This window comes from Lampris incognitus, chromosome 12 (assembly GCF_029633865.1).
Source record: "Lampris incognitus isolate fLamInc1 chromosome 12, fLamInc1.hap2, whole genome shotgun sequence".
NCBI lineage: Eukaryota > Metazoa > Chordata > Actinopteri > Lampriformes > Lampridae > Lampris > Lampris incognitus.
Genome location: NC_079222.1, coordinates 24988360 through 25259223, shown reverse-complemented (window position 1 = coordinate 25259223; position 270864 = coordinate 24988360). Strand labels below are relative to the sequence as shown.

General features: G+C 42.7%; 6 protein-coding genes across 6 annotated transcripts; 3 read left to right on the top strand and 3 right to left on the bottom strand.

Annotated features, from left to right (window-relative positions):
• The first annotated feature begins 4421 nt into the window (after nucleotides 1-4421).
• On the top strand, nucleotides 4422-46425 carry LOC130122083 (endoplasmic reticulum metallopeptidase 1). Its single transcript, XM_056291115.1, has 15 exons — nucleotides 4422-4696; nucleotides 7157-7461; nucleotides 19783-19910; nucleotides 20585-20690; nucleotides 21462-21608; nucleotides 21876-21968; nucleotides 34332-34544; nucleotides 34731-34951; nucleotides 39487-39661; nucleotides 40231-40421; nucleotides 41186-41338; nucleotides 42022-42224; nucleotides 42429-42544; nucleotides 42981-43144; nucleotides 46249-46425. The coding sequence occupies exons 1-15, from the start codon at nucleotides 4422-4424 to the stop codon at nucleotides 46423-46425; spliced, it is 2667 nt and encodes an 888-aa protein (XP_056147090.1).
• Nucleotides 46426-65177: 18752 nt separating this feature from the next.
• Nucleotides 65178-162415, bottom strand: ric1 (RIC1 homolog, RAB6A GEF complex partner 1). The gene is made up of 27 exons (XM_056290993.1): nucleotides 161802-162415; nucleotides 141397-141504; nucleotides 110712-110791; nucleotides 104991-105098; nucleotides 99463-99608; nucleotides 98414-98550; nucleotides 98023-98114; nucleotides 97167-97255; nucleotides 96284-96428; nucleotides 96136-96184; nucleotides 94436-94612; nucleotides 93937-94158; nucleotides 92862-92900; nucleotides 90843-90953; nucleotides 90451-90540; nucleotides 89641-89801; nucleotides 86571-86709; nucleotides 86318-86434; nucleotides 82231-82638; nucleotides 81768-82079; nucleotides 78743-78901; nucleotides 72997-73133; nucleotides 69418-69698; nucleotides 68957-69169; nucleotides 68521-68698; nucleotides 68174-68362; nucleotides 65178-66824 (listed from the first exon to the last, which is right to left on the bottom strand). The coding sequence occupies exons 1-27, from the start codon at nucleotides 161940-161942 to the stop codon at nucleotides 66509-66511; spliced, it is 4344 nt and encodes a 1447-aa protein (XP_056146968.1). The 5' UTR covers nucleotides 161943-162415; the 3' UTR covers nucleotides 65178-66508.
• Nucleotides 162416-177763: 15348 nt separating this feature from the next.
• On the top strand, nucleotides 177764-189279 carry fbxw5 (F-box and WD repeat domain containing 5). The gene is made up of 10 exons (XM_056291054.1): nucleotides 177764-177832; nucleotides 179378-179573; nucleotides 179781-179938; nucleotides 180188-180371; nucleotides 181258-181406; nucleotides 182813-183157; nucleotides 183338-183521; nucleotides 184626-184773; nucleotides 185758-185970; nucleotides 188271-189279. The coding sequence occupies exons 2-10, from the start codon at nucleotides 179387-179389 to the stop codon at nucleotides 188554-188556; spliced, it is 1854 nt and encodes a 617-aa protein (XP_056147029.1). The 5' UTR covers nucleotides 177764-177832; nucleotides 179378-179386; the 3' UTR covers nucleotides 188557-189279.
• An 8193-nt stretch (nucleotides 189280-197472) lies between these two features.
• traf2b (Tnf receptor-associated factor 2b) lies at nucleotides 197473-220036 on the bottom strand. Its single transcript, XM_056290318.1, has 11 exons — nucleotides 219992-220036; nucleotides 213378-213582; nucleotides 209685-209763; nucleotides 209258-209356; nucleotides 204793-204954; nucleotides 204620-204694; nucleotides 204402-204476; nucleotides 203276-203500; nucleotides 202830-203133; nucleotides 200473-200621; nucleotides 197473-199856 (listed from the first exon to the last, which is right to left on the bottom strand). The coding sequence occupies exons 2-11, from the start codon at nucleotides 213551-213553 to the stop codon at nucleotides 199638-199640; spliced, it is 1563 nt and encodes a 520-aa protein (XP_056146293.1). The 5' UTR covers nucleotides 213554-213582; nucleotides 219992-220036; the 3' UTR covers nucleotides 197473-199637.
• A 246-nt stretch (nucleotides 220037-220282) lies between these two features.
• On the top strand, nucleotides 220283-230853 carry coq4 (coenzyme Q4 homolog (S. cerevisiae)). Its single transcript, XM_056291031.1, has 7 exons — nucleotides 220283-220435; nucleotides 221368-221520; nucleotides 224890-224986; nucleotides 225115-225217; nucleotides 225421-225550; nucleotides 228680-228773; nucleotides 230186-230853. Exons 1-7 carry the CDS (start codon nucleotides 220369-220371, stop codon nucleotides 230379-230381), a joined length of 840 nt encoding a protein of 279 aa, XP_056147006.1. The 5' UTR covers nucleotides 220283-220368; the 3' UTR covers nucleotides 230382-230853.
• Nucleotides 230854-237565: 6712 nt separating this feature from the next.
• bspry (B-box and SPRY domain containing) lies at nucleotides 237566-251908 on the bottom strand. Its single transcript, XM_056291105.1, has 6 exons — nucleotides 251454-251908; nucleotides 242633-242731; nucleotides 239642-239872; nucleotides 239454-239479; nucleotides 239216-239340; nucleotides 237566-238281 (listed from the first exon to the last, which is right to left on the bottom strand). The coding sequence occupies exons 1-6, from the start codon at nucleotides 251751-251753 to the stop codon at nucleotides 237746-237748; spliced, it is 1317 nt and encodes a 438-aa protein (XP_056147080.1). The 5' UTR covers nucleotides 251754-251908; the 3' UTR covers nucleotides 237566-237745.
• Between the last annotated feature and the right edge of the window lie 18956 nt (nucleotides 251909-270864).

The window sequence follows — 270864 nt, the reverse complement described above, 5'->3', positions numbered from 1 at the left end:
TGGGTGATGGGTTTGACAGTCTCATCGATATACAGGCAGATCTGCGTCATGTTCAGTTTACCTACTCTCTCAAACAGCCTTGGGTATTGCTCCTGTATCATAGTCTTCATGTCTCTGACTGTAGCTCTATGTCTGTGCCTATTTTCAACACCCCTAGTTTCATTGCAGTTTCTCTCCCTAACAGTGGCTCACCCTGGCCCTTAATCACTGTGAACTCAGCCTGCGTGCTGCGTTCACCTATTTCTACCTGACATGTGAAAATCCCCTTTACCGGTCAAGTTTCACTGGATGAATAAGAATACAGCTTGCGATTAACTCGGGGTACTCTTGACTCACACACTATTTTCTCTACTTCAAGTATTTCCCAGGTCTTCTCATCTATAATGTTGCTAGATGCCCCTGAATCTATGAGCATGTTCAGACTAACATTTTCTACTGAGAATGTGATTCTCTCTGTGTTACTGTCATTGTTTATTGTGAAAGCATCTCTTTGTTCTTCCTCTTCCACACATTTCACTGTTTGTTGTTGCTGCCCTTGGCTTTTGCACATTTTGTAAAAGTGATCCTTCCCATTACACTCTCTGCAGGTCTGACCCCGTGCAGGACAGTTAAAAGTCTTTTGCAAAATGGCCCCCGTGACCACATCTATAGCACACTTTGTCACATTTGCTGTCTTTATCTCCACTTGGGATTTTTCCCTTTCTGACGGTATTTTCTCTTTTTCCGAAACACGGTTCACTGTCTCAGTCTCGTTGGTATCTGCACTAACACACATTTGCATTTCGATTCTCTCACATTTAGCTGCTATCTCCATTGTCTTAAGCAATGTCAGCTCATCTCCCTCCTCAAGGAGTTTTCTACGTACATAATCGAAAGCACACTTGCTCAAAATGGCGTCTCTTATCTGATTATCTCTATCGCCAGCAAAATCACAGTCCTTAGCTGCATGCCTGAGCCCCGTGGCTCACTGTCGTACTGTCTCACCAGTCCTCTGCGTCAACTTGTAGAACGCAGGCCTGCCTGTTGATTTGTGGGACGAAGTATTTGTTCAGTGCTTCTTGTGCTTTATTGTAATCAATTGCTTCTCCAGTGTCGGCGAGTGTGGAGAAGATGGCCTGGACGTCCGTTCCAGCGAGGTGTAGAAGCATAGCTCTTCTCTTTTGTTTCGTTGCATTTGTTGCATCTCCGTTTATGTTCGGACCGTTCCCGTCTGCGAATAACGCGAATGCTGTCAGCCATCTGGTCCAGCGTGGACCTATCGTCCCGGGATCACTGTAGCAGTCAAACTTCGCGATCCCCAAATTATTCTCCATTTTCCAATCTATTCACTAACTCACTCACATACTTAAATACCTGTTACCCTCGTCGCCATTGTTGTGTATCAAGATCACCTAATTAGACTTAATACTTAACGAACTGAATCACACGGACACGGAGTAAACCATAACGTGATTTTAGTGAAACTTCCATTCCAACACACACTGCTGCACGTCACATCAACTTCCCGGTTCCCACCACTCCATGCGCGAACGTCATCAGTCTTAAAGTGACATGACCTAAATTGCACACATGACCAGCCAGGTTGGGAATTTTGCCAGGACACTGGGGACCCCCCTGCTCTTCGAGATAAGTGTCATGGGATCTTGAATGACCACACTGAGTCAGGACCTCGGTTTAACGTCTCATCCAAAGGATTGCATCTCCTACAGCACAGCAGGGGAATTTCCAGGATTTGAGGGCATTCGGGGCTTTGCCTGGACTTCTGTAGGGGCTCGGATTTTTTTTTTTTAATAAACAAGCTCTATTTTGACACTTTTTTATGCACTCTGGCACCTTATTTCCATTCAAAGTACATGTCTTAAACATTGAAAAATTGAAATGTGTACCTCAAAAACTGTTTTGTAATCCTACTCTGGTAGAAATTTCCACGTACCTTGTGATACGCATTACAATTAAGCCACCGCAAAAGATTTATAATTTTTTTTCATATTTTTCAGGAAGTCAAAATATTGCGATTTCAAGTTTTTTTTATTTTTTATTTTTTTACTTTTTTGACAGAAATTGTCAAAATGGTTATGGCATGATGAAATAAGCTAAAATGAAAACATTTGTTATTTCAGTGTAACTTTGAAAGGTACACCATGACATTGACCTGTCCATACAGACATTTGCAATTCATAAAATTCATTCCAATTTACAGGCATGAGTAGCATTAGCATTTTAGCTAATCAAAATTGCGTCACTCTTTGACCCTCTGACACACAAACACACAAAGTAAGACCACATTTTTGTTACCAGTTCCCACGCCTGATTCTGACTCAGCTGCTGCTGCTGCTGGCTCTTCAGTCTGGGGCATTATAGTCCACAGAGACTGCTGCCTGATCTCGTCCGTCAACCTATCCATCAACACTGCAAACAAGAAAGGGCTCAGAGCCGATCCTTGATGTAATCCCGCGTCCACCTTGAACCCATCTGCCACCCAAACCGCACACCTCACCGTTGTCATCTCATACATATCCTGCACCACTCCTACATACTTCTCTGCAACTCCCAACTTCCTCATACTGTACCACACCTTTTCTCTCGACACCCTGTCATATGCTTTCTCTAAATCCGCAAATACACAATATAACTCCTTCTGGTCTTCTCTATACTTTTCAATCAACATTCTCAAAGCAAACATCGCATCTGTGCTGCTCTTTCGTGGCATGAAACCATACTGTAACGTGCATGGATAAGTAGACTCGTTGGCCCTCGGACCCTTTAGTCGACTGATTAACGTTGTCAATTGCGGAGTGGGAGACACGGGTTCGCGTCCCGGCTGTGGCCCTCGACTTCGCTACATTGGTGTAGAAGTGGGATGGTGAGACCTTGAGGTCATTGGAAGCTCGTGCGCCCAGAGGCGTGAGGGAGCTGATATGCTTAAGCGCGGGAACGCGCTTCCCGAACGAAGGGGGTAGTGTAACGTGCATGGATAAGTAGACACGTTGGTCCTTAGTTAAAGGGTCTGATCCTTTAGTCGACTGGTTAACGTTGTCGCTTGCGGAGTGGGAAACACGGGTTCGCGTCCTGAGCTACCCCCCCCCCCGAATTCGCTACAATGCTGTTGCTTGCTAATCGTCACCTTTCATCTTAACCTAGCTTCTATTACTCATTTCCATATCTTCATGCTGTGGATGATCAACTTTATACCTCTGTAGTTGTTACAGTTCTGCACATCGCCCTTGATCTTGAAAATCAGTATGCTTCTTCTCCACTCCTCAGGCATCCTCCCACTTTCCAAGATTGTGTGAAACAATCTAGTTAAAAACTCCACTCCCATCTTTCCTAAACATCTCCATGCCTCCACGGGTATGTCATCAGGACCAACTGCCTTTCCCCTCTTCGTCCTTTTCATAGCTGCCCTCACTTCCTCCTTGCTAATCCACTGCACTTCCTGATTAACTATCCCCACATTATCCAACCTTCTCTCTTGCTCTCATTTTCTTCACCCATCAGCCCCTCAAAGAACTCCTTCCACCCTCTCAGCACACTCTCCACGCATCGTATTCTTCATGGATTTTATAACTCCATTATAATTCTGTTATCCTCTTTCAAATTGTGTAAACACAACATCCATAGAACGTTGTCCGTCTTGGAAGAGAGATCCCTTCTCTGTTGCTCTCCCTGGGGTTTCTTCCTGCTTTTTCTCCCTGTTAAAGAGGTTTTGTTTGTTTGTTTGTTTGTTTTAGGAAGTTTTCCTTATCCGATGCGATGGTCTAAGGACAGGATGTTGTGTTGCTGTAAAGCCCCTTGGGGCAAGTTTGTAATTTGTGATATTGTGCTATACCAATAAAATTGACTTGACTTGACATGCAGGTGGCTGGCGTGACAGAGAAAGATGCAGAGGACAGGAAGAGATGGAAACGGATGGTCCGCTTTGGCGACCCCTAACGGGGGCAGCCAAAATTAGTAGTAGTAGTAGTAGTAGTAGTAGTAAATCGACTTACTGATCCTGACTACATTATTGATATGTTGTATAAATATTCTATTGACAGAGCCCTCATATGTACAGACGATTTTCTGTCAAAGTATTCCAAGAACGCAATTTAAGACCCATAGTGAAGCAGCATTGTTTGTACATGGCTCTGGAACGCTTTCCCATTTGAATTGAGAACAGACACTTCAACAGCAATTTAAAACGCTTGTGTCTAAACAATCAAGCACTGACTTTAGCCGGGTTGAGCCTCCCTCTACTGTCCTAAAAACTGCTGTCCTTAAGACTAAATTATTCTCTGACCAGAACGCAACCCCTTAATGGTTTACATGCACGTCCGCTTGCTGGTTTGACTCGGGACAAATTTGGCCCTCCGCGTTTCCCGTCGGCCGCTATGAAAAGCGAAGCTCGTGCGCCGCTTGCAGCTGATGTAGTGATGGCAAAGATGGAGAGCGACACTACGATCAGGAGAATACGAGCTTCCGGACCCCAAAGTAATGTACCGCAAGGGAACATCGACTCCCGGAGCAATTGTGTGATTAACCACTATTGTAGTGACCCGAAAAAGAAGCCCGAAGTGAGTCTATACTTGCTCCGAGAGGGGGTCGCGGCTTCCTCGGTGCTCGTATTTATTTTGGTGCTATGGGGACTCGTGCATTTGTCGCTGCAGCAGCTCGTCATTGGAAAGTCGACTGGCGAATTCAACGCAGTGAGGGCCAGGTTAGTTGGTTTTCCCCTCACGGACTTGATCCCCTATCCCACAACTTTACACCTGTTATAACTGTTTGACTAGACAGCGTTAACCTTTTCTCTGGTTGAGTAGCCTGAATATCAGACCCCGAAACAGCTACCGGGTATACCCTCCCTCCCCTTCCTTCAAGGTAACTGGACTTGCCAGGTGTTGTTTGAGATGTAAGGTTTGTGTGTGTGTGGTTATGTGTGTGTGTGTGTGTGTGGGGGGGGGGTTCTGAGGAAATACTTCAGGATGATCCTCAATTTATTCCTTGAGTTGCACACTGTTATCACAGATTTAGCATTGTAAAACCCCCTCGGTCAGAGTCCTGCATCTGTCGCCTCTCAGATTGAGGTTCGCCCAGCGTAGTGCTGAGTGCAGGGCGAAGTGTCACAGCCTACAGGAAGTAGGCGACTTAGTTTAGCCTGGTAGTAAAACCTTAGCTTGATAATGCATAACGTATATTTTACTATTTGGTTAGCGATGCTTTCCCCCTTAAAACGACGACTTGTTATTTTACATGTGCCTTAAATTTTGCTAAAACCAGAGAAATTGCCTAACATGTCATCAGACATCATCATTTGTGCAAAGGTCCTATCGATATAGTCGCAGTTCTGCTCAAACTCATCGCCCTCATGTTCATCACCATTATATATAATATATATATATATATATGTAGAGATTATTTAGGCTTTTTGTCTATATTAGAGAAATCATCACAAAGACCTTTTTTTCTGGACCTAGGAAAGAACACAAGTGACTTTAACACCTGAAAATGTTAGTTGTTGTAACCTAAATACATGCATTTCGGTGGATATCCCCATATCCAGAAGCTTTGTAATGTGTAAAAAGCTGTGTTTTATTAAAACTCATTATTTCCATTTAATTATACAGCCGCTAAAATGGGACATTGATATCACTCATTAACGTAATACTACTATCTTTTTAAGTAAGAAGCAACGTTATAAATTGGGCTACTAGGCCCATTTAAATTCTAGAAATGCCACTCTTCAAACCAAATGAGCACTTTTGTTGTATCAAAGCTATACAGAGACGCTGTCCCAGTCAAGTCCTCTGAAAACGTACACACTTTGTCTTGGATGAAACAGCAGCAAAGTTTATGTTCATTGGCCGAGAGTATTTACACTATGTATTTTTCACTTTCTGTTGCTCCACAGAATCATATGTTGATTTTTGGTACAGTTCCTCAGAAATCCATGTTCTGAGGGAGGTGATGTAGCTGAAAAGTAATATAGCAAGGACACCAATGAATGTACGCCATCAAGGACAAATAATTCACATCAACTATAAAATGAATGAAAGCATATGACTTATTTTTTGAGTGATGAATCTAAGTATAGTATACATGGACTGTATCACATCAAGGTGTGCCACCAACAAGCTGGGACTGAACTCAGTAACTCAGGAGACTGGAAAAACTTGAAAGTACACATTTACCCAACACATGCATATCAGATCAGTGGCTCTGTTGTGATTTTTATGAAATTGGTCTGTGTCCTGGAATCCATCTTTTCTTGATCATAAGCAATCTAACACCGTCCATTATTGTCTGTTATACATTTGCCTTCATCTACTTGGGGAGAAATGTCCAAAATATTCTCTATACTTCTAATTGGATAATTGGTCATCAGCTGACCAACACCAGGGAGCTGCACAACACCAAATTGTAAACTGCTGCAGTTTTTGTTTTTTGTTTTTGCCAGAGGGGATGGTTGGACCATTAAGATGCCACATATATAGTATCTTTCTAGCGCTGTCAACACACAAAGGCTAATTTGGATGGTATCCTTTTACACTATCGAGAAAATATGGATCAGCCATTGATGTATATAAATTGTGCAAACAAACATTCAGCAATAACCAAGACAAGTTGGTAGAAACAATAGAAAATTGGACTTGGCTGGACGTATGTCCTTGCACATGCACACACAGACACATTCAAGTGTTAGCCAACCCCAGAACTATAGCACTCAAGTGTCAACTTCCATGTGTGATGTTATATGTTGGTGTCTGTGTGACTGGCAGGTTAGGATGGATCCATCCTCTTACTGGAGTATTTTGTCAGTAAGAGAGAACAGAAAAGACAGATTATTAGGGTACAGTGACTGTAATGATTGTTTGTATCAGTTAGTAATGAGGTGCTACTTTTACTGGTTCAGCTAGTCTAGGTCATATTTAAATTGTTTTGCTGCTGTGTACATATTGGCCAAGCTTTTGAAAACTGGTAATTGATTGGATGTCATTATGATTTGATTCACTCACTGAGACAGAAATAACAGCAATAGGGAACTATTTAGGCTGGCTTCCTTAAGGGAGCTTAGTTGCTCTTTTAACACGACCATGGTTTTTTCTGACTTTGTCTCTATCTTTTTCTCTCCCCCTCCCCTCTGGTCTCGTCTCCATCCCTGTCCAATTGTACAACAAAGGCGGCACTTGGAGCACATCACCAGTGTGGGCCCGAGGCCAGTGGGCAGCCAGGAAAATGAAGTGTTGACAGTGGGCTACCTGCTGGAGCAGATTAAGCACATTCAAAGTGAGAGTACTTCAGGCCCCCACCGGGTTACAGTTGATGTGCAACGTCCAACAGGCACCTTCTCCATTGACTTTCTTGGGGGTTTCACCAGCTTCTATGACCGTGTCACCAACATTGCTGTCAGGCTAGAGCCTAAGGCTGGGGCACAGCATCTGATGCTGGCCAATTGCCACTTTGACACTGTGGCCAACAGTCCAGGTACAGTGATCCACTGGCTTTTGACAGATTTTATTTCTACTGGCTAAAAATAAATTCTTCCCATGACTGAACTGGCAATAACCCATTTTATTGAAATCTCTAGTACAGTAAAGGTGCTATACATTATATTTAGAACATTAATATAGCAGCAAACAACTATTTGCTATGTGAAGAGATAGTGGAGTTCTGTGTTTTGGGAGCCGGTCTGGCTACACGTGCATCTTAGTGTATTGGGCATGCATGTTAGTGCATGTGAGGTAGCTAGTGTTGGCAGGATAGCTCGCAAGCTAATAATTATGTTACATGGATTTAGGTCACTCGGCAGATTGAAGAAATAACTCCTTACCAAGCTGAATACGTTACTAATGTTAATGAAATAACTCTATACTGTAAAAATCAATATTCCAATGATAGAAATAATTGCCAAGAATGTGAAGAGAGGGGGGAGGAACGTGAAGGGAGGGGAGATTTGTTTTGTTTTGGTCTGAGATGCTGGTACTGAATGTCATGTATAGCAATTTTTCAGGGTATGTTGTCACTAAACAGTGATAATAGATGGGCCTCTAGTTCTTAACGGTTTGTGTTGTGTTCTAGTTCTCTGTAGTTACTCATAGCGTACCAAGTTTTTTTATACAACCAAAAGTTGATGGATATTTGCAAAGAGGTTGGTTGGGGCTACACATACAGAAGATGACATATAAACAGAATACTGTGGTTTACTAGGAAGCTCTCAGTTATGAATGTGCTAGAGTGGAAATGTGAACCAGTGTGTGGCTTGAAAAGAGTATGTTTCAGTTGAGTTTCCGCGAATAAATTAACATTAGGGAATAACTGCTGTCTTTATTACTGCCCTCTCACTATCTGTTGTGTTATGCTTCAAGAACAGAGGGCCTTAAAATGATCAGTGCATCATATCTAGATTGTTCAGTGATCACATTGCTTATTGATAAAAGGCAGTTTGATCCTGCATTGAGTCCATACATGGGTGTCCATACATGTGTTTGGGTGTGCTCTGTGAATGGGGTTAGATAAGAGGCTAAATGTTATTAATATATTGAAAATTTGCCCTAGCATGTATGCATGTATATTTTATAGAGTTGTAATATCTTAATTCCATGATGGAAGTTCCTGAACGATTCACATTACCTTTAATAGTTATAATGCATCTTCGCATCCCAAAGTTTCAATGATCAGCAGATGGGAATTGTTGAATATGAGTGGGGTTCAGAGATAAACAAGGGACAAAGCTGAATCTGTCTCTGGAATAAGTGGCAGTGACAGTGGCACAAATGTTGTCCAGGCCTCGACTAAACAGGCCCCAACCCCCAACAATCTCAAAAAGCCACAGCACATGATTCTCTCCCTCCATCTCACTTTCCCTCTGATCTTAACTTCGTGTTTTTTTTTCTTTCTTCGTTTTCTTTCTCTATTAATTGTGTTCCTTACCACCAGTCTGTCTAATCTCAGGCGGTCACATGCTACCTCCACTGTTCCCACTTTTTACATTCTTAAAGTTCTGCTGGGTGATTCTTTCTCCCCAGTACTCCCAAATGCAAGAGGTGGAAATGAATCTGGTCTTTCCCAGGTTTTTGCTTTATATGGGTGTTTCACATGTCTGTCACTTGCCAATGTAAATGTAGCAAACTTGCTTCAATGTACTGTGTTTGAAAGGGGAAATTAGTGAATTGTTATCAAGATGCACTTGACAGTAATCAGAGCTCTCATCTGTATATTTCTTCATTTCAGGCTTTGCCGACAGTTTAGCAGAGTTGGGTGATGTCAAGAAAATGCTACACATTTGTTTAGTTATATGAGTAGAGTTATGTTTTCACTTAAATGTCCACCTAAACCTGAAGTCAAGCATAAGTAGAGGGTTTATTGTCATAGCTTTTAGGTCATTGCATATATATTAGATAGCTCATTTTGTCATTCGTCATAAGCCTCTACCTATACATTCAGATAAATCCTTAAAGGTCCACTAAACGATTTCCCCATTGATTTTCCATGAAAGTTCTTCCTTGCCCTCTAATACAGTAGTTATTTATGGCAAATCAAGTTCTATGATGATTGTAGGCGAAGCAGTCTAGGTTTGCCTTATGGGGTCGAAGCCCAGGCATGGAGCGACTCACTGACAATTTGCATACATGTACCTACTCAGTGGGCCCTGCCCATCAGTATGACTATATAATTCCAGTTTGCCTGATGTTCACTCTTCCGACATTTCTTTCATGAATTGTGGGGACAGTAAGGAAGCAAAGCTTGGTGGCTTCTCCTATGATCATAGAACTTGTTACCACATGTAACTATTGTTTTATTTCATGTAGGCTTTTCTGTCTAGCTTTGCCTCATTGGATAAGGCAAAGCAAAGAGTGGAGCCCAGATTAATACAACCCCTGCTAACCATATGAGCAGAGATTGAAATCGGTGACTTCCCATGTAACATCTTCTCCAACAGAAAGAGTAGTATAGGGAGTGTCATCGACTCATACATACAGTCTCCCCCCTCAACTGAGGGGGGGATAAGTAAACAGGCAATAAGGACCATGTTCATTGATGGAATTAAATCAAAGTGTGGGAAATGGGGCCAAATCACACAAGAAGAGCGTGGTACACTTTGCTGCATTGCTACAATAGAAGGAAGAGCAGACCCGTTTAAGAGCCACACCTATTTATCGAATTCAATCAAGTGTGGGTTAGATGCACTAATCAACAAAAAAGAGTGCTGCACACTTCTGGCAGCACACCAGAGAAGTCTTAATTCACTGTGACGAAAATAATGGTGCCTCAAGAATACCACCAATTCAGTTAGCCTGGAAAGAAAATTATTTCAGAAACATAACCCCCATGCCATTTTACAATGCTGTGGTTGCAACTATTCCCAAATCCTCTGTGAATAGTACACATGGCCATTGAAACTCTAGTTAATGGTCACACCAATTTGCATATGAAAGTAATCGTTGGTTTTGGTCTGTGCAACTGTGCCATTTATAAGGTTGGGGGATACCTGCAGTTAGTTGAGACTGACGAACTCAGTGAACCGTTTCTCCCACTAAACATTGTGTCCAGATGAACTGATTCACCTTTCTGTGATTTCCTTATCTGGATTATGACTGACTCATTTCGGTGAGGATTGTCTTACACTTGTACATGAGTATGAGCAAACAGTGTGTAAGATGGCAGACTTCAGGAACCACCTGAGATTCAGCCTCAGGAGCAGACAGAGTGGGATTACACTTAAGAGCCTGCAAATGAAATCTTTGGTCAATGGCCACCGAGCTAAAAAGATCCTCCTGAAGGCACAGAGCCAGCTGTTGAATGAACGGGTGAGACAAACTAATTTTACCATCGAAGCTTTGAAAGCCAAAGAAGAGCACATCCAACAGAGACTCACACCGTGTCTAGATGAGACCACTTTCCAATGTGTGATTGAGTTCACAGAGAAGGTTTGTCTTACACAACATGAAAAGTTCAAAACCAGGCAGTAAAAGAAGTTTGACCTATTTGCTGCATGCCAGAGACATCGGCAGACAACGGACGGCACCCTCAACAGCAGACAAAGAGACGGACACCAGATATACGTCAGCGATGACGACAGACAATTGACCCAGGCGGAGAAAGAAATCCTTGGTCAGGGGCTGAATTTTGCTATTACACTGAGGCAAATCCTGCTAATGGAACTGATCACAGCCACGGAATCAGCAATCTGTAACAACAACATCACGGACCCGGAAGCGGAGCAACTGCGGACAAAAGTTTCAACCTGCCTCAGCAATGCAAAGGCGCCGCCATCCAACATCAGCAGAGACGGGAGGAATGCACTCACAACTTTCAGTAAGGACAATACCATTATCATCCTTCCGGTGGACAAAGGCAGATGCTCTGTTTTATTAAACCAGACAGACTATCATGAGAAAGTTATGATGTTACTCAGTGACATGAATACTTATGAGCCTCTGAAATGAGATCCAAGCAGTGGCTACAAGAAAAAGGTGATAGATTTTGTGAAGCTGTTAGAACAGGACAATGCTATTGACAGAATTTTGTACCATGGATTATACCCAGGGGAAGCTACACCTAGTCTGTCTGATTTACCTAAGACACATAAACAGGATCTGCCAATATGGCCTATTGTTTGTATGATTAATTCCGTGACCTATAACATCTCTAAGTATCTGGCATCTATACTTAACCCGCTGGTAAGCAGTAATGAACATCACATTCAGAACACTATGGATTTTTGTGGATAAGGTTAGGGGCATTATTGAGGTGGATGAAACAATGGTCTCGTATGATGTTAACATCTCACTTCATGTGCGCTCCAGTTGATGACACAATGGAGGTGGTCCATATGAAATTCCAGGACGACCCCACCTTTAGCAATAGCACCACCCTTAACACAGACCAAGTGTGTCTGCTCCTGAAGCTGTGTCTTCAGTCCACATACTTCACATACAGAGGGCAGTTCTATAGGCAGAAGCATGGGTGTGCTATGGGTTCCCCAGTTTCACCTATAGTGGCCAACTTGTGTATGGAGGAAGTGGAAAAGAAGGCTCTGATTTCCTATCCAGGGGCACCACCTAGCCATTGGTTCAGATTTGTGGACAACACGTAGGTTAAAATGAAATCTCAGGATGTACCACATTTCACTGACCACATTAACTCGGTGGACAACCACATCAAGTTCACCAGGGAGGATGTGAAAAATGATGGGGCAGCCTTCTTAGACTATGAAATTGCAATTGGTGATGAGGACATTTGATTTTTGATATTTACTGTAAACCAACACATACTGATCAATACTCAAGGTTTGACTCTCATCATCCACTGGAGCACAAACGAGGAGTCATCAGGACACTGAACCACCAAGCTGACAACATCCCCGCTGACACAGTGGACAGGGAAGGGAAGAAATCCCACATTAAACAGACCCTGGTTAAGTGTGGTTATCCTAACTGGTCGTTTATCAAAGCCAGGAAGATGCCCAAACAGTTCACCAGCTGATCAAAGAGAGGAGAAGGACAACAGCTGCCTAAGCGTAAACCAGTGGTGATTCCATATGTGGCAGGAGTGTCAGAACAGCGGAGACGCATATCTTCCAATCACCACATCTTGTTGCTTTCAAACCCCAAAACTAAGAGGATGGCACAACACAGGAGAGCTAACGCATCAGGCCAGGCCGAAGTCTACAGCCATCTACAGGCCAGTGGCCACTCTTTCAAGGATGAAGATGTGCCCAGCCTTGATAGGGAGGAACGCTGGTTTGAACAGGGAGTCAAAGAGGCCCCCTATGTGATGAGAACAATCATACCTGAACTGTGTGTGTGTGTGTGTGTGAGGGGGGGGGGGCGGGGTAAGAGCACATCTGTCGCCATCTTACAATGCTGTGATTGCAACTATTCCCCAATCTTCTGTGAATAGTACACATGGCCATTGGAAGTCTAGTTAATGGTCACGCCAATTTGCATATGAAACTAATCGTTGATTTTGGTTATTATGCAACTGTGCTGTTTATATGGTTTTGGGATACCTGCCATCAGTTGAGACTGACGAAGTCACTTGGATGAGTGATGAAACATTTCTCCTACTAAATGTTGTGTCCAGATGAATGATTGACCTTTCTGTAATTTCCTTACCTGGACTATTGAGCATGCATAAAGACATAACCCCCTCAACTTTCTGACGTTATTAATACCTCTTATCTCCTGAAGCATAATCGCTGTTTGGAGGAGGGGAAGATGGAGCCAGAGCACCAGGTTACGCATTGTAACCGGCTCTGAGATGAGTTGGTTTACCTGAGTGCAAGCATGTTCCCGTTAGCATACAGAACACCTGAGGGGGTAGGCAATGAGGGGCTGTGAAAGAAGAGCCTGGAGGCTAGTAAGACGAATCACAACTTGTAACCGAGGGAGTTAGACTGCGGGTTTTCTGTGCATAAAAACCAGAACAGGGCTAAAGAGAAGGTTGAGTGGTATAAAGTTCTAGTTGTCATCCAAGTGTCCAACAGGAACACTAGTGAGAGTCATTGGCCTGGCTAGAAAAAAAACAGGACTCGAGGCGGAGTGACAGAATTCTCAGCTATATCCATCATTTAGTAACAAACAAATAAATGGGCAAGGGGAAGGCAAAAATGTGGTCGTGCTGATGTTTTCCACTGCCCCCCCCCCCCCCCAGACAGTGCAGCTGAGACTGATGCCGTGTGTGGAATAAGTTCTAATCTTCACTGGGGCATACTGGTGCATATTGGCATATGCATGGGTGATGCCCTTACACAGCTTGTGAGACAAACGCTGCTTAGAGAGCTCTTGGTTTTGTGATGAGTCTCCATAACACACAAACAGCTTCTGTTCTACTGATATAGTGAGACAGCACTTGGATGGGGCATAATATATGGAGGATCTTTTCAATTTCATCCACATGCGCAGGTTAGGTTTGAGCGTGGCAGAGCTGCCATCGACATTGACAGTTTGGATGCACCGATAGCACGCACAGCTCAGCAGGGGGCTCGGTTGAGCCAGAGGTGTCGCTGGATCATGGTGTACCTCGCCATAATCCTACTGCACATCAAAGCAAGGGTTTGGGTTTGGTGGAGGATGACTCCAATTAATTTTGTCATCGTCTCCATCTCCTCAACATTCAGGCTCTGCTTCTCTATTGACATAAAGGAAAGATCAGCGGAAAGTAGAGCCACATTATTGGCAGTTGCTGCTCCCTGACTGGCGCAAGCAAAGGACTTGTCTGTCAGGGATGCAATTTGCCGGTGCAGATGTGAAGGCGGTTGCGGCTTGCTGTCCAAAAGCCACAGCTCCAGGATTTTACAAGGACAGCCAGTGCAGGCTCAATCTAAAGGTGTCCCATCATCCGATGAGCCATCCTACACTCCATATTGGTGAATTGGAGATAGGCTCTCGCCGATGCCTTTTAAGGTGACGAGATCATGTCCAGCGCTATCAATGTTGTGGTTGATGGGAGGAAAGCTCGCACAGAAGGAACTTCCGAGCAGGAGCACCATTGGTAAGTTTCCTTCCATACTGTCAGTCTGGGCGTAGTGAGGTGGAACAGGCGAGGAGAGACCTTTATTCTCCGCTACTGTGTAGAGTCATTGTGGACTCTTCTCATTGGGGGAACAGTGATAGTATCAAAGGCTGCGGTGAGGTCAAGGAGGATGAGGCTAGAGAGTAGACAGGAGTCAGCTGCATGAAGAAGGTCATTAGTGATATTTACCAGGGCTGTTTCTGTGCTATGTTTGGGGCAAAAGCCAGATTGGAGTTGTTCAAAGAGATTATTCTTATCAAGTAGATCTGGAGTTGAGATGCAACTACCCTCTCAAGGATTTTGGAGATGAATGGTAAGTTGGAAATAGGCTGGTAGTTGTTTTGGTCAGTAGAATCTAAATAATTTTTTTAAGAGCTGGCCTGATTATGGCAACCTTCAGTGAAGGGGGAACTGTACCAATGGACAGAGAAGAGTTGATGATGGAGGTTATCAGGGAGATGATAGAAGGCAGGCATGTTTTAACTAGGGTTGTGGGAATTGGATCCAGGTGACTTGTGGAGGTGCTAGATAGACTTAGTAATAATTTCAGAAATGTGATTTTCAGTTGGAAGATTGAAGTCACATAGGACAGTGGATTGGGACAGTTTCATTGTGCTTGCTAATAATGGTAAGTCAGTCTGCATGATGTTAGCAGAGGCTGGCTGCTCATGAATGGTACTAATTTTGGAGTTGAAAATCTTCAAAAAAGCAGAGCATTCTTCATTAGAAAGGTTACTGGTGGTTTCAGGTAGATCTAGTAACCTTTTAACTGTGGAGAAGATGGTCCCAGTATTCCCTTCAACTGTACTGATAAGGTTTGCATAATATGATGTTTTAGCTGTTGAAAGAGCATTTTTGTAATGGAGTATATGATCTGAATACATTTGTTTGTGAACAGCAAGTCCAGGCTTGGTGCAATGCCTCTCAAGGCGCCGACCTATAGCTTTGAGCTGACGTGATTCCGGTGTGTACCAGGGAGCAGTATGGGCAAATTAGATAACCCATGTTTTCAGAGGGGCTAAAGTATCAAGTGCAGAAGATAAAATATTTTTGTAGTAATCCATAAGATCAGGGAGTGAGGAGGTGGGAGCAGGAGTGGGATTTGGGGTAATTAAACTGCTGAGGTCATCTGGATTAACATATCTCAAGTTGCGGTATGATATGGTATGATGCACCCTTGATTTACTGAGCAGTAGGATGGTGTTCAGTAACACAGCTTTATGGTCAGAGATGGGTGGTTCAGCAGAGGTGGTGTGATGCCAGAACAGCAAACTAAGTCAAGGATATGACCCTTGGTGTGCGTTGTAAAGTTGACCTATTGTGTAAGATGCAAGTAATTATTTAAAATCATTTAAAGTAAACATTGCTTTAAAGTCTTTAATGAACATATTGCCAGTGTTATCAAAATGAACATTTAAATCCCCCATTAGGATTATATTCTGAGACATTGCACTAAGGGTGGTTAAAATTGTCGAGAGTTCAGTGATAAAAATATTCGTTCTCTTAGGTGGTCTGTACAAAGCAGCAATAATGATGGGTGTAGGTTCATAGAGCCTAACAGCCAGCAGTACAAAGGAAGATTGATCAGGTTGAGAGAGTGGCGTTAGTTTTATGTTATCGCGATTGATCAGGGTGAGGCCGCCTCCTCTGCCCAAAGACCAAGGTTTGCATATGTAAACAAACCCTGGTGGAGTTGCTGAATTTAGCTGTAGAAAGTCAGTAGGGGGAGCTAGCGGGCAAAACAGTACTGTGGGGTGCCACTGTGGGCGACGGAGTTTCCGGGAGGGGAGTGTGATATGTAAACAGTCAGAGATGGTGGGAGGAAACTGGAGCACCTGGCAGAAGCCCATGCAGACATGGGGAGAACATGCAAGCTCCACAAAGAAAGGACCTAGGATAGACTGGGGTTCGAACCCAGGACCGTCTTTCTGTCAAGCAACAGTACTAACCACTGGGCCACTATGCTACTTGTTACAATGGCACCTGTCAAGAGGTGGGATATATTAGGCTGCAAGTAAACAGTCAGTTCTTGAAGTTGATGTGTTGGTAACAGGAAAAATGGGCAGTCGTAAGGATCTGAGCAACTCTGACAGGGGCCAAATTTTGACGGATAGACGACTGGCTCAGAGCATCTCCAAAACGGCAGGTCTTGTGGGGTGTTCCCAGTATGCAGTGGTCAGTAACTACCAAAAATGATCCAAAAAGGGGCAACTGGTGAGTCTGCACCAGGGTCATGGGTGACCAAGGCTCATTGATGTGTGTGGGGAGAGAAGGCTAGCTTGTCTGGTCCGATCCCACAGAAGAGCTGCTTTAGCTCAATTGCTCAAAAAGTAAATACTTGCTATGATAGACAAGTGTCAGAACACACAGTGCATCACAGCTTGCTGCCCCTTGGGCTGCATAGCCGCAGACAGGTCAGAGTTCCCATGATGACCCCTGTCCACCATCGAAAACGCCTACAATGGGCACCTGAGCATCAGAACTGGAGCATGGAGCAGTGGAAGAAGGTGGCTTGGTCTGATGAATCATGTTTTATTTTACATTATGTGGATGTCCAGGTGCATTTGTGTTGTTTACCTGAAGAAGAGATGACATCAGGATGCACTATGGGGAGAGAAGGCAAGCCGGCAAAGGCAGTGTGATGCTCTGGGTAATGTTCTCATGGGAAACCTTGGGTCCTGGCACTCATGTGGATGTTACTTGGATACATACCACCTACTTAAACATCATTGCAGGCCTGGCACACCCTTCATGGCAACAGTATTCCCTTATGGCAGTGGCCTCTTTCAGCAGGATAATGTGCCCTGCCACACTGCAAAATTTGATCAGGAATGGTTTGAGGACCATGACAAAGAGTTCAAGGTGATGCCTTGGCCTCCAAATTCCCCAGATCTCAATCCGATCGAGCATCTGTCTGATCTGCTGGAAAAACAAGTCCGATCCATGGAGGCCCCACCTCGCAACTTACAGGACTTAAAGGACCTGCTGCCAGCGTCTTGATGCCAGATACCAGAGGACTCCTTCAGAGGTCTTGTGGAGTCCATACCTCGACAGATCAGAGCTGTTTAGGTGACACGAGTTGGACCTGCACAATATTAGGCAGATGGTTTTAATGTTTTGGCTGATCTGTGTATAGTGGTACTGATGAGCCCAGTGACGTGGTACATATATGCAAATTTTCAATGAGCCACCTTGTGCCTGGGACCCCATAAGGCAGAGCCAGACAGCAAAACGTCCATGAATTAGAACAGCCAACATGACACTTAAACTCTGCTGATACCATGGGCTTAGATGCAGCTGAGCCTCTCTTCCAGATGCAACAACTTATCTAGTAAACTATCGCTCCCACTCATGTAGTATTTGACATGGAAAAGTAATGACTCATGATAAAATGCAGATGGTAAAGACACGGGGGCAAACAAAAATAATTAGTTCGGTTAGTTACCTGTCTAATAGAAAACAAGCAGCTTTGGCATCACTTGGAAATCGTTTGTCATTTTCCCGAACTTTCCATCTTAAGAAGTCCATACAATATTCACTCTCATTTCCTGCCATTTTTGGTCTTAAAGTTTTCAACTTTTTTTTCTCTCTTTTTAGGCCCAATTGTTGTTGACACCCCTGTTGTGTCTGCCAGTAAGGTATATTGATGATCCTCCATGCTTGACTTGCACTGAACTGACAAGGCCAATGAGCGCAAAGCTCTTTTTCTTCTATGGCAAGTAAACATGTCTGTTCACACGGTCTGAACATGGTGGTTAACATGGTAGCCTCCGTGATGGCGACCCATGCTATGCTGGAAAAAATGGCTTATTCTTGTTTATTTTAAACATTTTATTTTATTTTATTTTAAACATAGCGACAAGCATGGGCACAAGTCCATGAATACTGGGATGGCATCCAGTGCTTTACCTGTGCCCCCGTCCATAGGGTTAGTGGTTGTGTCAGAAAGGGCATCTTGTGTAAAATTTTGCCAAATCATTATGCAGATTGACAAGACCTTATCGGATCAGTCGAGGCTCAGTACGGGATTGGCTGAGGCCTGGGTTAACAACGGCTGCCATTGGTACTGTGCCCAAACAGGGTGCCAATGAAAACTGTACAATCCACTCCGGCAACCCATGAAAAGCTGAAAGAAGAAGAAGAGGAGTCTAATTTATTTTAAACCTACGAAACATTTTCAGTCTTGAGCTACTGTGAGTGTAGATTTACTTAAAACATGTTTAATAAACATATTCTAAGTAAAAATGTTCACTGTATTACATGTGACATACATGTAATAATCATGTGTGTTAATAAACATAAAAGGAGTGGCACGGTGGAGGGGTGGCACGGTGGCGCAGTGGTTAGCCCGGTCGCCTCACAGCAAGAAGATCCTGGGTTCGAGCCCCAGGGTAGTCCAAACTTGGGGGTCATCCCAGGTCGTGTGGAGTTTGCATGTTCTCCCCATGTCTGCGTGGGTTTACTCAAGGTGCTCCGGTTTCCTCCCACAGTCCAAAGACCTGTAGGTCAGGTGACTCGACTGTACTAAATTGTCCCTAGGTGTGAATGTGTGTGTGTGTGTGTGTGTGTGTGTGTGTGTGTGTGTGTGTGTGTGTGTGTGTGTGTGTGTGTGTTGGCCCTGTGATGGTCTGGCGGCCTGTCCAGGGTGTCTCCCTGCCTGCCGCTCAATGACTGCTGGGATAGGCTCCAGCATCCCGTGACCCTGAGTAAGAATTAGCGGTTTGGATAATGAATGAATGAATGAATGTTTAATAAATATATACATTAATTTTTTTTAAATTTATCTATTCTTTTTTTGCCTAATAAGTCACTTAGTGCTCTTTAAGGTCCCTTAGACACATACGTTCTATCCTTATGTTCACACTATGATTATTCCATTATCTGATATTCAGTTTGTTTCCAAACTAAACTTTGAATTTTGAAAACATGCTTAATCTTCTAATGACTGGAAAAAAAAACTTCCATATCTTTGTGACATACTTATTCCATCAGTGAGATTAGAGGGTGGGAAGAGCTCTAGACCTGATTGGTTTAGGAATGTATCCTGGGAAACTTCAGTAATCGGTCATACTATTGCTTATGTAACATTTACAGGGATTACTGCGGAAGGGGAGACTGGGATGAATTGCATATGTGCATGTGAGACTGTGTAAAGTTTCATGTTGCACATTAGCCCACATCAAGAAATCTGATATATGCTGATTTTGAAAGGTTAGGTGGCAGCTCGCATGTTTCTGGAACGGAAAAGTTTTTAGTATTTTGTTTCACCGATATGTCCTGCTGTCCTAGGTGCCAGTGATGATGCCGTTAGCTGTGCTGTGATGCTTGAAGTGCTCCATTCTCTAGCCAACATGTCTACTCCCCTGCATCACGGAGTAGTCTTCCTCTTTAACGGGGCGGAGGAGAATGTATTACAGGTAACCTCGACAAAGAAAGAGTCAGACATGTGGGTGACTCTTTTTTTTGTTTTTTCTGTTGATATACTTTAATGATTCCCATAGGGAAATTACGCTCTGCATTTTGACCCATCCTAGCTGTGTAGCTAGGAGCAGTGGACAGCCGCCGTGCAGCGCCCGGGGACCAACTCCATTTTGTCTTGCCATGCCTCGGTCAGGGGCACAGACAGGAGTATTATCCCTAACATGCATGTCTTTTTTGATGGTGGGGGAAACCTGAGCACCCAGGGAAAACCCACTGCAGACACAGGGAGAACATGCTTATCCAAAGGAGTTGAATCAATGAGAACATTCACAGACAGGGAGAACATGCAATCTCCACACGGAGGACGACTTGGGATGAGCCCAAAGGTTGGACAACCTCGGGGTTCGCACCCAGGACCTTCTTGTTGTAAGGCGGCAGTGCTAACCACTGCGCCACTGTGCCGCCAAAATCATACTGATTTAATTGGGCTCATATCTACACTGCGTTTACAAGGATGTTGACTTGTTATGTTCCAAGGGCTGTAAGCCTCGCTAGTCTCTCCACACCATTAACACAGTCAGCTTCATTGTCATACTTGGTTCATTTTGCTCACTCTCGATTTTGTCTTTACATGTGTTCCACTCTCTCCCTCCCTCTAATCTTCCTCTAGGCTAGTCATGGATTCATTACCCAACATCCCTGGGCCAAACAAGTGCGAGCCTTCATCAACCTAGAGGCTGCTGGTGTTGGGGGCAAGGAGGTCGTCTTTCAAACAGGTGCTACACACTGCATTTGTGTGTGCTCTACCCATGAACATGGATGTTTTTTCAGGACTTGGCTGCTGTTTAGCAAGCTGTCTTGTTTGGAAGATGATGATTTTGTTAGTTAATAACTTAGTGTCTGCATGTTTTTTGAAAGTGGTATCCCACTGACTTCCTGTTGTGTATGATGTTTGTGCACAATGACGTATGTGCATTTTGATTCACCTCAGACCTTGGACAGATTGCAAATGAGTGGAATGTGACAGCCTGTTAATGATGGACTGTCTGGGATGTCCGGGTAGCGTGGCGGTCTATTCTGTTGCCTACCAACACGGGGATTGCCGGATTGAATCTCCGTGTTAACTCCGGCTTGGCCGGGCGTCTCTACAGATACAATTGGCTGTGTCTGCGGGTGGTAATCCGGATGTGGGTATGTGTCCTGGTCGCTGCACTAGCACCTCCTCTGGTCGGTTGGTGTGCCTGTTTGGGGGGGAGGGGGAACTGGGGGGAGTAGGGTGATCCTCCCACGCACTACATCCCCCTGGTGAAACTCCTCACTGTCAGGTGAAAAGAAGCAGCTGGCAACTCCGCATGTATCGGAGGAGGCATGTGGTACACTGCAGCCCTCCGTGGATCGGCAGAGGGGGTGGAGCCACGACCGGGACGGCTCGGAAGAGTGGGGTAATTGGCCAAGTACAATTGGGAGAAAAAGAGGGGGGAAATCAAAAAACAAAAGAAAAAGGAAAACAAAATGTGTGTTAAATCTGCCTCCCTATTACTCTCTAGGTCCAGAGAACCCTTGGTTGGTCCAGGCCTATGTCAATGCAGCCAAACACCCCTTTGCCTCTGTGGTGGGTCAGGAGGTCTTCCAGAGTGGCATCATCCCATCTGATACTGACTTTCGCATCTACAGGGACTTTGGAAATATTCCAGGTAGAGTTTAAAGACGTCAGTGGGACAGTAGAGTTTCACAAGAAGTCCCGATTCCCTCCATATGTAAAACAGTGCTTTCCTCTCTTCTTGCATACTACCAGTGCCTCACTGATATGCAAACGATGGACTTAAAGGGCTTGAAAGCTGACTACAAAGGCTTTGCTTGAAACTACATCTATTATCTATCTTTTCATCTCTCTTTCTTCTTTCTTTATATCTTTCTGGCTGTTAATCTGAGTATCTTTGTATCCACATATTCATGTATAGGCATTGACCTGGCGTTCATTGAAAACGGTTTCATCTACCATACCAAGTACGACACAGCTGACAGGATCCTGACAGATTCCATACAGAGAGCTGGTACACACACACACACACACACACACACACACACGCACACACACGGGTTATCCTCATTTCATGTGAATGTGAGACCAGATAATGTGAAAAATAACCTAAGGAAAAATAAGCATCTGCATTGTAATTATGTTTTACTTGGTACCATTGATTGCAACAGCTATCAGATAAAACAAGCAGCCATTTGCCCGTGGGTGTGTCTGGTTCAAGGTGAGAGCGGTCACCCCCACCACACAATAATGGTGGCAGTGTACGCAAAATGAATCAGAAATTTTCGAACAAAATGACGGGTTTTTTTTTTTTTTGGATTTCCCCCCTTTTTCTTCCCTATTGTACTTGGCCAGTTACCCCACTCTTCCGGGCTGTCCTGGTCGCTGCTCCACCCCCTCTGCCGATCTGGGGAGGGCTGCAGACTACTACATGTCTCCTCCGATACATATGGAGTCGCAAGCCGCTTCTTTTCACCTGACAGTGAGGAGTTTCGCCAGGGGGTCATAGCACATGGGAGGATCACGCTATTCCCCCCAGTCCCGACCGACCAGATGAGGCGCTAGTGCAGCGACCAGGACACATACCCACAATCCAGCTTCCCACCCGCAGACACGGCCAATTGTGTCTGTAGGGACGCCCAACCAAGCCGGGGGTAACATGGGGACTTGAGCTGGTGATCTCCGTGTTGGTAGGCAATGGAATAGACTGCCACGCCACCCAGACGCTCAAAAAAATGATGTGTTTTGAACAAAAGACAAACAAAAAGACGCAGTGTGTTGTATTTACGTGGTGCAGTGTGTGCAAGTACCTGGCACGAACAGCCCGCCAGTTTGCAGCAGCCTACCAGCAGTTTGTAGACCTCCCTCTGTCTGCAGCTGGTCTATCTATCTATCACATGGATGGGTGCATCATGGTTGATCGGTGGGGCACAGAGTTCAGCTTTGTTTTTCTGTTAATTTACTCGGTGTGCTCAGACTAAATTGCCATGGAAAGAGGAATCTTTTTGAATAAAGAGGTGTTGAACTTGTGTGAGGATATCCTCATCGTTATCATTGATCACGCTGAGATTTTAAAGACAATAACTCATGTGCTCAAATTCCACAATAGCCACCTCTTGTAGTAGCTGCCCTTGTAATTCCTTGCAGTATATGGAGGGATAGAGGGGGTACACTGTCTTACACACACACACACACACACACACACACACACACACACACACACACACACACACACACACACACACACACACACACACACACACACACACACACACACACCAGTGCAAGTGCAACCTCAAACATGCACATTTATTTGTCATCTTTCCTCAGTCCCCAATTTCAGCTCTGGTCAGCCCTCTGCTGATTTCATTATTTCCTTGAGAACTGAGGGGTACACACACACACACAGACACACACACAGACACACACACACAGACACGCACACACACACACACACACACACACACACACACACACACATACACACACTCACACACACACACACACACTTTAGACTCTTACTGCTGTGCTTGTCCTCATTTCCCTTGTGTTTCTGTGCTGATTTATTGTCCTTTGACTTAGCAGACAGTCTCGTCAGTCAGCACTTAATCTGGAGACAACAGTCTTTTTCTTCTCTCCCTCAGCAGCTACCTCGGTCAAGTATTAGGCACCATTCTCCATGCCCCTCTTTGGTGAACAGAGACAGAGATGGATTTGCTCCATTAAGGGAACAGGGACAGCGGTTATTTTTTACTGTTTACTTAACCGTATTTCAGCATCTTGGAAGGAAGGTTTTTGGCGAACATTGTTTTATCGAAGACTCAAGCTTAATGGAGAATTCCGGTTTCTTTAACTTAAGCCCCGTTTTCCCATTGTCAGGAGTCAAATCGTGCGATGGGTAGCAGAGTCTTTTAAAATAATTCAGTATTGGGTGTCTGGGTAGCGTAGCGGTCTATTCCATTAGCTTACAACACGAAGATCGCCGGTTCGAATCCCTGTGTTGCCTCCGGCTTTGTCGGGCGTCCCTACATAACATTACATTACATTACAGTCATTTAGCCGACGCTTTTATCCAAAGTGACTTACAATAAGTGCATTTAACGTGGGAAATCAGGAGAACTACTAGTCATCAGAGGTCATAAGTGCATCTTCTCTCTAAACAAGCATCTAAGAGCAAAACCAGTGCTAAAGTAAAAGCGCGAGAAAGAGATTTTATTTAATTTATTTTTTTATGAGTGAATACAATAAGTGCTACGAGCTAGTAACAGGGTAGTAGTTCTTGAAGAGGTGAGTTTTCAACCTGTGCCGAACGATGGGCAGTGACTCCGCTGTCCTGACATCAGTGGGGAGTTCATTCCACCACTGTGGGGCCAGGACAGAAAAGAGCCGTGACTGGGTTGATCGGCAGCAGGGGCCTCTGAGTGACGGGGCAACCAGGCGTCCCGAGGCAGCAGAGCGAAGTGGTTGGACGGGGGGTGTAGGGCTTGACCATGGCCTGGAGATAGGAAGGAGCTGTTCCTTCCACTGCCCTGTAGGCTAGCACCAGAGTCTTAAACTGGATGCGAGCAGCTACTGGGAGCCTACTGGGAGTCCCTACAGACACAATAGGCTGTGTCTGCAGGTGGGGAGCTGGATGTGGGTATGTGTCCTGGTTGCTGCACTAGCATGTCCTCTGGTCGGTTGGGGCGCCTGTTTGGGGGTGAGGGGGAACTGGGGGGAATGGCGTGATCCTCCCACGTGCTACATCTGCCAAGTGAAACTCCTCATTGTCAGGTAAAAAGAAGCGGCTGGCAACTCCACATGTATCGGAGGAGGCATGTGGTAGTCTGCAGCCCTCCCCAGATCGGCAGAGGGGGTGGAGCAGTGACCGGGATGGCTCGGAAGAGTGGGTTAATTGGCAGGATACAATTGGGAAGAAAAGGGGGGGGGTCAGTATTGAATAGTCAATACTGTGCAGCATGTCAAAATGTAATAATTTTCTGATCGTCAAACAACATCCACTTAAAGAGCTCTTTTTGTCACTAACAGTCCTAGAATGTTATGAGGTGTCTGCAAACACCTTCCATAATGAAAAAACAATGCCAATACAGTCAGTCGGCAAAGTGATGGGCCTTTTTTTTGCTCATTTTCTTATTTGTTCTTCCGCTGTAGCTGCATTGGGGTGTGTTTTCAGATGTCCACAACACAAAATCAGCTGAACGTCCAGTTGAAGTAGCATTCTTATCAGCGAGGGTTTCTTTGCACAGTCATAGCTGAGTATTTACCCAGTTCTAAGGAAGTGGAGGAGGCCTTTCAATTCAGTGCTGGTCCAGCTAATTAAAGAGAGGGCAAGGAGTGCATGGGAGGGGCAACAGGTAGAAGTGAGACGAGCAGCTGTTGTCAGGACACAGCTCATGAGCCTGGTGGTGTTTCTATTGGGTGCTGCTATTGGATGCTGACGGAGGAGGACTGTCTTTGCTGTTAAGAGTGGGACCAGTTGCGGCCTGATGTTGGTGGTCTTGATGTTAGTGGAAGTGGGGGCGTGGACACTTAATCTGACTTCCCCAGCCAGTCATTTACGTTTCTTGTCCACTGGCGGAGTGCTCCAGGTGAGCTACCTTGTGCTTCTTGACCACTGAGGGGACATGTTTGCCCCCCCCCCCCCGTGGGGCATGATGCAGATGCAGGCACTTTAAAAAGGTTTATTTTCAATTTTCAAAACACAACAACCCCCCCCCCCACTGCCCACCCATCCTCCCCACAGACCCATACAACATCCCCCGCCACACTCCCACCCCGCCTGGCATGCCACCCGAAATACAATGAATTAAATTAAACCATAACAAAAACTAATAAAGTAATCAAGTAGCAAGCATAAATTAAAGTAACAAAAGAGAAGGGGAAAATTTACTAAAAATACAAGTAAATAAATCAGCAAAAGGGAAAAGGAGAACAGAAGAGAAAGGGTTGAGAACTAGATTGAAAGCCAATCAACCCCAGTCACCAACCGAACATCTAACTCCTCCACAAAGTCTAAAAAGGGCTTCCATGTCGAGTGGAATTTGGATACAGAGCCTCTCATGGTATATCTGATCTTTTTTTATTTCCATGACTGCATAACCTCTGCAATCCAACCTGTGAAAGTAGAGGGGAAGACTCTTTCCATTTAAACAGTATCAGTCTCCTAGCTAATAGAGTGGTGTAGGCCAAAAGGTTTGCCTGAGTAGCATTTTTTTTGGGGGGGGGGATTTCGACCCCCCATTTTCCCCCCACTTGTACCCATCCAATTACCCTACTCTTCCAAGTCTTCCCAGTCACTGCTACACCCCCTCTGCCAGTCCGGGGAGGGCTGCAGACTACAACATGCCTCCGCCGATACATGTGGAGTTACCAGCCGCTTCTTTTCACCTGACAGTGAGGAGTTTCACCAGGGGGATGTAGCGTGTGGGAGGATCACACTATTCCCCCCAGTTCCCCCTCCCTCCCGAACAGGCGCCCCGACTGACCAGAGGAGGTGCTAGTGCAGCAATCAGGACACGTACGCACATCCGGCTTCCCACCCGCAGACACAGCCAATTGTGTCTGTAGGGACGTCCGACCAAGCCGGAGGCAACATGGGGATTTGACCCGGGATCCCCGTGTTGGTAGGCAATGGAATAGATCGCTACTCTACCCGGATGCCCCTGAGTAGCATTTAAACGTGGAACAACTGGAATGACTCCAAAGATGGCACTCAGAGGAGAAGGTTCAAGTGGGAAACGTAAAACAGCGACCAAGGCCTCAAAGATGGAACCCCAGAACTGAGTTAGTTTCGGGCAGAACCAGAACATATGTAAGAGACTGGCAGTGGCTTGTTTGCTCCTGTCACAAGTTGGGTGTAAATCTGGGTTGATTTTAACCAATTTCTCTTTGTGCCAATGAAGGTGGTACACTACTTTGAACTGGATTACACCATGTCTTGTGCATCTAGAGAACCAAACCAGACAGTGATGGCTGTGCAGAGGACAGACTGGATTATTGCAGTGTAGAACTGAATCAACAGTTCCTGAAGCAGGTTGAATTTCTTGAGCTGGCGGAGAAAGTACATCCTCTGCTGGGCCTTTTTGATGATTGTGTCTTATGTTGGATGCCCCCCTTAGGTCTTGGGAGATTGTGGAACCCAAGACCTAAGGGGGGGGGGGGGGTCTGTTCTGTAGGTTTTCACCGTAGACACCATGCTGTTGAGTATGGTAAGGGGGGGCAGTGTTGTGGGGCTCCTCCTGAAGTTGTCTGTCATCCCACTTTTTTTTTAAAACATATTTCTATTCAGATTTTGGAAGTTACAGGTCATTACAAATATAACATCCCACTCCCACAACCTGTAACAGCAACAACATAAAATGTACAATAAGACAACAACACAACAGCAAAACTGTACGTTGTCAGCGTATAATCAGTGTGAGTAAGATGACCCAGGTGTCTAAGAACACCTCAACTTACGGCCCCTCATCCATCGGAAGCCTCAGCAGGGCATTAAAGAATAATATAAAGGGTTGCCATTTTGTGGTGAATTTATCATTTGAACCCCTCAAACAGTATTTAATTTTCTCCAACTTAAGAAAGAGCATCACTTATTTAAGCCAAGAGGAGAAGGAGGGAGGCAGTGCAGACTTCCAGTTAAGAAGAATTCTGCGATGGGCTAACAGGGTTGTGAAAGCGGCAGTGTCAGCTTGTTTAGGATTTAATCAGAACAAATCTGTGGGGATGCCAAAGATGGCTATTAAGGGGCATGGTTGCAGGTCAGTTTGAGATGTAAAGATTGAATGCCAATAGGGTTGCAATTTGGCACAGTGAACAAACATATGAGAGAGGTCACATGGGGAGGCATGACACCTGCCACAATTGTCACTTACATTTGGATATATTTTGGATATTCTGGATTTGGAGAAATGTACTCTCTGCAAAACTTTGAATTGTATAAGCCCAAGGTGGGCACAGGAGGTGGTAGTTTGCACACTTTCAAGTGCCTCATCCCACCATTCTTCATCCAATTCAACCCCCATTGCTTGTGTTCAAGCAGTCAATTTCTTGTTCAAAGAACACGTATCCAGTGACATGATAATTGAATATATGTTGGAAATAGCTGCTCTCTGTCGGGAGAGTAAAATTATAAACTCATCCCAGGGTTGTTCGGGAGGGAGAGCAGGAAAATAAGGAAAACAGGAGGAGACACAGTGTCTAACCTGGAAATAACGGAAAAGACGAGATGGGGTAGGGAGAACTGAGAGGCAAGGGTGGGGAAGCAAGCAAAAGTGTCATTTACAAATAGGTCTTGGAATGTCCTTAAACCTTTCTTTTTCCAAAGAAAATGTGTCATCCATTACGGATAGGGGAAATTATTTCTATCGATAGGGCCTTGAAGGGATGTAGAAAAAAAATTAAAGTGTCTGTGAAATTGTTACCAAATCTTCAGTGTGGAGAGTACTGTAGGATTATTGGTGAATCAAGAGGGACTTACCTGGAGGGGGGAGCAAAGTAGAGCAGGAAGTGATGTTGAAGTAAGAGATTGAGCCTCTAGATGGCACCATCTGGAGCATGTAGCCAAAACGATAATTTGCTAATATTCACCGTCTAGTAATAGTAAAGAAAGTTGGGTAGTGTAGGTCCATCCATCCATCCATTATCCAAACCGCTTATCCTGCTCTCAGGGTCACAGGGATGCTGTAGCCTATCCCAGCAGTCATTGGGCGGCAGGCGAGGAGACACCCTGGACAGGCCGCCAGTAGGGTAGTGCAAGTCCTCCACTTAATTTGCATCTCCGAAGTAAGGATCTACTGAGCCTGGGTGAAATCCCCCAGATGAATGTGGTGATAGCTTGGTTTATTGGACTAAAAAAGAACTTTGGTAAAAACAGCGGGATGGATTGGAATAAGTAAAGAAACTTAGGTAAGCTGTTAATTTTAACAGTATCGATCCTGCCTATATGCAATAGTGGTAGGTTACCCCATCTCCAAAAGTCAGACTTCTTTTGAGCCAAGAGGGGAGTGAAATTCACAGACAAAGAGTTGATAATGAGCGAGTTACCTTCACACCAAGGTGCGTGAAACTGCTGTTTTGAGCGTGTTCAGATCCAGGTTGTTATGGCTGTACCAGAGGGCCAGCTGATCAACCTCCTATCTACATGCAGACTCGTCACCATCCTGGATAAGCCCAATGATGGTTGTATCATCCACAAACTTCAGGAGTTTAACAGACGGGTCACCTGAGTGTAGAGGGAGAAGAGTAGAGGGGAGAGCACACATCCCTGGGGGGCACCAGTGCTGATTGTTTGGACTCCGGATGTGATTTTCCCTAGCTTCACCAGCTGCCTCCTGCCTGTCAGGAAGTTTTTAATCCACTGGCAGATGGGGGCTGGTACAGTGAGCTGTGTGAGTTTGAAGTGGAGGATAACTGGGATGATGGTGTGGAACGCTGAGCTGAAGTCCACAAACAGGACCCCTTTGCGTATGTCCCTGGAGAGTCAAGGCGTTGGAAGATATAGTGAGATCCCATGTTGACTGCATCATCCACTGACCTGTTTGCTCGGTAGGTAAATTGCAGGGGGTTGAGGAGGGGCCACTGATTTCCTTCAGATGGGCCAACACCAGTCTCTCGAAGGATTTCATGACGGCAGACATTAGGGCAATGGGCATGTAGTCATTTATTCCTGTGATACAGGTTTTCTTGGGGACCAGGATGATAGTGGAGGTTTTGAAGCAGGAAGGGACTTCACACAGCTCCAGTGATATGTTGAATATCAGTGTGAAAATGTGGGCCAGCTGGTCAGCACAAACTTTTAAGACAGGAGGGTGACACGCCATCTGGGCCCTGTGCCTCCCTGGTCTTCTGTCTCTGGAAGAGCTGGTGCACGTCCTAAACACAGATCCTGAGTGCGGGTGGGTATTCAGTGGGGAGGGGGGAGTGGCTGGCAGGGAGTGCAGTTGGATGTGTATTGTGGCTGGGGAGGGTGAGGGGTGTGAAAGTTTGCTTTTCAAACTTGCAGTAAAATCCATTTAGGTTGTCAGCCAGTTGATGGTTCCCTGCAGTGTGGGGGGATGGTCTCCTGTAGATGGTAATGTCTTTCAAACCACTCCAGACTGATGATGAGTCATTCGCAGAAAACCTGGTTTTCAGCTTTTCAGAATAGCACCTTTTTGCCACTCTGATCTCCTTTATGAGTGTATATCTGGCTTTGTAATACCGTATCCTATCTCTATTCCTGTAGGCTTTCTCTTTGGCCTGACAAAGCATCATGAGTTTAGCCGAGAACCAGGGCTTGCTTTTGTTAAAGGTACAGAAGGTTTTGGTGGAAACACACGTGTCCTCACAAAAGCTGATGTAAGATGTCACAATGTCAGTAAGTTCATCCAGATTTGAAGATGCAGCCTCAAAAACACTCCAGTCAGTGCAGTCAAGGCAGGCCTGGAGCTCCAGTTCTGACTCATTAGTCCATTTCCTCACAGTTTTAACCACAAGCTTCGTAGATTTTAGTTTCTGCCTGTAGGTTGAGATAAGAATCAGACAATGATCAGAGAGACCCAGGGTGCACTGGGGACAGCGCGAAAGGAGTCCTTTAATATTGTGTAACAATGATCCAGAGTGTTTTTGTCTCTGGTGGGACATTTTACATGCCGCCTGTATTTTAGCAGTTCGGGGCTGGGGTTTGCTCTGTTAAAATCCTAAAGGATAATGAGTAGGAAGTCTGGATATTTGTGCTCCATGTTTGAAATGTTATCAGCCTTGTGTTTTAACGCCTCTTTAACACAGGCCTGGGGTGGGATATAGACACCGACCAGAATCAATGATGAAAATTCCCACAGTGAATAGAATGGTTTACAGTCAATGAAAAAGGTCTCTAAGTGAGGGCTGCATGATTTCTTCAACACTGGGACATCTGTACACCTACCTTCATTTATATAGAAGCATATGCCGCCACCCTGTTTTTTTCCCGATAGCTCCGTATCACGGTCTGCCCGGAGGAGTTGGAACTGCAGCAGTTGAAGTGTACTGTCCATGATATGATCACTAAGCCAGGTTTCAGTGAGACACATGGTGGCAGATCTGGAAAGGTTTGAGTTTTTTCTGTTTAGGAGTAGCATTTCGTCCATCTTGTTGGCCAGAGAGTGGACAATCACCAGGTGGATTGATGGGAGGGCGGAAGCTGTCGCAGTTTAATGAGTGCTGCGGCTTGCTAACCCCTTCGGCATCTTTGTCGTAGTCCACCCGGGTGTACCGATCAAGACCTCGGCAAGACTTTCGTTAAAGTGTTCAATTAAAGTCGGTAAAAAACAGTGTTCAGTTTGTCCAGTGGACAGTTGGACACTTAAAAGTTCTTGCCTGCTGTATGTGATCAGTGAGTGGGCGCTGAAAACTAAACAAATACACAAACACAGAAAAAAAGTACAAGAGAGTGCAGAACCGAGGCTACCATCCGCGGCGCCATCTTAATGACGTAGACCGTTGTTATGTGATAGAGCTAGTTTACTCTGTTTCCATGGTATTTGAGCTACTGTGCATGGCCACTGTTCTGGTCAGACTTCAAGATTCAGGTCAGACAGACAAAAACACGTGTTTAGTGTGCCAGCAGAAGCTTTGGAACAAAAAGTTTTTTGACTGTAATGTAACGTAAAAGTAAGTTTAGAAAGTTAGAACAGCCAAGTTAGATAATTTCAGTTTGGATTCCTGTCTGAGAGAAGCTCAGCGAACTGCTGTTTAGATGGAAATTGAAGACTTGGGTGTACAGGAAAAGTTTGGCAATGAATTCAAAAGACACACTGACCTGATGCCTCTTCCCTGGTTCCATGAGTGCAAACGAAATAATGATAAGAAATGGAAATACATTTTGGATATGAGTCAAGACAGATACTTTCTATTGCCCCCTTTTAAGTGGCTTTGGTATTAAATATGTTATAGTTGTAGTTATAAAGGAACAACTTCCTCTAGGTTGCAATCAGAACAGGAAATGTTGCATATTCTTGTCAATCTGAGTCAACCATAGATGTGAGTTGCACATGCGCAAGCATAAACGGTTTTCCCAGCTTTATTAGATTATGAAAATAGAGACAGGGTTATGGTTAGACCAAAATGGTAGCAAACCATTTCTTTTTGGAATGTGCAAGTTCACGTTAGATTTGGTTACATTCTTGCTAGGGTCCGCTAGGAGGCTGCACATCCACAGACTGACAGGCAAAATGTTTTTATTAGGTGGAGTTTTTAGCTTGAGCGCTGAATATTAATTTTTTTTCCGTTCAATCGATTTGGGTGCTGCCCAAATTCTTATAAAGGCAGGAAAAACACCATATTTTCTGTCCGTGTATGTGTGTACCTGACTGCTGCTAATCTACTACTGGGCCTGTCAGCCTAATATTATAATTTTTTAATATTTTTTTTATTTCCCCCCTTTTTTCCCAATTGTACTTGGCCAATTACCCTATTTTCCGAGCCATCCCGGTTGCTGCTCCACCTCCTCTGCCGATCCGGGGAGGTCTGCAGACAACCACATGCCTCCTCCGATACACGTGGAGTCGCCAGTTGCTTCTTTTCACCTGACAGTGAGGAGTTTCACCAGGGGACGTAGCACATGGGAGGATCACGCTACCCCCCCCCCCCCCCCCCGAACAGGCGCCCGACCAGAGGAGGCGCTAGTGCAGCGACCAAGACACATACCCACATCCAGCTTCCCATCCACAGACACAGCCAATTGTGTCTGTAGGGACACACTACAAAGCACGGGGATTCAGACTGGCGATCCCCGTGTTGGTAGGCAACAGAATAGACCGCCACGCTACCCGGATGCCCCAACCTAATAATGGTTGTGCACAGTTATGACCGTATGATCAAGGACTTCTCGTGGTTGCGGTGATTCAGAACCTTTGAAATATCTGTTTTAAAATGCAAATGAGTGCTAACTTCTCAGCTGGTTTTTCGCCTGAGTCCAAACACCGGAGAAGAGGAGATACACAGGCAGTGCCTCCATATTTTCCCACCTCCCAGGAAGTGAAAAAAGGGTTGGTTTGTTGTCAAGTCCGAGCACAGGAGAAGGGGAGACATGCCTGGCGGGGATCTCGTCTAGTGTTGTGGTCTGAATTCAAACACAGCAGTGGGTCCTGCATAGGAATGTATGGTTTAACAGATTTTATTTGAATTCAGAGCATAACATATACGATTTTTTTAGGGTCAACAAAAATTTTTAAAACAGAAATAAATGAGTAATGTAGGGTTTTTTTGGGGGGGGTAATACTTTACACAATATTATATTATTTATATGATTCTCATAGAGGTGTTATTCAATGGTCTGTTTAAGTAGATAAAGTTACATATTGTACCTTTAAAACCTTACACGTGTTGATTGGAATTCAATTAAAGAAAGTGGAACCCTTTCTGTTTTATCACTGTGAAAATCAGAAAAGAGAAGAATATTTCTCTTTTCCGTAGTGCCCTTGGCCACATTTACATGCTAACCAGACTAGCGGCAGGGGAACAATAGAGCTTTGTCGTGTGTGTGTGAGAGAGAGAGAGAGAGATTATGCTGCCAACTGTACAGACATGCAGGCAACAGTACATCTCCTTTGATAGAAGAAAATAACGTATAGGTTGGAGGTATTAGACAATAAATATATAGCTTCAGAAGTTGCTAACCTGTGCAGAGACATTTTTCTGATTCTTTGTGAAGTTTTTTTTAACCTAAATGCTACTCTCCACACTTTAAAGGTCATAGCTGTAACCATGTAAGTGCTGTGTATAAAATATCTTCCTGTATCTGTGTTATACAGCTATTTTAACTGTTTTACAACAGTGTATCTTATTGCCGCTAAAGAGATAACACTTCAAGTAGACTCAGCGGCAAGTGAAGAAAAAAATTCCCAACACCTTAACTCAGTATCTTATTTTTTAATAATTGACTTGGAGTTTATTTGCTCACGGTGTTAAGGCTGCTGAAATGTCATTCAGGTAAAGGGCATTAAGTCTGCTAAAGGCGACGGTTGATCAACAGGTCAATTCCAGCTACGATTAAATGAGATTTCTTTTTTTTTTTTTTGGAAAAACAATGGCTGATAAGTAATAATACTTGGTTAATAAGTAAACTTTATAATCGTAATTGGTTGTGTTGATTGTTTCCTTCCCGTGAGGCTTGTTGAATTACACACCTCAGACAAAATACCTCTCTGAAGTCCTTCTAGTCTTTATTTCAATTGTTACTCCTAAAGTTAAGCCTGGTTGATTCTTCCTGCCCTGTTGGTTTTAAATACAGTTGATGCCCTCTGGCATCTAAGTTTGATTTGTAGTCTGTACACCAAGGCCAATGCATATAAACACTTCATAACTCAACGTACATATCAGGTTTGGTTCTCACCCTCTCCCCATTGACCCCAATTTTCAGGTGACAACATCTTGGCTGTGCTGAAGTACCTGATGATGTCAGAGAAGCTTGCTGATCCCTCAGAATATCGTCATGGCAACATGGTGTTTTTTGACCTGTTAGGAGTGGTTGTAGTGGCTTATCCATCCCGCGTGGGCACCATCCTTAACTATATGGTGGCTACAGCCACTTTCCTCTACCTGGCTAAGAAGTCATCATTGCCTGGCAATGGTGGTAGGTCTCTGTTCTCTATGGTGACTTTGTACATTGTAAATTTTCTTCTTTAAGAGTAGTTTTAAGTGAGTTCCTATTCTTTTTTTGAAACGTTTAGACAAGGGTGTGGTCAGTTTTAACTTAATGAATTGACTTAAGATGTTAAAGATGTGTACCAATCAATTCCTTTGTCTCACTCTCCTCTAGGTGGACGCTATGTGCGTGAGTTAGCCTATGCTACAGGGGTGGCATTAATGAGCTGGTTTGTCACGCTGCTCTCAGTGCTGATTGTAGCCTTGTTGGTCACCCTGCTGGGTCGCTCAATGTTCTGGTACAACCACTTCTACTCTTCCATCTGCCTATATGGAGCTGCTGCCACTGGAAAGATGGTCCTTATCCACACATTGGCCAAGAACCTATACTATGGGGTGAGTGCTGGGGTTTACAGTCGAAAGCTACTTATAATTAACACTAAAGACTAAAAGTCAAACATTGGGGGCGTCCGGGTAGCATAGCAGTCTATTCCGTTGCCTATCAACATGGGGATCGCCGGTTCAAATCCCCATGTTACCTCCAGCTCAGTCGGGCATCTCTACAGACACAATTGGCCGTGTCTGCGGGTGGGAAGCCAGGTGTGGGTATCTGTCCTGGTCGCTACACTAATGCCTGCTCTGGTCGGTCAGGGCGCCTGTTCGGGGGGAAGGGGGAACTGAGGGGAATAGTGTGATCCTCCCACGTGCTATGTCCCTCTGGCGAAACTCTTCACTGTCAGGTGAAAAGAAGTGGCTCTATCGGAGGAAGCACGTGGTAGTCTTCAGCCCTTCCCGGATCGGCAGAGGGGGTGGAGCAGAGATCGGGACGGCTTGGAAGAGTGGGGTACAATTGGAGAGAAAAAGTGGGGGAAAAAAATTAAACAAACAAACAACAAAAAAAAAAAGTCAAACAGTTTATGAACAGACTAACAGAGTTGTAGACTTGAGACTTGAAACTTGGACTCGAATTGCGAAAATCTGGACCTGTGACTCAACTTGGACTTGCCTGCTGTGAGAATCGGACTTACTTGCGATTTGACTGCTTTGGTATTTGAGACTTGAAAGCTGAGACTTGAAAATGTTTGAACCGGCAATTGTTTATTGAGAAAATAATGCACTTTAAATACATCCCTATTATATCTAGTTTAGCCTACTTTGAACTGAGTCATGCCTTGTGCGCAGTGTGCCAAAGCACGTGGAGAATGACTAATCGGGAGGGTTATCCTATGCCTAATAATCAGTCAACATAAAGCTGATGGCTGTTTCATAAGGAACTAAAAAAAATGTATTGCTGGTTAAACCTGAGTCATACGTTGCCAATCTGAGACAAGTCCAGCTGGCACTGGCAGAAAGTACAGCGTGTATCTCTAAGATTCAGATTAGAGAAATAGCCTACTTTTTCTTTGTTTTGTAGGCCAAAGATCTATGCATTAATGAGTGTTGCTCAATTCAGAAAATCAGTTAAAATAAGTGGCTTTATAGTTTCTTTTTTTTCTTTATGTTCAGGGTGTTTTATTGAATGTCATTACGGGCACGACTCACACCATCATACATTCCCTATTTATGTTAGCGTTCCTGCTTTTCGTTTTTGTAGAATACAGAAGATTATTACTGATGGATTTTCATTTGTATATTCTACCTGAAAGTATAACCTCTGCCTGATTGCGCTACAGTCAAAGAACATTCGACTGTGGTTGTACTTATAGATAATGTCATTAACGATCTAAAACCATGCATGTTAGACTTTGCATGTTTAGTTATTACAGCCCTGGGTGCAATGTCTGTCCATAGTAGCTGATTATGCTGATCTTATTAAAGATGAAGACTTGCGACTTGACTTGAGGATTAATTGATACTCGTGCAAAAAGATTAAAAGCAGCCCTGCAAACTATGGCTGAGAACTTCTACAAACAGGATAAGTAGTGAGGATTTAAGGAACATTGTCCTATATCTACTTCTACTGTTAGGGGTCGCCACAGTGGATCGTCCGTTTCCATCTCTTCCTGTCTTCTGCATCTTCCTCTGTCACACCAGCCACCTGCATGTCCTCCCTCACCACATCCATAAACCTCCTCTTTGACCTTCCTCTTTTCCTCTTCCCTGGCAGCTCCATACTCAGCATCCTTCTCCCAATATAGCCAGCATCTCTCCTCCACACATGTCCAAACCATCTCAATCTTGCCTCTCTTGCTTTGTCTCCAAACCGTCCAACCTGAGCGGTCCCTCTAATATACGCATTCCTAATCCTGTCCTTCTTCATCACTCCCAGTGAAAATCTTAGCATCTTCAACTCTGCCACCTCCAGCCCTGCCTTCTGTCTTTTCATCAGGGCCTTTTTGTCCTTTATACTGCCACTTAAAACGAAGTGTATTTGAGGAGGGTTATATCAGACTCTCTCCAGTTGAAGTCAATGGTAAGCAAAGAATATTTGCACATGGGGCCCTTTATAGTATTCTAGTTATGTCACAGCTTGTTTCAAGCACAATCATTTTGTTTTTTAAATCACAAGTTTTCAGGCCATGCTCAAAAACCACCTTTTGAAAATAATAGAGTGTCTTAAACAAAGAGCAGGCAGAGCAGTGCCTTAGTGGTGAGCACTGGTAGTTCATAGTGAGAGGGTCCTGGGTTCAATTCCAGCCCATCTGTGTGGAGTTTCTGTGTTCTTCCTGTGTTTTAATGGGGTTCCTCTGGGTACTCTGTTTTCCTTCCACAGCCCTAAGACATGCACATAAGGTGAATTCTCTAGATTCCCTATAGGTATGAATGGTATTTGAGTGTGTATCAGTGGGGGGTGGGGGTGGACTCCAGTCCCCCTTGAACCTGAATGAGACCAAGTGGGCTTAGATAATGAATGAATTGATAGAAACATTATGAATAAACGCTGAGCTCAGTGTAGATTAAAGGACCCAAAGTACAGAAGTGAGTCAGCAGTCAGTTCCTCTTTCTCTGTGTGGAGTACAGAACAGCAGCTCTTTGTGTCTTTATTTGTCGGTGTGCTGTGATCAGTGAGTAGATCAAAAGGGAAATGTCACACATTCAGTCATCTGATACACAGACAGGCACATCTTGCCAAGAGACTTGATAAACATAGAATGCATGTAAGCAATCTGTTTGTTGTTGGTAGCGGTTGCAGGAGGGAACTCAAACTGTTTTGTCAATTGGGCAGCACGGTGGCGCAGTGGTTAGTGCTTCCGCTTCACAGCAAGAAGGTCCTGGGTTCGAACCCTGGGGTTGTCCAACCTTGGGAGTCATCGCAGGTCGTCCTCTATGTGGAGTTGGCATGTTCTCCCCGTGTCTGCGGTGGGTTTTCTCCGGGTGCTCCGGTTTCCCACACCATCAAAAAGACATGCATGTTAGGGTTAATACTCCTACCTGTGCCCCTGATCAAGGCAATGGAAGGAAGAACTTGAGTTGGTCTCCGGGTGCTGCACGGCGGCTGCCCACTTCTCCTAGCTACACAGCTAGGATGGGTTAAATACAGAGGAGGAATTGCTGCACGGGGAATAATAAAAAAAATTAGTAAGTAGTATTAATTGTTGATGAAACTTGGGCTATCATGCATCTCAAATATGCATCCCAGCATTTTCAGCATTACAGCCTTGGCCCAAGCAAGTAATGCATTGTTTGTTCATTGTATGTGTGAGAAGTTGCAGATCAACTTTTAAAGAAACTTCGGGAATGAATCATCTTTCTGTTGCATTGCGGTATTGCACTGCAATAGTATTGCAGTGTGTCTTTCTATTCCAGTGTTTCGCAAAAAAAAAAGAGAAAGATACTGAATGGTTTGCATCAGTCTCTTTGTGGAAAACAACTTGTTAACTGTTGCCATGTACTTGCCAATACTATGATCAATGCTTTGCATTTGGTCTCTTCGTGTCTAGGAATGCTAGTCTTTTTTTGCCAGCCTACATACAATGCACAATTGGCCATGTCTGCAGGTGGGAAGCCACCTGTGGGTATGTGTCCTGGTCGCTGCATTAGCGCCTCCTCTGGTCAGTCGGGGCGCCTGTTCAGGGGGGGAGGGGTAACTGGGAGGAATAGCGTGATCCTCCAACATGCTATGTCCCCGTGGTAAAACTCCTCACTGTCAGGTGAAAAGAAGCGGCTGGGGACTCCACATGTATCGGAGGAGGCATGTGGTAGTCTGCAGAGGGGGTGGAGCAGTGACCAGGATGGCTTGGTGAGTAGGGTAATTGGCCGGATACAATTGGGTAGAAAAAGGGGAGAAAATCCCCAAAAAAATAAAAATCAAAGCTTGTAACATATTTCATATATAAAGGCATCTTTTTTTAACAAGCTGAAGTACTCTCCATTGTAATACATTTCAGTTACATGATCATAAAAATCAATGATACTGTCATACATTAGAGCGATGCAGACTTGGTGCATTTGTCTCTGTGCCTTGATATTTGTGCATTGGTCATTGTCCTTGCTCTATTTCAGTACTTTGTTTTTCCCCTGTGATGTATACTTTTTCAGCTCTCAATTTTTACACTAGTAAGAGTCTGTGGTTGTGGACTATTTATGGTATCTGGTGAGAAGAGAGAAGGAGGGAAAAGAAAATAATCAGGGTAAAGTAAAGAAGTAAAACATAGTCCAAAGTATATTTTATAGGAATGGATGAGGAAAGCATAGTTTTAAAGAGAAAATTAGAATCAGAATCAGAACGCTATTCATCCCCAAGGGAAATTGAGTTAATAAATTGTTGGAAAAAATTGCAGCTTCAATCAGCTTTCTATTGTGCCACGTTCTTAAAAGTTCAGACTGCAACTCTCATCTATAGAGTTACATTCTCTTGGATTACTTTATAATGACTATAGGGATGTAAGAGTCCATGTAGGCATCAGCTACACTGGACATTGATGTGTGACTGAGTAACAGAAAGACACAATATTATGTATGCTCATTGTCTGTGTGTGTTTTCTATTCAGGGTGTCCGTCTGGTGGAGCTGGGTGAACTCTACTTTGATGTGAGCTTGTTGCTCTGGTGCTGCAGCCTAGTGTGGCTGACCCAGCAAGGCCTGTGCTCAGCCTATGTGCCCATGCTAATGGTGGCTTTCCCCCTCACCACCAAACTCTTGCTGGCCAAGGAATTCAAACATAGAGGTGTGCTATCCACTTATATATGCATATTTCATAAGTAAATTTGACTCAATAGTTCTGACATGGAATTCTGATTTAAACATAGAAGAATTCTTGCATTTCTATGGTATTCATATCCTCTTGGATAGTTTGGTCTATAGTTATATTAATTGTAATGAAAAATCAGTCTTTTAATGCTTAAAGCCTGAGAGGAATTTGTGTCGTCGCAAAATTTGTTAAGTCATGCAAAAAAAAAAAGAAAACCCCAGCTGTGTTGAATTTGAAGTGAGAAAAGGAAAAATTTAACTGTTTTTATGCAGGATTTTCTGTGGACAATTAGTAAATATCGACATTTAAAAGAAAAAAATACCAACAAGCTTTAGTCATTTGTTATAGAATATAACAATGAAATGCTGCAATTTGTGCAGACTTGCATTTTAAAATTTTGGGAAATGTAACTTTCATACCTACTATAAATTCAGTAGCTTTTTTAAAACTCTGAAATTACATGCTTACCATTGTGTAAATGGTGAGTAAATGATCACTATGTAAAATCTTTGTATCTACATCCTCCTCCTCTCCAACTCATCCAGGAGCATCAGTAAAGTACAGTGTGCTTTACCTATTTGGCCTGGCATTGCCCTATGTCCACTTTATGTTTCTTATCTGGGTGGTGTTTGAGATTTTTACACCCATTCTGGGCCGGAGCGGCACGGAGATACCCCCTGAAGTGGTGCTGGCTTCCCTGGTCACCCTAGCAACTATCTTCCTCTCCTCCTTTTTTGTAAGTATTCAGGGCCTGTCTGCTTTTTCACGTCTGAGCTTACACTACTGAGATTTTTCCATCCCATTTTGTATAGTTTTGATATTTATTATTAATGTGGATATAGGTACTCCACAAGTGCATTCTGAGGATTCAAATACTCCCAATGAATCACATGGATGGCTGCATTTAATTTTCTCATTTTCTCCCTTTATTTATATGGCAGTATTCATATTGTTCTATGTATTAAAAATGTTATTCAAGGGAGCATGTGGGTAGCATGGCGGTCTATTCCATTACCTTCCAACACGGGGATCGGTGGTTCGAATCCCCGTGTTACCTCCAACTTGGTCGGGCGTCCCTACAGACACAATTGTCCATGTCTGTGAGTGGGAAGCCGGATGTGGGTACGGGTCCTGGTCACTGCGCTAGCGCCTCCTCTGGTCGTTTGGGTGCCTGTTCAGGGGGGAGGGGGAATTGGGAGGAATAGCGTGATCCTCCCACGTGCTACGTCCCTCTGGCGAAACTCCTCACTGTTAGGTGAAAAGAAGCGGCTGGTGACTCCACATGTATCGGAGGAGGCATGTGGTAGTCTGCAGCCCTCCCCAGATCAGTAGAAAGGGTGGAGCAGCGACCGGGATGGCTCGGAAGAGTGGGGTAATCGGCCGGATACAATTGGGAAGAAAAGGGGGGGGGATACAACAAAAAAGTTTTTCAAAATGTTGAAAATGTAAAATTGGATAGCAGATTAAATGTTTCCATTGATATGTCATTTTCTCTTACAGCTTCATTTCATTTACTTGGTACAGAGTACCAAATGGATCCTGGCGGGCCTGGGCTCAGTCTTCACAATCATGTTTCTTTTGGTGTCTTGTGGACTCATGTTTCCTTACTCAGGCAGTCCAGACAACCCACGCCCAAAACGTGTCTTTCTGCAGGTCCGAAGTTTCATCTCACACTAGTGTGCGCGCATGCACACACGTGCACACACACACACGTGCACACACACACACACACACACACACACACACACACACACACCAACACAGGGTTAGGGTTACATGTTAGATATTTGATTATGCAGTGACACTAACAGTTTTGTAATTACACCGGTGGACACCCATTAACAAATGTGTGCATTCATAAAACAAAACAAAACAAAACTTATTTCATAAATGCTGTTTTAACAAGTTTAGTAATACAGTAAACATACTGTATTACTAAACTTGTTAAATTTTTGCTCTTAAAATTTGTTTTCTGCAGACCTTGTTTTTATTACATTGCAACATTTATATAGACCCGTTACAAAGTTCTTACATGACTTACATGTTTTATGTGCTGGGTTAGTTGGCAAAATGTCATCATATTTTGACTGGTCCTCTTTAAACTGTAAATCAGCTTTGCAAATTGTATTTTGAAAGCACTCGATGAATAAGATTTATTGTTATTTATTATTAGCTTTGAAAAGGGTATATTATATTTATATTATATTATTATATCATATATTATATATTATAATATATTTATATAAAGGGTATATTATATATTTGTGGGGAAAGTTAAACATTTCACGTTTTGAAGTACTTTCTTAATAGCCTCATGCCTCGTCTACTGACTGCAGCACACCATGCGGACCTTCCACAATATCCACGGCCAGGTGGAGAACCGTGACTCAGGTCTCTGGATCAACAGCTTCGACTACACCGGCATGCAGTATATCACTCCTTATATACCCGAGATCAATGACACCGTCCGCACCCGCTGTCGTGAAGACCGACCCTTCTGCGGTTACCCTTGGTTCCTGCCAGTCAAGTTCCTCAGCAAGTTTGTAACATGTCCTTCTAACTCTCACATTTCAACAGGTCATTCATTTTATTACATCAGCCTGATGAACATAGGATTCAATTAATTTAATTTTCACCAATCTGTGCTTTGTACATGTTTCACAGGTGTGTCTTGAGTTTATGGCAGCCATTAATATAAAGTAGAAGTGTGCAGTCAAGAATTTGACATGTTTTGTCTTTGCAGGAAGAACTGGTACCTTCCTGCTCCAGAAGTGTCTCCAAGCTCACCAGTGGAGTTTAGTCTGCTGTCAAAAGAGGAGACGAGCTGGGGAACGATCAAGATGACCTTCCAAGTCAAAGGTCGGGAGTGCTATATTTGGCCCTGTGAATGGATATTAAAGATGTTCTAGGATTTGAAATGGACACTACACAGGGAAGTTTAGTGTTTTTTTACAAAGCCCTTGCCAACATGTTGGTGCTTTATAACATTTCATTGGATTCTGTAGATTAACATTGTGGTTTCTTGTGGTAAGACGTTCTACAAATGCATTGCTAAGGCACTGTGATGCAACATTGTCTTTGCAACATGTATCTTCCAGTTTATTTTGCTGTCAGATCATTTGCAGCATGATCATGTTTACATACAGCTGTCTCTGTTTGCATGTGTACACACGAACACCTGTGTTTTTTGTGTTTGCATGTATGCAAATCAGCATGTGCATTTTGTTTGTGTCAGTGTGCATGTGTGTGTGTATGTACTTGGATGAATGCTCATATCCTATCTTGTACCTGGCAGGTCCCAGTCACATGTCATTGTATCTGATGCCTCATCGAGGGGCCAGCCTCTCCACATGGTCCTTTGGAGATGGGACACCTCAGTTTGACCTGAGTGGAGAGTATTTTATCTTCTACTCTCATGGACTTGATGCTCCCAAATGGACATTCTGGTTCGAAATACAGGTAATGTCTTAAGCATAACGATATTAATGATAATCTTAAAAACTTATACATATGTGGGGTCCGCGGTGGTGTAGCGGTCTAAGCATCGGCTTTGTGTCGATGCAGTTGCCCACTGGGGACTGGGGTTCGCGCCTCGGTCTCGTCAGATCCGACTATGGCCAGACTTGACGAAGCAGCAATAATTGGCTATGCTGTCTTCGGGAGGGGAGCGGAATCAGCTTGTGTTCGTCACATGATTGCGTCTCTGAGGGTTCAGCCTGGATTCGCCTTGTCACGAAAGTGGCGAGGCGTCTGTCTCCTTCGAGACTGCTGACTGGAGAGATGCAGTTGGCAAACGCATGCAGTATGAGGGTGGGTGTTTGAACTAAAATAGGGATCGATTGGCCACTAAATTGGGAGAAAAAGGGAATAATCAGAAATAAATTTAGAAAAAAAAAATTATACATATGTGCCTGGGCAGTGCAGCGGTCTATTCCGTTGCCTACCAACACAGGAATCGGCAGTTCAAATCCCCGTGTTACCTCTGGCTTGGTCAGGTGTCCCTCTAGACACAATTGGCCGTGTCTGCGGGTGGGAAGCCGGATGTGGGTGTGTCCTGGTCGCTGCACTAGCGCCTCCTCTGGTCGGTTGGGGTGCCTGTTCAAGGGGGAGGGGGAACTAAGGGGGATAGCGTGTTACGTCCTCCTGGTGAAACTCCTCACTGTCAGGTAAAAAGAAGCGGCTGGCAACTCCACATGTATCAGAGGAAGCATGTGGTAGCCTGCAGCCTTCCCCGGATCGGCAGAGGGGGTGGAGCAGCAACCAGGCCAGCTCGAAAGAGTGGGGTTATTGGCCAAGTACAAGTACATTTGGGGATAAAAAGGGGTTAAAAGAATTATACATTTAAATATTAGAAGAATGGGGCCTAAAATTGACCCTTGTGGAATCCTGGATGTACCATCTGAGGATGATGATGAGCTTCCAGCTTGAACTTGGTGCATGGTGTCCTTACTGCCAAACCAGAAATTTGGGGTGATTATTTAAGATTTTGTTGTATTATGCTCAAGGGATTTTGGCACCACTGTGCCACTGGGAGGGTTCGAGATAGGAGGGAAGACACAGCAGAAACACGGGCTTTTTATTGAACAGTCTCTTTCGCACTCGCACGGGCCGGTGCACTCTAGTATTGGAGCCGTCGCTTCGCTCTCTGCTTTCCCAGCGGTGTGTGTGGCTCCCCTCTTTTTGCTCATTCATCCCATGCTTTGCCTGTGTCCGCGTCAATGTCAGTCAGTCCTGGACCCAGCTTCACTGCCGCATATAAAGGACAGGTCTTAAGTTTGACACACCTGAGGCTGGTCACTAATCAGCCCCCCTATTGCATCTGCTCTCCCGCGAGCCACATGCCCTCTCTCAGCTTGCAGCCGAGGCTAAACCACACCCGACTACCACAGGGATTAACCCAAACTAACCCAAATCCACAGCAATAAGACTTTTTTACTTCCTCAACTAGGGAAGCCTGTGTGATGTGTTTAGAATCATGATAGTTGTAAATCAAGTGAAGACTGGCATGTAATTGTAGTTCAAAATAACTTTGTTTGTGTTCTTTTTTTTTTACTACTTTATTAATCCCCGTGGGGAAATTCTTTCTCTGACTTTAACTCATCCTAGCTGTGTAGCTAGGAGCAGTGGGCAGCCGCCATGCTGCAGCCAGGGACCAACTCCAGTTCTTTTCCCATTGCCTTGGTCAGGGACACAGACAGGAGTATTAACCCTAACATGCATGTCTTTTTGATGGTGGGGGAAACCGGACCACCCGGAGAAAACCCACCGCAGACACGGGGAGAACATGCAGACTCCACACAGAGGACGACCTGGGATGACCCCCAAGGTTGGACAACCCCGGGGTTCGAACCCAGGACCTTTTAAGGTGTCTCGTGGAAGGGGGATGATGACATTTGGTGTTGCCCAAGGCTTGGGTAGAACTTTGCCTAAAATGGCATTTTACTTCTGTGCTGCGTTCCTCATAAGCTTTTTATATCTGAATTTCTAAATATTATATTTTCTGATGTCAGTTAAGTAGCCAAATGTCCAGTTTGTACAATGGAGTTGTTACTGTGCCTGATTTGTGTGAGTATATCTCCAGGTATTTGGTTGTAATGAGATATTCTGAAGAAACAAATTTTAATGGTTAACTTTGAATGGTCATACCATTTCAGTAAATACCATCAGAGACGTGTTATAAATTCAGGATCAGTGTTTAATTTTCTAACCAAAGTTCGATAAGTTTCATAGATGCATATTAAATTCAACAGATTTTTGTCTTGACCTGGAACCATCAGCTCTGACCCTGTGTGAGGTTTAGCTGTATAACATATAACACAAAGTTTAGACTCTCACAGGTCTTTTCTGTGGAAGCGAAAGCTGTCGTTCTTTCCATTCCTGGGATGTCTGGATGTCATGTGAAAAGGCATGTAGGGGTCTAAGCAAATGATATGTACAGGAGATTAGCTGATGCCAGAATTTGCTCTTACTATCACAATGCAGTGTGTCTAGACATTTCTAGTTTATGTGCGCTATTTGATCTAGACAGATTGTGACCTGTCACAAATGAATAAGTACTTAAATGAACCCTTTATTATCAGGAATCAGGAACACTTTATTTGTCATTTCATTTCACGTACACAGGTACGTGAAATGAAATGACAAAGTGTTCAATATTTCGTTTCATTTCACGTACACAGGTACGTGAAATGAAACGAAATATCGTTTCCCCCAGCCCACAGCAGTGCAACACAAAGACAAAAACACATATCTAAAAACTACAAGAACACATATCAAACTACAAAAAAAAAGAAAACCACTGTCCGAGAGAACAAACACCAGGATGACTCTCGGAACTGCCGGTCTGCATGGGCTAGCAGTTAGCTTAGCCCACCCTGCCTCCACGTCCCGTCAGACTGCCCTTGGTGTTTCCTCCTCGGGTATGTGCAGCTCCAGGCAGGGCCATGGTCCCTGGGCCCATTGGACTCAGTAGACCAGGCTCCCCCAGCTGATCCAACACCAGCTCTCCCAGCCAGTTACTTATACATGTTGATGTGGGCTTTCTTCTGTTCTTCCTTTGTTAGCCTCCAAGAGACCCAGATCCATCAGGTCCCGAGGGGATGATCTCAGTAGCCATATCCTCTCACTACTTCTTTGGAGAAGACCAGAGGACTGCTCAGCTTGAAGATATTCTCCACAGGTTTCCTACTTGGGTTTTTCCTTCCTCTTGGGTCAGTACCTACAACATGTATCGATACTGATGAAGCCAGCCATCACCACTGGTGACCCTGAAGAGATTGAATAGCTGCAGGGGCCCAAAACAAAAAGAACAGATTTAAGGGAGTGACTTTAAAGATAAGCTTATTGGCTTGCTGCATCTTCACTCTCACACAAACATAACGCTCAGAACACAACTCCCTTCCAGCCTGCCTGAAAGACCCCCATCACTGTGTCAATAGGCTAAGTAGCTAACAAAGCAAGAAGACACACAGAGACATGCCAGATGTAAGCTTACGTATAGTACAGAGAACTGACTCACTAACTTACTGACCAGTTCACAGGCCAATATAAGCCCTTCGGTCACACCTTGTTCAGGAATGCAAGGGAGGTGGTGGTTGGAGTGGAGGTTTTTGTTTTGTTTTTGTTTTTGTTTTTGTTTTTTCATTAATGAACACCTTGGGTCTGTAACACTCTTGCTAAATGGACTGGTTCACTCAGTTTCTTGTTCTCTCTTATTGTCTCTTCTGTCATTCTTTTGCCTTCTCTTGCTAACACCTTTCACCTTTGCTTACTTTTCTACGAATGACTTTGCATGTCTACCTCCCTTGCACTTTCTTTATCAGCAGCTACGTCAGCAAGAACTGTACTCTGAATAGCTGTGTCACAAGATTCTCCTGTAAAAGGTTATGGCGACATCTCTGCAATCTGCTTGGGTATGTTACAGTGAAAGGCCCAGTGAGTTACTGCATCAACAAGGAAAATGGAGTCTGACATTATCAGGCTTAAAGGGTAATTCCAGTTTTTTCACAACCTGGATCTTATTTTCTTACTTTTGCCTTTGTGCATATCGGTTATATCATTTCACTCATCGGCTTCCTTGTGGCGTTCTCACACATGGGACCACCTAGACTCTCATCTTTACAACAGCGTCTTACGGGGCCACGGAATACAATCGTCTGACATATTTCAATAAGTCCGATCTGTTTTATTTATATTTATTTAACATTTATTGAAAAAGGAAGGTCCAATTGAGACAATGAGTCTCATTTTCAACAGAGTCCTGACCAAGACTGCACACAGACAGTTAGATTGCACAAATTACAAGGAACATGAATAAACATAAATAAATAAACAAATCAATGCAATTGATAACAGTTAAAACAGTTCAACAATAAAAAATAGTAAAGGCTAAAGTGTGCACTCTATCTAAACCATGTAGTTGAAAGTGTAAACAAAAATAAAGTTATTACTTGAAATGTCCAAAAATATCAACAATTTTTTATTACAGAGCGTCCAGGTAACGTAGTGGTCTGTTCCGTTGCCTGCCCACATGGGGATCGGCAGTTCAAATCCCCGTGTTACCTCCGGCTTGGTCCTTACAGACACAATTGCCTGTGTTTGCAGGTGGGAAGCCGGATGTTGGGTATGTGTCCTGGTCGCTGCACTAGCGGCTCTTCTAGTTGGTCGGGCGCCTGTTCAGGGGGGAGGGGGAACTGGGGGGAATGGCGTGATCCTCCCACGCGCTACGTCCCCCTTGTTTGTTTGTTTTTTTTTAATTTTATTTTATTTCTTTTTTAAGGACAGATTTAAGGATTGTATCCCATGGCCCTGTAAGGTGTCGTTGTAAAGCTGTGTCCAGCAGCGGTCCTGTGTCCAGGATCACCACGATGAAGCCGGTTAAAACTACTTTGACATGGCTGAAGAATTGCAAGGATGTTTTTCACACCATGTTAACTTTTAGCAGAAAGAATGTGATTGGGTGCAAATGTGTCAATTAGAAATATAACTTTTGCGCTCACATAATCTGTGTCACTATTATTCACTTCTGTCCTGTCTCAATGTAGGAATATTACTCACTTCTGTCCTGTCTCAATGTGGGAATATCACTCACTTCTGTCCTGTCTCAATGTGGGAATACTGATTCTTCAGATTTGATTCTGCTTTGATAGCGTTTCTACTTTATTTTAAACTTGAGTTCTTACTTGTGCTGTTAGCTGACTTAAGCACCTAACAGTCTATGCGCTTACATTAAAACCCCTAGGAACCACTCAAGTGTAAATGTTGCCCAAATCAAGTTGGTTGATGGTGGTAAGTCATGGAAAACCTTAAGGTGTATGAACCTGTGCCAGAGGCTATAATAGATACACAGTGAAGAGGTGTTTTTTTTCTGTAGTATTTGGAAACAACGTGTTAGCAGGGCACACACATGTAGATGCTATTAAACAGAAGAACGCAAGATTGTGATTAAAATGTCAAATATGTTATTTAAATTTGGATCCTTCAAAATGAACACAAAGAAACGTATTGTTAAAATGTATGTAAAACTGTACTTTTATTAGAATGTCACACATTTGTACTAGTTTCATTAATCAGGACTTTCTAATCAATATCTATCAAATCTAATCAGAATATGTATGTGTATCTACTACTACTACTACTATTAACTACTACTTTCAGCTGCTCCCGTTAGGGGTCGCCGCAACGGATCATTTGTTTCCATTTCTTCCTGTCCTCTGCATCTTCCTTTCTCACACCAGATGCCTGCATGTCCTCCCTCACCACATCCATAAACCTCTTCTTTGGCCTTCCTCTTTTCCCCTTGCCTGGCAGCTCCATATTCAGCATCCTTCTTCCAATATACCCAGCATCTCTCTTCCACACATGTCCAAGCCATCTCAATCTTGCCTCTCTTGCTTTGCCTCCAAACCGTCCAACCTGAGCTGTCCCTCTAATATAATCGTTCCTAATTCTGTCCGTCTTCATCACTCCCAGTGAAAATCTTAGCATCTTCACCTCGCCACCTCCAGCTCCGCCTCCTGTATTTTCATCAGTGTCACCGCCTCCAAACTTTACAACATAGCTGGTCTCACTGCCATCTTGTAAACCTTTTGTTTAACTCTTACTGTGGTACCCCGTTGCCAATCACTCCCAACACTCTTCTCCACCCACTCCACCATGCCTGCACTCTCCTCTTCACCTCTCTTCCACACTCCCCATTATTTTGAACAGTTGACACCAAGTATTTAAACTTATTTAAACTGATACACCTTCGTCACCGCTACTCCGTGCATCCTCACCATTCCACTGTCCTCCCCCTCGTTCACACATATGTATACTGTCTTGTTCTTACTCTCCAGTGCATACCTCCACCTCTCCAGGCTCTCCTAAACCTGCAACCTACTCTCGCTACAGATCATATTGTCATCCACAAACATCCTCGTCCACGGAGACTCCTGCCTGATCTTGTCCGTCAACCTGTCCATCACCATTGCAAGCAAGAAAGGGCTCAGAGCCGATCCTTGATGTAATCCCACCTCCACCTTGAACCCATCTGTCATTCCAACTGCACAACTCACCACTGTCACACTGCCCCCATACATATCCTGCACCACTCCTACATACGTCTCTGTCGCTCCTGACTTCTTCATACAATACCACACCTCCTCTCTCAGCACCCTGTCATATGCTTTCTCTAAATCTACAAAGACACAATATAACTCCTTCTGGTCTTCTCTATACTTCTCAAACAGCATTCTCAAAGCAAACATCACATCTGTGGTGCTCTTTTGTGGCATGAAACCATACTGCTGCTTGCTAATCGTCACCTCTCCTCTTATCCTAGCTTCTATTACTCTTTCCCATATCTTCATGCTGTGGCTGATCGACTTTATACCTCTGTAGTTGCTACAGCTCTGCACATCACCCTTGTTCTTGAAAATTGGTACCAGTATGCTTCTTCTCCACTCCTCAGGCGTCCTCTCACTTTCCAAGATTGTGTTAAACAATCTAGTTAAAAACCCCACTGCCATCTCTCCTAAACACCTCCATGCCTCCACAGGTATGCCATCTGGACCAACTGCCTTTCCACTCTTCATCCTTTTCATAGCTGCTCTCACTTCCTCCTTTCTAATCCACCGCAATTCCTGATTGACTATCCCCACATCATCCAACCTTCTCTCTGTCTTATTTTCTTTATTCATCAGCCCCTCAAAGTACTCCTTCCACCTTCTCAACACACTCTCCTCCCTTGTCAGCACATGTCCATCTTTATCCTTCATCGCCCTAGCCTGCTTCACATCCTTCCCAGCTCAGTCCTTCTGTTTAGCCAATCGGTAAGTCCTTTTCTCCTTCCTTAGTGTCTAACCTCTCATACAACGCACCATACGCCTTTTCCTTTGCTTTCACCACCTCTCTTCGCTTACGCCACATATCCTTCTACTCTTGTCTACTTTCTTCATTTCTGACTGTCCCGCTTCTTCTTTGCCAACCTCTTCCTCTATATACGTAGTTTGCTGTACTTCGTCATTCCACCACCAAGTCTGCTTGTCTTCCTTCCTCTGTCCAGATGACACACCAAGTACCTTCCTAGCTGTCTCCCTCACTATTCCTGCAGTGGTTGCCCAGCCATCTGGCAACTCTTCACTACCACCCAGTGCCTGTCTTAACTCCTTCCTGAACTCCACACAACAGTCTTCCTTCTTCAACTTCCACGATTTGATCCTTGGCTCTGCCTTTCTCTCTTCATCTTCTTGGTCTCCAAAGTCATACTACAGACCACCATCCAATGCTGCCTAGCTATGTTCTCCCCTGTCACCACCTTGCAGTCTCCAATCCCTTTCAGATTCAATTAATCAGTCAGTCAAGTTGCATTTTATATAGTGCTTTTCTAGCTACAACAGCCACTCAAAGCACTTTACAATTAATTAATTCACACGCGCACACACACACACACACACACACACACACACACACACACACACACACACACACACACACACACACACACACACACACACACACACACACACACACACACGCACACATCATACACATCACACGCTAGTCCTTTGCACTTTTTCATGGAACTTGTATTTAGCGATCATATCAGCCAGCTCTCTCCTTTTACCGGTCATAGTGCCAACATGCAAAGTTCTGTCTCTCACCTCCAGACTCTTACTCTTCCCCCTGTCCCACTGCCTCTGGGCATGCTTTCCCCCTCTCGTTCTCCTTTACCCAACAGCAGCATAGTTTCCACCAGCACCCTGCTGGCCAACAGTACTACTGGCAGTTGTTGGTAACCCGGGCCTCGACCGATCCAGTATGGAAATTGGATTTATGATCCTCATATTTGATTTGGCAAAGGTTTTACGCAGGACGCCCTTCCTGATGCAAATCCCCCCCCATTTATCCAGGCTTAGGACCGGCACTAAGAATGCACTGTCTTGTGCATCCTCAGTGGCTGGGTTAGTATATATATATTTCTATACACACACAAAAGACAGATGAAAAATTAATGGAAAAACCAACAAAAAGTGTCTTAGTAAGGTGTTGGGCCACCATGAGCCTCCAGAACAGCTTCAGTGCTCCTTGTCATAGATTCTACAAGTCTCTGAATTCTACTGGAGGGATGAACACTATTCTCCCAAGATATTCTCTCATTTGTTGTTTTGATGATGGTGGTGGAGAGCGCTAGCTAACACGTTGGTCCAAAATCTCCCATGGGTGTTCAGTTGGGTTGAGATCTGGTGACGGCGAAGGTCATAGCATATGATTTACATCATTTTCATCCTCATCAAAACATTTAGTGACCCCTCGTGCCCCGTGGATGGGGTCATTGTCATCCTGGAAGAGTCCACTCCCATCAGGATAGACATGTTTCTTCATATATAGGTGATCACTCAGAATAACTTTGTATTGATTTGCAGTGACCCTTCCCTCTAACGCAAGGTTCCCCAATTAGTTTCCCCCAAGGGCCAAATCATGTCATGCATGCCAAACCAAGGGCCAAAACATCCGGGGGGGTTTTTCCCATTGCGCCAGCAAAAGTTGTTTTATATGCAGATGGTGTTGTTGCTGCTATTACAATTACTATTATTATCATTATTATTGTTATTATTATTGTTATCTTTATTATAATTATTAATAGTAGAAGTAGTAGTAGTAGTAGTACTGATTTAGGCCTGGGATTCCTAAAGCCTGTACTGAGGGCCACAGAAGAAAAAAATGCGCTCTTGAAACAAAATAATTCCAAAACCAACCATTTAATTATGGACAAAAATAAATGGATGTTCATTCACCAATCAATGAAAGAAGTGAGAGTGATGGGATGAGGCAATCCTTCTGATGTATTCTTCTGTGGCAATCCTGAGGCACTGGCCAAGATATTCATTGGAGAGTCTGTTTCTTTCCTAGTTCTTGATCAAGATCATTGAAGAAAACGATGACCCACATGTACCTCACATGTACAAAGTTTGAGTTGGTGTATTGCAATAGCGCTAATGTTTTTTAATCGAGCTTGGGGAACCACGTTGATCCAAAAGTCACTCACCCCAACATCCTTGTGTTGTGCTTTGAGCAAATCAGATGGTTCTATCTGCAAGACCTCCATCTGAAGAGTTGCCTCATCTATGGAAGTTACCAGCCCTTTGGCCTCTGCAGCCCACTGACTGTCAGCCAATACAGAGAACGGCGGTCTCAGGAAGAGGAGGATATCACCTGAGGGTTTAGGGGAGTTTTCAAATCGTTCCTTGAAGTTTTTTGCCAGGCTCGTCATGAAATCCTTCATCACTGGATCCTCCTGCATTTCGTTCTTCTCGCAGTGTACCCGCAAACTGGCAAGTGCAACTTTCTCCTGTGAATGGCTCTCTCCAAAAGTTTCAGCTTTGACCGGAAAGCTTCAACGGCCTCGTACATGTCTGCAACAGTGTGGTTCTTGCCTTGTAATTGCAGATTAAGGTGATTTAGATGAGACACGATGCCACACAAAAAATAACATATGCCATCACCTTATTGCCACTTAAAAACCTCTGATATTCTTGGGCTTTTGGCTCCGCAGTCCGGATAAAAATGACGCAAGTTCATCGCACAGGTTGCACACCCTCTCCAACACACAACCTTTGCTCAGCCAGTGAACATCATTATACAGCAAAAGATCCTTGTGTTCCGCTGACATTTCCTCCAGCAATGCCCTGAAAAGGCGATGTCGCAGACTCACGAATGAAATTTACCAATCTCGTCACAGTATTCATTGCCTCTTTCATTTCCCCACACAGTTTAGTGCACAACACTGATTTGTGAATGTTGCAATGAAATGCTAAGTGTGCTGGGTTAACAGTGGCAAACCTGCTTACCAAGCCCTTGTGTTGTCCCATCATTGATGGAGCCCCATCAGTGACAACAGACACAATTTTGTTCACATCCAAGCCATTCTTCTCAAAGAACTGTGTTAATTCATTAAAGATGATTCCCCCATTTTGTGCCCAGGCAGAGGAAGCAAACAAAGTAGCTCTTCCCAAAAGGTCTTCCCATCAAATAATCTTGTGAACACAGATAACCGTTCCATATCGGTTCGGTACAGAACGAGTCTATGGCTAGTGATATGGCTTCTGATTTCTTTAAATCAGTGCGTAGAATGGGAAAACACTCCTCTGCTAAAAGTTCTACTCTTCTTGTTGGTACCTGCCAATGGCACCTGCTTTAATAGCTCCACAGCCATTTTCTGGTTTTACTCATCATGACTTAAAACTTCACCAACCATATCACTTGCACACATGTTAATCAGCTCAGCATCAGCAAGGTTTAGCAAGGTTTAGCAAGGTTTCATGAAACATGCAATGATGCAGCTGTTGGACTCTCTTGTGCCGATGTTGATTTACAGATAGTAGAAAGGGCGTGCTTGTACGACGTTATCATATTTGCTATTTTTTGTTTACAGTGCTATGATTTTGTAGGGTAGTTGGCATTAAAACTGGCAGCATGCATAGTGTTGAAGTGCTGCTTAAGATTATCTGCTTTGCAGACAACTACGGTCTGCATGCATATCAAGCATGTTGGTTTGGCATTGGCAGGGTCTGGTAAAATAAAACTAAATCGATCAGTCCAGTCAGACTTGAACTGACGGTTTTCCTGGTAGACCTTCCACTATTTCGCACAGGCCATGTTCTTGGTTTAGGACAGTTACTGATTATCTGTGACTCAGCTGGTGAGTGGCTCTGTCTAGTCAAGGACCGTATAGAGCACAGAGTATGTCTTGCATCTATGCACGCTCTACGGCATAGGTCAAGTGTACGGTGTGGGGCGCAGTCAAAATAAAGTAGAGCAGCACGCACTTTATTTCACATGTTGTGCACTTTATTTCACATTAGGACAGGTGCGTAGGTGCCAAGGGGTTGGCGCGGGCCAGACATTTGGCTCTCGTGGGCCAGATGTGGCTCGCGGGCCGCTTATTGAGTTTCAGGGCTCTGAGGGGACAAGTAGATCCAAATCGCGTCAGGGAAATTCCCCCCACGGCCTAACACAGCCCCCGGACTCCCGGGGTCAAGCATTCAGGCCTGTACCATTCTTTTGGTGTACGCTACATATGTACTCACCCACTTGTCGGGAAATATGGTGAAGAACGACTCATCTGACCATATCATTTTCCCCCACAACTCTGTAGACCAGTGCCTATGGTTTTTGCCCCACTGAACTCTCAAACATATTCATCTTTGTGTTGAGGGGTTTGTGCACTGCAACCCTTCTATAATATCCCTTGACAGACTGTCTTGCTGATACTGTCTGATCACGTCCTGTATTGACATTCTCAGTCACCTGAGGTAGACTGCACAGCCGTCACGGTAAACGCTGTGCACTTTCGACCACAGTTTCCAGCCCTATTTACTGATTCTTTCCCATAGATTGAAATGCACTGTTCCTGTTGAAACACCAGCCATCTGAGCAATCTCTGTGACTGAAGCTGCTGCCATCCTGCCCCAATAACGAACCCTCTTTCTTTCAAAGTCACTTATGTCTTTTCTTCTTGCCATTGATCCAAATCAACTGGGCCTGATGAGCATTTTTATACATGCCACAGGAGAGCCTGATGCGACGTTAATGGCTGTACTGTACCATGCACTACATCTGTATGGAAGCACCTACATTTGTTAGGTTTCTCTACTCACTTATTCAGGTTTTTCCTTTAATTTGTATATATATATACACACACACACACACACACACACACACACACACACACACATATGTATATATATATATACATACATATATACATATACATATGTGTGTGTGTAGATCCAAATACACACACACATATATATTTATATACATACAAGTGTGCAATAGGAGCAACATAACATTTATAACTTGTATTATTAAAACAGAGCATTAATATGTTTCACCGATCAAAAAATACATGGCATTGTTGAAGACAGTGAAATAGCAACAATCGAAAGCTTTGAGATGCTAGCCAATCAGACTTGTACCACATTGTGAGTTAGCTGAGAGTATCTGGATGGACCTTGTGCATCTAACACACTCAACTCTTTTAAGAAACGTTTAACAATTTGTTGAGGCTCCACGCAACTGGCAGTAAGGTCAAAATGGGAAGAACTCTTGTCATTTAATCAATAAACCAGTCGTTTTACAGCTTAAACATATAAACTTAATTTTAAATTTGGTGATCACTTATAATATACATACTATAATAAGATTATTGATTGGTGCTGCCAGAGACAATTTGCAGTATAAGTAGAAATCCCCATTCATTTATCAAATCTTAGTTGTATTTGCACCCATCTGATTCAGCCCCTGATCTTTTACTGTCTTGAGTTTTTGAAGGGTGTATTACTGTGAAGATGAGGCTGAGCTATACACAAGTGTGTTTTTCTTGGATTTTTCTACTGACACTTTACATGTTGAACCACAGTGCTTTATCTAGGACCATAGCATCACACCCACAGCCCTGCTAAAGAGTTGATGTTTTATGTTTGTAAATTTTGGATGGAATATCAGTTTCAACTAGTTTGTCCCACAGACCACCATGTTACACTCACTATCACCACTACCAGAATTTAATCCGTTGAACAACTGCACACGTGGAACAGTGTTGTTGTTGTTGTTGTTCAGATCATTTTTGATCATTTTTCCAGCCACACCAATGGTCAGTGATGCTCACATAACATGGGAATGAGTGGGGAGATATTTTTCTTCTTCTCCATTGTCTTTGTAATGTATTTTTAATTCATTTCGAGCGAGAATATTATCTGGGGGTAAAAGAGCAGATATGGGGGGCGTCCGGATAGCGTAGCAGTCTATTTTGTTGCCTAACAACACGGGGATTGGCGGTTTGAATCCCCGTGTTGCCTCCGGCTTGGTCGGGCATCCCTACAGACACAATTGGCCGTGTCTGTGGGTGGGATGTGTGTATGTGTCCTGGTTGCTGCACTAGCGCCTCCTCTGGTCGGTCGAGGCACCTGTTCAGGAGGGGACTTGGGGAATAGTGTGATCCTCCCACATGCTACGTCCTCCTGGTGAAACTCCTCACTGTCAGGGGAAAAGAAGTGGATGGCGATTCCACATGTATCAGAGGAGGCATGTGGTAGTCTGCAGCCCTCCCCAGAGCGGCAGAGGGGGTGGAGCGGCGACCAGGACGGCTCGGGAGAGTGGGGTAATTGGCCGGATACAATTGCGGAGAAAAAGGGGGAGAAAATCCAAAAGAAAAAAAGAGCAGACATGAAAGCATTTCGATTGGTGTAAACACAGCCTTGTCTCCATGCAACATGAGTCCCACCTCACTGGCATGTTGATGTAAGGACACTGGTTCAGTTAGTGGGCCGATTGACGTTTTTTGTTTGAGGTACTCTTTGGTGTGCAGGCTACTATTTATTCAAAAAGCTCTTCTGCAGGCAAGCTCTCCTGCTGCTACAGTGTTTGTTTGTTTTTTTAATGAATTTATTTTTATCTCAAGTGTTCTCGATAAGTGTTTCTCAGCTCCAGTCCCCAGTACTGCTGCTATTCTTACATAGTTGAATATGTTCACCTACTGTGCCAGGCCTGAAAACCCACCAACAGGGGATCTAGATGTCTGGTAGAACACAAATCTAGCAGTGCTGGGAGCCTTGAATACTCGAGTTGAGACCCACGGTTTAGATGATTCTGTGCCTGGCTGGTATGATGCACAACTCTACCATTAACCAACATGGACGTTTCTTCCTCGGGTTTTTCTTTTTTAGGGAATTGTTCCTTATCCGATGTGAGGGTCTAAGGAAAGGATGCTGTGTTGCTGTAAAGCCCCCTGAGGCAAATTTGGGATATTGGGCTATACAAATAAATTGACTTGACCATCCGCCCTCGCTTTTCCCTTAGTCCTGGACATTGCTGGCATTCAGAAATTACAGTAGTGTAAAATAAGGGAGACGAGAATCTGTTTTGTTCATGCCAGGATGAGAACCGCTGTGAAATCCTAAAGTCAAAGAAGGAAGTAGATGATGAAATTCGAGGGACTGATGATTTACTGGTATATTTGGGAGCAAGTTATCAGTTTATATAAGTTTACATCCAGTCATGCGTCCCTGTCATTAATTGTGTCAATTTGGCGTCAACTATCATACACACACACACACACACACACACACACCCACACACACACCCAGTGAAGTGCAAGAGGTCTACTGCCTCTAAGCAATGCTTTCTCACACACATTTGTTGACTTTTCGAGGGTGCAAATCTACAAATGTCTTAATGGTCTTAACGCTAGCAAGGGTTTGCAATGTGCAGCATTTCTCATGTCATTTGTTTTGTGACCGCCTTTAACTGCATCTGTTCTTTGAAAGAAAGAAAAAAAACATCTCAACCTACTCCGTCTTATAGACTTGACGTGCAGGACACCGGGAGGATAAAAAAAAAAAGAAGATATTTTTGTTTAAAATAACTGCTGAGTCGAAGTGACTTGCTGTCAGTGGTCTTGCCTTGTGAGCTGGATGATCTTACCAGTTGAATGGGAGGTAAGATGTCCAACTTTCCCATGATTCTTCTTCGTCCTTTCAGTAGATTTAACCAATCAGAACAGCTCAGTTTGTCAGTGCACTATGTCTATGATTGCCATCAGCTGTTTGGGGGAAATCACTACTAATAAAGCTTTTAACGTTGGATAATGTGAAATAGTCTTTGCCAGGAGGCTTACTGCCAGAGGTGACCAGCAGGTGGCGCCCCTCTTAGTTTTTAATTTGTGTAGACAACTTGCTAATTTCTCATTACCATCTTGATGTTTCCTTCTCAGGCAGTTGATCATCCGTGCAAGGATTGTTTGTCTCTTAACACGTGTAAAGCTTTTTCATGTTTCCTCCTGGTCTACTTAACACGTGCTTCTGCTATTAACTCTGTATATGTGGTTTTGCAGCATCTTCATTATTGTCTTTAGCTGAAATGATTTGCAGTATTTTCATTTTTTTTACCTCCAATGCCTCATGTCTCTGGATGACGTGGCCAGAGGTGGTCTATGCAGAAAATACACAAGCTTGTCTGGCTCGTAAATACTAAGCCTGAACAGGCTTTGTGAATGCAGCAGATCCCCATCTTTTGAAGATCCAGTTAAGATGGTTCTGCTGTTTATGCCTTCAGAGACTTCATGATTTGTCAAACTTGTCCTAATATTATTAATTATCCAGGGTCCATTACCCTGGTCATGTAAACATTAGCTGTTGTACTGCCTTGGCTATCCAGAGAAAACCGAACCACGGTGACCCCCAAACTAAATTTTGTTTTTGTTTTTTTTGGTCTTTTGACTCAACTTATAGCCAGAATGATCTCAGCGGGAGATAAGTTTTGGGAGAGCAAGTACATGTGAAATTTAAGCAAATAGCCAGTCCGGCTCAAACTATTTGGGGGTAAGATCAACACATCTTGAGCCTTGTGGTTGAGCAAACATCTAAGTCTGACTTGAACACCGGTCTGTGACCATGGAAAAAACTGCACTGTCTAGTGAGAGAGGCCAAAAAAGGCCACTACTATAAAGGATGAAGATGAAACTAAAACGTTTTTATTTCCATTGAAATTACACAGATTGCTATGAGAATGTACAAACGTGAGAAATGCCGTTAATTTTTTTCTTTTCTTGTAAAACTGTGTTGTGTTGTACTGTGGTACCACAGGCTAACATCCTACTTATGGTTTGAACACAAGCAAAACCAGAAGAGAACTTTATAAACAGCATGTTGAAAAGAAATGTAACTTGTGTGACGCGTAGGTTACATTTCAGCGCTTCTGGGGCGTCCGGGTAGCGTAGCTGTCTATTCCTTTGCCTAACAACACAGGGATCGTCAGTTCGAATCCCCGTGTTGCCTCCGGCTTGGCCGGGCGTCCCTACAGACACAATTGGCCGTGTCTGCGGGTGAGAAGCCGGATGTGGGTATGTGTCCTGGTCGCTGCACTAGCGCCTCTTCTGGTCGGTCGGGGCGTCTGTCCGGGGGGGGGGCGGGGGGATAGCGTGATCCTCCCACGTGCTACGTCCCTCGGCGAAACTCCTCACTGTCAGGTGAAAAGAAGCGGCTGGCGACTTCACATGTATCGGAGGGGGCATGTGGTAGTCTGCAGCCCTCCCCGGATCGGCAGAGGGGGTGGAGCAGAGACCGGGGCGGCTCAAAAGAATGGGGTAATTGGCCAAGTACAATTGGGGAGGGAAAAAAGGGGGGGAGGGGATAAAAAAACAAATTCAGCGCTTATTACATTTGCCCAGGATTTGTATTATCTGCTCTATGAAGGGTTTTGTTTCGTCCCCTGACGAGTGGCGAAAGCCTCGTGCAACTTCACTGAAACAGGATTGGCTCTCTTACGCACGCACTGACGGTCCAGCCGGTGACGCTTATGATGAAACTTGAGTTGGGTGGTGAAGACCAGTCAGCTACATTCCAGGGTGGGGTGAAGGTAAAGACTAATTTATTTGGTGTGTCTCGTGTATTTATTTTGTTATTAATCGAGGACGAGGGCTTTTCAGCGAGGGAAGGTGTGCGGTTTAAAATAGCGAGCGAGTTCAGAGAAACTGCTGTAAACGAAAGGAAGCTGCTGTCGGACAGACTAACGTGATATTTAGGTTATAATGCTGTGAAATAACTGATATTGTTAGTACACACCGATTTGTAAACGAGTTTTTTTTAAATTTTTTTTTTAGTAATTTTAATGTGGTGCTAGAGAACATTACATATTGTAACGTGCATGGATAAGTAGACACGTTGGTCCTTGGCTAACGGGTCGTACCCTTTAGTCGACTGGTTAACGTTGTCGCTTGCGGAGCGGGAGACACGGGTTCGCGACCCGGCTCTGGCGACGGTCTCCCATCCCAGACTGCCCCCCTAATTCGTTACATACAATATAATAATAAAACAAAACAAAAAAAAAAGACTCGGATGGAAAATTCAGATCAGAGTCTGGCAAAAAAAAAAATTGACAATGTGGTAAATTTAAAACTTTTGTAGCTTTGACACAAACTAAAAGCATTATTTACCGATTCAAACCGACAGGTTGATCAGCACTGCGGTCTAGAAACAGTGCGAAGTGATACTCGGAAATTTTGTTTTCCATGGGTCTCACATTTATTTCTAATATTTTTTTTTCAAATAATGGCTTTCCTTCTCACTTGCATATCAAATTTAAAATAAAACAATAGGAATCTGATACGAGTACATTCTGGGTTGCATATGAAAATGTCTCATTACCTGTCATCTCGTGATGTCTCTGGGTTATTGTAATGATGTTGCCTGAGTTGTGTCTTCATCTAATACTGGTCCAACTTTTCACTCATGCCTTCTTTTTTTTTATAACCTTGATGTTAATTTGTCCTGGAGGGAGTGAATAAGTTTGTTTTTTTTATTTTATAAAACGGTATTTTTTTCTTCAATTTTCTTCTTTTTGACAATCAAAACTTCTTGACATTTGAAATGACCCTTTCCCCCCAGTAAAACTACTCAGTTCTGCATTTTACTGTGCATTTCTGTTAGTCGTGATGAAATGACAGATGTGGATTATTAATTTGTTGATCTGTTGCTTGAACAGGGTGTTCATCTATTGAATGGATGATTATTTTTCAAAATGCAAGAAGACTGATATAAATTAGCACTAATTGCAGCAATAAAATTGCATATTACATCTACACGGTTGGTTGTGGTATTGTCTATACAGCACACCCATCACACAACAAACACCGACAATACTGTGTACTTTTCATTGTACATTTCATAAAAAATTTGACGTAATGATGCATATTTGTGGCGTCCGTGTAGCCTAGCGGTCTATTCTGTTCCCTACCAACACGGGGATCGCCGGTTCGAATCCCCGTGTTGCCTCTGGCTTGGTCAGGTGTCCCTACAGACACAATTGGCCGTGTCTGCGGGTGGGAACCCGGATGTTGGTGTGTGTCCTGGTCACTGCACTAGCGCCTCCTGTGGTCGGTCGGTCGGGGCGCCTGTTCGGGGGGGGGGGGAATAGCGTGATCCTCCCACGTGCTATGCCCCCCTGGTGAAACTCCTCACTGTCAGGTGAAAAGAAGCCGCTGGCGACTCCACATGTATCGGGTGAGGCATGTGGTGGTCTGCAGCTCTCCCCGGATCGGCAGAGGGGGTGGAGCAGCGACCGGGACGGCTCAGAGGAGTGGGGTAATTGGCCACGTACAATTGAGGGGAAAAAAATAATACACATTTGCATTTTCCGGTTTCACGAAAAACAGCTCTTACTTAATTAGGCTTCCGAGACAACAGTACACATTAATCAAGTTCCCATTTGACTACAGTGACACTATAGCACACAACCCAGCACACAACCCAGTCATAGTTACAGGCCTCGTTCAAGACGAGAACGGCAGGGAGAACACATGGACAGTCCAGAGAATTGTTTTTAAAAATAATTTATTGGTCTTTACAAGGAGAAAAAGTAGAAAACCAAATGAGTAGAAAAGGCAATTGTACAAGATTAAGTATTTTCACACTGCATTAAAGATGTTCACCTTTTCTGACAGAGAAATAATGACTTTTCTGCATCACCAAAAAAGCGATATCTTAAAAACTGTACATTGGAAGGAAGGAGCACTGTCCAGCACTGAGACTTGAGACCTTTAGTGTATACGAGAGCAGAGTACCACCACTTCCCCACTTTTAGTGTATATGAGAGCAGAGTACCACCACTTCCCGACTCCCACCAGAGACTGAGACATGATTTATCTGCTCTTTGTCCACACAGGAGCAAGTAAGATTTGTAATATTCATTTCCGTAGGAAACTGTCTTGTACGACGTCAATCTTGGTTTTGAGCATCGATGGTTGGTTTTGGATACAGAGAGGTTGGAGGGCGAGGTTTCGTTTACCTGTGCATAACAACTCATTCACTCAACGCAACCTGCTGACACACAAGGCCTCGGGACAAAATTCTTTGGTTGGCCAAGTTACCGTCTTCAAGTCAAGTAAACCCAACAGCAGAGCAACCTAGTTTCACGGTAGGCTTGTTCTAAGTGGTGACGGGTGAGCTGAGGCCTACTGAACCTCGGGTGCAAAACCGTGTAATATCGTTGACAATAGCAAAGCTGTGCAGCAAGCCATTTCGCCCTTTTTGTAACCAGAGAAGGTTTTTCAAACAATACTAGCCCCCCAGAAAATGTTATATTTTAAGAAACAAAGTTTAAACTGAACCACTAAATACTACACCCAGCGCCTCTTGTATGCATCAACAGAGAGCAGTAATTAAGTTTAAAATATATTTTGGTCTATTATAAAAAGATATATCAAATAAATGGGAGCGCAGAAAGAAAGTGAGAAATCAAACAAGATAAAACAAGAAAATAAAGCTGAGAGTAACATTTCAATATATTGCACAATATAATACTGATGTATCTGTGATAGGCCTTTTAGTTACTTGTGGTAAAGAGCCAATATAGGAGTTGTTTTAAGTACAGGGGGGGAAACTTACTGATGATCACAAGAACAAAACAAGAACACGTCAAGATATCAAGTCAGTATTACCACTCTGCTATAACAGCAATAAATAATGACTATATGATAAAATCTCAATTCCATGTGAGCACAGCCACTAAAATAAAATAACTGACAAACTCAATACAATGTGGCATGTACAGTCATTTTCCACACAAACAAAACAAAACAAATAAACACAACTTGTGTCATGGAGACATCCTCAGTCATCAAAAGGACAAACTTTACAGTTCAGTGTTGTGATATGTATATGGTACTGTATAGTACTGTATAGGATTGTATAGTACTGTATAGTACTGTATAGGACTGTAGCCTTTGTATGGTACTGTAGAACTGAGAAGGTTTGAGGTCTACCAGAACAACTAGCGACACCTTAAAAGTGACATTATGCTAGAAGTATTCCAAACTAGGGATGCACGATGATACCGGCATATCGTCGGTATCGGCTGATAAAGGCTTGAAAATAAAATATCGGCAGTGCCAAAACGCCGACGACGCTTTAATTATGCGTACGCGACGTGAAGCGTTGACCAGGCACGGACACAGTGCATCACATAGGCGGGGCGCATAGGCGTCGATTTGTGTTTTTGCCCGTGGGTGCCCCAGTTAAGTGAATACCACCAAGGTGATGACTGTCACAAAATCACTTTTAGGTGATTCGGGTGGCATAGTGGTCTATTCCGTTGCCTACTAACACGGGGATTGGCGGATCGAAACCCCGTGTTACCTCCGGCTTGCTCAGGCATCTCTACAGACACAATTGGCTGCGTCTGCGGGTGGGAAGCCGGATGTGGGTATGTGTCCTGGTCGCTGCACTAGCGCCTCCTCGGGTCGGTCGGGGCGCCTGTTCGGGGTGGGAGGGGGAACTGGGGGGAACAGCGTGATCCTCCCACGCGCTACGTCCCCCTGGTGAAACTCTTCACTGTCAGGTGAAAAGAAGCGTCTGGCGACTCCACATGTATCGGAAGAGGCATGTGGTAGTCTGCAGCCCCCCCCTCTACCCCATGATCGGCATGGGGGGTGGAGCAGCTACCAGGATGGCTCGGAAGAGGGGGGTAATTGACCGGATACAATTGGGGAGAAAGGGGGGGAATGAAAAAAAAAACAAAACAAACCAAAATCACTTTTATTGTGCCTGCTATAGTAATTACAGTGATGTAGGCTTACTAGGCTGCTGTTGTGTGTCTGACGTAGACACAAACCACAACGAAATGCAACACTGCTCTGCTACACATTACACCGGGCTACACCATACAAGCACACAATCTTGTTTATCTATTCATTCATTTTTCGATCGGCCTTCCCCATGGGTGCTCAACCATGGTGGGTGCTCAAGCACCGGAGCACCTACGGGATCGGCGCCTATGGCGGAGCAGAGCGGCTTGTTTTACCTGCTCCACCCAGCTGCATGTGTGTTGTGTGGGGTTGCGCGCCAGCCGTGTTTTCTGAGGAGATTTAAAGTGGATAGGCAACTATAGAAAATAGGCAAGTTAAGTGGCAAACGCTGAAGTAATTAACTAGATCGTTTTAGCTACAGCATCCTGAATACAAACTGTTTACTTTAATGTGCAATGAAAAAACCTCCCACAAGGTTGCACTGCTGAGTCGCACTGCCTCTGGTACAACGAGGTATTTGTTTTGATCATTTTTTAAACAGATTTTACACAGCTCTGTGTAGTTTTACCTGTTGGAGGGCCGCGTAGCGCAGGGCTCGCGTGGCCAGTGCAGCAGCCTCAGTTCAGTCCACTACAGGACAGACTTGATGGTTTTGCAATTAGGTGGAAAAAAATATGAACATATATCGGTATCGGCAATCAATATGAGTTGGGAAATATCGGCATTTCGGATATCGGCAAAAATCCAATATCGTGCATCCCTATTCCAAACTGATAGGCCATGATAACTGACAAACCCTGCCATGATGGTCTCACCCTCCTCCACCTGCTTTAAATAAGACATTGAAATACTGCGTTTTTCCACTTTGTAAGTGTGCATCAGTTACTATTCTTTATGTTGCAACAGAAAAATTAAATAGTAGGAGGACTTTATCAAAATATATCAATGGTTCGTTTTGCTGGAAATACAGAACACCCTTTTGACTCTGTGTTGTCATGATTTGGTCATCTCGGGGATGTTTTTCAAAACACTTTATTGCACTAAGACAATATTGCCACGATTGGCCAAGAAGGTGTCCTTTACCGTCATGGTTCACACATATTTACACAACACTTTTAAGATGGCCAAATACTGATCTCTACCCTGTTTTGACAAGGTCACAGAGGAAAGAGCAAGCAGACAGCTGATCCTAGCACATACTCCCCTTATACACACACATCCAGAACAGTTTTGTTTGGGGCCTTGAAATATCTCAGCTGCATGCAACAAACACGAACGAGTACCTCCCAATGCTCAAAAACCTATTTCTCTAAACCTTGGTCAGGATTTTTCAACAGTTACACGAGTCTTACAATCGTACGCTCTTCAGGGGAGCTCGCCACGACCAAGGTCAAACTGGTATAAAAATAACAACGCAATCTGGTAGATCATTTCATTATTGACAAAGTTATCACAAAATATTTTCAAAATCTTATGAGGTATGAAAGTACATATGAAACACCTCTAGTATACACAAGCCAACACGCAGGCTCAGACACACTTCAGTGCATCCTTTAAATAGTTAAGGACCAGAGTTGCACCCTACTAAATACTGAGCTGTTCAGCCTGACACCACAGCCCTGTGTATAAAGGTCTTATTGTTGATGTTAAGCTCTTGCATTGTTTGCATCCACTCGATTTTACAACACAGCACTGTCTCTAAACAATGGAAAAACTATCTCAAGGTGTGCAGTTACACTTGACCGAGTGCCAAGTGAACGCAAGACGCACAAAGCATCCATCTGGGAATAGAAAGACTGCTGCTCTCTTGTGCTAGCTGACACAGCCAGAGCAGTCTGCCACATCCCGGATGCACATGCCAACAGGTAGGCATCTTTTCTAACAGCATATTATGGAAATATGACCACTAACAGAGAGGAACTATCACACTGGCCTGATCCCCTAGTTGTGCTCTAAATTCATCGTCCCAGTTCGGCTGGCTGTCCATTTGTTAGGGTGGCTGTTGGTGGTTAAGTGACCACAGTGGCTCTAGTCTATACAGGCCTCTGCAGAGGTAATCTGAAGAGTGGATAATACTGATTATACTAAGAAGGTTCATTCTGAACACACGTCAACATGCATGTACACACACACACACACGCACACACACACGCGAAAGATCATTTCCAGTCAGCCCCTGCTCATGCTGCTCTTCTCTCTTCCTGCTTTCCCTCAAGCAGATTCAGAGTTCAAATGTCGGAGGTTTTGAGGGGCCCTAGTGCTCAGGATAAGGTGCAGTCATATGCTCCCTCCTCCTCTCCCTGCTCTACTGTTTCCTCAGGGGGACAGTCCTCAGAGGGTGGTCTAGGGAAGCCTCCAGCGGGCTCAATAGAGGGCAGGGCCAGGCCAAGAGGGGCTGTTACACCTCTACTGTCCTCAGCCCTCGGTGAAGCAGGACCCCCTAGCCCTTCAGGGCCACCAAGCTTGGAGCTCTGGCTGGTGGGCTGGAAAGCCTCGGGCTTCACCTGCTCGGCAGCTGTCTCCATCAGCTGCTGCAGTTGCGGTCTGATCAGGTTGAGGAAAGGCTTATAACCCAGGCTGAAGGGAAATGTGACAGCAAAAGATGGTTAGCATAACAGTAATGGCTATCAGCTCTTAACAACGTCAACTGTCAACTACATTAATTATTCAAATCATTATAAAGGTATTTGGATATTGAAGTGGCATGTTAGGCTATGTGTTGTTAGACTATATCACGTCAGTTTGTGATGTCTACAACTTGGATCTGATGAGAAGTTTATGTTTATTCAATATGTTTACAGCCTGACACACTCAGCTGGACTGCAGTTGGGCCATCGCCACTGATGCAGGAAAATGTTGTCTTTAGACAGTACAGAAAACAATGTCTCTGATGCAACCCATCAGTAGACCTCGTATATAAGCTTGCCCAAATAAAGTACATTTCTGTGCAAAATAAAAATTGTGTGAGTACATTCCATGTCACTGATTATTTTCTGCAAAGTAAGTCTATTAGCTGTGTGAGTGGCGTCTATGTAAAGTCAGCTCTGCATCATCTGCAGCTCCAGCCATCAATGTGATCGCACTTTGCTGCTTTAGGGATATATTTTGGTTACCTGAATGTTCATTTGCACACAATTCTTAACCGGTTAGTACTAACCCCTAGCCTTTTACTAATCATGCAATCTGCGCTTTCTCAATCACAGGCTTTGTCAGTATTCTTCCACATTTTAAATTAAAAGGAAAGATTGGGGCCGCACATTTTCTAATCGAACACAGACTGCTCAACGAAGCAGTTGATTCAATAGCAAATTGTAAAACTCATCTTCCATCCATCCATTATCCAAACCGCTTAACCTGCTCTCAGGGTCGCGGGGATGCTGGAGCTTATCCCAGCAGTCATTGGGCGGCAGGCGGGGAGACACCCTGGACAGGCCGCCAGGCCATCAAAGGGCCGGCACATACACACCTAGGGACAATTTAGTATGGCCGGTTCACCTGACCTACATGTCTTTGGACTGTGGGAGGAAACCGGAGCACCCGGAGGAAACCCACACAGACATGGGGAGAACATGCAAACTCTACACAGAGGACAACCCGAGAAAACCCCCAAGGTTGGACTACCCCAGGGCTCGAACCCAGGACCTTCTTGCTGTGAGGCGCCACTGTGCTGCCCATAAAAGAAACCTCAAATAAAACTCACCTTATCAGCTTAAAAATTCGACATGCCAGTTATTTACATAAATAAACTAGAGACATTTTCACATCATATATTCACATTAAAATAATATTAACAGACTACAGCATTAGCAATAATTTCTAGCACTTGTATGATCTCTGGTCATAACAACAAGGGTGATGAGTAGAGTTGAAAGAGAAAAACAGGTGAGACATGAACAAGGCTTGCACAGTGTGTATGCTTCACCCACCAATCAGTGGAGGCCCATGTGTCAACCGCCAATAAGCCACTGCGGACACTCTGCACAGTTTCTGTGGGAACCTCAGGGCTGTCCAGGAAGCCAATCACCTGCTTTATGACACTGGCCTCCCGGAGAATTAGACCAATCACCACGCACCACTCTAGACAGCCTGCCTCCATGAAGATGTGGAGCAGGTACCTATAAAACAAGGGAATGCACAACAGCGTATATTTATCATACATTTATGTGTAACTATTTTATTATTTCTTCCATCCATTCCAATACTGTTGACAAATTTGACCAAGGAATCTGGACCACATGATCATGCCAGACTTGAGTTTTTGGTGGCACCTCACCTGAGCTGCACTTGTGACTTGTGTGGGCCCTTGTTGGCCAGCTCCATGGAGATGTGCTCCAGCTCAGCCTGGCTCAGGCTCAAAGTAGAGGAGTTCTCATCCACCATTGTCCAGTCACCATCCACCACTGAGCTGGTCTCTGTCAGGTCTGTGGCCGAGCCAATACTGTACTCCTCGACTGAGGGAGTACGAGACAGTTGAAAGGCATTGTCAAAAAGAGAGCATAGGAACAGGAGCAACAAGATGTGATAATGTGTTATGAGGAGGTTAAAGAGAGAAAAGCTTACTAAGGGTGAGTTTATTGTCTTAAGAAATTAGTTTGCTTAAATCAGTACAGAAAATAGACTAAAGGGTTATTCAGATGTGTTAAAGAAACTTTGTGAAAATAAACTCTGAAGACGAATGGATTTAGAAAGAAATATTCAGGTCCCACTACCTTTGTTAGTGAGAGGAGAGAGGAATGCATCATGAGTCTGTGGTGTATGGTGGTGGGAGGGAGCGGAAGAAGCGGTGTCCATGTCTTTAGACCTTGGTCCCAGGCTATCCAGCCAAGCATGGGAGCTGGGAGCTGTCTGAGGTGGCGCTATGTCCATGTCGCTGTTCAGCAGGCTATCAGCTGACTGTGACTTTAAAAGCCGTGTGCTGAGCACTTGAGAAGGACAATAGGAGAAAACACGTTTGCATGGATGCTGAATGATGTAAAATCCAAACACAACTTAGCTTTTGCTATAGCTCTTTGTTTACTCATCAGTTTAATTCAAATGCCATGTTTTCAGGAATTTATGAATATGCAACATAATCAATAAAAAGTAACAGGAGCTATGAAATCAGATTTCTAAACTACAAAATTTATCTGTGTGCCAGAATATCCTACATTCTCTGCATCCCATCTCCTACCTGTGCGATACCTTCCATTCCTCAGTGGTGAGCTAAGGCTTCCGACAGGGATGACAGGGAAAGGCCAGAAGAAGTCCTTGTGAAGCCTTTTCAATGCCATGACAAAATCCTCTACACGGGCCACACGGTTTCGTTCACGGCACAGCCAACTGATCAACTCAAAGCCAAGTTGTGCAGAAAAGCAGCCTAGGTCACGAAGACGCACCTGCTCCAAAAGATGGCGGGCGTGGCGCCATAGCATCATGTCAATGTACATGTTCTCTGCACAATCCACGTCCCGACTGGAAGGGAGGGATGGAGGAAGACAGGAGTGAAAATAAGTTATTATTTGGAGGAAAAGTGCAATTTTAATTTAGCCATAAAGGTTCACCACACTTGCTGGCATGTGACATGAGGAAGGAGGGGGTCGGGGAGTAAGGTATACTGATGGATGACATACCCATAAACAGGGAGGCACTGATACTAATACTGGTATCAGACATCGGGCTGATACCAGGTTAAAATGGAATATTAGTTTCAAACATTTTACCCAAGACTGAAAACCAACACCAAAAGCCACAAGTAACATGCCAAAATTCCACTATTGCAACCTTCTGAACATTAAAACTTAGTGGGTTTTTGTACACCATGGAGTAGTGCCACTATGTCACCAAATTCTGTCTTTTTACTAATTTCAAACATCTAGAAAAAAACACACCACATTTTAATGTTGAATAGCTGAGCCACTGATTCATCAACAGAAATGGACAGAGCGTTCAAAGTAACTCAGCTTTACAATGGAAGTCACTGTAAGTCTTTCTCTAAAAAGGTCATGATTTTTTTAAGCAAAATATTCACATATAATTGTCGTTGTTGCACGTGACACAGTTTTGACCACATTGTTTGAGCAAAAACTCTGAGAATACTATGGTATGTAGCGCTTGCTCCATAGATACTGCACACCAGATTTCGTGCAAATCTATCCAGTCGTTCTGGAGCAGTTGTTGTTTAGGTGTTTTTCACAAAAGTCACACTAGTGGAAAATTTAAGTCGGCGACATGTATGGGTTCTGGAGGCAAATTTGTTCCTTGTGAGGAGAGGGACCTATGTACCAAAAATCATGACTCTAGAGGGGCAGGAGCTCTCAAGATTTACACCTTAAATCACTCATCATAGCGCCAGCATGTGGACAAAGTCTTAGCAAACTACAGTAGACCTATTCAGAGCCGAGATGTAAAATACCTAGATGTTAGAAAGTTGGAATGGTATGTCTAGCTTAAAAGCTGTTGGAGGAGTAGCGTGGCAACATTGTACACAAAGAACAAACAAAAAGAGAATGATAAGTATCTAAGAGAACTCTACTGTGTTGCTCCCACATGTTGATTCTATCCCAAGTACACTGCTCAAAAAAATAAAGGGAACACATAAGCAATGCAATGTAGCTCCAAGTCAATCACACTTTTGAGATATCAACCTGTCCAGTTAGGAAGCAACACTGATTTGTGAATCAATTTCACCTTTTGGTAAATTGTCTAATTTCCACCAGGTGGAAATTAGACAATTTGCAAGACAACCCCTATAACAGGAATGGATTTGCAGGTGGTGGCCACAGACCATTTGCCTGTCCTCATCTTTTCTGGCCAATCTTTGGTTAGTTTTTCATTTTGCTAGTGCCCGCACCACTAGAGGTGGCATGAGGCGGTATCTGCAACCTACAGAAGTTGCTCAGGTAGTGCAGCTCATCCAGGATGGCACATCAATGCGTGCTGTGGCAAGAAGACTTGATGTGTCTCCCAGCACAGTGTCCAGAGCATGGAGGAGGTACCAGGAGACAGGCCAGTACACCAGGAGACGTGGAGGGGGCCCTCAAGATCTCCATGAAGATTGGAGCCAGCTGGTCAGCACAGACTTTAAGACAGGATGAGGAGACACCATTTGGACCCGGTGTTTCCTTGTCTTCTGTGTCTGGAAAAGCTGGTTCACAACCTCTACACGTGTCTTGAGTGCAGCCTGAGTATCAGGGGGACAAAGCAGGGGGGTTGCCAGGGGTGTGATGGGGGCTATTGTCGTTGGGCTTGAGTTGGGTGAGGGGTGTGAATTTATCTCTCTAAAACCTACAATAGAAGACATTCAGGTCATCAACCAGGCCTTTGTTTGCCTCAGCATGGGGGGATGGTCTTCTGCAGTTTGTGATGTCTTGTAGGCCCCTCCACACTGACACAGGGTTGTTGGCTGAAAACCTGTTTTTCAGCTTTTCTTTCTAGCTTCTTTTAGCTACTCTGGTCTCCGTTGTCAATGAATTTCTGGCCTGCTTGTACAGAGCTCTATCCCCAATGCTGTAGGTATCCAGCTTGGCCTGCCGAAGTTGTCTTAGTTTGGCTGTGAACTATGGCTTGTTATTGTTGTATGTGCAGAAGGACTTGGTAGGCATACACGTCTTCACAAAAGCTGATGTAAGATGTCACAGTGTTAGTTCATCCAGGTTGCCAGTTGCAGCTTCAAATATATGCCAATCGGTGCAGTCAAAACAATCTTGCAGTTTCTGCTTTGCTTCGCTGGTCCATTTCTTCACTGTTTGAACCATAGGCTTTGCAGATTTTAGTTTCTGCCTGTAGGTTGGAATGAGATGAACCAAGTAGTGATCAGAGTGCCCCAAAGCTGCCCAGGGGGCCGAGCAAAATGCATCTTTAAGAATTGTGTAGTAGTGGTGCAGTATGTTATTTTCCCTGTTGAGACAATTAGTATGCTGTCTCTGTTTTGGTAGTTTGTGGTTTAATTTCTACTTTGTTGAATTCTCCAAGGATTATTAAAAGTGAGTCCATATGTTTTTGTTCCAAGCCAGTAATCTGGTCGGCCAGGGTTTGTACTGCGCCATTCATGCTGGCCTGGGGTAGGATGTAAACACTGACCAGGATGAAGGATGAAAACTCCTGTGGTGAATAAAAAAAATGGCTTGCAATTTATGAATAATGATTCCAAGTTCGAATTTATGAATAATGACTCCAAGTTCAGGCTGCAGTATTTACTTAACACTGTGAAATCTGTACACCAACCTTTGTTTATGTAGAAGCAAATTCCTCTGTGCTTTGCTTTTCCCGACAGTGCCGTAATGCGATCTGCTCAGTGTACGCGGAAACCCTGCAGATGTAATCTGCTGTCAGGGGTGGATTCGCTGAGCCAGGTTTCAGTGAAACAAAGGGCAGCAGAACGTGCAAAGTCCTTGTTTATCCCATTGAGGAGAAGCAGCTCATTTGGGTATTTTGTTGGGCATGGAGCGGAGATTAACCAGGTGAATCACTAGGAGTGCAGATCAAAATCCCTGCTGTTGGGGCCTCGCCAGTGCACCGGCCCGCTTTCCCCGTCTGTGTTGCCTTCATTTCTCACAACTAAGATCTCCACAAAATTTTTCAGGTTTATGAAAAAGTATCTGGAGTTAACTGCCCAAAGTTAAGCAAGTCTTCTCTAGTGAAAGTAATTGGGTTTGACTAACCGGACTAACTCGATACCATAATGCTACCAACTGTGTGTGTGTGTGTGTGTGTGTGTGTGTGTGTGTGTGTGTGTGTGTGTGTGTGTGTGTGTGTGTGTGTGCATACGTACCCTTTGGCAGAAGGTCCACTGGGCATGCTGAAGGTTTTCTGCAAGTTAAACTTGCCAGTGGCAATAGAGTCAGCTGACTGGGACAGGCTGATGCTGCGGTTTCTAAAGAATTCAAAGCCCCCTGTTGAACTGGGTTCCTGGGAACGGAGATAAATTAAACATCTCATTTTTATCCAGCTGTCTGGTTTGTGCTGTTTGTAAGTGGAAACCACTTTGAACTTGCACACTTGCTGTTACATGTACATGGCACAACGATTAAAACTGTCAAAATCAGCAAAAACTTGTTTCTGTAAGTCATCTGTATCTTTCTGTAAACTTACACACATAGCTTCTCTGTTGAACTACAATAAAAACCCAGAGCACTGGATATGTTCTCTGCACTATTGTTACCTATTGTTACCTTTTTAAATCAATATTTTGTTTGTGTATATTCTAAGTGGATGTATATATTCAATAACCTTAAAGCATTCATAAAACAAATTTACAACATTATATTATAGCATGCTGCATAATGTTGCAAGGTACTACACATACTAAAGCCTCATAACACAGCAGCTATGTGCTGTGGACACGATATAGGCAAGGCGAGGCAAATGTATTTGTGTAGCACATTTCAGCAACAAGGCAATTCAAACTGCATAAAAGGCATTAAGACAAGATGTAAAAGAAACACAAGGCAATCCAAAGGAGTTGAATCAAGTGCAACTGGACTTGGTGTATATATATATACACCAAGTCCAGTTGCACTTGATTCAACTCCTTTGGATAACCATGACCTGGATGAATGAGAACATTCACAGACACAAGGCAATAAAAAGACATTTAAAAACAATTAAAAATGTAGCGTAAAAGTTACAGTGCAGTGTACGATGATAATCAAAAGCTTAAGATGTATAGAAATTCAGAGGCTACTGCCACAGGAGGGTTAGTTAGCCTGTCAACAGCAGCAAACAAGACATGTACATTATTAATGTACATGTACTGTAACCAGACTGTTTGTAATGATCCCTGGCATGTAACTTTTCCTTGGTCTCGGGCGGAACAATTTGGGAAAATAATCTAATTGCAATTTTTTAGATCAGTATTACGATAGCGATTTAGTATGCAATTATTTTTTAAATTTCAACATCTTCTGTGCTATCCACTAAATATAAACAATGAATCAGTATGACAAACACAACAGTCAACATCTAAACTGCTCTTTCCTGTAGACCAGGCCTACGTGTTATGATGACATGAGATGAACTGATCCATGAATTGATATAACATATCTTTATTTAACTATTTAATCGTAAAAAGAAAAACCGTCAATCACAGTAGAATATTGACTGATTGATTTAACTTCAAGCCTTTTAAACATGTAATATAATTATCATGACTTTGCTTATTAATAAAATCTGAAAAAGGAACGACAAATCGCTGCAGAACAACAGGCCCGGTGTGAACATTAATATGAAAATAAATACGAATCTTACTGATCTCCAGTCAGTAACAGTAACAAATCACACAAACTAAAGTGTATAAACATAAAAAGGACAACTCTGTGGCTCTAGATTCTAAAATATTCAGATGACTCAAAGCTGTTGTAATAAACATGTAATAGGTAAACATTTGGATTGCACTTTTTAGTAAAATATACAGTTTGCACTTTTTTTTGTTGTTGCATTTTTTAATAAATATACACTACCGTTCAAAAGTTTGGGATCACCCAAACAATTTTGTGTTTTCCATGAAAAGTCACACTTATTCACCACCATATGTTGTGAAATGAATAGAAAATAGAGTCAAGACATTGACAAGGTTAGAAATAATGATTTGTATTTGAAATAAGATTTTTTTTACATCAAACTTTGCTTTCGTCAAAGAATCCTCCATTTGCAGCAATTACAGCATTGCAGACCTTTGGCATTCTAGCTGTTAATTTGTTGAGGTAATCTGGAGAAATTGCACCCCACGCTTCCAGAAGCAGCTCCCACAAGTTGGATTGGTTGGATGGGCACTTCTTGCGTACCATACGGTCAAGCTGCTCCCACAACAGCTCAATGGGGTTCAGATCTGGTGACTGCGCTTGCCACTCCATTACCGATAGAATACCAGCTGCCTGCTTCTGCTCTAAATAGTTCTTGCACAATTTGGAGGTGTGTTTAGGGTCATTGTCCTGTTGTAGGATGAAATTGGCTCCAATCAAGCGCTGTCCACTGGGTATGGCATGGCGTTGCAAAATGGAGTGATAGCCTTCCTTATTCAGAATCCCTTTTACCCTGTACAAATCTCCCACCTTACCAGCACCAAAGCAACCCCAGACCATCACATTACCTCCACCATGCTTAACAGATGGCGTCAGGCATTCTTCCAGCATCTTTTCATTTGTTCTGCGTCTCACAAACGTTCTTCTTTGTGATCCAAACACCTCAAACTTGGATTCATCCGTCCACAACACTTTTTTCCAGTCTTCCTCTGTCCAATGTCTGTGTTCTTTTGCCCATCTTAATCTTTTTCTTTTATTGGTCAGTCTCAGATATGGCTTTTTCTTTGCCACTCTGCCCTGAAGCCCAGAATCCCGCAGCCGCCTCTTCACTGTAGATGTTGACACTGGTGTTTTGCGGGTACTATTTAATGAAGATGCCAGTTGGGGACCTGTGAGGCGTCTGTTTCTCAAACTAGAGACTCTAATGTACTTATCTTCTTGCTCAGTTGTGCAACGCGGCCTCCCACTTCTTTTTCTACTCTGGTTAGAGCCTGTTTGTGCTGTCCTCTGAAGGGAGTAGTACACACCGGTGTAGGAAATCTTCAATTTCTTAGCAATTTCTCGCATGGAATAGCCTTCATTTCTAAGAACAAGAATAGACTGTCGAGTTTCAGATGAAAGTTCTCTTTTTCTGGCCATTTTGAGCGTTTAATTGACCCCACAAATGTGATGCTCCAGAAACTCAATCTGCTCAAAGGAAGGTCAGTTTTGTAGCTTCTGTAACGAGCTAAACTGTTTTCAGATGTGTGAACATGATTGCACAAGGGTTTTCTAATCATCAATTAGCCTTCTGAGCCAATGAGCAAACACATTGTACCATTAGAACACTGGAGTGATAGTTGCTTGAAATGGGCCTCTATACACCTATGTAGATATTGCACCAAAAACCAGACATTTGCAGCTAGAATAGTCATTTACCACATTAGCAATGTATAGAGTGTATTTCTTTAAAGTTAAGACTAGTTTAAAGTTATCTTCATTGAAAAGTACAGTGCTTTTCCTTCAAAAATATGGACATTTCAATGTGATCCCAAACTTTTGAACGGTAGTGTAGATAAAAAGAAAAAGAAACACTGTGTGAACATTAATATAAATATTAGTCTTAACTGATATCCAGTCAGTAACAGTAACAAACCCATCCATCCATTATCCAAACCACTTATCCTGCTCTCAGGGTCGCGGGGATGCTGGAGCCTATCCCAGCAGTCACTGGGCGGCAGGCGGGGAGACACCTCGGACAGGCTGCCAGGCCATCACAGGGCCGACAGACACACACACACACACACACACACACACACACACACACACACACACACACACACACACACATTCACACCTAGGGACAATTTAGTACGGCCGAGTCACCTGACCTGCATGTCTTGGGACTGTGGGAAGAAACCGGAGCACTCAGAAGAAACCCACGCAGACACGGGGAGAACATGCAAACTTCACACAGAGGACGACCTGGGATGACCCCCAAAGTTGGACAATCCCAGGGCTCAAACCCAGGACCTTCTCGCTTTGAGGTGGCCATGCTAGTAACAAACCGCCCAGTAACAAACCACACAGACTAAAAATGCACAAGGAGTATGGCTCTGCCAGGCACTATGTCATCCTACTGTATGGTTCTCAGTAGCTCACAGGTTTTTTTGCCAGGAAAGCCAGGATGTCAACTTTGTCTGGTTTTAAGGATGAACCAGCACAAGTTCTATAATCCCTCCAGTGCTAAACAGACATTCTGAGGGGGAACTTGTGGCTGGTACACAAAGATAATTGTGGGCCAACTGCTGACCCGTGGCAATTTTCCCGCTGATCTTCAACAGATCACTGGAGTTGTGTGAAGTCCCCTCCTGCTTCAAGAGCTCCACCATCATCCTGGTCCCCAAGAAACCCCATATCACAGGATTAAATGACTACATTGCCCTAATGTTTGTGGTCATGAAATCCTTTGAGAGACTGGTGTTGGCCCACCTGAAGGAAATCGCAGGCCCCCTGTTCGACCCCCTGCAGTTCGCCTGAGCAAAAAGGTCAGCGGATGATGCAGTCAACATGGGATTGCACTATGTGTACCAACACCTCGACTCCCCAGGGACATACGCAAGGGTCCTGTTTGTGGACTTCAGTGCAGCTTCAACACTATCGTCCCAGATATATTCCACTCCAAACTCACCCAGCTCATTTTACCAGCCCCCATCTGTCAGTGGATTAAAAACTTTCTGACAGACAGGAGGCAGCTGGCGAGGCTGGGGAAAATCACATCCAGCACCCGGACAATCAGCACTGCCCCCCCCCCCCAGGAATGTGTGCTCTCCCCTCTACTCTTCTCCCTCTACACAAATGATTGCACCTCAGGTGACCCGTCTATTAAACTCCTGAAGTTTGCGGATGACACGACCATCATTGGCCTTATCCGGGATGGTGATGAGTCTGCATAGAGACAGGAGGTTGAACAGCTGGCCCTCTGGTGCGGCCATAACAACCTGGAGCTGAACACGCTCAAAACAGTGGAGATGACAGTGGACTTCAGGGGGAGCCCCCCAACACTGCCCCACTTCACCATACTCAACAGCATGGTGTCTACAGTGAAAACCTACAGATTTCTGGGTTCCACAATCTCCCAGGACCTAAGGTGGGCATCCAACATAGACACAATCATCAAAAAGGCCCAGCAGAGGATGTACTTTCTCTGTCCGCTCAAGAAATTCCAGACTCTGATAGGGTTCTGCTGTACAGCCTGACCACATGTTCATGCTAGTAGTGAAAAACTGTTTTTAGCTCTGTCACTCTGCCTGCACGTTTTTTTTCAAAGCGCAGATATGGCAACCTGGCTAAAATATGTGTGAGATAGCATGCTGTACCATTTATAGTGTCTTTACCAAAACTGTAAACCCGGCTTTGGTTCCGGTGTTGAGGGGCATCCTATCTTTCCCTATGAACTCGGCTATCACCTGAGTAATTTCACAGTGCCGTTTTGAATCTTGTTCATATGGAGATGTAGTCTCGAACATTTCGGTCAGTGATCCCTGCTGGGTGGTATTCAGACTACTTGACACACCGGTGGTCGGGTTTTTAGCCATACAATTGTCATACATGGCCTTGTGATGCTTTCTTAAATGCTGGAACAGGTTTGTAGTGTTGCGCCGTGTTGTAGCTACAGTAGCAAGGCACGTTCTGCACAATACCTGACTCTGTGAGGCATCCTCTTTCCTAAACCCAAAACAGATTCAGACAAACAAAGTACTGCTACTCTGTGAACCCCACATGGCCAGGTGTTTACAACCCTCTCATTGGTTAGATTGTGTAACATTAGAAAAAAAAAACAAACAAAAAAACCGCTTTTTTTCACAACCTTTGCGATTTGAAAATTGTGTTCTATTGTATTGTGATGTTGGTTTGAATTCGATTAATCATTCAGCCCTACCTTGATCTCACACAATAACTTCTAACAGGGTCAAAAAAGGTGACAATAAATAGGAAAACAATCGGAAAACTCTTTACCTGCATGGTAGGTGTTGGAGGCGGAGTCTCCATTTCCCCAGAGCCAATGGCCTTGAGGAACCGGATCATGTGACGACAAAGGTCCCACTTTCCCTGCTCCAGGGCTGTGTTGAAGAGCAGAGTTGCATGTTGTCTGCTCACTGCAGGCACCTCCATGTTCTTAACAGGCAGGTAGGAACAAGAAAAAGGAAGAAATTACGACTATTTCTTAATTTGATTGGGCACTAATTCTGACTAAGGTTGTGTCTGTGTGTGCATGTGTCAGAGAGAGAGAGAGAGAGAGAGAGAGAGAGAGAGAGAGAGAGAGTGAGAGTGACAGAGTGAGAATTAAGCACTGTAGCGTTATACACCGACACACTGTATGAGCGGCCATTGCAAGGCCGTCTCAGACAAAATTTCCCTGACATGGGCAAACTGTTCGTCGGTTGTCTTGGTTATTCAGTGTAACAGCTGACAGAGAACCGTTGTAGGCTGTGACAAAGTTCTACCTATTTCAGCTGTTATCGTGTGTGTGTGTGTGTGTGTGTGTGTGTGTGTGTGTGTGTTATCGAATGTGGCAGGGAATCTAAGGACAGAAACTAGAGTAGACACTATGCTGGTGAGTAACCAATAGGAGCTGGTAAAAAATGATGACATCTAGGCTTGTGCCGATTGGTGGTCGGATCGTTTATCAACTATTGAAGAAATGGTTGACGATTGGTTTTTCCTACGCCATTATTAAGGCGATTTTTACTAACTTACTATCAGAACTAAGATGTTATAGATAGATAGATAGATAGATAGATAGATAGATAGATAGATAGATAGATAGATAGATAGATAGATAGATAGATAGATAGATAGATAGATAGATAGATAGATAGATAGATAGATTGATTGATTGATTGATTGATTGATTGATTGATTGATTAGCCACATGACCAAGGCTGGTGGAATTTGTTTTTGGTACACTTTAAACTCTGCAGCACAATACATACATGGACAACAACAGACACTCCACATATTATCATGAACAATACAGTTACACAATAACAGAAATAAACATATCACGCATAACAATTAGGCGGATATTGGTATTTATGCCAATGGTGTGTGAGGAGGGGACTATAGGTAGGAATTCAGAGTCCTTATGGCTACAGGGGAAAAACTGTGAAGCATTTAGTCTTAGTGGATGGACAGTGACCTGTAGCGCCTCCCTGAGGGAAGGAGCTGGAAGAAGTGATGAGCAGGATGTGAGGGATCGGAGATGAACTTCTTTGCTCGCTTTACAGTCCGGTTATTAAAATAGTCTCTAAAATCTGCCCCCTACTGTGCATTTAGAGATGTTTCTGGGGGAGCAGCATGTCCGCCCGCTGAGCCCCGTTCATCAGCACGAGTGACAAGTGAAATATTTTCCTGGATTACAAACCAGTTTGCTGTCTCTTTTCCATGAATCTGATGTCCCGCATCTCCGTTCTCCATATGCCTGCTCACCAAAACTTTGCTCTGCTCTCCAAGTAGTTAATGTTATGGGTGTGATTTGGATTGTGATATTAAAGATAATAATGTCAAACGGAACATGATGCTGTGATACTGTCACATCAAGCAGACACACGGGCTTTTAAAAGGGAGCCATTGCTTGAATAGAGGAGACAATGCTCTCAAATTGATTTTTTAATGTTTAAATATTTCAAATATAATGGTCATAGTCGTTTATGAATGTTTATACACATTCGCGTCACTTTAACCTTGTTGCTTGCAGAAAGCTTGATTCCCAAATACGAGATATTACATTTTTCTTTGACACATGCTGGCATTTCACTATGCTGTGAGTAGTCCCCCACTCCCCCTGCCCCCTGGGAACTGGACTGCCTACCAGCAATCTCAAGTACTCATGATTGGATGATATGAAAAGAGAAATGATTGCCCAAAGGGTGTCAGGGTAGCGTAGTGGTCTATTCCATTGCCTACCAACACGGGGATCGCCGGTTCGAATCCCCGTATTACCTCCGGTTTGGTCGGGCGCCCCTACAGACACAATTGGCCATGTTTGCGGGTGGGAAGATGTGGGTATGTGTCCTGGTCGCTGCACTAGCACCTCCCCTGGTCGGTCGGGGTGCCTGTTCGGGGGGGAGGGGGAACTGGGGAGAATAGCGTGATCCTCCCACGCTCTATGTCCCCCTAGGGACACTCCTCACTGTCAGGTGAAAAGAAGCGGCTGGCGACTCCACATGTATCAGGGGAGGCATGTGGTAGTCTGCAGCCCTCCCTGGCTCGGCAGAGGGAGTGGAGTAGCTACCGAGATGTCTCGGAAGAGTGGGATAATTGGCCGAATATGACTGAAGCGTAAAAAAAAAAAGGGGAAAAAAAAAGGGGGGGGGGGGGTCCTAAAAAAAAAAAGAAAAAAGAAATAATCGCCCAACCCTAATGACATCCACAGCAACTGTGATTAACAGAATATATAGCCATCTATCACTCTACTCAGTACTCACTCTCTTTCTATGCATGTGCTGGTGGTGGGGTATATGTGTGTGTATTGCTGTCGGGGAATAAATGAGTCATCTGCTAGTGTAAAATACCTATATGCAGACTGTTTCATTAAAAATATCTTGAGATATTACTGTACCTCATGCTCTCTTTGTAGAATGTCAACCCATGTTGTCTCTTCTTTTTAAGCTTCTTGAGACAAAAATTGGCATAGCTAATGCATCTGCATGTTTTTTCCACAAACTTATTTTGAGTAGCTGCAGGACCAAGTTGCCTTTTTGCAAAGACCATGGCAGTCGGCCAACGGAGATCGCTTGTCACTGTCATGGGATGAGGGACTGTATCAAGATTTTTACTTTTTTCCTGCCGTATTGTGTGACACACTAAATGTTCAAGACAGCCACAATTACAGCATGTAGGGGCCGGGAGGGGGGGGGGAGAAAGAGAGAGAGAGAGAGAGAGAGAGAGAGAGAGAGAGAGAGAGAGAGAGAGAGAGAGAGAGAGAGAGAGAGAGAGAGAGAGAGAGAGAGAGAGAGAGACTTTCCCATCCCACACTCACCTGCAAAATAATCAAATAGGAGGCTGCAGTATCCAAGTCCTGAGCAATGAGACATTCCTCAAACAGATCCTTAGGGTTCCCTACAGCTGCAAACAAGTAATTCCACAGGGCATACTCTGTCTTTCTTGCACAGTGAACAATAGTCTGCAGGAAGAGGGGGAACTCGGTGATAAACTTTGCCACAGTGGGCAGCAGCGGGTCTGGAATAGGCTCCCTAGAAGTGGCTTCCTCCTCCAACACCACATGCACCATCAGCTCCATTACGTGGGGGAAATAAGGGAGGGAGGCGCACGACTGGGCCAGCAGTAACGCCTGTGGGGGAGGTGATGAAGAACAACTTACAAGTTTTTCAATTTCCTTTGATTTTTTTTCTTTCTTGCTATAATAGGCATTGATTGCAACGATATAGTAGTGGTACCTACAACATCACACAATGGAATTGAGTAAGTATCTGCTTTGATACCTGTTCACCAAGGTTGCGGACTAGCAGCTGCCTCAGGATGTGGTGGAGGTAGATCTGGGAGGTCCTCTCCACAGTGCAGTATGGAAACAGTGCCTCCAGTGGCTCAGAGGATCCATGTAGCCCATCATACAGAACTGTCTCATTTGTGGCTCCAAGCACTAAGGCATCCTCAAACAGCACAGCTAAAGGGTAAATGTTAATATGAAAGGGCAACATGATGCGTCTGGAGAGGAAGGAGTGGGGCTTCCGGTGGTCTCTGGGAAACAATGGCAGCCAGACTTTCATGCCTGCCTCACCACAGGACAACCACAGAGCTTCCAGCAAGTGGCGCTTCTTTTTGTTGGAGCGACAGGTCGTCCACACATTTTCAACACACTGGGCGAGCACTACCGGAGGACAAAATGGTAGCTGGGAGGAGTTAAAGAAAGAAATGTCAAGGGAGTTAGAACAGCATTAGTTTTTTGTTTTATCTTTATCTCCGCCAGGCAGTAGCCTGGGCGGGATATTGCATTTGGTCACGGGTATGTGTCTTGTGTGTATCTGTCTGCAGCTAATCTTGCACAATACTGTGCCTATCAGCCTAATAATTTGTATGCACAGTTATGACCATATGATCAAGACCCTCTTGTGGTTGCTGTGATTCGAAACCTTTGAAATACACTTGTTCCCAGTACCGCCTTTCCCATTCTTCATTTAGTCTCAAGCTCGCTCAACCAACGCTGCTCTCTGTCACTGCCCAATCTAAGTCAATTGTGCGGTTGAATTAGATCGGGCAGCAACAGTGTCAAAACATTACGTATTCGGGTAAAAGTCTCGAAAGTAAACGAGAAGCCGAGAGTATTTCATAAGTCAGTGTCATGGAGCCTCTTCCCTCCATTTCCAAAATATGTTATTTATGCTGAGAGGAAGGTGCACATTCCTCTCGCTCATCTGCTCAACACTCATGTATCTGGTAATGTTTGTGATATGCTTGCTCTTAGTCTTCTCTAATTCAGGTTTCTGCTATAGGGGGACTTTCATTCTCTGACCTGCCTGACCTTTAAGACGTGTACTGCCCCTCTGAAATGGCTTTAGTACAAAGGAGCACCAATTGAGGGAATACTGATGCAACCTGTGTCCAATTGGTATTCATTACCGAGGCCCTTTCTGATTGGCCACAGACAGCAGGTGTCAGGATATAAAAATTGTGCAAAGACAGCAAATGGTCATTCTGTTTTTCCATCTCCAGGACAATGGAGAGGTCCGGTGTTTTGTAGATCGAAAGGAATGTTCCACGACCTTTTTTTCTGCAGAAGATAGAGTGGTTGAAATGTTTTTTCTTTGTGGCTATCTTTTTGTGGCCGATCTGAATAAATGGGGTTTTTTTTATTCTGGACATCAACTCATGCCTGCTGGTCCATCCTTCACATTTACACTACCGACCATCCTCAAATTATAACAGTCAGCAAATCATTAACTGCTGAACTCAGCACAGGAGAACTGGTAAACTGGATGAACCAAAAATAACAACCGCTGTCATTTTCGTGATATAATAAATGCCGGAAAATCGTTTAACACTAATCGTATTAAAGTTGTTAGAATGTTAATTTTGGTGTCAGTCGTTTCTTAACAGACATACTAACATATGCAATGCATTAATATCTCAATTGGGTATCTATCCTGACAGAATATAGAGTTTAAAAACCGCCGGTCATTGTGACCACCCATGGTCATTGTGACCACCCATGGTCATTCTAGTAGTTTTTAAGTTCTGGTTGTTGTTTGGGACTGTTTCAATGGTTATTTTCAGTACTTCTTTTACATTTCACGTTTTATGGGCCTTAGATTAGCAATAAGTGTTAGATTAGCAATATGTGTTTTCCGTTTTGTTTTTCAGGTAATATTTTCACTTTTTCAATTTTGCCATTCAAGTTCGACCATGTCTCTCTGAAGTGTAAATGGTTTAAAAATAGTATTATATAGTTGTTAAAATGTTAATTTTGGTGTCAGTTGTTTCCTAACAGACATACTAACATATGCAATGCATTACTATCTTAATTGGGTATTTATCTTGACAGAATATAGAGTTTAAAAACCGGCGGTCATTTTGACTGCCCATGGTCACTTTAGGTAGGAGTGAAATCCTGGTCGTTCTAGTGTGGTGCTTGCGCCTGCATGACTCACATGTACAGTTGACTCAAATCGAGCAGCGACACGATCGAAAGTTATTAAAATAATTTTGATAATCTAAAAAATACGAAATTTATAAAGGAACAACTTCCTCTTTGTTGAAGTCAACACTGGATGTATTGTATGTTCTTGTCACTGCCCGATCTGAGTAAACCATAGATGGGAGTTGTGCATGCGCGAGGCTTAAATGGTTTTCCTAGCTTTATTATATTATAAAAATAAAGACAGTGTTAAGGATTGACCAAAATGGTCACATAGCAAACCTTTTCTTTTTGGAACGTGCAAGTTCATATTGGACTTGGTCACATTAGTGCGAGGGTCTACCTTGGAGGCTGTGCATCCACAGACTGACAGGCAACACGTTTTTATTAGGGAGATTTTTTAGCTTGAGCACTGCATATCAAAAACGCCCCCCCCCCCATATTTCTCATTCAATTGACTTGGGCGCTGCGCAAAAGCGTAATGGCAGGAACAACAGTTTTTTATGTCCATCTGTGCGTGTATCTGTCAATCAATCAAGTTGCATTTTTTATAGCACTTTTCTAGCTGCAACAGCCACTCACATACTAATGGGCCTGTCAGCCTAACAATTTTTGTGCAGAGTTATGATTGTATGATCAAGGACCTCTCATGGCTGCAGTGATTAAAAACCCTTGCAAAACCTATTTTATACTGCAACTGAGTGCTAACACCTCAGCTGGTTTTTCATCTATGGCCGAGCACTGGAGAAGGGGAGATATGCAGGCAGTGCCTTCATAATTTCCCTTTCACCAGAGGGTGAAAAAGGGGTGGTTTGCCGCCAAGTCCAAACACCAGAGAAAGGGAGCTACGCCTGGTAGAGAGCTGCACTTTACTGAGTGCACTCTTTTAGTTTGTATTTTTGTTACTCATAATAAGAAAATTGGCACCAATGTTACTTTTGAGAATCTGTACTCTACAATAGTCAAGTCAAGTCAATTTTATTTGTATAACTCAATATCACAAACTACAAATTTGCCTCATGGGGCTTTACAGCAACACAATATCCTGTCCTTAGACCCTCGCATCAGATAAGCAACAACTCCCTAAAAATAAAAAACTTTAACAGGGAGAAAAAATAGGAAGCACACGCAACAGTTGTCATAAATTGAACAATGTTACTGAACATTGTTTCACAGAACAAATGTAGATAAGACTAATGTCACCAGTGATGTGGACGTAAGGTCAGCAGGTTCTGGCAGGTTCTACTAGTTGACTAACGGGTTTATCTTATAGACTTTTTTTTTAATGTTCAATGCGTTTCACTTCTTTTATGAATAGAACTGAAACTTCACTTTCAGGAACTGATGAGACTTTGAAACTCGTGTTGCTGTTTTTTTTGTGTTTTTCTTTAACAAATACCCATCTTTTGGGAATTTGAAACATAAACTAAGTCAGAACCAGTTCTTGATACCCAAACCTACTCAATACTGGAGCTAAACAAAAGCTGCAGTTAATCTGTGCATCTTTCTTGTCAATATTGTTTTCTGACAACTGAGCTTAGCATCTTGTTCAATCACAAGAGATGTAAAAAAGAAACACAAACTAGAACTGTCTTCAGGCAGGTAATTACAATTATGTAAACAAAATAGGCCACATTAAGAGGTTATTAAAAAATGTACTGTAGTGGACAGGTCATCAGATTGGACCTGTCAGTAGTTCAAGACAAGAAGCATCACAAATGTTTCTTATATTTTGGAGGTAAAATGCCTTGGCAAATGACCAGACCAATGACTTTGCTATAAGCTATAAACAGTCAAAGAGTTAAGCCTCTAGCTTGGCTTTATAAGCAAAACTATAAAAAGAGAGAGAAACAGCAGATTTCTGATTTTGAATAATTTGTTCAGGTAAACATAGGCAAGACTTGTGTCAGAGCGGGTGGCTTTTTGTTTGGACTCACCAGCTTCTTGTGATTGGTCAGCGTCTCCTTGTCTCGTACCTGGGGTCCTGATCGGTCCCTCTGTAGCATTATCAACTGGCCAGCCAGGTTTAGCATGATACTCTCTGCCATGCAGGCCTACAGATGGATGTGTAAAGAGAGAGAAACGAAGCGACAAACACACACACACACACACACACACACACTTATCAAAGTGTTTCTACGGAGACGCACACATCAACAGTGTGCATGTGCATGTGTGTTTGTGTCTTACCTGCTGCGGGGCTTTGAGTGTGATGCCAGTCTCAGTGCGCACAGATGTAAGGGTGACAGAGACCACAAGGGCAGGGTGAGGAATATAACGGGACATGGAAACCTCTTGAAGCAGCTCTACACTCGCTGAAGGGTTGACACTAGAGGGTAAAACACACACACACATACAAACATACATACTTATAAACATGAAAAAAAGCACTGAAAGGCTACAAAAAGCATAAGACACACAGCAAAGTCCATAGGTAGAAGTACTGAAAATATTTCTGTACACACTAGGGGTGGGACGACACCGGATCAAATTCCAAATTGTTCAATATGGTCTTCACGGTTCGAGACGCTCCCTGTTTCGTGAGATCGTGTGTTATTAGCACTAGAACAACTGGGATTTCACTCCTACCTAAAATGACCATGGGCGGTCAAAATGACTGCCGGTTTTTAAACTCTATATTCTGTTAAGATAAATACTTACTTGAGATATTAATACCTTGCATATGTTAGTGTGTCTGTTAGGAAACAACTGACACCAAAATCAACTTTTTAACAACTTTAATACTGTAGTGAATTCAGGGGGCAGCCGGGAATCCACCGCAGCTGGAATGTGAAATCGGGTCTCCCACACCACGGGCAACTACATTAACCAGTCGACTAAGGGGTCTGACCCGTGAGCCAACAGGCTAGTGGGTCGACACATCCGTGATCGTTACAATATTATTTTTCAAACAATTTAAAATCGCCGCTGTCCAACATCTGTAAATACTGCAACGCCTCGGTGGTACTCATGGTGCGCCTGAAACGGCGGCTGTACCCAGACCCAGACATGTTGGAAATAATACCTGAAAAAAACAGAAAACACATATTGCTAATCTAAAAAATGCAACAAGGCCTATAAAAAGTGAAAAAGAAAAACGTTGCGAAGGAAATGACGTGAACACACATCATAAATAGTGACATGACATGCAAATTACACGCATTCACTTTGACCACTCATGGTCGTTTTAGGTAGATCTTATCGTACTTTTTTGTGCAATCAGTCTAAAACTCATTTTAATGCAAATATATGCAGTTTTAGGAGCATTCAGGGAGCGGCAGGTCTGTATCTTTCTTTTTTTCCTCACAAAGTTATTAAACTGAAAATCCAACATGGTCAAAATGACCACCTTGGTCGTTCTTGCAGTTTTTAAAGTTTAAAGTTTTAAAGTAAAACAATTGTGTTACACAACAAGAAAAGATGGCACAAAATGTTGTCAGAACTTTTGCACTTGCATTACATTTGAATACGTGCCTTGATAATGCCAAAATGTTGGGCCAATTCTTAAAATAAATCAAAAACAGAGAACTGCAATGTCTTGTCTCTTGCTTACCAAGGCATCCACTGTATCGTACTGAATCGAAATCATGAGCCCTGAATTGTGAGATGTCTCGAACTGTGAGATTTGTGAATCGTCCCACCCCTAGTATGCACTAAAATGTACTGCTAAGAGGTGTTGCAACCTCAGTTATCTCTGTAAACTCAAAGTACTGACGGTGTCATGTCATCACTCTACTTCCACTGGCTTCCTGTCTGTCAGAGAAGCGATTTTAAAGCTCGGCTCTTGGTTTATAAAGCGCTGAATGGTTTAGGGCCAAGATATATTTCTGATCTTCTGCTACACTATGAACCATCCAGACCTCTCAGATCATCTGGGTCAGGTCTGCTTTCTGTCCCCAGAGTCAAAACTAAACATGGAGAGGCAGCTTTCAGTTTTTATGCTCCACATGTCTGAAACACTCCCAGAAAACTGCAGGTCTGCTGCAACTCTCAGCTCTTTTAAACCTAGGCTTGACTTCCTGTTTGCTGCTGCCTTTTATTAAATAAAAATTGAAGCTTTTGATTGTCATCTTACACTGCACTGTAACTTTTACTTTCTTTTTATTTGTTTTTAAAGGTATTTTTATTGCCTTACGTTGCTTTTCTTAATGCCTATTATGTGTCATGTAAAGCACTGTGAATTGCCTTGATGCTGAAATGTGCTATACAAATAAACATGCCTTGCCTTACTTGAATCTTCAGCCATGTGAATGACAGTTAAGTCAAAAGAAGTAAGACGAACAAATTCAAACAAAAACACAGTGGAGTAGTAAGAGGTTTGCAGATATCTGCCATTTTTGACCGCTTGCAGGTGATATCATTCACCATGATCGCTTCATAGATTGATGACTGTGAATGCAAGCCAAGTCTTTTGGGGTTCGGGGCATCAAAAAACAACGATGACAACTCAACCCCTCCTGTCTTTTTGTATGCCCCCATGGGGCAATTCTTTGTCTGCATTTAACCAATCCTAGCTGTGTACTGTGTGTAGGTGGGCAGCCGCCGTGCAGCGCCCGGGGACCAACTGCAGTTCGTCTTGCCATGCCTCGGTCAGGGGCACAGACAGGAGTATTAACCCTAACATGCATGACTTTTTGATGGTGGGGGAAACCGGAGCACCCGGGGAAACCCCACTGCAGACATGGGGAGAACATGCAAACTCCACACAGAGGGCGACCTGGGATGACCCCCAAGGTTGGACAACCTCGGGGTTCAAACCCAGGACCTTTTTGCTGAGAGGCAACAGTGCTAACCACTGGGCCACTGTGCCGCCCAGTATTTTAAGCAGTCACAGCAACCCATATTGATATTGACTGCCCATATAATTCACCAAGTATGAATAATGAGCACAGCACCTTTAAAACTAGACTACAATACTTAGGTTAATGAGAAAGTAGTAATCAGTCATTTCCCTGATGCTTAAATTGTGTGACAGGGATAAATTACACAAAGAGAAAATATCAATTCACTATGTTTGTCTGGTACAGTGTAAGACAAACCGAGGATACAAAAGCTTAGGTTGAGGTTAAGCTAAATGGGTTGGCGTTTAGGCTAAAGTTAAAGCTGAGGAGCAGGATACAGACACTGTAATGATCTCACAAGTACAGTGATACAAGACCATGTGTGTGTGTGTGTGTGTGTGTGTGTGTGTGTGTGTGTGTGTGTGTGTGTGTGTGTGTGTGTGTGTGTGTGTGTGTGTGTGTGTGTGTGTGAAACCCACCTATCATGTCTCTTCTCTATACTGTAGAGGCAGATGGAGCAGTCGGCTCTGAAAAGGATGACCATGTCTCTGAAAACGTTGAGCAGCAGTGTGTCCGAGTGCAGCTTTGTGACAGAGGCGAAGGCATTATCCAGGTTAGATGACCGCAAGTACAGCCTCATCTGGATGGATGGAGAGCAGGGAAGGAGCAATATTATTAAATAACACAGACACAAGTAGAAAAGATGCATTGAGTTCTTCAGCAACTCTAATAATGCATGTGGTTTTCGTTTTCTTTTTTTTTCTTCGAATTTTCCCCTTTTTTCTCTCCAATGGTATCCGGCCAATTACTCCACTCTTCCGAGCCGTCCCGGTCTCTGCTCCACCCCCTCTGCCGATCAGGGGAAGGCTGCAGACTACCACATGCCTCCTCCCATACATGTGGAGTCGCCAGCCGCTTCTTTTCAACTGACAGTGAGGAGGTTCGCTAGGGGGACATAGCGTGTGGAAGGATCACGCTATTCCCCCCCAGTTCCCCCCCCCCCCTGAACAGGCGCACCGACCGACCAGAGCAGGCGCTAGTGCAGCAACCAGGACACACACCCACATCCGGCTCCCCACCCACAGACACGGCCAATTGTGTCTGTAGGGACGCCCGACCAAGCCGGAGGTAACACGGGGGTTCGAACTGGCGATCCCCGTGTTGGTAGGCAACGGAATAGACCACTATCCTACTCAGATACCCGTGCCTGTTGTTTTCAGCTGAGACATGCTGAAGAAAGCACTTAAGTAAGCACTCATAGGTAGTAATAGTGAAGAAATTATTCGCACCTCTTCTTGCTGGTCAATAAAATTGTAACAGGCAACCACCACGAAGTCATTCCACCAGGCCAGACCTCCTGTCACCGTCATGTTCTGCTCCTACAGACAACACGCAGTCATGCAACCCACCGCACATGTATGGACATATACATGTAAAAATGTGCACCAAAAAACACACACACACACACACACACACACAAAATAGTTATTTAAACAGCACAAAAAACAAACTGGCCCAAAATCACAGATATCCCAAAGAAGTCAGAAAATCTTTTCATGATGACAAGCAAACAACTTCAATTAACATGTCTTGAGTCTGCACATCCTGAAATACAGACAACTAATAATCTACATGTGAATTTCAGCCTCTACTTTAGAAGTGTTATGAGTTGATTCCATACCTGAGTGATGTTTCCAAACAGCTTCCATTTCCTGGTGTATAAAGAATAGTGTGCAAATCCCCTTCTCCCTGCTACAGCCATGCACTGCCCTACTGTGTCGATGGCTGCAAACTACTCACACACACACACACACACACACACACACACACACACACACACACACACACACACACACACACACACACACACACACAGCAGGTTTTTCATTAAATTATTATTTTAATTTCTTTAAAGGTAGAATAATTAGGATTTTCCTAAAAATTAATGTATAGACTCATAAAAAAGTAATCCTTCAATCATCCCTTATGACACACTACATGTGTGTGGCGGTGTCTGTATCTGCAGAGACCTTGTCCTCTGCCGGTATGTTTGTATTTTTCTTATTTTGCTGTGTGCAGGATGTTTCTGGGCGTTAACCTTTGGGCAGTGGGACTCTATGAAAACATAGAGACCAGGTGCCAGATATAGATTGTTAGCATGCATCCAACAGGAAGCTATAACAATGGTGGACACAGTGCCGAAAAGACACAAATATAGTGAGGCGAAACACCAAGTGGACAAAGCTCGTTCCAAAAAAAAAAAAAGAAGCTCCTTGTGTTTGGGCGGCACAGTGGCCCAGCGGTTAGCGCTGTCGCCTCACAGCAAAAAAGTCCTGGGTTCGAACCTCAGGGTTGTCCAACCTTGGGGGTCATCTGAGGTCATCCTCCGTGTGGAGTTTGCATGTTCTCCCCGTGTCTACGGTGGGTTTTCTCCGGGTGCTCCGGTTTCCCCCACCATCAAAAAGACATGCATGTTAGGGTTAATACTGTTTGTGCCCCTGACTGAGGAGGCATGGCAAGACGAATTGGAGTTGGTCCCCGGCAGCTGCCCGCTGCTCCTAGCTACACAACTAGGATGGGTTAAATGCAGAGCATAATTTCCCTACAGGGATCAATAGAGTACATCAAAATAAAAAATGTCATAGCGCCAGGGAAGAGGGGCTAACTGTGAATGTTGTGTTCACAAACCGCAACCGACAAATACCACATATAAGTGTTTAAAGCACCATGTGCGTGGGTTGTCCAGGAAGGCACAATATACGGAGTGATTAACAGTTAATGGGTTACAAAGAATCTCACTCATTTAGCACATGCTCTAACTACAAAGTGTCGAAGTGTCCTTGAGCATGACCCTGAACCCCTGTTCCTGATGAGCAGGTTGGTGCCTTTGTGACAGGTTGGAAGGAACCGACTGTATTGTTCATTTGCAACAGACTTTGAATGCACCATTCATCCTTCCAACCTGTCACATCTTGCATTGCAGCCTCATCCATCAGCGTATGAATGTGAATGTGTGAATGGGTGAATGTGAGGCAATACACTGTAAAGTGCCTTGAGTGGTCAGTAGACTAGAAAAGCACTATATAAATGCAGTCCACCTACCATTTACAAGCAAGTTAAAACAATTTTGTTTAAATTCAAATTGGAAAAAAAAAAACATTTAGCAAGCATGAGCACGTGCACATAACCAGTCACACACACACACAATATCCAGCAAACAAGCATATAATGCAGAAAAAAGCATATATAGTGATGAAGGCAATATGCACTGAAACATCCATCCATCCATTATCCGAGCCACTTATCCCAACCGGGGCTGTGGGATGCTGGAGCCTATCCCAGCAGTCATTGGGCAGCAGGCAGGGCGACACCCTGTGCAGGCCGCCAGTCCATCACAGGGCCGACACACACACATTCACACCTAGGGACAATTTAGTACGGCCGATTCAACCGAACTACATGTCTTTGGACTGTGGGAGGAAACCGGAGCACCCGGAGGAAACCCACATAGACACGGGGAGAACATGCAAACTCCACATAGAGGACGACCCAGGACGACCCCAAAGGTTGGACTTCCCCAGGGCTCAAACCCAGGACCTTCTTGCTGTGAGGCGACTGCGCTAACCACTGCACCACCGTTCAGCCACACTGCATTGCACTGCATTGAAACAAACATTCACAAATACACTTCCATTCTTACCCGTATAGGCCAGTTGCTCTCTAGGTATGTGCTGTGAATCTAAAGGTAAAGTAAAACACACACAAAAATACACAATAATGTATATACAGATTATTCATTTCATGTGTTTGTTTATATATTGTATACACAGTATATATACACAGAGCTGCTGCTAGTTTCCCAAAGCTTCTTTATGAGGGGTAGTTTCTTAAAAGTTTTCAGTACTAATTTCTTTAACAGCGATTTAAAATAAATGTTCTGTGTAAACATGTGCTAGTTTTAATCAACTCAAGTTTCATATTTTTGTAGCTGCACAGTACAAGCTATAGTAAAACTGCTGAAATGCAGACATATTGATGTAAACTGGCTTCCTGCTATGTTTTAGGAAGAAACAAAAAACAGACTTTAGGGGCTTCATCCTTTTCTAATACTAAATAATTGTATTACATGTAACAAATATCACTATTGAATGTGTATTAATTAACCAAGGGTATTTTGCTGTCACATCTGAAAACAGTCTGTAAAATGTCAAGAAATAAATTGTTGCTCAGCAACAACAGCCTTAATTACCCACAAGGTGATGCATTTCAACCCACCCCACATTGGTGGAATTAGCAACAAATCCAAAAAGGCTGTGTAGCAACCAGGGCTGTCAAAACTGGTCAAAAAATGACATTTCCTTCTAAAAAAACACATGGGTCCGAACCCATTCGAATATATTTTTGCGCATTATGTCCATAAGAGGGCATAATGCGCAAAAATATATTGACCAAGGCCAAGGCCGTCGCGAGACAGCCGCAGTAGTGCTGGTCCCCCACCCCCCACCACACACACACACACACACACACACACACACACACACACACACACACAAACGAATATTGATTTTCACAGTCAAATGTCTGGGGTTTTTTTTGTTGCTTTTTTTTACAATTCGGTTATAAATTCGAATTTGGAACATTCATTTACAGCCCTAGTAGCAACAACTACAAGCAAGTAGTAAAATCTGCCAATCGGTATTTTTGTGGGTAAATAAATATTTACACCACCAAATCATGGTTGCATAGATAGTGTATAACAATGTGTGTGGCCTTACCTGGACCACATGCCAATGCTTGTGTCCCAGTAAAGTGCTGAGTCCCTGAGAGAGAGATGAGTTGGGGCTTGGGGGATGATGCAGCGGGCTGCTGTCCCGTGTGTGTATGTGTGTGTGAGGGTGTGTGCTGTGTGTGTCAGAGGTGCTGTGAACTTGTGTGGGATCACCACAGGTCAGGTAGAGGCGGTCCTCCCCATGGAGCAGGACGTGCTCCTGGTTACTCTATAGAGCAGAGCGAAAGATAAAGAGAGAGCGACAGGGAGGGAGAGAGAGAGAGCAGGTGATAAAGTGAGAGAGATCTGTTTCTTTAAATGTGTTAAGTTCCATAAGATGGTAGGTGCTAGAAACATGTTGCGGTAGAAAGTGCTATAAAAGTTTACAAGTTTGATTCCACTTTCAGATGTCATAAGAAATATCAACACAAAACTCTTTTTGGTTTTTAATAAATATGACTTTGTTACATTATCTGTTTCGTCATTTATGCCTTTCTTTTTCGCACCGTGCAAGGGTTGACAGTGAGGGCGCTCTTGATGAAGTGGAACTGTAATATGCAAGCCTGCAGCGATGAGCGAGAAGATGTAACTATCTCTTCCACATGCTCCTGCTGCTCCTCCTGTCTCCTTCTGTCTGGTTTGCTAGGAATCACCCACAGGTGGTAACCCTCTGCTCCCCAGCTCTGCAAAGCACAACACTTAGTATCAGTATGGACAAATCAAGTACAGACTCCAATATGTTTTAGCCATGCTAAAAAAAAGAGGGGGGGGATTCTTATCCAAAATGGGCAATATTGCTACCAGGTCATCCTGGTGGCTTTACTTGATATTTTTCTGTTGTGGGTTTCGTTTTGTTGAAATAATCCTGACCATTGTAAACCTCTTTTTAGCCACTGTGAGAAATGTACAAATTAAATGCACAATATGTCATTTCTGCCGCGAGGAATCGCCCAATCAAAACAATAACAAAAGACAAGAGTTTGATGACGTTGTGAAGTAGTGTGGGATCATGGGAGTTGTCTTCATTGTTAAGCAACCGCCATTGCCGATCAAAATCTATGTGACGTGACTCAGGCAGAATGTTCAAGGACAAGGTAATGTATTAAAGTTTTATTTATGTTTAGTCACATTTATTCACGTTACGTCACTTCATTCTAATGAAGTAGCCGCAAGTAACGTTAGCTAACTAACGGTAACTTGCTAACTTAACATTAGATAAGTCAACTACCCATGCAGCTACTGTAAGCTAACGTTATGTGGCGAATTCGATTGTGGGGAAGCCCAGTGCTGTTATCCATGGTCAAAACAATCATACTAGAAATAACTATGAGTGTGTTGAATATTGTTGTAACGTTATATCTTCTTGGGTCGCTTTGTTCACCCATACGTGTGAGTTTTAAGTGTCCTTTATTAATACCCTTAGGGAAATTCAGTTACTGCAAATTAACCCATCCTAGCTGTGATGTGTGTAGCTAGGAGCAGTGGGCTTCCACCTTCACGCTGCACCCGGGGACCAACTCCAGTTCCTTTCCCATTGCCTTGGTCAGGGGCACAGACAGGAGTATTAACTCTAACATGCATGTTTCTTTTGATGGTGGGAGAAACCGGAGCACCTGGAGAAACCCACCGCAGACACGGGGAGAACATGCAAACTCCACACAAAGGACAACCTGGGATGACCCCCAAGGTTGGACAACCCTGAGGTTCGAACCCAGGACATTCTTGTTGTGAGATGACAGCGCCAACCACTGGGCCACCGTGCCACCCGTTTGCACTTTACGTTGACAGTGTCGGCAACAGAATGTGCAGCAAACGGCAGTGAATAATGGTGCTCCATCACGAGTGAGCAATACAAACAATAGAGTGACTGGCTAGCTAGTTCTTCTGGTGTTTCCCATGTTTCCCTGGAAGTTATAGCAACTAGAGGGGGTAAACGGGATATGACGCCATTGGCAGGCGACCAAATAAAACGCACCGTTACCTTGAATAAAATTATGGATTTCTATGTAGTGCACAACTCAAAATATATAATATAGATCTGTCGTTTTTAGACATTTTAAAGCGAAAATGTTACATATTATGCCTTCAAGTTTAATAGTTTGACAAATACTAGCATTATAATGATAAATACCTAGAAAAATTAACAAAAAACCTCAAACCTATCAGGAAACACTTTAAAGGGGTAAAATATAACAAATTAACTAACCATGGAACTGATCTTGATGGGTTCCTTCTTGGTACCATCGGAACGATACCTAAATCACAGATAATAATACAGAGAAAAAAATTAGAAGTCAATATACATTCATGCGGTCAAGCTTAGTGTTTCTGTGTGTGTACGTGTGTCCACCCACGCAAAGTCTTCTCCCAGTGTGCAGATAAGGTGAGCTCCAAAAACACTCCAGAGTGACAGACCACCACACTCCCATGTCACCATGGCTACGCTGCAGTCAGGTGACCAGCGGATCAGCTTGACTGGACCCGTCTTGTTATAAATGTCTGAACAGGAAGGAAATGTATAACAGAGGTTACTCATAGTAAAGTCAATGTAATAACACACTTAATAATCCCTATATTATTAATGAATACAGTTCAAGTTTCGAGTTCTGAAGCATTCTGACCAAGCTCTTCGTGGATGGTTTGCAGCATGCGATGTTTCTCTTTATTACATGAATGCTTGAGATAATGATGATAGATTGCAGATAAAATAATTTTTTTGGTTAGATGGATACTTATTATTTTGTCTGAACACATTCCAAGTTACAGTGATAACTAACCATAACAAGTTTCCCTAGGCACCTTGATACTAACGCCTTCATTCTGCGATAAACGGAACCACCACAAACCCAATGTTTAAACACTGGTGGTCCAACATGTCATCCTCTGGGTTTACTATGAGGACAAATACCATCATTTTAACTTTTTTGTGTTTATAATATGGAAGTGGATTCATGCCTCAACTTTCTATGTTGTCTACTGGACAGTGCTTGTGTCAACTGCTACCACTAGGTGGAGCGATGATGCTACATAGAGGTAAACTGAGGGAGAATAACCATTCAAATTTCTAATGTGCACCCATCACATACATGCATACTGTCTGCACAAAAAAAGGAAGAAAAAAAAAACAACAAAAAAACCCACCCCGCAATTTATGGATCAGTGGGAGGAAAAGCAATAGAGGAATGCAAGATAGGGAGGGTGAGAGAGATGAAGAAGAACCAAACATAAGAGTCGTACCTGGGTAGTGTTTTGGGGTGAGCTCTAGTTTGTGGGAGAGCTGCATTGATCCTGTCGTAGTGTCTATCATGTACACCAATACTGAGCCACTGGAACAACACACAAAAGGGGGCGTGAGCACATACACATGCACGAGCTACACAATCACACATGCGCGTACACACACACACACACACACACACACACACACACACATGTGCACCAACACAAGCACACGCACTCAAAGGGTCATGTTGTGTACATATGAGTGGCCTAGAATTCCTCTCAGAATAGGTAACTGGTGAAGTTGCCTTTGTACATATTACCATAGCCAAAGGCTATACATTTGTTACTCTGCAGATACCTTGAAGCTATACTCCATGCAGTGTAGTTCTACCTTCTGTACAGCAAAATGTATGTCGGCAATCTCTCTCTCCCCCCATCCCTCCTCCCACACACACACTCACAAATGACTGAAATATTGCAAACCTATTTAACACTGACACAAAAACAAGCTGACAAGATCAAGTTTCTTTGTTCTGCATGTCTTTGTTGGAATACAAGAATGGTTAACCTCAAACAGGCAGAGCCTTCAGTTGATCCAAATTCTGCTTACTTGTATTATCAGATAACAAAATGAGCGTTAGCTACATCAAATGGTAAAATCCTACACAAGGTCTTGATGCTTGCTCAATAATCCAGGTAAGGAAATCAAAGAAGGTGGAATCAGTTCATCTGGATACAATGTTTACTGACAGATACGTTTCATCACTCAACTAAGTTGAGTGATGAAACGTATTATTATTATTATTATTATTATGATTATCATCATGATCATCATTATCAAATATAGATATAAAGTTGCACACAAACATACCTGGCACAACCAAAGGCCATCAGTCTGTATTTGTTGTTGACAGCCACACAGGTGCCATCATTAACATCTGCTGCCCAGACACCCTGCAGCTGCTGAACACACACACACACACACATCACCACCACCACATCCTTTAAATCTTACAAGTAACTGCACGTTTCTATAGTTTGCAAAAATGTGGGCTAAACTGAAAAGTGCTTGACTGTTCGAGCTCTTCAGCTATGACAAACATTAGATACAAGTGTGTGTGCGTATAAGTTAGTGTATGTCTGTTTCTTTGTGTGTGTTCTCATGAGTTGTAATACCGCTGGCACTTAAGTTCCTGATCTGTTACTGTTACATGTATAAGTGGCCTCATCTGAAAACTGAATGTTGATGTGAGCACGCTTACATCCGCGGTGATGGTGTTGCTGAGCGGTGTGATGAAGCCTAGGCGTCCATCACTCAGCACAACAGCAAAGCCGTCCAAGGTCACACAATACTCCATACACCTGATGTACACTCCCTCCAAGTCTAGAGACGGACCACCTACACACACACACACACACACACACACACACACACACACACACACACACACACACACACACACACACTCACACACACACACACACACACAAAACTGTAGAGATTATACAGGGTAAAAGTATTCTGCCCTCTATATATTGTGTGAGAGAATACAGATGCATGTTACAACATGAAGCTGCAGTACAAGAGGAGCACCCTAACCTAGATGTAAATTTGTGATTACAGAAAACTGTATGCGGGTACTCAAAGACCGCCACCTGGGTATATGTATTTGCATGAACCCGTGTGCCCGAGGTGTGAGACTGCATCTTTGTGCAACTGGGTCCACCTTCAATTCCCTTGCAATGTAAGCTGTTAAAGATAAAGACTGTACACCTTCTTGCTGTGAGGCGACAGCGCTAACCACTCGGCCACGGTGCTGCCATGGTGCCCAGCTGTCTTGCTGAGTGCAAAAACTTTGATATCATCTCATCTCTTTTGTTGTCGTTGAAAACAGCATTCCAAGACATGTCAGATTCTTTGTAAGACTGCTTTAGTTGTTGATTTCTTTTAAAGGTGTGTTGAACAAATGACTGACTTATAACACATTACGTGGTCATATTTTCAAATCTCCAGTCAGCTTCTAGCACTGGGCCCTATCTGTGCTATAGTTTTTTTAAATTCTCAATTCTGTTACTCCGTCCGTGATTCTGTAACTATCACAGAAACTACAGGGCTCTATCTCAATGCTGCCATCAGTCTGTTGCTGGCCCGTGCTGGGCCCTGTCAAAAAACACACTTGCCACCGGATCTAACAGTTTTTCTGGGGGCAACCTGTATTTCCATGTTTTGTCCACTACTGTAAGTTTGTATTTCTGTGTCCACAGGTTTGTCTTCTAGTTCACTTCTGTAAATATCTGTGTATTTGCTAACCTCTGGCAGACTGCAGGTCCAGCGAGAAAGGGATGGTAGTAAGGCTAATGGCTTTTCGTCCGTTGCTGCCCAGACCATCCCAGTGTAGCACGTGGAGGTAGCCATCTGCCGTACAAACCAACAAGTCCTCCTGAACAGACTGTAAGCTGGAGGGATGGACAGAAGAATAAAAGAGAGGGAACCGTAGATAAAGAGAGGAAGAGGGAAGAGTAAACAGAAAAAGGAGGGCACAGAAAGGCAGACAGAGATAGTAAACAAGAAAGGGAGGAGAGGAGGGATAGCAGGCGTGTGGGTGGGGGTACAACAGCAGAGTGTTAGAAAACAGAAAAGTAGTCATCATTCAGTTGCGTCTTCTATATGAGGCCTAAGAATTTTGCTGGCCAGCTGTGATGAGGCCATGTAGCGGCCCACTCCAAGTCTTACTGTCTTCACATACATGAGAACAAACAACAGTGTGTGTGTATATGTGTGTGTGTGTGTGTGTGTGTGTGTGTGTGTGTGTGTGTGTGTGTGTGTGTGTGTCTGTCTGTGTGTCTGTCTGTGTGTCTGTGTGTCTGTGCATACGTGCACCATAAAGCAGTGCATTGTCTTCCACAGAGTACGGGAGGCCAAGTACTTAAGATAACAAGATGGGATTGAAGGGACAGGGACGAGAGCAGAAATAAAGGAAAGAGAATGAAGGGAAACAGTACAGAATGTAACGCAGGATTCACTGTGGAGAAATTGCGTTGATGTCCTACACTTTGACAGCAAAGCCTACTCACATCTCCTACACAATATAAATGCCAACGTTATGTAAACCGAGCATTTTGGCTTGAATGAATTTCTGTCCCTGCAGACCGGAGGGACAGTGGGAGAGACATCAGATTGATGGGCAGAAATGTAAAAAGAGATAAACACAAGCCCAAGTAAACAAATGGCGAAAAAGGAAGTAAAACCAGGGGAAGAAAATTAGTAGAGCGACTGAGAGCTTTTGTAATCCGGCAAATGAAAGGAGTTGCGTGGGTGGATCCATATTGAACTCAGTGAAAGGGGGGAAAAAAGATTTAGACTGCTAAGAAATTAAAAGGACAATGAGGATGAAAATGCCAGACTCCGAGACAGTGAATTAAAAAGGAGAGATGAAACTGCTTGCTCATTTATCGTGCAGTATGCCGTGTTCTTGAGGATTACTCCACTTTTGCAGGTCGTTTTCTTCACCATGTGCTTGTTACGACTTAAAATGAACTTTCTTTGATTACAATTATACATTATCATCCTACGTTGAAACAAATGACCTTTTTTTTGGGGGGGGGGGTTCTCCCCAATTGTATCTGGCCAATTATTACCCCACTCTTCCGAGCTGTCCCGGTCACTGCTTCACCCCCTCTGCCGATCCGGGGAGGGCTGCAAACTACCACATGCCTCCTCCAATACATGTGGAGTCGCCAGCCGCTTCTTTTCACCTGACAGTGAGGAGTTTCACCAGGGGGACATAGCGCGTGGGAGGATCACACTATTCCCCCAGTTCCCCCTCCCCCCGAACAGGTACCCTGACCGACCAGAGGAGGCGCTAGTGCGGCGACCAGGACACATACCCACATCTGATTTATCACCCGCAGACACGGCCAATTGTGTCTGTAGGGATGCCCGACCAAGCCGGAGGTAAAACGGGGATTCGAACCGGCAATCCCCGTGTTGGTAGGCAACGGAATAGACTGCCACGCTACCCGGATGCCTCTGAATCAAATGAGTCTTAATAGATGTGAGTTTGCTGTCAGGCCTCCAGTCATGGCCATGCAACAATTTCAACTAATAATGCAATCATTAGAAGCCATTTCAAGAAAGGTATAACAAATATTTATTTTCATTCCCATTTTAGTCATTCACTGTTACCGTCTTACAAAGCAAAACCAAATAAAGGACATTTTTAAATGCCTTAAACAGCATGCTAAGATAGGAAGATACGTATATTCCCAATTGTTTTATTGGAACTGGAAGCCAGAATCATTTCACATCAAGAGGTCCTAGTATCTTTTAAATGAACAGTGTCCTGTGCCTTCCCCTACTGTCACAACACCCAATATAATATATATGGGCCTAGGGCTGGACAATATTTCAATGTTATCATTAATTCTGGGGATTATATTCAGATAGTGTCAACCTGATCTGGCAAATGTGCTGTCTCAATAACGGGAATCTACTACCTAAAAATTTCTCACAAATGAGATCTGAAATATTTGGGAAAAGCACAATTTAAAAACCATTTTTGGTTTGATTTGGTTTGAAACTTTACATTACCAAACAGCTCAATGTGATGAATGTCAACTGGATTCTAAAACACGGTGTAAACAGATAATGTGATATATTGGCACTGTGTAAAATTTCCCACGATTACTGTGATAATATTTTGCATATTGCCCAGCACTATATGGGCCTAAATTAATCAACAGCAGTACACACTCAACTTCTCCATCTAGATAGTCCTAAAACTAAAAAGTTTCCCCCTATCCATTCATCTACCTCTCCGTCAACCTATACAACTCTATCCAACACGAATCCTTAAAATAACTCCCTCCCACAAAACAAAGACTCTCCTTCCTTCTCATCTGGAAGAAATACAGAGTGGAACGGCTTATCTGGTCCATGCACTCCAGTTATCTCCCACACCCAATACTGGTATTCAATGACAGGAAATGAACTATTGGAGCCATTACTCTGTCTTAAATGGCCTCCCCAGATAGCAAGATCTGACCAGTCGAAATAACCATAACTAGGGTTGCAAATTTCGTGCGTTTCCCTTAACTGATAGTTGAACGCGTTAACAATCAATATTGATTAATCATTAACAATAAGATACACAACGCACATCTTTTTCTCAGTTGAAGTTTTATTTAAACAATTCTAGGGGCACATTAGTTATGTGGAACACTAATGCAGTGGGATGCAGCTGTAAGACCGCCACCCTATTTTTCCCATGGCGCGAGTGCAACTGCCGCCGTGGGCTATGGGTCGCAAATTGTGGTCACTCACTCACGGACGACCTGTGAGGGACGTTTAGTAGGACGCGCTTACGACTGGGGCTGTCTGGACAGCTTCATGCTCGTTAATTAGCCTTCTTCTGTGTTGTTTTATGGCGGTTGGCATCCATAAATGTTGCGTTACTGCCGTCTGCTGTATTGTAACAACCTCACAGTGCAAACTGTTTATAGTGTCCACCCAAAGTGATGTGTATTCAGCCTTGCCCCCCAGTTTTATTACCCGTTTTATTCTTGAATAGCAAGGCAGACCAGACCAAACCTATTTTGTAAATAAATATAAAGTGCTGTTTAAACGGAAAATAAAAAGAAATACTCTGAACCTCTCCACGATAAACTCAAATCCTACTGGTTTGTATTTAAGAAAATGAACATATCGACCCAGTCAGGAACCCTTCTTCCTTTGTTGCGCCAGTAGTTTTTCTGAACTGCAAAGGTGAAGTACGCCCTCTTGTTGTATAAAAGTTAATATATGTGAGCTCCAAAGAAAGGGTACACAAAACATACACCAATCAGCCAAAAAATTAACACTACCTGCCTAATATTGTGTAGGTCCCCCTTGTGCCGCAAAAACAGCACTGACCCTTCGAGGCATGGACTCCACAAGACCTCTGAAGGTGTCCTCTGGTATCTGGCACCAAGAAGTTGGCAGCAGACCCTTTAAGTCCTGTAAGTTGTGAGGTGGGGCCTTCATGGATTAGCCTTATTTTTCCAGCACACCCCACTGATGCTCGATCAGATTGAGGTCTGGGGAATTTGGAGGCCATGACAACACCTTGAACACTTCCTGTTCTTCAAACCATTCCTGAACATTTTTTGCAGTGCGGTAGGGTGCATTATCCTGCTTAATGAGGCCACTGCCATCAAGGAGTACTGTTGTCATGAAGGGGTGTACCTAGTCTGCAATGATGTTTAGGTAGGTGGCACATGTCAAAGTAACATCCACATGAATGCCAGAACCCAAGGTTTCCCAGCAGGACATTGCCCAGACCATCACACTGCCTCCACTAGCTGGCCTTCTTCCCATAGTGCATCCTGATGTCACCCAGGTAAACGGCACACATGTACCCGGACGTCTGTATGATGTAAAAGAAAACATAACTTTTAACTTTTTCAACAATTTGAGCTACAGTAGCTCTTCTGTGGGATCGGACAAGACGGGGTAGCCTTTGATCCCCACATGCATCAATGAGCCTTGGGCACCCATGACCCTGTCGCCAGTTCACCGGTTGTCCTTCCTTGGACCACTTTTGGTAGGTACTGACCACTGCATACCGGGAACACCCCGCAAGACCTGCCGTTTTGAAGATGTTCTAGTCACGTCTAGCCATCAGAATTTGGCCCTTGTCAAGTTGCTCAGATCCTTACGCTTGCCCATTTTTCCTGCTTTCAACACATCAACTTCAAGAACTGACTGTTCCCTTGCTGCCCAATATATCTCACCCCTTGCCAGGTGCCACTGTAATCAGATAATCAATGTTATTCACTTACCCATCAGTGGTTTGAATGTTTTGGCTGATCAGTGTACATTGTCGTTTAATACATTTTTATTTGGTTAAATTCTTAACAGCAATTAATCAATAAATGATAACTCATTAACATCCCTAACCACAACAACTACAAATCTTTTGACAGTGGATGAAAGTGTAAACAAAACAAACCTGGACAAACTCAGTGATGGGATTAGGCAAGACGAAAGTATCAGTTCAAGATTTATAAATTATTATCAAATGTTAGGTTAAAATTTTGATCACTATGTTAGAGTCACACAGAATTTGTTAATATGGACTGCTACTCTGAGGCATTTCCAGTGATTCAAATATGGGGGAGCTAGAATATAATTTGAAAACGTCATCTCATCTTCAGCCGCTTTTCTGGGGTCAGGTCACAGTGGCAGCAAGCTAAGTAGGGCACTCCAGACATCCCTCTCCTCAGCAATGCCCTCCAGCTCCTCCTGGGGGATCCCAAGGTGTTCCCAGGCCAGATTGGACATGTAGTCCCTCCAGCGAGTTCTGGGTCTACCCCGGGGTCTCCTCCCAGTTGGCCGTGCCTGGTAAACCTCCAAAGGAAGGCGCCCAGGAGGCATCCTAATCAGATGCCTAAACCATCTCTCTAATTTGAAAACGTGAAATTGCAAATTCAAAAAAATTGGGAAATTTAGTTCTTTGCAGTATGGGGGTATAGTAATCCGTAGTTGGTAATGTCTTTAAAACCTCCCAGACAGATTCTGATTCTGTAAAGGGGAAACATGGTTAAGCAAAGCACCGGGACAAAGTCAGATACTGACATTATGCACGATGCTTCATGCGGTTTACAAAAACAATTTTGCTAATATTCAACGTGAATGTCTCTTTTGGAGTGTGTATGTATGTCTGCCTGCACATATCTATACATTTGGTAGATACAAGTCTGAGTGTAACAGTGAATGTGTCTACCATGCAGAATCAAAACGGCCAATAGGGGCAGGGAAAGACAAGAAAATGAAGAGAGGCACACAGACACCAAACCTACCTTGTAATGGGAGCCTCCAGGTCCACAGGTTTCTTCATCTCAAGAGAGAGAGCCGGGGCACACTGCTCTTCCTTATAGCCTGGGGTCACCTTCACACGAGGACTCCCTCTGCTCACACACAGGCACACCCACAAACCCACAAATATGGGGGGGGGGATTTAATTGGTAAGACAGGAAAAGAATGGGATCCTATCAATTTATAGGCCCAATCTTGTTTCTTGTTTCGTGACTGCATGCATAGTAACAGCAGATTCTTCAAGGACAGTCTAAAAAGTTTGCTCAAGTCCAGACTTGCCCAGTCTGTACTGCTCTGCGGTCTAGGAGGATAAATGCATTCTTGAACTCATAGGTATGACTTGACTTGACATTATGCGGGAATGTTTTGGCTCCCCTAAAAACTCATTAATAACATTGATGCTAATGGGTGACCAGTTCTGTTGAAGAAAAATTAACTGGAAAATGAAAGGAATATACCGAAAGAGAGAAAAAATGGTCTAAGTGCTTCCAAAATGTCTTATCTATATGGTATAAATAACTTACAGAAACATTACGTGTAATAGGCTAGGTGCCTGAACCCCAATAAGCGGCCCGTGGGCCAAGTCCGGCGTGAATATGTGAGCCATCGTTTTCTTCAGTGAACTCGATCAAGAACCAGGAAAGAAAGACTCTCCAATGCACATCCTGGCCAGTGCCTCAGGCTTGCCACAACAGAAAACAGGCCCGACATCAGAAGGATTGCCTCATCCCGTCATTCTCACTTCTCTCACTGACTGGGGAACGAACATCCATTTTATTTTTGTCCATTTGTCCATAATTAAATGGTTGGTTTTGGACTTATTTTGTTTCAAGAGTGTATTTTTTTTCCTTGTGTGACCCTCAACACAGGCTTTAGGAACCCCAGGCCTAAATTATTACTACTACCACTACTGTAGGAGCAAGGGAGGTAGAGGAATTGCACGCCTGTCGCTCAGTCAACAACGGTAGTTGTAGTGTGTGTGTGTGTGTGTGTGTGTGTGAGTGTGTGTGTGCGTGTGTCAGGGCGTAGCATGTGTATGTGTCACCGGGACATAGCGGTAGAAATTAATGTCATCTGCACCTGCATATGACTCAGTTTTTTTTTTTGTAACAGAGAGGGGGGTGAGTAGGGTGCCGTTATTTTCTGTTGACCCCTGCTTTTTGTCCAGTTTCACCACAATTTCTAGACAGAGCATCCTGTAATGTAAAAGTGTGTGTGTGTTTACAATAAACAATAAAACGCAGCTACAGACTCATGCTTGACTGGACATAGCGTGAGAAAGAGAAAAGAGAAAGCCTCTTTATTTGGTCATTGTATGGTTACAATGACATTTGTTCTCTGCATTTAACCCATCTATTGTATAGGAGCAATGGGCAGCAGCAGCGCCCGGGGACCAAATCCAGTTCTTCTTTCTCTTGCCTTGCTCAGGGGCACAGACAGGAGTATTAACCCTAACATGCATGCCTTTGTGATCGTGGGAGGAAACCAGAGCACCTGGAAGAAACCCACACAGACACGGGGAGAACATGCAAACTCCACAGGGAAAGGACCTGGGACGGCCTGGGGTTCGAGCCCAGGACCTTCTTGCTATGGGGCAACAGTGCAAACCACTGAGCCAATGTGCCGCCGGACCGTGTCGGACAGATCTCCCTATATCGGCCCCCTTAGCGGCTAATTGTTACATTTCAATACTTGCTACAACAATTATTACTACTACTACTACTACTACTATTACTATTACTACTACTACTAAGAAGAAGAAGCAGTCGACCTGGAGAGAAATAACGGAGGCCATAAATGATTGTTGAATGATTGTTTATTTAGTCTGTTAGTTTAATAATAGCTATTTTAACAATACCATGCAAGGCAGCAGCTTGGTGCCAGTGACACTGCGGATGGCCCGACAGGTAGTGGACTTGTGGATGCTGATCATGTCTCCAACTTTGTTTTGAAAAACACCATTTGCGTAAAAGCAAACCACTATTAGCACTGCAACGCAGGTGACAATGCTGCGTTGTGGTCCGAAACAAACTGCAAGTCCGGTGACAGCTCTTCAGTAAGTTCATCTCTCCTATAGAATCCAATCCTCTCAATCAATCACCGTTGTATAAATCCAGTAGATTGCTTCTATTCCTAATAACTCTCTCTCATCCAAAAGCTCACACGTAAAATCGATATATGACACGCACCATGATCAGTGTTACAAGCTGTGTTGTTTAGTCATTAACATAGAAACGGCCTAGATTTCGACTTTACGCCTGCTCCTGACTAGACTTGAGATTTACGCTCTGTCTTAGCAAGAAGAAGCCTAAGCCTAGATGGTGCAACGGCGTAACTATTAGGTCGGACTTAGAATGCCAAGTTATGACCGACTTCACTTAAGACCAGGCGTAAGCCCTGCTGGTGCAAACAGCCCAAGCTCCCTTACCAAGAGGGCACAGCAGAGGACATACTTCCTGTGGCAGCTGAAAAAGTTCAATCTGCCAAAGCACTGTTACACAGCCATCATTGAGTCAATCCTCACCTCCTTGATCACTATCTGGTACAGACTGCAGAGTATCATTCGCTCTGCCGAGAGGGTGATCGGCTGCAACCTGCTGTCCCTCCAGGACTTGTATGCCTCCAGGACACTGAGGCAAGCAGGAAAGACCATGGCGGACCCTTCCCACCCACACCATGGTTTCTTCAAAACATTGACGCCTGGCACGAGGCTAAGGTAAGTAAAAACCTCGCACCACAAGAACAGCTTCTTCCCTTCAGCAGTAGGCCTTTCTAACAAGCCCCAAGACACCCACAGATTCTGACAATGCCGCCCACCCGTACCCCCTTCTATCTTCCCTAATGTGCTTTCTGTATATGGACACCTTGCATAAAACCTGCACTATTCTGTAAATAACTTATTCTGTAAAAAACTTCTTAAAATCATCATTTAACTTTTTGAAAATACAGCTCCTGCCACCCAGTGCCAGGCATCAGGGGCAGCCATATGGTCTCGTGTTCAACTCTGAACCGGCGTTTATTGCACCTTATTGGACCTTATTTTTATCTTATCTTGTATATATTTATTTGATTTATTATCATTTTCAACTTTTACTTTTACTATTTACTGTTAATTTTTCCCTCTTGCACCAACATACCAAGACAAATCCCTCGTATGTTATTGTACTTGGCAATAACTATGACTCTGAGGCCTCACCTACGAGGGTTTTCCCTAAGTGATATCTGCAGCCTTTGTTTACATCACAAAAACTCTTTTTTTGGTCAGAAAGAAGAGTCTTGCATGTGCATGTGTGTGTGTCTGTGTGTGACTGAGAGACAAAGAAGGAGACAGAGTTCATGTCTTTAATGACAGGTTACTTGTTTTGCTGCTATTCAACAATAGACAGAGTTCATGTCTTTAAAGTGTAACTTCTCCCCCAGGTCTGAGCCTCGCTCCACTCACTGCATAATTAAAAAAAATGTTAAAAAGTGGGCAAGGGACTTGGGGGGGGGGTGGATGTGTGAGGCAGGAACAGCTGGGAGATTCACGAGAGGGGCCCAGTGTGGGTCGCCAGCTCACCACCACACACCGCCATACCCAGTCCTCTCTACCGGCCTGCCTTGTGGCACGGCATCGGACACTGCCCAGCAAAGATGCCCTGACCACAACGCCACAACACGGATGCCCTGCAGACGGAAGGGGACCTGCGAGACGGGCCGCAGCTTTCCAGCAGCGGTGAGAAGCAGGCGACGGGGCGACTGCTCCCCCAGCCACTGTGCAAGCCCAGCCAAACCGACTCACTTGTCCGTTGGTGCTTCCACAGCCATCAAAAGTACAAGTATGAACCATCGCGCCAAAATTGAAAATTATGACATGTATATAACTACAACTAACTGTAAACTGAGAGAAATTCAAAAGGTTGGTAGAAAAAGTAATGAGGCTGCAAGGTTAGTGAGTAAACTCCTGAGAATGATGAGTCTCGATCAGCATATATTTGAAAATGAACACAGCTTCACAAGGGTGGAAGCTGGGGAAGGTGGGTCGCCCACCTCCCTTAATGTTCTTCTTTTTTTAAACTTTTAGTTCGTAGATAAGCCCCAACCGGTCGACTCTACGTCAGCATTGGCCTTTCAAGGTTCAGGGCTGATTTAAAACAGTAGATGGCGTGTTGAGCTATTTCAACCCATGAAATGTTGATTTTTATAGATTTGGTAAGAAATGTCAATATTAACACCAACATTGGTGTATTTCATCACCGTGCAGTCATTTCGTTCAGTTTACAGCTCAAAAAACAGTTTAAGTGTTTAGTACCTCTTTAATGAAGGGTTACTTGTTTTGCTGCTAGTCAACAATAAAGAACACTGTTTGGAACAATTTGTCTGTTTATTAGTAGCCTAGATCCAGCCTATATCCAGCCTACAGCCAATCAATAAACTATGCCTTGCAACAAGCGTAATAAGCCCAAAAACAAAATAGTGCAACACCGCTCACTTTGCTGTAGCCTAGGCTAAATTTGGAGGTTTGCGGGTCAGGTCGGGTTCAGGTGGTTAATTAATGCATATTTCAGTGGGTTGAGCTGTGCGGATTGGCTCTCATAACGGGTGGGTGAAGGTATTAAAAAACCCTGACCCACACATCACCAGTTGCCAGCATTAGCACAACATGCAGTTGTATTCTTGCCAGAACCCAAAGCCATCATCTTTACCTTCGCCGATGAATTGCATGTTTGCATTTTTTTTCATTGGTTGTATAATGGGGTCAAATTCAACATCAAACACAACACAGTGAACATGCCTGGGCTAGCATTCTCTTACATCTGTTCACACCCATCCTTGATAGCAAGATCACTTTGCCTCTCGCAGAACCAACTTCCAAGGATTTTTTTCTTTTTCTTTTTTTTGTTGATCCCCCCACCCCCCTTTTTTCTCCCCAATTGTATCCGGAAATTACCCCACTCTTCTGAGCCGTCCCGGTCGCTGCTCCACCCCCTCTGCCAATTTGGAGAGGGCTGCAGACTACCACATGCTTCCTCCGATACACGTGAAGTCACCAGCCGCTTCTTTTCACCTGACGGTGAGGAGTTTTGCCAGGGGGACGCAGCACATGGGAGATTGTGCCATTCCCCCCAGTTCCCCCTCCCCCACGAACAGGCTCCCCGACTGACCAGAGGAGGCACTAGTGTGGTGACCTGGAAACAGACCCAAATCCAGCTTCCCACCCGCAGATACAGCCAATTGTGTCTGTAGGGACGCCTGACTAAGCCGGAGGTAATATGGGGATTCGAACTGGCGAGCCTCGTGTTGGTAGGCAACATAATAGACCGCCACGCCACCCGGATGCCCCAATTTCCAAGGATTTTGAGCCGGGAACCCCTTTCAGTTCAACAGTGCTCCCAGTCAAAACCAAGGACTCAGTTCATTCTAAATGGGGTATTGCTAGTTCTGCTGTAAGCAAAACATTTGTTCGATAATATGGACTAATCTCAACTTTCACCTTGGTCAAACTTTCTTGCTGCTGTCTTAGCTTTGCTTTTTGCAATTATTAGCCTAATCTTGCTTCAGCTTGACACTATACAGCCAATGTTCATACCAATTTATAAAACATACACAAACGTCTCTTTCACGTCAGTTTTTAAGATGACACTAAGTATGTATCTATGTTTGCAGGCTTTTGTGTGTGCGTGTGTGTGAGCATGTGTGTGTGAGCATGTTTGTGCGTATCTTACTTTGGGTAGACAGGCTCATAGAGGTACTTGTCCTCCCCTCCTCCCAGCACATCAAATAACAGGATATAGCCTTTGGCAGCCTGAACAAAGAGAAGGACAGGATCATCCTTAAGAAACACGATCCGACTTGGTTCACCTAATAAGAAATAACAGATAGACTGAGGCACAAACACAGATCAAATTAAATAAAATTACTTAACGCTGTATGTTTAGCTAAAAATACCTTTTAAGAGAGAAAACAGAGAGCGAGAGTGGGACAGGCGAGAGTGGGACAGACGAGAGAGATGCTTTATCGATTAAACAAAATTGCATGTTGACAAAAGACTTAGATACTATGAGATAAGGGAAGAGAGAATGAGTCAGTAAATGAAAACATGACTTAAATTAGACATCTCGGGGATAGAGGAAAGGACGGAAATGGATCAAATGATGGGTTGAGACCCACACATGGGTCACTGCAGGGGGCCAGGTGGGTCATGTGATGTCAACAATAAACACATTTTGTTTGGTGACGGATAAAAAGCCAAATTTATCTTCCTTTTTTGTGATTGATATGTTTTTTTAAATAAGAGAAAGATTTATTTTCATACATTCAAAGCAGTCAAAGCAAACTATGCAGTAACTTAATTATCTTCCAAATATCATTAAAATGATGTTTAATGTTGACATGTTTTGTCTGTTTGATTTGAATATGAGCAGGGCGTGACTGAAGACTGAAAAGAAGAATACTGCATTGATTAACAATACAGATATAAAGGATTGGCAATTCATTCACTTTTTGACAGGTAATGAGAATTTATTGCTTATTTTACTGCACAAAATATATAAAGGGTCCAAGGTCAAAAATTATCTCAACAAGTGGGTCTCGGCATGAAAAGGTTTGGGAACCCCTGTAGTCGAGTCTCACTGAATCCAGGCAGACTGTGACATGACCTCTGTACTGTTGACGTTGGTTACCATTTACCCAATCCAATCCAATCAAATGTCTTTATTTCGGACATGCAAAATAAAATGAAAAATGACCAAGCATAAATAGAAAAAGAAAACAAATGATAAAAACAAAACCAGAAGAATTCAACAAGAATTCTCCATAGAGGATCCAACAAAGCAGTAGGAGGAAGTTGCTACTTATAATTTCCTGCCCCCTCTCTAATGCTCAATTAATAAACCTAAATAATAAACTTACATTTTTCACACATTAGAGCATGCCATTCTCAATATATATCTCAGAATGACTCAATAAAAATAAAAAAACAAAAAAACAATGAATGTAATAAAAATAAAAACAATAAAACCACAAAAACATCTATCCATCCATTATCCAAACTGCTTATCCTGCTCTCAGGGATGCTGGAACCTATCCCAGCAGTCATTGGGTGGGAAGCAGGGAGACACCCTGGACAGACTACCAGGCCATAACACACACACACACACACACACACACACACACACACACACACACACACACACACACACACACACACACACACACACACACACACACACCCCTAAGGACAATTTATTATGGCCGATTCACCTGACCTACATGTCTTTGGACTGTGGGAGGAAACCGAAGCACCCAGACGAAACCGACGTAGACACGGGGAGAACATGCAAACTCCACACAGAGGACGACCCGGGGCAACCCCCAAGGTTTGATTACTCCTGGCTAGAACCCAGGATCTTCTTGCTGCGAGTTAACCACGCTAACCACTGCGCTACCCCCAAGTGTCAGCTTTTACAAGCAAATTCTATCCACAGGACAGAACTGTTAAGTGATCATGACTTATATTTTAGTATCCCTGCAGTATTCAAAATATGAATACTGCAGGGAAATAAGTAGGCTACTTTAACTAAGCTGGTGATCAGCTAAAAGCATTCCATTGCTGTACAGTTTATGAGGGGCTAGTGTCACCAATGCCGTTTTTCTAGACATAGTAAAAAACCATGCATAACAGACAGACAGCCATCAGTGGGTGGAGGCACAAGTGAAAAAACACATCCATGCTGGATTCAAGCTCCCAAGACTTTGGTTTGGTGTTTAGAGCAGTGGTCATGCCACTGAGGGCCATGCCTCTGCAGAGATGCATTCAAATCAAACTCTACACCAGCTGCATTCACTGATAGGTCCCCTCTCTCCAGTTGAAATTGTGCCATTTGGCAAAATCAGCTTAGAGCGTTCTCGAATGGTATGAAGGTCTGCAAACTCTTGGCATTCAATGGCAAATGAGTGAAATGTTGCCAGTGAGTATTGCTGGGGCTCTAATCCTGAGTGTATGTATGTCTTTCCACTTGCACGACAAGTCCAGCACTTGGCCTTTGAGAAAATACAAATGTGTACCCCAATTCCTCCAGTCATCAGCAGGTTAACAGACAGGTATGCACACACATTACAACCATGTTACACATGCCGTGCAGCGCTTCTTGGTACTTACTGACACCTCACAATAACAATTCTACTATCCAAAACAAAACAGAGGGAACAATTAAAAAGATAATAATATCAGGATTTACTTATTTAGGCATCCATATCATCCCCTTCTCTACCTAATTTGTATGAGGCCAATTTTACTCCTTTAATCCAGCGCATTAAGCAGGATCTCACCCGCTGGTCCAATTTCCCTTTGTAATTGCTGGGGAGGGTACTCCTATTTAAATTGAACGGTCTACCAAGCTTATTATATCCGTTTCAAATGGTCCATATATTATTATCACGCAAATCAGTATCAGACTCGAATAATGCTCTAATAGCCTTTCTATGGCAAAGTGAATGTTCCAGACTGAAACTGGCCCACCTACAGCTTCTGCTGGAGAAGAGCAGTGTTGAACTGTGCCCCTGGTACATCAACACCACAACTGTGCTTTTTCTTTTTTACAGTATGTCATTTCTAGACTCTAGGTCGAGTCAAGTCAATTTTATTTATGTAGCCCAATATCACAAATTTGCCTCAGTGGGCTTTACAGCAACACAACATCCTGTCCTTAGACCCTCTCATCGGATAAGGAACAGCTCCCTAAAGACAAAAAAAAAACTTTGTTGAAACCAGTCTCTAATATAGCTGCAGAGTCATGAGAGTTGGTACAGTTTAATGTTAGGAACCAAAAAAAAAAAACCAAAAAAAAAAAAAACAGTAACAACAATAACAGCATCCACCATGGGTGTCACAGTCATGAGAGGGGCAAAACAACCTCCTCGTCCTTGTACCTCTTTAAAACAACTTTTTTGTCCCTCTTTTTGAATTGATTTAAACTTGTGCTTTCCTTGAGTTCATCATCGAAACCATTCCACAAACTTACCCCACAATTTTAAATACACATACTTTTGCAAGTTGTACGAACACAGTGTTTCTTACAATTCAATTTTCCTCTTAAATTGACCCCCCCCCTCTGAGGGGGGGGGGGATATTTACATTATCTTTTTTTCTCTCCCCTTTTTCTCACCAACTGAATCTGGCCAATTACCCCACTCTTCCGAGCCGTCCTGGTCAATGCTCCACCCCCTCTGCTGATCCGGGGGGGCTGCAGACTACCACATGCTTCCTCCGATACATGAGGAGTTTCACCAGGGGGACGTAGCGCATGGGAGGATCACACTATTCTCCCCAGTTCCCCCTCCCCCCTGAATAGGTGTCTCGGCTTACCAGAAGAGGCGCTAGTGCAGTGACCAGGACACATACCCACATCCGGCTTCCCACCCACAGACACGGCCAATTGTGTCTGTAGGGACGCCCGACCAAGCCGGAGGGAGATGTTTACATTATCAACAGTCTATAAAGCACTAAAAATATGGGATAATACTGCAGACAGGCAAAAAAACTTCTCTGCCTCTGTTTCAGTAGCAAATACTGCAGTTTCATGACTTCAACGACTAGCCTAGTATTTTGGAATACAATAAGACCTAATTATGGTTGAGTATTTGCCATGTTAGATATACCCCAATTTTCCAGTGGAAGCAGTAATGGAAATGTATCATACCCTGACGAATTTGTTAAATAATACATAGATCTATTTGTTACACCCGAAAATTGTAATTTTTCAGTCAGGTCATTGATTACTCTTATGAGAGCTAATTCTGTGCTCTGATTGGCTCTGAAACCTGATTGGTATGTATCATATATATTGTTAATTGACAGATATTCATCCAGTTGTTTACATATTTTGCCTGGAAAAGGAACGTTGGAAATTGTTCTGTAATTATTAATTATGGATGGATCTAGGTTGTTTTTCTTCAACAGAGGTGAGATTACAGCACACTTGAGTGAAGCAGGGAAAATACCAGTCTGCAGGGAGCTACTAATAATGTTTTCCAAGTCATTTATGAAGCAATGGGAGACAGATTTAACAGTTTAGTGGAGATGGAATCAAAAGACCAGGTGCAAGGCTTTAGGTGCCGAATTATTTCCTGCAGCTATCTGGTGTTAATGGGTAAAAACAGATGTTGATCTCATGGCAATACATTGGTGTGAGGGTGAGATGGGTCTGTGTTGCTGCAATTAATTCAAATATTTTATGGGAAACTGATATATGAAAAAAGAAAGCAAATTCATCCCATTTAGTAGTAGAGAGAAACTCATCAGGGATCGATTTGGAGGGATTAATCAGTTTGTCAGTTGAAGATACTAGGATTGGGGCATATTTCTGATTGTTGTTAATCAATTGAGAAATATTGGACTGTCTGACAGATTTCATATCACTGTTATAACTTATGACATTAGTGTGCATTTTTACAGATTTCGAAATCAGTTTGTAATTTGTCTTTTCTCCATTTCCGCTCAGCTCTCCGGCAAAGTCTATTTGTCCTCCTTACTTTTTCACTATATCGCCAAGGTGCTTTTGGTGGTCCAAATATCTTCACAGTTTTGGCCGGAGCAACATGATCAATGATCTGAGACATAACAGTAGATACATTGTCCACCATGGGATCACATGATGGCAGGGACGGTAATGTACATTTGACAATTCATTAATGAATATATTAGCTGTTTTAGCTTTAATGTAATATTTGTTAATAACTCTATCAATATTCATCTGCTGACAGAAGCATATAACATCAAAAAATAAGCAATAATGATCAGAAGCTGCAACATCTAGAACAGCTGTTACTGCAACATCAAGACCTTTGGAAAAGACAAGGTCAAGTGTGTGACCCTTTGTATGAGGTAGACCCACTGACATGTTGTTGAAATCAAATGATTCCAATAAACTGATGAATTGTTTTGTGTCTGCATTGTTGCTACTGTCAACATGCATATTGAAATCACCTGATATGATGATATCGTCAAAATCAATTGTGATTTTGCATAACAGCTCACCAAATTCTTCCATGTCTCAGTTTAGGAGGACGATAGAAAAAAAAGCCACTTTATTTGTCATTGTGCAAGGTTACAATGAAATTTCTTTTCTGCATTTACCCATCCCATAGTATAAGAGCAGTGGGCAGCTGCAGCGCCTGGGGACCAACTCCAGTTCTTCTTTCCTACTGCCTTGGTCAGGGGCACAGACAGTTAGTTGCATAACGACCAAAATCAACGATCAGTTTCACAGACTTTCAATGGCCATGTGTACTTTTCACAGAGGATTTCAGAATGTTTGCAATCACAGCATTGTAAGATGGCAGCCAGGGGAGGGGAGAAATCACATATTAACCAGGCCTTGGTTAAGTGTGGTTATCTTAACTGGGCATTTGTCAAAGCCAGGAAGATGCCCAAACAGTGATCCAGCCGATCGAAGAGAGGAGAAGGACAACAGCTGCCTAAGCAAAAACCAGTGGTGATTCCGTATGTGGCAGGAGTGCATCTCAGTTGCTCTCAAACCCCAAAACAGGCTGCGCCAGAAATTGGTCCACCCCAAGGATTGGGTCCCCGCCTGCACAAACAGAGCAAGATAGTGTATGCTGTTAAGTGCCGGGATGATTGCCATGACTTGTACATCGGGGAAACAAAACAGACGCTGGCCAACAGGATGGCACAACACAGAAGAGCTAACACATCAGGCCAGGACTCTGCAGTCTACACCCATCTACAGACCAGCGGCCACTCTTACAAGGATGCAGATATGCACATCCGTGATAGGGAGGAATGCTGGTTTGAATGGGGGGGTCAAAGAGGCTAGCTATGTTAAGAGGGAACAACCATCCCTGAACCAAGGGGGGGGGGGTACATTTGCCACCATCTTACAATGCTGTGATTGCAACCATTCCCTAATCCTCTGTGAATAGTACACATGGCCATTGAAACTCTAGTTCACTCCTGCTACATACGGTGATGAGACTCAGATGAGTCTCATCACCGTAAGCCAGTCAGACTAGCTTCGTCTAGTCAGAAAGGCACAAAGTGAGGAAGCCTCTTGTATGAGAGGCAAAACGTCTTCACGGATATACTATACCAAGTCCAGCTGCACTTGTCTCAACTCCTTTGGAAACTGATCATTGTTTTCGGTCATTATACCACTGTATTGTTTATAAGGGCGTGGATACCTGCAGTCAGTTGAGACTGAAGAGGTCACCTAGATAAGTGATGAAACATAGCTCTCTCAATAAATGTTGTGTCCAGATGAACTGATTCAACTTTCTTTGACTCTGTTTATTAGCTGTCAGGAGACAGAGGTGTGTAATCCCCTACAGAGCCAAGTGCACCAATCACAACATGCTGAACCCAAGTGTCTTTCCAGGTCAATGTAAAACCCCATGAAAGCCCAGAAAGTTCTCAGACCCGAACAGTGCCACCACCAGGACCAGCCATCATGATGATGAGTGATGAGACATTTCTCTCAATAAACATTGTGCCCAGATTAACTGATTCAAATTTCTATGCTGTTATTATTATTATTATTATTTCTTTTGTGTTTCCTGTTTTACATCCTGTAGAGCTGGGTCCAAACTATGAACCTGAGGCACTATAGGGCAGATGTCACTTGATTGACAGTACTCGTCATAATATGTGGGCTGTTCCGAGTATGGTGATCTTCTGGACTGCATGGATGTTGATGTTGTCTGGGATATGGTTGTTGAACTTTTCCATTCCGTTCTTCATGAGTCCTACAGCACCGATGACCACTGGTTTTGTTTCGGTCTTCATACCCCACATCCTGTTCTATTATTATTATTATTATTATTATTATTATGCCTTTTATTAAAATGGGGGAGGCCCCGGTGACTTGATGTTCTCTGAAGGGAGGCTCACTGTCTTAAACATTGAAAACCCCTGGCCTAGACCAAGACGTTATTAGGCTAAACACAATAGGCTATGCCTTGCAATCAGTGTATTATGCAGGGAAAACAGCCCAAAAAAGAAATAGTGCAACACTGCTCACTTTGCTGCAGCCTAGGCTAAATTTGGAGGTTTATGGGTCGGGAGGGGTTTGGGTGGTTAATTAATGCATATTTTAGCGGGTCAGCGGTGCGGATTGGCTCTCATAGCGAATCGAGTGTGTGGGTATTAAAAAACCCTGACCTGCATATCACCTGTAATTATTGTCATTTTAAAGCTGTCCTGACTAAAATAAAAATATTTCAGTCCAGTCTAAGTTTATTCCTTAAGAACACATTGTTCTTCTGATCTTTGGCCTTTTTATGATTGAAATCCTTGCAGCTGTATCAGAGAACAGAAGATGTCCAGATTGCTGACCCAGGGTAATTGATGACTTGAGTCAAACTGTCTTACAAATGTATGCAAGGCAGTTTGACTACGTGCACATTCCAATGTGATGCTTATCCTAAAACTACCAACAAAACCCAAGCTTTGTAACCCATATGCATTGTGCTACTCCCAAACACCCAGGCTCATATGCACACACTGTCAGAGAAACTGCTGAATTTAAGCCAGTGAGGGGAAACATGGGGCAACACTTGATCCTAAGCCTATACTCCACTGTCCACAACATGCCGTGGTTTCACAATGGCTGTGCAATACATTAAAGGCCTTGTTTCAAACTACTGACCAAACCCAAGCCGAAATTTACTCAAAATACTATGATGATTCTTCTAACTTTACCTGATTACAATCACAGGGGTCCCATACAGTGTGAATGATAAGTCAATACCTAGTGCCAGTGCCCTGGAGTAACCCTTGATATTTCTAGTATGGCGGCGGTATCACTAGTGTCAAGCCAGCAAAGACCAACAACATTGACGAAACTCAAAGCACAGACAATAGAGCCAATTGGAGCAGAGCTGGGACTGGCATGCTGGATAGAGCAACAGGCAACTTGGCTGGAAACAAGCTTCCACAGCCAGAGGGAGGAGGGGGAGCCAAACATAGGCCTGACAAACTCATCAGCAGCATTTGAGCTCCACGCAGAGAGAAAGGTCAATCACTGGAACAAAAACACTGAAAGTGCATGGATTTAATACAAACGGCTATAGAGCATTTGTTTGTTTGTTTTGGGTTTTTTTTTAAGTGAAAATAAAAAATTCAGAGGGTTTTGTCAGGCTGTTGCTGTGTATGCAAAGGTCAAAAGAAAGCAGAAATTTCTAAGTAGGGTGTCCCACTTTTAAAATGGTAGACATCTTGTTCTAAAAGAAAAAGCTATAACTCTAGTACAAAGGGGCTGAGAATATGTTTCCAAAGTCTTCTTTATGTCTTAATGATTTTGCCAGTTTTTCTACACCATTTGAAATGATTGGCTTTCATGATTATTGCAAAGAACTGAATATGAGATTTGACAAAATGTTGAAACCTTCAGCATGTGGGCTGCAGCTGCTAGCTAAACTGTTTTAAATCCATGAGGTTTCCGACTGATAACATGAGTAAACTGCTTTTGGAAACGACAGTCCCAGTAGTGGTCATTTTGTCTTTTAAACACTATAATAACAGCTATTCAAATTTCGTTGTAGTTGTAACAATGACAAATAAAGTTCTATTCTATTCTATTCTATCAAGATTGTGATAAGCAACACCATATATAACTACACGACATGACAATGAGACTTGTAACAATATGACATTAAAGTGATAATTCACTCCCAAAATTAAAATCCTGTCATTGTCTGCTAACCCTCATGCCAGTACAAATCCGGGTTATTGTTCTGTTTCCATACAACACTGAATGAGCTATCAAACAAAATATCAGAGCAGCTTTCTTCCAAGTAATTGCAGTGAATGGTGACCAGTTTGCAAGAAAATGGCCAAATCATGACCATAAAGTACTCAAAATGGCTCACACAGCAGCACAATCCATGTCTTCTGAAGCCATACAATAGATCTGAGTGGAAAAGATCGATAATTAATCCATTACTTACATTAAAACTCTTCCTACCTTGCTTTCAAAAAAGAAAAGCCTCGCACAGATACGCTCAAATTCAGAGGTGTTCAGACATTCAGAAATGTTCTCACAAGAACATCTGTTTCTTCCGGAAACATCTCTGTTTGAATGTCTTTGAATTTGAATGTGGCTGCACAAGGTTTGTCTCAAAAGTGAGGGACAAAGGGAACATTTTGCAGCAAATAATGGTTGAAATTTTGTTTTAGCTAATCCAATGCCATTTTTATCGAGTGGTTTGTCCCCTAAATGTGTTTTTATTTCCTTTTCTTGTAACACTTTGTTTTGATTTATTTTTATCAGGGCAGTTTTATTTATTTGTTTTTGTGATATTTGTTATTGTTTTATTGCTTCAATCCAAAGTACTTTGAGCTGCATTTCATGTATGAAAGGTGCTATACAAACAAAGTGTATTATTATCATTATTATTATCATTATCCTGTTTACCACTCCTCCATCAATGCCAATCAATGATTTAAAGTACATGACACATATCAATGGGCTATAACAATATCAACTTTTTTTTATAGCAAGTTAAAATAAATCCTGAGTAAATGGTACATAGAAAATAGTAAATTAAACAAAGCCGAGTCTGTAAAGCAGAAAATATCTGCGGTTACAAGCACACTTTTTTTCATTCTGACTGAAATCATTCCGATTGAAGATTTTAGGTCAACTGTTTACATGGGATGTGATCTAATGTGGTCTGGTGTTTACATGCACCAAGGCACTTAATCGGAACAGCTGTGAGACATGTGCTGTGTGACATTTTTTTGTGGACTTGTTTGAATAGGTTATTTCTTATTTCTCTACTGAAGCTTCCAATAATGTTCAGTTCTTTATCAGTCTTTCTGTTCACCTTCTGGAGCAGCTTGCAGTTTTCACAACACAATCTGACTTTTTTGATGGAGAAGGATGACAGTCTCTCAAGTGGCAGATCACAACTGAAACAGGCAAGAGAATTCCAGAGTCTCTGGAGAGATACGACCCAGTGAAAGTCTCTGTCTTGGAGCACTAGCTAGCAATCTGGCTAGACATGCAGCAGTGCTAGCTAGCAGCAGAATCCGCTAGTGGCAGAAATGCAGGGTTCTGCTATCGTGAGCAAAGCTAGGAAAGCCCAGTCTAAGCATTAGGTAGCCACAGTCAAGTGACAGGAGAATCTGTTCATGAATTAAACAATAATAGGCTGCATTTCCAGAAATAAGATAACAAAGCTCAGCGAGGAAGTATAAACAAAACCGTTGATAACGACCATGGCTGAGGGTTGAGTTGCCACATACAGCGCCAGCACTATGGAGTCGGAGATTTTGGTGCAATCAAATCTGTGCAACAGAGGCGTCTGGGTGGCATGGCGGTCTATTCCACTGCCTACCAACACGGGGATCAGCGGTTCAAATCCCCATGTTACCTCCGGCTTGGTCGGCGTCCCTACAGACAAAATTGGCCACGTCTGCAGGTGGGAAGCCGGATGTGGGTATGTGTCCTGGTCCCTGCACTAGTGCCTCCTCTGGTCGGTCGGGGAGCCTGTTCTGAGGGGAGGGGGAACTGGGGGGAATAGCGTGATACTCTCACGCGCTACGTCCCTCTGGCAAAACTCCTCACTGCCACGTGAAAAGAAGCAGCTGGTGACTCCACATGTATCAGAGGAAGCATGTGGTAGTCTGCGGCCCTACCCGGCTCAGCAGAGCGGTTGGAGCAGCAACTGGGACGGCTCGGAAGAGTGGGGTAATTGGCCAAGTACCATTGGGAAGGAAAAAAAGTGTGTGTGTGTGTGTGTGTGTGTGTGTATATATATAAATTCTACAAGTAACGCATGAACTGAGCCACCTGTTAATGACACCAGCAAGAGGTAATGAATAATTAGTAATGATTCTGACTGTGTCTGAACACCAGCAAGGAGACCGAACATTTTGTTAATTTATTTCAACACAGTATAACTTCACACAGCTTGTGAACTTGTAACACTAACACAATAACTTTATAAAACAAATGATAAATAAAACAGCCTTTTAAAAGATAAATGGAAAAATAATTATTATACCCACTGCGGCAAATTTGTAATTTGTGTTAATGAGCTATATAAATAAAACTGACTTGACTTGACATAGTCTAATAACTGCAGGGACCAGCCATGTACACGTTAGCGTCTGTCTGAGTGTTGCCACTTCCTGTATACATGGTTTCAAATTAAAAGCCCTCATACATTTCATACATGGGTTTTTTAAAGCATTTCATAAAGTTTTTTTCTTCTTCCTGTGAATAACATTTGGTTGACTATTAGGGGGCAGCCCTAAAAAAAAAATTTGCTCGCCATTGTCCTGATTGTGTTGGACTTGAACAAACTGTAAATTTAAGGGATGGGTAACATAGTCTTGCTCCTTCTCTCTCTCTAATGGATCCTCTCTCACCCAGACGTGCACTTACAGCAAGCGGTAAACTAGGAGGGATTTTTCAAAAGGGTCATACGGACTCTTACCAACATTTATTTTAATTCATAACACAACCCGCTCTCAAGGCACCAACATTTGGCATCAATTGATCTAACGTGAATAGCTACTCAGTAGTACTGACGTAATTCTGTCAGTACCCTTAAAGTATCGAGTATGCTACCCAACTCTACTGACTAAAGCAACTAAGGCAAGGAAGTTTAAATCTAAATTGATGCAAGCATGATGCGATTAACAGAGGTAGATTTTTTTTTTTGTAAATCATTATTATAGTGGTTTGTATGCACCTTGATTGGAATTCTTCCGGAGAATTAGCTGTGGGCAAGCACCAAAACGTTACGGCATTTTAACTATTAGCATCTGACCCAGAAAATGATAGACAAAGGACAATATGGTGAGCAGCAGCAAACAAAGATTAAGACAAGGATGCTGAATACTCATAACGCTGATGCAAATATTCATTAATAAATGTTTCAGCAGGCTTAATTACCTCCTTCAGGATATTCTTCAGGATGAAATAGCTGAGCAGCTTCCTTTTTTTAATCTTTGGCGACAGAGTCTGCTAGCCAGCACCTCAACAATACAGGTGTGCATTGTCTCCTCTTTTTTGAGCTGCAGTTAACAGCTACATTACTGAAACAAGACTATAACAACATTTTTGCTAAATAAAATGAAGGATCTTAATATAGGCTACTACATTTTTAGAAGGGCAAAACAACAGAAATGGAGACATTTTCTTAAAAGTTTCAAACACAATGATGGAAGCAAGGTCACCTGCAAAATAATTTCAGTTCCATAATTCAACTATCCAATGAGTCTTGGAAATCTGGATTATATAAGAGATTGGATTATTGTAGACACATGTAGCCACTTTAACCAAACTATCACCTCAATTCATTATTCACCTTAATCAGATTAATGACTGCATGTGAATAGTATCTGACTTGCCATCAACTTGTCAAGAGCCTGCTGTGAGAAAAAAAAATGCACACACTTCTCAAGAGCACAGCTCCATGTGGTTAAATCACAGATGCATAAAATCTATTTTTGCTGTGGAACCACTAGTAAAAGCATTCTATCAATTTACGGCACATTCAAGGTGTTAACCAAACAATTCTGGAATGTATTAAGTCACTGGAATGGGTCTTTCAGACCACATGGATTTCTTCCTTTTCCAAAAAGTCTTTAGGTGTGGGTGCATGAGTGCACATAAGAGTCGATTTTCTTATGGCTTATATCACATATTTTCTCTTAACTTTTTACTTGGTGAATAAACATAATTGTAACTGTGATTGCCCTTAGCATGAAATTCACATTTACTGTTCCCTGAGTGTTGCTGAGGTCACAGAGTGAGAGTCTCAAAACAGAGAGGGAACACTCTGGCCTCGGACAGAGACCAAGATGCACAGAAAAGGAATCAAATGGTGAGAAGTATTTCCTGTTTCAAAAACTGTATCCCTACTCAGCCCCAGCCACAAAAATAACTCTCCCTCCCACATGTGCGCACACACACACACACACACACACACTAGTCCTCTAAAGTTAGAGTTAAATGTAATTTTAGGGGGAAGATTACGTTATCCCTTAGTCTGGAGCGTGTGAGCAGCCAAACATCTGGTAAGCAGCTGATAGTTGTAGTCAGGACTACTGCTGGGGCAAATCTGGCCTATAGTGCATTGCTCTCCTGCAATACTCCTCATACTGCACCCATGCTTGAATATCAGCCAAAATGAGAGGTTTGGCAGGACCTCTAAAAGGAAACAAACTAGCAGCTAATCAAAGGGGTTTCTATGAGGTCGATAATGTAAAGTAATACTAGTTTGACAAGGCGTAAATATTTGGATGCAAACGGTAAGTCTGATTTGAAAACTTACACAAGAGTCTTCATTAAAGTATGTAGCAAGATTTATATAGTCCACAGAATAAAACTTCTCAGAGTTTAATTTCATATCCTACAAAATGTAGATTTTTTTTTCCATTTCTAAAAGGAATAAATGATAACAGCATTTCTTCACAGAATGTCAATAGAGACAGCTTCACACCAGGTAGCATACTAGGAGTCTGCTACCTGCTGGGTATGGAGTTGGGAGGGAGAAAATAATAATAATAATAATAATAATAATACATTGGATTTAAAGCGCCTTTCAGGAAACCCATTGACACTGTACAGTAGTATAGAACAAGAAACAGTGATACATTTTTTTTAAAATAGAACAGTAATATAAACATTAAAAGAATTAGTTAGGAATACTGCTCTTAAGAACAGAATAATATAGGTAAAGGAGCATGATACACTGAGGGGAAAACCAGCCTGAACAAGTCGGTTTTAAGTCTGTTTTTTAAGATGGTGATGGAGTTAGATTTGCTGGGGGTAGAGAGTTCCAGAAGTTGGGGGCAGCAACACTGAAAGCCCAGTCTCACATGGTTCTGAGTCTAGTTTTGGTAATGGTTGAGAAGTCTAGGGACAGTGGAATGGAGACTACGGGAAGGGGTGTGTATGTGGAGGAGGTTGGAGAGGTATCGGGGGGCAAGGTAATGGAGGGCCTTGGAGATGAGGAGCAGGGTTTTATAGTTGATACGGATTCAACAGGGAGCCAGTGAAGATGGTGCAGTATAGGGGTGATGTGTTTCCAGGGTTTGATGTGTGTGAAAACCCTGGCTGCAGAGTTCTACACATACTGGAGCCTATCCAGGGCTTTGCCTGACACCCCAAATACGACACCATTGCAGTAGTCCAAGTGAGATGTAACAAAAGCATGCATGAGGGTCTCCGCTGTAGGGTTTCTGAATGATGGATGGAGACAGGAAATGTTACAGAGGTGGACGAAAGCAGATTTGGTGACAGACTTGATGTGGGGCTCAAAAGACAGAGTAGGGTCTAAGAGTGAGGTCATGCTGTGCCTCAGGACCACCCCTACAGAGGACCGCTAGTCCTTGCCCGCTAAACTGTCCACTTCCCAACATGGCCTGCCACAGTCTCACCTCCCCACAAGTTTGCAGTTGGCAGAATACGTTTTCATCTGCCACAAAGCCCACCATGGACCCCTGCAGCCTCCCTACGATGGCCCGTTCCATGTCCTGGGGACTGGGAAAGGGCACTTTGTCATGGATGTCGGTGGCAAGCCAGAGCACATTTCTGTGGATTGCCTCAAACCAACTCACCTGGACTTGGACCAACCTATTGGACTGGCACAGCCCCCGCAGCGGGGGCGCCCTGCCTCTCGGACCCCACTCCCAAACAAGGCCCACAAGGTTTCTCGATACCCCACCCTACCCCCACGCCACCGCAAGGTCCTGTGGGGGTAGGGTGGGGGATGTTCATAAGACTTATTCTCGGATAGATTACTTTTTACTAGACAATAAACTGCTCTCATCAGTTCAAAAATGCAGTTATCAGGCTGTCGTAATCTCAGGCCACGCCCCATTGACTCGTGAACTAACTTTACCAAACCAACCCTTATCTTGCTAACCATGGCACTTCAACTCTCTCCTACTTTCTGACGCAACTTTTATCACATTTCTGCCTAATCAAATTATTTCTTTTCTTGAAATAAATTGAACCCTAGACATATCCATGGAAACTTTATGAGACATTAGAAGCTTATATGAGGGGTCAAATTATGTCTTCCTCTGCCTATGCCAAAAATGCAAAATGCAACATATTAATGCCCTACAGGATGAAATCCTGGAAATTAGAACTTATGTCACTTCTCCATCCCCCAACCTCTATAAAAAAAACGTGTTTCACTACAAACCAAATCTGAACTTTTGTCAACTGGACATGCAGAGCGCCTCACTCTGAAACCGCATTCCAGTAATTATGAACAGGGGAGGAATTCCAAGAGAATTCTTGCACATTAGCTTCGCCAAGCATCGGCTCGTCAAGCAATAGCAGAATTTCGTACTCCTTCGGGTATGGTCACTACTGACCATGATGAAATGAATGATACATTTCGTAATTTTCATTCAAAACTTTATGCTTCTGACCCCCCTGAAGATCCGTCATTAATGGATTCCTTTTCCTAAAACTTGAGATCCCCTCCATTGATGTGAATGTTAAAGATAGACTTGAGGAGCCCATCTCTGAAACTGAAATAATGCCAGCAAGTGGAACCATGCAGAGTGGTAAGTCTCTGGGGCAAGATGGTTTCCCAACTGAATTTTACAAGACATTTTCAAAGCTTATTTCCCCACTGTTGGCCAAAATGTTTGGCGAATCATTCAGCGCTCAGTCTCTCCCTCCATCGTTATGTGAGGCCTCAATTTCTATATTGCTCAAGAAGGGTAAGAACCCCCTTGATTGTGCATCTTACCAACCTATCTCGCTACTTAATACTGACGGGAGGATACTGGCTAAAGCCTCAGCTCCCCATTTAGAGACAGTGCTTCCAGTTACAATTTCCCCAGACCAGACTGGATTTGTCAAACACAGGCGCTCTTTTTTAAATCTTCATTGTCTTTTTAACATTCTTTATTCTAAGCCTTCTCAGACCCCGGAGGTGGTGGTAGCATTTGACGCAGAAAAGGCTTTCGGCGAGGTGGAGTGGGACTACCTCTTTTTTACTTTGTGAAAATTTGGTTTCGGTGATAATTTTATAGCCTGGGTCAGATGATTGTACTCGTCCCCGAAAGCCTCAATATGTACAAATGATGTATGTAATCTATTCCTCTTTCCAGTTATGCAGAGGAACTAGACAGGGGAGCACTTTAAGCCCCATGCTCTTTGCAATAGCAATAGAAACTCTGGCCATAGCCCTGCGTAGCGACCACAACATCTGTGGTATTAAGAGACCAGGAACATAAGGTATCACTTTTTGCCAATGACCTGTTGGTTTTTGTATCTGACCCCTTAATCTGCATCCCTAAGATCTTGACATTACTGAAGGCTGTTGGAAAAAAACATTTCTGGCTATAAACTCAATTTACATAAAAGTGAAATAATCCCAATTAACTCCATGGCAGATAAATGTCTGCTTAGCGCCCTTCCGTTCAAGATTTCACCTAACAAATTTACTTATCTTGGCATCGTTGTACCATGGAGATATAATGATCTTTTTAAACGTAACTTTCTAACTCTGTGAGGCCATACTAAACTTGATTTGGAACACTGGTCTGGGCTCCCTATATCTCTCACAGGTCGTATTAATGCAGTTAAGATTAATATCTCACCCAAATTTTTATACCTCTTTCAATCTATGCCAGTTTATATTAAAAAGACATTATTTCCTTCAGTAGATAAATATATTTAATCATTTATTAGGAATTCAGAAACCCCTTTGAAGCTGGTGGAATGGCCTTACCGAGTTTTGAGCAATATTACTGGTCCTGTAATGTAAGGGCACTGTCCTTTTGGCCGTCTAAGATCACAGGCGCCAAAATTCCTTGCTGGTTAGCCTTTGAGATGTCATCTGTCTCTCATGTATCTTTGCACTAGCTTCTCTGCTCAGCACTCCCTTTGGCTTACTCTATATCCAAATTTACTGATAACCCAGTTATATGTGAGTCTATTAAGATTTAGAAACAATTTAGACAGGCTTTCAAATTTAAACATCTCCCTATTGGTACCACTATGTTACAACACGGGTTTTGGACTTACGATGGGAAATCTAGTTTGGTTTAGATTTAGAATTGAGGTGGAGTTAGGAGTCAGGGAGAAGCTGATGGTTCCATAGAGGGGCGGGTCAATTGCCCTTCTTGCTACTCCAACTCGACAGCTTGGAGGGGGAAAAAAAGGTGGGAAAACATCTGCTACAGCATAGTCTGCAGCAGCAGCTAGGGGACCGTGGTGATTATGACTATGCCAAGGACTCTGTGAAACAACAAAGGTCCAGCTAGAAAAGCGCTATATAAATGCAATGCATCCATCCATCCAGACTTTGGCTGCATGTCTCACTAGCCACGGGAACTTCACCTGCATTTCCGTACGGAGAGCCAAAAACATCTGAGCTGGCCACACCCAGAGGTAAGGCAAAAGCAAACTGGATACCCTGCGAACTAGCCAAAACATCAGAAGCTGCTAGTGGAAGACATTGGGAGATTCAGCTAGGAGAGGTCTGTGGTCCAAATGCCCAACTAGACAGGAAAGTGTACATACACATAGCTCAGAGGCCTACGTACTTGTTTAAATGCATTCACTAGAGGGAAAGAACTGTTGCAGACGCTAACGTGTAGGGACTAGCTGGAAGGAAGTTAGTCCTAGCTTCCAGGATTAGCGAGCCAAACACGTTGGTCGTCTTGTAAGATCCTATTACAAAAAAATCAGTCTTTTGTCCCCTCTATTTCTGATGGAGCCTTTGAGCTTTAAAGACTCAATGGAATATTCACTTTGGAGGACCGAATTATTGACAACACTTTTGTGACTTTCTATCAGCTGTCCGAGAAGTTTAATTTACCTTTAAGTCACTTTTTCAGATATTTGCAGATTCATGAATTTACTCGATTTAAATTTAATCGTTTCTCAGTTACCTCCAAAGACCAAATTGGACCACATTCCTGAAATGAATCCTGCTGAAAAGGGGTATGTCAGTAAATTTTATTATGCAAATAATACTTTTGGCCAAGTGCCACTTGAGCCCCTAAGAAAATAGATAGGAGAGTGATATGGAAATGTCCATTCCAGAAGAAAATTGGGATCTAGCAATTAAGAGGATACACTCTTCCTCTATATGCACAAGACTTGGCGTAATCCAGTTCAAAGTAGTGCACTGCCTTTATTGGTGCTAATAGAAATTGGCTAAAAATTAACCCAGATTTAAACCCAACTTGTGGCAGGTGCAAACAAGCCACTGCCAGTCTTTTACATATGTCCTGGTCCTACCCAAAACTAACTCAGTTCTGGCGTTCCATCTTTGAGGCCTTGCCTGCTGTTTTACATTTCCCACTTAAACCTTCTCCTCTGAGTGCCATCTTTGGAGTCGTTCCAGCTGTTCCACATTTAAATGCTACTCAGGTAAATGTTGGCCTACACCACTCTATTAGCTCGGACATTGATACCGTTCAAATGGAAGGACGCTTCCTCTTCTACTTTTGCATGCTGGATTGCAGAGGTTATGCAGTCATTGAAATTAGACAAGGTTAGATATACCATGAGAGGATCAAATCAAAATTTCACTCGACATGGAAGCCCTTTTTAGACTTTGTGGAGAAGTTAGATGCTCAGTTGGTGCACGTTGATGGGCTTGCAATCTAGTTCTCAACCCTTTCTCTTCTATTCTCCTTTTCCCTTTTGCTTATTTATTTACTTTTTTAGCTAATTTTTCCCCTTTTGTTAATTTAATTTAAGTTTGTTACTTGTTTACTTTGTTTGTTTTTGTTATGGTTTAATTTAATTCATTTTATTTCAGGTGGCATGCCAGGCAGGGTGGGAGTGTGGTGGGAAGTGTGGTATGGGTCTGTGTGTGTGTGTGTGTGTGGGGGGGTGTAGTTGAAAAAAACAGCGATCCCTCCAGGCGAGAAGATAAAGTGAAGATATGCAGGTAGTTAACAAAGTAAAGTGGGCTGGAATCCAAAAAGGAACTGGAGGGGAGAATTGTATTACTATTCAGCCAATAAACAGGTTAAGGAGAATAGTAGAATCAACACAGTTCTCATCCTCGCTAGTAAGAATGAATCGGCAGAGTCCACAGAAAAAAGACAGGTCTTAAAACAATCCACAGCACTCAGCAAGCAGACTAAATGAGCACAATCCTAAAATCGAAACGAACAATGCCAACTAGTAAATATAATTTAAAATTTCGAGAGGAGAAGCAGCAACAGATGCACACCAGCATACTCTCACAGCCCGGAAGTTCACAATGTTGAGAAAAGGTCGAACCAAGCTCATACTGATCTCAAGCTGTGCCTCTGGAATGTAAATCCTTTTTGGGATTTAAAAAAAAAACAGCTCATGTCTACTGTTTTCTGTGTGTGTGTGTGTGTGTGTGTGTGTGTGTGTGTGTGTGTGTGTGTGTGTGTGTGTGTGTGACAGGGAGAGAGAGAGAGAGAGAGAGAGAGAGAGAGAGAGAGAGAGAGAGAGAGAGAGAGAGAGAGAGAGAGAGAGAGAGAGAGAGAGAGAGAGAGAGAGAGACCACTGAATTAAATACACAAATGGACTTTGTAGTTGTAGTTGTGTCTGGCTGGCCGGTTGGCTCCTTCAGTTTGATAACATAAGATTGAGTTCAGTCAAAATAGTTTCATGTTGGCAATACAAACAGCCATTTCACCATCTTCCAGCTAACAAAACTACATTTAGAGAAGTAATTACAGAGTGTGCAGCAGAAAAAATTTAGCGGAAGCAACTATGCTTGTGCCTTCTACCACAGCTTCACAGAGTAAAAACAAACTTGTCAGAGGGAATTCTTCGTAGTTATATGGACCTTAATTATTAAGCAAAACTCTGCACGGGACCAACACTCGCTTTGGAGTGCAGTCTAAGTCAAAGCAGTGCATCTTAAACTTGAGATTGCTCATTACCTGGAGGTCCATATGCTAGAGTGACACTATATCCGACTCATTTGAGTCTCAAAAGATGTATCTTTAATCCTATATAGCTTATATATCTATTAATAGATAGCTTACATATCTATTAATAAATCTTGTATATCTGACAGATTTGTATATTGTTACAGGCACATAAATCATAAACATTCAAATACAGAAGTAGAAAGTGTCTTTATGCATGCTCAATTATCCAGGTAAGGAAATAGCAGAAAGTTGAATCAGTTCATCTGGACACGGCAATACTGAGAAATAAGATAAGTTTGAGAGATCTAAACAAACATTGTGTCCAGATGAACTGATTCAACCTCCTTTGACTGGAGTAGAAAATTCAAAAGAAAAGCTGTGATATTCAAAGGCCAACCGAACATGTTACTTTACAAGCAGTTAAAAGCTGCCAGTTGACTGAACTTCGTGTGACTTGAGTTTCTATGCAATCTGTTGAGACAAACTGAAACCAAGGCTGAGGTTTGGTCTAAATCCTCATTGTCTACTTTTGCACAGTCTGTTACTTAATAATTTCCTCTTTGATTTGGACTTTGATTAATATTTGTCTAGACTTTCTAGACTGAAAAATGGAATTCACCTGAAATATGTTTTGGGTACAACTCCTTAGTCTGCTTGTTCTCTAGCAGGACTTAATCCTTTTTGAAAAATGATCTCTGAAGATGTGGGCTTTCTCAATGCACAAAAGCCATCAGCCCTGACTTACAGGAAGCAAAGGAAATAACAACACATAAATAGACGGAACTCAGAGGAAATAAGCTGATTAAAATAAAGACACCTGTTGGGCAAATCAAAGATGGTTAATGAGACAGTACTGAATTGAGATTATCAGGGACGAAAGAGTTATGTCAGCATGAAACCTTTGTTTCAGTTACAGCCTAGACTCACATGCAGCCTAAAATCTATACTAGGTTTATAATGTAACTAGAATTACACTTTATGAACATGAAACTCAGAATGTGAGAGAGTCTATGATACGGTATTTTTAACGTGCACCTGCTCTCTGTTATGTTTGGCCAGTCAACACTGGGATGGGGCCTGAGTTCGCTGGCTTTCTCTGACACATTCACAGCATTCATTCATGTGTACTCTGGGTTCTGCGAAAGGCGGATATGATGAGGGGTGAGTGAGAAGAAAAGAAGATGGTAAAAAAGAAGAGGAAAGTGATAGTCTTGCCAATGTATAAAGGGAAAATATTTATCTTCTATATTGGACAATTGCATACAATTGCTTGAGTATGGAAGTCGAGGAATTATCCAAATAAGATCGAATTTTGATGGGAAAGTACACAATATACTCATGTATGCTTACTAAGTCAGAGTAAAAAGGTCAACTGTACATTTTTGGTCATGTATTTCAGTTTTTGTTGCTCAGTATTGTTGGGTGGAGGCATGGAGGTGTTTAGGAGAGATGGCAGTGGAGTCTTTAACTCGATTGTTTAACACAATCTTGGAAAGTGAGAAGATGTCTGAGGTGTGGGGCAGAAGCACACTGATACCGATTTTCAAGAATAAGGGTGATGTGCAGAGGTGTAGTACACAGGATATAAAGTTGATCAGCCACAGCATGAAGATATGGGAAAGTGGAAGCTACATTAAGAGGAGAGGTGAAGATTAGCAAACAGCAGTATGGTTTCATGCCACTAAAGAGCACTACAGATGCGATGCTTGCTTTGAGAATGTTGAGGGAGAAGTATAGACGAGGTCAGAAGGAGTTACATTGTGTCTTTGCGGATGTAGAGAAAGCATATGTATGACAGGGTCCCAAGAGAGGAGGTGTGGTATTGTATGAGGAAGTCGGGAGTAGCAGAAAAGTACAGCGCTTTGCAGAAGTATTCAACCCCCTTGATAGTCATCAGTTAATTTCTGGATTATAAAATGTACTCAAACATCTGTTCCTGAACAATATTATTTTTGTGAACCCATAAGCTCTAACAGCATGTTCCCAAAGCCAAAATAATTTATGTTTTGCTGATTTTTGTAAATAAATTAAAAACTAAAATATAGTGCTTGCATAAGTATTCAACTCCCACATATCAATACTTTGTAGAGTACCCTTTTGCTGCAATAACTGTAATGATTCTCTTGGGGTAAGTATATAAAAGCTTTGCAAATTCTTCTGGAGTGATTTTTGCCCATTCTTTTTGGCAGAATTTGTACAGGTCTTGCAGGTTGGTGGGATAGTGGGATGGCGCCTCTGGGCTGCAATTTTCAGTCTGTGCCACAGATTTTCATTGGGATTGAGGTCCGGACTTTGATTTGGCCACTCAAAAACGCTCACCCTTTTGTTGCTGAGCCATGCCATTGTTGCTTTAGCCTTGTGCTTAGGATCATTGTCCTGCTGGACGGTGAACCTTCTCCCAAGCTTCAGTTTTATGGCAGACAGCAACAGGTTTTCTTCCAATATTTCCCTGTATTTAGCTCCATCCATTCTTCCCTCAATTTGAACAAGGTTCCCAGCGCCTGCAGATGAAAAGCAACCCCATAGCATTATGCTGCTGCCGCCATGCTTCACTGTAGTGAGGGTGTTTTTTAGGGCATGAGCAGTGTTAGGTTTGTGGCACACATAACGCTTTGCATTTTGGCCAAAATGCTCAACTTTCATCTCATCTGACCACAAAACTTTTACCCACATCCTAACTGGTTCTCTCTCATGCTTGGTAGCAAATGCCAAGCATGCTTTTATATGAATAGTTTTGAGTAACAACTTCTTTTTTGCCACCCTCCCATACAGGCCAGATTTATGGAGAGCCCGTGATATGGTTGACTCATGCACATTTACTCCAGTTTCAGCCACTGACCTCTGGAGCTCCTTCAAAGTGATTGCAGGATCATCTGTGGCTTTCCTCACTAGCCCACGTCTTGCTCGGACACTTAGCTTTGAGGGACGACCTGTCTTACAAAGCATCTGGGTGGTGTGATACAGTTTCTACTTTCTGACAATGGATCCAACAGTGTTCCGTGGGACATCCAAACACCTGGATATTGTTTTGTATCCCTTTCCCACCTTCTCCATTTTAATCACTTTGTCTCTTACTTCAGTATTCTGCTCCTTTGTCTTCATTTTCTGATGGAGTTCACACCCGGCTAATGAACTTTACACAGAGTGCTTTTTATACCCATAAACAAGACCGTTACTTTAATATCTTACAGGTGCACACTAATTATGTCTATTTGTGTTAACCTAAGTTTGCTTTAAGAATAATTTGTCATTTGTGTAAACTTGGAGCTTTCAGACCACAAAGGGTTGAATACTTATGCAAGTACTATATTTTAGTTTTTAATCTATTAATAAAAAATCAGCAAAACATAACTTATTTTGGCTTTGGGAATATGCTGTTAGAGCTTATGGGTTCACAAAAATAATTCTGTTCAGGAACAGATGTGTGAGTATCTTTTATAATCCAGAAACTAGTGATGACTGTCAAGGGGGCTGAATACTTTTGCAAGGCACTGTATGTAAAAGTGGTGCAGGATATGTATGAGGGCAGTGTGACAGTGGTGAGTAGTGTGGTAGGAATGACGGATGGGTTCAAGGTGGAGGTGGCATTACATCAAGGATAGGCTCTGAGCCTTTTTGTTTTTTCAGTGGTGACAGACAAGTTGACGGACAAGATCAGGCAGGTGTCACCGTGGACTATGATGTTTGCAGATGACATTGTGATCTGTAGTGAGAGTAGGGAGCACGTTGAGGACAGCCTGGAGAGGTGGAGGTATGAAGAGAAATTAAAGTCAATAGGAGCAAGACGGAATACGAGAGGGAGGACGGCGGAATGGTGAGGATGCAAAGAGTGGAGGTGATGAAGGTGGATGAGTTTAAATACTTGGGGTAAACTGTTCAAAGTAATGGGGAGTGCAGAAGAGAAGTGAAGAAGAGTGCAGGCAGGGTGGAGTGGGTGAAGAAGAGTGTCAGGAGTGATTTGCAATGAAGGGTACCAGGAACAGTTAAAAATGCTAGTGAGACGAGCTATGTTGTATGGTTTGGAGACAGTGGCACTGATGAAAAGACAGGAGGCTGAGCTGGAGGTGGCTGAGTTGAAGATGTTAGATTTTCATTGGGCGTGACGAAGAAGGACAGGATTAGGAACGATATTAGAGGGACAGCTCAGGTTGGACGGTTCAGCGACAAAGCAAGAGGGGCAAGATTGAGATGGTTTGGACATGTGCGGAGGTGAGATGCTGGGTATATTGGGAGAAAGATGCTGAATATGGAGCTGCCAGGGAAGAGGAAAAGAGGTAGACCAAAGAGGAGAGAGGATGTTTATGGATGTGGTGAGGGAGGACATGCAGGTGACTGGCATGACGGAGGAAAGTGCAGAGGACAGGAAGAGATGGAAAAGCTGGGGCAACCCCTAACGGGAGTAGCCAAAAGTGGTAGTAGCAGCAGCAGCAGCAGTGGTAGTAGTAGTAGTAGTAGTAGTAGTATTGTTTCTACCCAACAATGTATTGTTGGGTAGAAAATATTGAATTAGCAATGCTCTACATCAACTACAATTTGATACTGCTAATTTTGAGAATATTTTAAATATACTTTTTAACCTGAACTACTAATTAATGTAACAATTCCAACACCCACTGGATTCTGCTTTTGTAAATTATTTCGTTTTCATTTCCATTGGTATTTCTTCCAGTCCTCTCATATTTTTAGGGGCACTGCATTTCCCTTCTAAGAGCAGACCCATCTGTGCTGTTGTAACCCCTGTCATCAACTAATGCGTAAGCAGAAAAACCTCGAGGAACTGTCGACTCTCGCCCATCCCAGTGATTTATAAACAAGTACCCCTTGTTCACTATAACGCTTTCTGACAGTGTTTACAGAGAGATGCAGGATGGACTGGAGTTGTTGATTAATTTGATTAGATGTAAAATGCCTTAAGCAAGATGCACTATATTGAACTGTTTAGTTCCCATGAAGTTCATACATTTATAAGCACAGAGGTACATAGCCAGACGTGTACACAGCAGTTCTTTTTACCCTATCAACACAGACTCACATCCATTGCACGTTGTCCGTCTTGAGAGAGAGATCCCTCCTCGGTTGCTCTCCCTGGGGTTTCCGCCTATTTTTTCCCCCCTGTTAAAGTTTTATTTTTTAATTTTAGGGATTTGTTCCTTAGCCAATGTAAGGGTCTAAGGACAGGATGTTGTGTTGCTGTAAAGCCTCCTGAGGCAAATTTGTAATTTGTGATATTGGGCTATACAAATGAAATCGACTTGAATTGACTTTAAAGCAGATAGAATTTAGAATTTAGGGATTTCCAGTAATAAGGGTGCCTGACATTTTTCTAACAGCAGATGAATCAAGACCTCTCACAAGGTACAACATAATAATGTACTCTGTTGCCCTAAAAAGGCAAATTAGACAGGGAAGAAGGCAGGTAGTGCTGTGTCTTAAGTCTTTTCATCTCTCTTTCTCTCAAACATACACCAGGGTATTCCCTGCATAGAAAATTCCATGACAGCTGCCTTGATCAACTTCCATGCCACCAAGAATAAAATCAGACTGGTGTCGGCAGTAATAAAACCTATTTCAAAAGTTATGTCCTCTGTGAATTACCATTATTTATAATTCTAATGGCAAAATTTCTCCAGGGTAGCGCTGTATTGTAATCACCACAATGTAATTGGATAACAAGGGGATGCCAATAAAGATCACCACTGCACAACAGCTACTGAGCTGCAGAAAGCACATCTGCTGTAAGTGCAAAATTCAGCTACCTTCCCATGAACAGGTAAAGCCATGATTTCTTGCATCCAGGTACTTATATGGCCAGAAAAAAGTGACTTCTTCAAAACGAGAGTTAGGATGAGGAGGATGAGGAGCACGACAGGTGAAGAGGTAGCATAGCATCATGCAGCCTAAGCCGATCCTCGTAACTAGTCATTAAGATCATTATTTGCATTACTAACACTTTGTATCATTATTCAACTCATGTAAGATGTGGTTAATTTGTTGTTTCTGAGAGCAAAAGCACTGGTTCCTCACCAAGATTTAAGGCACAAGTGAGAAGAAGAGGTTCAGGCAACAATGTAAGGCAACAATGTAGTTTAGCTGTTGTGCAAAGGGGTCATCATAGAGAGACGGAGATGAATGATTCATGTGAGCTGCTGAAGTTTTTTTGTAGGGGTAATATTCATTTAATTCAAATAAGTTTGAACGTCATAATCTGTCATTTTCATCAATTATGAATTAAATGATTTTCTATATCTTTGTTGCATGGGCCAGATGAAGGCACGATGCATGCAGTGATCATGATTAGGAAACTGCCTTTGCCTTGTTTTGGGCTAAAACAAATCCTGTACACTGTTACAATTTACCTTTCATACATACAGTTTTCGTAGGTATTTCATCCCAAAATGTAATCAATTAGACACTACGCATAGACACACATGAACTCAACCCCCCCCCCCCCAAGTTAACAGTGAATGGTGTCAAAAATCTTTCCAGAGCTGCATTTGCAGTGGACTTCAGCAGGAGCCCCCGAACACTGCCCTCCCTCAACATACTCAACAGCACCGCGTCTACGGTAAAAACCTACAGATTTCTGGGTTCAACAATCTCCAAGGACTTAAGGTGGGCATCCAACATAAACACAATCAACAAGAAGGCCCAGCAGAGGGTGTACTATCTCCACCAGCTCAAGAAATTCAACCTGCCTCAGGAACTGTTGATTCAGTTCAACACTGCAATAATTCAGTCTGTCCTCTGCACATCCACCACAGTCTAGTTTGGTTCGACCAACAAACAGGACAGGGATAGACTACAACAGACAGTTAGGTCTGCAGAGAAGAAAATCACAGGCACCAACCTGCCCTCCATTGAGGACTTACACACCTCTAGACTCAGGAAATGGGCAGGCAACATCACTGCAGACCCATCACAACCTGGTCACAATCTGTTCCAACTCCTCCCCTCTGGCAGACGCTATAAAGCACTGTACCCCAAAATAACCAGATCAGAATCAGAATCAGGATGAGAATCATGTTTACTGGTCATGTAGGTTTGCACAAACATGGAATTTGACTCTGGTTCATGGCCCTCTCAGTGTACTTAACATAGAATAACAACACTACAACACAACAATCTTCAGATATTTACACAAGGATTGACTATATACAGGTGAAATAAGAGGTGATATAGTGCAATGGTGCAGAAAATATATCAGATGCTGAAATAGATATTATCAGGTTACTTACATACATGCCTGAGGTAGATGGACATGACAGTGTACCAGTATACATACAATGTACAGTACAGTTTATACAAAAAGGTTAGATTTATGGACAATGTTAAGCGTTCATTTGAATGACAGCCAGCAGAAAGAAACTGTTTTTATATCTGGATGGATTTCAAGATGGCGCCACAGACAGTTGCCTCGGTTCTGCGCTGTCTTGTACTTTTTCTGTTTTTGTTTATTTGTTTAGTTTCCAGCGCCCACTCACTGATCACATACAGCGAGGGAAGAACTTTTAAGTCTCCAACTGTCCACTGGACAAACTGAACAGACTTTTTTACCGACTTTAACTGAACATTTTAACGAAAGTCTTGCTGAGGTCTTGGTCGGTACGGCCCTGTGCAGACTACGACGAAGACGCTGAAGGGGTAAGTGAGCCGGAGTGCTCGTTAAACTGCAACAGCAGGGCTTTAGAACCGCACTCCCGTCAAGCCACCTGGCAAATGTCCCCTCTCTGGCCAACAAATGGACGAACTGCTACTTCTACATGGAAAAAACTCAAGACTTTTCCAGATCTGCCACCCTGTGTCTCACTGAAACCTGGCTTAGTGAGCACATTACAGACAGTATATTTCATCTGCCACAATTCCAACAAACACAATAGTCACAGTAACCCATATAAAATCAGACATGATGCATAGCAGATGTGGGCTTGGGGAAATGTCTTTAGGTTATTTTCCATTAAAATGTTTCCTTTACTGTCACTTAGTATGAGTGATTAGCCATTTAACACTAATAGAGAGCTTTGCTAAATGGCTCTATTCCAGGGGTGGCTAACCATGTGCCATGGAGAGCCATGTGTACGCAGGTTTTCATTCCAGCCGGATTCCACACCAGGTGATTTCACTGATTAGCAGGAGTCGGGTTGGAATGAAAACCTGCATACACATGGCTCTTCATGGCACATGGTTAGCCACCGCTGCTCTATTCCAAGGCAAAAGACTGGTAACCTAAGTGTTGAAAGCACATGTGCCTGCGTATGTATGTTACTCAATGGCTAACTAACATTTTGCTCTCTCAATATGCAAAGTAAAGTGTAGTGACTGTTTGTGCATGAGTGCATGTGTGTGGGGGGGGGCATGTGTTTCACAACACCAGGATACATAACTATAACTTCCTTTCCAAAGAGCTAGTTTTTTGCAACACATTTTGCTTTTCTAGTTTACTGTACAGGCTTTCACTAGTCATTCTTAAGTTTGTTACTCAGTTTGTGTGTAAAGTTATGTTATGCCCGGCCTAGGGGAAACCTGAGCACCAAAAAAACAAAACAACACAAAACCAAAAAACCAAACAATCACACTAAAAAAGAAATTATGACTGCGGGTCCTCACAGTCATTACTAAGTTCTTAGGATTAACAAGTAAGTGCTAAGCACTTGGCAGCATGGTGGTCCAGTGGTTAGCACTGTTGCCTCACAGCAAGAAGGTCCTGGTTTCGAATCTCAGGCCATCCCAAGTCTTTTCTGTGTTGAGTTTGCATGTTCTCCCGTGTCTGAGTGGGTTTCCGCCGGGTGCTCCGGTTTCCTCCCACCATCATAGAGGTGTATGTTAGGGTTAATATTCCTGTCTGTGCCCTGACCAGGGCATGGCAAAAAGAACTGGAGTTGGTCCCCCTGCTCCTGCTCCACTGCTCCTAGCTACATGGCTAGGATGGGTTAAACGCAGAGGATGAATATCCTCATGGGGATTAATAAAGTATATCATAAAATCTTAACTAGTCTAACTACTGATTACTAATTTCAGCCAGACCATTCAAATGCAAGTAATGTCACAGCTGGTAAAGCCTCAGTAATGTGTGAATCGGTTACAAGGCAAATATCACAGCAGCCAGCCAGTCACAAACACATTTACACATGTAAATATCGAAACTGCACACCTGCCTTGTGAGCTCATGTGGGGCAAAGATGTCCATAAAACTTGGCTAAGTTAGGTCTAATGATGTTATTGCTGTTGTTTTGATAAAACTTCACAGTTCTCCATTAGGTAACTCTAAGACTGACATTTCAAGATGAAACTTTCATGCAACCTTGATTATTTTTGAATTTTCTTGTGTAACTGTCAAGTTGTAGGAAAATTAGGGTTGCATGCAACTTGCAACTTGCAACTAGTTGCATCAAGTTTCACTGTGTAAGGCGAGCAAAAAGACCACACCTCCTAGTTTGTATGTGTAAGAATGTACGAACAACTGAATTCTTAGTGATAACTAGTACGAGTGGTGCGACCCTTTTTCACTTAGTGTGGTGTAAATTCTGTTTTAGTTCATATTTAGTAGACTTAGTGAGGACTAAGAAATAACTGGTTCAACAAGCCCCCAATCACTAACCTTGGCTATAATAACCAAGGTTTGGCAAATCATAGCCTCCACTAATCTTTAGGAATGTTCTATAAAAAAATTCATCCATCCATCCATCCATTATCCGAACCGCTTATCCTGCTCTCAGGGTCGTGGGGATTCTGGAGCCTATCCCAGCAGTCACTGGGCGGCAGGCAGGGAGACACCCTGGACAGGCCGCCAGACCATCACACAGGGCCGACACACACACACACACACACACACACACACACACACACACACACACACACATTCATACCTAGGGACAATTTAGTATGGTATAGTATTTAATATAAAAAAAATCAAATTTAATTTGCAGTGTCTTTTTATGGCTGTAAAATTCCAAGTTTTTTCTCTGAACCCTCCCTGCTTACAGTCTTAAGCAAGTTTTCAATCTTATAGTGACGAGTTGCTTATAAGATCACAGGAGTCTATGTCAATATATTCCAGAGCTGAGCTCTGAAAAACAAACTCCAAATTTATACTTCAATCTTATAGCTACTGTTCAATTTCTTAAAGCATTTTTCAGTCAGTGACTCAATGTAAATGCATTGAATCAAAACAGAAAAACATACTAACATGACCACAATCACACTCCTGCCTGGTCCAAAGAGAAGCGAGAAAAGAGACTAAGTAACTTGACTGACCACCCTCAACACTCACCTGAGACTGAGAATACATGCATATGCACAACTATGCAGGGACATACTTCAGTAACACCAATGGAAAAATGCAAAATGTAAAAAAAAATGCTAAATTAAACCACCCTAACTGTGTGGAGGGAGAGCAAAATGGCTTAGGGGGGTCAAAAAAGAGAAAGAAAAGGGGAGAAAATGAGTGAGTGAGTGAGTGAGTGATCCTCGAAAAATGTTTTTCATAATTCCAAAGCAAAGATAGGAAGTAAGATTGTGTGGTTAAGGCATACTGTACTCACCGCCACGGCTATCATGGAGTCGTCTGGTTTCCATTCTGCCTTCTGGTACACCCCAAACCGGGCTGCCACTTTCGTCGACTCAATATAGCTGACTACCAAAACACTGGGCTGGAAATTGAGGGTGTGGGGAAGAATGACATGCATATTTTAAATATACTGAAATACAGAGACAGTGCAGCACAGAATAATAACACATTTGAAACAACTCCTTATGAATATGCTCTTGTATATAAGAGAATGAAATGCCTCCATACTGAGATTGCATAGGCCTTCTATAACGTCGACTCAATTTCATTTACATACAAGCAGGAGTGCCTACCACATGCATGGAACAAAAGGTCCGATCACATCAGAACATGAGGTTTGCCGACTGATTATTTTTTTGCATGCTTATGTGTGTGTGTGTGTGTGTGTGTGTGTGTGTGTGTGTGTGTGTGTGCGTGCGTGCGTGTGTGTGTGTGTGTGCGTGCGTGCGTGCGTGCGTGTGTGTGTGTGTGTGTGCGTGCGTGCGTGCGTGCGTGCATGCATGCATGCATGCATGCGCACCTCTGAATACAGTGGAAATCAGCTAATAAACTCAATCCAGCTAAATAGTTTGCTACAAAGAGGGAGGGGAAATATTTGTTAAGACTGCTAAATTCTAGTTGGTCTCAGCCAGCCTCTCAGATGCTACCTGAACACCAGGAAGCCTAATTTTCTTCCTTGTCTCATTGGCTGGAAACTTTGGACTTTAGACTTGGCTTATTCTACAGTGTTGTAGAATACGCCAAGTTTTACCTTTATGGTATTTGTGCGTGGAACATAGGGCTACACAATTAATTGAGTTATTGAGTCTGACCAATCAGAGGTCTCCTTTTTTTTTCTTTTTGGATTATTTCCCCCTCTTTCTCCCCAACTGTATCCGGCCAATTACCCCACTCTTCCAAGCTGTTCCAGTCGCTTCTCCGCCCCCTCTTCCGATCCAGGGAGGGCTGCAGACTACCACATGCCTCCTCCGGTACATGTGGAGTCGCCAGCCACTTCTTTTCACCTGACAGTGAGGAGTTTCACCAGGGGGACGTAGCATGTGGGAGGATCACGCTATTCCCCCCTGTTCCCCCTCCCCCCAAACAGGCGCCCCGACTGACCAGAGGCGGAGCTAGTGCAGTGACCAGGACACATACCCACATCTGACTTCCCACCTGCAAACACGGCCAATTGTGTCTGTAGGAACACCCAACCAAGCCGGCGGCAACACAGGGATTCGAACTGGAGATCCCCGTGTTGGTAGGCAACGGAATAGACCGCTACGCTACCCGGACGCCCCTAAAGGCCTCCTTTTAATAAGTCAGTGGCAACGCCACAGCTAGCCAAATAATATTGTGTGATTTGACAGAGATGTAAACGTCTACGGTGCCATGCTATCTAATTGTAGCATAAATAACTCTCAAGGTTAGATTACAGTTAATCTTAAATTTTGTAGAGGGCGGAGGAACCAGCTTTCATGCCTAATTTAATTGCTTTAGTGAAAAGTATGCTAGACTTAAGGTGTCTGCATGTCTCCAACAAACTAGTTTGTACAACATGTCGTCCAACCACATCGGACAAGTAATTGTGATCATGTCATTCATTCAGAACGTTTTGAAAAGGTTTGGATACAAAGTTAGATGATCTGATTGTCTAAAAGGAGCCTTGAGTTTTCTAATGCTATTCAAAGTTTTGAACAGCACTTAATTTTAAGCATGCAGCAAGCCTTTAGCCCGGTTATATTTAATGTTAGAAAGAGTAGGATTTTCCTAAAAATCAATATATAGACTCATAAAAGAATAATCCCTCTCAATCATCACTTATACGACCCGCTAGACATGTGTGGTGGTGTCACTAACTGCAGAGACCCTGTCCTCTGTCTGTATTTTCTTATTTTTTTCATTTTGCTGTGTACGGGACATTTCTGGGCATTAACTTTTGGGCAGTGGGACTCTATAAAAACATAGGGACCAGGTGCCAGATCGAGATCGTAAGCACGCATCCAAGATGAAGCTACGACAATGGTGGACACAGTGCCGAAAAGACACAAATATAGCGAGGCAAAACGCCAAGCGGACAAAACTTGTTCCAAAATGAGAGTGTATCTGGGGTTGGCTTTTACCCGCTGGCAAGCACTGAAGGAGAGGACGGGAATGAAGAACGACATGGGGTTGGGGAAGAGGGGCCAACTTTGAATGTTGTGTTTACAAACTGCAACCAACAAATCTCACTCATTCTACCTTTAAGCTATAAGAGGGCTAAGCAAGCCGGCCTAAATTCTAGATAGACCACCCTAAAAATTGGATGACACTGTGCACACTGGGAACAAGCTTGCTTTTTCATTTAGAACTCAACACGAGGGCAGCTGTGGAGAAGGAGTTTGTCACTGACTTTGTGCTGAAAAAGACTCCACTTCAGACATTCAGCAATATTGATAAACTGATATTATTGATAAACTGATATTAAACAAGATGCAGGCACTGTGCAAAACTTGAAGGGCAATAGTTAGGCCTAAATATTATGTGGGAATACCAGTAATTCATATCAGTGCCTCATTCAATGCCACAGATTTACATAATAAATACATAATGTAAAGGTCCCATGAACACAGTAAAAAAAAAAGGTTCAGTTATTTTCTGTATCCAATTTACTACTATACACCAAAAATATGCCTTTAGCCTTGCCAAACAGCCATATAAAATGTCACCTTAAATAAGCATTATACTGCAGTTTAAATTATAATTGCAATATGTCCCAAAATAATCAGAATACAATTTTCTTTTTGTCCATACTGTGCAGCCCTTGTGGAACAATTGGCGCATTTTTTATTTTCATGACAATGTCCCTTTAAAGAGTAACTAAACCTTAGACCAAAAGTGCGCAAGGCTGGTGTAGGTACTTTATAATGTAAGCATAGCAGGATAACCACTGCTGCAGCTAGTAAAATTAACATCTATCAGCATTGACAGACAGAGAGAAAGAGCCAGCACTAAAAATTGTTAACAGTTATGTTAATGATAGATGTACTGGCACACCTAAATCAAACAATCCATTATTAATTTTATTAGCTGCAGCTGTGTTTAACCAGTTATGCTTATATCATAGAGCAGCAAGAGCAGCAAGACCAGCCTGGCATGTTTTTAACCTTTAGATTGTTTTTAGTTCAAGTTCAACTTATTTGCCACATGCACAGAAATACAGAGTAAAACATGCAGTGAAATGAAAGGGGCTACTAAGTCTGTCACTGTGTGAAAAAAGACATAGGCCTAGTATATAGAGCTAAAAGACAAAAGATCATTGCATTCTTAAGGCAAAATTTTTCATCTGTAAATGTCAGCAAACTCACTAAAATGGTCTAGGATTTTAGTATTTGTTTGGACTCTAAGTACTCTGACAATATGTTAAGTGGTGGAATCTGAGAAACACTGCAACATTGCCCATGGCAACATGATCCCCACTGATACATAATCAATTCTATTGAGCCAGGGCCAAATTCCTCAGAGAGAAGACAATGGTGTTCGAAGTTGACCACACTGTAAACAAATCAGATAAAACAATGCAGTCTGTACTAAACAGGAATTCAGAATTTAAAATTTAAAAAAAAGGTTTTCAGATCAACAACCAACCCAATAAATAATAAGAGCCAAATGTTTCACATCTTGGTTATTGTATTTCAAGGAGGGATATTATCTCAAACAGTAGTATTTTTTCATACAGCAACATTTCCTATTAATTTGCACATATGATCCCAACATTCGACAGGAATAACTAGGCCTAACTATTTCTTGCTCCCAGGCAAACCAAAAAAAAGAAAAAGAAAAACTACTGCTATCAAAGTGAACACAATAACGCATGCTATTAAATTTATGAACCTTAATCAGTTCAAAAATTATGCAAATAAATTACATTTCCCTCTTTAATTTCCAGAAGCGGTGCACAGTCAATTTAACAGTTAACACCAATGAGTGATGATGCAACATTGGCATGCTAGATGCTAATTTTTGGAATAATAAGCTTCCTAATGGAACTTTGGATAAATCGAACATTATCACAATGTCTAAATATCTTTCCACTGGAGCACAAGCATGCCAGTGTCATCCCTGATACAAAAGTAGGCAGTATTCATCATAATATGTACTTGCTTAGTGCAGCCTAAAAAAAGTACATCAACTAACCTGACAAATGCAATAGCAAAATGGATTGCCATGGTCATTTGGGTTGAGATTTTACTTTACTTTAGCCCATCTGTTTACATTCATGAGTCAAAAAAAGGTTGAGATTGTTATGTATGGATGATGCTATTCTACCAGTGACCACTAGGTGGCACCTGTATTCTATATTGCTGTTGTCTGGGTTGTAACCAACAGAAGAAGAGTTCCTAGTAAAGCTTGAAAATGAACAGCTGTGTGTGCATTGTGGTCCCTGCATCGTGTGTGAAATTGTTTACACCATAGTGTTATTAGCCAGCTACATAATATAAATTGGCAACGAGATGTGGAGTAGAAACTTTTAGGCACCAAAGCAGCTGTGAAAAGGGAAGTTTTCTACTTGTTTGGACGAAGTCATCCACGCAGCTGTAGCTAATGCTAGCATGGTGCTAGCCAACTGACTGAACTTGCTAGCTGATGATGAGCAGTAGCAGCGGAGAAAAAAGGGAAGAGGAACCAGAAGGACGCATCATGGCGGGAATTATTGGCGCAATGGAACCATTTGAGGAATCCGGTGAACAATGGGCAACGTATATTGAGCGTTTTGAGAATTATATCCTGGCTAATGAGATCAGGGATGCTAAGAAGGTGCCGGTTCTATTGAGTGTGATAGGGCCAAAGACCTACGGATTATTGCGCAGTCTGATTGCTCCAAATAAGCCTGGGGAGAAGACGTATGATGACATTGTAAAGGTGTTGAAAGGACATTTCGCCCCCAAAACCGATAGTGATAGCAGAGAGATTCCGTTTCCACAAGAGGAATCAAGAGGACGGTGAGTCGGTGGCTCAGTATGTTGCTGTGCTTAAAGGACTTTCCGAGCATTGTGAGTTTGGTGGCTACTTAGAGGATGCACTACGGGACAGGTTTGTTTGTGGACTGAAAAGTGAAACGGTTCAGAAGCGCCTGTTGACCGAGGACAATTTGACCTTTCAGAAAGCGGTCACTTATGCAGTTTCAGCAGAAACAGTGGCGCGTGATGCACAACAGTTGAGCAGCTCGTTAAAGGTAAATGCCGTTCTCTCTCAAACATCCCATGCCAAATGCAGGCGGTGTGGAAAGACAAATCATAGTGATGATGACTGTTGGTATAAAGATAGAGACTGCCATCAATGCGGCAGGAAAGGCCACATTGGTCGCATGTGTAAAAGTAAACCCAAGAATGACTATGGCAGAGAGAGGAAATACAGAGAAGGGAAACCGGAGTTTATAGGCAAAAGCAACACATACAAACACAGCGGGAGAGACAAGAAGAACAAAGTGCATTGTGTGGAGGCCAGTGACAATGAAAGTACAAGTGAAGGGACTAAATCTGACACTGATAACGAATTGCCATGTTATGCACTGTTTCGTAAGGGTAAATATTCACGTATATCTGTGTTACCTGAAATAAATGGTAAGAAAATGGAAATGGAATTAGACACAGGGGCTGCTGTATCTTTAATTTCATGGGAACAGTATAAAAGTACGATGAAAAAGGCGCCACTGCAGCCTACTGATGTAGTCCTTAGGACGTATACAGGTGAACCTTTGTTACCAGAAGGGGTTATTAATGTGAAAGTAAACCTGAATAAGCAAACAGCTGAGTTACCATTGTATGTTGTAAAAGTGAATGCAGCTCCACTATTTGGTAGAGAGTGGCTGAGAGCTATTAAGCTTAACTGGAAAGACTTAAAAACTGTGTATGGTGTACAACTTGAAAAGAAAGACAGTTTAGATGCTGTACTAAAGCGGCATTCTGCTGTGTTCTCAGATGGGTTGGGTTCAATGAAAGACATTAAGGCGAGAGTGACTTTTAAACCTGATAGCATACCCAAATTCTGCCCACCACGTAATGTGCCCTATGCTCTGAGATCCAAATTAGAGGCTGAACTGACCCGCCTCACTGACCTTGGCGTGATCTCACCAGTGGAGCATAGTGACTGGGCCACACCTGTAGTTCCTGTCAACAAGAAGGATGGCACGGTGAGACTTTGTGGTGATTTCAAAGTCACCCTCAACCAAGCGCTCTGTGTGGACAAGTATCCTATGCCACGCATTGAGGATCTCTTTGCATCGCTAGCTGGAGGTCAACGCTTCAGTAAACTGGACTTGTCAAACGCATACCTACAGATGGAAGTAGTGGAGGAGTCGAGGAAGCTACTGACTATTTCCACACAAAAAGGACTTTTCTGCTACAACCGCTTGCCCTTCGGTATTGCGTCGGCACCAGCGTTATTCCAGAAGGCTATGGATCAAGTGCTCGTTGGATTGCCATTCACGCACTGTTATCTCGATGACATTCTGGTTAGTGGGCCAGATGAAGAGACCCACCTGAAAGCCCTGGACGATGTTCTCACGAGACTGGAGGAGTATGGTCTCCATGTCAAAAAGGATAAGTGCATGTTTTTCCAGGAGTCAGTAGAGTATCTAGGTCATATCATCGATGCTGCCGGGCTCCACAAGACGCCAGAGAAGGAACGCGCTGTTGTGGAGGCACTGGTGCCCACCAACGTTAGCCAACTACGCTCGCTCCTCGGAATGATAAACTACTATGGACATTTCATCCCAGACCTGGCAACTATCCTGCAACCACTGAACGCACTGCTGCACAAAGGGAAGAAATGGCAGTGGACTACAGCTTGTGAGGCAGCGTTCCGAAAAGGGAAAGAGCTCATGGTATCTCAGAAGGTGCTAACCCACTACAACCCTGAGCTGCCCCTCCGTCTAGCCTGTGACACTTCACCCTACGGGGTAGGGGCTGTACTCTCTCACGTCATGCCTGATGGTGTAGAGAAACCTGTCGCTTATGCGTCAAGAACACTCAGCAAAGCAGAGCAGAACTACGCCCAGATTGAGCGAGAGGCGCTGGGGATAGTCTTTGGCGTACGTAAGTTTCACCAGTATCTCTATGGTAACAAGTTCACTCTACTCAAAGACCATCGCCCACTGACCTCCATTCTCAGTCCAGTGAGGAGTATGCCGTCGATGGCCACAGCCCGCATGCAGCGCTAGGCGCTCCTCTTGTCAGCGCATGATTACACTATAGAGCATTGTAAGGCTTCAGCACATGTGGGGCACACGAGTGGTAGTGCCACCCAAGCTACGGCCCCGGGTGCTCAACGAGCTACATACAGCACACCCAGGGGTAGTGAGGATGAAAAGCTTGGCACAGTCGTATGTCTGGTGGCCAGGTATTGACTCTCAGATCGAGCTCCAGGCCAAATCCTGCCACTCATGCCAGCGTATTCAGAGAGAACCGAGTCTTGCCCCTCTACATCCATGGATGTGGCCTTCCAGTCCTTGGGAAAGGATTCACATGGACTTTGCTGGTCCATTTGAAGGACACATGTATCTTGTGGTAGTAGATGCTCATTCTAAATGGCCCGAGGTGCAAATCATGGATAGCACCACAGCAAGCAAGACCATCACAGTACTGAGGGGCCTTTTCAGTCGCCACGGCCTTCCTCACATTCTCGTAAGCGACAATGGACCCCAGTTCTGTTCTGAGGAATTCGCCACATTCCTGAAAGCCAATGGAGTCAAGCACATTCGCTCAGCGCCGTATCACCCTGCTACGAACGGCCTGGCCGAGCGCTTTGTACAGACTTTCAAACACGCCCTCAAATCCTCCAGGGGCGCCGCACCAGTGCAACAGCGGCTCGACACATTCCTGTTGACGTATCGCAACACCCCGCACGCCACGACAAAGGAACCGCCGGCTATGCTGTTCACAAGGCGCATGCTACGCACGCGACTTGACTTTCTCAAACCCAGTGTGGCTGGGGTTGTTCATCGCTCTCAAGACTCCCAGCAGCAACGCCGTCAACAACACTCCAAGGCCAGACACTTTGCAGTCGGTGAGTCTGTCCTTGTTCGTGATTACCGGAAGGGGGAGGAAAAGTGGACACAAGGAGTTATAATGACTCAAACGGGACCAGTGTCATACGAGGTCAAGGTGGGAGCACAGGGAGTGTGGAAACGCCATGTGGATCAGATGTTGACTCGAACAGAGCAGGCACACGCGGACGCTGCCAGCTCTGCAGTCCACCTTCCTACCAGCTTCCCTATGTCACCTCAACGTAGTGCTGGTGGTACTACACGTCACCTCGGTACCCCTGCATCTCACACTGATGAGAACACTAATCCAGTTCCAGTGGCTATCGAGCCCACGGAGACACCTCACTCCAGTGAACCAGCTGGTGCTGGACCTACTAAGATAGCGGAGACTGTTAGACACTCGCGCTATCCGGTGAGACATACTAAACCACCTGCACGTTACTCTGCTGAGTAAACACATTGATAATGTGGTAAAGAGACTGAGACTTTTCAGTTTAAAAATATTGGGAAACGAATACGGGTTCTGAATGTATACTGGAAAATAACAATGTTTTGAATGTACTTTTGGGAAGTAACATTACGCCTTTGTCACTTAATCTTTGTTCCGGGAAGTGATTTTTGCATTGTTGATGTACAACATATTTTAGTTGGGAGGAGATGTTATGTATGGATGATGCTATTCTACCAGTGACCACTAGGTGGCACCTGTATTCTATATTGCTGTTGTCTGGGTTGTAACCAACAGAAGAAGAGTTCCTAGTAAAGCATGAAAATGAACAGCCGTGTGTGCGTTGTGGTCCCTGCATCGTGTGTGAAATTGTTTACACCATAGTGTTATTAGCCAGCTACATAATAGAGAAGACATTATTCAGTAAAGTCTATTTGATTGATTCCTTCAACCATTTTGTTAATTGTCATTATTACCACATCACCACAAACATGTGGTACTTTACCAAAAGAGGAGAACTGAATTTGAATGTAATACAGATTTCTGATTAATCATGATTAATCACGGTCTATGATTTGATTAACTCAATTAAACATTCTTATGGACTGACAGCCCCATTCGAAATTATCTACTGAAACAGGTATAAAAAATGTCATCTAAAAATTACACTGGATTTTTATGTGCAAATGGTGAGACAAGGGATGGTTTCTTGGGCTAGAGTATGAGTAAACTCGATCAATCACTATTTTCCACTGATTGTTTGTCAGAAATAGGCAGACATACACCAATTTGGCCACTAGCTCTGAGTTTACCACTACACCCGATAACTGATCCAGACATCATTCGCAATCACAGAAACAAACAATAATCTGTTTCTTATATCCTCTTACTAGATCAAACAACATTATTTACCTCTTGTGTACATCACTGTCCACCATATAAAATAATTACATTTAGCTGCAGTCAAATAAATCCATAGAAGGAAACAATATCACAGGGCATGAATTTAACACCTGTGGAGGACTCCACAAAATTGGGTTAATTTCAGCTTTGAGAGGGAATCTGGCCTACTTACTTTACCCAGTTTGCCAGTGAGGACATTTTTCACCTTTCCAAGGAACAGAAACTGATAAGTTCTATTTTGTTTTTTAACGACTAGATGCTGGAATGCACTGACCTAATGTTTGTTGAGCATGGTGACAATTAATTGACTGTACCTATGGTAGGTGCAACAAATGATCTACTCCATCACTGCAATGAACATTACACTCATTCTGCTGCAAAATCACCTTGGCTAATAAACCTACCCTACTTCTTTTTTTGAATAAGGAAGATCATCCTGTCAAAACTGAAAGAAAACTAGGACATTATAGACTCACTGGCCATGCTTGTGTAATGAAACCAGGGTATTAGCTCATGCAATTCAAGCTGGGATGCATTATGCATCAAAACCCAACACTGAAATGTGAGACCAGGTGTAAGAGTAATTCTACCTTTCAGTGTCCCATCCACATATAAAAACTTTATAGTGTCACGGAAACTTAGGATTGGTAAACTAGCTGTTTGCTGACAGTAAAATAAATAGTTTTCTTCCTGAGGATGTCAGAATACAATAAGCTGAAACCTATTAAGTCATGCTCAATGAGAGACACAGATGACTCAAAACTACATCTGAAGAGGCTTATGACTTAATTTCTCTTAACATCTACCTTTAGGGGACCGGAGGATATGCTCCAATTATCGGGGCATCACATTGCTCAGCCTCCTTGGGAAAGTCTACTCTAGGGTGCTGGAAAGGAAGCTCCGACCAATTGTTGAACCTCAGATCCAGGAGGAACAATGTGGATTCCATTCTGGCCGTGGAACAATGGACCAACTATTTACCCTTGCAGAAGTGCTGAGGGAGGCATGGGAGTTTGACCAGCCAGTCTATATGTGTTTTGTGGACTTGTAGAAGGCTTATGAGCATGTACCCCGGGGAATCCTGTGGGGGGCACTGCGGGAGTATGGGGTATCGGGGCAGTTGCTACAAGCCATCCGGTCCTTGTATAACCAAAGTGAGAGCTGTGTCCGCATTCTCGGCACAAAGTCAAACACATTTTTGATGGGTGTCGGACTCTGCCAAGGTTGTGTCCCTTGTCTCCGATTCAGTTTGTGATATTCATGGACAGGATCTCAAGGCACAGCCAAGGTGAGGAATGTGTCTGTTTTGGGAACCTCAGAATTGCATCTCTGCTCTTCGCAGATGATGTGGTTTTGTTGGCTTCATCAAAGCGCGACTTCCAGCACGCACTAGGGCGGTTTGCAGCTGAGTGTGAAATGACTGGGATGAGAGTCAGCACGTCCAAGTCTGAGGCCATGGTTCTCTGTTTTCAGTCAAAATAGGTCTATTTTGGCTAAAATCTAAAAATGTTCGACTACAAAGTTGAACAGGGAAATGACAACGAGCCCTCCTCCATCCAGTATATTTTTTATTCTCTAAAAATAAACCACTTCAACAGAGGTAACCCCTATTGCGTTATTTCTTCGATGTCAAATGTATGCTGTAGTCCAGCGATATTCAGACTTGGCCAACTCAGAAGCCACAATCACAATAAAAAAATGTTGGAAAGGGCCACATTACAAAAATATGCCGCCTCACCCAACTTTCATAGGGTCATAGGTTGCTCTTATTGTAAAACTGGATTATTAACGGTACTGCTGGAAACTGTGAATCATGCTATCACACAGAGAGAAGCCTCTTGCAAGCAGAGCTGTCAAAAATTAATTGAAAAGATTGAGATAAGTCATTAAAATCGATACTCAGCACAGAACATTGTAAAATAGCAAAAAAAATATATATTAATTTCCTCCATTGCACTGGAATCTACATAAGGATTTAGCTCATTCAGTGGACTTCTACAAATGACCCGTCGAGGGCAGCAATACACTTTTGCTGCGTCTAATCTGCATCAGAAGCAGGAGAAGAATGTTACTGCTGCAAGTGTCACAGACAATAGCTGGTGAAATATTTGGTTAAAAATAATTGGAAAACGCAAAAACAGGAGACTTCAGAGTCGCAATATAGTCATCACAGAGCCTCGGTCTGAGTACCACTGCTCTAGTCGATTTCGTGTTTTGAACATTTGTGAACTGCGTTAAACCGCCTCCATCTGTCTTTTTTTGCTGTCTCATCACTATTCATATCTATGCAACCAATTTGTCTATGATTAAAATTTTTACTAGAGTACAAAATTGTTAACAAGAGCACACAAATCTTCATAGAGCCAGCCTCTTAATTCTGCTCTCATAGTGCACGAGATTGATGCATTTAACTTTAAAATAAACAAAACTGGTCTGACATAATGGGGATAGCAGATATGAACAGTGCATGTCAAGGGTATAGAGCCATGGGGGCGTGGCCTGAACACCGCATGGAGTAGCTGCGTTTTAGGGAAGCTTCACAACCCTCACTAAAAATTTAGAATAAAACACACTCACACCGCAAATAATATGACCAAGAGACGACATAACAATAAGAATAAGACAACGAACCAAAAATTGTCTCCCGAAGAGGAGGACAAAGCCACTTCTGACGCCGACAGCGATGCTAGCAGCTTAACCAAAATGGCTAGCAACCCCAGCACTACCGGCGACACCACGAGCCCTCAGCCTATCCTGGCTAGCATCTTAACCGCTATCCAGAAACTAGAAGGGGACATCAACGCGAGGTTCAATACGCTGGACACTAAACTAAATGCAGTCCAAACTTCACTAACCGACCACTCAACTCGCATCGTTGATTTGGAGGAATGTGCTACCGACTACGAGACCCGTATCGCAGCCCTGGAGAAGCGGTGTGATGAGCTGACTGAAACCAACAAAGCCACGAAGAGTAAGCTGATTGACCTAGAAGGCCGTTCAAGACGCTCCAACATCAAAATCACTGGTCTACCAGAGAAAGTTGAGGGCGGCAAACCAACGGAGTTCGTTGCGGGGTTCTTACCTAAACTCCTGGGAGTGCAGAACTTCCCCGGTGGACTGAAAGTGGACCGGGCGCACCGCATAGGCGTACAACCATCGCCCGCAAGATCGCGCACCATGATCGCCAAAATCCACCACTTTCCGGAGAAGGAGAAGATCCTGAAGCTTGCCCGCCAACAATCTCCTCTGTCCTTTAACGGAGCTCGGATCAACGTGTACCCAGACATCTCGCCTGAAGTAGCCGAGCAACGCCAAGCCTTTGACGGAGCGAAGAAGAAGCTGAGAGATGCAGGGATAAACCACGGCCTCGTTTTCCCTGCGAGACTGATCATCACCCATAGAAACGAACAGAAAATATTCCAGAAACCCGCAGATGCCGAAGCTTTCATAGACAGGATCGCGTCTAACACCGCTGCCAGTGGGTCTCCATGTTGAATCACCGGGACTTGCATTCTCACCAATACCGGGGGCCTGTGATCCCCTGCTTTGCTCAACTTGAACTTACCGTGTGAGTGTTACGGACATGAGGGTGGACAGAGCTTCTTAACTACACCGATAAGGTATACGTAGCCAGCCACTCTCTTTTGCAGAGTTGACGTTAGTGTTATTTCATTGTTGTGTTTAGCTGTTTCTCAGTGTTTATGAGGGAATTTGCGCGTTACTTCGTTTGGGGGAGTGGGCGGGGGAAGGGTTTGTTATGTGTTTTTCTCTGTTCCGAGTTTCTGCTCTCTCTGCTCATGCACCGACAGTATTATTATTGATGAGGATGCGTCACAATGTTTGAATAATGTTTCTCTATGACTGCAACAGGTTACACAGGCTCGCCACAAGGCAGCAGCCTAATCCTACTCAGCTGGAATGTGAAAGGCTTAGGGTCCAATCTGGAAAGAGGAAAGGTTTTCTCGCACTTGAAATCCTTATCTGGGGATATAATCTTTTTACAAGAAACGCATATTAAGCACACAGAACAGCGGAGGTTAAAATGTAGCTGGGTATCTCAGGTATTTCAGTCCACCTTTTCGTCCAAAGCCAGAGGAGTCGCCATATTAATTCGCAGGAATGTCCCGTTTGTTCACATCTCGACCATCTCTGACCCGAATGGTCGTTATCTTATAGTAACAGGCAATATTTTATCACGGCATGTCACCTTCTTGAATATACTATATGCACCCAATTTTTACGACCCTGGATTTTTTAGAAAAGTTTTTAATCTTATCCCTGATCTATCGACCACCCACCTAATCACCGATGGAGATTGCAATACTATATTAGACTGTTTCACCGACAGTAGACAAATTGAAATCCAATATTGAAACCTGGAGGCTCTTACCTTTATCCATGATAGGACGAGTCAACGCAGTTAAAATGGTGGCTCTCCCCAGGTTTCTATACCTCTTCCAGAATCTACCAATATTTTTGCCCAAGTCTTTCTTTAAGCTACTAGACTCTACTGTCCTTCCCTTTGTCTGGGGATACAAGGCACATCGTATAGCCAAAAAGCACATACTCAAACCCAAAAGTGCGGGGGGCCTCAGTCTGCCTAATTTCCAATCCTACTACTGGGCTGCCAACTGCAGAGCGCTGATGTACTGGCAAGGCGCGTACCCAAACAGTCTCACCACCTCCACCCCTTCATGGCTTGCATTAGAGCAGGATATCACCAAAAGCTCTCTCCCTGCTCTTCTCTTCGCTAGGAACGTACTTCCAAAAGCCACTGTGGGTGATAACTTTATGCTTATTAACTCTCTAAAAATCTGGTATCAAATTAGGAAAGTGTTTGCTCTACCTGACATCTCTGCTTACACTCCTGTTTGCAACAACCATGCCTTTTCCCCTTCTCTAACTGATAATGCCGTCACAATTTCGAGAAAAAAGGGTATCATCACTATTGCAAACCTTTATATAGGTAGATAACACATTCGCCACCTTCGCACAGTTGAGGGAAAAGTATGCACTCCCTGCATCCCATTTCTTCCGTTATCTCCAGATTAGAGACTACGTCCGTACCAACCTGCCTACCTTTGAGGTGTTCCCTGCCGCTGTCAACTTATATACCCTTATGAATCAGCCCCCTCATTCAAGGAGACTTGTTACTAGATTTGTTGATGTTTTTACAACACACGATTCAGTCTCCACGCAGCACTTAAAAGAAGCTTGGGAGGAGGATCTTGGTATGGCAATCGAAGATGAGAGCTGGGAAACAAGCCTTAAAGCTATCCATAACTGTTCTATAACTCCCGACACCAACTTATCCAATTTAAAGTGATTCATAGGGTGCACTACTCCTTTACCAAGCTACACGCATTTTATCCCTCTGTATCCCCAATCTGCCCAAAGTGTAAAGCAGCGGAGGGCACACTGGGCCATCTTTTTTGGTCTTGCCCTAAACTAAATAAGTTCTGGTCAAATATTTTTAAACACTTTTCTGACGTATATAGTTGTGACCTCACACCAGACTCATACACCGCCATCCTGGGGGAAACCAGGCATCATCTAATTCTGTCTCATTTGGAACAGAAGACAATACAATATGGCATGGTTGTTGCAAAAAGGATTATACTCACAAAGTGGAAGGGTGAAGAGGTGCCTGTGTTTAGAACCTGGTTAGCTGAAATCACCAATCTGCTTCATATGGAGAAGATCTGATACACTGTCTCTCTTAAGCCTGCAACCTTTAACACAATGTGGCAACCATTCCTTTCTTATCTGTCAAAGTCATCTTGAATTGAAAAAAAATTTTTGGGGGGGGTTTAATTTATATAGCTGAGTGAACTACATTGTATTAAGTCTTTATACTGTACATTTTTCCTTTTTTACATTTTTTTTTAATTTCAGTCTGAGACATCTATTCGCATCTATCCCATTCAAAAGATGGTGCTGAACGTCATTTCTTTTTGTATCTTAAGAGCAGTTCTGTTGTTATGGTTGCTTTGGTTATTGTCCTTGTGTCTGTTTGATTTGCTTAGGGGTGGGGGAGGGGGGAGATGGGGGGATTTACTGTTTTTGTGATCTGTCTTGTCTATTCCTGTTAATTGAAAATTTTATAAATAAAATATTTTTTAAAAAGGGTATAGCGCCATACCCAAAAGGAAACATCAGGGCCTTCTAATTCTATTTTATTAATTCATAATTTGACAATCAACAAAATGTTTCAGAGGAAATAAACCATTTAAACCTGCCTATTCAGTTTGTGTTGGAATGTTAAGGGCTAAAAATGAAAGACTCTCCTTTGTCTCACAATCAGAATTTTGCTGCCTCTGCAGTTGCTGGGAAGAAAATGCTATCCTTTCAGCTCTGTGATTGGTGGTCCAGCTACAATTTTACAGAGGTCAAAGCAATAGTAATTCAATGAGAGAGTTATGTCAAATGACAGTAAACTTGACCAATTACATCTCCCCTCTAAATGGGTAGGCTTTGTTATTGCTAACTTTATGACAAGTTCTGCCCGCTGAGGAGGGGCAACAAATCACAAGCAGGCGGGGGGGGGGGGATCCTATAAACTAGCCAGCTAGTTAGCCTGTTAATTCCTGATGGAAGCCAACGTTACCACTAGTGAGTAGGACATCTTGAGAATTTACTATCCACACCGTTGTCAAGATTAACATTTAATGAAAAGCTGGTAATCGGCAAAGGAAGACCTACACCAGGGTTTAATTCGGTAAGTTATTTACAGTCTAATACACTGACATGCCAATTGATTATATTCTGGCCGCCCCTGCTACTGTTTGGTAGAAACTGGTCATTATGGAGAATTACCGGTCAATCTATAGATCAACCAACTCAGTGTTCACTATGCACATTTACCATAATATATATATTTAATAGGGCACTGTGCCAATCTAATAATATTATTTGTTAACAATAATGCTTGTTTGTGGTAGCGGGTTTCGAAAAAGCCTTGATCACTGTTCACTGTCCATGGTTCTGAAGTGTCTGTCGCTAATGGTTGATTGGCTGTGTGCGCGCTGTCCTGATGAATACATTGGCTTACATGAAATTTTGTTGATTTTGTGTGGTTAGAAGGGGGTGGCTGTCATGCATTTTGCACCCTGGGCTGTTGTCCCCATATTCCATTTAAGTGCACACACAGCTTGTGTGGTGATGCTATTATTTGTAAGGAGAATTTGCATTTTGTTTAGAAATTAGCTGTTTTTGTTTTGGTGATAACTTTCACTCGCTCCATGCTGTTTGCTCATTGCATTGCCTAGGCTGGGCTAGCGTCTTGATTTTTGTTTCAGAGCAGGAATTGTCATGGTAACTTTTGTGGTACTACAGGAGAGGAAACAGTAAGCTAGGCCGGTAGTTTCCTTTTTTGCTGAATTTTGCTGTCACGCTGAGGCAAGTCCCGCTAGTGGAACTGATCACAACCCCAGAATCGCCAATACGTAACAACAACATCATGGACCCGAAAGTAGAGCAATTGTGGCCAAAAGTTTCAGCCTGCCTCAGCAATGCAAAGCTGCCACCATCCAACATCAGCAGAGATGAGAGGAATGCACTCACAACTCTCAGGAAATACAATAACATCATCATCCTTCCGGGAGACAAAGGCAGATGCACTGTTGTATTAAACCAGAAAGGTTATAATGAAAAAGTTATGACGTTACTCAGCGACATAAATACTAATGAGCCCCTGAAACGAGATCCAGGCAATGGTTACAAGAAAAAGGTGATAGTTTGTCTGAAGCTATTAGAGCAGGACAATGCTATTGGCAGAGTTTTGTACCACAGATTATATCCAGGGGAAGCTACACCTAGTCTGTATGGTTTACCCAAGATATATAAACAGGATGTGCCATTGTTAGTATAATTAACTCAAGTGACCTATAACATCTCGAAGTTTCTGGCATGTATTCTTAACCCAATATTAGGCAGTATTAAACATAATCAGAACACTACGGATTTTGTGGATAAGGTGAAAGACATCATTATGGAGGTGGATGAAACAATGGTTTCTTATGATATTACATCTCTCTTAACGTGCGTTCCTCTTGATGAAGCAGTGGAGGCATTCTGTATGAAATTACAGAATGACCCCACCCTTAGCAATCGGACCACACTTAACATTTGACCTAGAATGTCTGCTCCTGAAGCTGTGTCTTCAGTCCACATACAGGGGGCGGTACTATAGGCAGAAACATGGGGGTGCTATGGGTTCCCTAGTTTCATCTACAGTGGCCGAACTGCACATGGAGAAAGTGGAAAAGAGTGCTCTGATGGCCTATCCAGGGACACCACCTAGCCATTGTGGACAACACCTGGATTAAAATGAAATCTCACGACATACAACATTTCACTGACTACATTAAATCTGTGGAAAACGACATCAAGTTGACCAGGGAGGATGTGAAAAATTACAGATTAGTCTTAGACTGTGAAACTGAAATTGGTAATGGGGTCATTTGATTGTTGATATTAATCGTAAACCAACACATACTGATCAGTACTTAAGGTTTGACTCTCATCATCCACTGGAGCACAAACTAGGAGTCATCAGGATGCTGTACCACCAAGCAGACGACGTCCCCACCAACACAGCAGCCAGAGAAGAGGAGAAATCTCACAATAAATAGGCCCTGGGTAAGTGTGGTTATCCTAACTAAGCATTTGTCAAAGCAAGGAAATCGCTCAAACAGTGCACCAGTCGATTGAGGAGAGGAGAAGGACAACCACTGTCTAAGTGTAAACAATGGTGATTCCTTATTTGGTAGGAGAAAACACGCTGCGCCAGAAATTGGTCCACCCCAAAGATCGGGTCCCCTGGCACAAACAGAGCAATATAGTGTACACTGTTAAGTGCCAGGAGGATTGCCATGAATTATACACTCGGGATACCAAACAGACTCTGACAAAGAGGATGGCACAACAAAGAAGAGCAACCTTGTCAGGCCAGGACTATGCAGTCTACACCCCTCTACACTCTTACAAGGATGAGGATGTGCACATCCTTGATAGGGAGGAACGCTGGTTTGAATGGGGAGTCAAAGAGGCTAGCTATGCAAAGAGGGAACGACGACCCCTGAACCGAGGGGGGGCTAAGAGTACATCTGTCACCATCTTATAATGCTGTGATTAAAACTATTCCCAAATCATCTGCGAACAGTACACATGACCACTGTAACTCTCATTAATGGTCATGGCAATTTGCATATGAAACTGATCGTGGTTTCGGTCATTATGAAACTATGCTGTTTATAAGGTTGGGGATACCTGCCATCAGCTGAAACTGACGAAGTCACTTAAATGTGTGATGAAACGTTTCTCCCACTAAATGTTGTGTCCAGATGAACTCATTCAACTTTCTGTGACATGCTTTTCACTGAAATTAACCATTAAAGAATGTTACATAGACTCTCATACACATGGCAGGCTCAAGTTAATATTTCAAGAACAAGTGATTATCAAAAGAGTAAGGTTAAGATATTGGTTTGGAACATACCAGTTCACTTCTTCCCAAATGAAAACGAACAAGTATGAGTCCAACTGATTTATTAATAATTACTGTAATCATCAGGTTGATTAATTATTAAGACAATTTTTGCACCATTATTTTTAACTTAACTTATGTGGATGTTTAGTCTACAACCCTACAAGCCTGCCCTCCTTTATAGACAAATCTTAGAATCGCTACAGGATGCAACCACAAGGGTCTATTCCTGTTAGGAGGTAGGCTCGTACCCACTGGAGCCATGTACAAAACAATGTGCAATAATCTATCAGTAGATAATGCCATCAAAAGTAAATATGTCTGCATTCTGCATTTCACAGAATTACACAAACTTAAACTCTGAACAAAGTGGAGCAGAATCAGGTCAAAGCCCTGATCTTGACCTGGGTGGTTTTGCAGCGTCCACCATGCAAAATTATCCCCCTTCGTCCTTAGTCAGTAGTGTCACGCTTGACTAGGGTACTTATTGTGTCAGTACGTTTCTATACCAGAGTGTTAGATGCCCCTGATTAATTACAAACCTGGAAGTCTGAACACATCTGGGACCCAAGAAAAAGGACTCGTCATTCTGAAATGGCTCTGCTTAAAAAAACTGTTCCAATGAAAGCTGTACAGCCAATGACTTCTTAAAACTGCACAGAAGCCACCAAGAAAACCACTTTATATGCAACTAGCATGACTGGCAGCTAGGAATTTATATGCAATTTGCAATCTTTTTTTTTTTATTTGTCAAAATTTGGAGGGGTTTTGTAATAAAACTAAATTGTGCTATGAAAGATTAAGTTTCCGAATAAAACAGCTAGTTGGCTTCAGCAACATCTGCTCATATTCAACCGCCAAAACAGATACCAACACATCGAAGTAGTCAAAACAAAGACAATGAAGACAAAACAAGTCCAGTGACATTTTATATTGAACACTTTGGCGAGTTCTGTGCCCATAGTAATAAAAAAAGAAGATAATGAATAAATAAACCGAACGTGATGAGGTAAATATTTGATGAAATATGTCTGTGCCAAAGGTTAAACTAACTAATGGCAAATATGTCGGATCTGACGAGATATATCTTTTGTTTATACTTAGGTTACTTTATGGGAAAGCACTTATACAGCCCTTTTTGGGAATGCAAAGTAACTAATTCACACGTATACGGATACTCTCAAATGGCTTCAACGCATACCAACCAACGCTGCGGATGACCATGTAGGTTACAGTCACGCGTTCACCGGTGATACTGGTCACACAGCGACAACTTAAAAGTTAATATCCATTTATGATAAGGCCAGAATCGTCATTTACACTTGGGAGTCGTTCATATTTTGAAATGGGATTCACGCACGGAAGGAAGACGAGCAGCCAAGTTGCATTTATTTAGCAGGTGAGGCGAAAGAGAAAGTGGGGGCACATCTAACGTTGCAATGCATAACACAAGCACCCACGTTTGCAAAGAGAAGCGCCTTACAATGTTGCTCAGACAGACAGAGTGGTTACGGAGGTCTTGCTGCAGCTGCTTACCCGACTAAACCAGATGCTGAGCTGTGTCTCGGACAACACGGCGAAGTAAAACCTCTGGGAGCTGGGCTGAATGTGGGAGGGTTTCTCTTCACTTCTGAGCGGACAAAGTAGCCTCCGGGGCCAGCCTGTAAGAAAATACATGACGACCGATCACTCCAGTTGGACACTCACAACAGCGTCGCAATGCCGAGTCGGTGGCCCTTGTTATTCCCAGTGTTTTTAATCCGCGTGGCTCATGAAAGGCCGGCAAATAAGAAAACAACTCTAGGTGTGGATACGTCTTCCAATGTCAACGCCGGTACAACTAGCAATCCATGAGGACCGAGAAGTGTCCAAGTAGCCGGTGGAGCTAAAAAGCTAAACGGGCTAACTAATTCCCTTGCCAATTTGAATCCGATGAGCAATCCGAGCCGAGGGGTTGTCTGCCCGAAAACAAAGCTTCTGAGATCCGCGACGCAGTCGTGCAGAACAACGCGGCACCCTGTAACTAACTCACGCTCGACTGACTTTCAAGCGCCTCCGAAATATCAGTTCTTGGGATGTTTACAACGACACTGTTTGTTTTTAATGACGGTAAAGCACCAAGTTCTCTCCCCTACGTCTCGTCCCGACGCCATCTTTGCTGAGCCTGCCAGACTCGAATCTGATTCGCTGTAACGGAGACGTATGCGTCGGACGACGTGTTGACATCTGACGTCATCGTGCCTGTGAACACAGTCATGGTGGCTCTTTGCTGACATCAAGCGGTTAGTCATCGCAGTAACTGGGTTATGTTTTTGGCTGGACCGGCTGGCGGGCCAACCCTTCAAACTTCTCTGACTGACTGAATGACTGACTGACTGAGCGTCCACGTTAGCGTGACTGAGTGATCATGTTTCTCTAACGATTTTTATTGATTTTCCCAATACACTTTTTTTATGCACATAACACATGAATATATATGAAAGTAAATAACCATAAATGCATTATACATAACCCATATGCATAAATTAGTACACAGATTGCATATGGATCTTGCCATACATATTGTTCATAGTACACACATACATATAGAAAAAAGAAAAAGAAAAATAAACAGACAGCAAACAAAAAAGAAAAAGAAAATGGGGGGGGGGGGGTTCTCTGCCGCCTCAGTCTAACTAGAATCTTCTTTATTGAGTGGGATTTGTAAGCTCTTGTAGTAGTCGAAAAAGGGGGGGGTCCAAACCTTCATAAACTTTTGTATAGACGGATACACCCTTGACGGGTGTATCTGATTTTCTCAAGTTTCAAAGACTGCATAATGTCTTTAATCCATCTGGAAAAAAATTAGGTGGTGCTTGTTTTTACTTGACTTTTACAGCGAGGGCAGGAAGGGTCTGCATTAGGAAACATTTTGGCCAGTCTAGCTCTCAAAATAACCTTTAGTTGTATTAAGCAGTGTCTTGCACGCGGTGAGGAGGTATGTATTAGGCCAAGTGCAGCCTCCCAGTCATCATCCGTCATTTCCCCTCCAACGTCCTCATCCCAAAGTCTCCTAACAACTTGCAATGAGGGGAGATATTACTTATTCTGTCATAAAGACTTGATATCAAGCCTCTGAAAGAATGTGATCGATTGTATTGCTTGTTGGTAAATTTGGAAAAGAAGTAACGTTTTTCGGGGCAACGTGTCAGATTTGGAGATATCTGAAAAAGTGAGATTTTGGCAGATCGTACATTTGGGAAAGTTGTGTAGATGAACCGAATTTTCCATCAACGCATAAATTAGAAAGTGACCTGATTCCCTTTCAGAACCAAACTCCAGAGGTAGAATCAGCGAGACAAGGCGGGAAGTTGGGATTATTTTGGATAGGGGAAAGTACTGATGTCGTATACAACTTGAAATGTCTCCTAAATTGTGATCAAATTCTAACTGAATGGCACGCTATTGGGTTGGAAGAAAATTGGCTTTGAGGAGGGGGTGAGGAGGCACAAATTAAGGAGCATAAATGAAATGGGCTGGAAGCGTGTTCCATTTGTGCCCAGGCCTCACAGCTGTCTTGCACACACACACCCCCTCCATGATAATATTTTCTTGATATTACAAGCCCAATAATAATAAATGAAATTAGGTAGAGCAAGGCCAGCAAGCTTTTTGGGTCTCTGCATGGCACTTATTTTAATTCTATGTGGTTTACCCTGTACAGTGTTTTGCAATTACTATTCTTGTATAGGGCGGCATGATGGCACAGTGGTTAGCGTGGTATCCTCACAGCAAGAAGGTCCTGGGTTCGAGCCCTGGGTAGTCCAACCTTGGGGTCATACCAGGTTGTCCTCTGTGTGGAGTTTGCATGCCCTCTGTGTGGGTTTCCTCCGGCTGCTCCAGTTTCATCCCACAGTCCAAAGACATGTAGGTCAGGTGAATCGGACATACTAAATTGTTGCTAGGGGTGTGTGTGTGTGTGTGTGTGTGTGTGTGTGTGTGTGTGTGTGTGTGTGGTGTAGTGTGGTGTGGGGTGGGGGTGCTGTGATGGCCTGGCGGCCTGACCAGGGTGTCTCCCCGCCTGCTGTCCAATGACTGCTGGGATAGGCTCCAGCATCCCCGCGACCCTGAGAGCAGGATAAGCGGTTTGGATAATGGATGGATGGATGGTTTACTGAGTGAACATATTTGACACAATTGGGCCGCTGGATCAGGTGACCAACAACGTCACTGAAGTTACATGATTGTTCAGCCTTTCCTGCCTTCTGCATTTAATCACTTTGTCTCTTACTTCAGTATTATGCTCATTTGTCTTCATTTTCTGATGGAGTTCACGCCCAGCTAATGAACTTTACACAGAGTGATTTTTATACCCATAAACGAGACCGTTACTTCAATGTCTTACAGGTGCATACTAATTATGTCCAATTGTGTTAACCTGAGTTTGTTTTAAGAACAATTTGTCATTTGTGTAAACTTGGCGCTTGCGGAGGACAAGGGGTTGAATACTTATGCAAAGGCTATGTTTTCGTTTTTAATTTATTAATAAAAATTCAGTGAAACATTAACTTGTTTTGTTTTGGCTTTGGGAACATGCTGTTAGAGCTTAGGGGTTCACAAAAATAATATTGTTCAGGAACGGGTGTGTGAGTATCTTTTATAATCCAGTAATTAGTGATGACTGTCAAGGGGGTTGAATAGTTTTGCAAGGCACTGTAAATGGCAGCTTTCATGTCCCATACACCGCACGACCCCGGGAGTGCTATTTTATTTGCCCCCACAATGGCTGCTGAACAATGGCTTTCCCCCTGAGGTCACTATTAAGAACATCAGTCCTACAGTCAGTCAGTCAGTAAAATTGTCATCCACCCAATCCGAGTCGAACCCCCAAACAAACAACACAACATGAACACAACATCACTGAAACACAATTTTAACATGAACGTTAACAGCCCCATCAGCCTTTGCACTCTCCCATTGCAGAACCGCCGCCTACAGTCAGAGTGACCACCTCCTCCGGTCGCTACAGTATTGTTATACAGATATACCTATCCTTTCTGGATTGCTCCCCACAGAGGAACATCAGAGCAAATCGTGTGCCTCAACTCCGTTCCTGCTATCATACATGGTTGTCGTCAGTGCTGCAGATTAAATCGCAATTGCAATAATTTGCATCCTATACAGACATGGGTACCAGAAACCTCCTTCTCTATTGACCTATGGAACGGTCACGCTGTAGTAAATAAGGCAGGTTTCATTCACTATTTTGCCTTTAAGGCTGCTCTGAACATTCTCACTTTCACTGAGACTGGGATTCATCCTGAGAATACTGCAACACCAGCAGCCCTTTCCTCAGGCTTATATTTCTCTCACTCCCCTCGCTCCCCTGGGTAAGGTGGTGGCACTGGTTTACTCACTACAACATCCTGCAAATATGCTCCAGTCTCCCCCCATCTCTCTTTAACCTCCTTTGAATATCATGCTGCAGCTAAGCTTATAATGATGATTCTCTACAGACCCCCTGGTCAGCTAAAAAACTTTGTTGAAGAGTTTTAAATGTTGCTTCAGTAAATGCCTGAGGTTGGTACACTATTACCCATCCTTGGTGATTTTAATATTCACCATAACAACACAAGCTTCTGAATGTTTCTTGCTTTTGGCTTCCTTCGACCAATCCCTCCTAAATATCTCAGCCACCCACAGGGCTGGTAAAGAACCTTACCTCATCCTAGCATGTAATTGTGCTGCCTCAGGAGGGGACATGGAAACCAGGAACATCCCTGGGAAGAGCTGTGGGCCAGATTCAACAGAGATGTAAATACATCCCTTCTTACTTTACAATTTTAAGATTCTTTTTTTTCCTTGAACTGAAAAAATTATAATATATCATTCCAGGTCGTCTTACCTTACATCTGCAGCCTGGAGAGCAATTTTGAGTGCAGATTCCAGCACATTGAAGTGTTAGGGGCCCTCGGTGTCCTGGGTCCAAAGGCAGTTACCTCAGATGAAATGACTAACATTTCAATGTTTAACACCCTAACAAAGAAATTCATCCCAGGACAGGAAGCCACAGTTCCGCAGGAGTGGAACTCTTACAAGCAGCATGTACTATCAGGATCATTTAAGGTTGGTAAATTGCCTGAACTAACATGAACTGAATTGATTTCTGTCTCATCTGTCTTGGTGGTTAGAATTGCTTGTTTTGACATCTGTAAATGTTTCAATTGCCCTGTATGCTCTTTTGCCCTTCCGTGGCTAATCTCTGAAGTACAAGACGCAAGCTCAGATCATGCAGCTGCTGGCCAGTGAAAACGATGAATGGGCAGAAATAGACCCAAACCTCTGCCTTCTAGCTGCAGCTGGGCTGGTCATCCCCATCTCCACTGTAAACTGTGAGAGAGATTTTTCAACCATGAACAGGGTAAAGTGAATTTTATCTTTCTTTCAGCACTAAATATATTTTGCATCTAATTTCTGTGTAGTTAATTTAAAGCCAAGTTTCTGTTTTCATTAGTTTTTCATGTCAAAACTGACCCGAGAAACAGACTGAAAGGGGAGCACCTGGCTGCATGTCTGTGAATATCAATGAATGGACCAGCACCAGAGGCGTTCCCTTATGCACAGGCGTTGGAGCTCTTCTTTGGAAAACCCAGAAAGATTAAGTGCTCTGACAAACAGTGCCAACTTAGTACTCACTAAAGAGTGTTTTATTCTTAATAGAAATATTCAATAAATCAAAATATTGTGTTAAAGGTCACACATATTTGTTGTTTGTCACATGTAGTAGACTATTTTTGTGCCGGCAGGTAATGCCGGCCCTTTCTGCTGGCTACCACCACAAGTATATTTCAGCCCGGTGGGAAACACTGATGTAAGTACATTGAGAACCACTAAACCTGAGTCAAATTCCATCCATCCATCCATCCATCCATTATACTACAAACCGCTTATCCTGCTCTCAGGGTCGCGGGGATCGGGTCGCGGGGATGCTGGAGCCTATTCCAGCAGTCACTGGGCGGCAGGTGGGGAGACACTCTGGACAGGTCGCCCGGCCTCAAATAAAGATGATTCCGATTCTGATTCTATTTGCTTCTGTAGTTGTGCCGATGATACACATTTACACTGATCAGGCGAAACATTACCTTCTTAATATTGTGTACAATACAATACAAAGAACTTTATTAATCCCACTAGAGGAAATTTGTTTGGAGAAGCTTGTGAACACAAAACACAGTAACATGCAAACAAACAAATAACACAAACAATAAATAATAACACCCCAGGGAGCTAAATGTGGAATAAAATCTATAAAAATCTATAAAAGTACACAATCAGAAACACAATAAGACAAACCTGATAAAGGCAATAGAAAAATCTGCTAAAAAAACACTATGGTACATTTAATAATAGAGGTGCAACAGGTATGAATGATTCAGAATAACAGTTAGTTTTACAAGCAGGTAAAACATAATGGCGCCCCGATGGCAACAGAGAAAATTCACTTGCTAGAACATGTCCAAAAGCCAAAATACTTGCTGCTTTCTGGAGGACTTGTTGGTTGCAAAAGGAATTCAGATCTCTTTGTTTCACTCCGGTGATCTTGGAGATGGGCCCCAGGTGCTGCACTGTGGCTGTTCACTGCTCCTAGCTACATGGCTAGGATGGGTTAAATGCAGAGGATGAATTTCCTCAAGGGAGTTAATAAAAGTATATCTCTAGCATTCACAAGGTGAGGCCAAAGGGAACCAAGAACTGGTACAGGTGCAAAGGAAAAAAAAATCACCATGCAAACGAGTGCCATTTCAAAGAGACAAAATGCCATATCTGTGGCAAGAATAGGCACATTAAAAAGGCATTCCACCCCAAGACACAATAGCATGTAAGGAATTCACAGGATAGAGACCAGCAAAAGAAACACACAAAATATGTGAAAGACACCGATTTGGAGATGTTCACTATTTTGACTGTCTCAAGTGAGGATACTGAACTGTATGAAGCATCATTCTCTGCAGCTGATGTTGATCTAGAGATGGAAATAGATACTGGGGCTGCAAGGAGTATCATATCACAGGGAAGATACAGAAAGGTATTCTCACATCTGCCACTGCAGAGAGCTAAAGTTAAGCTTGAAGCTTATAATGGAGGTTGCATTCCTGTTTTGGGGCAGATCACTGCCAAGGTGGTATATGGGGGTCAAACAAACTTACTACTTTTGGTTTTTAGATGGATCAACACTGTGTGGCAGAAATTGGCTAAGGAATCTCAGGTTAAACTGGCAGCAGATAAAGTATCTGAATGAAACAAAGTGTAGGTCACTTAGTGAAGTGCTGAATAAATACTCTGAGGTGTTCAGAGAGGAGTTGGGGACTCTTAAGGACAGAAAAGCCTCTATCATAGTTAAACCTGATGTACCTCCTAAACTTTGTAAACATTGACCTCTCCTCTTTTGCTATGAAAGAAAGAGTAGAGAAAGAACTCATGAGGCTGGAGGACATGAACATATCTCCAGTTAAGCACAGTGAATGGGCAGCACCAATAGTGCCAGAAGAGACATGTCACTCTGCCTATGTGGGGATTATAAAATGTCAGTAAATCAGGCAGTGGGAACAGACACCTACCCCTTGCCTCGTTTGGAGGAGCTTTTAGCAACCCTCAGTGGAGGCAGTGTCTTCTCTAAGATAGACTTAGTAGCATCTTACCAGTGGCAGTTTTTCTTGATGACCTGCTCATTATGGGACGCTTGGAGAGGGAAAATCTCCACAACCTTCAGAAAGTCCTACAACGCTTTCAGGAAAATGGACTACGAATGAAACGCTCTAAGTGTGAGTTTGGCAGAACTCAAATAGAGTAACTATGCCATGTACTGGATGAGCATGGCATTCATCCTTCAAAGGACAAGGTGAGAGCTATACAGGAGACTTCTGCCCCTACCAACATCAAGGAGCTCCAGGTTTTCTTGGGAATTTTTAATTATTATGGAAGATATGTGCCACAGCAAAGCACAGTCTTATCACCACTGTACAGACTGCTCAGAGGATATGCAGCTTGGAAAGGGACTTGGGTAGAACAGGTTGGTTTTGTTAAGTGTAAAAAACTGCTGACTAGTGACCGGGTTTTAGCCCACTATGACCCCAGACTACCACACACCTTAGCATTCGATGCCTCAGCTTATGGCATCGGAGCAGTTATTCGACACACTACGCCACACACTACGGAAGAGTGACCGATTGTTCAGCCTCTCAAACACTGTCCTCAGTTGAGAAAACATATTCTTAAAGAGAGAAGGAAGCTCTAGGACTGATACATATATGGCGTAAAGAAATTCCACCAGTATTTGTGGGGTAGACATTTTAACTTAGTTACTGACCATCACTCCTTACTGACAATGTTTAGTGAGCACAAAAGTCTGCCCACACTGGCAGCTGCACCCACTCAGCAGTGGGCAATTATATCAACAGCGTATGATTACCACATTGTCTATCACAAGTCAGAAGAGCATAGTAATGCTGATTGACTTTCCCGTTGTCTTTTGCCCGAGACCAGTGAAACAATAACTGCTGTGACTTCAGCTCTAGTTCACTCAGTGCTGGCAGATTATTTACAAGGAGCACTGCTCAATGCCACACAAGTTGCAAGGACCAAGGGCACCAACATTGAGGTTTCTCAGGTTTATAAGTTTGTCAAGGCTAGCCTACCCAGGTAGAGGAAATCTGAAGGTGTTTTTCACAAAGAGAAACAAGCTGTTCATAGAGCAAAGTTGTATCCTATGGGGGACCAGAGTCATTGCACTCTCAAAGATGAGAAGAGCAGTGTTAAAAAGAGATTTGCTTAGGCCACCAAAGCATAGTGAAAACAAAAGCCCTAGCTCGGAAATATGTATGGTGGCCAAACCTTGACTCTGATGCAGAGCAAATTTGTAAGGATGTGAGACATGACAGCTGAAACAAAAAAGGCCTCAGCAGGTTCCTCTACACCCATGGGAGTTCCCAGGTGAGTCCTGGAGGAGACTGCATATAGACTTTGCCGGACCCTTCCTGAACAACATGTTCACGATTGTTGTTGTACACAAAGTTGTTGGGAGTGTTTCACATGTCACAAATTACCTCTCAAGCTACCATTACAAGGCTGAGGCGACTGCAACTCTGGGGTTGCTCACTGACAGCAGCAGAGAAGGGGTCAGTGACTAACACAATTCGTGGCTGCATGGCGTGGAAATCCTGAAAGCATTCCTTGAATTGCTGCTGCAGTGTTTCTGTGTCTGCTCTCTACTTAAGAAATGTTTCTTACATTCGGGGACATCTTTGTGCATCTCTTCATAGGCGAGAAAGTGTGCCAAATTTGGATGGACGAATGAAAAGCCTTCTTTGAACAGGGCTAATTTACGCTGGGTGTCACAGGCTCTGCACTCTCAATGTTTGCATTCTACCTGACAGGTCGCTCCTACCAGGTGACATGGAGGGGATCTATGTCGGAGCCTCGCAGACTGACTACAGGCGTTCAACAGGGTTTGGTTCTGGGTCCTCTCCTTTTCTCCCTGTACACGAGATCCCTGGGTTCTGTTATTCGCTTGCATGACTTTTCTTACCATTGTTATGCCGATAACACCCAGATTATCTTGTCCTTTTCTCCCTCTGACACACAAGTAGAGACACGCATTGCTGCATGCTTGACTGACATCTCGGAGTGGATGGTGCCACACCACCTGAAGTTCAATCTGGACAAGACAGAGCTGATGTTCCTCTCAGTGAAAGGTTGCCCGCACCGAGACCTGGCCATCACCATTGACAACACTGTGGTGACGCCAACTCAGACTGCGAGGAATTTGGGTGTGATCCCGGATGACCAATTGTCATTTGCTGTAAACATTGCATCGGTTGCTCGCTCCTGCAGATTTCTGCTCCATGACATCAGGAGAATTTGCCCATTCCTCACCGACGAGATGGCACAGGTGCTTATTCAGGCTCTGGTCATCTCCCGGCTGGACTACGGCAACTCCCTCCTTGCTGGCACCCCGGCGTCGGCCATCAGACCTCTGGAGCTTGTTCAGAAAGCTGCAGCTCGTCTGTTGTTCAACCGCCCTAAGTTCTCCCACACAACTCCCCTTCTCATGTCCCTACACTGGCTCCCAGTAGCTGCTCGAATCCAGTTTAAGACTCCGGTGTTAGCCTACAGGGCAGTGAAAGGAACAGCTCCTTCCTATCTCCAGGCCATGGTCAAGCCCTACACCCCCACCCGACCATTCACTCTGCTGCCTCTGGATGCCTGGTTGCCCCATCGCTCAGAGGCCCCTGTTGCCGATCGACCTGGTCACAGCTCTTTTCTGTCCTGGCCCCACAGTGGTGGAATGAACTCCCCACTGATGTCAGGACAGCAGAGTCGCTGCCCATCTTTCGGTGCAGGTTGAAAACTCACCTCTTCAACAACTACTACCCTGTTACTTGCTCTTAGCACTTATTGTATTCACTCATTTAAAAAACAAAAAAAATCTCTTTCTTGCGCTTTTACTTTAGCACTGGTTTTGCTCTTAGATGCTTGTTTAGATGCACTTATGACCTCTGATGACTAGTAGTTCTCCTGATTTCCTATGTTAAATGCACTTATTGTAAGTCGATTTGGATAAAGGTGTCGGCTAAATGACTGTAATGTAATGTAATGTAATGTATTGCAGTAAGCACTTGTATCACATCTAATACTGTCCTTCAAAAATGCTAGGATTTCAGTGTGCAGCACAAAAAACCTCTCCAAGCACTTTCCACAGCTCATCCATCTGAATTGTGTGCATCTGTAAATCCCCATAAGCGGCACTCACTTCATCCAAAAAGGCTACAAACATCCTATGATTGAGAGACCTGTTCCCTCCTTGAATGAAATTGGTAACCTTGGTAACTAAATCCATGACATGGCTGAAGTTCATTGTCTTGGCACAGCTGCCTCCCGTAAGCTCAAAATACAATAGGATTTAGCTTATGATAAAAATTCTCACAAAGAAAACCCACATTCATAACCATATATAAATAGTTAGCTAGCAATAACTTTTCCCACCTGATGTACAATGTAGTGCAATACTGGACAGTCAATGCCGCTCTGTTGGAGGAGCCCGGCAAATCCAGTATGTCTTCCTTGCATTGATGGTGCACCATCATTAACAACAGCTGAAAGCTTGTCAAAGTGTTCATGCTCACTTGCAACACTTTTAACGATGTTGAAAACATCCTTGCCCTAGGCAGTGTCATGCAGTGGATGCTGTCCAATATCCCAAAGCCTTTAAAAAAAAGCAGAAGGGAATCAGATGAATGTCGCAGAGTGAACAAACTTCAACAACAGGCATCACCAACTGCAGAAATTGCGGTGGAAATCACCCACAAAGAGAGTGTCTGGCATACGGGCAGCAGTGCCACAACTGCAACAAATATAACCATTTCAAAAGGTACTGCAGGTCCGCTAGACAAGCCCATGCTACAAACCTGTCAATCATCTGGTCACAGCAGAGGACTCAGGCAGCAGCGATGGCTCATTTCATGTAGCTGGACTATCACTAGACACTAGAGAAATCAGCACAGTCAACCTGGAGAACATAAAGAACAAAAAGGAGATCTATTGCTCAGTCACAGTGAATGGCAAACCATTGGAACTACAAACCCCAATTCCAATGAAGTTGGGACGTTGTGTAAAACGTGAATAAAAACAGAATACAATGATTTGCAAACCCATTTCGACCTATATTCAATTGAATACACTACAAAGACAAGATATTTAATGTTCAAACTGATAAACTTTATTGTTTTTTGCAAATATTCACTCATTTTGAATTTGATGCCTGCAACATGTTCCAAAGAAGCTGGGACATGGGCAAAAAAAGACTGGGAAAGTTGAGGAATGCTCAAAAAACACCTGTTTGGAACATTCCACAGGTGAACAGGTTAATTGGAAACAGGTGAGTATGGTGATTGGGTATAAAAGGAGCATCCTCAAAAGGCTCAGTCGTTCACAAGCAAGGATGGGGCGAGGTTCACCACTTTGTGAACAACTGCGTGAGCAAATAGTCCAACAGTTTAAGAACAATGTTTCTCAATGTACAATTGCAAGGAATTTAAGGATTTCATCATCTACAGTCCATAACATCATCAAAAGATTCAGAGAATCTGGAGAAATCTCTGCACGTAAGCGGCAAGGCCGAAAACCAACATTGAATGCCTATGACCTTCGATCCCTCAGGCGGCACTGCATTAAAAACCGACATCATTCTGTAAAGGATATTACCACGTGGGCTCAGGAACACTTCGGAAAACCATTGTCAGTTAAAACAGTTCGTCGCTACGTCTACAAGTGCAAGTTAAAACTCTACCATGCAAAGCGAAAGCCATATATCAACAACACCCAGAAACGCCGCCGGCTTCTCTGGGCCCGAGCTCATCTGAGATGGACTGACGCAAAGTGGAAAAGTGTGCTGTGGTCTGACGAGTCCACATTTCAAATTGTTTTTGGAAATCATGGACGTCATGTCCTCCAGGCTAAAGAGGAAAAGGACCATCCAGATTGTTATCAGCGCAAAGTTCAAAAGCCAGCATCTGTGATGGTATGGGGGTGTGTTAGTGCCCATTGCATGGGTAACTTGCACATCTGTGAAGGCACCATTAATGCTGAAAGGTACACACAGGTTTTGGAGCAACATATGCTGCCATCCAAGCGACGTCTTTTTGAGGAACGTTCCTGCTTATTTCAGCAAGACAATGCCAAGCCACATTCTGCACGTGTTACAACAGTGTGGCTTCGTAGTAAAAGAGTGCGGGTACTAGACTGGCCTGCCTGCAGTCCAGACCTGTCTCCCATTGAAAATGTGCGGCGCATTATGAAGCGCAAAATATGACAACGGAGACCCCGGACCGTTGAGCAGCTGAAGTCGTACATCAAGCAAGAATGGGAAAGAATTCTACCTACAAAGCTTCAACAATTAGTGTCCTCAGTTCCCAAACGCTTATTGAGTGTTGTTAAAAGGAAAGGTGATGCAACACAGTGGTCAACATGCCCCTGTCCCAGCTTTTTTGGAACGTGTTGCAGGCATCAAATTCAAAATGAGTGAATATTTGCAACAACAAAAACAAAAAACAATAAAGTTTATCAGTTTGAACGTTAAATGTCTTGTCTTTGTAGTGTATTCAATTGAATATAGGTCGAAAAGGATTTGCAAATCATTGTATTCTGTTTTTATTTACGTTTTACACAACGTCCCAACTTCATTGGAATTGGGGTTTGTAAAAGTAGACACTGGGGCCAAGTGTAATGTCATCTCCTCAGACACTTACAACTTCGTGAAACAGGTAGAGAAAATCGACAAGATGCAGACAGCCAAGCTAGTTGCATACAGTGGAACCGTGATCCACATAGAAGGCACTGCAATGCTAAAGTGTCAAACGAGGAGGCAGACACACACACTGCAGTTCCATGTGGTGAAGAACAATGTCCAATCACTACTTGGCCTACCAGACTGCATAAACATGGACTTAATTACCTTAAACAACGACATACATCAAGTTGACATCAGCGAGGATTCAACATTCTCACACAAAATATTCTCTGAATATGCTGACCTGTTCAATGATGAGATTGGCTCACTACCAGTAACATACTCAATGAAAGTCGATCCAAATGTCACACCTGTCGTGAGGCCACCAAGGCGCATCCCCGTAACTATGAAGGACAAAGTCAAAAAAGAGCTGGATTGGATGGTGACATTGGGAGTAATCACACCAATGACAGAATGGGTTTCTGCAATGGTTGCCACACACAAGAAGGACACTGACAACGTTCGCATATGCATCAATCCAAGTGACTTGAATGAAGCTTTAATGCACCCTCACCATCCTATGCGCACGGTCGAAGAGGTGGCTGCACAAATGTCTGACGCCACTGTGTTTTCGGTGCTGGATGCAAAAAGTTCATTCTGGCAAATCAAACTAGACACAGAATCCTCCATCCGAACAACATTCGCCACACCCCTGGGGAGGTTCAGATTCCTGAGAATGCCCTTTGGAATCAGTTCGGCATCAGAGGTCCACTAACGAGCGATGGGGCAGGTCTTCACGGGCTATCCATGTGCGATCATCGTCGATGACATCATCATGGGTGGCAGCAGAGTAGAGGAACATGATGCCAACCTTAAAAAGGTCCTGGACAGGGCTCGGAAAGTGAAGCTCAGACTGAATCCGGTGAAATGGAGGTTCAGACTCAAACAGGTGAGCTACGTGGGACACGTTTTCACAGACCAGGGACTCAAAGCCGACCCTGCGAAGATAAAAGCAATCGCTGCGATACCCCCGACTGAAGACAAGGCAGCTCTTCAGAGATTCTTAGGAATGACAACATACCTTGGAAAGTTCATCCCTAACTCCAGCGAACTGTCTGCACCACTCCGCCAGCTGCTGCAACGTGACGTAGCCTGGTGTTGGGAAAAGGAACACGAAGATGCATTCAACGGACTGAAGGCCCACATATCAAGCCCTCCGGTGCTGAAATACTGCGACGTGAGAAAGCCTGTCACTCTCACCTGTGATGCATCACAGTATGGCCTTGGTGCGGTGCAGCTTGCCTACAGGGAGGCAAACCCATAGTATATGCCTCGCGCACCTTGACGGAGACTGAGACAAGATATGCTCAGATAGAAAAGGAGCTGCTGGCGGTGGTGTTTGCATGTTTCAAGTTCTATGACTACGTCTATGGCAAGCCAATCACAGTCGAAACCGACCATCAGCCCCTCATCACAATCCTGAACAAGCCAATCCACACCGCACCAGCGCGTCTGCAACGCATGATGCTGAAGCTGCACAAGTTCAACTTGACGCTTGTCTACAAGAAAGGGAAGTTCATGTACTTGGCCTACACGCTGTCTCATGCAGCAAGGAAGAGCACATCACAGCATCAAACTGAACAGAACGACTTCGAAGTGCTGGCAGTCCAGCCCATCTCATCAAATCGCCTGAAGGAGCTGTGAGAACACACAGCTGCAGACTTTTCAATGCAAGCTCTCTGCCGCACTATCACGCAAGGATGGCCCGACTGAGCAAGCAGTACTGCAGCCGCTGCAAGACCATTCTTTGCATTCCGGGATGAGCTCACCATCGACAATGACATTGTAATGAAAGGAACAAACGGGGAATGCAGAAAGCGCACCATAACAAGTCAAGCAGACCACTGCCTGCACTGGAACTGTCCCAAATGGTCCGTCTTCAGACTACAAAGGGACATGACAAGATCGGAGTGATCAAAAGGAAGTGCAACGAACCTAGATCTTACATCGTTGAATCGGAAGGAAAGGAATACAGGAGAAACCGACGGCATATTCTGCCAGTATCCGAACCTCAACATATCCTTGACCAAAATAAACACGTTCCATCAGTACTTACCAGAGAGCAAGACAAGGATGGCACTCAAGTGGAACGCATTCCATCAGTACTCACCAGAGAGCCAGACCATGGCACTCAAGCGACCACTGAAGAGCTACCACCAGTCGTGGAGCCACCTGGACATTCTCAATCCCCCTATATCACAAGATCTGGGAGGATTTCAAAGCCCAACCCAAAATACACTGAATAAAGAGTGCATGGACACAAGAACTGACTTGCCTTGTTGGTTGAAATGTTAAATGGTAAATTCTACCTACAGTTATAAGTGTACTTCTCTTGTTGTTGAAATGTTTAATGTTACATTAATACAGATTTGCTTCCTTTGCAGAGTTACATGTCAGGCATAGTTCGTGCAAGTCCAGCACAAGATAGCCAGTACTGCTTTACTAATATAAGCTACTTTGAAACACAGTAAACATTTTGAAAACCTAATTACAGCTCTGAACTAAAGGAGGATGTAGATAACCTTGTAGCGTTATGCTTGTACTGACCTGCATTCCGTACTTACAGAGTAGTCACGTGATCATACAGCTTGGTGGCGGCATTATACACAGCTATATGCCTGTGTGAGTGCCCCTGCAATGATTATTAAATGTTAAGCCTAGACGCTAACACTGTCTCCATGCGAGTCATTCTACACCCATGGTAATAAATTGCTTACTTACCGAAAATACAGAGCCTTGGATATGCTACAACATTCAAGCAGCCACCAACTGAAACAAGTGAAAAACAAAAAACCCGCCTTCAGCGCAAAGCGGCGGCGCATGCGCAGACAGGACATTCTGTGGAAATTAAACTGCATTTTTTCTAATTTCTTTTAAATGAGAGAAATTAACTTGTTTTACGCGAGGGCAGTGCATTTTGAAATTAAATTTTTTTTAAATAAGTAGGAATAACTAACACATTAAAATCTGTAAAACAACCAAGACTAAAACATGTAACATTTACCAGGGGCCAAAATCGTTTTTTTCAGGGCCTGGGGCAGACTCGTTGCCTTTGCGATTGAGCCAGGGATCGATTGAGTCAGGGATCGATTGAGTCTGGGATCTATTGAGTCGGCCTTGAACGATGATCCTGATGTTTGCTCGTTGTGTCTTGCCTCTTCGTTGTCGTCGGGTTGTTGTCATATCTGGTTAGCTAGCCTGGCTAGCCGCTTGATTTTCTCTCCGAAACACTTTGAACTAGCAGGTTGGACATGTTTCGCGTTACAAATTTTCAACCACGTAAATTGATTAATTAAAATGGTAAAAATTATTTAGAGTGGTTAAGTACTTTTCTAAATTAAGTCTCGTCAAGCTGGTGGCGAATGTGAGATGGCGAGCTAACTAACGCTAACAGGGCAAGTTGACTTTGCTTACAGACTTTGCTAGTTGGCCAAGCTATGAACTTATTGCTAAACATAAAAGTAGTTATCCAGCTCATTTGAGTGACTAATAACTTTTGAATTTGGGTAGATGGGTTAATTGTTAAGTTGGAAGCATTGTTCATAACGTAAAGACAATGGCTGTTCCATGTTCTCTGGCAAAGAAAACGGTCATGATGAGATATCTCAACTTGACATTAGTAAACAATGTTACTAACAGAAAGTTGTGCAGTGTTGTCATAGGCAGATAAACCTACTCCATACCTACATTTATGTTATTATTTGAGCTATTGCATGTGACAGTCGAGTATGTACCTACAATTTAGATTATCAGTCAAAATCGAGCGTTAGCCCTCAACGTTCGGCTGATATCAAGTAACAGTCGATATTTGGTTGCAGGTATGGTAGTTTTGATTTAGAGTTGGGTATTTCATGCAGGGATGGGCAACATGATTCAGAAAGGGCTGGTGTGGGTGCAGGTCTTTGTTCCAACCAAGCAGTTACACACCTGATTCTATTAGTCAACCAATAGTCTTTACTAAGGACCTTGCTTTGCAGACTCAGGTGTGTAGCTGCTTGTTGAAACAAAGACCTGCACCCACGCCTGCCTTTTCTGGATTATGTTGCCCATCCCTGAGCGTTTTTGTATACTTTTCAACATATTCCCGACATGCTTCATTTCTGTTACATGCAATATTGAAATGAGTGTTAATTTCCATCTGTCTTTGTAACAACGGTGTTGCCTTCACCAGCGAATTATATACATTAAATAAAATTGCATTTCATGTGATGTCTTTGTCCCATTTCACTTCCATGTATGTGAAAACCTACTTGGCAGATAAGGTGTTTAGATATGGATTGTGAATATTCATTGAAGGATTTTTTGTGTGTGTGTATAGTGTCAGGCAAATATTGGAGGTAATTTTAATTCAAAAAAAGCCCTCAGTTGAAATGTTCTTAAAGTAGGAATGCAGTTCAGCTGCAGTTTGGAGCTTTAACGTGGTGTTGTGCAGCTGTTAGGCCTAAACTGAAATTAGAGCCACTAGCAGGGGGCTGGGTTGGGTTATTTGTGGATGCAGGGGTCAGAAAGATAGTTGTTCAGGTTTGAATTTTAATCATCAGTGTTTGGTTTTATAATATTTCTTTAGTGGGAATATGTATATTTCATTATGCTGTCTAATGTAACGAAAGTAACTTGTTTCAAGGAATGTGGCTTTATATTGGCTTCTCCCCAATATATATCTTTTACATAATGTTTTGTTTATAATAACAATTTGTTATAATGCTAATATAATGTTCATTCAGTTAGCTTTGATGTAAAAATGCACCCATAAAACTGTTGGGTTAGTGTGACTGTGTGTGTTCCTCAGGATGTCAGAATGGAGTGTGGCCGAGTCTTGCCGGACAGCTTGGTGTTGGAGATCTTTCTGTGTCTACCTCATGATGCAGTGCTAAGTGCTGGTCTGACCTGCAAACAGTGGCTGGCTGTCTCCAGAGATGAATTCCTGTGGAGGGAGCTGTTCTACAGATACTACCGCATTCCACGCTCTGTACCCCGACATCCAGGTAAACATCATTATAACTTATTTTAGTGAGAAATTAATAGATTGTGTGAAACAAAGCAGGCGCTGATGTTGGATACAGTTATATATATTGCAAAAGCTACTCATTCTGATCTGCCCTTTATACATACTGTATATCATTGACATGTTCAGCAAGAATGAATTAACAGCTTGTAAATACCTAAACTCCCCAATATTTGTGTTTCTGCAGCGGCTGTTTCATGGTGCAGAGAGTTTAAGCGTCTATTTGACTGTATACCTTGTGTGGAGGTTCAGACTCTGAGAGAGCACCATGACCAAGTCCTCCACCTGGCTTTCTCCCACAGGGGCCATCGTTTTTCCTCTTGCTCCAAAGACTGCACTGTCAAGGTAGCAGTCCTTCATTTCTGCCAAATGGAAACCAGTGATGCTTGGCTAGTCTGTTTCAGATGAAGATGAACTACTTTACTTTGTTCTTTTAACAAATGGCAATGAACCAAGCTAATATTTTTGGCTATGAAATAGATATTGATCCTTGATTTTTTTTCTTTCTGTTTCCTATTCCCTAACCTCAAACACCTAAACACCACTCACTTGGTTTTTTTTTTCTACCCCTCTTCACAACTCCGTGGTTGTCAGCTGTGGGACACGGAACGGCCAGATGGTACCATTTCATTGGTGCACAGCTCTAGCATGCGTAACTTCAACTGGGGCTACACTCAGTTCTCTCAGTTCAACGCCGATGACAGCCTTCTGTTGGTGTCTGGAGTCTACCTGGGCCCACATCAATCCTCATCTGGAGAAATCGCTGTCATCAGCCTTGGTAGATATCAAGACATAAACACAAGATCACTCAGATGTGAATGCATTAGTACACATTCTGGCAGAAAGGCACACTGACACAAACACACAGGTCTAACATCAGTGTGCTCTTTCCTTCATTTTCTCTCCACCCAATTTTCTGCACCCCATTTTATGGTCATATTGACAAGTTATTGGGTATGTTAAAAAGATAAACACAAGCAGATACTTCAATCTCCCCCATTGAAATTAAGTGATTCCAATGAATTCAACTGTTATGAAAAAGTATTTTTTTAAAACTAATAATGCTTCTAGGATTTTTTGTTTTAATTTTTTTATTTGGTGTGGATAGTTTGTGGATAAGAAGTTTCAGCTTTTGTTTCTCTTCCCTTGCCCCATTATAGTCCATTCACACACTCTAGGTTTTCAGCCATGGGTTGCGACCCGGCAGGTGACCAAGATGGGTCGTGGGATGACCACTGCTTGATATTCCCGCGTATTATAATATGGTTTTCAGAAAACAAAGTACATGATGGGTGATGCATGGGGGGTGAATATAGTAATCTTACATGAGGTACATGAAAAACTATATGACTGTCACCTACAAGTTGGTAATCATGATGCAGTTCATCAGTTGGCATTCTATGCTGTGGCCTTTTATTTAAAAAAATCATGCAATAAGTACAGTAACAATGTATTTAAACAAATTATACAGTCATTTGTTTAAATGCTAGTATCTACTTGTACTTTGTAATCTCATGAAAATGTAGAAAAAAAGATGTTGTAAGCCCAATTTTTTTTACCAACCTAACGTGTTTGTGTTTCTGCTTCAGTAATTGTCTATATTTCATCACTGTCTGTGTGTCTCAATTTCTTCCACCCACCCCATCCCATGCCTCTCACTACAGACAACTACACCCTCTTATCACGGGTCAGAAACAAACCATACGATGTGTTTGGCTGCTGGCTGAATGAGACACATCTGATCTCTGGAAACCTGCACTGGATAGGCAACATGACCTCTTGCTCTGTGCTCTGGCTTAATAAAGCCTTCCAGGTGAGTCACAGTAGACTAGCTTAACACTTTAAGGCTAAGAGCAAAACTCAATATTTTTACTGTTGCAGTGGTCATTTCAATTGCCAGTTGGCCTTCTTATGGCTATGCTAATTGCACTGAAGTTCCAGTCTCTCTATGTACAAAACGTGTAGTTCAATTTTCAAATTCCAGTGTTCTCCGACACTAAGAATGACTACCTCCTGGCATGAACATGGTATTCACACTCAAGCAAAACATATCATTATCATATTTGTGTTTTTGGTTGGACTGCAATAGCAGGGCTAACCCTACATATGTGATTATCCGAGAGTGAGTGAGTGCCTAAGTGAGTGATGGGGTTTCACCGTTGGTCGGAGGCTGAGTTCCAGGTAGTGGCGACCAGTAACATCACTAAAGTTACATGATTGGTCAGCTGACCAACGATGTCGCTGGTGAACATGGAATTGGGAGTTTCTCCATTGGCCTTGAATCAGTGCAGCAGTTCACACGCTAACGAACGTAATATATTGCTGCTCGTGGATACTACTGAGATGCCTCATTTAAAAAAAAAAGTCCAAATCACAAACACCAGCGCTAATAGCCACATGTAGTGAGAGTGAAAATTATTGGCGCCTTCAGAATTGGTGGTAACTGAAGTGCATTTATAAGGGGTGTCACACCCAGGCTTTCCAATAATCTTGGTAGCAGTGATTGTAGCATATAAAAAAATAAATTCACACCATTTATCTGTATAGATACATCAGGGTTTGAAAACTGTTGTCCAGTACAGCCGCTGTTCACGGAACCGATGTCAAAACGGCCGCATTTTAAACGTAGTCGTGCAAAAATGGCTGCTTTCTAAATGTAGTCACAGTCCAGCCATACACTAGGTTTTAACCTAGTCTTGTTAATCAAAGGGTCATTCTAAAAGGAGAAACACCTACACACTGTCTGTAGTTGCTACATTATATGTAAAAGTCAACATGTTGGTCTATATTGCCATCAGATAACTGGAAGATTAAGGTATATTAAAATCAAGCTACAACATTGCTAATAAAATTAAATGTGTAGCTGATTAAAGAGTTGAGTGTTTTGTCTGATTTGGTTTTTCATCAGGTGTCCTTCCTCTGTGACTAACTACTTACTGAGATAAAGCTAGCCAACTTAGTGACTTAGATCACTTTTAAGTTTCGTTGAACTGTTGTGTCATGCATCATTTGAATAACTGGATATTCTGAGTAGAATATTCAGTACTTTGTAGTTTGATTTTTCAGTAATTTGGTTTAGAGGGTGGAGCAAAGAGCTAAGCTACAGATGATCACCTTCATAAAGTAAACTAATAATATATAATTTGTGTGGTAATTTACTCTTTTTTTGTTTGTTAGTATGTCATTTTCACTTGTTCTCCTTTTCTATTTTTAAACTAGGACATTGAATCAGAGAATGTTAATGTTGTCAAGCGCCTCTTCAAGATACAGAACATCAATGCTAGCACCATCCGCACAGTGATGGTGGCTCATTGTCGGCGCCATGACAACCCAGACTTACTGCTGGACTATGAGGCTCAGTTGCAGGCCCGGGCTCAGGCCCTCAATCAGAAGGGGCAGCAGCACCAGCCTTTACTTTTTGATCTTGGCACCACTGACAGTGAGGAGGAAGAGGAGGAGGAGGAAGAAGAAGAGGAGGAACATCAGCGAGAGAAGAAGCTGAATAGCTTCTCTACTGCCCGCCTTCCTCAGCCTACTTCCTCAGGCTTGGAGCATGTTATACGGGTTAGCTGAAAAGCATCTCAATAATTTTCTTTTGTTCCACATATATGATAAATTGATAGACTGAAGTGGATTATGTTTACTGAAATGAGGAGGTTTCTTTGATCCCTTGAGTATTTGATCTTGTACTTTCTCCTTAACCAATCATTCCTTTGTCTTTTCTACCCTTCTCTTTCCTGGTAGGGTCGTCAGACTGTAGGGCCAAGGGACGTGGCGATTGAGGCCACGGTGGCCCGGATGATGGGCAATACCCACACAAAGCCCCCTGACCCCAGTCTCACCAATCCTGCTGCACCAGGAGAGGCAGAAGACAAGACATATCTGCTGTTCACTACTGGCAGCCTTACCTACTCTCCTCACCAGATAGGTATAATAGCTTACAAAATGCTGAAACCCACTACAAGTGTGCATATATGCCTCAAATATAATGGAATAACTATTGACAAGGAGCGACAAGGAAGTTTTGGCAAATGTTTTTGATTAAAGCAATGGTGAATGATGTATTTTTTTCTTTCTAATTTTTCTAATTTGCACTCTGAAATCCTGTTGTCTCTACCATGTGTCGGATCCAACTTTTTACTATGCAATACTATCTTTCTCGGTACCCCTGTCCAGAAAAATAAAATTGTGCAATATGAAATATTGCACAATTTATTAATGCATTATTTTACATTACTTTGTAAATAGTGCTTGCATTTTAATTTTGACATCATTCAGGATTAAACAAGCACATACCTTTTACACCAAATACTGAGCTGAGGCTCTGGTTATGAATATTTGTTGAAAACAGTGGCTGTAACATTTCATATTAGTTGTCATAAAGAGCTTCCTAAACTTTGTATCCACTTTCATTTGGGTATTGGATGAATTTTCTTGCTCTAAATGTGTTAAAAGTATAAACTCTTCAAAATAGATAAATTTTCTTGTGTAGTTCTTAACTATTAAGAACTAATTAAGAAAATGTATTTAATTTGAACAATTTATACTTTTAACACATTTAGAATAAGAAAACAATAATTTTTAGACTGTGTCTGCCAACTCACATTTTGAAAAAGTGAAGAAACCCCCCCCCCCCCAAAAAACAAACAAACCCACCCAGAGTTCCGTTAGCATACATTGGTGTGTCACTTCTCCACTTGGGTCATATTTTTTTTGTTCTTAACATGCTGGACCTAATGTGTGTCAGCAAGACAATACATAATGAATGGTCTTTGATGCCATGGTATGATGTCAGCAAATAGGAGGGGCACTCATTTTGTATGTTGTACCCCTGAAGAAAGAAAGATTTTCTCTCTTACAGTGGCCATGTGATGCGTTCATTTTTTGTTGAATTTTTGGGCAATGTGTTTTACCACATTACCTTAGAGAAATGCCAACATGTTTCCAACTCAAAAAATGTTAATACAAATTTACTACACCCTTAAATACTAACCAAAGTTATATTTGTGCCACCGTCTATTTGCCCATCCAGGTATAAAAAGAATTATGCCTTACCAGATGACCACTTGTGGACCTGTCCTGGGGGAGGAGCGGAGTTCTGAGGAGTTCTTTGATTCACTGGACCATGTGATTGACATCCATGGCCACATCGTTGGAATGGGCCTTTCTCCAGACCACAGGTAAGCTGATGAAGCTGATTGCTGAATGCAGTAGTAAATACAGTGGCTAGCTATTAAGAGGCCCTCTGTAGTCTCACTTCATAAAAATACTACAAATTAGCCTTATATGCTTGCAGAGAAAAATAAAATTCTAACCTATTTATTTTTATTATATATATAGTATACATGTTTAAATTTAGTGTAAACATGTATACTACAGGTTTTCTGATGTATTGTCATGTTTTTATTTTGTCTTGATTGTTCTTTGTCTGCCTGTCCAATAGGTTTTTTATGTGTTGTTATGTTTTTACTTCTGTATTAATTGTTGTTTGTTTGTCTGCCCAGGGACTGCAGATGCAAATTAGCTGCCAGCTAACTCTAGTGTAATTGTAAAATTGTGCGTTGTCCCTGTCAAATAAACACTAAACTAAACTAAACTAGTGTATCCACTTGTGACCCATAAGCAACACCATTTATTAAAGAAAAAGTCTGTTTATTTACAAACTGGGTCTTCTTTTTGTAAAATTTCCCATCCTGCATATCGATTATAATATAATTTTACTCATAGACTTCGTTTTGGCGATTTTGGACTCGGGACCACAGCTAGACTCAGCTTTACAATGGTGTCTTACAGGGCAACTGCATGAGCCTTAAATCCTTTCAAAAAAAAAAAAAATCTAGTCTCAGACTGTGTACATGATACAATCTACTATTTATAATATGGGACATTTCGGATAACTTGCACTTTGTTTTGACTTCTGAATAAGTGATTTAGATAACTGGGTTAAATTAGACTTTTTGAAACATATACTTGTGTTTCATTACCCCATAAAATGCCATTGTACAGCTGTGTCCATGGTTGGTTCTTTATCTGAGAGCTCCACAATTAAGAAAGAGTAAAATGATATAACTGATGTGGAAAAACTAGAAAAAAGCTCAACATTCTTTGATATTTAGATTTTTTAATGTTATGACTTATCTCTCTCCTTGTCCATCATGGGTCAGATACCTTTATGTAAATAGCCGGGCTTGGCCAGCAGGATGCGTGATCTCTGACCCGATGTCTCCACCCCCTATTGCTGAGGAAATTGATTTACATGTCATCGACCTGAAGAGTCTTAGAGAGGAGAGGAGGAGTCTTCGTGCCCACCGAGCCTTCACACCAAATGACGAGTGCTTCTTCATCTTTCTGGATGTCAGCAGAGACTTTGTTGCCAGGTTGGTCACCATAAACATCTTAAATAAAATCCTTTGTTCTGTAACTTTGATTTTTATTGTCAACGGCACATATTTTCATTTTACAATGCAAGATCTATTTCTTGGCTTTGTTTCAGGGCCTGAACCTGTTTCTACATATGAAAATATTGGGGGGAAATAGCTAATAATTATTATCCAAATTGCCCTGTTCATGATTATCTATCTATCTATCTATCTATCTATCTATCTATCTATCTATCTATCTATCTATCTATCTATCTATCTATCTATCTATCTATCTATCTATCTATCTATCTATCTATCTATCTATCTATCTATCTATCTATCCATCCATCCATCCATCCATCCATCCATCCATCCATCCATCCATCCATCCATCCATCCATCCATCCATCCATCCATCCATCCATCCATCCATCCATCCATCCATCCATCCATCCATCCATCCATCCATCCATCCATCCATCCATCCATCCATCTATCTATCTATCTATCTATCTATCTATCTATCTATCTATCTATCTATCTATCTATCTATCTATCTATCTATCTATCTATCTATCTATCTATCTATCTATCTATCTATCTATCTATCTATCTATCTGATAGATAGAGATCATCTATCTCTTATCTGATAGAAAGTCGACACACCCCTGTTAAAATGGCAGGTTTTGTGATGTAAAAAAAATGAAACCAAGATAAATCATGTCAAAACTTTTTCCACCCTTAATCTGAAATTGCAACCTAATTGCCACACTGGGCCACCATGCTGGTGGTGGGTTAGCACTGTTGCCTCACAGCAAGAAGGTCCTGGGTTTGAACCCCCCGGCTGTCCCAGGTCCTTTCTGTGTGGCGTTTGCATGTTCTCCTTGTGTCTGCTTGGGTTTCCTCTGAGTACTCTGATTTCCTCTCACCATCAAAAAGACATGCGTGTTAGGGTTAATACTCCTGCCTGTGCCCTTGATCAAGGCAATGGAAAGAAGAACTGGAGTTGGTCCCCGGGCGCTGCAGCTGCCCACTGCTCCTATACAATAGGATGGGTTAAATCTAGAGAACAAATTAATTGTAAGAATACTTCATAATATGGGGCTGCTTTTCTTCAGCCAGAACTGGGGATTTAGTGAATTAAATTAAGTTTCCTTTATTAATCCACTTGGGGAAATTCAGTTACTGCAAATTAACCCATCCTAGCTGTGATCTGTGTAGCTAGGAGCAGTGAGCTGCCACCTTCAAGCTGCACCCAGGGACCAAATCCAGTTCTTTTCCCATTGCCTTGGTCAGGGGCACAGACAGGAGTATTAACCCTAACATGCATGTTTCTTGATGGTGGGGGAAACCGGAGCACCCGCAAAAAATCCACCGCAGACACAGGGAGAACATGCAAACTCCACACAGAAGACAACCTGGGATGATCCCCAAGGTTGGACAACCCCGGGATTTGAACCCAGGACTTTCTTGCTGTGAGGTGACATTGCTAAACACTGGGCCACCATGCCGCCCTAGGTGGAGGTGGAGGAAATCATGAATAGCTCCAAACAACAGTCGATTTTGGCGCAAAACCTTCAGGTGTCTATTAGAAAGCTGAAGATGAAGAGGAATTTCACTTTTCAGCATGACAACTACCCAAAGCATACATCCAAATCAGCAAAGGATTGGCTTCACCAAAAGAAGACCAACGTTTTGGAATGGCCCAGTCAGAGCTCAGACCTGAAATTGTACCGAAAATCTGTGTGGTGATCTGAAGAGGGCTGTGCACAGGCGATCCCCTCTCAATTTGATGGATCTAGAAAGTTTTTGCACGGAAGAGTGGGGAAAATATTGCCAAGTCAAGATATGCCAAGCTGATAGACTCTTACCCAAAAATCTTACCCCAAAAGACTGTGTTTTGTGATAAAATCAAAAGGTGCATCAACAAAGTATTAATTTAGGATTGTGTACACTTATACAACCAGGTTATTGTAATTTTTTATTTCATTTTTTTCCCTAAAAGGTCTGTTTTTCACTTGAATCTTATAGTTTGCAATTTAACATTAACGGTGGAAAAAGTTCTGGTATGATTTATCTTGGTTTCATTTTTTTAGGATCAGAGAAATCTGCCTGTGGGAACTTTTTATATACCGCTGTTTCTCTTACGGTTGAATACAACTTGTAGATCAAATTTGGACTCAAACATGAGAAAGGAGAAAGCAAGTAGACTGAAGATAGAAACATTCTCCCTTTTAGCAGAGGGAGAATGTCTCGCTGACAAACCTAAATATTATGTCGAAGTGAATATATAACTGTCTTCTTTCGTTACTTAGTGGTGCAGAGGACAAGCATGGCTATATTTGGGACCGACACTACAATATCTGTCTGGCACGTCTGGCGCACGATGATGTAGTCAACTCTGTGGCCTTCAGCCCTGCTGACCAGGAACTCCTTTTGTCTGCCAGTGATGACTCTACAATTAAGGTGTGGCGTTCGCCTCGCATGGTTCGCCTTGCGCAGACCCTTACCCAGCCTGCTAGGCCACGCAATCTCCTTTCTGCCTGGTTGGCCCGCAACAAGAACACTACCACTGCTAACAGAGTCAATGGAAAACCCTGAGTTGTGTTGGATAACGGATAAGAGGGAAGAGAAAATGAATAAAGTATTTTCTGGCCCACTCTGGTGTGAATGTACATACACTCCAGGTACATTTTGTATATGGTGTGAGTACAATACGTTGTTTGATGGTTTGACCTTGAGCATACATTGTTAAGACCCATAGCAGGGCTTGTGTCTTTGCCCAATAGGACACAATATGATGTAGTAGAATTAGACATGGGGGGGTGTTGTTACAACAGCAATATTAAACAGCACATGGTAGGTTCTCTATTCCTGTTTGCAAGGGTGACATAAAATGTTCTCATCATAGAAATGGCATAATGTGGAACGCAAGGTTCTATTGGTATTGTTTATGTAATGATGCTCCTAAACAGGTCACTGACAACTAGGGTTTAACCCAACTTCAAGGTCACAGTATTTTGAAGAGACTGATGTAATATAAATGCGTTAGAAAGAATAGGATTTTATAATGATGGTTGTCATATTCTGGTCTAAAAAGGTAAAGTGCAGTAACTGAAGGTTATTTCAGTGTTTTTTTCTGTTAAATTTGCATAACATTTACATGATATATTGTTACTTTAAATTTATCTCAATCCCACTTCCAAATCACCAGAAATATTTTCACCCACAAAAGCAGTAAAAGACTGTAGTTACTGATGTCTCCCTTGGTTTTCCATTACATTCTATTGTTTAGGTGCTCAAGGAACAATGGATTAGCTAGAATTATTGGCCGATTTCAAGTGGAATGATGTAGGCTACGTTTAGACGGCCTGGTACTACCACTACTTTCGGCTGCTCCCGTTAAGGGTTGTCACAGCAGATCATCCGTTTCCATCTCTTCCTGTCCTCTGCATCCTCCTCTGTCACGCTAGCCACCTGCATGTCCTCTCTCACCACATCCATAAACCTCCTCTTTGGTTTTCCTCTTTTCCTCTTCCCTGGCAGCTCCATATTCAGCATCCTTCTCCCAATATACCCAGCATCTCTCCTCCACACATGTCCAAGCCATCTCAATCTTGCCTCTCTTGCTTTTTCTCCAAACCGTCCAACCTGAGGTGTCCCTCCAATATAGTCATTCCTAATTCTGTCCTTCATCACTCCCAATGAAAATCTTAACATCTTCTACTCTGCCACCTCCAGCTACTCCTCCTGTCTTCTCATCAGTGCAACTGTCTCCAAATCATACAACATAGCTGGTCTCACAACCATCTTGTAAAACTTGCTTTAACGCTTGCTGGTACCCCTCTGTCACAAATCACTCCTGACACTCTTCTCCACCCACTCCACCCTGCCTGCATGCTCTTCTTCACCTCTCTTTGGCATTCCCTGTTACTTTGAACAGTTGACCCCAAGCATTTAAACTCATAAGCCTTTGTCACCTCTACTCCTTGCATCCTCACCATTCCAGTGTCCTTCCTCTCGTTCACACAGGTATTCCGTCTTGCTCCTACTGACTTTCATTCCTCTTCTCTCCAGTGCATACCTCCACCTCTCCAGGTTCTCCTCAACCTGCACCATACTCTCACTACATATCACAATGTAATCCATGAACATTATAGTCCACAGAGACTGCTGCCTGATTATGTCCGTCAACCTGTCCATCACGATTGCAAACAAGAAAGGGCTCAGAGCTGATCCTTGATGTAATCCCACCTCCACCTTGAACCCATCTGTCATTCCACCTCACACCTCACCACTGTCTCACTGCCCTCATATATATCCTGCACCACTCTTACATACTTCTCTCCCACTCCTGACCTCCTCAAACAAAACCACACCTCCTGTCTTTGCACCCTGTCATATACTTTCTCTAAATCCACGAAGACACAGTGTAACTCCTTCTGTCCCTCTCTATACTTCATCAACATTCTCAAAGCAAACATCACATCTGTAGGCGCTTTTGTGGCATGAAACCATACTGCTGTTCGTTAATCATCAACTCGCCTCTTAACCAAGCTTCCACTACTCTTCCCCATATCTTCATGCTGTGGCTGATCAACTTTATACTTCTGTAGTTACTACAGCTCTGCACATCACCCTTATTCTTGAAATTCGGTACCAGTGTGCTTCTTCTCCACTCCTCAGGCATCCTTTCACTTTCCAAGATTGTGTTAAACAATCTAGTTAAAAACCCCACTGCCATCTCTCCTAAACACTTCCATGCCTCCACGGGTATGCCATCTGGACCAACCACCTTTCCACTCTTCATCCTCTTCATAGCTGCCCTCACTTCCTCCTTGCTAATCCACTGCACTTCCTGATTCATTATCCCTCACATCATCCAACCTTCTCTCTCTCTCATTTTCTTCACTCATCAGCCCCTCAAAGTACTTCTTCCACCTTCTCAGCACACTCTCCTTGCTTATCAGCACATTTCCATCTCTATGCTTGATCACCCCATCCTGCTGCACATCATTCCCAGCTCAGTCCCTCTGTCTAGACAATTAGTACAAGTCCTTTTCTCCTTCCTTAGTGTCTAGCCTCTCATAAATCTCACAATAAGCCTTGTCCTTTGCCTTTGCCACCTCTCTCTTGACTTTACGCTGCATCTCCTTGTACTCCTGTCTGCTTTCTTCATCTCTCTGACTATCCCACTTCTTCTATGCTAACCTCTTTCTCTGTATACTTTGCTGTACTTCCTCGTTCCACCACCAAGTCTCCTTGTCTTCTTTCCTCTGTTCAAATTACACACCAAGTACCTTCCTAGCTGTTCCCACACTATTTCTGCAGTGCTTGTCCAGCCATCCAGCAACTCTTCACTACCACCCAGCGCCTGTCTTAACTCCTCCCTGAACTTCACACAACAGTCTTCCTTCTTCAACTTCCACCATTTGATCCTTGGCTCTACCTTCACTCTCTTCCTCTTCTTGGTCTCCAATACTGCCTAGCTACGTTCTCCCCTGTTGCCACCTTGCAGTCTCCAATCCCTTTCAGATCGCGCCTCCTGCATAAGATATAGTCCACCTGTGTGCACTTTCCTCCATTCTTATACCTCACCCTGTGTTCCTCCCTCTTCTTGAAATATGTATTCACCACAGCCACTTCCATCCTTTTTGCAAAATCCACCACCGTCTGTCCTTCCACATTTCTCTTCTTGACACCATACCTGCCCATCACCGCCTCATCAACTCTGTTCCCTACACCAACATGACCATAGAAGTCCGCTTCAATCACCACTCTCTCCTCCTTGGGTACACTCTCCTCCATTTCATCCAACTAACTCCAGAATTCTTCTTTCTCTTCCGTTTCACACCCAACTTGTGGGGCATATGCGCTGATAACAATCAACACACCTTTGATTTTTAGCTTCATACTAATCACTCTGTCCAACACTCTCTTCACCTCAAACACACTCTTTACATACAGTTCCTTCAGAATTACCCCTACCCCATTTCTCCTCCCATCTGTACCATGGTAGAAGAGTCTGAACCCTCATCCGATGCTCCTGGCCTTACTCCCGTTCCACCTGGTCTCTTGCAAGCACAGTATATGTACCTTCCTTCTCTCCATTGTATCAGCCTGCTCTCTCCCTTTACCAGTCATAGTGCCAACATTCAAAGTTCCGACTCTCACCTCCACGCTCTTACCCTATCTCCTCTCCTGCTGCCTCTGAACATGCCTTCCCCCTCTCCTTCACCTTTGCCCAACAGTAGCATAGTTTCCACTGGCACCCTGCTGGCCAACAGTACTGGTGGTGGTCGTTGGTAACTCAGGCCTCAACCGATCTGGTATGGAAATCTTATTTATGATCCGCATATTTGATTTGGGAAAGATTTTACGCCAGATGCCCTTCCTGATGCCCTCCCTATTTATCCGGGCTTGGGACCGGCACTAAGAATGCACTGGCTTGTGCGTCCTCAGTGGCTGGATTAGATGGCTTGGTACAAGTGACCTAATCCAGTTTTCTTTGCTCACAGGGTTCAGATCGGATATGTATTATGACCATGTAACTGGGAAGAATGCCCATGGGAATGGATATTTTCAGATCTGATTTTAACCACATTTATATGTGGAAATAAATCAGTTAGGACTCTTATATCTGCCAATGCGACTCTTATGTAACCACATAGATCAAAATTTTTGGGTCATTGCGAACCAGTCTTACACTCTTGTGGCATTTTGAGTGACAAGGTGTACATGTGTGGTTGTTTACTTCCACATCGGTGACCAAACTCTTGGGTAGGGCTATGCATGCGGGTTGTTTCAAATACAAATCAGAAAGTTGTGGTATATGCACAGAAATTGGATATGGGTCACTTTTAAAAGTAGATCTAAACAGGCAGTCAAAAAACATCGAATTTAGGCAACAACAAAAAAAAACTAACTGAAAAAAACTGGGCATCAAGACCTCCAGTGTCAACAAAGACTAGGAGAAGTTTCGCTTAAGAGTAATAACTGAGGTAAAAACGGAAATATTGTTAAAAAAAAGTACATTATTTGGAATGCTACTGATTCCCTCGATATATTAATAAAAAAATTCCAAAAAATAGGAAATGCAATGAAAGCAATAAACTTGTTATTAAGGCTAGCTAGCTATTAGTAAAGCTAGCCAGGTTGTTTTGCTGTGAGCTAATTATTATTCTCCCTACATTGTCTACGGTAAGGAAATGTTTCTACTGTTGTTTGTACATAGTAGGTATTGCATAAGCAATGACATAAAAGTTTAACAACATTTGTTCATTCATTAGTAACTGTTTTTTGCTATGTGTCCCTTTCATTTATGCAGATGTAAAGTGCAGTAACTGGGTAATTCTCAGAGAGCAGTGCCTTTTTGAATTCACCATTTAAAAAAAACCTAATCCGATCACAACATCTGATTGGGTTGTTGATTTTGCTTCTAAGAAAAATTCTAAATTTGGGCATCATTAAAGGTACTAAATAAATGTAACCTTTAATGGACAACTTGAGCCTGCTTGATTATAATATTTAATATATTGGAGGAACATTCTTATTTATCCCACTATTAAGAGGTCCCTTGTTTTTTTTTTAGATAAATATTCCTGAAAAATAATAAAATATACACACCTTTGACAAAACATGAGTACCATATTTTACATCTCAAAATATTCACAAAACAATTGGAACAAAAGAATTACTTAATCAATATGACATGGATTTATTTATCATTACATTCACTTACACATTGTTAACAAATTATATAAAACATTCAATAAAGAAATTCAATCAAAATAGTTTTAAGGAGTTTTATTAAAGTCAGCACCATTTAAAAGACCAGGTTATTGCTGTTGACATGTACCAAACTCTCTGGGACCTAAAACATATGAGAAAAAGGAAACTGTTGCCAATGGTGTGTAATTTTCATGAATTCAAAAGAATTCCCATTGTGCTGTAGTCGAGTCACTAAACCTCGAGTCGGAGTCTCCAGTCCCCAGTGTTCGAGTCCGAGTCCCCAAAGAAGAGTCCGAGTCAAGTCCCCATTACCTGAGTCCGCGTCCGAGTCATCAAGGTTGAGTCTGAGTCGAGTTCCAAGATGGGCTCCAGTGCTCGACTCTGGCACCGTAAAAAAGCTGACATACAAATAAAAAAGGTCTACATGAAACAAAAGTGACACAGCCGTCACCATTTCAAAGGGAGTTTATTTACTTTGTGACACAATAGCCAAACATGCACTCGCAAGCATGTGCACATGCACCAGTGTTGTTGTCGAGTCACTAAACCTCGAGTCCGAGTCGAGTTTCGAATCCCCAGTGTTTGAGTCCGAGTCCGAGTCATCTGCTCAAGTCCAAGTCGAGTCACGAGTCCTGGAAATCAGGAGTCGAGTCGGACTCGAGTCCGCGTCCTGGACTCGAGTACTACAACACTGATCTGCCATAATCTGAGAGGTTCTCAACAAACCAAGTTCCACTGTGTAATTTACCATGTTGAAAATTGTTTCTGACAACATATTCAAACAAAGCTATTAAAACTATTAAATCACAACTATCAAAATCATCATTCTTATCAGTTGCATTTATCTGCAAATTTCGTCTCTTTCCTGATAAACAGCACAGTGGCATCACGATCATAACTGGTCGTTATGCCACTGTGCTGTTTATAAGGGTGGGGATACCTGCAGTCACGTGGTGTTTCTCTCTCAATAAACGTGTCCAGATGAACCGATTCAACTTTCTGTGAGTTCCACACAGAAAGGACCTGGAACGGCCTGGGGTTCGTACCCATGACCTTCTTGCTGTGAGGCAACAGTGCTAACCACTGGGTCACCATGCTGCCCATAAACATTAAGAAGAACTTGTTTGGTCCCATACGTTGCGCATGTATTTCGACGTGATATTAATTTGTGCTACAATATTTATTATACAAATGCTGTTTCAGAATCGGCAAAAATCAACATTTTTACTCATTTTGGACCCCAGTATGGCTTTGTAGGGTTTGCTTGCATTTGGAATGTCTTGATTTGTTAACATTTGTCCAGTCCTCAATCTTCCACCCAGAATCATCCTGTGGTCACCCTTAATGGCTTGACTTGACTACAGAAGAGAGAAAAAATGTCCACATCTTGAAGCCCCTTTACTTCTTCATGTGGAACACATTTGGAAGCTAAAGAGATGCACTGATGGTTGGGTTGAGGGTAACTCAACATAAAATCAGGTATTTCCTGAAGCAGATATTACAAGTATATTCCTGCCTAAATGGCATTGCCCAGTAGGCTGGGTTTTGTTTTGAACATATCTATGTATTGTGGTGACCCACATCTATATATCGAGAGACATTCACCTAAGAGGACGGTGTACCTTTAAGGGAAGAGGCGAGGGGTCAGATAATGCACTTCCGCTTCCGGTTCACAGTCAGTTCAGTGTCGTTGTCGAACGTATGACATGCAAAGTTGGAGCTAGTAAACTACCTCGACTACGTCTACTCTCACGTCTCCTGTCTCGTTGTTTTCTAACTCCACAGTATAAAGACATATGGGACTTGTAAGTCATCACACCGACTGGCGAAAGAAACTCTGAAAGAGCTCAGGTATGCATTTTCAAGTCTATGTGAATCAAGCTGAATCAGCTCCTGACCATAGACATGGTTTTTCCCAGTGTACAAATGCCTTTTAAATTTGTCTCGGCGTTTGAGGAATAACTGCAAGTTGCTCCTTAGCGCCATTGACATTGACACCTTAAACAGCTTCTTTCTGGTAATTTTCCTCAGTGATCCCTTCTTCTAGCACGGCATTGAGAGAGCCTCCATCAAAGTAACAGACATGCTGTCAGCAACGACCTCTGAGACTCCATCTCTGTGACTCTGGTGACCTGTTTCAGTCATGGCATCTGGAAAATTCACAAAATCTTTTTGCCTTTGTACACAGTGATGGTGATAGTTGTGTTGCTGATAATAATGTAACGTGCATGGATAAGTAGACACATTGGCCGCTGGCTGACAAGTCTGACCCTTTAGTTGAGCGGTTTGCGATGTCTCCCGCGGTGCGGGCGATACGGGTTCGCGTCCCGGCCGGGGCAGTTCCTGTGGTTGCCTCCCGAACTCGCTACAATAATAATAGCAGGGATTAATAAGGCACTCCTTAATGCACTTAAAAACATCAAAGCAAGTGAAAACGATGAACGGGGGAGTGTCCCAGTGGCTCACCTGGTAGATCGGTACCGCATAAGGCTGAGTCCTTACCGCAGCGGCCTCGGTCGGTTCGAGTTATCAGTTGTGTGGTATTTGCCCGACCATATGAGGGCGAAATCCACACAACTGATGGTGGGAGAGCCAGGACCCAGGCAGGAGCAGCAGCAGCAGCAGATGGAGAAGAGAGCGCAGTGCCAAGTGTGGAGAAACAAAACAAAGGACACTTGTGACAAATGTCACAAGGTAGTGTGTGGGAGCTGCACGTGGAAGGTGTTGACTGCGAGTAATGTATTCACAAGCGTCAGTGAAATTGATGCGCTGTTTGCCCCCCCAAAACAACCCGACGCCTTGTTCAAGCGAGCCCACTTAGAGGAGAGTACTTTCATTATATTTCTTGCTCACTGCTTTCTAAATCAGTTCGTTTTCCCGCAGTTTAGCGAGATTTCATATTCTTTCCCGGTATCGGTCAGATTGACCGTTTTGGCCATTTTGGGGTACATGCGTGTCATACGTGTCCATAAAAGTTTTTACTATGCATTTAAATGCATATTGGTTATGTTTTTATAAGTTATTTTATCATAAGATCCAAGGAAGAATAAGTTTGTTTTTATTTTACAAAGAAAATAATAGAATATTGATCTAATTCGAATGTGTATCGGTAATTACAATAGCAGGTTCTGTGGGTGTCGGATCAACTAATACATTTTCGCATTCATTAAGAATTCAAATTTCGTGCCCTGATGTTTATTATTACCTATCCTAACATTACAGATCCATTTATTCTTAGATTTTGTATTGATTACTGAAATTATATGCAAATAATGTATGAATAGTCAGAATGACCGCTATGGCCATGCTGGTAGTTACAGATTTCCGGTAGTTTGAGTGTTTAATAGTCATGTGGCCACACGGGGATCGCCGGTTCGAATCCTCGTGTTACCTCCGGCTTGGTCGGGCGTCCCTACAAACACAATTGGCCATGTCTCCGGGTGGGAAGCCGGATGTGGGTATGTGTCCTAGTCGCTGCAGTAGTGCCTCCTCTGGTCGGTCGGGGCGCCTGTTCAAGGGGGGAGGGGGAACTGGGGGGAATACTCCACATGTATTGGAGGAGGCGCGTGGTAGTCTGCAGCCCTCCCTAGATCGGCAGAGTGGGTGGAGCAGCGACCGGGAGGGCTCAGAAGAGTGGGGTAATTGGCCAAGTACAGTTGGGGAGAAAAAGGGGGGGGGGTCCACAAAAAAAAGGAATTCCGGTAGTTTGAGTGTTAAATAGTCATGTGGCCAAACAAGATAAAGTATGTCCATACACAATATAGTCCACGTCCAACAGTATGGGTATGCAAATTGTTTCTTTATTCTCTTTTTCCTTTCACAACAGCATAAACACATATCTCTGCGCAGCATCTTGCATATTTTTCTGCACTTTATACAAATCTCTGAGCCATAGTCTCCCCCTCTGTTCACATATACTGTCCAGTCCACGTCACCATCATCATCACTAGATTTTAGCGAAGTGATACTAAATCATATGCCAAGATGTGTGTCTGCAGATTTTCTTTCTAACCCAACACTTACTATCCGATTACAACCACTGGTCCTCCCGTCTGGTTGAAGGTGTATTAAAAAGCTTTTAGACCCCAAACTAAAGCAGTGATAGAAATCCATATGTGTGCAGTGTCGCCATGTGGCAGCATTTATATTTGATTTGCCAGGAATATAATTGGTGAAAATGTTTAGCAATGGTGAATACACTATCATATCCTACTAGACACAATGCATCTATTCTTTGTGTTCAGATGAAACCTGAGTTTTGTCTTCAACTCACAAGTTCACAATACATGGCTGTAATCTGAAAAGAACTATGCTATAGAAAGGAATCGAAAGTCACAGGATACAAACAATGCAACTCGTTGGGTACTCGGAATCCTCCCCTTTTGGAATAACACAAACGGAATGATTTCGTAAAGACACGACAAGGGTGCAAGAAAATTAGCTAAAGCGGTACGATGCCATTTGGCAACGCTGCGTGGTAAAGGGTTAAGAGAGAAATAACATGTATTTTACAAAGACTAGCAAAACTGAAAAACCAACAAAACTCAATGCAACTCAATGACCCAGGGGAGTTTATGGAGGTGTAGCTGACACATTAGCAGACTGTATGCATTAGAGTCACTCTGCAACATAATTTTTTCAGGCTGGTAAAGAACATCCAACAAAATTCAAAAGCCCCTATTAATAGCAGTGTAAATTGCATTTGTTCCACATTTTGCTGTGATTTGTACTCCACTTCTGGCAGAGTAACTCTACTCAAATGTACGACACAGCACTCTCCTCATGCACACCGCTGTGTTTTTAAGTTATGCCAGCTGTCCTCAACAAATGGTGAATTAACTGTTCTCTGTCAAGACCCTCACACAATCATTACTAGATTATGCCAACTCTGAATTAAATGAATAACTCCGGTTCTTTTTTCCATTGCCTTGCTCATGGGCACAGGCAGGAGTATTAACCCTAACATGCATGTCTTTTTGATGGTGGGAGGAAACCGGAACACCCGGAGGAAACCCACACAGACACGGGGAGAACATGCAAACTCCACACAGAAAGGACCTGGGACAGCCTGGGGTTTGAACCCAGGACCTTCTTGCTGTGAGGCACCAGCGCTAACCACTGGGCCACCGTGCCACCAAACTATATAATTTTCTCTTTGTAGACTGGCTTTTGGAGAATGCAAAGCGACAAAGTCCCACACTTTTTTTAACAAGCCTCTTCCCACCATTGCAAAAAAATAAAATAAAATAAAAAATTTAAAAAAATCACAAATGTGACATATCATACCAAATCTATTAGTTTGCATATATACTATATGTATGTATGTAAATAAGTAGATATATAGATATTGTCATGAAAGTTTAGCATTATATCAACGTATAATAATAATGCTAATAATAATACAATAGTAATCATACTATTAATATTAATAATATTGATAATAAAAATAATAACATATGTGTGCATTCATTAACTATATCGCACAGTCATGTAATGATGATATTTCTAGTGAGATAGTCATTAAGATGTTCATACCTATTGAAACTCACAAGTATGTCACCGGTTTAAAAAGGCACAGGCAAAGTGTCAAATCTGGTTTACACATTTTCCAACTGACTTGAAATGCATATTTACCTGTCCCTTATTTGGGACTGTCTTGATATTTCTATATATTTTTTGTAAAAACGAGCACCACTGCTAATAGAGGCTACAGCACTTGCCTTCTGCTCTGAAGCAACTCAGCATTGCCAAATAGGTCTAATCCACTTCTGTTTTGTATGTAATCAAACAATCCATTTGCTTAATGTGACACTTTTTTGTCCTTTAAAACTTCTTAATGACACACTTTTTTGTATAGTATAAAAGATATATAACGATATAATATTATGACAGCTTATTAATTTTATGTTTCTGTTGATTTTTTATGTGTAGTGGCTTCCACAGACTACACACTATAAGCCTGTAAGATCTACAATGGCCTTTATGAAAATTGTATCATCCCTCAAATAGGAGCTCTTTCCTCCAAGTTTAGTCAATGGACAGAAAAGTGGGCAGCCACTGGCTATGTTCATTTCATTGATTGGCTTCTGGAAGGAGGTGGAGCTGACATCAGGACGGAAGGCATCAATAATATGCTCTCTGTTGTTCTGATCCAGAAGCATGAGAGTTACCTGAAATGACACACAGCAAAGGATAGGACCTTTCAGATGGCAAAAGACCAGCTTGTTTTGGTACAGTAACACGTATAGTACCTGTAGATTTTTATTTTTTTTAATTTTCCAGCCTGTTTCTCCCCGATTGTGCTTGGCCAATTACCCTATTTTCCGAGTTGTCTCAGTCGCTGCTCCACCCCCTCTGCCGATCTGGGGAGGGCTGCAGACTACCACGCGCCTCCTCCAATACATGTGGAGTCGCCAGCCGCTTCTTTTCACCTGACAGTGAGGAGTTTCGCCAGTGGGACGTAGCGTGTGGGAGGATCACGCTATTCCCCCCAGTTCCCCCTCCCCCTGAACAGGTGCCCCAACCGACCAGAGGAGGCGCTAGTGCAGCGACCAAGACACACACCCACAGCCGGCTTCCCACCAACAAACACGGCCAATTGTGTCTGTAGGGACGCCCGACCAAGCCGGCGGTAACACGGGGATTTGAACCACCGAGCCCTGTGTTGGTAGGCAACGGAATAGACCACTACGCTACCCGGACGCTAGTAGCTGTAGATTAAGGTAAAACCAAATAGATGGGGTGAAGACAGATGTGGAGGGAAGGGTGATCATTGATCATGCTTACCTTCTGACTGAAAGGCCACTTGAGCAGGGCATCACACTTGCCCCTCATCACCACAAAGAAGAGTGACAAGTGTGTTCCACGACCTGACCCATCTCCGTTCAAATACAGTCTCAGACACATCTTGTAGCCATACTTGCTGGAGTAGAATGCTGTGGCGAGGAAAAAGAAGAGAAAGCCTTATGAGCAAATCCAAAAGTACAGACCCTGTCACAACAAGTAATATTGGAGTAGGACTTAATCTCTCCTTAAGTTTCGACTGTTAATAATTTTCACATCAAACATCAAATATTTGAATTGTCTTTATTCATTATAAAATCAATATTGTTTGAATTAACAGTTGAACTTGGAAAACTTAATTCCATGCCATCAAACATGAACTTCTAACTAGCTGGTTCTCAAATACCACAGAAATAGCTTCTGCTTAATAATATTGATGACTTTTTTTTTGGATTCCCCCTCCCCCTTTTTCTCCCCAATTGCATCTGGCCAATTACCCCACTTTTCCGAGCCGTCCCGGTTGCTGCTCCGCCTCCTCTGCCGATCTGGGGAGGGCTGCAGACTACCACATGCTTCCTCCGATACATGTGGAGTCGCCAGCCGCTTCTTCACCTGACAGCGAGGAGTTTTGCCAGGGGGACGCAGCGCGTGGGAGGATCACGCTACCCTCCCCCCTGAAGAAGTGCCTCGATCGACCAGAGGAGGCGCTAGTGCAGCGACCAGGATACATACCCACATCCGGCTTCCCATCCGCAGACACGGCCAACTGTGTTTGTAGGGACGCCCGACCAAGCCGGAGGTAACACGGGGATTCGAACAGGAAATCCCTGTGTTGGTAGGCAACGGAATAGACCGCTATGCTACCCAGCCAATAATATTGATGATTATATGGTAAACGTAGCTTTGCTTATGGTGATTTAATGTTCCCCAAACAGGTGTTCATCTTAACATCCCATCTACCTCCCCAGCCCCCTCTCTAGCTACACACCATCTCTCTCCCTGCAGCCCTCTGACACCAGTCTCCTAGCCATCCCCACCACCAGGCTCAAGCCAATGGGGGACCGGGCCGAGCTTTGGAACAGTCTCCCGGACTCACTACCTAAACAAGCTAGGAAAATTATCACCGACCCCCCTCGTATCGTTTATTCAGAATATGTAATGCTGCTATCAGGTAGATGCTACAGGGTTCCAGTTAAATACAGGAAAAGATACGTGAACAGGTATTACAAACTCTTCCCTCAGTGAATCTCCTAAACTCAGGACATAAGGAGGGTGTGAAATCAGGGGCTGTGTTGCACATATTTTTTCTTCCAAAAAAATAAAATGGGTACAAGTCTACAGCACCAAGAGCATGCCCAAGAGAATCAGAACACATCTTGTCTCTGGCAGCATCCAGATACAGAACTCTGACCTATTTCAATATACGCATTTATAATGATGCAAATGTTGCATCTGATTGCTGCTGACTGGATCTAGACTCACTAGGAGACTTGAAAAATTTAATAACAGTCATGTCAAGACTCTTTTGCAGTATTTTCCAATCATGTTCATCTTTTGGCTTCTGCCGTTTTCATTTATGTGCACCACTCCAATATTTAGAAAAAGTCTGACAGGACTTTTCATATCTCCATAACAGCATCCATAGTTGAAATGGGTTAGCTATCACATGTATAGCTTGTGACCTCAGTGCACTGGACACAATAGATTATTTGTTTCAGATTAAAGAATTATGAAGTTGAGATGAATAGGAAAAATATGCCTTTATTTATTTTTATAAATATATTTTTTTCTGGGCAAACTTTTTTGGCCCTTTTGAAATTGGAGGCTTCAGCCCAGGAAAGCCTGTGCAATAATCAAGGGATACTTGTGAAATTCACTGAATCAGTCAGAGAACCATACTAACTTACTACTGCAACATCACTACTGTCAGATGCATGGGTTGTTGCCATTTTATATGGTTTTTCAAGCAAGTGATTGAGTTGATTTTGTTATCTCCAGACTGGAGATTGCTTAATTTTGTAAAGCAGTCCAAAATATGAATACACTATTGTGCTCTGTTTGAAAAATAATTTCAAAATCGATAAAAAGGGTCAAAATCTTAGAAAAATATTTTTTGCAGCCCTCCATGCCCATTGAGGAAACTAGCAACATTTAATATCTGTGATGAATTCCCCTTATATTTCTACCTCATAGGTCAGTGGTTTCTACCTACCCCACTATGAAGAGCAAATAAAATAATCTTATCTCACTATTGAGAGTTGGCCTTTTAATCAGGATATTAAGATAACTATCTGAAGTGCTTACAAATGGACAGCTGACAATGACCACATAGCCACCTTGCAATTTATTTTTTATCTTACCCGGTGAGAACATGGCAGGGGTTCGTCCAGTTATAGCATCCTGTCGACGACATGAGAAGTCTGAGATTTTCCAGACAAATATTCCGTCGTAGGTGCAGAACTGTAGCTCTCGAAGAAGCTGTTCGGAGTCAGCAAGCTGTAGGTCCCTCATCGACAGGGTCCTTTCCAGTTGCCGTACCTTGTTGCTGAGGTTCTCGATCTTGTCCTGGTCCAGACGATGTTGATGTGAGAAAGCCTCCAACGTAACCGAACTTCGCTCCACCTCCCGGTTTAGGACACACACAATGTTCTCTAGTGCACTGACCTATCAAGGCACAGCACAAAACAAGCCTTGAGGTCCTTCTATCGCACAAAAGCCCAATGTGTTAGGGATTAAACTAACTGATTTACAGTAACAACCAAAACTATTAGAACTAATAAACAAATTAGTGGGTGAAAATACCCACCTTTTTAGTCAAATCAAAGGTATGGACAGAGGCTGCAGCTCCGGCCCCCAGTGTGACTCCCTCCTCAGGAGCCCTGTAGAGGCCCAAACCAGAATCCTCTTGCCACTCCCCAGTGACTGGAACCTCCGTACGTATCCGATTCATAGACAGGACCATGGACAGCAGCAGACGCAAGTGTTCCATGGTGCTGCTCTGCTCATGGTCACTGTGTTTACCATTCTCTATCTGAGAAGCATGGAGGAAACACAACTAAGCAAATACACAAAAAGCTTTCACTTAACTAAGAACCTACAACAGATATAAAAAGAGCTCCTCAGAAACTTCATAGTTCAAGATGATCGTTTGCAGGGCATAACTGGCTACAGCAGGTTATTTCTTAGCAATATAAGCAATAACACAGTTCTACCACTAGGTGGTGACCCAGTTTAGGATAAACGAAAGGCTGAGTCCATCCATTTAACCAGGCAATGGAAAAAGAAAAAAAACTATCTATGAAACGTGTAAATACTATGTTAACATTTCAAATTGCTTTATTACTGGGGTAAACGAGGGCTTTTCAATACCAATGCAAATCAATGCAGCCATTGCGGAGGAAAATAAAATAGGCTAGGTTTTACAACATCCACTTGGAAAAATTAGGAAATAGTCACTTTAATCTAAAATGTTCATTTTTAACACGTCTTTTGTAAGTTAACAATGTGTATTATCAAATGTTTCCTCAAGAGTTTATTCATATTTTGCATTCAGCTTTCTCCCCTCACTCTCTAAGAAGGTAAATATCTAATAATTGCTAAATACTTAAATCAAGTTTTAAAAAGTAACCCACAGCATAAAAACACTTGGTTTGATCTGCTCCAGTGAAATGTTAGGAATAAAGTTTTGAAGAGAAAACAACTAGAGACAGTACAAATCAAAAAAATTGTTATTGGAAAGGAAAGTAATTAGTAGTTTTGGTTTATAAGTGCCACTTTGAAGCAACTTTTCTAGCCAGGGTGTAGATCTCCGACTCAAAGATGTATGATAAGAAAAGCTATTTCTCCAGTGTTTTTACTAGAGTTGTGTGTCAAAAGGTTACTGGTTGTGATATACATATTCAAAGCACATGATAACGGTTTAATGTACCTACCACAGCCTTACAGCCAACTTCACTGAAAGGGCACGCACTCTTTGACTTGGCACAGGTCCTGCTGTGGTCACTAAACTGCAGATAAGATGAAAAGGGAAAGTTCAGGACTCAGAGAAATAGTCCCCCAACATATTGTATAGCAGTCTAAAAATAAAAGTGAAAATACACTGGAGGACAATTACAAGTTAAAAATGTCCTTTTATTTTAGCAGCACAAACCTTTTCCCTTGGGATCTTCTTCTTCCCACAGTCCTTGCATTGCAAAGGATGCTTCTGGCAGACCTCATCATGGGCCTACATTACACAGGGTGGAAGAATGAGTATTTTTCCTTTTCATATCGTACACTCCGTAACACAAACAATTGTGGTAGTCTAGATAACCTCTCTCTTACCTTGATATCCTTGAAGTTGAAAATAGCTTTGCAGTATTTGCAGTTCAGTGTTCTTGCTTCACATTCTCTCTCACTATGCCTCTCCTTCTCTATTCGAATGACAAACTTTTGACAGGCTTCACACTGGACCTGGTCGTAATCACAGCGACCCTCATGCTGAGCCTGAAAATAAGCAACAACATTTCTGTCATAATCTTACAATGTTTGCCTTGTGGACAGTGTGGTCTGTCCGGTATCAATGTTCTTTTCAAATACAGTCTCGAGGGCGTGTTTTCATCATTACAGGTTTGCTAATATAAACTAATCCAGCCTTGAAAATGGATCTTGGGGGGCGTCTGGGTGGCGTAGCGGTCTATTCCGTTGCCTACCAACACAGCGGTTCGAATTCCCGTGTTACCTCCGGCTTGGTCGGGCGTCCCTACATACAAAATCGTCCATGTTTGCGGGTGGGAAGCCGGATGTGGGTATGTGCCCTGGCTGCTGCACTAGCGCCTCGTCTGGTCGGTCAGGGTGCCTGTTCAGAGGGGAGGACGAACTGGGGGTAATAGCGTGATACTCCCACACGCTACATCCCCCTGGCCAAACTCCTCACTGTCAGGTGAAAAGAAGCAGCTCGCGACGTCACATGTATCGGAGGAGGCATATGGTGGTCTGCAGCCCTCCCCGGAACGGCAGAGGGGGCAGAGCAACGACCGGGGCGGCTCGGAAGGTTGGGGTAATTGTACGGGTAGAATTGGGGAGAAAAAAAGGGGGACCCCCCCCCCCAAAAAAAAGAAAGAAAGAAAATGGATCGTGGCTGAAAACATGAAACACTACTGAAAAGACAAAGCCTGACCTTTAGTCAGGCTTTCTATGTGTCTGATGAGTGATAACTGTTTTTAAACTTCTAATGTTTTGCAGTTTTGACGTTTTAACCGAAAACTGACTGCCACATATGCCCCACATAAAATAATTAAGACACACAAAATTACGATTTGTATAGAAAATATATTTCTTTTTTAAGACATCTCACCTCAAAGCATATGCAGAAAAATGGTAAACAAAATGGCAAAATGGAAATTAAGGTAAAATAATTTCAAACAACATAAAAATTAAAGTCCATAATGAATAATGAGTTTTGTAGAGTGATGTAGTCAGAGGGGTGGGTGGAGGAGGGTAGAGTGGGGCAAGGCTTGATAGTCAGGAAGAGGATCTCGTTTCAATAGGCGGATGTGAAGCCACAGAACAAGAAGCTCTGGTAGGTAAGCATGCTTTTACTGCAACTCACGCTCATTTTCCTAACGCTCTCGACTCTTAGCATTGAGATTAAATCTAGTATGAATAATTTCCAAGATTGTGAGGACAGTCCCCATTAACATCAAATTAGTCATCCACGCCAGTATTTTCCCCACTGGAAATTATCATTCAACGCATGTTTAGCTATAAAGAAATAACACTGATCTTCCAAGTCAGCGATGAATACAGTAGCCTAAACATACAAGCTATTACGCAGACAACACAAAAATGTATACCCCTACACAAACACAGCACTATGTATAAACCATTACCACACAGATTACCTCTCACCATCAAGTCCAAACAAACCAAACTTGCATATTAATTAGGGCTTCAGAGTGTTGAATCATATACTAATCTAACGAATATCACATTTGGAAGCGCGCAAAAATATCTCAAGCATCAGCTTAGTGCCATCCGCTTTAGTTCACTTCCTGTGTGAGTCTTTGGTCTAGATAAAAGATTACTGGAGGAACAGACACCCAAATATGGACAAAGTTTAACGCCGCAGCAAGCAACAATCCTTTGCACAGAACTGACGGCAGTAAAATGATAAAGCCATAAACTGATGTCTCTCCGTTGTCCCACCTGAAGACAATTTTAGTAGCAACCTGACCAGATAAAACAATATCCATTACGCCATCAACTGTTGCAAGTTGGCCGTAATAAAAAGAAAGCTATACTTTTCACTCCTGAAATGTGTATATTGTTGACGTCAGTTATGCTCAGTTGCATTCCAAAGAATGTGTTCCCTTTTTTTTTTTTTTCCCCCAAACCAGACTACTGGTTAAATGAGTCAGTGAGGAAGACGTGCAAAGTGGTTTCAATATCAGTGCTGAAACTGTCCCTGATAACCAGTCATCTCGTTCAACTGACTCACTCTGACTGCAGCATCTAGGTACTTTTCCACTGTTGTTGACTTAGCGGATAAATGAGCTGTGGGCCTCGGGTAGTGCTGGGACTTTCCAGGCCTTAGGTCAAGTTTCACTTCCTTTTTTAGCATTTTTTACTGCTGTTAGCAAAGTAGGCGTAATAACTGCTACAGCACCATCCAAGGCAAACTAGTGTGCTATATGAGTTTGCATTAGTCAGTTTACGGAGTGAATTTTAGCGACTGAACACAATATACAGTAGATATAAAAAGTCTACACAACCCCTGTTAAATTGGCAGCCTTTTGTGATGTAAAAAAAATTAAACCAAGATAAATCACGTCAGAACTTTTTTTTCACCCTTAATGTGAAATTGCAGCCTATAAAAACAATGTGAAGAATGATCAGAAACATTTTAGGGGGGGGGGGGGATAAAATAAAAAAAACATACAATAGCCTGGTTGCATAAGTGTGCACACCCTTTTATAAGTGGGATGTGGCTGTGCTCAGAATTAACTAATCACACACAAACTCATGTTAAATAGGAGTTAGTATGCACCTGCCATCAATTAAAGTGACTCTGAATAAGGCCAAATAAAGTTCAGCTGTTCCTTCAGGAGTTTCCTGACATCTTGGTTGCATCCAACTGCAAAAGCCACGGTCCACAGAGAGCTTACAAAGCATGAACGGGTTCTCATTGTTGAAAGGTATTGATCAGGAGACGGGTACAAAATAATTTCCAAGGCATTAGATATACCACGCAACACAGTGAAGACAACCATTGACAAGTAGAGGAAATATGGCACAACAGTGACATTACCAAGAACAGGACGTCCCCCCAAAATTGACGAGAAGACAAGGAGAAAACTGTTCAGGGAGGCTGACAAGAGGCCTATGGCAACTTTAAAGGAGCTGCAAGAATTTCTGCAAGTACTGGTTGCTCCCTCCATGTGACAACAGTCTGCTGTATTCTTCATGTCTGGGGTATGAGGAAGGGTGGAAAGACAAAAAGCCTTTTCACGCGAGAAAAAATAAATAAAAAAGAACATCCAAGCCCGACTAAATTTTGCAAAACGATACATCCAGTCTCCCAAAACCAAGTGGAAAAATGTCTTATGGTCTGATGAGACCAAGGTTGAACTTTTTGGAAAGTTTGGCACAAACACAACACAGCACACCACCAATAGAACACCACACCCATGGTGAAGCATGGTGGTGGCAGCATGGCACTTTGGGGGCTGCTTTTCTTCAGACGGAACTGGAGCTTTAGTGAAGGTGGAAGGGATCATGGACAGCTCCAGATACCAGTCAATTTTGGCTCAAAACCTTCAGGCATCTGTTAGAAAGCTGAGGATGAAGAGGAACGTCACCTTTCAGCACAAAACCAACCCAGAGCATACATCCATATCAACACAGGAATGGCTTCACCAAAAGAAGATCAGCGTTTTGAAGTGGCCCAGTCAGAGTCCAGACCTGAAATTCTACAGAAAATCTGTGGGGTGACCTGAAGAGGGCTGTGCACAGGAGATACCCTCACAATTTGATGGCTCTAGAAAGTTTTTGTGAGAAAGAGTGTGGAAAATATTGGCAAGTCAGATGTGCTAAGCTGATAGACTTACCCAAAAAGACAGAGTGCTGCAATAAAATCAAAAGGTACTTCAACAAAGTATTAATTTAGGGGTGTGCACACTTATACAAACAAGTTATTGAACTTTTTTTATAGCTATTTTCCCCTAAAAGATTTCAGTCTGTTTTTAATTTGAATTTTATAGGTTGCAATCTCACATTAAAAGTGGAAAAAGTTCTGACGTGACCTTTCTTGGTTTCATTCTTTTTCCCATGGCAAAAACCAGCCAGGACATCACAGCCCCCCCCCCCCCACAAACACACACACTCACACCTAGGGACAATTTAGTATGGCCAATTCTTCTGACCTACGTGTTTTTGGACTGTGGGAGGAAACCGGAGCACCCGGAGGAAACCCGGCCTGTCCAGGGTGTTTACCCGCCTGCCACCCAATGACTGCTGGGATAGGCTCCAGCAACCCTGGGACCCTGAGAGCAGGATATGCGGTTTGGATAATGGATGGATGGAAAAACCAGCCATTTTAACAGGGGTGTGTGGACTTTTTTATGTCCACTGAAAACAATAGACAGAATGAGTGAATAACTAGATTTCAGAAATATGTGAGGCAGGATTATTATCTGGAGATCTATGTGGTATGAGTATAATCTGGTATTTTAATCTGGTGCAAAGTACGAGAGAGAAAAAAGCAACTATATTGCTTATACAGGAGTAAAAGAAAAACTTTGTACTATACCTCATACTCCTTGATCAAGCCCGTCCAGTTGCAGCCCTCGTTCAGACACCTGGCAGGTAGGCTAGCAATTTCCCGGCCAGCGGCATTGTCTGGAAATGCCTTGGTGAGGGGGAAAAAACGAAGAAAAAAGTCACCTGGTAAAGCCACCAGTTGTAACAGCAGACAAAAATAAACTTGCGGGCAGGAAACTCCACTAAGTGTTTGTCTAGTTTCACATTTAAGGCAGGGGGACTCCCGCATTGGTAAATTCAATCTAGTGTAATTAATACAATGACGCTGCTCGCTGAGCAAGGACACAAAAACATCAATAATGAATCAATTGTGCTCAGGAAGTATATGTCTGTGAAAGAGGGTGACTGTATCTTTTAGCCAGAATGTGAAAGACTCATAACATTGGTGGATTATCAGTGTATGTTTGGGAATGTACCTCGTTGCTATTTAGAATGGATATTGGCTCCTCATAGATATCTTCTTGGCGGCAGGCTTCACAGGGCTTTGGGCCTAAACTAACAAATAACACAAGCTTGTCTTGTTACAGTAGAATTATCAATAGGAAGACTGCTAGAAGACATTGACAATCTACAGTAATCCTCACCTGATCCATTACTGGAGCATCTGCTAACCACCATGGATCAGAACTGAGGTACACAGAAGCATAGATCTATGTATGGGTATCTTAAAACACATCTTGAAATTTGTGCATATTTTGCATCATATCTGCCACCACGAGTTGACAAGTCACAACAAAGACATTGCAGAGCAAGACAGTCAAGCACATTTATTACTAGGCAGCAAAAGCACACTACAAACAAATGTGAAGCCATGATTTCACAATGTTTACTAGGTGTGAACAATTAAGGTGTTAATTAAAAATGATCAAAAAACAATAATTATTCACAAAGCAAAAAGTTTAAGACGGAGGAAAAAAACCCATAAAAACACAAAGGGGCTAAATATAAAGATAGGCCTTCTCTTCTTCTCTTCCAGCTGTGGGTTCTACAGGATCAGCTGACAGGCCTCATGCCAGGGAACAAGGTCACCAGTTTCTAACAAATGATGGATTTCAGAATTGAAATCTCTTTATTATTTCTGTGTATCTGAATGCAATTGTGATTTGCAATTCAGAGATTTGGGTTTAATTGCTTATTTCCTCACAGCTTGGGTATAGCAAGTGTAGTAATAGAGGACTTGTATTCCATGAAAAAGTAAAGGGATGGGCTTGCTTTTTCTTCAAACTAGACCTCATCAAAACACTATCAGGCACAACTTTGATTCATACAGGCAAAATTTCCCACATCAGTTCAGCATTGAAAAACATAGTCTCCTCATGGGCTTCAACATATTCCAATGGGGCAATTGTTTAAGCCCATCAAAAGTCGTGATACACCTCTTTTTTGAAAATGGGAAGCTCATAGTAGACTCGTATCTATGATATTCAATAAAAAAAATGTTGCAAACCATGCTTTCTATCGAGGTAAAAATACTTTATTTTGCACTTTCGCAAATATGTTTTCCCTGCTTAAATCTACACCAGTCTCTGGTAGCGCGTGACTGCAACTACTGCTGCATGACTGCCAAGCTACAGGACTTCCTGCTCGCACATTTGGAAGTTTTAAAGATGGTTGAGTACTGCTTAAACTGCAAAAAGTTTGTCTAAATTTACACAAAACTTTATGCTGCTATTCTAAACACACAGTAGCCTGACTGATCATAAAGTAAATGAAGCAATGTCTAACCACAGCAGTAGCTTCCCATTTTCAAAATGGATATACGGTTTTTGCCCACTGGACTTTGTTGAAATCACACAAAAACTGTCAAAGCGGAGGGTTTCTCAATACTGAAGCAATCAGTGAAGGTTGTGTATACAACTCAACATGATGTCCATCCACATCTTCATTTAGCCACACAAAGCCAGCTCACAAATTTTGCCTTGCTCACTGGGCATTTATTTGTTTTTTGGGTTTTTTTTTTGGATTCCCCCCACCCCCTTTTTTCTCCCCAATTGTATCTTCTCAATTACCCCACTTTTCCGAGCTGTCCTGGTTGCTGCTCCACTCCATCTGCCAATCTGGAGAGGGCTGCAGACTACCATACGCTTCTTCCGATACATGTGGAGTCGCCAGCCGCGTTTTTTCACCTGACAGTGAAGAGTTTCACCAGGGGGACGTAGTGCGTGGGAGGATCATGTTATTCCCCTAGTTCCCCCTCCCCCCCAAAACAGGCGCCCCAACCGACCAGAGGAGGCGCTAGTGCAGCAACCAGGACACACACCACCCACATCTAGCTTCCCACCCCCAGACATGACCAATTGTGTCTGTAGGGACGCCCGACCAAGCCGGAGGTAACACGGGAATTTGATACGGCGATCCCCGTGCTGGTAGGCAACAGAATAGACCGCCACACTACCCAGACACCCCCTCAAAATTATTTTGCAGACGATTGGATCAGCTTTAATCAGTCAAGAGCTGCAAACTCCATGATGTAGAACCTGAGCACCACATTTCCAGACATGCTGGTCTACTAGTAGTCAACACCCCTACCCATAGCAGGTCAACTGATGTAGTTTTAGATTATGTCTGCACAAGAGTTTTGTCATCTTTGTAAATGTTTTGATAAAACTACTTCTATAGCAGCATCTACACTATCCTCTCTTAGTGCAGCTGTCGCTGATTTCAAAAAACACCGCCGCTCGCTGTCATCATCATACCATTCCCCATAGTTCACTGATTGGTCTGGCTTCCAGCTGCTGCTGCTTTCCAGATTATATCTTGCACTGCAAAAGATAAGATTGCAATATGTAGGCTGGCTTTCTACTTCTACTTTCGGCTGCTGGGTTCAAAATAGTTAATCTATCCTTAAAATGCTTACATAATTAAAACTGTGAAATATCTGACTGGTAGTGAACTCCATGGCCTCCAAAGGTTCTTACACATTCTCAATTTCAAAAGTCCTCACTTTTTCCAGACCTTAATTTATTGACAGTATCTAATACACTGATATCAGTTGGCAATATGACCGTCAGCTATTCCTTAACATGCTATAGCTGATGATTTTTCATTATTGTCTGGATTTATATATTTTAACTGTTAATGGTGTGTCTTTAACTTCATGCGCATCAGGACGGAACAAAAATGTATCACTTTTTCAGTAAATCTTCAAGGCCAGGAAATACCATATTCATTTGCTAGACTTTTCAGACATGCCTAGGAATCTTGTCTACATACTCATAATTAAATCTTTACCGCCAATCTAATCAGTTTTTCACCCACTGAGTTAGCTCCACTCGTGAGCTTGTGGAGGCAGTCATTATTAACTTAGAATTCTTAAAAAATCTTCCACTGCGATCAAAACTATCTACAATATAGATATCCGTTCGATTTCCTATTTGGTTGTCTTGCATCCATTTTCCCTCCCTGTCTTTGGTATCTCTCTACCTCCTTCAGAAGCCAAAAAGATAATCTCACATTCCCCTTTTATTATACAATTCTTAATTCTCGCTTTATTGAATTACAGTATTTATGAATCAAATCTCAAAGCTATTTTCCTCCAAGAATTCCTGAACAAACTAAAAGATAAATTCCCCTTTAGAGTGTAGTGCAAAGCTAGACGGAAAGAAAAATGAAAAGGTCCATTTTGTGAAGAACCTCCATGTGGTTAATACACCAACGTATTAACTAATACACCAATGTATTATCATTAAATTCACAACACATTCATGTATTAATAGTCAGCCAATACGTCAGTGATTTTGATTAAAGAGGCCCAACGAGGGAAGAAAAAAGAGGCTGAACTCAAACAATTTCTTTGAAAGGAGTTGATCAGTGGTCCTTTGATTCACTGACTTTGGCAATTGGATCCAGTCCTGTGAAGGTTGACGCTGCATTAAGTGATTGGATTCTAGGATGCCAAATTCCTTAGAAATCAGTAGGTGCACAGGGTGTTGTGATGGGAGTCAAGCAAACCAACACTACCACCACACTACTGACTACACAAGAAGCCTGGGAAATGCCATCTTAATGATGACGGTGGGTTTGATCATGCCCAGTCAGAAGGTTAGCGTTAAGGGAAGGTGCCAGCTTTGCACTGCAAACTGCAGGAGGCTTGAGATCCTCCGGTCTACCTGGTGAGCTGTTTGAAGCAGTGAACACAGAAGCGGTGGCCACACTGTGCCTGGACAGGTTTCCTCAGGACCTGGAGACACTGCTGACATTTGTATTTGTTTTCCATGGGCACTGACAGCACAATGAGGGGGATCCCTGGTAGGGAGTCGGTGCAGTCCAAGGAGATGCGAGCCATTCCTCTTTATCAAACCTGGGTGCTGGGCCCTGGAAACACATAATGCATATAAAAAAAAATATTGATAGCTACCACTTTATCACCCATACGACCATTACAAATGCATAAATACAGACCAGACTTTTTAGACACTTGTACATGAAGAACAAACAGGACAACAACACATTGTCCAGACTTTATTTGTCTAACATTGATACTGGTTCAGCTGTGTTGTCATTTAGTTAGACAAAATTAGCCACAAAATGGCAAATAGTTTACATGCTACACTTCCATGATACTTTCCAATTTGAAAAAACTAAATCACCCCAAATGTGTTTCATGTGAGGTTAAGTCATGTACTGATTTTGTTCTACCAAGCAAATGCTGTCTTATGGCAGCAACCATGAATTTTGAAGCTGTAATCTACTCACAAGAACAATGTTATGAGGGGACTATACAGTATTGGTTCACGCCTATGATGTCACTATACTACTCTCATCGGAGGCCAGCCTCACGCTCATGAGGGAAAAAGGAAAAGAATGAGCGAAATGTTGCAAATGTTACTTGTGGCTCCAGCCAGGGGCAAACATCTTACCATCCTACCAGCTATGATATGGACTGAAGGGGAGAAAGAGGAAACACATGGAATTTTCAATGGACAACTAGCCAGATGCAGATCCAGTTCAGTACCCTGCTTTTCACTGTTTGATGTCAGGCTTCACACAGATATGGGGTTAGGATTATTAAAGCGGAAGTAGACAACTTGTTGGCTTTAACTTATCATTATGAAGTAAAGTTGATTGCACCGCGTAATGGCTATAGAATAATGACAACATTGGCATTTAGATTGGTTCCCTATAAGCCTCTCTTTCAGGCTTATAGGGACCCAAATTCTGTTTGCCACCGGGTACGATCTTGCAGGAAAATGAAGGCTCGATTTACGGCACAAAAGGAAGTGTGTCAGCCATTGCTCAACCACAGTAGGGAGAGGATAGCGTTTTGGTTTTCACTGGTAGCTATCGGTAGCTATCCCCAGTAGCGGAAATGATGGATGGTGGAACAACCAGCGGAAACTCTACCCGGCAAGAGAAAAAGAACACCGTTGATGGAGGAGGCAAAGATTGCTAAGAAAGAGACTTATGGAAACAGAGATAAAACAAGAGTGAACCTCGGACGGGCATTCACTCAATGGAGCTAGCTCTAGCATTGTCTCAATTGGTGGTTTCCCCATTGAGATGTTTCCCCCTAGCAAGATGAAAGCGTTTGCATGGAGACAGGTTAGCTACCGGTTACGATTAGGTTATCGTAAACGCTAGGTTAAACTTAGGGTTAGGTTGAGTTTAGGTTAAGGTTAATCGAGCGTCCCGACGTTGTGCCAAACTCTTGCAAAGGGGGAACAGATCTTGATTGGCAAACAGTTCAATACAATGCCCAGGACTTGAGAGGGTTCAAGTCAGTTTGCATTCTTTCTACTGGATCAGTAAGATCAGTGAAACATACTACCAGATGTTTCACTCTGCCTTCATCATAGCACTGAGATCAGGGTCTCTAGTTCGAATTGGGATTCTTATGGTTGTTTTTTGCATTGGACACTAGCCAGCCACTAAACAGAAAGCGATCCGGTTGTCTCTGCAACAGCGGTGTAAACAGTAAAAATTCTGGAAAACGCAAGGGGGGGGGGACAGTAGAAATATGGCAGGGTGACTTCTTTATAAGTGTTACCAACATAATTTGAAATAAATATTTGTAAACAAAGTGCGGATACGGCACCTTAGCCTGAATGAATGGTATATCACTCTGAAAATGGCCACTAGGTGTGCCAGAAATGAAGTGTAAAATGAATAGGGATCAATGGTCGAATATAATAAAATCACAAAGTATCACAACATTGGAGAACTATATTTCTATATTTGCTCACTTCTATAGACCAGTCATTCCCAGAGACTAGGTTGTGACCACAGGAGATTTTATTTGGGTTACCAAATGATTTTGTGGAATTTCTTCCATAGTCTTTTATTTAAGATTTATATCTGCAGTATAGACAGCACGGTTTGTTTGCATGTTCTCCCCATGTCTGCATGAGTTTCCTCCGGATGCTCCGGTTTCCTCCCACAGTCCAAAGACATGTGGGTCAGGTGAATTGGCCATACTAAATTGTTCCTAGGTGTGAATGTGTGTGTCGGCCCTGTGATGGACTAGCGGCCTGTCCAGGGTGTCTCCTCGCCTGCCACTCAATGACTACTGGGATAGGAGCCAGCATCCCTGCGACCCTGAGAGCAGGATAAGCGGTTTGGATAATAGATGGGTGGATCTGCAGTACACTTTTGACCCACATGAGGAAGTTCCTTCGTATTTCTAGCACACTCATGATTTCCACCAAGAAATAGACTGAATGCTACACCTGATATATGCGTTACACTCTCCTCCTGTACACCAGACTGGAATGCAATACTAAAATGCAAGCAGGCCAACCTATCACGTTAGCAAGGTCTAAGTAAAATTAATACGCACAATCGGATATTTGTAGTAGGCCTAAAAAGATCACATTCAGGATAAGTAAATAGCACATAATGGGCCTAACGAATACACCTGATGTGGTTAAAGAATTGATTGTTGACTGTTCAAATTGGACGATTGACTGTCTGATTACAATAGCTGCACTTAAACACAAGCCTAATTATTCTGATAACAGGCACGAGCATTTTAAAAATACTTTCAACAAGAAGCATGTTTTTAATAGTACTGAATGTTCGTATTGTTCTGATAATTGTACGTATAACACTGAATCTAATATGAAAGGCTGGTGTAGATTCTGTTTATTTTACTGATGAGAGGGAAAAAACGAGAGCTGGTAAACTCCCCCTAAATGCACTTGTTTTGTTTCATTTATAATGCATTTAAAATGTGAAGATTATTTTACTGATGAGAGGAAATAAAAACAATGAGATAGCCTGTTAGATGAGATAGCAGTAACTGAATTTCCCCAAGGGGATTAATAAAGGAAACTTAACTCCGCCTAAATGCATTCATTTGGTCTGAACACATGGTTTCAATAACACAAGCATAAAATTAAGTTGTGATTTATCAATCATATATCTCTACGACATAGCTGGTTTTCCTATTCCAGATAAATATAAAGCGCTGCACAAATTCGCTCTTCTCGTGATTTATAGGTGGTGGTTTGTCATTTTTTGAAAGTGGGTGCCCAGAAAAAAGGTTTGGGAAACACTGCTGGTCCATAGTAGGTAGAAATTTATCAAGTGCAAGTGACATATGGCATTTTTTTTTTTTTTTAGAAAATGCATCTTTATTTTCTTTTTCGACAAGTGGAATCACTGCGTCACGCTCATGCATGTTGAAACTTTGATTCTGATTGCACCCTGTTCAAACAACGCGACCCATCAGTGTTGTTTAGCCTAATGGCCCTGCAGCTGGCTTCTACAAAACGTATAAGACTCAAGTGGTCTTACTGATTAATGCAGTTTGAGAGTATATCACCTTCTAGAACCTAAAAAAACCAAAAGAAGATTCAATGTTGTAGAGTCACACAAAGTATCTTTTTAGTCATGTAGCCATGTTTCAGCCTTGCTTTTCAGGACCAGTTTTCTTCCTTTATGGACTGTCTGGCCACGGATCATCTCTCTTTCGACCACCTGATTGACGACTTAAGAGCCTGTTTGTGCTGCGTCCTGTTTTCAGTTGGACACAATCCCACCGTCCTGGAGATTTATCCTATCATTTTTGCTGTTTTCATTTAAATTGCTTTTATACTATTTGTTTTAGCTATGTCAACTTCAGCGTGACTCTCATCACTTCTCTCGTCTTCTTTCTCCCTGTGTGAAGACTGACTTGCCTCTTGTGTGCATGTGAAGTCTAATCCCTCTGCGGGGCCCCACTGAGCAGAGCCAGTTTTGTTGTGCGGGGTCCCACCGGTTCTGGACTGCATCTGTGGGGTTCCTGACATTGTCTTGGATGGTCACAGATTCACTAAATTTACTTTGCACTCTACAATTACCCAGTTTTATTATAGTTTTATTAAAGAATTTATTCTTTATGACTCCCCCGCCTGCCGCCCAATGACTGCTGGGATAGGCTCCAGCATCCTCGTGACCCCCAAAAAGGATAAGTTGTTTGGATAATGGATGGATGGATGAATTTATTATCATAATCTTTTTAACTAAATAAATGTATTTATTATAATTTTATTCAAATATAATTTTATTCAAATTTGTTAAATTTTATGCATTAACTGTACGTATTCTACATTACCTCACTGTGCAATCTATGATGTTACATTATGATTGTTATTTTTGTGTATTTTGCTCATCTGACACCTATTGCATGTCCGTCCATCCTGGAAGTGGGATCCCTCCTCTGTTGCGCCCCACACACACACACACACACACACACACACCTATCCATGTTAGATCAGAATACAAGGTGCTTCTGCTGACTTATGAAGTCCTAAATGGGCTTGCCCCATCTTACCTCGCTGATCTCCTTAAACCGTACATTCCAACTCGAGCTCTTTGCTCTCAAAATACAGGGCTCCTGTGTGTACCCAAAGTTAAAAAGAAGTCAGCTGGTGGCAGGGCCTTTTCCTATCGGGCTCCATTGTTGTGGAATAACCTGCCTGCTGCCATCAGACAATCAGAGTCTGTTGAGTCCTTTAAATCCAAACTTAAAACTCATTTTTTTGCCTTAGCCTACAATTAGTTGCTTTTAAGTTGAGTCCTTCACAACCTGTACCGCATGGCGGGTCGGTTTTCTGTCTCAATGAATTTACCAACCACTGCTATAGTCTTGCCATCAAGACTATAGCATATACACTATGACTAATTGATGGCAATTATGACTAATGACTACTGAAAACTGTTCTCTTCTCTCACATGTGTTTTCTCTCTCTTTCTGAATGATGTCTTCTCCTTTCTCTTTTTCTGTGTGAATGGTGTCATGTGAGTCTCCCTTGTGTGCACGTGCAGTCGGTCCTCCTCCCAGGTCTCGGTGGTGATGGTGGTCGTCACCTGGACGCTGCCTGGCATTCCCCTCATCACATTTTCTTTTTATATATCTTATAAATCCATATAAAAAAATTTTATGCTGGTTGCGTGGCGTGGGTCCTGGACTGTTCCGGCGGCATCTGGACACTGCTTGGCATCCTGCGCATCATATTCTTCATACATTTTATAAGTCCATTATAATTATGTTTATCCTCTTTCAATGTTGTATTCTGTAACATCCATTGCACGTTGTCCATCTTGCGAGAGAGACCCCTCCTCTGTTGCTCTCCCTAAGGTTTCTTCCTATTTCCCCCCCCTCCCCTGTTAAAAGGTTGTTTTTTTTAGGGAGTTGTTCCTTATCTGATGAGAGGGTCTAAGGACAGGATGTTGTGTTGCTGTAAAGCCCACTGAGACAAATTTGTAATGTGTGATATTGGGCTACGCAAATAAAATTGACTTGACTTCACACACACACACACACACACACACACACACACACACACACACACACACACACAGAGTGGATCTTACACTAAATTAAACCCTGAAAATAGGTGTTTATAACTAAACTGTTCTTTTGTTTGTTACAATTGTTCCATTCAAATGTATTAATTTATGTTTGTAATTCACTCACTTCTATGTAAAGACAGTCAATTACAGTGAAAAAAAGAAAAAGTTCTATAATCAAGTATCAAGTTGTATTTTGTTGTTATTCTGTTGTGTTAGGATCAGAAATAAAATAGTATGAAAAAAATTCTTTTGAACTAAAACAGCACAAATATGACCGATAACATTGTTAGTTTTGTTATATATCTATATCTATCTATAAACATAGTTTTGTTATAAATATAAAACTTTGCTTAAAGAAACACCCAACGGTAGGTAAAGTGCTCAACAAATAAGGAGCAAAAATAATCCAGTGAGTCAAGTAAATTCTTAATGAGACAGTACAAGCCTGTTTCATGCCATAAGACTGACAGCTGATGGTCGCTTATGGCATGAAACAGGCTTGTACTTAAATCCGACAAAAAATCTCTCAAATTTTACCTTACTATTGGGACCACTAGTAGCAGTAAAGTCTAACTTCAAACTGTTTCTGTAACCGCATTAACTAAAGCCATCACTATTTCAGACATCCTTCACTCCGTGCAGGACGTAACAATTTACGCAACTTATACTCACTATTCTTAACATATAACGCCAACGTAGTGAATCAACGGCTACGAAATACACAACACATTTCCCAGGGACACTGAGGCTTACGATAGCAAGACCGACTCGGTACGCTTGGAGCTGCGGTCTGCATTCGTACAGGCCGCTTTGGCTCATCGCCGTTTATTCGCCGTCAATCGCCATTTTGCGAAGGCCACCGATTTAGCCACTAAACTGTGCTAAAAACTCTGCTGAAGTGTCCCAAACGCCAACGCCAGACTTGCGCCCAGGCCTGTAAATCACTCACCGAGTCTCAAGACGAAGTTTCTTCACGCTGTATACAGGAAACCGCCACTCGAGAAGAAGCGCTTTAACTAGTTTCGGATCAGCACCGCCCCATCCGCCCAATCCGGCAGTTAAACTCCAATCGGGGAGGCTCTGGTTCACACACCAGGTTAATTCACCCATACGCATGTGACTTAACCCGGCTGCCTGGTGACATGAACTCATGAACGAGCCATGCTCACATTTTCCTACTTGACGTGCAAACATGTTGTGAAAACTCACTCGTTCTTACCCTAACACTGGTCAAACGCCGCCCCGTAGGACTGGAAGGGTAACAAAAGCGACTGCACCAAGGGCGCGCGCATCTTTTGCGCATGCGTAAATCGGCTCACCTTAACAATGTTCCGGTTCTGTGGCGTTCGCTATCCGAGGTCGGGAGGCAGACAGTATGTGTCGACTGCTAAAGGTATGCAATAAATTGAGTGTCCATTCACAAACGTTATTGCAATACAAGGTATTAGCAACCATAAAATCACTGCTGCCGTTCTTTTGTATACGTTTCAAGTAGCAAAAATGCTATTGACTAAACGTTAATAGCTCGTCTGCTACGTCACCCATCATGCCAATCAGTCAGCGTTTCTCCTTTTCAAGTGAAGTGCTTGTGGTCCATCGCTTGTCCTCTGTCCATGTGAATCAGTAGGAATGGGAAAGTTGCTTTCAAAATACAACTGCTGTGCAGCCATGTCTTGTGTTTTAACACGTTAAACATGACATGTTAAACATTTAACTTGTTTTACATGTTTTAACTGTGTTCTGTGAGGTGTCATTGAGTGCTCTGAATGGCGTCCACAAATAAAATGTATTATTATTGTTGTTGTTGTTGTTATGTCGTCTTTGTTTTCGGTCACAACATACCGTAGGACGTTCATAAACCTCTATAAACTATAATTAAAATGAGTATCCCATTTAGAAATAGCTGAATAGAAAATTGACCTCACACCTCCATCAGAATATTTTGGGAAAGTGTCATCTTCTTCAATAATTAATCATAATGCTCAGGCTACATTTGACATTTGCTGACAAGCAATCCAGTACCGTGGCGTTATGGTTCGTTTCAAGAAATCCCACTAGCACTAAAATGCGTGCTATTTGGTTTAACATTAAATCTGAAAGGTTATATGCATTCAATTTTTTTAAATTAAATCCAATTACTTGTTTCAAAAGAGAAAGAGGGAAGATGGTATCAGTTCTGCTTCAGTTTATCAGGTTCTCTGTTTTCATTGTTCTTGAAATATGTGTCACACATTAAACAGACTAGTGGTGTACTTTCGATTTCGTTTCAGGTAGTTTTGTTTTAAAAGTGTACATATTTCTAAAGTTATTCAATCTCTCCATCAGCACCACGTGTCTGTCAATACTACAGTAGCAGTGAGTTTGCAGACAGCCACCATGACAAACTGTACCCTGGGCATATTGCCACCAGCCCCATCCAGAAAGCCCTGTTGGCTATTGGGTCAGGGATGGCAGCATTGCAGAACCCATACAGGCATGGTGAGATACAAACTTCAGATTATGGTTAACATTGATATTTTCTAATGACTGTTGTGGCAATATGAAGTTGATGCTTTTTACTGTCTGTGATAACACCAGAACTTTCACTGACAACCATGTATTTTGAGATGTATTCCAAAAATAATTCCTATGTGGAGCATATGACTAAAATGGCAGCAAAATATTTTTTGGACATTGCTGTTTTATTATCACTTGAGTCAATCTAACACACACACACACACACACACACACACACACACACACACACACACACACACACACACAACAAAAAAAACATGAGCCAAATGGTTTTATTAGTGCCAGTCTAGTTATATTTATCACTTCATCAAATTTGCTGGTCATTTTATGATACGTATGTGCTAGTCATGTGATAATATTTGTTAGTTGCATTTTAACAGTCATTAGTTATGTTATGATACGATTAACATGATTGACATTGGTGGTGGTTGAGGTGAGTTACCCCCTTCATTGTGAAGCGCTTTGGGTGTTTAGAAAAGCGCTATATAAATGCAATGATGATGATTATTATTATTATTATTATATCTTGAATACTGACAGCAATGAGTTGCTGGCCATTATCCAATTGTTTATCCCTCAGGATATATATATACACTACCGTTCAAAAGTTTGGGGTCACCCAAACAATTTTGTGTTTTCCATGAAAAGTCACACTTATTCACCACCATATGTTGTGAAATGAATAGAAAATAGAGTCAAGACATTGACAAGGTTAGAAATAATGATTTGTATTTGAAATAAGATTTTTTTTACATCAAACTTTGCTTTCGTCAAAGAATCCTCCATTTGCAGCAATTACAGCATTGCAGACCTTTGGCATTCTAGCTGTTAATTTGTTGAGGTAATCTGGAGAAATTGCACCCCACGCTTCCAGAAGCAGCTCCCACAAGTTGGATTGGTTGGATGGGCACTTCTTGCGTACCATACGGTCAAGCTGCTCCCACAACAGCTCAATGGGGTTCAGATCTGGTGACTGCGCTGGCCACTCCATTACCGATAGAATACCAGCTGCCTGCTTCTGCTCTAAATAGTTCTTGCACAATTTGGAGGTGTGTTTAGGGTCATTGTCCTGTTGTAGGATGAAATTGGCTCCAATCAAGCGCTGTCCACAGGGTATGGCATGGCGTTGCAAAATGGAGTGATAGCCTTCCTTATTCAGAATCCCTTTTACCCTGTACAAATCTCCCACCTTACCAGCACCAAAGCAACCCCAGACCATCACATTACCTCCACCATGCTTAACAGATGGCGTCAGGCATTCTTCCAGCATCTTTTCATTTGTTCTGCGTCTCACAAACGTTCTTCTTTGTGATCCAAACACCTCAAACTTGGATTCATCCGTCCACAACACTTTTTCCAGTCTTCCTCTGTCCAATGTCTGTGTTCTTTTGCCCATCTTAATCTTTTTCTTTTATTGGTCAGTCTCAGATATGGCTTTTTCTTTGCCACTCTGCCCTGAAGCCCAGAATCCCGCAGCCGCCTCTTCACTGTAGATGTTGACACTGGTGTTTTGCGGGTACTATTTAATGAAGATGCCAGTTGGGGACCTGTGAGGCGTCTGTTTCTCAAACTAGAGACTCTAATGTACTTATCTTCTTGCTCAGTTGTGCAACGCGGCCTCCCACTTCTTTTTCTACTCTGGTTAGAGCCTGTTTGTGCTGTCCTCTGAAGGGAGTAGTACACACCGGGTTTAGGAAATCTTCAATTTCTTAGCAATTTCTCGCATGGAATAGCCTTCATTTCTAAGAACAAGAATAGACTGTCGAGTTTCAGATGAAAGTTCTCTTTTTCTGGCCATTTTGAGCGTTTAATTGACCCCACAAATGTGATGCTCCAGAAACTCAATCTGCTCAAAGGAAGGTCAGTTTTGTAGCTTCTGTAACGAGCTAAACTGTTTTCAGATGTGTGAACATGAATGCACAAGGGTTTTCTAATCATCAATTAGCCTTCTGAGCCAATGAGCAAACACATTGTACCATTAGAACACTGGAGTGATAGTTGCTTGAAATGGGCCTCTATACACCCATGTAGATATTGCACCAAAAACCAGACATTTGCAGCTAGAATAGTCATTTACCACATTAGCAATGTATAGAGTGTATTTCTTTAAAGTTAAGACTAGTTTAAAGTTATCTTCATTGAAAAGTACAGTGCTTTTCCTTCAAAAATATGGACATTTCAATGTGACCCCAAACTTTTGAACGGTAGTGTATATATATATACATATATATATATACGTATATGTCACCCATCATGCCAATCAGTCAGTGTCAATGTAGCAGCTGATGAGTGCGAGACGCACAAAACAGGCCTGTACTGCTATGCATTAAAACTTTTTTTCCTGCATCTGTATTAATATATATATAACTTTGTTAAAAGAAACACTAAACGGTAGGGAAAGTGCTCAACAAATAAGGAGCAAAATAATCCAGTGAGTCAAGTAAATTCTTGGTTCACTGGATTTTATATATGTGTGTGTGTATATATATATATATATATATATATATATATATATATATATATATACAGATGACAATTGTTTAAAATATAAATGATGACTACAGTAATATATTAAGCAGATAATAATTGTTTATTAATATTTGTACTTATGAGCACTGTGATGACAACCAAGTCACTGACATTTACCTTTTTTAATTCTGTAGCTTTCAGAAACCCTTGCTGATATTTCAAAGTGATTTTACGGTTAAGTAAAGCTAAAAACAATACATATACCTTCTTTTTTTTAATGCCAAAAACAACTGAAAAGTGACACAGAATTTGAGCTTGTTGATGAAGTTGAGGTCACACCTAGGAAATATTACATTGCGTCCGGATAGTGTAGCGATCTATTCCGTTGCCTACCAACGCAGGGATCGCCGGTCCGAATCCCCGTGTTACCGGTTGGTCGGATGTCCCTACAGACACAATTGGCCGTGTCTGCGGGTGGGAAGCCTGATGTGTACTGGTTGCTGCACTAGCGCCTCCTCTGGTCGGTCGAGGTGTCTGTTCGGGGGGGGGGGGGGGGGACTAGGAGGAATAGTGTAATGCTCCCACACGCTATGTCCCCCTGGCGAAAGTCCTCACTGTCAGGCGAAAAGAAGCAGCTGGCAACTCCACATGTATCGGAGGAAGCATGTGGTAGTCTGCAGCCCTCCCCGGATTGGCAGAGGGGGTGGAGCAGCGACCAGGACAGCTCAGAGAGCGGAGCGATTGGCCAGGTACAATTCGGGAGAAAAAGGGGGAAGAAATTTTTTTTAAAAACGAAGGAAATATTACATTTGTTGTATATGTAATATTATCTAAAAAAAAAAATTTCTCTTTACCATACAGACATGGTGGCTGTGCTTGGAGAGACAACAGGACACCTAGCCCTGATGAATCTCAGGGACAGGATGAGAAATGACCCTGAGGGCTATACAATTCTAATGTTAGTCATCGTACCACTATTATGCATTGTCTCGTGTTTGTACCTTTGAGATTATTGCCATACCTCTTGTGAATTTATGAGGGTTGTATTATTTGATCTATCTGTCATTTATCAACTGGTTATCATAGGGAAAGGCCAAGGATCCGGCTAGCTACCCTGGATATGAACAAGATGTCCTTGCTGCCCGATGGCTCCTTTGGGAGGGAATACCTACGTTTTCTACAGAGCAACGTAAGATGAAGAGAAGGTTTTGAAACTTTATATGCAGATAATGGTTTTGTAATCTTTCGTTTCAAATCCTTATTTCATTAAGATGAACTAAAAGAAATGCAGGTTTGTAGTAATTTTTATGAATTTTATTTCTTCCTTAATAATTGTTTAATCATATTTTCACTTTTTCATTGTCTTTTTCTGTTTCTGTATTTTCTTATCAGCACGTGACTCCTGACTCAAGGGCAGATGTGAAGTTTGTGGACGATGAGGAGTTGGCCTATGTGATGCAGCGATACAGAGAGGTCCATGATTTATTGCACACATTACTAGGCATGCCCACCAACATGCTAGGTAAGTCTGGTTTCATAGGTGTTATACTTCAATCTACAGAGGATATTAGTTGGTACATATATCACATTTTGTGGTATGATAGTAAAACAGAAAATGTTGTACTATAAAATATGGTGGTGGGGGATGATAATCAGTTTTGAGAATGTAATATGCTTTATCAGTCATTTGAATTAGCTTTAGGGTAATAAAGCAAGTTCTACTCATAGCTATCAAAATAATTACTGTAAAAAACGGGAAATCTTTTGAGGGGATTCTGCTGCAGAATAGTCACAAGTTAGGTGGTCTGTCTCACATTCAACTGAGCAAAGGCATGGTACTTTTGGTATCAGAGACGTTGACAAGCTTTACAGAGTTAGATTGTTTCATTCCTTGTTCTTCGTCCTTTGTTTATTATTTCTGTCACTAACTCTGCCTTTCTATTACTCTGTTTTTTTTCTCTCTCTTGCTTGCTTTCACTCTCACACTTGCTGTCATGGTGGGGCCGTGCCTATAGTCCCCGGGTCCTATATTCCCCGGGTCCTATGTTCCCCGATTGGGGGACATAGGACCCTTTCGAAAAAAAAAAGGGTCCCATATTCCCCGTTTTCCCCTAAAAAGGTCCTATAATCCCGGTTGCAATAGACACCGGGGAACATAGGACCCTCTTTTGGAAAAAGGGTCCTATATTCCCCGCTGTTTCCAGGGGGAAATAGGACCTTTTTCCAAATAAAGGGTCCTATATTCCCCGCTATTGCCAATCGAGGAACAAACCGGGGAATTTAGAACCCTTTTTGCAAATTATTTCCTTAATGGGTCCAAAATAATAAAAACTGGGGTCATGGCTGAGTTGTAGGCTACGACAATCTATTCCTCCGCTGATTAAATTAGGCCGTATTACCATTGTTGGCTGTTGTATATCGCAGGCCACCTTGAGTGTGTATCCAAATTCGGCCTAGAGGAGGCTGTAATTTGCTTTATTGTTATTTCTTACCAATATTTACTGCAGTAGGCCTAGTTAGTTGGCTCTCCGGCTCAGCATGGACAGTCGGCAATCAACGCAAGTTTGTCTTGCAGTAGGCCTGCCTACCAGTATAACCTTGCCATTTCTTCGCTCAAAGTTCAATTTGCACAGCACTGGACACTTCAGCCACTTTCTTGTTACTTTGCAGTTCGTTTTCCATATTAAATCACTTGGCAGACTTTCTTTCAAAAAGACTTTAATGATGAACTTTTTAGGCAGAGAACTTAGACCAGGACTTGGAATTTAGGACCAGCACAAAGTATCCATCAACGGGGGCCGCCTACCTTACACAATAGGCTAATTGCCTAATAATAATAATATGTGCTTCTCAAAAAACTAAAGGCTTGTGGAGGTGCTAAACCAAAAACATGAATCAAAGACGAACATCAAAGGATGTAAGGTAACACTCACCAAATGGTAAAAAAATAACAGAGGCAGTCCTCTATTTCACCATTTTATTGTTTGGCATCAGTCATTAAGGTTTCTGAAGAAGACCACCCGGCCAAGTTAATGACTGATGCCAAACAATAAAATGGTGAAATAGAGAATTGTGTCTTTTTTTTTCATTTGATGAGTGCTACCTTACATCCTTTGAGGTTCTTCTTTAATATAATAATAATAATAATAATAATAGTAATAATATCAATAATAATAATAATAATAAATAATAATAATAATAATAATAGCCTAATAATAATAATGATATAATAATAATAATAGCCTAATTATAAAAGAGGCCTGATAACAAATAACAATTACAGGTATAATACTATCAATAGTAACACTGATAATAGGCTATTAATAACAAAATGCTTCTAGTAAAAGCTTGGCTGAAAAAGGGTTGGTCTATGGCAGAAGCCCCCCAGAAAAGGCATGGTCTAAAACAAAAATCTCCAAGGCCTAACTAGCCTAACGTTAAGGCTTTTTTCTTCTTCAAAAAAGCAAAATGAGTAGTCCTAGTCCATTAGGCTACTCAACAAGAGGGGCTAAAACCCTGGATTTGATGTTGCCGACGCTGCAGGACCCTTTGCGCATTATAGATCCTTCTGATTGGGACTGTTGGCTCCCTCGCAACTTCTGCAATCACCCCCTGTCAGAATTCTGCACGGTGCACCATTTCTCCGTCAGGGGGATGCACGTGTTCCCCAACATCGTGCACAATAATGTTAGCATCCACGTCCTCCACTTCAAATCTATTTGTGATCAGTGGCACTCTACAGTTCCACCTCCAGCACCTCCATCTAATGGTGTCTTGATTGGTGCGGTGCTTCTGATATCTGAAGTTCTCATGTACCAACACTTTGCCCCCTCGATCACCATCCATAACTATCGCCATTGTTTGTCTTCTTGTAGGCTAGTAAGCACATGACAGTGAGTCCACGAGTTATCGCCGATAACAACCGATTGTTGCAAACTGTTGCAAGTTGGCAGACGGTTTAGACATTGGTGAATTTTGATCATGTGGTTTAGAACGCCAGGAAACTTGCGTGCAGATGACCACACATCCATGACAAGTTTTAGATATTTCCAAACTCGAAATCATGTGTGCATTTGGCTATTTATAAATTATTTTTCGAGCAATATGTGTTTTGTGATTCAGCTTTAGCGTTGTTGATTAGCCTTTCATTCATATTTTGTCAAAAAGGCGTATTCATTAGCCTAGGCCTATGTCCCGTTATTTCTGTAGCATACAGCATCTTAGAATCTTAAGAGACCAGGCAGATATTGTTATTATTTTATTGTTATTACCATGCTATATTAGCCTACTTTATAATTATAAATATTTCAATTATCCAATTTTTAGCATTTCTAATATAAGGCTATATTGTTATTATTATTATTATCATCATCATCATTATTATTAGGCTATTATCATCATTATTATTATTATGTTATTATTAGGGGAACATAGGACCCTATTTATAAAGAAAGGTCCTATGTTCCCCTGCACATACAAAACGGGGAACATAGGACCCTTTTGGGGAAAAGTGGGGAATATAGGGCCCTCTGTATACAAAAAGGTCCGATATTCCCCGGTCTCATACAAAGCGGGGAACATAGGACCCGGGGACTATAGGACCTGGGGACTATAGGGAGGACCCCGTCATGGTTTGCTTCTTATTTCTCAGGTGAGGTGGCAGTGAAGTGGTTTGAAGCGGCTCAGACCGGGTTGCCGATGTGCATTCTTGGAGCAGTGCTTGGACCACTTCGACTGAACACAGTGTGGGTGGGCCTTGCTGTCTTCTAACACATCCACCATCATCAGTCTCATGCAGCAAGCATTATAGTATATCAGCAACTTCAACAACCCATAGGTGTTATCACACGCATGGAAAGATTGGACAAAGGTTTCCATCACAAGGCTGAGTTGCATGAGAGCTGAACAAACACATCAACCCACGGCTTAAATTTACATTTACTTATTTAGCAGATGATTTTCTCTAAAGTGACTTACGAGAATCAACAATTAGCAGATAAATTCGAACGGTACCAGCTGGCATCATTGAGCACTAAATAGTATTCATGTCATAGACAAGAGTGCATGTGATGCCAAGTGCATTTAATGTAAGTGTGCCTTGAATCATCAAGAGGCAGTGAAAAGGAGAATCAAAATACAAAGTAGATGGACAATTCCAACAATCAGTATAAGAGACATTGCCACAAGTGCAAACGATGGCCAGTGCGGGTAGAAGAAGGGCAAAATAGTAGACACCAGTAATAATGTCTATAAAGTTACAACAGCCATGGCCGATTCCAACAATTATATTGAATGATTCATCCATCCATCCATGAATCCATGAATGATTCATATTAACTGGAAAATGGCACTAGTCAGTTTATATCTTGCTTAGAGACCTTTTAAGGATTAAGGTAGACCTGGAATAGGAAATTTTTAAGCCTTCCTTGAAGTAAATGAGTTAGTACCTTATTTCCTGAACTATAAGTCACTGTTTTTTTTTTTTTTTTTTTTTACTCATCTGGCTGGTCCTGCGATTTATATTCCAAAGCAATTTATACAATATGATTTAGTCAGATGAATACGCTGCATTTCAGCTAAGGCCACTAGATGACACTATTTAATCTTGAAAATACTGTACCACCATATAAATGCGACTATATATCGAGGCGACTTATATATGTTTATTTTTTTTCCCGCAATAACATTTTTTGACAGGTGCGATGTATACTCCAGTGTGACTTTTAGTCTGGGAAATATGGTAGCTCTGATGGAGGCTAGGAGTTCATTCCATCATTTTGGGAGCAAGTGAGAGAAAAGTCTGGACCCAGTGCTTGTTGCTCTTATAGCAGGGAGAGATAGTAGCCTACCAGTGGTAGAACAAAGAGGGTGAGCAGGAGTGTACGGGTTAATATGGGTTTGCAGTTAAGTCGGTGTAGTTCTTTGAACTGCTTGGGATGCCAACAGCAACTTGTCAGTGCTACCATTGTGACTAATGGAAGCCCTTGACATATTTCCCTACAATGCATGTCACTTCCAGGCACGTAAACCATTTTTTAGAAACTTTATTTTGCTTCACACCATTTTTGGAATACAATAAATAACCACACAACTATTTTTCTTTAAAGGAGTTCTTAAAAGTTGTGTCCTGTTGACAGTTTCCTGTTCCTTCTCACAGGCGACTGCAGCCATTATTGACATCCCTGGGTCCATGGGCTCTACGAAATGGACGTCAGGCCCGCTGTGTCCTCAGCGTTTTCTATGAAAAACGATGGGAGCAGAGTCTTGAAGATCTTAGGCACGAGCTGAACATTGAGCCACCTCCAATTACTTTCACTACCAGTGCCCAAGGAAATACCCAAGACAGAGTTTAGATAAGACATTTGTGAAGAATGACCTGGACTTCTAATAGCTATGAAACTAGAGACCTTTTTTGTGCAATATTGTGATGATTCTCAGTGGAACCGCACTCTGCAAGTTGTGCCAACCTTTTTCCATAAAGAAGGGGACAGAGTATGAAGCTCAATGGTCTCACTGTATTCATTAACAATGGACGAACTAAAAAAAAAAGAAGAAGAAAGAAACAAGTAGTTGGCTTTTGCTGAATTGATTCCCATTGTACCTTGGATTTCATCTTGGGTCTTGTTGAAATTAAACTTCGAACCTTTGCTTATTTCATCCAAAGTTGTAATTTCAGCCACAGAAATGTGTTTTTGCAACTTCCACTTACGTACGGTGCCAGCAACTAGTGCAATCACAGTCTGGTGAAATAGACAGTATTTCTTTACCATCTATGGTTGCTGCTTTAATCAGCTTGTCTAATTGCTGTGATGGATGGCATCCGGGAAACAAGTGCCTTTCTAAATTGTGGGTTTATCAAATTCAGATGTTGACTGTTTAGCACTTATCATCTGGCATTAATCCACCATCCTCCAAAGTGACTGACTGATCATGTCGGAGCCTTCTGCAACAGAAACAGCTTCCTGTAGTCGAAGGTGACCAATGGCACCAGGCCAAATCTGGATTTGACCTAATATATTGAATTGGAGTAGTCAAATGTCGTGTGGTAGGATGAACATGAGGAAACCCTCCCTACAATATGTTCAGAATGGTCAACAGAGTACAGAATGAGGTAATTTCTAATTGTTTGGTCCATCCATCCATCCATCCATTCATTATCTGAACCGCTTATCCTGCTCTCAGGGTCGCGGGGATGCTGGAGCCTATTCCAGCAGTCATTGGGCGGCAGGTGGGGAGACACCCTGGACAGGCCACCAGGTCTCAGATTTAAATCGTTTGCTGTCATTGTTCTCAAACAATGGCTGTTCTGCTTCTCCTTCCCCCTGTGGAGTTGTCCCGTCCACCTCCAGAGGATATCTTGGCCAGTAAGAATAGCTATCCTTATTTCCCCTTAGCACCTGTGCACCTACCTAAAATCATAAGATGAAAAGAACTCATGCTGTGCAGAATAACATCCTCTGTGCTATACAAGTGAGTGTGAATGGACGTTCTCATGATGTTGAGCTAATAGCAGATACAGGTTCATCTGTTTCTATTATTCCAGAGAGCACTTACCAGACCCTCTTTCCTACCTTTTGGTATGATGGTTTAGATGGTTCTGACCTTGCTGAGCCTACAGTGACTCTGCTCATATATTCAAGAGAGAAAATACCAGTTATAGGATATATGCATGCCACAGTAACTGAAGATGGACATTCAACTACAGGTTCCTTTGTAGTGGTTAAGTCAGATACTGCTCTGCTAGAGCTAGATTTTTTTGTTTTTTTGTTGTTGCACTGCATGAGTATTGAGGGCAGCAAAGTTGTTACTGTTCCCAGCCCTAATGACCCTCCTACTGTACAGAGGGAACCTACAGTACCAAGCACAACACCACAGACTGCACCAGGGATTCAGGTACAGGAGATTGGGTGTGCAAAAGGATTTGTGCACAAAATATAACTCAAACTCGATACTGTGCCAGTACAACAAAAAGTTAGGAGGCTTCTGTTCTCTGTTAGGCAGGCTGTGACTGGTGAGCTCAAAGATCTACAGGAAAAGGACATCATAAAATCTATTGATGCATCTCCATAGGTCTCCCCCATGGTTGTAACCCGGAGAAAGGAGGGAGGAAAGCCTCGCATGTGTGTTGACCACAGGGATCCAAACAAGTAAATTGTCAGTGACTGTCATCCCTTATGACACATAGAAGAGCCGTTCACTGAATGGCGAGGAGCTACAGTCTTTTCTACCATCGACCTAGCCTCTGCCTATCACCAGGTGCTACTACATCCAGATAGCCATCACTTAACTGCATTTATCACTCATGGTGGTCTTTTCCATTTCGGCCGAGTTTCATTTGGCCTCACCTTGGCTCCACCAGCCTTTCAAAAAAGGATGGCAACCATACTGGCAGTCCTATCAGAGGTACAGGCCTACCTTGATAAGGTGATATGGTGCCACCCAGCAGGATCATGATGCCAACCTACGAAGGGTGCCGCATGCCCTGAATGATGTGGGACTCAAACTGAACATGCACAAGTATGAGTTCATCCAGACCTCTCTGCGTTTCCTGGGCCACACCATATCCAAAGATGGACTTCACCCTGACTAAGACTGGGTCAGCGCAGTGGCCAATGCACCACCCCCACATGCCACATCCTCCCTGCATTCCTAGCTGGGCCTTGCATCGTGGTAGAGTAAATTAATTCCCGATTTTTCTGCTGTTGTTGAACTGCTACGCGCAACACTCAGGGAATCTACAGAACTGAAGTTCAGATGAACTGCTGAGGCTGAGTCCAGTTTTACTGAGATTAGGAGACTGATAGCTGAGAGCCCTGCTCTAGCACTATAAGACCCGGAGTTGCCTGCTTACGCGACTACTGATAACTGACTATGGACTGGGGGCGTACTTACCCAACTTCACCCAGACAACGCAGAGAGGCTCATAGCTTTTGCATCCATGGCACTGAAAAAAAATATTCAACTGTTGAACGTGAAGCACTTACCTATCTGTGGGGACATCACTTTGTGCTACGTACAGACCGCTGTGTGCTTACAACCCTGCTCACATCCAAGGAGCCTCTAGCCACCACCTTTAACGACAGTGAGACTGTGCCTGATGGGCTCACTATGCCCGAGAACGTGATCCATAATGCACTGGCACCAGGCCCAAGATGGAGCCTGAGAAACAGAAACTCACCTCGGTGGTTGACAGGTTTTGTAAGGTAACGAGAAAAGAAACAGGACTTTTGGATTGAGAATACTAACGGAAACGAAAGGTACTGATACTGTTATATGAAAAAAAATCATATTGTTCTGAGGACTGAGTTAAAGAAAACTATTACAGAACCTCATGCAATGTGAATACCAAAGGTGAAAGTGTAATTTCATGTTTCAATTCATAATGTAAGGTTTAATTTATACTAAGTGGTTGATGCTGGTTTTGCATAGAGGCTTCGGACTTAGAACGGTTATTACCTGGTATAAGAGTCAATAATGGTTATTCAGTTATTCATTTTTGTGATTCACATCGTTTCTATCTGACACCAAGTTATTTGACACTTGTTACTATAACAGGATGTTGTTTCAAACAAAAATGCTTTATTTTACTGGAATACATAAGAAGTAATAATTCCTTCAAGAAAGGGGAAAATGTCGTGCCGTGTTGTTGCAGTGAGAAACAGACTGAGGGCGCTATAGGGCACTGTAGTGTTATGTAAAAGATGTTGCAATGTTGAGAGAAGAAAATAAAAAGATGAAGTGAAGCACGGTGCACGTCTCTCTGACTTGTTACTTTATTTTTTAATTTTTTTTTTACAAGTTTAGGATACCACAACTTTCAAGGACTGTCGACCCTGTCCATATGCCTGACTCATAAAATTACTCTGTGGTGTGTTTAACTTCCATGGCGTTTTTGAACTCTTCTATAAACTGCATCAATAAATGTCTGCGGTATATTTGAGCGTAGTCCAAGACTCAGCGTATATGTTTCTTTTCCAAATTAGTTGTGCCATACCACCTTTCCAACAATTTCTATATTGAACATGAGTAGGGCTCATGAACAGAATGTCAGTTAACAGCATTGCAGCCCTCCAAACAGACCTCTTCTTATCTTTACAGTTCCATGATAGAGACTACCTACCGTATATGGCCTAGTGATCTGAATTGATGATACACTGCATGGTCCAGTAATTTCCTAGCATCAACAACCTCAAAGCCTGATGGCAATGATGGTTCTTCAATGACATAAATATTTCTGTCTTCATACTGAAACTCAGTTTCATACACTCTTAAAGCATTTCACTTTATTTCACCTGTATATAATTAGCCCTGAAAACCCTAAATATTGCTGTGTTGCTATGTCATTGTTTTGTTAAGTACACTGAGACAGCCATGAAACTGGAGTCAAATTCCATGTATGTGCAAACCTACATGGCCAATAAACTTGATTCTGATTGTTTCATTATATTTCTAAATTCTTCATCCACACTTCTTGCATCAGGCCAAACTCAGGAAAGTATGGGTTATATGACCTGGTACCAAAATCAACAATAGTCTTTCTGCGTGAATACTTGATACCACGAAGCTGAAGCCATGTTGCAGTGAATATTATAGCCTACCGCCCAACCGAAAACAAAGCATGGTTTCTAACTTCTCTTTACATGACTCAGCTCTTTCACCTGCAGCTGCAGTCCTAACTCCAAAGCAAAAATGGGATGATTAACAGATATGGCATCACAGGCATCACTCTGCTGGTTCTTGTTCCGCCGGGGATTTTGACACATTAACATGGTTTTGTTCCCTGGCCAGACACTTCCCTCAAGTCGCATATGTCATATCCGTTTTTTTTTTGTTTTTTTTTGTCCCGGTCGCTGCTCCATCCCCTCTGCCGATCCGGGGAGGGCTGCAGACTACCACGTGTCTCCTCCGATACTTGCAGAGTCACCAGCCGCTGCTTGTCACCTGACATTGAGGGGGACGTAGCGCGTGGGAGGATCACGCTATTCCCCCCAGTAACCCGCCCCCCCCCAAAAAAAAACAAAAAACAGGCGCCCCGACTGACCAGAGGAGGCGCTAGTGCAGCAACCAGGACACATGCCCACATCTGGCTTCCCACCTGCAGACACGGCCAATTGTGTCTGTAGAGATGCCCGACCAAGCCGGAGGTAACACGGGGATTAGATCTGGCGAGCTACGTGTTCTGATTAGTGGACCAAACATGGCCGTCGTGTTTTGAGGTTTAATCATACAGTATTGCTTAGGAATGATATTCAAGATGCTGAACAGCGATTTAAATGTTTTCATTTGGTTCCTTATGAGTTGTCTTAGATATGCTATATTGTTGAGCTCAGCTAGGAACTTGACTTATGGACTTTCTTTTTTCTTTTTTTTTCTTATGGTTTACCTGTGCAAACACTTTGCATGACCTCTGCGATGATAAGTTGCTACACAAATAAACTTGCCTTGCCTTTCTTTAGCTACACTCAGGTGGAGTACCATCAATGGTCAAAACCTTATCAGTGTCCATGTTTGGTCCGCATTCTGTTTGAGCTTCTTTTCACTGTGAAAGACAACAGTTGGGCTGGGTCCTGGTTTTTCTCGCCTGCCAGGGTATGGAAAAGACTATTTTACCATTCAGATTATCAAAGGCGAATAGTTTTTCCTCATACTAGATGAGGACTCTTAATAGTTCTCTGACCCTGAAGGGTATTACTCGTTCAAGCAAAGATCTTCTGGTATCATTGCAAAATAAGGTCACAGAAGGGTGAATCAGTTCATCTGGACACAACGTTTATAGAGAGAAATGTTTCATTACTTATCTGAGTGGTATCTTCAGTCTCAGCTGACTGCAGGTACCCCCACCCTTATAAACAATGCAGTGGCATAACGACCGAAAACCAGGGCCTGTTTAATGTGGGATGTCTCCTCTTCCCCGGCCGCTGTGTCGGTGGGGATGTTGTCAGCTCGGTGGTACAGCGTCCTGATGACTCCTAGTTTGTGCTCCAGTGGATGATGAGAGTCAAACCTTAAGTACTGATCAGTATGTGTTGGTTTATAGTAAACATCAACAATCAAATGTCCCCCATCACCAATTGCAAGTTCACAGTCTAAGAAGGCTAACCTATCATTTTACAATGCTATGACTGCAACTATTCCCCAGTCCTCCATGGATAGCACACATTGCCACTGAAACTCTAGTTTTGCATATGCAAATTCTCATTCTTCCCATTTTGTGTGCATAAGTTCAAAGGTGCATTCACAATGTCAACACTTCATGTGTGCCACACCTATCCCTTCTTTAAGTCCTTCTCCTAAATGACAGGCATTAGTGTAAGCACAAAAACCAACAACGGCTCCTCTGAGGTTGGCATGATGACCGTTGACATTAGTTGTTATTGTTCAAGTTGTTTAATTTGTCAAATGCATTACAATACAGCATCATCAGCATGGCAGGCATTGCTGGCAATGAAATGCTTAGGCATCAGTTCAACTTAAAAAAAAAGCTACAGAATATGACATTACAGATTAGTTTAAATTTAGGCCCCCTCCTCGGTTCAGGGAAGGGGCCTAAGAGAACATCTGTCACCATCTTACAATGCTGTGATTGCAAATATTCCCAAATCCTCTGTGAATAGTACACATGGCCATTGAAACTCTAATTAATGCTCATGCCCATATTTGCATATGAAATTAACTTTCAGACTGGTCTAGTCTAGTCTGAAAGGCACGAACTGAGGAAGCCTCTTGGATGAGAGGCGAAACGTCTTCACGGATATATACCAAGTCCAGTTGCACTTGATTCAATTCCTTTGGATAACAATGACCTGGATGAATGAGAACATTCACAGACAGACTGAAGAGGTCACTTAGACGAGTGATGGAATGTATCTGTCTATAAACATTGTGTCCAGATGATCTGATTCAACTTTCTTGGATTTTCTTACCTGGGTTATTGAGCATGCATAAAGACATTCCTTCATGTCCTTTCAAGCCTAAGTCGAAGCTCGCAGCTTTCTAAGGGAACCGGTGACTCCAGTGTCTGTGCTTTTTCAGAGCGGGTTGCAGACATTTTACTAGGATTTTCGTTTTGAGAATGTTATGTATTGGCCATCTAGGTTGTCCCTTCTAAGATACCGTCATGCTTCCCTTGTGTACCTTGTGTGTTATGGTTATGCGGATTTTGGGGTTCCGGCAAGAATACATCTGACCACATAAAATACTCCTCCGTCTCCTGCCTCTTCATTAGAAGTTATACTCAAGAAGAAACAGGAGTATACAGCAGAGAACTTCATAGGAAGCACAATAACCCTTAAGTGATGTCTTGGCTGCAATGCATTTAGACATGTTGAAGGAGCATCGATCGTAAAACTCTTTTGCAGAATGTGTGCTACCATCCTGCTTACAATTCCGGATCAGAACCTTCACAGTCCTGCAGGTATTTGATGGAACTGTAAAAATGACCTACAATAAAATTCCACTAGAGGAGAAAAAAAAGTTCAACGTCACAGTTTTGAATACAAGAAACTGTTTATTAAACAGCATAAATAAAAATGGTTGCTTTCTGAAAACTGGATTTATCATTATTGCACAAAGAAGAATTACTTCTAGGCTAAATTAACTTTACATTAGTTAAATTGAAAGTTTGTCCATTTCAAAACTCAAGGTAATATGTTAACTTCATAAAAAGGAGTCCTTTAAAGTGTTTAGCAATATGAACATTTACATAAACAGAAGGGTGTTAGTGCCGTATGGTGACACTATGGTCAGCCACTGCACATGCTGGCAGCAGTGGGGCGCTGAAAGGATGAGTAATAGAGTAAAGCACAGCAGTGGATTCAGGATCATAAAATATTAGTGTATGGGTGGGCCAGTCGAGAAGCAGACCTATACTCCTGGGTCTCCTCAAAACCTGGAGGGGTATCTTCTTCCCTGCGTGGCAGAAGCAGAAGTCCCCATCATAGAGAGACAGCACCCAGGACTGATTATTGTAGCCCAGCCGCGACTCGTTTCCAGAGCCTTTACGGACCACACTTGCATAGCATACCCCGACCTTAAAAGCGGCGCTCTTGCCTACATCTATCACCCAGCTGTAAGTACCGGAAGACACGGACAGCAAGCCCAGTGCATTGGGCCAGCAGTCGAAACGAGACGGATTGTAGGGCGGGGACTTGCGTGCTTTTTTGGGTATGAAGGTGAGAGTGCAGAGGTCTTCTGAGAGGGACAGCAGAGGGCTTACAGTGTTCTCATCAAATTTTAAGCCGGCCGAACCATATGCTGAGGGAAAGAAGAGAGAGGACGGGTTAGATTTTGCACCTCACTTTGTTAGCAGCCATGAAATGTTTATCAATACTGTGAGATTTCACATCTTTAATCTCAAATCTTTAAGACCAATATAAAATTACAATACATAGAGGAATAGTGCTCAACACAGGTGAAAAGACTGTCATGAAAAAGTAAAGGCTGACTTTATAGACATCTCATATATTTAGTGACGCTTCTCTGATCCTTGAAGGAAACTTTTCCTCCATCGGCAGGTCAAAAAGCATCATTTGCTATAGCACAGTCTTTCTGAGGCTGGTAGAGTTTTTCATGTTGTTGTTTTTTTTGGACCCCCCCCCCTTTTTTTCTCCCCAATGTATCCAGCCAATTATTCCACTCTTCAGAGCCGTCCTGGTTGCTGCTCCACCCCCTCTGCTGATCCAGGGAGGGCTGCAGACTACCACATGCCTCCTCCGATACACATGGAGTTCACCAGCCGCTTCTTTTCACCCGACAGTGTGGAGTTTCTCCAGGGGGACGTAGCACGTGGGAGGATCACGCTATCCCCCCAGTTCTCCCTCGCCCCTGAACAGGTGCCCCAACCGACCAGAAGAGGTGCTAGTGCAGCGACCAGGACACATACCCACATCCGGCTTCCCACCCGCAGACACGGCCAGTTGTGTCTGTAGGGATGTTTGACCAAGCCAGAGGCAACACGAGGACCCGAATCGGTGATCCTCGTGTTGGTAGGCAACGGAATAGACTGCCACACTACCCGGACACCCCGAGATTCCATGTTTTGCTCTATGACACTTAATTGTTTGGCAACACTACAGCCCTAAATGTAATCAATATTAGGCAAAATAAAATATTTTGCTACATGTTCAAAACACATTCCCACCTCTAGAGGATAACATTATGATTTATAATTCAAGTAAAGCCAACAAACCAGAAGGTCCAAGGAGTATGGCACTGGCCCATAAACCTTTGAGCAGCTTGCTGTCACTGCAACCAGGATTCAGGTTGAGCTGGTCCGTGTCGTAGGGCTCCCCTACACCTTCTGCTTCCTCAACCCTGGCCCACACACAGAAGGAAAGAAAGATTTGTTTTATCAGATGTTTAAATATGTGATTGATAGAGTTTACAAGATTCAAAAACAACATCAGCAACATATAATAACATCTTACCTTTCGTTTATCTCCTGAATGGCATTCTGAAAGAACAGAACGAAATGAAAATGATTAAGGCTTTGGGTAAAAATGAAATTCAGCATTCATTATCTAGACTGCTGTTGATGAGGCACAATCTCTACTATTATTTTCAGAATGCACTCGTCCCCTTGACCCCTGAACTTTATCATTTGCCCCCTCCTCACCACCAACTGTGCATCTGGCGTATGTGTGAGGGTGTGCACCAAGTGGGAGCGAATTTGCGAGAGATTGGTCAAGGCTTGGTTCCAGTGGGCCCTCTGCATGAGGAGACACTCCTCCACTCTCTCCTCCTCCTTCTGCACTTCCTCTAAAAGACGTTGCTCCTCTTCTTCCAAGGCTTCCCGAACTGTGCTGACCTGCGCCAGCACCTGCTCCCGGGCCTTGCTAGCCTCTGCCTGGATGGATGGAGACAGAGAGGAGTGAGGACACAGGAAAGACATGTTTCTGAAAATGAATTGTAGCATCTTTAAAGTGTACCTTTCTCAAAGAAAATGAACTCACATAAAATTGTTTGTTGTGCTTTTCATTTTTTATGTTATATGTTATAAGGGCATCATCTGTTGGTACCTTAAAAGCTGCAATTCTGAAGAACATTATTTTGCTAAGGCTTATTGACACTTATGGAAATACTGGTTATTGCTTTATCTTTTGACCACTGTAAATACCAGAGAAACACGGCAGACATCGTAAAGTAGAGCGAGCAAGAGAGAGCACACGAAAGCTTGTAAATAATTTGATAAATTAACATTGAAATAAAAGTGGATTGCTGCTAGAAGGTCTCCGTCTCTGAGTGTTAATGCAAAAACAACACCCTGCACCCCCTTCATCATCATCCCTGATAGAGGGCATGATGATGTTCCTTAAACTAGGAAAAATAAATTTGCCATTCGCGGATCAGCCCAGAAATTTTACTCTACCTACCTCTTATCTGACCATTTGACAGTGCTTCCCTATGATTAAGACCACTTGTATTATTTGTATTCCATGTCTTACTTTTAATTGGATGCTGTGTATCAGACTACTATACTTATGGCATATGGGGTATATTTTTCTCCAACCACTAAAATGTATGACATCATAAAGCATGACTTATGTAAATAGAAATGACTACTAATAGTTCATATGTACATGGTGCTGAGTACTTCATGTTCCTGAACTTACTACTTATTAGATGATTGAAAGCATCTTGTTGATGTAATGCTCCCTAACCTATTTTCCCCCTCTTTCCCCCCTCAATTGTACTTGGCCAATTAGCCTATTTTTCGAGCTGTTCTAGTCATTGCTCCACCCCCTCTGCTGAGCCGGGGAGGGCTGCAGACTACCACATGCCTCCTCTGATACATGTGGTGTCACCAGCCGCTTCTTTTCACCTGACAGTGAGGAGTTTTGCCAGGGGGATGTAGCGCATGGGAGGATCACGCTATTCCCCCCAGTTCCCCCTCCCCCCTGAACAGGCGCCACAGCCGACCAGAGGTGCAGCGACCAGGACACATACCGACATCCAGATTCCCACCTGCAGACGGCCATTGTGTCTGGAGGGACACATGTCCAAGCCGGAGGCAACACAGGGACTCGAACCAGCAATCCCCATTTCGGTAGGCAATGGAATAGACTGCTACGCTATCCGGATGCCTATCTCTAACCTATTTTATTTGTATTTTGTAGTTTTTGATTCATCTTATAATTGTTATTACTGTAATTAATGTTTATTTTTATTTTGTATCAGCAATGGGTGAGGGTTGAGTGGGAGGGGGCTGGGTATTACCAAAATATGGAGGGACAATCATTTCCATTGTATTTGTTTTTTGTTTTTGTTTTTGTACACCCAATGTTCCTTCCGATAAAATATTATTTTTAAAAAATGGGACAATAACGTGGCTAACAACTGAAAATACCTCCGTGAGCAGCTTAGTGGGAATGATGTCTAAGAGGCAGGAGGAGGAGGAGTTGATATTGGAGACTGTACTCTTTCACACTGAATTTCTAATTAGTTGAAACTGGGTGAAAGAGGCAGAATTAACATGGGGAATGGAACGAATGCAAGAAACTGGCTGGATTTGGGACCTGATATTCTCTACTTTACTCACAAAAAAGGTGAGACATTTTTCAGACAACTCAACATCAGGTTCTCAACAAAGGAAGTGGAGGGACCATTAATAACAGAATCAATTACCCTAAAGAGACCTTTAGGATTGTGGTTATTTCTTGATATCGGTTCAGAGAAGTATGCTGATCTCGCATTAGTTTGCAAATGAATATGCTCACCGATTTTGTTGGCAACTGTCTTCCATGAGCTTCATCTGCTCTATCTGTGTGTTAGCTGATGTCCCTTCTTTTTCAAACTCGTCACTACCTGCCTTATTCTTCCATGTCTCTTTCCTATGAGGAAGACTGTGCTGTCCAGTTTTTCATAGGAAAGTCCTACCCGATGGAAAGCATCCAAAATGAGCAAGTGCAAAAAAGATCAGACTAGATTAGCAGTTGTCTTAAATACATCAAAAGGACATTTGTATGCACGTTCCCCAGGATCTTAGGTTAAAGGTGTTCTGGATCAAAACCACCCAATGAAACTTAAAATATCTGATCACTTCTGCTTTCAAATCTATCATATCAAATATATAAACTTTTATTTGTTTTATGCTCACCAAACATAAATTAAATTTGATCAAAGAAAATTCCACAGGGGACTCTTAGTTTCTCAAAGAACTCTTAAAGATTTAATTTCTATTACATTTGTTTCTTAGTTTTTCGTCTGACATTACCTTAGTCACATGAACCTTGCTAAATGGGTGAATGATTAGATCATTCAGTCAATCATTCACCCTAAAAAGTTGTAGCAATCTCAAATTGAGTTGTATCAGATAGCCTCAATCCATTTTCAAAAAGTCTCAGATAACTTTTGTCTCGCTTGTTTGGTTCATGCCTTTACTTTAGAAACTATATTACATAACAAATCTGTATAAAGTGCAGCATCCAAGAGGCTATTGAAAAACACAATAAATCATGTCTTGGATCATCTGCAATTTTTGAAAAAGGGTTTGAAGAATGACAATCACCAATAAGGCAGCTTACACCAGTCAAATAAACATCGGAAAATGATAGTTTAGTTCACTGTGATTGGAATGATACTGAACAGGAATTGGGGAACTCCTCACCTGCAGGGCTCGTTCTTTGGCTGTCAAGGTTTGGCTGATAAAGCGTTCAATCCTCAGGGCCTGAAGCTGCATTTTTTCACAAGCATCCACCATCTGATTCTGTTGAAGAGAGACATCAGACTCATTTTTGTGATGCTCTTAGGTTGCAGTGAAATCTGTGAGTCTATTAGGTAACACGGTCCCCTTGAAAACAAGGATTTCATTTGTTTGCTGGTTTATCACATGAGAGACAGTGGTTTGATTCTATTTATTTCTAGGTTCAGGAAAATACTAAGTGATCTCCTGGGCATTTAGTTTCACTTTCAACAATTACCTGAAAATCCTTTCTTCTCATAAACCACTGCATGGAATAGTCAAGTAAATACCATATCTAGGACAAAGAGCGTGCAAGGTAACATAGAGATCTTCAACACGTGAACACAATTTCATGCCAGTCAAAGTAAAACCCAGAATCAGAGTCAACTTTATTGGCCAAGTGTGCTTATGCATATGAGGACATGACCATGGTTTACAGCAGCGTCTAGTACTTACATCAGCGACGACTGGTATAAATGGGTTAACAAGGCTAAGCCCTCCCTATCTTTTACAATAAAGATGAGGAAAAAACCTGTTCAAAACTTTATTGTTAAAAAAACTTGGAACAGATTTTTTTAAATTTTTTTGTGGAATCTAGAGCAGCAACAACACCAAATAGTAATAAGAAAAACATCTAAATGGGCAGGCAATATTACCACCAGTCATCACTGCATGTATCACTCACAAAAAAATACAAAAAACATATCAATAAAAGGCAACAAAAAAGAAAAACAAAAGAAATAAATGGAGTAATAAATAGAATATTGGAAGTATGTAGGCACACCAAGGTATGTCACAATTATACAGAGTTTTGTTATGGCTGAATAATCTATAATTTATTTTTTTTATATATTATATTATATGCCAATATTATATTATATACTAAAATATATACTATATATGTATTTATTATATAGTATACAATTATATACTATGTTATATATCTTTATACATGCACAATAATCCAGGTAAGAAAATCACAGAAAGTTGAATCAGTTGATTTGGACATGCTTATTGAGAGAGAAAGGTTTCATCACCTAGCTAAGTGACCTCTTCAGTCTCAACTGACTGCAGGTATCCCCACCCTTATAAACAATACAGTGGCATAATGACCGAAACCAACGATCGGTTTCATATACAAATTGCTGTGACCATTACCCAGAGTCACAATGGCAATGTGTACTAATTTGACTCAACCACTGAGGATGCACAAGCCAGTGCATTCTTAGTGCCGGTCCCAAGCCTGGATAAATGGGGAGGGTTGCATCAGGAAGGGCATCCGGCATTAAATCTTTGCCAAATCAAATATGCAAATCACAAATCAGATTTCCATACCGGATCGGTCGAGGCCTGGTTTACCAATGACTGCCACCAGTACAGTTGGCCTGCAGGGTGCCAGTGGAAACTGTGCTACTGTTGGATGAAGGAGAAGGAGAGGGGAAGTCACGTGCAGAGGTAGCAGGAGAGGAGGAAGGGTAAGATTGTGGAGCTGAGAGTTGGAACTTTGATTGTTGACACTGTGACTGGTAAAGGGAGAGAGCTGGCTGATATGATGGAGAGAAAATAGGTAGGTATACTGTGATTGCAAGAGACTAGGTGAAAGGGGAGTAAGTCCAGGAGCATCGGAGGAGGGTTCAAACTCTTCCACCGTGGTGCAAATGGGAGAAATATGGTAGGGGTAATTCTGAAGGAAAAGTATGTCAAGAGTGTGTTGGAGGTGAAGAGAGTGTCAGACAGAGTGATGAGTACAAAGCTGGAAATTGAAGGTGTGTTGATGAATGTTATCAGTGCATATGCCCTGCAAGCTGGGTGTGAGATGGAAGAGAAAGAAGAATTCTGGGGTGAGTTGGATGAAGTGATGGAGAGTGTACACAAGGAGGAGAGAGTGGTGATTGGAGGAGGTGATGGGTAGCTATGTTGTCAAGGAGAGGAATGTGGAAGGACAGATGGTGATGGATTTTGTGAAAAGGATGGAAATGGCGGTGGTGAATACATATTTCAAGAGTGAGGAACACAGGGTGATGTATAAGAGTGGAGGAAAATGCACACAGGTGGACTATATCTTATGTAGGAGGCTTGATCTGAAAGGATTGCAGGCTGCAAGGTGGTGACAGGGGAGAATGTAGCTAGGCAGCATTGGATGGTGGTCTGTATGATGACTAGGGAACTAAGAGGAAGAGAGTGAAGGCAGAGCCAAGGATCAAATGGTGGAAGTTTAAGAAGGATGACTGTTGTGTGGAGTTCAGGAAGGAGTTAAGACAGGCACTGGGTGGTAGTGAAGAGCTACTGGATGGCTGGGGAAGTACTGCAGAAATAGTGAGGGAGACAGCTAGGAAGGTACTGGGTGTGTAATCGGGATAGAGGAAGGAAGACAGAGACTTGGTGGGGGAATGAGGAAGTACAGCAAAGTATACAGAGGAAGAGGTTGGCAAAGAGAATTGGGATAGTCAGAGAGATGAAGAAAGTAGACAAGAGTACAAGGAGATGCAGTATAAAGCGAAGAGAGAGGTGCCAAAGGCAAAGGAAAAGGTTTATGTTGAGTTTTATGAGAGGTTAGACACTCTGGAAAGAGAAAAGAACTTGTACCAATTGGCTAGACAGAGGGACCGAGCTGGGAAACATGTGCAGCAGGTTAGGGCAATCAAGGCTAGAGATGGAAATGTGTTGACAAGCGAGGAGAGTATGTTGAGAAGGTGGAAGGAGTACCTTGAGGGGTTGATGAATGAAGAAAATGAGAGAGAGAAGGTTGGATGATGTAAGGATAGTGAATCAGGAAGTGCGGTGAATTTGCAAGCAGGAAGTGAGGTCAGCTATGAAGAGAGGAAAGGCAGTTGGTCCAGATGACATCCATGTGGAGCAGTGTTTCTTAACCCAGTCCTCAAGGAACCCCTATCCTGCATATTTTCTTTGCAGCCCTGAATAGGTACCTGTTTGTAGCTATTCAACCAATCAGCAATGAATTTTGTCAGATGTTGCACACCTTGCATAATTAAGTGCTGCGAGATGATTGGTCGAGTAAGTACAAGCAGGGCTACCTATGCAGGGCTACAATGAAAATCTGCAGGATAGGGGTTCCTTGAGGACTGGGTTGAGAAACACTGCTGTGGAGGCATATGGAGTTGTTTAGGAGAGATGGCAGTGGAGTTTTTAACTAAAATGTTTAACACAATCTTGGAAAGTGAGAAGATGCCTGAGGCGTGGAAAAGAAGCATACTGGTACTGATTTTCAAGAATAAGGGCGATGTGCACAACTGTAGCAACTACAGAGGTATAAAGTTGATCAGCCACAGCATAAAGATAAGGGAAAGCATAATAAGCTAGGCTAAGAGGAGAGGTGACAATTAGCGAGCAGCAGTATGGTTTCATGCCACAAAAGAGCACTACAGATGCGACGTTTGCTTTGAGAATGTTGACGGAGAAGTATAGAGAAGGTCAGAAGGAGTTACATTGTGTTTTTGTGGATTTAGAGAAAGTATATGACAGGGTGCCGAGAGAGGAGGTGTGGTATTGTATGAGGGAGTCGGGAGTGGAAGAGGAGTATGTAAGAGTGATGCAGGATATGTATGAGGGCAGTGTGACAGTGGTGAGGTGTGCAGTTGGAATGACAGATGGGTTCAAGGTTAGGGTTGGGCATCGAGAACCGGTTCCAATACCGGTTCCAAATTCCGATTCCAAAGGAATCGTTAAGAAATTCAAATTTTGATTGCGGCTATCGGTTCCTAAATAAATTTCACTTGCGCTAAAGTTAGTTTCAGTTTCTGTGGTGGTGGCATGCAGCTTCCGTAGTTTCCACCTCCGTAAGTTAAATGTGCGCCAACATGGACCAGAGCAAGTGGCGGTTGAAAGTGTGGTTTCATTTTGCCTTGAAAAATGAAGGGTTGGCACAGTACAATGCCTGTGGTAAAATTATTTCGTGCAAGGGAGGATGTACAACAAATATGGCCAAACACCTTCACCTACAAGATGTACAAATTAACCAGTGTGCCATGTTTGACACGTTGCACTGGTCTCCATCCCCTGACTCTGTGTCCTCTCCAGTCAACCCTGAGCAAACAGCAAGCAGCACCTCGTCACAATTGGGTAAGTGAAAATGAATAACGTTTGTCTTCTGCGCAACAGCGAGACATCAAATGACTTATACATGAGTGAATAGGTTCGGTGCATTAATGTCGTGCTGCAGAACTTCCCACTGTGTCTGTTTGCTTAAGAACTTCCGGTACAACTGGATGCTTACGTCCTACTGAATCATTAGTTAGCTGCTAATTTATCCATCCGAAATCTTAATTTCGTCCGAAAAATCAATGAATCAAACAGGGCAATAATATCAAGTATCAACGCCGTGAATCAGGCTCCATTGAGCACTGTGTGTGCAACGGTGTGTGAATTCTCTTTCAAGTTTCCATTCACTCCCTTGTAACTGCGAGGAAAGAGCTAAGTGGCTAGCGAAGATTCTGAGGGATGCATTTACCGTCACCAAGAGTACAAAAATGTGTAGTCAGCATTTTGAACCAGGTGATTTCACTGTACCAGCTACAGGTGTGTTAAGGAGGCCCAAGAAAGGAGCTGTCCCCACACTCTTTGCGTGGAATGAGTACTCCAAACCCGCACCCAGGCTAGGTGTGTGGGAGCACCAGGAGTGTCCTGCTGTCGCCCCTCTGCCAGCTCTGGACTCCTCTGACAATGAGATGGATGTCAGCAGCGCCTTCAAGAGCATGACTGTTGTGTGGCTCCTAATCCAGCCACTTTGGATGATGCCCTGGCCCAAAATGAGTCAATGAGGAAACAAATAGAAGTGCTCCAGAAACAACTAGAGACTGTCCCGCTACAGTCCAAATTCAATCTGAGGCGATTTGCAGGTTCCGATGAGGACATTCGGCTTCACGCCAGGTATGTCCGATTTTTATCATTTCATTTAATCGCCCCTGCCAAATTAACTCACCTGTTCAGTCTCTCCACCCCCCAACATGCCTCTCTCACACACATGTAATGTTACTGATGTTGAAGGTAGATGTAAGTTAGCAATATTAGCTGACTAATAAAAACAAAGTAGCAAGGTAACGTTAGCTGCAAGTCAGCCAGCATCGGCATCATTAGAACTATGCCGTTCCCTCGTAGTTGTCGATGTAGCTCGAAATATACATCTTAAACCCCTTTTCTCTTTTGCTCGTCTGAGCTACCGAGGAAGCACTCACGATGCGATGTACATTGTTGACCATGATTTTTTGGGGGGTCCTGCAAACAGCGAGTGTAAAACAAAGCCATCTCTTCCCGCAACAAACCAGACCGGAAGTTCTTGTGCAAGTACTCGTACGTCGGAAGTCAAACGACGCCATCTTACGCACCCAGGCTATTGCTATAAACTGTGTGCAAAATGAAATGTGACATTTTGTCGGCCAGTTAGCAATAAAACGCTGGAGATCCTCGTCACCAGTTTGTGGTATCGTAGATTTTAGTAACGACAGCAAGTAATGCTAAGAAAAGGTTTACTGAGATCGCTAAGCATTCAACGTTACATGCATAGCAGCCAGTTTATATTTTCTTCTTCTTACTGCGTTAACGTAGAACACACATTTCATTATCCAGCAGTGCCTCCTAGTGGCGTTACAAGATAAACCATTACAGGACACAACACTGAACGCTCCCGTATACAGCCTGAGAAGGCTGATATGCTCATTTTTCTAAACAAGAACTGTTTCTAATTTAAGGAGCATAATACCTGGTAGTCCGGACCAGGGTGTGACTGTGTCTTTATTTCTTCATCTTCATGTATGAAGACAGTTGTTGTAAATGTAAATATAAGAATGAGACATTCACATGAATGATCCATTCTTAAAACTGAATGGCTTGGATAAAGTTTTTTTTAATAAAAATTTCTTCTGTGAAATAAGTACATGACCTGTTTTGACCCCGCCTCTCAAAGAACCGGAATTGAGAATCGTTAAGAACCGGGATCGAAAAGCAGAATCAGAATCGTTAAAATCCAAACAATGCCCAACCCTATTCAAGGTGGAGGTGGGATTACATCAAGGATCGGCTCTGAGCCCTTTCTTGTTTGTTCTTCTGGACTGATTTCTGGCGCGGCGTGTTTTGGGTTTTGAAAGCAAGTGAGACGCGGTGTTTGTAAAATATGCGTCTCAACTTGTCCGACACTCCCGCCACATATGAAATCACCACTGGTTTAGCTGTTGTCCTCCTCCTGACAGCCATCCTGGCTGGTGTTCGTTCTCCTGGACAGGGTTTTTTTTTTTTTAGTTTAGTTTGGATATACGTATGTGTTCTTGTAGTTTTGGGGTGTGTTTTTGTCTTTGTGTTGCACTGCTGTGGGCTGGAGGAAACGATGTTTAGTTTCATTTCATGTGCACAAGTGCATGAAATGAAAAGACAAATAAAGTGTTTCTGATTTTGATTCTGGTTTCTGATTCTGAACTCATGTATATACACTAGTTAAAAAGGATAGTTGCACATGGCAAAAATAAATGAGTGAAAATAAAGGAGTGTCTTTGTGATAGGTTCAAAATTATTCCTTTATTTGCATTGTACTTGGTCTTCCTTCATCTTACTGTTAAGGTCAGTTTCTTCTATCACAGTTACCTCTCTGCCCCGTGTGTGTGTGTGTGTGTGTGTGTGTGTGTGTGTGTGTGTGTGTGTGTGTGTGTGTGTGTGTGTGTGTGTGTGTGTGTGTGTGTGTGTGTGTGTGTTTTCCTAAATGCAGAAATCTTTTGAGGAAAGTTTCAAATGAAGTCACACTTTATTTTGGTAAGTGCAACATAAAATATGTTTAATGTATCTTCAACAATACCAAAATCTAGTGGTCCACTTAAATTTGATAAATTTTAAAAGTATTTAGGTTAAAATTGATCATTATATATATATGTGTATATATATATATATATATATATATATATATATACACACACACTCACCGGCCACTTTATTAGGCACACCTGTCCAACTGCTCGTTAACACAAATTTCTAATCAGCCAATCACATGGCAGCAACTCAATGCATTTAGGCATGTAGACATGGTCAAGACGATCTGCTGCAGTTCAAACCGAGCAAACCGAGGTGATTTAAGTGACTTTGAACGTGGCATGGTTGTTGGTGCCAGACGGGAAGGTCTGAGTATTTCAGAAACCGCTGATCTACTGGGATTTTCACGCACAACCATCTCTAGGGTTTACAGAGAATGGTCCGAAAAAGAGAAAATATCCAGTGAGCGGCAGTTCTGTGGGTGAAAATGCCTCGTTGATGCCAGAGGTCAGAGGAGAATGGCCAGACTGGTTCGAGCTGACAGAAAGGCAACAGTAACTCAAATAACCACTCATTACAACCGAGGTATGCAGAAGAGCATCTCTGAACGCACAACACGTCGAACCTTGAGGCAGATGGGCTACAGCAGCAGAAGACCACACCGGGTGCCACTCCTGTCAGCTAAGAACAGGAAACTGAGGCTACAATTCGCACAGGCTCACCAAAATTGGACAATAGAAGATTGGAAAAACGTTGCCTGGTCTGATGAGTCTCGATTTCTGCTGCGACATTCAGATGGTAGGGTCAGAATTTGGCGTCAACAACATGAAAGCATGGATCCATCCTGCCTTGTATCAACGGTTCAGGCTGGGGGTGGTGGTGTAATGGTGTGGGGGATATTTTCTTGGCACACTTTGGGCCCCTTAGTACCAATTGAGCATCGTGTCAACGCCACAGCCTACCTGAGTATTGTTGCTGACCATGTCCATCCCTTTATGACCACAGTGTTCCCATCTTCTGATGGCTACTTCCAGCAGGATAACACGCCATGTCATAAAGCTCGAATCATCTCAGACTGGTTTCTTGAACATGACAATGAGTTCACTGTACTCAAATGGCCTCCACAGTCACCAGATCTCAATCCAATAGAGCTTCTTTGGGATGTGGTGGACCGGGAGATTCGCATCATGGATGTGCAGCCGACAAATCTGCAGCAACTGCGTGATGCTATCATGTCGATATGGACCAAACTCTCTGAGGAATGTTTCCAGTACCTTGTTGAATCTATGCCACGAAGGATTAAGGCAGTTCTGAAGGCAAAGGGGGGTCCAACCCGGTACTAGCAAGGTGTACCTAATAAAGTGGCCAGTGAGTGTGTGTGTGTATATATATATATATATATAATTTTCATAATTGGGATAAGCGGCTTGGATAATGGAATGGAAAAACAATTGAATGACTAGAGTAATTTAGGTTTTTCTTTAGTCAAGCAATGCTAGCGTTATACCAGCCTCTTTGTTAATGGATAACGAAATTGGCTCCATATATTAGATATTCTTTATCAAAAGAGGAAAAAGGTGTTTATCAATGAGGAAAACCTTCTACTTAATTAGCATTAGCGCCATGTGTTAGATATTCTTTACAAAAACAGGGAAATGCATACGTACGTTATTTACAAAAACAAGAACAATTTGTATTTATTTATCAAGAACAAATGTAATCTTCTATTTCATAATTAATAAAAAAACAAAGTTAACATTGTCTTATTTACATCCCAGGCCGCAAATTGCTTCACATACTTCCGACATGAAGTAGACGCGTTTCCGCACATGCGCTGAACAAATCGGGTTTTCGGTACGGATCGGGCAGTGACAGGTACAAACACCGTTATTAGTCGATAGACGTCAGTCCCGATTGTAAAGAGAAGAAACGGCAGTGGGTTTTTATAAGGATGGCTGCATATCACAACGACTTTGAAACGGTTCAACAGACTCACCCTGACTGCGGTTACTCTCTGGGCCAGCGGTGTCACAGCGTGTCCGTGGCATGAGCCCACGATGGCGCAGTGAGAGCACACGAGTTTCTGGTCCGAACTACAAAAGCTGTCCAATTCCGATTCGTGCTCTGCACAGTATCCAGATCCACCTGAAAATACGACCGGCTCTGTGTACGATGCCGGTGAGGTACTGCCGACCTCAACGGTGCGCGCGCCACTCTGGCAGGTGTCCTCCGGTCGGGGTCCATTCTCCCGCGAACCGCCGTTAAACGCGGAGAAAGATGATTGATCCAAATCCATGTGGCTTTGTATATTGTTTATAATGTCTCCTCCCGTCTTCTCGTTCGTCTAATGTGCAAGTCGCATCATATTACTGCAGCTCTGCGTTCATGACAACAAAGTAGAGGAAGTGGTGCGACTGGATACCACACACGCACCGAGAGGCTGCATCCGTGTCCGTGTAACAGGTGTAACAGGTTAAGCGATGAACACGGAAGTGACGACGAAACTCAAGGTGAGGGCTGAAAAGCGTGTTTAGTGGCCCTGACATCAGAGGGTATTTCAATGGCACGTTTACTGTTTGACTAGCGGCTCTTCTTTTGTTTGTTTAGGGGCGTGGGTCTGCAACTTTTCGCTTCTCCTTTGAAGCCATAAATCCACTCCATAATCATAGCAGGGAAGGGTCTACACCGCTCAAAAAACTGAACTTCACTGACAACTTATACCTGTTCTGGGAGCAACAAGACCGTTTCAAGAATGGAAGGGGGTTCATTTACACAGAGTGGGGGGGGGGTCCCCGCATAATTTCTGCCAACCTAACCTATGGCCACCAGCACCCCACTGCTGGTATTTGGAAAGGGTCAGCAAAATCTGGGAAAAGTAGAGTAATCTTTTCTATCCAGGTAAACAAGCAAAACGCCATGCATCATTCCCAGCCCCCCCCCCCCCCCCCCCCCCGGCTCTCAAAGACATCTCACACGAGCTAAGGATGCAGATGAAAGGGATTGGCACCAAAAGTTCCCACTTATCCAAACAAGCCAAGGGCAATCTGCCTGCAGTCAGCATTACAGGGCATGCTGACTACTAGGACCGACTGGGTCCTTACCCCCCCCCCCCCCCCGCCCCATTTCAGCTCATGTCTCCCTCTCTGCTTACTGGGTATGGACCCACTGCTGCTGTTACAGCCCACCCCGGACAGCGAGGAGCGACTCCAAGGTCTACAATTCCTGTTTGGACCAGCTTCAGGAGGAACAAAGTGCACAACTACTTCATCTAATCTGAATCCAGTTGTAGCCTGCAGCCACAGCCTGTCACAGAAAAAAAAAATCTCAACACACTAAATTTAGCCTTGCTAAACAACCAGGTCTTCGACAGGAAATACCTTTTTAATCAATGATTTTATCATGAAGCACAATCTCGATTTTATGTTTTTAACTGAATCTTGGTTAGACCGAGACAACATTGCAACTGTTCTTGTTGAATCGACCCCTGCCAACTTCAGTTCTGTGAGCGAAGCCAAGCCCCATAAGAAAGGAGGTGGAGTTGCCTTGTTGTTTAATGATTAGTGGTTAGCGTTACGTGGTTTGTGTGATGGGGTTTATTCCAAGTGAAGCAATCAGAGGATGACATTAACTACTAACTTAGCTGTCTTACCGCGCTTGCAATATATACTTAGCACAAAAAGTAAGGAAATTTGTGTTTGGTAGATTATTTCTTTGTTGTAACAATGCTTCTTGGCAATAAATCTCATAACGTTGGAAAGCCTGTTTATTTCCTATTTAAATGGGACCACATGTGTAAGGAACATGCATTTGTGGGATGAGCAGCAGAGCTGAGTATGTGGGCTGCGCCCATGAAAAATTTGCCAAATCTTCTCTGCCAATGCCGAACAGCTTATTTTGCTGTTGCTATTGACTCTTGTTTTGAGCTTCTGGTACCCCAGGTGCTGACAATCAGCTGCCTGATATAAGATTTATTGCCAAGAAGCATTGTTACAACAAAGAAATCATCTACCAAACACAAATTTCCTTACTTTTTTTGCAGTTTACATTGCATATTCATCATTTTATTGTAAGTCGCGTAATTGTTTGCATTGTTGCAACTCCAGTTTTTCTTTCCATTGCCTTGGTGGGGGCACAGACAGGAGTATTAACCCTACCGTGCATGCCTTTTGGATGATCTTACACCGCACTGTGACCTTTACTCTCTTTTCTTGCCTTATTTTGCTTTTCTTAACGCCTTTTGTGTTTTATGTAAAGCAGTTTGAATTGCCTTGATGCTGAAACGTGCTGTGAAATAAATTTGCCTTGTCCTGCCAGCATGAGATAACATTTCATTGTGATGTTTTTAGCATACAGTGAATGAATGAATGGATGGATGGATGACGAGTTATTTCGAACATGTAAATAAGCAGGATATAACATACAGATAAGCCAATAATCTGGAGCGATCAACAAATCCACACATCAAAGTCAGCGAACAGGTCTCCGTATGCGTCAGACCATTTGCTTCATGTTGGAAAAGGAGTAGGAGGGGGTATACACTCATTTTTCCTACCCCTTCTCACCTACTGTTAGACCAGACCTGAGTCATACCATGACTATGGTCTGGTCATGGTTGTTTATAACGTTTTACTTTGCATGTTTTATTGATTGGTGTGTTGAACCTTGTCGTGCTGTTTAGAGCTCACTGAAAATTTTCAAGGTCCTTCTCATCTTGAAAAATTCTACACAGTATTTAGTAGCTAAATACAGTGTTTTAGAATAGGTCTCAAAAATCCATTCCCAGTGAGAAGATTGAACTAATCAGCAATGCCATAGCAAGCATGATGAGTGCCATCAGTAGGACTGCTAATCACGTTTTTTTTTTCCTACAGCCTAATCACAGGACACTTTTATATTCAGAATATGTAAACGTCAAGCAAGAAATCTAAAAAAAAATAACACTGACTGTGACACATGTCTGTCCCACGGGCTGAACACCACGGTAGAAACCTGGCCTGGCTATTAGAAGAAGTGGAATTTCCACTTCCTTGGGTATTGAAAGTATTGTGGGCCGGGCGTCCGGGTGGCGTGGTGGTCTCTTTCATTGCCTGCAGGTGTGGGTTTTTCATTTGTTCCAGGATGACATGGTCTTTACAAGTGCTCTTGGTTGAAATCTGCTTTAAATGTGTGTCTTGATTTGTTGCTGCAGAGGTGTCTATTTAAGGTTCTTATGGAATGAATATACAGATATATTTGTATGTTTCTAATGTAAACTAAATAAATGTGCTTTTGAATTACATGGTCTGCCAAAGAAAGGCTTTCAAGTTCCTCCCTGTGCTTTCGCAAAGGAGTCCGTAGGTTTTCAAACAGCTTTATCGTCATGCATCAGATGTTTCAGTCTGCCGCTTTGAAGGCTAATGTTTTGTCATCCAGTTGGTACGTGACCGGCTCAACGGCATCCTTCATCTCTCAGTTTGATAATAATTCTGGGGGAACGAGGAACGTTTTTATATGGTTTTGTATGTAGGCCAAAGTGGGCTGATTTCAAAGTGGGCAGATTTTACAGAAAATTACCACTGAAATATTTTCCATGGAGCGCAATTACCATTTCTGCCACTGATTGGATTTGTCACCAAGCTGATATGATGAATCATCATGGCTTTCTCTGAATGATGGCACTTAACAGATCCAGTGAAGAGGATGTATTCCTTAGAAGCCCTTTAGGTCTATGCTGTAAAAATACATTTATAACGAGTAACAGGTATTTCATTCATCCAACAGCTTTTATTTTCTGACAAACATGGATTTTTCATTCATACCCCATACTGGAAAAACATTTGAGTTTCTTGCATCAAGTCAGTCAATTGTATTTGAGTATATTTATTTCCAGGCAATAAAACTGGCATGGGTAAAACCCTTTCAATCACAGTGACCACGCTCTTAATCATGCTGGATAGTAGAGACTGGTACTTTTGAAACCCTTGACATAAGGATGGTCTCGACCTTTATCAAATGTCTGTTCTGAAGAATCGCTCTCTGTCTCTGTCTCTGTCTATGTCTCTCTAAATGGAAGAGACTGGAGCCTACAAGCTCTTTGCCCTGGCTATTGGAAGAGCCTCTTATTAATGGGGCCAGAATGGACGTTCGGGACAGCACAACACTGGGTCTCACCAGCATGCTGTGCACCACTGGAGTGGTCACCCTGAAGAGAATAGTGGATGTAGCTGGTCCTGGACTGACCGAAACCCAAGCTGTGGTTTCTCTTCTTGGGCAGAGATCTACTTGATAGACCAGGAACATTTTAAATATGTGGACTGAGAGACTGACGGAGGAGGAGTTAATGATGCTGCAGGAATACAGTGGTGGAGTGGACACTCCTGATGATAATGATCCCTTTCCTGAGCTGTTTTTTGTTTTCCAAATCTGGATGGAGTCTCAGGACCCCCATTAAATGCATTGGACTATGAACTTGTACACAGTTAAAGGGAAAACTGTATATAATTGTTGTGTGAAAGCTCTGAACAAATGTAAACTGGGTGGGAGAGTTGACACAGTGTGGAGACAAGAACTAGATGTGGGCAGTGAGGTGAAACCAGTATGGAGGGCTTTATGCATGTATAAACCACCTCTAAAAAAAAAAAAGACTGGTGATTTACAATGGAAAATTCTCCATGGTGCCATTGCAGTGAATAGTTTTATCTCTGTGATCAACCCCAGAGTTTCAAGTGAATGTCCTTTTTGTGGCGAAGTGAAAATTGTCTTTCATTGTTTTTACAGATGTAAAAGACTCTGCAGCCTTTTTAATGCACTGAAGAATGTTTTTAGACTGTTTGGTGAGAGGTGGTCTAAGACAGTCTTCATCCTGGGAGTTGGCCAAACTGTCCATCTGCAGTAGCAGGAAGAACAGAGTGGAGATCAGGTCAGGGCAGGAAGCACGTCCTGTTTTCCTCTCAGTGGTGAAAGCCAGAGTCTGGTTTGATTTTAGATTTATTAAATGGATGAGTAACATGGGTGATTTTATCAGAAAGTGGTGCTATAATGATGCAGTATGTTCTGTGGCAGGTGAAAATACCATTTTTAAGTAAGTGATGAAATTGTTCCTTTAATCGTGCTGTACAGTAATTTTTTTTGTGATAGAAAAGATTTTTTTGGGACTTTTGCCAGTCTTTTTAATAAAAGCTTTTTTGAAAATAAAAAAATCTCTCTCTCTCTCTCTCTCTCTCTCTCTCTCTCTCTCTCTCTCTCTCTCTCTCTCTCTCTGTTTTTGCATAATGTTTTTTGAGCCCTTTGGGGGTATGTGACTTGAACCACTTTTTAAAAAAGACCTCTGGATGTTCCAATGTAAAGGAGTCACCTATGTTGATGTTGTGAAATGGATATGTCATTGTCGAAGTTTTGTTTTATGTAAAATAAAGAGTTGTTTAAAATAAAAAAAGTCTCTCTCTCTCTCTCTCTCTCTCTCTCTCTCTCTCTCTCTCTCTCTCTCTCTCTCTCTCTCTCTCTCTCTCTCTCTCTCTCTCTCTCTCTCTCTCTCTCTCTCTCTCTCTCTCTCTCTCTCTCTCTCTCAGTTGACCGAACGCGCACGCACATTCTCACACGCACAAACCAAGCGCACACCCACGATATCATTTTATGTTTTTGTTTGCTTTATGTTGCTTATTTTGTTTGCCTTTTTTAACATTTTGTTTGCTTGCTTGTTTACTTTTGGGGATAACATACTTTTGCATTTGCTCACAATGCTTATTGAGGTGAGCTTCCTTCTATAAGTCCCTATTTATCTTTTTAAATCTCACCTGCACACCTTGTTAATTGTTGTTGTTGTTGTTGTATTTTTTGCTGCTTTGTTTTGTATGTGTGTAACCCACTTGGCGCGCACGTCGCCAAGTTTGCAGGTATATCTAATCCTTCCCCAAATAACTCACACCAACAACCATACACCTTTGTTTAACCGATGTGTATTAGACAAGAACAACAAAAAGAATAAGAAAAAATAAATAAATAAAGCGAGATCTCAGAATAAGACAGTCTATACCGCTCATGGAAATAACCAAGAGAGTATGAGAGTATACAATTTAGTCTTTATGTTTGTTCAACCCTATTTCATGAGTTGTTGTTTTTTTTTTTTTTTGAGTGCACTGAAGTTCCCACCACCACCCTCAGCAAGGAAAACTGCCTGTCCTCGCATCCAAGGGGATGAAGAAGATGAAGAAAGGTGAATCTGATGAGTAGTAGAGATGATGGTTGGCGAAGAGCCAGTGAGAGCGGAGATGGGGACCAGACGGCAGTGGGATGATGGAGGCTCAAGTAGCACACTTCTGTCTGTAGTATAGTCTAAAAGAAAAAAGAAACAGCCGGAACGTACGAGACCCACGCCGTGTGGACGGTTCGGCAGCTCCGTACTTATTTTTCAGCTTTCAAGGACCTCTCCTCATTTATCCTTGCTAGTTTTCTACTCTAAATTGAAGTGTTTGGGCTATTCAAACTTTCGGTACAAGAACAACCTGCTGGTACTGCTAATGTGCTGAGGTCCGTCCCGCTCAGAACACATAAAAAAAAGAAAAGAAAAGAAAAGAGAAGAATGAAAACACGTCGAATGAATTCTCACGTCCCTCTCTCGATTACACCACTAGGGGGAGCCAATAAACCATAACAACTGAGGCAGTAGCTAATCTGATAGAGTCGTACCCGTCTGACTATCTGGTTAAATGTGCAAATCAAATCAAATCAAATCAAATCAAATGTTCATGGCCGCTGCCCGCCTCAGCTGTTCAGCCCCCCCCCCTCAGAACTGTGCTGCCAAGACAGAGGATAGAAGAGCTTACCTTACCTTTAATAAGTAATTTACAAGTTTTATGATACCTTGAGGAAAGGTGGATTTGTCACCCTTGATCTCGGAAGAACTACCATAACTCTTCAACCTTTAAATACAGTTCAGCCTTGGTGTCGTGTCTTTTAATAATGTCCAACCTGCGTTCCCTGATAACTGTGAAAATTCTGGGCACTTTTTTCCGGGCCATCGTCTGCCTTGAGACTTCTCATTATTTCCTTGTGCTGTTAACAATTTCTTTGAGTAAAGAAGAGGGTTGATGTATCTGAACACCTCTGACAGCTGACCAGAGACAGAGAAGCAAAACACTCCAGTATCAAAAGCAGAGAAGAGAGCTGTGTAAAAAGGAGTTGTAATGATGATCCGGGATATGTTTAAGAACACTATATTCATTATGTGAGTACAATTGCAGTGATGACTCCAAGTTACATCACATAGACTCTTGGGTCTTTCATCAACCAGAATGGATGAAAATCTGTATCTACTGAGAAATTGCACTGACACAGCTGTCTGCTACTAATGCGTGAAGAGGAGAACATTAGGGGGCTTATAATCACTATTCAAGTCACCAAACTGGTCAAAGTCCCCATTCTAGCCAGCCTACAAAAACCACTTCAGCCATTGTAAGTGCAAGTCAAGGAGAGCCCATTCACTTGGTACTACCGGGGAAACTAAAGAAGTTAAACCAGTGAAATATGAAAAGGGAGGCTCTGGTTTATTACATAAGTGAAATTTACTGTAGTATTTGCGGAAAATCACTCAAGACTTGAACAATCATTTCATGTGTGGTTTTGAGAAAGTGAGGTAGTCTATCGGGAAATGTGTTTAAGCAATTGTGAAAAACTGTATTGAATTTAGAAAGATCAGAGCCCACCATACCACTCTGACCATCAATGGTATGGACGTGGAGAGATTCAGTAGTGTTAAGTTCCTGGGAGTTCACATCACAGAGGACCTTTCCTGGTCCTCACCTGTGACTTTGCTCTCCAAGAAGGCCCAGCAGCGTCTTCACTTCCTGCGGCGTCTGAAGAAGGCGAGTCTCCCCCCACCCATCCTCATCACATTCTACAGAGGCACCATAGAGAGCATTCTGACCAGCTGTATCACTGTCTGGCATGGGAACTGCAAGGCCTTCAACTGCGGATCCCTAGTGAAGAAAGCTGGAAAGATCACAGGAATGGCTCTCCCATCCATCCAGGCCATCTTTGACGCACAGTGCATCCAGAAGGCTCTCAGCATGGTAAAGGACCCCACCCACCCTTCCCACATCCACTTCATCCTCCTACCCTCTGGCAGGAGGTACCGGGGCATCTGTGCTGCCTCCACAAGACTATGTAACAGTTTCATTCCTCAGGCTGGGAGGTTCCTCAACAGCCTGAACACTTAGACCTCCATAAAATGACTTTTTGACCTTCTTACTCACTGTCCATGTCAGGTGTGCTTGTGATGTAGGTCTGGGAAGTAATTTTGTTTTTAATACAAGTTTTGTTTTTAATATCAATTGGGTGTTATGTGTTTTTATGTGGCACTGTGGTCCATGTGAAATGTAATTTCGTTCCCTTGTATGTATGAGACATGCATATGAGGCAATGACAAATAAAAGCAGTCTAAGTCTAATCATATTCATATAAAAGTACCATGTGCCTTCAAATGTAATAAAATACATGTGCCCTGGCTCTCTGAGCCCTTAAAACTACATATAAGGAAATAATTAACAATAACAAAAATAAGAAATAAGAAATCCCAAAAATAAAAATCATTGAAGTTATACAAGGCACCTATTGTTCATGGCTCTGACCGCCTGGGGGATAAAACTCTTTGAGGCAACTGGTCCAAGCTCTGATGCTTTGTAAGCGCTGTCCTCAGGGAAGGAGTGAGAACACACCATGTGCTTGGTGGCTGGTGTCCTCCATGATACTTGGGGCAGCCCTTTTGCAACAGATGGTGTAAATGTCCTGAAGCTGTGGCTGTGGCAGTGCTGTTCCTATGATTTTTGAAGCCGTTTTTACTATCCTTCTCAGCAATTCTTTGCTGCTTAGTTATGTGTTTAGTATGGATATATGTGTTCTTATTATGGATATATGTGTTCTTATTATGGATATATGTGTTCTTAGTTTGGATATATGTGTTTAGTTTGGATATAGTATGTGTTTAGTTTGGATATATGTGTTCTTGTCAGAGACAAAATTCCAAATTTTGAAAACAGGCCAGAGAGTTGCCCATTTTATGACCTCCTGCAGCTTCCTCCAGACTCCAAACATCTGATATCTCGCTTTGTGTGTCTGTTTACCACCTCTGTATCTACTAACCATCTGAAGGAAAGCTGGTCTACTCAGCTGAATCTTGAAGTATCTGATGACATTTTGGAATGAAGGTTTGACTAGAATCCAAACTGGCTCGATCAATGTCAGATATAAACTGATCCAATTCAAAGTCATCCATAGACTCCACTATTCAAAGACCAAACTATACAAAATTTACCCATCTGTTTCTCCATTGTGTGATATATGCAAAGTTGAAGAAGGTTCTCTCACGCATCTTTTCTGGCTCTGTCCTCACACAAATGTTGGTGTGAAATATTCCGGTGGTTCTCCAGAGTCTGTGAAAGGGACATTCCTCCTGATCCAGAACTGGCACTCTTTGGATGCTCAGAGTCTGCTTTAAGCTACACACCTGAGGAACAACTGGCATTGATGGCTGGCATGATAGCTGCCGAGAAAATGATCCTAACATATTGGAAATCACCTACACCCCCCTGCTTTCAGAAATGGCTCAATGAAATGGTCATAATCATACAGACGGAGAGAATACACTTCCATAAATCTAAAGCACCCAATAGATTCCTGAGCATATGAGGTCCATTCATTGACTATCTAAAAGAAAAATAATTTTCAATTACTGTTTGTAGTGATGCAACCCGGTACTCTTTATCTTTTATCTGTACTCTCGTAATGCCTGTGTAATTTCTTGAAAACTGCAGTGAACCAGGTTATATTATAAACCTATATATATCTGGCAGCTCTTTTTTTCTTCCCTTTTTCCTTTTTGTTTTTTTGTCTGTAAATTTTTTTTTTAAATCTTGTGTGTGTCTTGAATATAAAACTGAAAAACTGGGGGAAAAATATATATGTGTGTTCTTAGTTTGGATATGTGTTCTTAGTTTGGATATATGTGTTCTTAGTTTGGATATATGTGTTCTTAGTTTGGATATATGTGTTCTTTGTATGGATATATGTGTTCTTAGTTTGGATATATGTGTTCTTAGTTTGGATATATGTATTCTTAGTTTGGATGTACGTGTTTAGTGTGGATATATGTGTTCTTAGTTTGGATATATGTGTTTAGTATAGATATATGTGTTCTTATTATGTTCTTATATGTGTGTTCTTAGTTTGGATATGTGTTCTTAGTTTGGATATATGTGTGTTCTTAGTTTGGATATGTGTTCTTAGTTTGGATATATGTGTTCTAGTTTGGATATATTTGTTCTTAGTTTGGATATATGTGTTCTAGTTTGGAGATATGTGTTCTAGTTTGGATATATGTGTTCTAGTTTGGCTATATGTGTTCTTAGTTTGGATATATGTGTTCTTAGTTTGGATATATGTGTTCTTAGTTTGGATATATGTGTTCTAGTTTGGATATATGTGTTCTAGTTTGGATATATGTGTTCTTAGTTTGGATATATGTGTTCTTAGTTTGGATATATGTGTTCTAGTTTGGATATATTTTTTCTTGTAGTTTTGGATATTAGTTTGTCTTTGTGCACTGCTGTGGGCTGGAGGAAAAAACATTTTTGTTTCATTTCATGTACTCAAATACATGAAGTGAAATGACAAAGCGTTCCTGTTTCCTGTTTGTGGTCCAGTTTAGTCAGGTTGCCAAACCACTCTAGTATGCTTCCAGTAAGGATGCTCTCTATGGTAGTCTGATAGAAATTGACCAGAGTTGTTGTGGGCATTCTGACTTTTGAGAAAGTATAGTCTCTGCTGTGCCTTATTCATGATACAACTGGTGTTTAGGGACCAGGAGAGAGAGAGAGTCTGCGATCTGAATGCCTAAAAATGTGAAGGTCTTACAATTTCAACAGGGACATCGTGGGTGTAAACGGGTGTCTGAACTGTTCTGGACTTCCTAAAATCAACAATTATCTCCTATGTTTTCTCAACATTACGGGGTGCGGTTGTTATTTTGACACCATATGGATGGGTCCCTCACCTATCTTCATTGTTGTCGTTTATCAGTCCAATTACTGTGGTTGGTGTCATCTGTGAATTTCACTGTGCTGTGATGACATCTGGCAACACAGTCATGTGTGAACACACTGCAGAGTATGGGACTAAGGCAACAACCCTGTGGTGCTCCTGTGTTGAGAATTATGGTAGATAAGTAGCTGGTACCTGCTCTCACTGAAGTCTGCCTGTCAGAAAGTCATATAATACTTACATATGTAATTACATAGACCAAGGTCCCTAAGGATCAGCGAGCAGCAGTAGGGTTACATGCAAGGAAAGGGCGCTACAGATGCGGTGTTTGCTTTGAGAGTGTTGATGGAGAAGTATAGAGGAGGTCAGAAGAAGTTGCATTGAGTCTTTGTGGATTTAAACAAAACATATGGCAGGGTACTGAGAGAGAATGTGTGATACGGTATGAGGAAGTAAGGAGTGGCAGAGAAGTCTGTGACTTACTGTAAAATCCTGTGCCCCCCCCCCCCGCAGGGAGGGGGTGTGAGCCCTTTTGCAATGGAGGTGCGGTTATAGTCGCCAGCAAAATTAACTAAAGGATAAATTTACAAGCGCGCTGTACTTTTTGGTACTTTTGCTTGATTTTTTGTCTTGTTTTGTTTCTCATTTTGCCATTTTTGCACTCCACTGAGGTGTTTTCACTTGCTCATTTTGAATTCCTGCTGCAGAGCTGCCTTCTCGTGGCCAATGTTTCACATGATGTCTACACAAGGTTGAAGTCCAAAATCACTGGGGCGACTGTGATTGGATAGCACAGGCTACCATCTTTTTAAAATTTATTCATTTTAAAACAAGTTTAAGGCTGATAGCACAATAAAGGTTTGCTTCCTGACATTTTTATTTAAAAAAATATATGTACATATATATATATATATATATATGGTAACACTTTAGTATGGGGAACATAAAAAAACTTAATTACTAGTGAACTAGTAATGATCAAGATGTCACTTTAGTATGGGGAACATATTCTAAGTAACAAAAACTTAATTTACAGTAATTTAACACTATTAACACTTGTAGTTTTGTGTTTTGTTATGTAAGAACAGACCATATTCATTACGTGTTAGTAAGGGAGAATAACTCTTGTGGTACTACCACCTTATAAAGTCCATACTAAGCAAAGCATATTGAGATGGTACTACTAATGAGCAATAAATCTGAGGTTATAGAGGGAAAACTCATAGTTAATGGCTTACTGGTTGTATAATAAGGCCATGCAGAATAAGGCATTAATGAGTACGTAATAATGACCAATTAAGAGCCAATATGTTGCTAATTTGCATGCTAATACGCACCTAATTAATGGTGACTACGTTCCCCATACTAAAGTGTTACCATATATATATGTATGTATATATATATATATATATATATATATATATATATATATATATATATATATATATATATATATATATATATATATATATATAACGTTTTTTTTTTATCCAATGTTAGGGGGACCCCAGACGCGGGGGCCTCCTGCAGTGCGTGCCTTGCAGGCCCCTCTCCTATAACTCTGAGAGATGTATGTAGGAGTGGTGCAGAATATGTATGAGGGAAGTGTGACAATGGTGAGGTGAGCCCTTTCCTGTTTGCAGTGGTGATGGACAGGTTGACGGACGTGATCAGGCAGGAGTCTCCGTTGACTATGATGTTCACGGATGACATTGTGATCTGTAGTGAGATTAGGGGAGCAGGTAGAGGAGAGCCTGGAGAGGTGGGGGTATGCATTGGAGAGAAGAGGAATGAAAGTCGGTAAGAGCAAGACAGAATACATATGCGTGAATGAGAGGGAGGACAGCGGAGTGGTGATGATGCAAGGAGTAGAGGTGGTAAAGGTGAATGAGTTTGAATACTTAGGGTCAACTGTTCAAAGTAACAGGGAGGCTGCAAGAGAGGTTAAGAAGAGAGTGCAGGCAGGGTGGAGTGGGTGGAGAAGATTGTCAGGGGTGATTTGCAACGGAAGGGTACCAGCAAGAGTAAAGGGAGGGTTCACAAGATGGTTGTGAGACCAGCTAGTCTGTTTTAGGGCTTGGAGATGGTGGCGCTGATGAAAAGACAGGAGCTGTCTCAGCTGTAACAGAAGGCGTGAAAGTTGTTGACAGTTCAGGGACTGAAATGGATGACGATGTTTTTGAGGACACAGTAAAGGATACCTCAACCGGTTGGCTAACCATCAAATATGAAAGGTTTGTTTCAGCTAAATTTGTCATCTATATTATTCAATGTATAAATTAGTTCTTTGTCATTTGAAGCTTACATTGTTCATTAGACAAGGTACGGGTTTATGAGGGAACTGTGTATCATGCTCATTCTTCCTCCTGCTTCTCCAATCATGTCTAGAATCGGTCTCCATGGTAGCGTCTCCTGAGCAGTCCCAACCAACATCCCTCGATTCGCCGGACTCGCAGGATGCAGACACAGGATACGTCCTCAAGATGGCGCTGTGGAGGGTAGCCTCAGTTCTGCGTTCTCTTGTACTTTTTCTTTTTTTGTTGTTTATTTGTTCAGTTTCCAGCGCCCACTCGCTGATCACACGCAGCAGGGAAGAGGTTTTACGTCTCCAACTGTCCACCGGACAAACTGAACAGACTTTTTCCTATCAACTTTAATTTAACATTTTAATGAAAGCCTGCTTGCTGCCGTCAGACAGCCAGAGTCTGCTGAGTCCTTTAAATCCAAACTTAAAACTCATCTTTTTACCTTAGCCTGCAGTCCGTTGCCTTTAAGTTGAGTGCTTCACAGCCTGTACCGCAAGCACTGTTCTGCCGATGAGATTATAGGATATTGATTATTGACTGTTGCAAACTGTTCTCTTCTCTCACATGTCTTTTCTCTCTGTGTGAATGATGTCTTCTCCTTTCTCTTTTTGCGTATGTGAATGGTGTGATGTGAGTCTTCCTTGTGTGCTCGTGCAGTCTGTCCTCCTCCCAGGTTTCCATGGTGATGGTGGTCACCACCTGGACACTGCCAGGCATCCCCCTCATCACATTTTCTTTTTATGTATCTTATAAATCCATATAATTTTGTTATCCTGTTTTAATGTTATATCCTTCTCTCACTCAGTCATGTGACTAATGTGTTTTTTTTGTTGGTTTGTTTTGTTTTGTTTACATGGTGATGGTGGTCGCACGGCTCGGGTGCTGAGCTGTTCCGGTGGCATCTGGATACTGCTTGGCATCCTCCTCATCATATTCTTCATATGCTTTATAATTCCACCATAAGTTCAATTCAATTCAATTCAATTCAATTTACTGTCATTAAAAAAATGTGCAGGCACATGTTAAAAATGAAATGAGGGCTGTGGCTTCACCAAACAGTGCAAGACAGACATAGAAAAAATACAAAAACAAACAGCAAACACAGTATAAGACATACACATGAAGACCAAAAGCTAAAAAACAAGTTAAAAAAGAGCACGAGTACAAAATATTTAAAAATATCCACAGACATTCAGCGGGTAGCCAGGTTCAGGTGGGCGACAGCTTGGGGGAAAGAAGCTGTTTTTGAGCCTGGTAGTGCGGGCTCTGAGGCTCCTGTAGCGCCTCCCAGAGCACAGGAGGGGAGAACAGTCCATGGTTGGGGTGGGTGGGATCTCTGGTGATGCTGAGGCCCCTTCGAAGGCAGCGTTTGTGATAAATGTCTTTATGGCTGGGAGCTGGGTACCGGTGATATGCTGGGTCGCCTTGACAACCCGCTGCAGAGCTTTCTGGTCTACTGAGGTGCAGTTGCCATACCACACTGAGATGCAGCTGGTCAGGATGCTCTCTATGGTGCAGTGGTAGAAGTTGGTGAGAATTTTGGGGGATAAACGGGCACTCCTCAGCCTCCTCAGGAAATGCACGTGTTGTTCGACCTTTTTTTACAAGGGCCTGGGTGTTTGATGTCCAGGGAAGTTTCTTGCTCATGTGGACGCCAAGGAATTTAAAGCTGGAGACATGTTCCACTTCCACTCCATTGATGTGTATGGGGGAGTGGCTGCAGCTTCTAGACCTCCTGAAGTCCACAATCAGCTCCTTTGTCTTCTGCACATTGAGAACAAGATTGTTGGTGATGCACCATGATGTGAGGTGCCAAATCTTGTCCCTGTAGGCTGTCTCGTCATTGTTGGTGATACAGCCAATTACTGTGGTGTCATCTGCAAACTTAACTATTACATTTGAAGGGTGAGTTGGCAGGCAGTCGTGGGTAAAGAGGGAGAAAAGGAGGGGGCTCAGAACACAGCCTTGTGGGGCATCTGTGCTGAGGGTCAGGGTGGAGGAGATTTGGTCACCTAACCTAAAAGGCTGATGTCTGTTGGTCAGGAAGTCCAGGGTCCAGTTACAGAGGGAGGGACTGAGGCCAAGAGAGAGGAATTTGGTGGTTAGTTTGGCGGGGATGATAGTGTTGAAGGCAGAGCTATAAACTATGAACAGCATCCAGATGTACGTGTTGTTAAGTTCAAGGTAGGTCAGAGCAAAGTGCAGGGCAGTGGCAATGGCATCCTCCGTAGACCTTCTGGGATGGTAGGCGAACTGATGTGGGTTGAATGTGGGAGGATAGTGTTTTTGATGTAAGCCAGAACCAGTCTCTGAAAGCACTTCATGGCAATGGGGGTGAGTGCTACGGGTCGGTAGTCATTCAAACATGTGGGTGTTGATTTCATGGGGACAGGAATGATAGAGGTGGTCTTAAAGCATGCCAGGACTATGGATTGGGACAGTGAGAGGTTAAATATAGTTGTGAAGACCTCAGCCAGCTGGTTTGCGCATTCCTGGAGGACCCGACCCGGTATACTGTCCTGTCTGGCGGCCTTCCGTGTGTTCCACTCTGCGCAGTGATTCTCTGACCTCTGCGATCGATAGAGTAAGCACCTGGTTTTCTGGGTGGCTGGGGATTTTTGTGGCTGGGTCAGTATTTTCCTTGTCGAAGCGGGTGTAGAAAGGATTTAGTCCATCTGACGGGGAGGCATCATGGCCAGTGGGACCACTATTGGGGCTTTTGAGTCTGTGATAGACTGAATGTCTTGCCATATTTGCCGGGGATCAGAGTTATTGTGAAAGTGGTCCTCTATTCGTAGGGAATAGTTATGTTTGGCTGTTCTGATGCCCTTTTTGAGGTTGGATCTGGCTGTAGACCTCACAGTTACCTGACTTGAACGCTGCATCCCGGTCTTTCAGCAGCTGCCGGGCCTCACTGGTCATCCAGGGTTTCTGGTTTGGAAAGGTGTGGATTGATTTTTTTTTTTTGTGACATTCTCAGTGCAAAAGTTAATGTAGGATATTGTTATCTTTCAATGTTGTATTCTTTAAATTGTGTAAACACAACATCCATTGCACGTTGTCTGTCTTGGGAGAGCGATCCCTCCTCTGTTGCGCTGCCTGAGGTTTCTTCCTATTTTCTCTCCCTGTTAAAGTGTTTTTTTAGGGAGTTGTTCCTTATCCGATGCGAGGGTCTAAGGACAGGATGTTGTTTTGCTGTAAAGCCCACTTAGGCAAATTTGTAATTTGTGATATTGGGCTGTACAAATAAAATTGACTTGACTTGACAGTCAATGAATAAATCCATCCATTTTGTACGTATATACTGTATTGTATATTTTACATATACTGGTACACTCTGTCATACCCATCTACCTCAGACATGTATGTAAGTAACCTGCTAACATTTATTTCAGCATCTCTGAAATATTCTCTGCACCATTGCACCTTATCACCTCTTATTACGCCTGTATAAGTCAATCCTTGTGTATATATCCGAAGATTGTTGTGTTGTAGTGTTGTTATTCTATGTTAAGTACACTGAGAGAGCCACGAAACCAGAGTCAAATTCCATGTACACGCAAACCTACATGACCCATAAACATGATTCTGATTCTAATACAGTCATCATTTCACATAGCCCCTCCAGAAAATGCCAGGGGGTACATACAGACGATAAGCAAGTAAGAGTGGACACACTAATGCCAACGCTTTCTTGTGACACTTCAAAATCAGTTCTTGAATCAGTACTTTTAGAGAATAAACATTTCACAAATGGAGATTGTATATTACATGGTTTGAAGACATTGTTGAAGTCATGAAATTCCAACTTTGAATTGTAGTGGATATATTCCTAACATGCTGAGTTGTGTTTTAAGTTGGTGCAATCCATTCTTACTAAGAAACCTGGTGTGGAACATATAATAAATTAATACAATCGAACCAAGTCCTTGGTGGATGAAACGAGAAAGAAACTGGTGAACATACTGGCAGCTGACATGACAGAGAAGAGTGGGTAATTTGCTAATTTTTTATAGTTAGCCCTTGTGTTCTCAATTTAGCTTTTGGATTAATTTGATATCTAAATTAAACCCAGGAAATAGGACTGAGACAGCCTTTCTTCTTCAGTCTTGCAGTGCATCACCATCCAGACAGCTGAAATAAATGTATACCTGAGGAACTGACCTTATTCCCCCACCTCAGTGACCCATAATCTAAGAACTGCTAGGTGAGTTGCACACAGTAATGGGTGTGTTAATGTTACATGCTGTATTAAAACATTTTGGATCCTACCAGACATTCATGCCAGTTAATGGTTGAACTTAAACATAGTTTAGTAAACCATATAATATTTGACAATACTCTCATCTGTGTGTTTTATAGAATCAACTGTATCCCGAGAGAGAGCTGAACTGAGAAACAAGACAGCCCATCATCCAGGTGGGGGTATACATGTGGGATACAGTCCAGTAGAGGGCGTAATGGATAAGGGCAAATGGCGCTGTGACTTCCCACGACTCACCCACTCCAGGCATGGTATGTGTTAGTAGAATATAATGTTACTTACAATTCGAATGAATGATTTATTTCGAACATGTAATAATCAGGCTGTAACATGCAGATAAGCCACTGCCAATAATCTGTGATCAACAAATCCACACGTCAAACTCAGCGAACAAATCTCCGTATGCATCAGATTATTTGTTACAAGCTGGAAAAGGAGGAGGAGGAAGCATGCACTTATCTTTTCCTACCCCTTCTCACCTGCTCTTAAGCCAGTTCAGCTACTATACGTTTCAAACTCAATTCCCACTGTACTGTATAGTTCACATTCAATGCAAGTTGTGCTGCACAATACAAACTCAACTACTGTGAACAATAAGAGAAAAAAAACCCCACCAAAATCAAATCAAATATGGTAAAATAAATGAGCAATACAGTGTACAATGATTTATGATCCAGAATGAGACTTGCTTTCTTGCTTTTCTCATGACTGCAATGCTCCTTGCCAGCTTTGCTCGCACATATGTCATGTGAGGTTTCCAGCAGATTTTGTGGTCTTCAAATAAATTATTTTTTACAATCTTGTGAGAATGGCAGCTGCAACTTTCAATTACTTTTGAGTGTGTGTGTGTATGTGTGTGTGTGTGTGTGTGTGTGTGTGTGTGTGTGTGTGTGTGTGTGAATGTTTTCCATCTTTTAAGATTTTGCCGTGCTTTTTGGTTTTGCATGGAGAGGCAGCACAGAACCTTTTGAAACATGGCTGCCTTTCCATATATGCAGCGAAGAAGATTCTGCATCTGGGGCAGAGGTGGAAAACTCCGCTTCAGAAAGCAGAAGTACTAACCATGTATTTGCTCCACCCATGCACTTAACCAGCTGATTCTAATTAGCGCAACACGTCAGCCAGGTAGGAGAACTAATCAGTGAAATCAGCTGGTTTAGTCCATGGGTGGAGCAAATACACGGTTAGTACTTCTACTTTCTGAAGCCGGGTTTTCCACCTCTGATCTGGGGAGATAGGAAGGGAAACTCCCATTTCCAGTAGAAGAGGTGACACTGGGTAATTTTTTTAAAATTTTTTCCTTTTACAGCATACTTTGCAAATGTGGCGATTAGCACAAGTTTTGTTATATTAGGCTACTAAATGACCAAATCACCGCTATGCCAGTCTGTATCATATTAATACCCATCAAATTGTGTTCCTACAGTTGCCAAAGGGGATGAGATTTCATATCATAGTCATGAAATTTGATCTATGAAATCATGCTGGGGGACATGATGTCACTGAAATGTTCTTGTCCGGCACCACCAAGTTGTATGGGCCAAGATTTTCTTGCGCAAGTCACGTTATCAAGATGCTGGCTCTGGCTGGTCTGGCCTCCCGGGAGAATGCCAGTTGCTTACATATAAATTTAGCACAAAAAGTAAGGAAATTTGTGTTTGGTAGATTATTTCTTTGTTGTAACAATGCTTCTTGGCAATAAATCTTATATCAGGCAGCTGATTGTCAGCACCTGGGGTACCAGAAGCTCAAAACAAGAGTCAATAGCAACAGTAAATTAAGCTGTTTGGCATTGGCAGAGAAGATTTGGCACATTTTTCATGGGC

What these genes read in the sequence shown, in the direction of transcription:
- LOC130122083 (XM_056291115.1), top strand. Translation starts at nt 4,422, where the DNA reads ATGGAGAGCGACACTACGATCAGGAGAATACGAGCTTCCGGACCCCAA. An exon ending in TCTTCCTCTCCTCCTTTTTT is followed by an intron (nt 40,422 to 41,185) that starts GTAAGTATTCAG and finishes TTTCTCTTACAG; the next exon opens with CTTCATTTCATTTACTTGGT. An exon ending in CAAAACGTGTCTTTCTGCAG is followed by an intron (nt 41,339 to 42,021) that starts GTCCGAAGTTTC and finishes TACTGACTGCAG; the next exon opens with CACACCATGCGGACCTTCCA.
- ric1 (XM_056290993.1), bottom strand. Translation starts at nt 161,942, where the DNA reads ATGTATTTTCTTACAGGCTGGCCCCGGAGGCTACTTTGTCCGCTCAGA. An exon ending in TGACCAATCACAAGAAGCTG is followed by an intron (nt 82,639 to 86,317) that starts GTGAGTCCAAAC and finishes AACTCCTCCCAG; the next exon opens with CTACCATTTTGTCCTCCGGT. An exon ending in CCTATTTGATTATTTTGCAG is followed by an intron (nt 78,902 to 81,767) that starts GTGAGTGTGGGA and finishes CTGCCTGTTAAG; the next exon opens with AACATGGAGGTGCCTGCAGT.
- fbxw5 (XM_056291054.1), top strand. Translation starts at nt 179,387, where the DNA reads ATGGAGTGTGGCCGAGTCTTGCCGGACAGCTTGGTGTTGGAGATCTTT. An exon ending in CTCTGTACCCCGACATCCAG is followed by an intron (nt 179,574 to 179,780) that starts GTAAACATCATT and finishes GTGTTTCTGCAG; the next exon opens with CGGCTGTTTCATGGTGCAGA. An exon ending in GGCTTAATAAAGCCTTCCAG is followed by an intron (nt 181,407 to 182,812) that starts GTGAGTCACAGT and finishes TTTTTAAACTAG; the next exon opens with GACATTGAATCAGAGAATGT.
- traf2b (XM_056290318.1), bottom strand. Translation starts at nt 213,553, where the DNA reads ATGGCTCGCATCTCCTTGGACTGCACCGACTCCCTACCAGGGATCCCC. An exon ending in CCATTCTAAATAGCAACGAG is followed by an intron (nt 209,357 to 209,684) that starts GTACATTCCCAA and finishes CCCCTCACCAAG; the next exon opens with GCATTTCCAGACAATGCCGC. An exon ending in TCAACTTCAAGGATATCAAG is followed by an intron (nt 204,695 to 204,792) that starts GTAAGAGAGAGG and finishes TGTGTAATGTAG; the next exon opens with GCCCATGATGAGGTCTGCCA.
- coq4 (XM_056291031.1), top strand. Translation starts at nt 220,369, where the DNA reads ATGTTCCGGTTCTGTGGCGTTCGCTATCCGAGGTCGGGAGGCAGACAG. An exon ending in GTATGTGTCGACTGCTAAAG is followed by an intron (nt 220,436 to 221,367) that starts GTATGCAATAAA and finishes TCTCTCCATCAG; the next exon opens with CACCACGTGTCTGTCAATAC. An exon ending in CATGCCCACCAACATGCTAG is followed by an intron (nt 225,551 to 228,679) that starts GTAAGTCTGGTT and finishes CTTATTTCTCAG; the next exon opens with GTGAGGTGGCAGTGAAGTGG.
- bspry (XM_056291105.1), bottom strand. Translation starts at nt 251,753, where the DNA reads ATGGATTTGGATCAATCATCTTTCTCCGCGTTTAACGGCGGTTCGCGG. An exon ending in ATTCAGGAGATAAACGAAAG is followed by an intron (nt 239,341 to 239,453) that starts GTAAGATGTTAT and finishes TGTGTGGGCCAG; the next exon opens with GGTTGAGGAAGCAGAAGGTG. An exon ending in CATACTCCTTGGACCTTCTG is followed by an intron (nt 238,282 to 239,215) that starts GTTTGTTGGCTT and finishes TCTTTCCCTCAG; the next exon opens with CATATGGTTCGGCCGGCTTA.